The sequence below is a fragment of the Eurosta solidaginis genome, chromosome 4 (genome assembly GCF_040869045.1).
Source record: "Eurosta solidaginis isolate ZX-2024a chromosome 4, ASM4086904v1, whole genome shotgun sequence".
Classification (NCBI taxonomy): Eukaryota; Metazoa; Arthropoda; class Insecta; order Diptera; family Tephritidae; genus Eurosta; species Eurosta solidaginis.
This window is the reverse complement of record NC_090322.1, coordinates 273,044,494-273,298,701: the sequence shown is the minus strand read 5'-3', so window position 1 is coordinate 273,298,701 and position 254,208 is coordinate 273,044,494. Positions and strand designations below refer to the sequence as shown.

Genomic DNA, 254,208 nt, shown 5'->3' with positions numbered 1-254,208 from the left:
TGTTTTTGCCCGTTGTACCAGGGGTCACCTAAGGGCAGCCCCGTCTATACACATTCTGTTCCTTTTCAGCATTAACATAGATGCGCAGACTTTGGAGGTACACTTTTTCTCAACATGCCTTGAGAAATATCCACTGTAGGGGCATGATAATAAGGCCGAGCTAGAGCAACAGCGGGTTAGGGAGGGTCAGAATATACCCGCGGTAGGTATGCCTGTCGTAAGAGGCGACTAAAATACCAGATTCAAGGGGCTGTGTAGCGCTACCCTGCAGGTTGCCAGCGCAACATATAGCTTCTCCAAACCCAATTGTCAACCTCACCTATCCGCGGCGAATCCTGTTTCATTATCCACTATTTTTCAATAAAATTGCATGCTTTACTGTATTCCCAATCGATATATATGCACATAAATCGTGCTAAAGCATTATATTATTGTCTCAGATGACCATTGCATTTTCATCCTAAAGGAAATTTCCATCTCGAAAACCACAATTTCTGGCAAACCGAAGCGGTTTTGCGTCGTGCTCTTTTTTAATTTTTCCCACAAATTGGCGGGACGGGACCTACTGGCTTTATGCCGACTCCGAACGGCATCTGCAAGGCGCAAAAACTTCACAAAGAAGTCACGGCCGACCAAAAGATAGAACGGTGATACCTTGTAAGTGTACCATACAATATGCTCATGAGTTTTGAATTCGATATCATCATCAGCAAAGTGAATTTAACAAAGTGTGATTGAAAGTTGAATATGATTCTTTTACAAGGGACTATTATGTCAAACAAATGTAAACAAATGAATTAACCCTATGAGGTGCATGTAGCATATCGCCACCCCTTCTTTTTGTGTTTTTTTTACCTTGTATAATACTGCTGCAATTATGACTATAAAGAAGAGAATATGAGAACCTTAAAAGCTGACTGTAATTATTTCAATAAAACCAAACACAACATACATTTTTCCATCTGAAATTATATTAAAAAGGTATTTTTCTAAAAATAAAACATCTATTTACAAACCGTTTAAGCCATTTTTTTTTGTATATAATTGGCCAAGATTTATGCTTTTCCGTATTAATTAACCTCCCCACTTCCAGAACAACTTTTTGTTAGGATTTATAAGTTTACTATCACCATCCTCAAGCCTCACTTCCATGTTTCATATTTTCTCCTTTTGAAAACAGTTTTCGAAAGGGCTTTCTGTTTGAGTGGTATTTTGCTTAATTGTGCCCAACTTGAAGGAATCGGTTCAATTGGAATGAGAACAGCTCCTGGATAAAACCGAGCACGTTTGTAAATACTCAGATCTGACGGACAGCTGATAAAATCAGTTTCCTTAAAACTATTTTCGAAAAGGCGAGATCGATTTGTTAATACAACTCCATAGCTTTCTTCCCATAGCTTCCGTTTTTGTTCGCAAGCTGCCGTTTTGAAAAAATCGGACTAGTTTGCTGGCCTCGCTGTTGTAGCACGCCTTGCAATCTTTATACCTTATGCTCCTTTTCATACTACTACCTTCTATTTACTACCTTCTATTTCTACATAGCAGCATTGCTACAACAACAACAACAACCACAACAACATTGGAAAACCAATATCGAAAAAAGAGTAGAGAAGGCGTATATCGCATACTACTCGTGCAAGAGAATAGTCAGCAGAAGTTGGGGGCTAAAGCCAAAACTTATGATGTGGCTCCACACGGCGATCATAAGGCCCATCCTGGCGTACGGAGCCATAGCATGGTGGCCTGCCCTGAACAAGCAATACAACACTAAAAAAAGTAGACAAAATACAAAGGGCAGCATGCGCAGGGGTAACAGGTGCACTTAGATCGGTCCCGACGGATGCACTAAACGTTTTACTTAACCTGTTGCCACTGAACCTCCACATCAGATATACAGCGATCAGCACAGCCATCAGACTAAGGGGTCTAAATGCTGGAAAGAAAAATGTTATGGCCACAGTGACATCCTAACAAGGATCACCGATGTGGATTCGACAACAGATTACCTCTCAAAAACACTGATTTTCGACAGAAATTACAAGGTGCAGATACCCTCTAGAACGGGTTGGCGGACGACAGAGTTGGCAGGGAGGATGCCACCTCAATCTACACTGACGGGTCCAAAATGGACTGCGACGTCGGCGCAGGTGTCTAGAAAAATTTTCTTCTAATTGAAAAACCTTATTTCTAAAATTTTGATGTTGCTTTGCCCGGGGTGCGAACCCAGGGCATACGGTGTGATAGGCGGAGCACGCTACCATCACACCACGGTGGCCGCTTTCGACATTATATTCCTGTTCCTTAATGAGGGAAGTCAAAATCAATCACACTTTGTTCACACTTTGAGTAGTAACCTGGGTCGATTTGTATGGACGAAAGTTAACCGATATTGCGCCATCGATTTTTCGATAGAATTTGGGCTCGAGAAAAAAGTTCCACTACGCATACCCAAAACAATAATTTTCAAGCCTGCGAGAAAAAATGGCGAAAGGGTAAATTTTTCGAGGAAACACTCCCCAAAACCCAAAAAATATCTAATTGGAACGTCTACAGAGCAAGCTTCAAGGGATGCGCCTTTTTTAGCTAGTTCATCGGCTTATCCATTCCCATCTATTCCCATATGCCCTGGGACCCAATATAGATGTATGCTTTTCTCCGTCCCGATTTATCCAGGGATTGCTTACACTCTAACACACTTTTAGAAGCTGTGCTATGCGAGATTATTGCCTTAATTGCTCCTTCTATGTGGTATGCTTTAATCAAGTTTTTTTATTGAACTAAAAGGTTAAAAATAATTTTCAAAATGAGCTTAAAACAATAATGAATGAAAAATATTAATATTATTGTGATTAAATAGCTCTTTCGTGACACTTTTAAAATACCTGGGAATGATACCATTTTTCTAGTAGATCTTTGAGATCTAAGAATGACTGCATACAATATTTTCCCCGGGCTTCTACAAAGTCGTGAGTTACGAGTAAAAAACCGGGCTTTCGTACCTTTGGGCCCATACGAACATTTGTTTTTGTTGGTTATAAACCGAATCTCAGTTTATTTCCGGATTAAATTCCAGTTAAATTAAGGAGCAGTTTTTCAGTTTTGGTTTTTTATTGTCTAGAAAATTTTTTGATTTTTTACCCAACAAATGTGGAAAAATATTCCTCGAGCCTTCGAGCAATAGCTAGTTGTGAACTTGATATCCAATCACTATCCAACCTTTGAGAAATTTTGTAAAATTTATAGTTCTCGAGTTGATCTCCGACGTCATTCTCAAATTATTCTTCAACCTCTTAGAGATTTTGAGAAATGGACAGTTCTCAAATGAATATTCAGCTCATTTCATTGAAGAAAAAAAAAAACTCAAAGATGAGAAATATGTATTAAATTAAAAACAAGTTATTAATGTTTTATTTTATTTTCGTGAAAATACTGTAGTATTGGAATCTTACATTTGAATTCAATTAGATAACCACACTAGAGTACATGTTGGGAACTATTTTTTTTTTTTTGTTGTTCAACTTATGTAACAGAATTTTTTGCTTTATAAACAGTTTCCTTTATTGCGGAGAACGCTATAATTCTCAAGTTGCGCCACTGTTCCGAGATTTTAGAGAAGTATGCTGGTTATCAACATGAGTCAACTGAGTTGAACTTGTACTGAAACCCCGCGCCTTAGGATATCTTATGAAATTTGTGTGTATCTACCTAACAAATCACTAACCAAAAAATTTGGTTTGTTGCGTAAATACACACAAATCCACACATATGCTAAACAGTTTTTGTCATTTTAAAGAATAGACAAAGCATCCATAACTGGTAAACAGCTTAAAATCGGTTGAGAACTACATAAGTTACAGTTAACAGTTTTCATACAATTTTATATTTCTTTGAAATTTCGTTTTCATATAAATTTGAATAACTCAGTCAGTTTTCGACATATTTAAAAAAAATTAATACCCATTGTACTCATAGTTAATTTTCAATTCTGATCCAAGTCAGGGTTGGTGCATTCTGCCTATAAATTAGTGCAAGTTGGCAAAACTCGAAAAGACGTGAACAAAATTGGTTTATTGGAAAAATGTTCACAGTTGTGTTATGGTTTTCTAGTTAATATATATATTAGACTGGGTCGAAAAAAAAGTTACCAATGTCCGCCCCTAAATTTAAAGATTATGTTGAGAAGGTTTCGGAATTTTTTTTTATATCAATTTTTTTATCCTTCGAAATACAGCTGAAAAGGTTTTGTCGTTGTAACTTTGTTATTTGACGTCCGACTTTTAAAATTGATATGTCATTATTTTGGCCTTGAGAAGCTTCACATTTCCGTTTAATGTCCTTTTAAGCTATAAAGTCGTTTTTACATGATTAGGTCAGCTAACAACTCTTGCCAGTAGGCGATTGATATCTGGCTTAGTTTTTATTCGTGATGTTCTCAATGGGACTATTGATTGTCCGTTTTTATTGCGTTGTATTAAACTCAATGTTTCAGCCAGAAATCACGATTTATTTGCTATTGACCTCTGCAAAACCAGGCATGCTCAAAATGAACCAATTATCAGACTGCTATCGGAATTTAATTTGTTATGTAGAGATATAAATTTAGATATACATATTTGTAAATCGCAATGAATTTAAAGAAAAACTTTGTATGTACTATTTTCAATATAATTAATAACCTATGTACATACATCTTAGTCTGTAAGGTTACTAAACCATAGACTTAATAAATAAATCTAAATCTAAAGTGGTACCCCCCCCCCCCCCCCCCCCCTAAGTATCATTTTTTCCTTACCAAACGAAAATAATTAAAAATTCAAGAAACTGTTGCTTTTAAACCATATTACTAAAATAATAAACAAAGAAGTTATAACACTTTCAATATTTATTGCAACTGTTATTTTACCTGATTCTTATTATACTTAGACGTGAAACTCATGATATTTTTGGAGGAAAAATTATTATTAGGGTTTGCATCGAAAAGTTAATAAGGATATGCCAAATATCATGAATAAGGGAAGTCAAAGTAAATAAGTGAGTCAAACCTGTTATTTCGTATTTATAATAATAACGCTATGCGACAAAAACAACTTTTTTTTGGGTATTGGACAAAACCCACTTTTTTGTAGAGATTGAGGCTTAAGTAAACAAAGTACTATCTCCGTTTTTCGAAGTTAGCCTCCAAAAAATAGATATCGGCTTTCGAAGTTCGAAATTCTACATTTCGAAATTTTATTTTTTTTTTTTTTTGTTAACGCGTTCAGCAAATTGAAAAAGTAAAGGTGAAAAGTCAGAAGTCAGAGTCTGACTTTTCAACTCGTATAACAGCTGTTATACCAAATTTCAAAAAAAAAAAAAGAAAGAATGTTAGCTGGCCTAATCATGTGAAAACCACTTCATAGCTTAAAAGGACATTCAACGAAAGTGTGAAGCTTCTCAAGGCCAAAATAATGACATATCAATTTTAAAAATCGGACGTCAAATAACCAAGTTACAACGAAAAAACCTTTTCGGCTGTATTTCGAAAGATCAAAAAAATTTAAAAACATTTTTCCGAAACCCTCTCAGCATAATCTTTAAATTTAGGGGCGGACATTAGCAACTTTTTTTTTTTTTATGGGGACCAACACAGTCTAATACATATATATCGTTGGAAAGGTCTACATCTCTTTTTATAAGATTCGGAAAAAAACTGAGAATCGGTTTATAACCAAGATAGTTATAGGCTCGTTATGGTCCAAAAGTACGAAAACCCGGTTTTTACCCGTAACTGGCTATTTTAGTGGGGTACGGGGAAAATCCTGTATGCAGTCATACTTAGATTTTCAAGATCTACAAGAAAAATGGTATCCATTTCAAGGTATTTTCACTTTTGTCGTTTTTGCAACTGTGTTATAGTTAGAAAAAAACTGAAAAAAACCACCCTTTTATAGTTAACCGACCTAAAAATTGGAAAATAATGTTTAATCACAAATAGCTTATGTGTGGGCTTAACATTTTTTATACTCATCTATGTAGCACAACAGCCAACGTCGGTCTTCATACATTCCAATTGCTGCGGACAAACCTCTCTTTCACCGCTTAGGCGGTTAAGGGCCAATTGATGCTGAAAAAAATGATGAATACACGTCGGAAAAAAAAACTTCAAGTTTATTCGAAGTCAACTTTGAACAAACAGTCAAGTTCTTCGATTCGAAGACCTGCTAAAGGTCTAAATCCGCTTAAAGCCACGTAGGCTTGACCAGCAACAAATAATTTGCAGCCTAGATAAATAACAGCATGATCTACAGTAGTTCCCTGCATTTTGTGCACAGTTGAAGCCCACGACAAGATAATCGGGAGCATTCTTCTTTCAGCTGTGCCGTGATTAAATTTAGAAGGAAATTGAACTGATTTAGGGTGTATTATGTGAACGCCATCGTTACCAAAGTCTACGCGAACCGATGGTATATCATTATGGTATAGTTGAGCACGTTTGTAATAGGGCCATATAATTTCAGTGATGTGACCTAATGCTCCATTTACAAGTCCCTTAGCAACGTCAACGTTGGATCTCAACATAACTTTAGCACCAACAAATATTTCTAGTTCTCTCCTCCTATTTTGTTAATGTCTGAGTGTATTATATTATTAACATCAATCTGATCATTGTTTTTTGTTCCATCAATTAATTGATCTTGCTAATAATCAGTTATCAGCTGAGTGAAAGAAATTGTGCTTTTTTTTTATGCTCACTAATTTGTCGTAAAGTTGCAACTGTGCGTTCCAAGAAGTTAGCACTAATCAACTGCGTCAGCAGTAGTGCTTTTGGAATGCGCCCCATGCTTTGTTCAACTCATTCAAATGAATTTGTATATCTGACCCAGTCTATGAAAAGGTGGCTTATGACTAAAAAAAAATGTTTCCACTTTTTTTCTGATTTCGATAGTTTTTGAGACGCTCTTTCACGTGGTGAAAACTAGCAAGTGCTAACTTGCCTAGAAGTGTACTAAAAATGTAGAGAAAAAAGAGCACAAATGAAAGACGATGAAGCCATTGGTTCCTTCGATGCCACTTTGGTGCGTGGTGAAGCATCCTCAGATTTTTTATAGCATTTTTTTCGATGGCAATGGAGCCAAAATATCGGTCAAAAACTGGTATGTGCTTTGCCTTTTGGGCATGACTGTTCATAATGCAAAAGAAAAACTACTAAGAAACTGAAGAAATGCATTGTTTATCTTTAACAGCTGTTTCTCGCAATTTCTTTTTTGAGTCATAAGCCACCTTTTCATAGGCCATGTCACATATATGTGCATACACATGTTCACGTGTTCTTGCAACAACAAAACGTTAAATACATACATACATACATATGAATATAAACATTTTCGAGGAAACATATCGTATGTGTTTGCCAAAAGTGGCTTCACTTCGGATATCAGCATCTTCGGTTGTCAGATCTTTCGCGTTCAACGCTAGCGCGGTGTCAGGATGAAAAAGACTCAACCAAATTACTGATACGAATCGCTACGTTTAAATAACCCTGACTGAGTATGAGTATACGATTTTTTATATCATGATGCGAATATATTGGGGCATATTCATAATCGAAATAAAATGTGACTAAGTTAGTTGAAGCATTTTTGACAGAGAGCACATATAAAATTGTGTCAAACAGTGCTAACTAACTTAAAATCATATTTTATTGTGACTTTGCCTATGTCGCGTTCAGTTTACAACTACTCATTGTAGATCTCTGCTCTGTCACAACAACAGCCAAGTGAAAGTAAATAAAAGCTTATAATAACAACGATGATTTCTGTGGCAATATTTTTTGAAAAAATGCGCCCACATACAGCCGATATTTATTTAGTTTTTAAATTGTATCTAAAAATGTTTGTTCACATATTCACATGGGGATTGTGTGAGTTAAAACTTGATATCAGAAGCCACAGTACAGGTACATTAAATGTAAAAAGTTATTATAATTTATTGAAAATTTGTTCTATATATTTTTTCGAAAATTGTTACTTAAAGCCGTGTCACTTTTCAGTTTACCACAAGTTCCAGGAAATTTTTAAAAATGAATAAAAAATTAACAATTTTTCATCTGTGGAACGTAAGTGCTACTGGATGTGTCCAAATGTTAACATATTTACATAGCGAGCATCTCATTTGTCAGTTATGTTTTATGTTTAAATGGTCTTACATATTTCATATGATGCTTAAGTCTCTTTAAATCCATTGGAATCAAACACCGAAGAAAGCCGTTAGTGATGAAACCTGTAATTCCCCATATTCTATTTTGACCCAATAAAAAATTTGGCGAGCTCCAGCCACTTTTAAACTGTGTATGTCTCAATGTTATTGGATGTACAAGTTCTTTGATCTTTACGAGAAATGCCTCATCAACTTCGTCTGCATTCAGGCGTAACTCTTTTAAATTGAAACCATCGACTGAGGCAACAACAGGCATAATAGCGGCGGTATGTTGGGGAGTTATAAGGCTACCGCATCCCCACACATGTATACGCTTCCGTGGCAAACCGATCTCTTCCTCTGTTTCACGCAGTGCACAATCTATAAAGTCAACGTCATCAGGATCCTTAATTCCACCTTCATATTGTTAACAAAAATAAATGAAAATTGCAAAAATTCAAAAAGCGACCCGTTTACTCGTTAACAACGTAACTACACTTTCTGAGAAATTCTGATTGTGAAAACACAAAGGCATCGATAAAGGCGGAGGTGACAGTCCAATTTGTCAAAATAAATTACCATCATGATGTAAGCTCCTTCATTTACACGCACTTACATTTTTTGTATGCAATACTCAAGTTGTTCAGTTAGCTTCTCAATTGTAGATACGTGGTTGACGAATAAACGGGACGATAAGTAAACTTACCAGGAAAAGATATTTGTCGAACATGTCGTGTAAGTAGACCAGAACGCCGAGTGTACAAAATGGAAATCTCGTTCTATAAAAACAGTTGAAAAGGATTGCAAAATATAGTATAAATTAAAAATTAAATAGTAAAGCAGTAATCCTTTTGCAAACAGTGCAGATAAATAAGTTGAGCTTGATTTTGTAGTTAGGCGCACTTGCAGAACAGCAAATTATTTTTTAGCTCAGAGTTAATTTAAAACAAGTAAGGAAGGCTAAGTTCGGGTGTAACCGAACATTACATACTCAGTTGAGAGCTGTGGAGACAAAGTAAGGGAAAATCACCATGTTGTAAAGAGAACCTAGGGTAACCCTGGAATGTGTTTGTATGACATGTGTATCAAATGGAAGGTATTAAAGAGTATTTTAAGAGGAAGTGGGCCATAGTTCTATAGATGGACGCCATTTAGGGATATCGCCATAAAGTTGGACCAGGCCTGACTCTAGAATTTGTTTGTACGATATGAGTATCAAATGAAAGGTGTTAATGAGTATTTTAAGAGGGCGTGGGCCTTTGTTCTATATGTGGACGCCTTTTCGAGATATCGCCATAAAGGTGGACCAGGGGTGACTCTAGAATTTGTTTGTACGATATGGGTATCAAATGAAAGGTGTTAATGAGTATTTTAAAAGGGAGTGGGCCTTAGTTCTATAGGTGGATGCCTTTTCGAGATATCGCCATAAAGGTGGACCAGGGGTGACTCTAGAATTTGTTTGTACTATATGGGTATCAAATGAAAGGTGTTAATGAGTATTTTAAAAGGGAGTGGGCCTTAGTTCTATAGGTGGACGCCTTTTCGGAATATCGTTATAAAAGTGGACCAGGGTTGACTCTAGAATTTTTTTGTACAATATGTGTATCAAACGAAAGGTGTTAATAAGTGTTTTAAAAGGGAGTGGGCCTTAGTTCTATGGGTGGACGCCTTTTCGGGATATTGTCATAAACGTGGACCAGGGGTGACTCTAGAATGCGTTTGTACAATATGGGTATCAAATGAAAGGTGTTAATGAGTATTTTAAAAGGGCGTGGGCCTTAGTTCTATAGGTGGACGCCTTTTCGAGATATCGCCATAAAGGTGGACGAGGGGTGACTCTAGAATTTGTTTGTACCATATCGGTATCAAATGAAAGGTGTTAATGAGTATTTTAAGAGGGCGTGGGCCTTAGTTCTATATGTGGACGCCTTTTCGAGATATCGCCATAAAGGTGGACCAGGGGTGACTCTAGAATTTGTTTGTACGATATGGGTATCAAATGAAAGGTGTTAATGAGTATTTTAAAAGGGAGTGGACCTTAGTTCTATAGGTGGCTGCCTTTTCGAGATATCGCCAAAAAGGTGGGCCAGGGGTGACTCTAGAATTTTTTTGTACGATATGGGTATCAAATGAAAGGTGTTAATGAGTATTTTGAAAAGGAGTGGGCCTTAGTTCTATATGTGGACGCCTTTTCGAGATATCGCCATAAACGTGGACCAGGGGTGACTCTAGAATGTGTTTGTACGATATGGGTATCAAATGAAATGTGTTAATGATAATTTTAAAAGGGAGTGTGCCTAAGTTCTATAGGTGGACGCCTTTTCGAGATATCGCCATAAAGGTGGACCAGGGGTGACTCTAGAATTTATTTTGTACGATATGGGTATCAAATGAAAGGTATTAATGAGTATTTTAAAAGGGCGTAGGCCTAAGTTCTATAGATGGACACCTTTTCGAGATATCGCCATAAAGATGGACCAGGGGTGACTAGAATTTGTTTGTACGATATGAGTATCAAATGAAAGGTGTTAATGAGTATTTTAAGAGGGCGTGGACCTTAGTTCTATATGTGGACGCCTTTTCGAGATATCGTCATAAAGGTGGACCAGGGGTGACTCTAGAATTTGTTTGTACTATATGGGTATCAAATGAAAGGTGTTAATGAGTATTTTAAAAGGGAGTGGACCTTAGTTCTATATGTGGCTGCCTTTTCGAGATATCGTCATAAAGGTGGACCAGGGGTGACTCTAGAATTTGTTTGTACTATATGGGTATCAAATGAAAGGTGTTAATGAGTATTTTAAAAGGGAGTGGACCTTAGTTCTATATGTGGACGCCTTTTCGAGATATCGTCATAAAAGTGGACCAGGGTTGACTCTAGAATGCGTTTGTACAATATGGGTATCAAACGAAAGGTGTTAATAAGTGTTTTAAAAGGGAGTGGGCCTTAGTTCTATGGGTGGACGGACGCCTTTTCGGGATATCGCCATAAACGTGGACCAGGGGTGACTCTAGAATGCGTTTGTACAATATGGGTATCAAATGAAAGGTGTTAATGAGTATTTTAAAAGGGCGTGGGCCTTAGTTCTATAGGTGGATGCCTTTTCGAGATATCGCCATAAAGGTGGGCCAGGGGTGAGTCTAGAATGCGTTTGTACAATATGGGTATCAAACGAAAGGTGTTAATAAGTGTTTTAAAAGGGAGTGGGCCTTAGTTCTATGCGTGGACGCCTTTTCGGGATATCGCCATAAACGTGGACCAGGGGTGACTCTAAAATGCGTTTGTACAATATGGGTATCAAATGAAAGGTGTTAATGAGTATTTTAAAAGGGCGTGGGCCTTAGTTCTATAGGTGGACGCCTTTTCGAGATATCTCCATAAAGGTGGACCAGGGTTGACTCTAGAATGCGTTTGTACAATATGGGTATCAAATGAAAGGTGTTAATGAGTATTTTAAAAGGGCGTGGGCCTTAGTTCTATAGGTGGACGCCTTTTCGAGATATCTCCATAAAGGTGGACCAGGGTTGACTCTAGAATGCGTTTGTACAATATGGGTATGAAACGAAAGGTGTTAATAAGTGTTTTAAAAGGGCGTGGGCCTTAGTTCTATAGGTGGACGCCTTTCCAAGATATCGCCATAAAGGTGGACCAGGGGAGACTCTAGAATTTTTTTGTACGATATGGTATCAAATGAAAGGTGTTAATGAGTATTTTGAAAAGGAGTGGGCCTTAGTTCTCTATGTGGACGCATTTTCGAGATATCGCCATAAACGGGGACCAGGGGTGACTCTAGAATGTGTTTGTACGATATGGGTATCAAATTAAAGGTATTAATGAGGTTTTTAAAAGGGAGTGGCTGGTGTGAAGGCGTTTTCGAGATATCGACCAAAATGTGGACCAGGGTGATCCAGAACATCATCTGTCGGGTACCGCTAATTTATTTATATATGTAATACCACGAACAGTATTCCTTCCAAGATTCCAAGTGCTTTTGATTTCGCCCTGCAAAACTTTTTCGTTTTCTTTTACTTAATATGGTAGGTGTCACACCCATTTTACCAAGTTTTTTTCTAAAGTTATATTTTGCGTCAATAGACCAATACAATTACCATGTTTCATCCCTTTTTTCGTATTTGGTATATAATTATGGCATTTTTCGTAATTTTCGATATCGAAAAAATGGGCGTGGTCATAGTCGGATTTCGGCCATTTTTTACACCAATACAAAGTGAGTTCAGATAAGTACGTGAACTGAGTTTAGTAAAGATATATCGATTTTTGCACAAGTTATCGTGTTAACGGCCGAGCGGAAGGACAGACGGTCGACTGTGTATAAAAACTGGGCGTGGCTTCAACCGATTTCGCCCTTTTTCACAGAAAACAGTTATCGTCCTAGAATCTAAGCCTCTACCAAATTTCACAAGGTTTGGTCAATTTTTGTTCGACTTATGGCATTAAAAGTATCCTAGACAAATTAAATGAAAAAGGGCGGAGCTACGCCCATTTTGAAATTTTCTTTTATTTTTGTATTTTGTTGCAACATATCATTACTGGAGTTGAATGTTGACATAATTTACTTATATACTGTAAAGATATTAACTTTTCTTTTAAAATTTGAATTTAAAAAAAAAATTTTTTAAAAAGTGGGCGTGGTCGTTCTCCGATTTTGCTAATTTTTATTAAGCAGACATATAGTAATAAGAGTAATGTTCCTGCCAAACTTCATCATGATATCTTCAACGACTGCCAAATTACAGCTTGCAAAACTTCTAAATTACCTTCTTTTAAAAGTGGGCGGTGCCACGCCCATTGTCCAAAATTTTACTAGTTTTCTATTATGCGTCATAAGTTCAACTCACCTGCCAAGTTTCATCGCTTAATCTGTATTTGGTAATGAATTATCGCACTTTTTCGATTTTTCGAAATTTTCGATATCGAAAAAGTGGGCGTGGTTATTGTCCGATATCGTTGATTTTAAATAGCGATCTGAGATGAGTGCCCAGGAACCTACATACCAAATTTCATCAGATACCTCAAAATTTACTCAAGTTATCGTGTTAACGGACAGACGGACGGGCGGACGGACAGGGCTCAATCGAATTTTTTTTCGATACTGATGATTTTGATATATGGAAGTCTATATCTATCTCGATTCCTTTATACCTGTACAACCAACCGTTATCCAATCAAAGTTAATATACTCTGTGAGCTCTGCTCAACTGAGTATAAAAATGTATGGTTATCCCCTCATGTCAGGTTAACTCTGAGTTAAAAAGTTAACTTGTCATTCTGAAAGTGGGCCTTATAGTTTTATCATGTATTTTTCAAGCTTGAAATGTTTCTGGAACTCTGACAACTTTAATAATTTTCTATCACTAACCAATTACTTGGTTCATGATATTCCATAAGAAATAGTTTTCGTAGATTTCTTTCTTTATATTATAGCAACGCTTCTCGCTTCCACTCTGTCGTCAGCCTAAGGATCAATATTGTTGTTATGGTGAGCTTACCGATATAATTTTTTTGTGCAAATAAAAAACTGGGGGTTCATCCACGTCAAATGGTAAATTAAAAAATATTTTTTAAATAGAAAATATCTTCCAAACCACGAGACCAATTTCGAACAACTTAAAAGGTAATAAAAATAGCACTTGTTTGATATACAAGACATCTTTATTAAGAAAACTTCTATAAAAATAATATGTATTTATAAGAAAATGCGTCACATCCTTTCATGTGTGAATGGCGTAGCCGGCGTTGGACCGACTAAGGGTTATTTTGTTTAAAATATCCCCCCCCCCCCTCCAGCGGGTTAGGTGGTTTAGAATATATCCGCGTTAGGTATGCCTGCCGTAAGTGGCGACTGAAATACCAAATTGATCCAAGGGGCTGTGTAGCGCAACCCTCTCAAAGGGTGCCAGCGCAATATGTAGCTTCTGTTGTTGTAGCGATAAGGGCACGCCCCGATGGTATCGGTGTTGATCAGGGATGCACCTTAACGTTAAGCTAGTCGTTTATCAAAAAATTTCCACCGTTTCCGTTGAAACACTTCGAAATATTATCGATAAAGAAATTATCAAGATAAATTGTATCTCGTTTTTAACCGAAACGAAAAGCTTTCGTTAACGTTAAAAACGTTAACAAAAACGTGATACTTTACGTTTGAATTGTGCTGGCAATGCTATAGCCATGGTGAAGCCGTAAGGTGGTAACAACGAGCGCACATACACACACAAACTCCATATAATTTGTTTGTGTAATTCGTTGGTGGTAATGTCAAAAACACTGAGAAATGTTCGTACTGTCAAAATTCATGAGAAAAGTTGCAATCAGCTTGGCTATTGCTTTCACCTTTAATGACTCCGCCATCAATCAGCTTTGCCAGCATAGTTTGAAATTAATAATGAACATAAACGATTTGATTCCGTTTTGATATGGCAGAAAACGAAACGAAATCATTTCGTTAATTTGACGTTTTTAACGTTAATAAACGAAACGAAATGACTTTGTTTCGTTTATTAACGTTAATTATTGTAACGAAATGATATCGGTTCGTTGGTTAAGCATGCCTGGTGTTGATGGTCCATATGCGGAACGTTCCGGTAACAAGCACTATATTCCAGTAGCCTCTTACGACAGGCATACCTACCGCGGGTATATTCTAAGCCCCCTAACCCGCTGTTGATATATAGCTTCTAGGGATGGCCTAGAAGGTTTCATTTGGTCATACCAAAACGTTCACGAGATGGTGGGGCTAGTACCTTTATGGTTCTTGCTACCGGAACGTACCGGATCTGTATCCGGCAAAGGACCATCAACATCGATAGCACTCCCCAAGGCCTTTGGAGAGTGTCCTTATCGCTACAACAACAATAACAACGCAGAAATATAGTGAATGGCGTAACCAGCGTTGGATCGGATGTGTTGGAAAAAACTTTGAACCGGGGTCGACTGCTAATACGCCTCTAAAAATGTCTGGAGAGGCGTTAAACGACGCGTCTTGACATCAGCAATCCGAAGACCCCGGTTCTAAGTTTTTTTCCAAGGTGCTTAAGACAGAAAGGGGTTAGACTCAGAAATACTGCGAGCAGTGTATAGCTATTTAACTATAATAAATTATTTTCCGCCTTCGGATTACTGATGTCAAGACGCGTCTCTTCACACCAGTCCCGACATTTTTGGACGCGTATTAGCAGTCGACCCCGGTTCCCCCGGCAGGTAGGGGGATTATAATATACCCGCGGTATGTATGTCAGCCGTAAGGCGACTAAAATATCAAATTGATTCAAGGGGTTGTGTAGCGCAACCCTCCCAACTTCACTTACCCGTAGCGAATCCTGTTTCATTAACAGCCTGACGACCCCAAGTTCCTCATGGAAATAGGGTGTGAGGAGGGCTGGATGGCCTAGAAAGTTTAATATGGTCATATAAATCGTTCCCGAGATAGTCGGGCTAGCACCTTAATGGTGCTGTGGTACCGGAGCGTACCGGATCTTTATCCGGCAAAGGACCATCAACCTCGATAACATTTCTCAAAGCCTTCGCGGTGTATATATCGTTAAACAACACCAACCCCTGTTCTAGGTTTTTTCTAAGATGGTTAAGACAGAAAGGGGTTGGACTCAGAAATACCGTGAACGGTGTATAGCTATTTCAATGCTGGATTTGTTAGGTATTCCGAGATTGTCTTATCAGGTACCTAGACATGCATTGGCTGGTCAATAGCTGATTATGGGTCTCATGTTGGTTGAATTGGGGCGCTGATTATTATTATTATTTATTTATTACGGCCAGAAGCCTCAATAGTGTTGGCGATACAATCTAGGGCTATTTTATCAGTGCTGTAGCCTTTTCTATTTCATTTTTTTCTTGCTTTCTAACGTGCCAAATCCTTAATTGTTTTCTCAGACCGTTTTATGTAATATTTTTGGAATTCACATCCTGTAAAATCGGCCTTCAACAAACTATAAAATTGCAGTATCCTAACCTTTTCATCTGTGCAAAGACATATTAAAACGGCAGCAGCTTTTTGCGACGATTCCCGTGTTAACTTTGATCCAAAATTATTTTTTTTTTTTTTTTTGGGATTTGATTGCATGGAGGAGGACCTTCTTATATTTGAAAGTCCCAGTTCCAGGTTATTGTCCAATGCATAAAATGATTAATTTCTGGATTAACTTTCCATAGTATGTAAGTAATTTAGGCTCCACTAATACACAATGGTAATACCAACTGGCCAGAACCATGTGTAGTAGCTTGCTATTTGTATTTAATTATGTGCTTTGTTAACTGGTTTTTTCATGGCACCACGCCAGGTTATTTTCAAATTATAGTTATATGTATGTTTGATTATTTATAAAATTTGTGTTTATGTCCAATTTAATTTGGTAAAGGTCTTTAATTTGTTGATATTTTCCAAATCTTCATATCACAATAGTTTCAATTTTTGTTAATTTTCAGTTTGAGTTGGTATTTTTGTCCACTTTCTTTGTTTAAATATCACTTTTTGGTTGTATGATTCAAATCCAATTTGTCTAATCCGGTAAGTTTTATCTCGATTCCACCAGTCCATTCCATTGTTGTTTTTGTCCAATTTTGGTAATTATTTTTCGTTTATTTAATTGTGTATTTTGTAAGTTTTAATTTAATATATACAGATTCCCCAGTCCATTCCATTGTTGTTTTTGTCCAATTTTGGTAATTTTCGTCTTTTCCATTATTATATTTTATATTTATTCAGGTTATGTGTACATGACTGTACATTTTAGTTACTCCGTTAAATTGTCCCGTTTATTTCCGAGAATTTTATTTCCATTTGTATGTATGTAAAAACATTAATTTTCAGTGGCTTGTTGCCAAGTGTCTTCAATGATTTCCCGTTACGACAGTTTTACGTAAATCGAGTTGGTATTATGTGGCCCACGCCAGGTTATCAATTTCATTTGTTATTTATATGCACAATTTGCATATTTTTACAATAAATCGCACAATTTGTAAGTATTTTTAATTAATATTGTCTTTTCGACTCCCGCACTATCCGCCATTTTATTCTCAAACCGCGTGAGTAAAGCCCCTTGATAGCACGCGGTTGAGTTGTGGGGAAAACCGAACTTGACGCGACGACGTCAGAAAACGAAGTGGATCCAAAATTAGGTATTTTCTGCATACACTGCATTGCCCGTTGCTTGTTTCCCTCCGACAATAGAACTTCTGGCACCAAAACCTCATCAACTTTTAAATTATCTTCATTGTAGCTGCGCCGGTCCCTTGTGAATTTTGTGGTAAGCATTGTTAGATCACGCTTTATGTTTTGCAATAGATTGCATTGTAAAACTTGTTTAATTAACATAACAAAAAAATTTGCTGGCCATCACTTAAATACCATATGATTATATATAGGGATGCAAACGATAAATCGAATTAATATCGATAGTTTGATACAAAACATATGATTGTACTCAGGTTGGATAATAACTAAGATAACGAGTTCCGGGAATCCCGAATTGCGGGATTCCCTCTCCACTTTGCTGTTCCGAAGTCCGGGGATTATATTTATTAAAATTCTGGCATTTTGAGATCGCATATATATCTTAATGCGTTACAAATCTCAATGAACTGATTTCATTGGATGACACCCACCCTGCAAAAATTGTTGGACTACGTGTTCCATTTTCTTCATGTTGGAGTAATCTAACAATACTCCTTTGCAATGCGTTTGCGGACCACCAACAGCCGATCATAGCTCGTTTTTTTAACGACAGTGATCACGACACGGTGACGATCGAACAGAGTTGCCAAAAGGAAAATATTGCATACAAATAACTAATAATAAAATTTTACTTTGGCAACTCTGATAAAATGCAACAACGCACTTGTTTTATGTGTACATACTATAGTATGTATAGAGAAATATTAGTTTCTTTATTCACGCAAATGCTAAGTAACAGAAGAATATTCGTAGTATAAAATATAAAAGTTGTATTGCCCCTCTTCATTTACTTTCATATTAAATTAAATTCACTTCGATAATTCTTTCCGACACAATTCCTCTATAGTACTTTGGCATATGATCCTCTGTGGGTGCTCCATGGAGTACTACAGTGAAAGTACTTTGGAAAGTACTCTCACGTATGTACTCTATGGAATACTCACAAACAAAGCGAGAGTGGGATCACCTACTCCTCTCCTAGGACATCGCAATGTTAATTGGAGCACATTTTTTGTATGAATACAGATTAGATTTGGAGCAGTCCTATACTCCCAAAGGAGTATTCCTTACATTATTTATAGAGTACTCGCGTTTTTTGAAGGGAACCATCTCTTTAATTGTAATGTGGAACCAACGCCTCTAACACCCCTTTCTTTAAGCCGGCGTCATTGGTGCCGTATGTCGTATCGCTGTATCCGTATCCCTAACGTAATCAGCTGTTTATCGTTACGACGGTAAACCAAAACCCAATTGGTTGGCTACGATACGTTTACGACCTTAGCGGCACCAATAATCGATTGCATTGATTCTCATAAGGTTGGTCGAATCAGTTGTTAAAAGGTTACCGATACGGTTACCGATAAAGCACCAATGTCTCCAGCTTTATGGTCCACCCCTGTTGAAACGGCAAGTTTCCTTGGACTCCCGTTAGTGGATATTGATGACAATTTGTGATCGGTCGCGGCTATTAGGTGGGGCGAGCATTGCTACAACAACAACAACTGATTTCAAAAGACCTTGAGCGAACAGCTGATATGATCTATAGTTTTTCTTGCAAAATACAAATGCGTGGTTGTGTGTTTTCTTCTATTTTATTATAATAATTTATTTATTTATTTACGGTCTTTAAGGCCTAATTCAAGGTAAAAAAAATATATATATATATATAAATAAATTTTTTTGCATTACATGCGTAATGACTTACAGTATAAAAATAATTTTGCTTTAAACTTATTAATATTTTCACAGTCTTTTATCGCATTTGGTAATTCATTGTACATTTTATAACCTATATATTCTAAAATCTTCTTCGCGAACTCCGTTCTAACTGTAGGCAGTCTTATATTTCAGCTGACTCCTAGGTATTTGATCTTGTCTACTTGCTGAATTTCAACGTTTCTTATCTTCAGAGTAATATTGCTTGGGTTATTGGCCCTCATAATGCTTTGATTTTTGCAAAATATCATACATTTGGTTTTATCCACATTCACTTTCAACTTTCTATGGCATAGCCATTTGTAAAGGGAGTCTAAGTCTTCTTGCATTTTCGATACCGCAAAGGCCGCATTTCTTTCACTGATGGTTATCGATTCATCATCCGCAAATAGTCTAATATTGCAATTTTTCGAGCATTCTTTAATATCGTTAATATATATTGTAAACAATGGCGGTACTAATACTGAACCTTGCGGTAGCCCAATATTTACATCACCAACCGGTGAAACTGCACTTCCAATTATCGTCTTCTGCTTTCTATTACTCAAATAGATTCTGAACCATTCCAAGGCTTTTCCTCTTATCCCATTATTAAACATTACATTCAGCAGTTCCTCTCTATCCACAGTTTCAAAAGCACGTTTTAAGTCTAAAAAGACTGAGATCACAACTTTCTTGTCAGTTATATCCTCTTTCCATTCCGCAATAACCATATTCAGTGCTGTTTCACAAAAATGGCTCTTCCTAAACCCAGATTGTTCAGGTATAATAATTTGGTAATTATCTAGATATGCCACTAATTGATTTTATTGAATAATTTAATACTATATAAAAACACACACCAATTTTGCAATTTATACCATTTGGGCAATTTATTATGCAACTTATCATATAATGGGTTAGGTTAGGTTAGAGTGGCCACCGGTGCGAGCACCAAAAGGTCCCATTATGATACCACGTGGATATCTCATACTCAAACCAACAGGTCGATTCATCAAATATCAGGAATTTCTTAGGTTCCCACTTAGCCAGATCGTCAAAGAAGGGAGATCTCAGAGATTCCTTCCTTTTACCCAATAGCGCAGGACAGTCGCACAGAAAATGCTGACTGTTTCTATCTCTTCTTCGCCTTTGCAGCTACTGCAGTAATCATTATTAGGAGCACCCAGCCGTTGTGCATGCTTCCCGATTGCTATGTGGCCGGTTATAAGTCCAACCACCAGAGATATGTCTCCCTTCAAAGAAGAAGGAGACTTTTTGTATGTCTCCCATCACATTCAGGCCACACGAGCTTAGTGTTGTAGCAGGATACGGGATTGCTCCATCTCACACCCGCTTCCCTAAGGAAAATTCCTTTCCAAGTGAGCTTACAGGTAGCGAGCGGCATGCTCAATCCCTTGCAGTACGACGAAAGCGGAACGGATGTGCCCCCTCTTGCAAGTTCGTCAGCCATCTCATCGCCCGGTATTTCCGAGTGTCCAGGCACCCATACCAGACTGAGGGAAGTTTGCTCAGCGATCTCGTTAAGAGATTTGCGGCACTTCCCCACTATCTTGGACTTACATGTGTCCGATCCAAGCGCTTTTAGTGCAGCCTGGCTGTCAGAGTAAATACAAATTTTATTAAAGCCGTGAACAGCATTCCTCAGGTGATCAACGGCCACATTTATAGCAGCCACCTCCGCCTGGAAGACGCTGCAATGATCGGGTAAGCTAAAGGATATGTTCCACCCTAGTTGAGGTGCAAAGTCCCCACTGCCCACCTTTTTATCAAGTTTTGAGCCGTCAGTATAAATCTGCAGCCTATCGCTCAGGTCCGGCGGCTCCTTATCATACAATAAATTGTTATAATAAATTTCCAATTTAAAAAAAATTGCGTAGTAAATTGTATCAAACTGCAAATGCAACCTTGTAAAGTCTGTTTATTGAGAAGATTTAAACGTCAGTTATGCATGGCTCAACTATATGCTTGGCTCATCTCATCAGCTGATTTGATTTTTTCCTTTTCATTGGAGTAGGGATTGTCAAAAAAAGATGGCAAACTCAAAATGAAACCAAAACATTGAATACATTTTCTTACAACACACAAAAATTTCAAAGTTTTAGGTTTTCATCCATTCCATTCGCCTAATACCAACACGCACATTTTGATAGTTTGAACAAAGGTATGTTGTTGCTGTAGAGATGAGCCAACCAGCTATCAACTTACTATTGTGTAAAGGCGATGCCACAATTACATTTTTCATATAGATGCGTTTAACACAAGCTTATGCATTCCAATCCCACAATCAACCAAGATGATGCGTTTGTAAATATGAAGGAACTTCAGACGTGGCAATTGAAGTTTATTATGCCTTGCCCATTCACATACAAAATTTCGCGAAGCTCTGTTATAAACATTCTCCCTATATAACAAAAATATACTAGCTAACATATTTTGTGTCGTAATCGATTGTTATATTGCAGTTTTTAATTGCGAAAAATATTAGAAAATTTACCAGCCAGTGGGAAAAATAATTTCACTTGCAAAGTGTGCCAACACCCTTAGCCAAATCAACTGTCAAATTCTTCTTCTTATGCTTTGCTTGGAACAAAATTGGGAGATAGCTATTTTTTAATATCAGATGGCGCCAGTGTCGCTCATTTTACCGTTGTCCATAAAAATGCGTGCAATCTACTCATAATGCATAAGCTTGTGTTAAACTCATCTATATGAAAAACTGCTTATGTGTCGAATCAGGCATGCTTAACCAACGAACCGATATCATTTCGTTCAGATAATTAACGTTAATAAACGAAACGAAATGACTTTGTTTCGTTTATTAACGTTGATTATCGTAACGAAATGATATCGGTTCGTTGGTTAAGCATGCCTGTCAAAAATTATCAAAGGTGGTATCAAGAGACGCGTCTTGACCTCCATTTTAAGAATCCGAAAGCGGAAAACAAAAAAAAGAAAAAAGTTGTTTTGCTGATGAAGCTGGAGGAAAAAGGCATCTTTAACGAGAAATAAAGGCAGTTAGCTGATTTTTAAATGATATATATTTAATTTGTTGTTATTATTTATTTACATATAGCAGCTGAATCATTTCTTCAACGTTTCCAGCGCATCAACTCTTGGTAATTCTATGCGACAGTATGACACTTATAATACACATCCACAAATATCGAGAGAGGTGTTAAAAGACGCGAATTAACCTCGACTTCAATAATCCGAAGGCGGAGGTAAACGGTCAAGAGATATTTGCAAAAGAAATTGAAAATTTTCAATTTAAAATTTTCATGTGGGCGTTGTAATGTTGATGATATTTGGTACCCACAAAAAAAAATTGTGGACATAAGTGTTTTGTGCAGATATAGGTTTGGTCTCCAAACCGATGTTGGACCCTCCCAGATTAATTTTTCATAAGCGCGGCCGAAGGCCGCCAGCGCAAAAATACTATGGATCCCACCCCGGTTTCGAAGCACTCCGGGGTCATTTTTCGGTTTTTTGGGAATATCTTTTGAATGAGCTTTTATTTTCCGCCTTCGGATTATTGTTATTGGATTTGGTGCTGCATGTGATCTTGCACTCAAAGAAATGGAATATGATAAGAAATTTATAGGTTTTCTTTCGAAACGTTTATATGATCGCATCACTTCAAGATTATCACATGGTATATGTAATGGTGATCCAGAGCAAAGCTATAGTGGTTTATTAAATTTATCATTACTGATGGCCTTAAAAGATGTGGCGTTGTCTAGTGCCTCAGCATGTACTTCTGCATGACTGGAACCTTTGTACGTACCACGTGCGATTGGACCTGATGAGAATTTGGCACATAGTTCAATAAGGTATACGAGTTTACCGTACTGAATTGTGTAGTTAATTTGAAAGTAATTTATTGTTAAATTTTTATAGGTTTGATATTGGTTGTTTTACCACCATTGAACTGGTTGATTATATTGCAGATACATGCATCAAACATGTCGAACGTTTACGTGAAATGTCTCCATTATGGGAGATTATGCTAGAACCAATTGATTTGAAAAATATCCAATGGTCGCAACATTAATTTTGTTTATGATATATAAATAAGGGACCGTTTTGTATTGTATACATCTTTTAATGTATGTATTTATATTCCAAAGCAGTTTAATGTAAATTGAGATACAACTTTTTTGGAAGTATATAGTTCCCACTTTATCTGTCTAAGGTCGTTATTTTGTAGTATTAAAATTATATTGGGAAATGCTATTCCTATTGCTAAATGTTTTTTGTAGTGGACCTTATTTTCAATACATGTATGAATGAGTGCTAACGTTACTGTCTTCAAGAGATGTTGAAAATTTAGAATGAGATTGTATATAAAATGCTGAGTTAATACTATGTTCATGAATAAGTACTGATTTATTTTGAAATTTCATGTATTTTTTAAAGTAAAAATTATGTAATTTACTAACGCAATAAATATCGAAGATACATATATACATAATAATGTTTAACGTTGGAAACTCGTCGTGTCGGTATTTGAGGTGCAGATTTCTTTGAAGGATATGTACTTCATGTCTTGATCTGTAATCTTTTTTAATTGAAAAAAGAACGGGTGTGTTGAAAATTTCAAATTGAGTCGCTATGCCACAGAACTTTCGGGTTCAGCGCCATTGCATGGTTGTTTTGATTCAATTTTTCTTTTGGCTCCTCTGTTCGGAACCGATTTTGCTTCTGTTTAATTTTTGGATACTAGTTCGGTTGTAGTACTGACTTCAATTACGGTTCCGAGTTTTCCTTCTGACTCTATCCAGGAGCCTTTGTAAACTAATGGTGGCCCTGAAACTAGGGGGGCGGTGTCACTTAAAAAAAAGCGAACATGTAGAAGGGACTTTATTTATATCCTTCGTCCTTCCTTCACGTTGTAGCGGCGAAAGTATTATCCGATATTTTGGTAGATAACTGTAGGAATGACCGTTGGGGACGATGAGAGAACTTCCGTTTTTTACAAACTCTTGATTAGCACTGCTAAGTCATACATAAAATTATATTACATTTTTTATCTTACAACATTCGGGAAACTGAATATTTACATCAAAACGGTAAATATAGCGATGAACAAATTAAGCCATTTTAGGGAAGCTAACGCCACAAACTTTTTCCCAATATTTCCCTTCCTTGATCTTACGGGGTAATTCTTTACTTTCGCTCACAACTGCAAAAACTCGTGCAAGAATATCACGAGAGGTGTCAAAAAATGCGTTTTGGACTCAGGACGACGAATCCGAAAGCGATAATTAAAAATTTTATTTCGGTCAAAAAATATTCCCAAAAAACTGAAAAATGGCACCGGAGCGCTCCGAGACCGGGGGTGGAATCCATAGTATTTTTGCGCAGATCACCTTTATACATTGGCGGCCTTCGGCCGCGCTTATAAAAAATTACCACGAGAGACCAAATCTATATCCGCGTAAACCACTTTTACTCACAGTTTTTTTTGTGAGTAACAAACACCATCAAAATTACAACAGCCACATGAAAATTTTCAACTTTGTTTGTAAATATATCTGGAAAGAAATAAAATTTTCAATTTCCGTTTTCGGATTCATAGTCCTGGGTCCAAAGCGCATCACATCAAAAGTAAATAAAAAATGTAAATAATTTTAATGATCTTAAACGAGCTCTAGGTCACACATTAAATGAAATACACACACTTGTTGTATATATTTAGCGTTATATTTAGGTCGATATTTCGATACCGAGATTGTATGGCCTTCCGAAGGTTCATTGTTCGTCTACTAATTCACCTTCGTACAATTTATGCAAATTTGTTGTAAATATTTTAGAGAATATAACAAAAACCTCAAAATATAATGTTAAAGATGCGATTGACTTCAAAAATAAAATTCAGAACTCATATATATTTGACGACGAGAGCCTGGTATCGTTTGATGTGGTCTCATTATTCCCCAGCATCCTGGTAGATCATGCTTTAGAAATCATTGCGTCAAAATGGAATATTATCAAAATGCACACAAATTTAACCAAAGAACTTTTTCTAGAAGTGGTACGGTTTTGTATCAAAGAAAATAGATATTTTAAGTTTAATAACAAGATTTACGAACAACGTGCGGGAATGCCTATTGGGTCGCCCGCATCGCCGGTTATAGCAGACATCGTAATGGAAGAATTACTATGCAAATTTGAAGAAAAATCACCCCATAAAACGCGCCTTCTCAGTAAATATGTAGACGATATTTTTGCTATTGGGCGAACTGACGCAAAAGAGGCAATGCTGGCTGAACTAAATGCCTACAACAGGTCCATAAAATTTACAGTAGAAGTTGAGAGTGATGGACAGTTACCATTTTTGGACACACTCGTTGTAAGAAAAGATAACATCCTTACATTTGATTGGTATAAAAAACCCACAGCCTCCGGGAGATTATTGAATTTTTATTCCAAACATGACAAGGCAACAATAGTTAACACGGCAAGAAATTTTATAAGAAGAGTCCTCTCAATCAGTGATGAAATGTACCACGCGAAAAATAAAGAAATAATAAGAAATATCCTAGAAAATAATGAATTTCCCACTCATCTAATTAATCGGTACATACGTGATCATTCCGAACCGAGTAAAAACAGAACAATTACGCACGAAAGGATATATAAATCGGCAATTTTCGTACATGGCCTATCTAACAGAATCAAATATTCAAATCTATACGACAAGGAAAAATTTCAAATTGCCTTCAAATATCACAACACTTTGCAACAAATATATAGCAACACGAAGAGTAAGATCGGGAAATACGATAAATCCGACGTTATATACAAAATTAAATGCAACGGTGACGGATCTCAGGTACCTTGCCCTAAGGTATATATTGGGACCACTAAATCCCAACTGAAAACGAGGATTTCCGCGCACAAATCTAATATTAAAAATCGCGATCACTATAATGACAATCAAACAGCTCTTTCCCAGCATTGTAAAACTTTGGGACACTCTCCAGATTTTGATGATGTAAAAATTTTACAACAAGAATCACATTACAATAAACGCTACATTTTAGAGATGTTGTATATTATCGGCACTCACAACGAAAATCGCATGAATTTCAAGTCCGACACTGACGGTGGAGTTGCCCACGCATACAGACAGCTGATAACGCAGAACAGCAACCAGAAATGCTGAGAGTGCCATCAATTCGTTTTTTATCCTCATCTTCGTCTTGTATTATACTTATTTATATGGAAGTTTCTCTTATACATATATATGTACATATGCATTTTACCATTTCATGTATTGTTGTTTGTATCAAATTTTGTTTACCATAGCGGTGTTTCCTTTTGTTTGTTTACCTTTTTTGTGTTCATATTCCTCTGTTCTTAAGCTGGAGACATTGGTGCTTTATCGGTAACCGTATCGGTAAACTTTTAACAGCTGATTCGACCAACCTTATGAGAATCAATGCAATCGATTATTGGTGCCGCTAAAGTCGTAACCGTATCGTAGCCAACCAATTGGGTTTTGGTTTACCGTCGTAACGATAAACAGCTGATTACGTTAGGGATACGGATACAGCGATACGACATACGGCACCAATGACTCCGGCTTTAACTTTAAATATTAAGTTAGTCGACTAGGTCATTGTTTACTATATAGTTTGGCAGCTTAAGTAGAGGTTATGTTGCGAATAGAGTGGAAGGCAGTGGACTAGGCAGTCGAATGTCATATAATGAAGGAATGGTGTTCGGAGATTTTTCAAAGTTAAAAAAAAAATGATAAAAGCTTTAATATAAATAAAACTATTGTTTTAATAACAACAAAAACGCCATATCAGGCATGCTTAACCAACGAAACGATATCATTTCGTTACGATAATCAACGTTAATAAACGAAACGAAGTCATTTCGTTTCGTTTATTAACGTTAAGATCGTCAAATTAACGAAATGATTTCGTTTCGTTTTCTGCCATATCAAAACGAAATCAAATCGTTTATGTTGATTATTAATTTCAAACTATGCTGGCAAAGCTGATTGATGGCGGAGTCATTAAAGGTGAAAGCATTATCCAAGCTGATTGCAACTTTTCTCATGAATTTTGACAGTACGAACATTTCTCAGAGTATTTTTGACATTACCACCAACGAATTACACAAACAAATTACATAGAGTTTGTGTGTGTATGTGCGCTCGTTGTTGCCACCTTACGGCTTCACCATGGCTATAGCATTGCCAGCACAATTCAAACATAAAGTATCACGTTTTCGTTAACGTTTTTAACGTTAACGAAAGCTTTTCGTTTCGGTTAAAAACGAGATACAATTTATCTTGATAATTTCTTTATCGATAATATTTCGAAGTGTTTCAACGGAAACGGTGGAAATTTTTTGATAAACGATTAGCTTAACGTTAAGGTGCATCCCTGCGCCATATATATTCTGTATACATAAATTTGTAAGGATTATCTCACTTTAAAATTTGAATTAAAAAATCTAAAGTTTTTTTTGGAAACTGAGTCGAGAACTGTGCGTGTGAATGTGCGAATTTTCACCGATCAGCTGTTAGTTGCGCTACTTGGTAAAATTTACAATGGACTAGGTGAAGTCAAGAATGTAGGTATATAATGACATACTTTTGTGCAATTTGGTTTTATGTGTTTATTTATTAATATTATAACATTTTTCAGTCCTGAAGATGATTTCAAATTGAAATCGAAATATCGATCTAAATATAACGCTAAATATATACAACAAGTGTGTGTATTTCATTTAATGTGTGGCCTAGAGCTCGTTTAAGATCATTAAAATTATTTCAATTCAAAGGCCGAAAAAGCAACAAAAACAATAACAAATATAAACATAAACAAAGTTTGACATTTTATAACGAGCTTCGAATGGAAAAACATGTAAAATGCAACTCCGATGCTTTTACCCGGCTATTGTACCATGAATGTGACACTCATGGTTGTTTTTAAGAAGAAGTCGAGAAGGGGGACAAATGAAATCCCCTTTTTCAAAAAGGCACAAATTCGACAAAAATCTCCTTTGAGACATAACGATTGATAAAGCTTTAGCCAAGGGCTCTGTTAGAGAATGTGGCCATAACAAACAACCTGTTAGTCACATCTGACACTGGGGGAAAATGATGGTGTGCATAACGCGTCATAGATAAATCCGAAGATGGACTCTTCAACAATTTTAGCTGTCGCTGTCAGCCCTGCTAGTGTCTTCCAAGCAGAAGTCCTGGGCCTTATCCTGTAACTATATTCGAAGAAAAATGCGTTTCAAAAGCGTTCAAATCAAACAATTTTTTTTTAATCCGAAACAAATTTCTTTCGAATAGAGTTGCATAACAACACTTACTCAAGCAGCGCTCATGACTCTTAAATCCCCTATTACTTCACCTAAGATCGTCAGTAGCTGCATGAGGTCGCTTTATGCTGCAGCTAACTACGCAACAGGCATCGATGGATGCAGCATAGGCGGTCGATATCCATCATTTAAGAAAATAAATTTTTAGGATCATTGCCACAATCACTGACCACTGGCCTGCATGAAGAAAGAAAACCATGAAATGTATCGTTCTTTTCTGTCAACTTTACTAAACAGTGTCCCATCAATTATAATTTTCACATATGTATTAAACACTATTTGCCAAACGCTTTGTGTGTATTTTTTGTTTGATTTGTGCGAAATGAGGGTAAAATCAGGAAAGTATTGGAATCCAGCTCTAGTCGTAAAGCTATCGAAGAGGCTGCAAAACGACTAAAGCTTGAACATGAAGATCGAGATAAATTTCTGCCACAGCTACATAAGCGTCCATTCCCGTGGCAAGTATTTGAAGATACGTAAAGATAAAGTCGCTGAATTAGAGGCAGACATTTTAGATGATGAATATCTATTTGATGATAAAATGTAAGTTTTAATAGAATTGTACATTTACTCAATCCATTTACTATACAATGTTATAGACTGTCCGCACGAGAAATAGGAGAAGGGAATACAAAAAAGCTGCCTTTATCACCATACTACACATGTGTGCAAGCATTAAGGAGCTTAATACACGATTATTATCTACTATTAGCCCTGTTGGAATCAGAACTGAATGCTGGGAATTTGACGCTACATAAAATGTTATTCTACGTACGACCCACTCTAAATACAGTGGATGTTTTGGCTGATGCACTTTCGGATATTTTAGAGAATGAGCTACGTGACGGCCAAGCTCTGACGCAACTCTTCAATAAAACCAGTGGTTTGGAAGGTGATGAGGATTCACAAAAGTTTGTCTTACAATTGTGCAGTAAGTAGTTGTGCCTTATATGGAAATTTTACAGTTATGGGTACAAAAAGGCGTCATTTGCGATCCCCAACAAGAATTGTTGGTCGAAACAACAAAGTTGTACGACGGGAAGAGTTGCCTGAACATTATTCAGCCGACTATTGGGAGAAGCGTTATACAAAACGTCGTGATCGTATACCCTGCCTCCTGGAAAAGGTTTCAGATATTATTTTATTTAAATGTTATCCAGCAATGTGGCAAAAAAGTAGCTCCGCCATAACTAATGAATTTACATACCACATCAAAATTTTTTATGAGTCAGACGCATACTGTTTAGACCCTATAAGATATCTATAATAAAAATATTGACCTTTTTATTTAAATGAATGTAATTAAACGTATTTAGTTGTTTTTTTTTAAATAAAATAAAGACCCTAAGTACTTTTTTTTTGAATACGAGTGACTTTGACTGGAATGGGAAGCCATTTCTTAGCCACTACTGCATCCTTCGGAAAATGGAAAAATCTTCATTTGTTTTCACTGTATTTCTTGTTGTTGTTGTTACATCCAAACACTGCACAATGCATTGTTAATATGATTATTTAATTAAAACTTTTACAAATAACATCAAATATGCGTATATCAAAGCGCATATGAAAAGGGTCCAAGTATACGTCATCAAAACAGCTGATGTAATGTTTACAAGCGAATTGTCAAATCTTTTGTGATTTGTGCAAAACATATGATTGTACTCAGGTGGGATAAAAACAAAGATACCGAGCTCGGGAGTCCCGAATTCCGGTCCACTTTACCATCCCGAAGTCCGTGGACTACATTTATTAAAAACCCATAATTTCGGGATCTTATATATAAGACATACATAAGACCTATAAGAGACATTTTTATATCCTATAGTTCTCGGGTCTGCATTTAGAAATGGTATATATTATGCTAACAACAATTTCCCATATTAGAGTGGAGTCTTTCACATGATACTTAATATGCTCTAATATGATTAGGATACTTTTTAAAATATTCAAAACAGGCTAAACTTTCATATGTCACTCTTGTGTTAGGGTGAGCAGCACCAATTATTTACTTTTGTTTAAAACTAAACTAATAGTTTATATACTTATCAGATTTGAGTTATTTTTTGTTTAAATTGGACTGAAATACTTGCTTTTGTTGAACTACCCTGCAAAAATTGTTGGATTACGTGTTCCATTTTCTTCGTGTTGGAGTACTCTAACAATACTCCTTTGCAATGCGTTTGCGGACCACCATCAGCCGATCATTGCTCGTTTTTTAACGACAGTGATCACGACATGATGACGATCGAACAGAGTTGCCAAAAGTAAAATATTGCATGCAAATAACTAATAATAAAATTTTACTTTGGCAACATTATATTAGTTTCTTTATTCACGTATGCGTATGCGTATTATATTAGTTTCTTTATTAACGCAAATGCTAAATAACATAAGAATATTCGTAGCATAAAATATAAAAGTTGTATTGCCCCTCTTCATTTACTTTCATTTTAAATTAAATTCACTTCGATAATTCTTTCCGACACAATTCCTCTTTAGTACTTTGGCATATGATCCTCGGTGGGTGCTCCATGGAGTACTACATTGAAAGTACTTTGGAAAGTACTCTCACGTATGTACTCTATGGAATACTCACAAACAAAGCGAGAGTGGGATCACCTACTCCTCTCCTAGGACATCGCAATGTTAATTGGAGCACATTTTTTGTATGAATACAGATTAGGTTTGGAGCAGTCCTATACTCCCAAAGGAGTATTCCTTACATTATTTATAGAGTACTCGCGTTTTTTGAAGGGTACTCATACATGAACCAATAAACAGATCCCGCATTAAAAAATGAGAGAGCAAAAAAATCATAGTTGGCTGGGAAATAAATTTCTCGGCGTTACGTCACGCTTTTGACACAACATGTTTTATTGCTGAGGCAGTGTTCAGACTTTATTCAAATCGGAGTATTTTGCTCCGCTCTTACCTCCTACTACATTTTTTATCTTAAAGGTTTATTTGAGTCGAGTTGAAAACTAAATAGTATTACTACCTAATATCTTTTGGTTGAAGTTTTCAATACATATGTACGTATGAAAAGCTGATTGTTTACAATTGACGATTGGACGAAATGATTGTTCGTCTCTTAAGACATGTTTGTTCACATTTTTCGTATGGAATAAGAATAGAAGGAGTAAAATGCAAGCAAAAAATGTGTCCGGACGCGATCTGTTAATCCTGCCTAAACTCAACATACTGCTCTTCTTGAAGTTTTATATAAAAATGAAATACGTTGAGTCAGTGAGGTCAGCTAACCCTGTTTTGCGATAACAGTCGCCAATTGGGAGCACCAAGCGAAGCCAAAGCTTCCTCCAACTGTCTTTCCAAACTCAGTGAAGTTCTTCTCTTTCCTATGTTTACAAATTGCCGAAGCGTATTCGTCCATCCGCATAACATGACCTAGCTAGCGAAGCTTTCTGTTTTTATTGGCTGCACTATCGTCATATCTGCGAAAAGCTCATATAGCTCATCATGATACCTCCTTCGATACTCGCCGTCGACATCACGGATAGGACTATAAATCCTCCGGAGAACTTTTCTCTCGAATACTCCAAGAGCCATCTCATCTCTCGACACCTTCCATCATTCCGAGCTATACATCAGGACAGTTATGATGAGTGGCTTATAGAGCGGGAATTTTGTTCGTCGAGACAGGACTTTACTTTTCAATTGCTTAAAGTAGCACTTGTTGGCAAGATTTATCTTATTCTCCGTTTGATTTCTAGGCCGACATTGTTTTTGCTTTTGATGCTGCTTCCCAAATAGACGAAATCCTTCACTGTCTCCAATTTTGAATCCGTCAACAGTGACGTGGCTACAAAGGACACGATGACAGCAAGTACTTCGTCTTGTCCACATTTACTGCAAGACCCACTTGTTTGCTTCTTTATCTTATACCAGCTCTTCGCCTCCATGTTTGAACAGCCCGGCGGGTATCCCGTCATTACTTGGCACCTTGTGATTTTTTAGCCGTAATATTGCATTCTCACTTCGCCAAAGTTGGATGCCGGAGCGTGTTTTTCATCATCGGCAATGGGGGTATCGGGTTCGTCTTCCCCCACACTCTGTACGTCAGTTACCAGGTCGCCATTATCATTCCTACAGAAATCTGCCCCGGTCTTGAAACCTTCTGTCAGTAAAAGGGTATGAAAAATGTATGATAAACCAAAAATAATAATAATATTTTTCGCGATATGTATCCGTGGAGATAGAGCCCACTTTTCGTCCAGAATGTTGTGTGCTAATGGGAGCATTATTTGGTAATCCTACACGTTTTAGGCCGACTCCATGTGCATCTGATAAGGCAGATAACTTTTTTGCTGAGAAACTTTTCATGACGAAAATACAATCGAAGGGATTGCCAAGTCACCAAATCAATTTGATGTTAGTTGTTCGCCCGCGTTCAAAAAGGAAAAAAAAATATACTCCGAAAATTTTATTTTTACTCCGCCGTAGTCGTTTACCCAGGTAACAGTTTTAAATACTACGCTACGTCATCAAACTTTTTTTTTCAAATTCGATTACAAATACAACAATTCCGGAATGCGAGATCTTTGCTGATTTGTTTATGCTACTCATATATGTATGTAAAATTGTCTATTATCGATCGGAGTATCAAAATATGCGCTTTTCAAAATAAGGAAATAAAAAATAATAAATCAAGTAAGGTTTCAAAAAAAAAAAAAAAACTATAAAAATAAAATAAAGCAATTTAGTCCACTAAAATTATTTTCTAATCAAATTTTCAAGATCAATTTCGGGTCCGTATGGCTGTTCTGTTGTTTTTGTTTTTTTAGTAGATCTTTAATAGCTCATTCATTCCATTTCAAATATAACCCTATTTAGGCTGCCGTTTCAAAACGCTCTATCTTAGAATTTTGTTCATAAACGCCTCAGCCAATGTCAAAGAGTATTGAGTTTGAGCTCAGATGGGGCGTTGTTCAACTAAATTCTGAGATAGGTCACTTTTGAAACAAATTCTGATGTAGGGCGTTATTCATAAGTCTTTTGAGAAAAGAGTGTTTTCGAAAGTGCAGCGGAGATAGGATAGGGATATTCCAATTGGCTGTCGACATTTACTGGGGTGTCCGATATTTACCAACATATTTATTTATTTTTGGTTCCACCATGGTACTTCATGAGAGTTTCCAGTGTTACGGTCGCGACACTTAGTGTGTAAAACTTTTATAATTTTAAACAAAACTCTCAAAGTAATGATTAGATTTTTATACGCAAAAAATCTGCAAGAAGTAAGAAAAATAGTCGTGCAAATTACAAATTAATTGGTAGAGCCCAGGAAAGGCCAAAGAAAAGCGTTACGGTCGCGATATTGTGGGGAACTCATTTCCGTACTTTACACTATACAATTTTGCCACTAAACTCAGTAAAACTGTCTTACCTTATCTAAATTTGAAACTTTTCCTATTGACACTCTTAAACTTTTTTGATTATAACCATTTTAAGAAGATACGGTCGTGACTTCAGTGTTACGGTCGCGACATGATTTTTTTTTTTTAGTGTATTTAAGGCGGTATCCCCACAGCCGGTTGCTATATACAAATAAAATGCAGCATGTGTTCATAGTCCACATAGCTCCTTTCGTGTGATATCAATATTGGCGTAAAATATTTTGATGTAATCCAGGTCCAAACTTTGGTCAAAGTCTCCAAAACTTGGGCTAATATAGAAAAGTGGTAACGTTTTACAAGACGGTGCACCACCTAATTTTTAACAAAAATTATCAGCGGCCACCGTGGTGTGATGGTAGCGTGCTCCGCCTATCACACCGTATGCCCTGGGTTCGCACCCCGGGCAAAGCTACATCAAAATTTTAGAAATAAGGTTTTTCAATTAAAAGAAAATTTTTTTAAGCGGGGTCGCCCCTCGGCAGTGTTTGGCAAGCGATCCGGGTGTATTTCTGCCATGAAAAGCTCTCATTGAAAACTCATCTGCCTTGCAGATGCCGTTCGGAGTCGGCATAAAACATGTAGGTCCCGTCCGGCCAATTTGTAGGGAAAATCAAGAGGAGCATTGGAAGAGAAACTCGGCCTTAGATCTCTTCGGAGGTTATCGCGCCTTACATTTATTTATTTTTTTATTATCAAAGGTGGTATCAAAAGACGCGTCTCGACCTCCATTTAAAGAAAAGAGGAAATCAAAAATTTTATTTTTGTCGAAAGTTACAAAAAAAACCGTAAATTGACCCCGTGAGGATCCGAAATATGGGGCCCGATCCATTATTTTTTTTTGCATAGAACACCTTCCTGCGGTCTTCGGCCGCGCTTATAAAAAATTACCTGGGTGGGTCCGACACCGGTTTGGGGATCAAAACTAAATGCGCGCAGACCACCTTTCTGCATTAGTGTGTGCGTGTGTACAACAAATCTGGCAAAAAACAACAACCACATGAAAATTTGAACCGATTTTTTGTTTATATTTTTTTTTTTATAGAAATAAAAATTTAAATTTTCGCTTTCGGATTATAAAAACGGAGGTAGAGACGCGGCTTTTGATACCACCTTTTATATTTTCTGATAAAAATTAGGTGGTGCACCGTCTTGTAAAACGTTACCAGAAAAGTTATTAGTACCACTGAATTCGGCGGCTTGGAAAAATTATGCCTTCATTATGAAGGAAAATGTACGACATGGTCCCGACAAATATAAAAAGTTGGAAAAAAAGTAAACTATCTAAAATTTCTAATAAAAAATTTTGGTATTATTATATTTAAATGCTGTTTGACACGTATGTCAATAATTAAATGTGCCAAAGTTCGAGTTCTCATTTTTGGTAATTTTTTGGGTTTTCGTTAGTATCTTTTGAACGAGTTAAAATTTTTATTTTCACCCTTCCGATTATTGTTGTCGAGGGCAAGACGCGTCTCTTGACACCTCTCTCGATATTTTTGGGCGCGTATTAGCACTCGACCCCTGTTCTAGACTATTACTGTAAAATATCTTTGCAACTACGATTACGAGTTTAAAGAATTTTTAAGTTATCTTGTTATCAACTTTGAACCGAGCTAACGACTTTGTCACAATATCGAAATGCAAAAAACAGTTAGGTTATTACTTGAACCCATGTAAACGTTTTTGGATGCTGCAAAATGCAATTTATTTATTAGCTCAGTGGGGTCTGATTTGGTGGAGACTCTCACATACCACATTGGAAATAGTCCCGAAAACATATTGCATTTTTTCTAAATATGTACTAACTAATATTCTTATTGTTTCCGATTTAAGGTCTTCAAATGATTTCCATGCTCCGGACGAGACTATCATATCAGCTCAAAAGTGTTGTGCAGTAAAATAGTTTTCTATGTTCTTGCAATACGCTACATAGCTGATGTAGCGGAAATAACCTGCCATGGTGAGTCTGTAGCGTACTCCGCTTACCACACCCAAGGTCCTGAAGCTACCTCCCTGGCAAAGCAACATCGAAATTTTAGGAAAAAGTTTTTTCAATTAGAAAAAAGATGATAAAAACATTTTAAGGACTACTTTATATAAATGGACCAAAAAGTAGAAGGCAAATTTTCCTTTAATACAGACATAGTCTTGTTGAATTTTGACTAAACAAATTTAACAATAGCTCTCGTAAAAGAATTTTGGGATTTAAAACTATAAAGGTGCGCCTGAAAGTCTAAAAGAATCGTGGTGAAAGTCGCGTACGCCTAAAAGTATGCAAGGACGTGTATTGAGTTGGGCCTTCAACGAGGTGGAATTCTACAACGCCTGCAACACTCCGGAGGCTAGCCATGAAGGTACGGCCTAATCTTCTAAATAGTTCGACTTGTGCGTTATGTAGCTAAAATTTTTTGATCAATCATTGCACTGTCACCGAGTTTTAATCTATATTTCAGTTTTCAAGTCTCTAGATATCCAGGAAACTAGTTAAAAATCGATTGCAAGATCCCAATTTAAAACTAGTATTTTGATCCATGTGCCTAGCGGATTTTTTTTGATAAAATATTGCATTGTCACCGGGTTCTGACTTACGGCCCAAGTTTCATGTCTCTAGCTCATCGGGAAGTTACTCAAAAATCGATCGCAAGATTCCCCCCGTTTTTAAAGGATTTGCAGTTATCTTGACTAGCGCGCCACCTAGCGGAACTTTGTTTTCTATAAGTTTTATTGTCACCAGGCCTCTAACTAAGTGCCAAGTTTCAAGTCTCTAGGTAACCGGGAAGTTAGTTAAAAATGGATTGAAAAATTCCCAAATTAAAATTTGTTTTCTTACTATCTAGATCCGCGTGCCACCTAGCGAATTTTTTTTTTATCAAGTGTTGCATTGTCACCGGGTTCTGACCCACGGCCCAAGTTTCAAGTCTCTAGCTCACCGGCAAGTTACTCAAAAATCGATCGCAAGATTCCCCTCGTTTTTCAGGGATTTGTAGTTATCTCACTTAGCGCGCCACCTAGCGGAATTTTGTTTTCCGAAATTGTATTGTCACCAAGCCTCGAACTGTGTGCCATGTTTCAAGTCTCTAGTTCACCGGGAAGTTAGTTAAAAATGGACTGAAGGATTCCCAAATCAAAATTAATTTTCTTCTTCCATGCGCCACCTAGCGAATTTTTTTTTGGATCAAATATTGCATTGTCACCGGGTTCTGACTCACGGCCCAAGTTTCAAGTCTCTAGTTCACCGAGAAGTTACTTAAAAATCGATCGCAAAATTCCCTGCGTTTTTTCAGGGATTTTCGTTTATATCGATTCGTCTGCCACCTGGCGGCATTTTGTTTTTCACGAATTGTAGTGCCATCGACTCGCAAACTATGTGCTAAGTTTCAAGTCTCTGGATCACCGAAAAGTTAGTTAAAAGTCGATCGCAATATTTCCATTTTAAAATTAATTTTCTGTATATCTCGATCCGTGCGCCACCTAGCGGCTTTTTTCACTTGCATTGTAATGTCTCCCTGATCTGAACTATGTTCTAAGTATCAAGTGTCTAGCTCAACGGGAAGTTGCCGAAAAAGACTTTTCCGTGGGCCAAAAATTCGTATGGAAACGAGGGGACAAACATGAAAGGGAATGAAAAAGTTCTTCAAATGTGGTTTGGCAAACACTCGCGAGTGTGTTACTACTACGAAAAGTTTCTCAGTGAAAATTTATCGGCGTTGCAGATGTCGTTCGGAGTCGGTATAAAACATGTACATATGTAGGTCCCGTTCTTCCAATTCGTAGGAAATAAAAAGTGACACGACGCAAATTGAAGGAGAAGCTCGGCCGAAATCCCCCGAAGGTAAGTATTTATTTATAAAAAAGGATGGTTGTAGACCAAGATGACCAAAACTTGTTTTTTTGTCTGAGTTTACGCCATTTTTGCGCTGATAGTCTCATACATTAAATAAAGTAAATTGCTTTCGTTTCAATATCAAAATGTATTTAGCCGTCTACATAAGGATGTTTCATTTTCAAACCACAGACTTTTGCTGCTACTAGTAACTAATTACTGCAACACGTATTTATCATTTTATAATTAAAACATTTTATCTTTGTTATGATGATCACAGTTGTATGCATAGATGATTTACAATATATTGCACTTTGTTCCTTACAGTGCACAAACTGCTAACTAACTATATGTAAATTTTGGTCAAAATTGAATAGCTCCCCAGGAACGGTCAATAAATCATAAATTGACAATCCCAATCTGATGTCATGACAATATTAAGACAAGGAAACTATACCGCCCAGAATGCTGACTTTCACCGGATGGACGCCGCTTAACATGTACACCGGAAAGGCAAATCGGTTGAAAACGCCCTTCACGACGTGATTAGCGTCATCCGAAAATCTTTGATGTAAAAAGGCTACCAGGGGAGGCACGGAATCCTGGAAACCTTCGGAGGAAAAGAAACGATGGTTCGTGCTCACGCTGACGAAATATATTACTGATATCACAGGTAAACTCCTTGTGATTGTCCTGTTCACAGGAAAAAAAAAATCCTCCTCCAAGCTGCCGAAACTGATCAGCATAACAATAAATCTTACGGCTGTAGTTATCATGCCTGGTAATATTAGGAGGAGTAAGCAAAGCACCAAAAGAAGGTTTAAAAGTAATATGTCACTCGGTGGCTTTTTGTTAGCTGACATGGTAAAATGGCAAGGGAGGAATTGGAGAAGGTCAACAATGGTAGGACATAACGTCTCAAAAAAAAAAAAAAGGAACTGGGGCTTGGTTGCACTCTAGTCCGATTTGTTCCACCGGCTTCTTGACTTTTTTAGTGTCTTCCAGAAGGAGTATCAGACCATAGAAACAGAGCAGCTGGATTGCTCCAAGACAATACAATGTCAAGGATCAATGTAACGATGCTGAATTGGATTTACTGAGATGGCTAGGAAAAAGTTCCAAATCTTATATAAATTGAGCGGACAGTTCCGTTCGATCACCCCTGGGTTGTCGCTTGAGAAAAATAGTAAGGAATACGCTATTACGGCGACGAGTTTTGTGCGAGCACCAGGGGTGATTACAGGGTTTCAAGGCCCTTATGGCAAAATAAACAAACTTGTACTTGGAGAATTTGAGTATCTCAGCACAGCTCAATAGCACAATGATGATGCTTCGACGATGGTGCATACCAACAAGATCCCTCTAGTTCTAGCAGGAGCGAAATACCCAATTCGACCAGCACTTTCTCATGGCCCTATTACCTTGTCAACTATCAAACGCCCTCAAGGCATTTTATCTACAATATTAGGAAAACATTTGTGTATAACTTAGGTACTATAACGCCTGCAACAGACAGGGCTGGCGTTCTGCCAGCGATCAACATATTTATACCTTATATTAGGAAAACATTTGTGTATAACCTAGGTACTAACGTCTGCAACAGACAGGGCTGGCGTTCTGCCAGCGATCAACATATTTCTACCTTATGTGCAAAATACTAAAGCCTTAAGCCAACGAACTGATTGGATTCATCAGTGCGGCCTGAGACCTGGTAAATCTACCATCGATCAGACCTTCACGATGCGCCAGATCCTGGAAAAAAGTCACGACATGGAATCGATACTTAATATTATTTTTTTGTCGACTTGAAATCAGCCTTTGACAGCGCGAAAAGAAGTTGCTTGTACGCAGCTAAGTTCCTTGTGCAGTGTTTAAGTTCCTTGCAAAGTTAGTAAGTCTCTGCCAAGTTACATTGAGCAACACCATAAGGATTGGGAAGGACCTCTCCGAGCCATTCGAAACTAAACGGGGTTTCAGAAAGGCGACCTCATTTCGTACGGTTTCTTCAACCTAATGCTGCAGAGGATAATTTAAGCAGCAGAACTAAACCGTGATGGCACAATATGTATATTGTTGATGATATTGATATTATTTATTGGATTAATCAAGCGCGCCGTGAATTCTGGCTCCTCCTTTGGATGAGATAAAGATAAAATTGACGCATTCGCGCCTGTGCAGCCACATCACTGTTGTCGGATATAAATTCGAGACTGTGACGGGCTTTGTCTATCTGGAAACCTGCATTAGCAGCGAAAACAATGTCAGTCTAGAAATCAAACGGAGAATAACTCTTGCCAACAAGTGCTACTTTGGACTGAATGAGCATTGGAAAAGTATGGTCCTCTCTAGAATTACCAAAATTACGCCCTACAAGTCGCTCATCATACCTGTCCTGATGTATGCCTTGGAATCAAGGACGGTGTCGAGAGGAGATAAGACGAGTGTTCGAAAGAAGTGTTCCCCGGAAAATGCATGGTCGTGTCCATGATGCCGACGGCGACTATTTAAGGAGGTACAATGCTGAGCTGTATGAGCTTTACGCCGATATTAAGATAGTGCAGCGAATAAAAACCCAAAGGCTTCTTTGGCTGGGCATGTTATGCGAAAGGAAATTATTTCAGTCGACAACGCAGTTTGGAAGCAGAGAAGGGGAGACCTCCATTGAGTTAGGAGAGGCAGGTTAGTTATCGCGGAACAAGGATAGCTAGCGTGACTTTTTACGAAACTGCCAAAATCGCTTAGGTTGTTAATCGCCAACCAATGATGATGATGATGATAGTGCTCCTTAAAAATCATGATTCAAGTCATCAGAATAGGACTGCTAACTGCTAGGTTTTGTACAAATGTGTCTGGTTGTTGGTAATTTTTATCGTATTTATGTTTTTTGTAGTAACTATATACTTAACATTATCATAATCTAATTATTAATTAAATTTAATTAGGTACTTGCTATGAACTTCACACACCACTTTCTTCATTATTCGTTAGAGGAAGTATTAGACTAGAGCATTGACTAGGACTATTCAAAACAGAGATTGAATCTAATTGATAAGTTTTATTAGGTATATGTTGTAAAATAGTTGAGGAAACTGCAGAGTCGTTGGATGTGGTTGTAGTCGTTGTTGTTGTTCTTGGTAGATTAGTAAATGCAGGTGATGCTGGTGATGATGTTGATGGTCTCGTTGAACGAATATTATAATTACTCGTTGTAGGATAAACGCAGGACGACTTCCGTTTGGCCGATTTCTCGCCCAGTTGAGCAATAAGTTGAAAATCCTCAGTGCGGGTAAATATAAATTCTTCAGACGAAAGCCGTTTACGTATACGACCACCAAAGACATCGCGCTTTTCTTGACTTGAGGAACATGTCGTCGCAGTTTGATCAATAACATTTTCAATACTGGGTGATATTTTGTGGTTGTCGCTTTTTAGTTTTGGAGCGCTATTATTTTCGTATACAGGAAAATGTGATTCGAGAACACCGGGTCTTATAACGAATGTTTCCTTCTCAGGAACATTTTGACATTCACAAATACCATTAAACGCGGATTTATTACAACTCATCATTCGTCCAGGCGTAGAGAAGTGTTCGATGGATGAACTGGCACTATAAAATGTTGTATCACCTGAACCACTGTTACAATCCTTGCCCAGTCTCATGCTTAGACACAGGCCGTGATCCAAGCGTTGACAACAATCAATCTTAACTTCAGTTCCTTCATCCATATGACAAGGACAATTCGGCCATTGACTTATGCAATCATCATTTAAAATTTCACTGTCACTAAAAGTTAACTTCTTTTGTGGATACTTAGTTTCATTTTGGTTCATGTCAGCAACATCCAATGGATCAGCAGATTTTGAGCTATGCTTAGGCTGTAGTGAAGTGGTGTTGGTGGTGGCGGTGCCAGTGATAATAATGGAGTTACGTTCTGCGTTAGGTTTTGATTTGACCTGCAGCCGATTTAGACTTTGTGCCGACTCGTAACTATCATCGCTTGAGTCAAAACTTGAATGTTGTTTATTATTCAAATTTTTACTGTTATTATTTAAATTATCAAATACGGGCGGTAATGTAACAAACACTCTACCCATACGCTTATATTGATCCAAATTACGACTATCCTCTGCACATGTGGCTAGGTTCTCACTAAATTTGGGTGCACGTCTCATTATTTTAGGCGTATGCAATTGCGACTCATAGATATCCTCAAGCATGACACGTCCATTTAGATTGTCGCCACCCAAATTTAGATTGTGCAAATAACGTTCTATACTATTAGCCAAACTAATTGGTGCACTTGTGCGCGATGATATACTAGAAATTTCGGAAAGTGTTTCGGGACTTGCCAATGGTGCCATACCAAGCCAATCATCATGCAAAAGGTCGATAGGCCGTGCCACATCCGAAGCTCTACGCAATGCTGGTTGTGCTAAATTACGTTTACGTTTATCCAAACGCGCTGAATATTGCCGATGTAAAATAAATTTATTTGAACATTGTGGTGAAGTTGATTTAATTAGATCGGTTGGCATACCATCCATACCAAATGCTACCGCTTTTAAACGTTGTTGATAAGGAAATTGTTCAGTTTCCTTTGTAATAACTGTGGCAGTTTCGCTTCTCACTGATGGACTTCGTCTTGTCACTGTTGTTATACTCTCATCTATTGATATGTCACATTGGGCTGAACTTAATTGGCTACGTCCTAAAATGCTGCCAGCAATAGATGAGGTTAGACTAGAATTGTGTCCAATTATGCATTGTCCCACCAATGCTTGTTGCACATCCAATGGGCTTTGTAAGTTAGCAAAAGAAGTTTCACGGAATACCTTATGTTGTGTTGTTGGTGTTAAATTGTTGGAATTGCTTATATTAGGATATGAACTATGCGAAAGTTGTTTCAGATTGGAATCTAATCTTAAAACGCTTAGTGGTTCGCCGGAACCGAGATCGGGTATACGTTCGACGTGAAAGTCATAATGATTATAATCGTTGGACATGATGGAAAATGCATTTGAGGTTTGTCGTTGAGGCTTACGGGGCCCACTGGTGGTTACAACCTAGGACAAACAATGAAAGATTTACTTGATTTTATTGGTGACTAAATTTTACTTTACACACAGAAAAAGGAAATAAAAACAAAATGCGATTTCAAATCAGTTAAATTTAAATTTCTAATATGTGCACAGATATGTGGTATATGTGTATTAGGGAAGGCCAAAAAATGTTTTTCCTTTTTGGCGCACTCAGAGAAAATATACAGTAATATTAACTGTTCTCTGCTGTTGTTTTTAAAAACCGCTAAAACAACAATTTTTTTTGTTAATATAACGGATTTATGGTGTAAAGGAACTATAAGAAACTGTTTCTATAACAAATAACCCCGTTCAGCTTATTACAATAAATTATTGCCAGAAATTATGTTTCGCATAACAACTGACACTGTTGTATTAACTGTCTCCCTGTAGACTTGAACCGTAAAATTGTTCATTTAAAGCGGAGTCATTGGTGCCGTTTGTCGTATCGCTGTAGTCGTATCGCTAACGTAACCCTATACGATACATTGTTATCGATTAATGGTGCCTTAACCTAAAAATGGTGAAAATTTCATAAAAATGAAGAAAACGCAAAAACTTACAAACATATTCCACAAAAAATAAGTCTCCTAGTCATAACGTATCCAAAACAATGAATAAAATCTACAAAAAGTTATTAAATTCACCAACTCAAATATTTTTGGGTTATGGATATGGCGAAAAACCAAAAACTAATTGGTTGGCTACGATACGGTTACGACCTTATCATTACGATATGGCACCAATAATCGATTACATTGATTCCCGTAAGGTTGGACGAATCAGCTGTTATAAGATTGCCGATACGGTTACCGATAACACACCAACGTCTGCAGCTTTAAGCTGTTGGGTGTGACAGGTAATTCAACAAATAAATCTGTAGATTACTAACAGAAATCGCAGTTGATTTTCCAATTACCACTGTTAGATACACAAATCTCTCCACAAAATTACCAATTGCCACTGTTAAATAAATCGTATATCTGGTATTTCCTTTTAAGCTGCAGACATTGGTGCTTTATCGGTAAACGTATCGGTAACCTTATAACAGCTGATTCGACCAACCTTATGGGAATCAATGCAACCGATTATTGGTTGGCTACGATCACAAATCATACACACAAGATTGCGCATTGTGCATGCAAACAAAAGATCAGCTGTTTTTGTGCGCAATTTTTATGTAATTTTCCTTTAGCTCTTGTTTTTTTCTCTCTTTCTTTCATTCGCTCAAGCAGTCAAGTGTGACGTAGATGCGCAGAACGAAGTAATTTTGAACTCGTGAATGCGCAATCTTCTATGTGTGATGTGTGGGCTACGATGCGGTTACGACCTTAGCGGCACCAATAATCGATTGTATTGATTCCCATAAGGTTGGTCGAATCAGCTGTTATAAGGTTACCGATACGGTTACCGATAACGCACCAATGTCTGCAGCTTTAAAGCCAAATTAAACTTCCTTAACCCTAACACCATAGTCGTAACCATACCCATATCTATAACCATCTCAATGTGATCGATTAATGGTGCCTTAACCTAAAAATCGTGAAAATTTCATAAAAATGAAGAAAACGCAAAGAATTACAAACATATTCCACAAAAAATAAGTCTCTTAGTCATAAAGTATCCAAAACAATGAAGATAATCTAAAAAAAGTTATTAAATTCACCAACTCAAATATTTTTAGGTTATGGATATGGCGAGAAACCAAAAACCAATTGATTGGCTATGGCGTTAGCGTTATGGTATGGCACCATTAATCGATTACATTCCTTTCCATAAGGTAGGTTCGATCAGTTGATTTATCTGGTTATGGCTTTATGGTTATAAGTCACCATTAACAGCCTGATTCTAATGTGGTAACAACTTTCTCCACCACGGCAACTTTCTCCATGTGGTAACTTTTGTACCCTTTTGGTATTCTGCCCACGAAGGTAGCCGGATAATTGTTTACCCAATAGGTGGTAACATCGATGTAGCCACACAAAAGCTGTTGTTTAGAAAAAGGCAAGACTGAAAAATAAAGAATTGTGAGCGCAAATAAGTAAACATAATAGTAAAAAGTGTTGCCTCTTGCTATACATATTTGTTTCCATGTACTTTAACAGTATATATTACAATATAGCTATGTAAAAACGTATGCATGTATGAACATATGTATATACACATCGTCCCGTTTATTCGTTAACATCGTATCTACGAGTGACACATTTTCGGTAAAGCCATGGCGGAACCATACACGGTGGCAGCATGGTGATATGCCTACAAACATAAATAAAAATTCCATAAACTTCGTTTTTGTAAATTCGATGTACAAATGTCAAAATCGTACTGCGCCGGAAGTTGATGTATCAAATTAAATAAAAAAAAGTTTATATTCAGCTGTCCCATGCTGTCACCTTGTATCGTTCCGCCCATGGGTAAAGCGAAGAAAACCAACTTTTAAATTTCACCACATACACTGGTGAGTTTTTCGGTGATGACAGCGTTACCACTTTGGCCAGAATCGCAAATAAAACAACTGGTAACGATTTTCGGTTACAGAATGTTCTGGGTACTATTTTACCGGTAACGCTAAGAATCGGGCCGTAATTCGCCCTTTAATCTGGTAACAACTAACAGAATTTGCAGCTGATTTAAAAATGAATCATGTTAAACCAACCACATTTCTGTTAATTTGAACTTATGCTTAGCAAGCCATGATATTTTGTGAAAAAAAGCTGACCCCGTAAGCTTTTCCATACAAGTTTAAGACTGTTGAAATAAATACATATTTTTATTTGCAGAATAGTAAGTGAATTGTGAAAATTTATCAAGTGTTTTCGGATCGCGGATAATTTATGACCTTTTAATACTAATATGGAAGTATCCGATAGTGATTTTAATATATGTATATGTGAAAGCGAAGAAGTGCAGGCAGACGAAAGGCTGTTAAGTTTGCTAACAGAATGGGAATTGGACCACATTTATGATTTATATTGGAACGATTTTCCGTCATCCCTTGTCAAATTTGGTTCTGAGACAAATCGGTTTCGTCGTTGTGCCATCATCGTTCTCGAACAAAACAAGATAAGACCAAATTTATCTTATACTAAGAAGTAAGTTCCTAATTGCAAATTTAATATTGAAGTTTGTAATATCTACACATGAAAAATATGTAGTTTATTGAGTGTTCGTAATACTTGTGATTTATATAAAAAAAAGGGAGATATTTGCAAAAAAAAAATGTTGCAGTGACTGTGCCTGCGAGTACAACAAATTGATGAAATATAGATACAAAAACCACATGAAAACTTGCAACTTTTTTTTCAAATACCTTTCATACCTCTCGCTCAACTATATATTTTCATATGCAAACAAAAAGGAATCAAGTGAAAGTGCATATTTTATTTGCAATAAAATTATTTATTGAACCTTTTCTAATCATGTAAATACTTGTTTATAGACACGAGCATTGGAATTGAGAAATTGAGGTACTTAACTGAAATCGACTTGGACAAAATTTTTCCGTAAGTTGATGTAGTAGGCACTAAAGCGAAATTGCGTGAAAAAATCAAATTGTGGAAAAACGGGAAGTATGAATACTTTTTTAAATAACACATTTTTCTTTATATTTTTTCAACTTTATTTTAACAAATCATACATCATTTCTGTCATTATTTCAACTGTCGATGCAATCTGATATTCAGATTTTTTTCTATCTTGCAGTTTGGCGAAGATGGGGATATACCGTCTGCAATTCATAAATTAACCAATGGATTAAGGAGAACGAGGATGTTTCATTCAGCAGCTTTGAGTTCATAACAAACTTCGTATGGTTCACTTGAGGTAATAATATACATACATAAGTATGCATGGATCTGTGGCATTATTATTTTATGTTTTATAATGTAGGTAGACATTCAACATATTCTGGAACATTATCCTCGAGGAAAAGACAAGTTTTTTGTTCAAAAGGTACCCAGTGTGTAATTTGTTATTTTAAACACAGTTACGTATTATTTTTTATTTTTAAATATGCATATTTAATAACTAAAAATAAAAGTTAACAAATATATCCATCCCGTGTTTTTAATCATTTTGGGAACTAACTTGTTTATAAAAAGAACCTGTTTTGACTTTCCAAAAAAACCTTCTCTTAAATCAACTGGATTTTTTGTAGTTAAATGAACAGGTTACACGTTTTTGTTTCGGGGTTGACTCGTTCAGATGATGTTCGAGATTAAATTTCATCCTCAAATTGCATGGAGTCGACCTTCAGTTTGTCTTGTATAAGAATAATCTTAAAAAAATAATTTCGATGTAAACAAAAAACTACTGCCGGTAACATTTTTTCTTGAATTCGGCCTTTCCAATCCATTTTGAATCAAAATTATCTCGATAATTTTTTGAAGTATACTAAATTATTTTTAATTTGATGTAATATACTTTGTAATGCGCCTTACCATTTTATTTCGCCTGCCTTAATGTACATATGTATATGTTGTATGTTACGATGCCTCTTAAATCGTATTTTATTTTGGGAAAGAACGTTGATCGTAAAACTCATCAATTATACCAAGGTCTAAGCAATTGAGCTATACTCAGGTTTTGTTTAGGGCTAAATTTTGGATCAGTACGGAACTATCAGAGAATTGTTTCATTTCATTTATTTTTTTTTTCATTTTCCAAACATTTTTCAGGATCATTTCGGAATTGTTTTCGCAATATACTGCCTCAGGATGCCTCCATATTCGGTCAACATGCCTCTCAATTAGAGATAAACGCTGCCGCCGATTTTGGTCGTTTTTCGCACGCCGCCGCCGAATGTCGAAAATATTTGCGCGGCGGCGTCGTTTAAGACTGTTTAGTCCATTTATTGTTCATGTCGAAAATTGGTCGGATATGGTGGAAAGTGGTATCAACGGATGCGCATCTTATAAGAAACTAATTGCGAAATTTAACTCCTTCTAACTGTTCATAAGTTATTAAAAAAACAGGCGCTTTCGATGTCAGCTCAATACGGACTTTGCATCACCCAATTCACCAAGTTATTAAAACAAAACACTAAAAGAAAAGTTTTATAATAAAGTTGTTAAAAAAGCAAATTACCCAAAAAAGGTGCCTATTTAAAAAAAAAAATACATTGCGATTGGCTGAAGCGAAATCAGTGATGCAAAATCCCTAAGTAGGTTCTAGGGGCATAAACACTCCTTTGAAATGATTCTTACCTCATACTTAAGTTGAGGATATACATATGTACGTATGAGAAGGGTTTGAAAAATCACTCGGGCTTACATTTAAACACCTGTTGTTTATTTGCGAAACTATACAATAGCGTCTGAAATGTTAATGTTGATTTTCACACTTCATCCTTCAACGCCCAAGTCTCCCGGTTTGACACTTCCTAAGGCTGGCGGCCCTATCCAAATCTAATCCCTTGGAGTGAATCACATTGTTTATAGCCTGCCAACCAAGTCTAAATATAACCTACGCGTTACGGCTCCTTTTACAAATGTGAATACGTAGGCACATATATTTACCAGGTGAGGCTTTGTCCTTCGCAAGAACACTCAAAGTGGTGAAGCAAAAGCTTTCCCAAGACAGTCGAACTAATAACCGTGCTACTACCCTAACGTAGTGAGCAGTCGAACTAGTGTGGAAACTGAAGCTACACGGTCATCCTTTCTAAAATATCGTTTTGATTTAACGAAGACTATTGAAATCAATGTTGTGAACACAAACGTCTGCAAACTTTGGTCTACATTTTAAAAATTGTATCCTGGGTCCTTGTAAAATTTTAATTATGTAGATGCGCCGAGGATTATACCATTTTCACCCATGAGTTACGCAATGACATCCACTTAGACTGCTCATGATTTAGAGGGCGGTATCCTTGGTCGAATAGTCACTCCCTAACATTTCAAGGTGTTTCTCTGGTGTAGCTCGGCAGCATAGCGCTACAAAAACATCAGTTAGAAAGTCTTCGGGTCTACACCTAGAGCTTCTACGAAAGTGACATCGACGATGGTACATATGAGTTAGAAGTCGCAGTCCTATAGCTTCTGTGCTGGCATATGGTGTGAGGGTCAGGAGGCATGGTAGCGACTGGTGGTTAGGACTGCTACTGTTCGCACATCGGGAATTGTAGCTCTTAATCTTCGGGAATTGTAGCTCGAAAAAACTGAATGCACCCTGTGCCACGAGAGCCATGAGTATTAATAGACCATTAATAGCAACCGTAAGTCACCTTTGTGCGTGACCGCCAAGGAGCCAAAAATGATTTAAAGAAATTGTGTTCGCGACGATTATTAGGAGTTAACCCCAGGTGAAACTACGCTTTGCACGAGATATACAGACAAAAGTGTAACCATTTTATGTATCTCTATTTCTTTTCAGCAGACGCAAAAGTACCAATTCCAAAGACCGGGGTTAGGTTCAAAGCCTCCCTGGAGTAAGTGAAAGAGGGACAATCCCTCCGCAAAGAGATACTCCTGAAAATTTTGAACGATCTGCGATTTTTTGAGCCAAAAACCCCGGATCTTTCCGAAATGGCCAAAACGTTGATTTCCTTAAATACATACAAATGAAACCTTTCCTAAGTATTATTTTTATACTCAGCTGAGCAGAGCCTACAGAGTATATTAACTTTGTTCGCATAACGGTTATCCGTAACGGCATAAACTAATCGAGATAGATATAGATTTCTATATATCAAAATGATCTGGGCGAAAAAAGAAATTCATTTAGCCATGTCCGTCCGTCCGTCCGTCCGTAAACCCGATAACTTGAGTAAATTTTGAGGTATCTTGATGAAATTTGGTATGTAGGTTCCTGGGCGCTCGTCTCAGATCGCTATTTAAAGTGAACGAAATCGGACTACAACCACGCCCACTTTTTCGATATCGAAAATTTCGAAAAAGCGAAAAAGTGCGATAATTCATTACCGAAAACGGATATAGCGATGAAACTTGGTAGGCGCGTTGACCTTATGACGAAAAATAGAATATTAGTAAAATTTTGGACAATGGGGGTGGCACCGCCCACTTTTAAAAGAAGGCAATTTAAAAGTTTTGCAAGCTGTTATTTCGCAGTCGTTGAAGATATCATGATGAAATTTGGCAGGCACGTTCCTCCTGTTATTATATGTGCGCTAAATAAAAATTAGCAAAATCGGGTGACGAACACGCCCACTTAAAAAAAAATTTTTTTAAGTCAAATTTTAACAAAAAATTTAATATCTTTACAGTATATAAGTAAATTATGTCAACATTCAACTCCAGTAATGATATGGTGCAACAAAATACAAAAATAAAAGAAAATTTAAAAATGGGCGTGGCTCCGCCCTTTTTCATTTAATTCGTCTAGAATACTTTTAAGGCCATAAGTCGAACAAAAATTTACCAATCCTTGTCAAATTTGGCACGCGCATAGATTCTATAACGATAACTGTTTTCTGTGAAAATGGACAAAATCGGTTGAAGCCACGCCCAGTTTTTATACGCAGTCGACCGTCTGTGCTTCCGCTCGGCCGTTAACACGATAACTTGAGCAAAAATCGATATATCTTTACTAAACTTAGTTCACGTACTTATCTGAACTCACTTTATCTTGGTAAAAAAAATGGCCGAAATCCGACAATGACCACGCCCACTTTTCGATATCGAAAATTACGAAAAATGAAAAAAAAAATGCCATAATTCTGTACCAAAGATGAAAAGAGAGATTAAACATGGTAATTGGATTGGTTTATTGACGCAAAATATAACTTTAGAAAAAACTTTGTAAAATGGGTGTGACACCTACCATATTAAGTAGAAGAAAATGAAAAAGTTCTGGAGGTCGAAATCAAAAGCCCTTGGAATCTTGGCAGGAATACTTCTCGTGGTATGACATATATAAATAAATTAGCGGTACCCGACACATGATGTTCTGGGTCACCCTGGTCCACATTTTGGTCAATATCTCGAAAACGCCTTCACATATACAACTAAGGGCCAGTCCCTTTTAAAACCCTCATTAATATCTTTAATTTAATACACATATAGTAAAAACACATTCTAGTCACCCCTGGTCCACCCTTATTGCGACATCTCAAAAAGGCGTCCACCTATAGAACTAAGGCCCATCACGTTTTAAATAATCATTAGCACCTTTCATTTGATACCCATATCATACACGCGCATTGTAGAGTCACCCCTGGTCCACCTTTATGGAGATATCTCGAAAAGGCGCCCACCTATAGAACTAAGGCCCATTCTCTTTTAAAATACTCACTTGATACCCATATCGTACAAACACATTCTAGAGTCACCCCTGGTCAACCTTTATGGCGATATCTCGAAAAGGCATCCACCTATAGAACTAAGGCCCAATTTCTTTTAAATAATCATTAACACCTTTCACTTGATACGCATATCGTACAAACATATTCTAGGGTCACCCCTGGTCCACCCTTATGGCGATAATCAAGCTTTTTAAAGTAAAAACACCGGCGTACGCCTGCTCGCCGCCCACGCCGGTATATAATAGAGCCTACGCCGCCGCCGCCGATAAAGTGATCGGCGTAAGCCTCTACTCTCAATGCACGAGCAAAATCGATTCCGCATCTTGCCACCGGCCCTCCCAAGACCGAGAAAGACTTCTTCAAAGCCAATTAAATCCAAACAATGTTGCAGACAATGCTACTCTATTTATTTATTCTAATGCGGAAAATGATGAGTCGAGTATCAGGACTTGGCCACATTAGCTTTTGATAATCGACTAGTTTGTAGTATTACCAGAATACGCTTTACTCACAATTCATTCTTATGCACATACCAGAATACGTTTTTACACATAATGCAGTCTTATGCATGCGCGGTTCCAAGTGGAGGGGGGGCTGTATTTTGTATTGACTGTAATGAAATATATAATATTGTTACGAATATTAGCAACACTAAGGGGTACTGCCATCTCTAAGCCGATGCTAAGCAGTGACTTGATGCACATCAATAATTAAATCATTATGTCTACACATATGTACGTACACGCAGCGGAGAAGCAACTCACAAACACATGCAGATATCTTATCTGAGATATGCAATATGATTGTGGAAGTGTCGCTCACAAACACACGCGCATGAGCTGTGAGAGAAGCTATAAAAATTGTGCATCTGTAGTTATAACTGAGAAACTTATAGCAGATAACCAACTAGTAGATTCTAGAACAGAACCGCCTAGAAATGTCAACGAGTAAAACAAACAGTATAAAAGGCGACATCAGTAGAGGCGCAACAATCAGTTTTGATTAAGCACGCTATCTATCGAGCAATAGTGGAGTTATTTATTGTGAAGTACTTTAGTAAAGACCATTTTGCATTACTGAATAGTGGTGTTATTTATCCAACAGTTTAGTGATTCGAAATTAGCAGGAGGTTGCAAATAAGAGGATTTGCAGTAAATTCGTTACAATACTAATCTACATAGTAGTTTCTTATAACAAAACGGCTTTTTACTAATTTTTAATTTTTCTTGCTTTTTTACGTTCTAGGGGGGACATTTTTTTTAAATATATATATATAGTGATAACGTAAAGAAGCAAGAAAAATTAAAAATTAGTAAAAATCCGTTTTGTGATAAGAAACTACTATGTAGATTAGTATTAAATATTTCATTACAGTCAATACAAAATAGAGTTCCCCCCCTGCAACCACGCCATGCATATACAAATGCATATTCAAATCACGACCCTAATAAATTATATTGACCCCGGCATTAGTTTAGCATCATACAGACATGCCGACATACAATGCACATATCTGTTTACATTCGTCAACTCTATTTGACTGGCACATTGACCAACTCGCTAACAGCATGACCGAACGTCATTAACAGTTGTCAATGTGCCTGCCAAAATATTTATACATATGTACATAATAACAAATATCCAAAATTAGGTCAAAGTAATTTGCTGACACAAAATGTATGTATTAGGAATGTAGATACCTTTAGTTTGTAAGTACATATTAGTGTAATTACGCATGTGCAAAATAAGAAATTTTGCATAAATATAAATGCATTTCTTCAATAAACAGAATCATATTCTAACGCTACTCTTCGGAGTTCCTCGTTACTTATATTCAAGTTAACAAGTTGTTTGTATTCCATTAGTGAAAGAATCGAATGTTCGAATAAATTATTTTTTTTAATTTTAATGAGTTCTGCGACTCGTAAAGTTATTGTTAGCCATCTGTAGCTCACATATTTTGAAGTTTGCTGAACGGCTAAGTTTCCAGAAACTCTTTGCAGCAAGCAATTACATTTATCTATTTAACTAGGGGGACTCATGTAACCGTATAAATGCCTTATAAAGTGTGTAAACGTATAAATTTATCTAGTTTACGCACGAGCTGTCAAATTTTGTATGAAAAATCATTTACACAATTTGTATAAATTTACGCGCACATTTCATTGCGTAAACGCGGTAAACTCAAAGTAATGCAACCTTGCAGACATTACAGACGGCATTTTCATCAAAAATCTTCAACATCAGCAAGTAAAGGCGTTTTAGTTTTGATTTTTCACTTAATCTTGGTATTTTTTAATTTGTATAACAATCAAAAAAATTTTTTTGGAAATAATACAGCTGAAAAACAATCAAGTTTATCAAGAGTATTACTAGGTGCGTTCATATAACCGCGTGTGTAAATGGATATAATTTTACACCCTATTGTGTAAACGCGGTAAACTCAAAGGAATGCAACCTTGCAGACATTACAGCAGGCATTTTCATTATAAATCTACAACATCAGCAAGTATAGGCGTTTTAGTTTTGATTTTTCACTTAATCTTGGCATTTTTTAATTTGTATAACAATCAAAAAAATTGTGTTTGGCAATAATACAGCTGATAAACAATCAAGTTTATCAAGAGTATTACTAGGTGCGTTCATATAACCGCGTGTGTAAATGGATATAATTTTACACCTTATAAGTTTATATGCTTTCATGAGTCCCCCTACTATTTTGACAAAAAATTAAATGAGCATATGCAATTTGTAAATAAAATTTTTTAATAACATTAAATTAAATTTATGATCCCATCATTTTTCGAATAATGGCAGTGATGAAATGAAATAGCAGCCAACCGATTTCCAATAATTGCGAAAGTTGCTCGATCAGGCGAATAATAGATTGTAAACAAAAGCCTTATTAGACACACAGGTACAGTTTTTTTAAAAGAGCGCCCACTTTCTGGCAATGATGATATTGACGAAAATAGCGGGTGTGAGCTAGAAAATGCGGAATAATTCTTTGCTTTTATAAAAAAATGTTTTTTGAAATTTCTTCTTTTTGGTTAGGAATAATTGACACTGTAAAGCAACATAATTATTGGAGTGTTCGTGGTAAAAAAACAGGGGTCAACGGCATACTTTGTTAGGCAACGACCAGAGTCGGTTAGGGGTGAACCTTCATAGCACCATGCCATTGATGCCTCCACAGACAAAATCTATAAAGCTAAGCTGCAATCTTCCTTCTCAGTTTCCGGTATCTTCTGTGGGCATATAAACCTCTCGCGATCCCAAAATCCTCCTAAAGTTTTATGGCAAACGACTTATTATGTAATATCATTCTTGCTTCTTCTTCCCAGGCTCTCTCATTTCACATTCCCTACCGCTTTCGTTTTTGTGTATTCCTTTACTTTTTTGTCTACCCATCCTCCGTCCTCTCCACCCCATTTCCGTAGCCGCTGCGTTTATAATTATTTTTACTTAATTTTCAAATATTTTGCTCACTTTGTTATACTGCACTGAACGACTAACTTTCGTACTATACGGCGGTAGCGCGCTGCGCCTACCGCACCGAAGGTCCTGAGGTCAAGTCCCGGCCAAAGCAACACCAAAAGTAGCGAAACAAGGTTTTTAAACTAGAAAACAACCAGGATCGCCCCTCGGCAGTGGTTTAGCAAAAAGCTTCTTAGGAAAAATTTATCTGTCATTAGCTGCCGTTCGAAGTAGGTCCCGTCCCGCCAATTTGTAGGGAAAATTAAAAAAAAGGAACAAGACGCGAATTGAAAAGAAACTCGATCTAAACTCGACGCAGCCAAGTCGCTCCAAGTATGTATTTATTATTTATAATACATCAATAGTTATAGCACTCCATTAAAATTTTTTAAAGATCTATGTATCATAAGAGAAGTTCATGGAATAGAACTTGTTCGATAGTTTTAGAAGTTTAAAATATGGGAGAAGACGGCTATGGTCTTGTTTAATAAGAGGTACAAGGTCCAAATTGGACCAGGCCTAAGCTAAGAGGGGTGACTCTGCAGTATCCCTGGAAAGAATTAGGAGAGGTAGAAGCATACATCTATACTCGGTCCCAGGTCATATGGGAATAGATTGGAATGAAAAAAGGAATGAGCTAGCTAAAGAGGGCGCATCCCATCAAGTCCCAATTAGATTGTGCGTCCCAATTAGATTGGGCGAGAGTAAAGGAAGGCGAGAGTTGCACTTCATCGACTAAGCACGAAAAGCGTGGCCCCAAGCGCGGGCTGTAAAGTGTCGAAGATCATTTGTAGGTTTTAGAACCTTAGACTAACAAAGTTACTCCTTACATTAAAAAGAGAATCATGTCGGGAATTCTGACTGGACACCAGTGAGCTGCAATTATTCATCTTTTAAGGTTATTAGTGGACTAAGCAAAAAATTAGTATTAGTGCGTATGCAAACAAAGAACATCAAGCACTTATAACCACTAACACACATTTACATAGTCATGCTTCGTAAAATGAATAATCGCTCATAAGCCACGAAGCAGTTCAGTACTCAATTGACTTATTGAGTAAGAAAGTCAACTGTGTTATACGAAAACACTAATTGGGATAAGTAAGACTAATAGTGCAATAAAATGAATATAGTCATATCAGTCTTCTGACGCTAGCACGATGTGCACGAAACTAGCGGCGATGTGCACGAAACTAAACTGAATACAGCGGCAAAGTAAAACCGATGATAAACGAAGTATACAGTGTATTACACACGAAATCAAAGTGCTACTGAGTTAAAGCGACTATGACATCAGCTTATACTCAACAATGTTATATATGTATGAGACATATGTGTTACGGTGCACTCCTATGTATTTTCTATTTTATGTGCTAATCACTCATAGTATTTGTCTGTACTTGACTAAGTACACATTTAGACACAATTTTTTGGCTCATGACTAAGTGCACTAATTTTATTAGTACTCAAAGCAGATCTCTGCTGGACACTGCCTTCTGGCGTCACATGCTTTTAAATTAGGCTAGGCAAGTGATAGCTGATGAAGGAAACGATCGAGCACGTTTTGTGCTCGTGCCCTGCGCTTGCTAGGTTAATATTCCAGCTAATAGGAGTGATACAACTGTTAGATCTAGAAACTGGAAGTGGCATATATCCTAGTTTATGTGAAGTCCCGGACCGGCCGATATTGTTTGTCTGCAAGGAAGCTAATTTAAATAAACGAAGTAACGAAATAATAAAAAAGAAAGAAATAATTGTGTGTAAACTTTATTATCATTAGCAAATACAAACATATGAACATACTTATGTATATCTTCAGAAACTTTTAACAATAATAAATTAACAGAATGTCAAAAATATAAATGTATGTATGCAAATAAATAATTAAAATATACTTTTCTAGTGTCTATTTACGATGCATGTATGTATGTATGTACATCAAGGTGTTTGTTAAAAAAATGATTTTGCGAGCATTTGGTCTAAAACGAATCTACAAACAAGTAAGGACGGGACTGTATTTGGCTGTGCCGAAGACCACACACTTTTCATAAATGGAGCTAAATAATAATCTGATAAAATGTGATATATGTATATTATATATACGACCTATTTTAGAGATTTTTTTAACAGCAATGTATGAAGTTTTAATCTTTTAGCTTTTGAAATTATTAATTAATTATTAATTACGAAAAATCTCATCCGAAAAATTGCTTGTATTGGATATATATGCAGACCAATTCTAAATATTCTCGCGGAATTTTGTTCTCGCGGATTTTTTTATTCCCGCGGAAAAATTCCTCCAATTCTGTTCTCCTAGGGAGAACAATAATTGGGGAATAGGAATTTCGAATTTTCGAAGTCAGCTGTTTTGTCAATTGAAATTTCGTTGCACATTTCTTATTTTGTTTAAAAAATTAAAAAGTTTAATTATTGTTGCAAATTTGTTGGAAATTAAGAAATAAAATATAAACATTGCACAGTATTTATTGCATTTCATGTGGTATTCACTGAAATGAGTAATGAATTGGTGCCACAGCAACATCAACAGCGGAACATAAGAAGAAGACGGCCGCATAACACAAATCTGCCGGAGTTGCCTGCTTTCATTCAGCAAAGCAATTTTCTGGCGGCCAAGTTGAGTTGAATTCGTCCTTCATCATATGCCAAAATCTATTTAAGCCTTATTAAAAAAATCCTTGCGCAATTTCTGGATGGCTACATCAAATTTGTATACCAAGAGCTCTACCGTTGCTTATGATATACTTTTCGACTTAAAATAAAGAATATTGTGGTTGTAGTTGTTGTTGTATTAACAGTGAGAATATTGTGGTAGAATATAAATACATCTTTTAGCACAAATTTGTACAAATAAGTGTTCTTTCTTAAAATAACCAATTTCCTTTAACTATTTTGATGCATTCCCTTTAATTTAACAAGTGAAAAAACTCCTATGAAATGGCAGAGAAATCTCCCTCTCCCTCACATTCATAATACCTACTTTTCTCCCATAACCGGTTTCCGCTTTTTCGAACATTGTTCAGAATAGGAGGAAAGGGAGAAGTGAATAAACTCACAAGGAATTTTTATTTAGAATACGAGGAATGGGAGAAGGGAGAAAACTCGCACGGAATTTTCGTTTAGAATTGGGCTGATGATATAGTGGTCTGATCCGATCAGTTGCGGCAAATGATTAACCGGAAACACAAAAATACCTGTTCGGCGTATTTTTTTTAAGATATCTCAAAAGTTGAGAGACTAGTTTGCGTTCAAACAGACAGACAGACGGACATGGCTAAATCTGGCCATTGTACATACACGTATACATACATAGATACATATGCCAACACATATGTAATTCAAAGTTGGCTTAAGTCATCAAAAAATTTTGCCGAATGTGAATAGGCGAGTTATGGTTATAAACATGTAAATTGACATACATACTGACAAAAGTCAAAAAGACCTACCTAATAGAAAGGTAGTAACTTAAAAGTTTTGTTAACAAGGGTGTATCTCAAACATTCATAAAGGCGGATCTCAGAGAACTATTAATCGGCCATATGCATATAAGTTAACACACCACAATAACAAGCAAGTGAATAAAAATCACAAGTGTAACAACGAAATCGCTTGTCAGCAGCTTGCAAACAATTATAAAAACCAGGGATGCACCTTAACGTTAAGCTAATCGTTTATCAAAAAATTTCCACCGTTTCCGTTGAAACACTTCGAAATATTATCGATAAAGAAATTATCAAGATAAATTGTATCTCGTTTTTAACCGAAACGAAAAGCTTTCGTTAACGTTAAAAACGTTAACAAAAACGTGATACTTTATGTTTGAATTGTGCTGGCAATGCTATAGCCATGGTGAAGCCGTAAGGTGGTAACAGCGAGCGGGCATACACACACAAACTCCATGTAATTTGTTTGTGTAATTCGTTGGTGGTAATGTCAAAAATACTCTGAGAAATATTCGTACTGTCAAAATTCATGAGAAAAGTTGCAATCAGCTTGGCGAATGCTTTCACCTTTAATGACTCCGCCATCAATCAGCTTTGCCAGCATAGTTTTAAATTAATAATCAACATAAACGATTTGATTTCGTTTTGATATGGCAGAAAACGAAACGAAATCATTTCGCTAATTTGACGTTTTTAACGTTAATAAACGAAACGAAATGACTTTGTTTCGTTTATTAACGTTAATTATCGTAACGAAATGATATCGGTTCGTTGGTTAAGCATGCCTGATAAAAACAAAAAGTGCGGTTCAGGTGCATAGCACAAATTGTGGGAATTACAGACTCAGCTAAAAATACGGTCACATGGCAGTCCGCGTGAGGTGGTGGCAGTGAGCTACATACATATGTAGATAATGTAACGGATATTAGCAGCACTAAGGGATGCTATCATCTCTAAGCCGATGCTAAGCAGTGACTTGATGCGCATCAATAATTCAATCATTATGTCTACACATATGTACGTACACGCAGCGGAGAAGCAACGCACAAACACATGCAGATATCTTATCTGAGGTTTTCAGGTGGTGCGGATATATTTCCATGTAAATGCTTGGTGTTTAATCAAACAACCTGCTTATCAATACAAAATATTATAGCGAATGATATCAAGTATAGCACATCACCAGGCCCACCGGGAGGGGGGGAGGGGGATTTCTGAGGGGGCCCGCGATTTAGAGGTACTATGACAGGAGTCTTTAGTTGTTCCATGTGCAATTTTTAAGCCGAATTTCAATAGCAACGAAAATCTGCATTTCGTTTTAATATTATAGTGAAGTGTGAAAAATAAAAACCTATATATATAAAAAGAAAGGCTAAACTGTGTGTAAGTTGGTCGCCGGTGTTTGAAGAGATGCGTCAGTCGATTTTGTTCAAATCTTTAAATTGTCAAAATCACACAAGTTGCGTAAACCTCACGCTGTGGTTACTACAGGTCAGGCATGCTTAACGAACGAAACGATATCATTTCGTTACGATAATCAACGCTAATAAACGAAACGAAGTCAACAAACAACGTTGATTATCGTAACGAAATGATATCGTTTCGTTCGTTAAGCATGCCTGCTACAGGTACAGGGTCTCGAAATATTGGCCAAAACGTGGGCCAGTGAATGCCTAGACAGTGTTTATACAATATGGATATCAAATGAAAGCTGTGGATGAGTGCTTTGGTACAGAGACGGACTGGGACTGGGATTAGGACTAGGACTGGGACTGAGACTCGGAGTGGGACTGGGATAAAATACATACCACCTCTGGGACAGGCAATAAGGGATGCAGGAGAATGAGAAGGAATTGAGAGAAGAGAAAAGAGAGAAGGAGATTGAGAAAGAGATAGAATGAGACGAAGATGGAGATAGATGAAGCGAAAAAGACGGAGGGAGGAGTGAATAAAAGGATTAGGAAAAAGTTAAGAGGGGGGGAGCCAGAGTCAGACGGAAAAAGCTTATTAAAATGTATAGATAGGCCAAATTTAGGGCAGGACGTCTGCCGGGTCTTCTAGTAACAAATATTTTTATGAAACAGGCTAATAATTAATACGTCTACTGTGTTTAATGCGAATTCAATATTCTATGGATTCATTTTGCTAACGTTATTTTAAAACACAACACTTCCCCATGCAAAATGAATGTTTACCCTGCAAAAATTGTTGGATTACGTGTTCCATTTTCTTCATGTCGGAGTACTCTAACAATACTCCTTTGCAATGAGTTTGCGGACCACCATCAGCCGATCATAGCTCGTTTTTTAACGACAGTGATCACGACACGATGACGATCGAACAGAGTTGCCAAAAGTAAAATATTGCATGCAAATATCTAATAATAAAATTTTACTTTGGCAACTCTGATAAAATGCAACAGCGCACTGGTTTTATGTATACATACTGTAGTATGTATAGAGAAATATTAGTTTCTTTATTCACGCAAATGCTAAATAACATAAGAATATTCGTAGTATAAAATATAAAAGTTGTATTGCCCCTCTTCATTTACTTTCATTTTAAATTAAATTCACTTCGATAATTCTTTTCGACACAATTCCCCTTTAGTACTTTGGCATATGATCCTCTGTGGGTGCTCCATGGAGTACTACAGTGAAAGTACTTTGGAAAGTATACTCTCGTATGTACTCTATGGAATACTCACAAACAAAGCGAGAGTGGGATCACCTACTCCTCTCCTAGGACATCGCAATGTTAATTGGAGCACATTTTTTGTATGAATACAGATTAGATTTGGAGCAGTCCTATACTCCCAAAGGAGAGTATTCCTTACATTATTTATAGAGTACTCGCGTTTTTTGAAGGGTAGGTGTGCGATATGTCAAATATTGACAATATTCATAACCACAGTAGGGATGCATATTTCTTCTTTACAGAGTTACATATGCTAATTACCTGAATACAATCGAAGCCACAAATATGGCCATGTTTCGTAGCAGATTATAATTTTGATTTTGTGAAAATCCCGGGACATATCATTTCCCGGCGGACACTTTAAAATGTGTGAAAAATACGGGATGTTCCGGCCAATATGGGAAATTTGGCAACGCTAGTACGTACACGCAGCGGAGAAGCAACGCACAAACACATGCAGATTCTTATCTGAGATGCTCCCAAAAGTATGCAATTATAATTGTGGAAGTGTCGCTCACAAATACACGCGCATATGAGGAGCTATAAACGTAGTTATAGCTGAGTAATTTTATAACTGGTAACTAACTAGTAAATTCTAGAACAGAACCGCCTAGAAATGTCAACGAGGAAACCAAACACTATAAAAGCAGCAACAGTTGAGGCACGACAATCAGTTTCATTTAAGCAAGCTATTGGTTGTCAAGTATCAGTGTTATTGTGAAGTACTTTAACATGCCAACCTAATAAAAACGCACGCAAGTCATTTTCTGTCAAAAATGTCTCATGCACATACAACTTGTATGAGAGCAACCCAAATAGAATTTGCTGCGTGAAAACCTAACTCGATTTCCAATTTTTGTTCTGCGTGACATTTATGGTGTTTTCTTTTCTACCCGAAAATGTCGCCTTCACGCCAACCCTTCAAAAAGTTCTGTTCTGTTGTAAAATCAGCTTAGCCTCAATAGAGGGTATCATTATCTTTTCTGAACAACCTACCCCTAAAAATGGCCCAAAATGCAACATTACTTGCCCTCGCTGCCATTGATGGTGCAGAAAAGAGCCCTGTCAATTAGCTGCTGAATCACACGAAGCTGAAGCGAATGCTATGAATCACACGAATCTGAAGCGAATGTTATATATTGTAACGAATTTACTTGCAAATCCTCTTATTTGCAACCTTCTGCTAGTTCGAATCACTAAACTGTTGAATAAATATCTCCAATATTGAATAATGGAAAAATGACTTTTATTAAAGTACTTCACAATAACACGTATACTTTGCAACTAGCTTGCTTAACAACCAAACTGATTGATAACTGAAATGAAACTCCACTATTGCCCGTCAGATTTCGTGCTTAATCAATAACTGCTTGATAGCTCAACTCAAACTGAATTCCAGCGCCTCTACAATTGCCGCCTTTTATACTCTCGGATTTCAACGTTCGCATCTTCTAGGCGCTTCCAGAATCTACTAGTCCAGCAGCTCTCAAACTTCTCAGCTGTAACTACAATTGCATGATTTTATAGTTTTTCTCATTGCATACTTTCAGGAGTATCTCAGGTATATGCATGTGTTTGTGCTCTCCGCTGCTCGTATACGTACATGGTACATTTGTGTAGACGCAATTATTGTTTCGTTTATGTAGATACATAATGATTGATCTATGGATGTGAATTCACGTCACTGCTTAGCATCGGCTTAGAGACGATAGCATCGCTCAGTGCTGCTAACATTCATTACAATATGTACGTATGTGTCGCATCATGCATAGCGGAATGATACAAGGTGGCAGCATGGTGACATACCTACAAACATAAATACAAATTCCATGTACTCTGTTTTTGTAAATTCGATGTACAAATGTCAAAATCGTACTGCACCGGAAGTTGATGTATCAAATCAAATAAAAAAAAGTTTAGTTATCCATACATGACACAAAAGTCATGCGCAAATATAAAACGACGGAATTTGTGCAAATGATAATTTTGACATACACGGCTCAAAAACACTGCGCAATATTCATTTTTAAAGTAGCGCAACAAATGAAACATGTGTTTTAATTGTATAAAAAAGGCACTATTTGTATAAAAAATCACTATTTACTTTCCATAGTGCTGGTAATTCACGGTATAAGTCGAAAAACTCGCACCAGAAGCGTTTATTTTCCATTGTATTTATAAAATATATATTTTAATTGCAAGATCAACTCAACTCATTGCAGCACTGCGCAATATTAATTTTTCAACTAGCGCAGCAAATGAAACATGTGTTCTAATTGCATAAAAAATTATTATGTATTATTGAATTTGTGTGAATTCCTGTTGCAAGCTAGAGATGGTCCTTACGCCTTCGATATTAACATTTTTAAGCAATAATTTCTGATGTTATATTATCAGGAACCACAGGTAAACTGTGTAAGATTCACCACACACGTAGAAAAAAGCATGTGCAATATTTGCAGACATGCGTAAATATCAAAATCGTTTTGCTTTTAGCGCAGTTCTCTGCGCAAATAAGGCAACCAGTGCACACACCGAGCAAATACTTGTGCAAATTGGTAATTGGCACAAGGATACTTGAGCCGTGTAATTGGCGTATTACTAAAATTTACAATGGTAAAATTTACAATGGTTGCCACCGAACAACCATACAAACTGCATTTTTTTGTAAAAATGGTTACAATTTTTGTTCTTTTCAAGTCATGCATGATGGCAATGAACATTTTATGTGGCTATAATTTCACAAGGCGAAGTGAGAATCTTAAAAATGTTTGCCGCTGAAAGTGGCGACGTTTTCGTGTAGAAAAGAAATCACCATTAGATTTGACGTTTGCATACATGCTTTACATTGTCGCAACGCATGCTTATTTGGGTTCGGGCAAAAAACGGCGGTTGTTTGCGTGCGATAAAAAAAACTCAGTGAGGTTTTATTAGGTTGGCATGTAATAAAGGCCATTTTGCATTATTAAATATTGGAGTTATTTATTCAACAGCTTAGCGGTACGAACGTTAGTAGAAGGTTGCAAATAAGCAGAATTACACTAAATTCGTTACAATATGATACTGTAGGTATTTAGGCGCAGACGCCGCCTTAACTATTGACTCGCTGAACTGGATTGACTGCCCCTTGAAAAGGGCAAATAAAAAGTTAAATAAAAACAAGTAAATGTGTCTAAGTTCGGGTGTAACCGAACATTATATACTCAGCGTGAGCTTCAATTGTACATTTCATTTCAGATAAATTACTTTTCTACCCGTTTAAAAAAAATGTTTCCCCATTTCCTCTTACAATAAAACTTGATAAGTGAAATATCATTGATTCAAAACTATTTTTTGTTAAGTTATAGCTTATTATTCTAGTCTACGACCCTTTTAAACTTGTTTTATATCTAAGTTGCCGTGGTCTTTAACCGGTCCCGTCCATTTTTACTAGAAATATCTTCTGCTATAAGGAAAATATGTGTACACAATTTCATTACGATATGTAAATTTTTCTTCGAGTTATGGCTCCCGAAACATAGAAAATTGCTTAGTCATAAAAGGGGCGGTGCCACACCCATTTTTAAAAATTTTAGTGTTTTCCAATTTAATGTTATAATTCAATTTAGAAAGTAAAATTCTATTGACACAAAGCTCTTTTTCGCTAATATATAGCTTATTATTTTCGTCTACGACCCTTTCAAAAATCTTTTATATAAAAGTGGGCGTGGTCTTTAACTGATCTCGTCCATTTTTCCTAGAAATATTTCCTGGCATAGGAAAAATTTGTGTACCAAATTTTATTACGATCCGTTAATTTTTCTTCTAGTTATGACTTCCGAAACATAGAAAATTGCTTAGTCATAAAAGGGGCGGTGCCACGCCCATTTTTTTAAATTTGTAGTTTTTCCTATTTATTGTTTGATATAAAGCTCTTTTTTGCAAAGATATAGCTTATTTTATTCGTCCACGACCCTTTTTAAAATCTTTTATATAAAAGTGGGCGTAGTCCTTAACCGATTTCGTTAATTTTTCCTCAAATCATTCCTTATAGTAAAGGCAACCTCTCTGCCGAATTTTGTTACGATAGGTTTAACGATTTTTGATTTATGATTAATAATATTTGTAAAATTTATTTTATCATAAGTGGGCGGTGCTACGCCCATTTTGAAAAATTTTTCCAAATTTTTATCAATAGTCTCAATATCAGTCCACATGTCAAATGTCACCATTCTAGGTGTATTATTTACTAAATTATTATATTATATATATAAAAAGTGGGGGTGGTTATCATCCGATTTCGCTCATTTTCAATACCAATCTATTCTGGGCCCAGATAAGCTAGTGTACCAAATTTGGTGAAGACATCTCAATATTTACTCAAGTTATCGTGCTAACGGACGGACGGACGGACGGACGGACGGACGGACGGACATGACTCAATCAAATTTTTTTTCGATACTGGTAATTTTGATAAATCTATCTCGATTCCTTTATACCTGTACAACCAACCGTTATCCAATCAAAGTTAATATACTCTATGTGCAGAGCACGCTGAGTATAAAAAAGAAACCCTCTCCTTTTATTTACTTATACATAACTCACTTGAAATTTCAATATAATTTTTAGGGGATTACATCAAAAATAGACTTCACTGCTTCTATGCGTATGGTCCAATTTAAGTCATTTGCGAACATTGAAAAGTAAAATAATTAAGTATAATTCACACTTTTATTGGCAGAAAATATATTTTTTCAGTTACTGCCTGCTTCCTGAAATATGACTTTATTGAAGACTTCACTTAGGTACGACCTTATCAATAGAATGTTTGAGATATGTAAGTCTAGGTAAGTCTTAAGAAAACTTTTAAGCACCCACTTTTTCATTAGGACATATAGTCATGTCATACTTATGTTTACTAAGTACATGATAGTTATGCGTGCATGGATGTTTTTTATAAACATAGGCAAGCATAGTTTTAACTAACAGTCAAAAAACTTAAAAAATTATTACACTACAAATATAATGCTTTAAATAGTGATGGACTTATGTACGTATGTATTTTAGGAAGAATTACTACTCAACGACGAGTTACTGCCTTCTTCGATGCCAGAAATTACCTTTTTTAGTGCCGCCAATACTTTATCGGGCATATGATCCTGCAACATTACAGGCGATATGAGAACCTCATCAAAATCAAAAGTATCTGCCCATATAGCTTGATAGACTGGTTCGTGAGTTTTTAGAACACTTCTGTAATTGTAAAATACAATAAATAATTAATGCAAAATGATAACGCAGCAAATGATATAATAAGTATTTATATATAGAATTAGACTACCTCAAACTTCATTAAAAACCATTGAGGTAGGAACGTATATTTGGATATGTCTAGCAAATTCAGCCACCCACACAACCAATGACCGCAAAATAATCAAAAGTGGTTATTTTTGCAGTAATTGTCAACTAACTACTATAATCAACTAATAGCCGTGTTTTGTTATACACGCGTGTACGTTTACGTTTGCGCGTAAAAAGCGCCTATCCTCGCTTAGATAATGCTTAGGAGACCCATCCTGCAGCAGTGGTTAAATAGCTAGCTACAGCCACAGGGTGTACCGAAAAGCAGAGACACAACCCTCTGATGGCCATAGGGTATAACATATAGCTGAATCAGTTGCGATGAATTGTGGACACACATAGAATACATAGAATTAGTGTAGAGGGTGAAACATGGACACAAATTTCAGTTACATCTGAGCATAATGCGTATTGAAATTTAGTAGTACTAATTTTATACGTAGGTATTTCAGAGGTGTATTTAAAGTTTGTCGCTTAGCAGTCCTTATAAAGTTTAAGCGTAAACGTATTCGTCGCCTGGTTAAACGATTGTTGTATGTGAAAATTGGGCCAAACTGAGCTAATAATGCAGTTATACTAATCTCACCAATGCAGTTATACTAATATCTCCTTTGGTTTTCGAGATATTCGGTAAAATTTTGTCGTATATGCCAGGTCACAAGCGCTTTAGTAGCATTTTGTCGTATAATTTTAAAGTTTCCGCACATGCGACAATTTTTCATAGAAATTGAATGAATATAATTCTTAATAAAAAATTGTTGTATGTGCGAAATCAGCTAACACACAAAGTTTGCATCTTGCTTAGTAAAAATATGTCGTATGTATTATTGAAAATGCATTGAGCGTAATAGTGTTAGTGTTAATCGCGATGTCGAGGCGTGCGGATGAATCTCCTGCACCTTATGTGCAGCAAGAAATTTACGAGTAAGTATTTCGTTTGAAATTAATAGTACCTATTAATTAAAAAAAAAAATCGATCTAGCCTGGAAAACGAAATTCTCGGATATTGCGATGGGACTGACTTTTCTTCAGATGATTTAGAAAATGATCCGAGTTATGTTCCAGAAAATAAATCCTCGTTAAAAAATTACTACGAAACGGCATGTAGCGCAATTCTTTCTTCGCCCGAAAAAAATGGAAGTGTGTTACGTAAGTTGCCATCGGATTATAGCAGCGGTTGTAAGTAATTTTGCGTTTAATTTTAGTTCCCGTTCTAAAGTTCTTACTTTTAAATTTCCAATTAAATACTTTCAGCTAATTCCGCATCTCCTTTGCCTCGAAAAAGAAAACGAAACACTGAATTGTGGAAGCAAAATATACGAAAGAGCCTTCACGATCGTGGATTGCCTTTTGTTAACAGTAAAGGATTGGAAAGGCCAGGAAGAACCATTGGTTCCGGATGCGCTAAATCGTGCTTTTACATGTGTACAACTAAAATATCCTCAGATGAAAGGAAGAGTATTAATTCCCGATTCTGGAGCTTAAACTCATCAGAGAAGCAAATATTTTATGGTAATTTTGTAAAGAAGACATCAGTTAAGCGCAGAAGAGCAAACCCCAAGAATCAGGATGAACCAAGAAACAAAAGTAGATTTCATTTTTATTTTAAACCAAATAACAAAACCGTGCAAGTGTGCAAAAAGTATTTCTTAAATACTCTAGGAATTTCTGATCGAGTTATTTATTATTTTTTTGCGAAGCATTATGAAGTTAATACTGTAGAGTCGCAATCGAAACTTAAAAATTGTGGAAAAAAACCTACAGAGGAAAGTCGAATTATAGGGGTGAAAAATCACATTTCAAGCTTCCCGACGGTCGACTCCCAATACTGCAGATCAAATACTTCAAGGAAATATTTGGAAGCCCATTTGAGCTTACAAAAAATGTATGACTATAGGAAAGTATTTAATACCATCTTTAACTTATCTTTCTACGCACCAAGAAAGGATATTTGTGATAAGTGTCACATTTTTAAAGTAAATGCGGGTAAAGTATCTGAAGCCGAGATTCAACTACATCAAAATCATTTGGACGAAAAAATATTTACCAAAGCGGAACGCGATACCGATCTTCAAAATATTGATAATAATTCCCCAGTATTAATATATGATTTAGAAAATGTATTTACCCTTCCGAAAATGTTTTGCGTCTAGTTTTTATTATAAACGTAAACTGTCCGTATACCATCTTACTGGTACCCTTGTTATTCCCGGTCACGCAAAAGTTACATACTGTGCCTTATGGAACGAAACTTTGAGCGGACGCAGTGAAAAGATATTGCCAGTGCCTTAATTAAAATATTAAAAAAGGTTGTCGCTGACCATCCTAATTTGAACAGCATTACACTTTGGAGTGATTCATGCGTTCCACAAAATAGAAATCGTGTACTTCTACTGCATTACTTCAATTTATTCATGACAATCCAGAGATAGAAGAAGTTAAGCAAAAATTTAGTGAGCCAGGGCATTCAAGCTTACAGGAAGTTGACTGCGTTTATAGTGCCATTGAGAAGTATTTGCGGAACCTGGAAATTCCAAGCCAAATTTCTTTAATAAGGCTGCTTAAGAACATGACTTTCCCAAATATAAAATTAAGCATATTACAAATGTCTGAATTAGACTTCAAATGTTATTCCATTAAATCAGAAAATTTGAATTTCAAAGACGTTCAATTTTTCAAATGCAAATCTTTGAGCTACTCAAAGTCTGACTTGTTTAAAATTGGTGTTAAGACATTATTTAAACAAGTAAACTATAGTACCGTAGATCTAAGAAAAAATAAAACTAGATACTCAAATATATTGAGTATGTGGAGACAAGAACATAAGCTTGTTCCCAAAAAAGAACTTGATTTGAATAAAATTAAGGACTTAAAAAGTTGCATTCCATTTTTGGAAAGAGAAGAAGACAAATCTTTTTATAAAACCATATTAAAAATGTAATTAAAATGCGATCTCATCTATATGTACCTACTTTATATTATTTTTAACGTTGATTTGTTAAGTTTTTTGTACTGAAGCTAAATTGAATTCCTTTGTTTACTCAAATTGGATAAACTATTTTTTTTATGTTTACTTTAATGTTGTTATTATACGTATAAAATGTATTTTGATTTTAAATAAAGCTGAATAAAACGTTTTCATTCACGTAATTTTTACAAATGCTGGCAGTAATTTGTCGCATGTGCATGGAACGACCACAACCATGTTGTGAAATGTAACATACGATAAAATGTGTCTAAACAAAACCTGCAATAAATGTTTCATTGTTTGTGCAAAATTGGTTTCTGTCTTAAATTTTGGTATTTCCTTAAGCTAGAAATAACATATACAATTTTCAAGAAAATCTACCGTAAGGTTTTCGAGAAAACGCGTTTTAAACTTCAATCGCGTTTTCCCACGCCATTTTGTACAAAAAAGCAATAGAATATATTGCCGCAGTGTTATATCTTTTTGAGTGAAGTGCTTTCATAATTGTAAGTGTGTTTTTGTCGTTCTTTTGGCCAATTCCCTGCCGTGGCCACCGAGTTTTGTTAAAACGGTTTCCTGCACGAATATAGTTGACATTTTCTGAATTTTAAGGATGCTAATTTCATTGCACTGGCCTAAAATACTTTATAAAGGTTTATTTATTCTTTCCGCAAGGATTGTTTACGTTTTCGCTTCACCTTCCTCTACGCCGCCAGCTTGCTTTGGCATATAACTGGACCCAACGAATAGACACAAATTATAGCTGTCTATAATAATGGAATCAATAGCCGCGGCGGAAAAGCAACGCATACGAAAATTGCCAGGCGAGAATGGAAAGGCAAATATTGCGAGATTTGTGTAATCCATTTGAGATGAGTGACGAATTGTAAGAAATTTAACTTAAAAGTGGTAAAGCTTAATGACTTATTTTCTTATTTAGGTTCAAAAAAAACTTTCGACTTAACAAGGATGCTTTCAAGTATGTGTTAGATACTTTTGCGGGGCAAATACGTCCAAGGACTTCGACATCGACATGTTGTTTTTGACCTGGAAACATATAAAAAAACAATCGTCATCAAGCCTTTTACGTTTCTTAACAAGTTTTACTTACATTTTTGTAAAAATTCCTGTTATAAATTAATAAAAAAAAATAAAAGGAAAATTTTTCCGCCAACTAATTTGCAACTTAAAAAAACCGAACTACGATCGAAATGCAGAATACACAAAATCGAACGATTCGAAGTTGGATCGAACGAGATTGGAACACAGAATACCAAAATTGCCAAATCGAAAAAATTCCAATCCAAGTCGAAATGCAGAATAGGGCTGATTATTACGTTTCCACCGAATACAAACTGCAGAGTTGGCAAACACGGAGCTTGGGTTCACTGGAAACGTAGTAGAAGGGAACATTCTCAACAAAATTAAACTCGCACTGAAAAACCGGGCATTAGAAAAAACAACTAACATGCATGGTTAGTTATTATACTTCTAAAAATAGCAAAAAGAGAAACTACATCATTGCTGAAACTAACTTTTTTACTAGAAACAATCCCGTTGTTTTTAAAGTTAGTTACTCTCTCACTGATATCTAATTTTTTATGGTTTCAGAGGCTTAGTCCGAGAAATTCGATATAGGACCAACCATTAAATATTTGATCAGTGACGTAGTGAGGTTTTCTTGCGCCCGGGGAAAAATATTTATTTTATAATAAGTCAAAATCTGTTTTAATTTGCTGAATGAAAGTTCGCAGCTAGCAATTCATGCTGAGATAGCAAGAGTATTTGAAGTACCACTCGCAAGTTTGGAAATAAAAGTAAGTAGTTTCTTTTCTACTGGAAGTAATATTTTGCAGTCACATATTTCGATAAAAAGTTCTGTTCCATCGAAATCTGTATTATAAAATTCACCCAAGTTCTCACAATTTCTTTCTAAGTCGTTATTATCCTTGTCTAACAAATTTCCAACGTCTAAGAGAAATCTAAATTTAAAATTAAGGTCATTTAGTCGTGTAAATCTTGTACGTATTTCTTGTTGGAGACGATCGAGAATACTTTTCAAACCGCGAGAAATTTCACATTCTGCAGAAAGACCAACATCTATCCGATTCTCCGGGCATATTGCGGCGCATTCTTACACGGTTTACTGTATCATATTTTGCAACAGAATTGTAGCTTCGCTTCTGGTGTCACTTGTGGTGTTAGTGACCTCTGCTAATTTTTCTAAGTGTTCTACTACATTCACTAGCCCATCGACGATAACGCGAACCGCTTGCATTCTGGCACTCCATCGTGTTTCAGATTCACGTTTGACAGTTTTTGTTAAAGTATTTTTTAATAATTCCCATCGTAACGTTGAACGTGAGAAAAAAAGATATATGTTTTCAATTATTCCGCAATCTGTCGCAAGTGTTCCGGATATATGCATGCATTTTTTAGTATAGAAACATTTTTCCAGAAATCTGTTATAATAAAAGTACAAATTATCCAGGAAGTTCTGCTTTGCGGACCCTGTGAGTAGCGCCCGGTGCAAGATGCCCCCCTCACTACGCCTCTGTATTTGATGCCAACACAACAATTTTATAAATTTTTTGGATGTGTGGAAGGACTGCTTGAGATTTATTTTCATGCGGGTAAGTACATAAAGAAATGCTGAAAGTAGAAGTGTCAGCCTATCGATAGCCCTATAATTAAACGCTATAGTGCAGGTTTCAGATAAGACACAAGTTTAATCGTAGTTGAGAAGCCAAAAGTTTTGTGATAAAAGTAAGAGGTTCGTGTATTAAAATTAAAAAAGTTTATTTTACTCTATGGCGCTGTTTTGCTTTTCATCGACCCAATGATGATGTATGTATGCCGTCTCAAGCACTCATCAAAGTTTATGCTCCAAATATATGCATATCCTACGCGGTTATTATCCCGTCCGTATTTGTACATTAGGGTGGTCCTTATCCTTTTTTCTAATGTCATCATTTCAGATGGCAATTCCTAGGCCAAAAATATTACCTTAATTTTCGTCCGTACTTATTGGAGACGGTTAACGGGTGTAACACAAGGGTCAATTTTAAGACTGCTACATACAGACCCAAAAAATTTAATTTTAACTTTTTAATTTTAGATACTGAGACTCGACAATACTATAGTTGGCGATATCACATGTAACTTTTGGTCCCGCTTGGAAATTGTTAAGAGGTGTTGTAGAGGGGCTAAGCTCAGATTACCATGTAACCACTCAATATACTCAAATTTGAGCTTTAACCACAGTGCGACACCCCTAAATCGTTTCAAAGCAGAACCAAAACTAATATGTAATATCGGCAAATATAGTATCACCGATTTTGGGTATTAAAAAACTAAGATATATAAATTTCATTTTGGAAATCTCGCAGAACAAGCTTACCTTTAAGGGTGATACCCCTTAACCGTGTCCGATCGGGACCAAAATTTATATGTGATAATTTGGCTTAGGTCCTTATCATCATTTAAAGGGGTGGGACTAAAAAAACTGTAATCAACGTCACTAAGCGGTGGTGAGGTTATCGACAGTTTGACACCTCTTCTAAGTATTGCGGGAACCATTAATGGTCAGGGAGGAAAATTTTTGGCACGATGGTTTCCAGTGGAGTTCGCTATTCCATGCTTAACAATTTTTGTTGCTGTTGTATGCTTAGTTGTCATGCAAGTAGTAGATAAATGTTTTTCATGGATACACTATAACCTTACAAGGCATACATAAATTGAACTAACCATGGCTAAATATGTAAATAAAAAGTAATATTGCGTGCATAAAAAGAAAAAGGTTCATCCAGATGAATCTACACGGTAAACCCGCAACAATGAAAGCCAGATATCCTTTAAAGTGGTCCTTAATAAAAAACGGATTGCTATAAGTAGTATAATGAATTAAATAACGGCCAAAAACGTCAAGGCGTTTAAGCGCGAGCCGAGCAAAATGTACGAAAATTACATTACTTTGAAATCGATTTGAGAATGACTAGAGAAGCATTTCAATGTTATTTTCATTTTATCGAATCTGATAAAGAGTCACACTATCTTGTAATTTTCTCGTTTACGGTTTTTGTAATATGGCTTTATGCCTATTCGATATATACATAGCTTCAATGTTTGTTGGGATACCATATATAGCACATCAATATCATTTCGAAGTTATGAGTACAACCGGACTTCAAAATTAAATACCTACGGAACTATACACTCAATTAATAATTTTTCGCGTTTCCTGAACATTGCCATTTTTTGAGTTGATCGGAGTTTTGATCTACATACATATGTAGGTGTGCGATATGTTCTTCTATAAATATTATATATATATGTATAGGGAAATTTCTGCAAGTTGTTTGCGAAACAACGTAAAAATTTGCTTATTATAACTCGAGTCAAAATATGCATATGTCCAAATTGTTATGTTATTGCGTGTTTTTCAAATGAATACATATTTTGTGTGGTAATAATAATAATTTCGTCGATGCATTGCAAAACCATCAATCGCAAAACCACTCGAAAACAACCATGTGTCAAACTTGAGATCTCTTAGCTCTGAGCTCAGTGCATCCGAAAAAATTATAGTTTCATATTTGAAAATATATTTTGTAAAATAACGGTTAAGTTTGTTTGGAGTCCAAAATTGCATCTACGCTCTTCCACTTATATAATAAAGCACCTAACGGGGAAAATTGGCCCATGGATTTCGAGAACGTATTCGAAATACCAGGTATTCAGATTTTGTTTACTCGACTAGACCTAAAACTTGAGATATGTCTCGTAAAGAATATATCTTCAATGTCATATAGTGCTATTCATTGAGAAAAAATTGTCGCGTCGGTTATGTCGAATCCGAAACCGTCTTTAGCTTATATCCAGCGTTTTAAAAGATATTATAGATTTCGTAAATCTACGGGCATAAGGCCCTTCTTTCACCTTCAGTCTCTCATTTAAGGAACATACAAATTTTGTTGCGTCCGAACCACATTATCAGGCTTGGTCAGTGTAGCAGATGTAGGAGGTGCGGTTTGGAGGAGGAAACGATCGAGCAAGTGTTGTGCTCGTACCCTGCGCTTGCCTAGCTAAGGCTCCCGCTATTAGGAGTGATACAGCTGCCAGAACTCGAAGCAGCAAGTGGCATAGGTCCTAGAAAGCTTCTAGTATTTGCCAAGAGGACGGAGTTATTTTATAACGTAGGTCCTGGTTTTTCAGTTTGGTCGTTAAATAAACTTCTAGTAACACGACGGACTCATTCAGTCTATGTGAGATTCTCATGGACCGGCTAATTCAACCTAACCTAACCTAAAATGATAGGTTTTGGGAACTTTTCTTCGATATCAAAATAAGCAATTCAGCTATAAATTCCTCACTTTTCTTTACAGCTGGTATATCTCCTATTTTGAATAACTTTGCTTATTCTATTGGGCACGGAATTGATTTATTTTTTTATTCTCTCGGTTTTCTTCTCTCTAGTTCCTTTTATTCTTCTCCATCCCTAATCCCAGTCCCAGTTCCAGTGCCACAGTTGTGAAAAATAAATAAGATCCGATTCTCAAACCTACCCAATATGGTCACGAAATTTCATGACTTCGGTCAAGCCGTTTCGAAAGAAATTAACCACAAACAATTCGGTCTGTTTTTTCTTTTATCAATACAGAATTTTGGTGCAATTTCTTTGAAATTTGGCTTAGGGGTACTTCCTTGACACGCTAATTATTTGGAAATCTATTGCTATAAATCGCACTTAGGAGAAAGGGAAGGAGAAGATAAGTAAAGCCAGGATGCGGGAGAATAAGAAAAGCGGGAGTACAATTAGAGAAAGTGTTAGGAGAGGAAGCCAGAGAATAGACGGAGATGAAGAAAATAAAGAGTGGTCGGGGGAGAGGAAAGAAAGTGGGAGTAGAAAAATAAAACGGAGAAGCGAAAATGGTAAGGTACAGAATAGAGCGAGGGACCAAACATTGAAAGGACGAGGGAGAGGCAGGAAGATAAAACAATTTTTTTGCAGAAGCCTTAATATGACAAAACCCTCTGTTTACTGAGAGATTAGATGTATAGCAGGGAAGAGTATTGTCATGCAGGAGAATGTCTTAAGTATCTATCTATATCTTATTATAAAAAAGATTGCCAATCTAAAAATTGTAACTGCATTAGTTTCACATAGTTTTGTAGACGTTTATAAAAAACGAGGATATTGAAGTTGGTCGGTAAGGTGAAGTGGGTATTTTAACGGGAGGAGGAATAGGAGTGGCGGCCACCGTGGTGTCATGGTAGCGCGCTCCACCTACCACACCGTATGCCCTGGGTTCACACCCCGGGCAAAGCAACGCCAAAATTTTAGAAATAAGGTTTTTCAATTAGAACGAAATTTTTCTAAGCGGGGTCGCCCCTCGGCAGTGTTTGGCAAGCGCTCCGGGTGTATTTCTGCCATGAAAAGCTCTCAGTGAAAACTCATCTGCCTTGCAGATGCCGTTTGGAGTCGGCATAAAACAAGAGGAGCACGACGCTAATTGGAAGAGGAACTCAGCCTTAGATCTCTTCGGAGGTTATCGGGCCTTACATTTATTTTTTTTTTAGGAATAGGAGTGCGAGCGGAAGTGGGAATGGGTTTGGGAGGGCGAAAAACGGAATAAAGGATGGAGACAAAAAAAAAAGAAGAAAACTGGAAGATAAATTAGAAAAGAATGGAATAGAGAGTGAAGAGGAGAAGTGAGGTCATCTCTTTAAATGTAGGCAAACAAATTTTCGCGCATTTTAGTATAAGTAAACCAAATTGTTAATACAGTAGTCGCTCACAAATTAAAACCTTTAGTAATTAGAATATCCAGAAATTAGAATCAACTTTTTAAATACATTACACGATCTGAATTTTCCATTCTAATTTCTGAGCGAATTTTGTTTTTTGTTGCAAAATAGACATGAAAAGGGGAATCCCCAATTTATTCATGTTACGCTTAGTCGTTGGATTTTCGTCGCGGTTCTGTGCAGTTTTTGTTAGTTTTTGTGTGAAATTCGATACGCCTGCACGTGTTTTGGCATTGTTTGTTTAAAAGTAAAAGTAATTCGCTGAAATGCCAAATAAACGTAAGAAAAATACATTCTCGTTGGAAACCAAAGTTCAGATCTTGGAAAAGCTTGACAAAGGTGTTCAAGGAAAGCGGTTAGCCCTATAATTTGATGTGGCGCCATCTGCAATCAGCTATATCAAATCGAATAAATCATCAATTTTAAACGCTGTTTCTAATACCTATCATGAGGCTAACAAAAAATCATTGCACATCGCTGAATATTAGTTATGAAGTTTTTGATTCATTTTTGGCTTTTTTAATGTAATTCTATCGATCTTTTATGTATTTTTAAATGAAAAAATATATTTATTGTAATTGGAGTTTTTGTTTTTTGGATCTTTTTTTGATTTAGCGTATATATGTATATTTAATAAAAAAGCATGTGATATGTTTTTATGAACAAAATTGAATAAGACACAATTTCATTGTAGTTTTTTTAATGCAAATTTACTTAATTTTTAAGGTTTTATACAAATAAAAAAACGTCGAGGAATTAGAATTTTTCAGAAATTAGAATCACGCTAAAAACAAAGTGGTTTTAATTTGTGAGCGTCTACTGTATTACCACACAAAATTTGTATTCATTTGCAAAATCTGGCAGTGCTTCAGAACAAAATCTGTGTACGCCTATTATTTTGTCCATAAGTGTATGTATTTATATGTATATAACGGCATAACGAGTCGAAGTTTAAGGCGCGAGTTTGGATGTCTGTAGGTTGTAATTCCACGTGAGCAGAGACGAGGGTCTACGCTAGTACTGTGATAAGATTGAATAGAAATTTATGTAAATCATGCAAGAAATTAAAGTCATGCATTTAGGTATATATTGTAATTTTAAGTTATATGTTGATGGAGCACTTCCTACCTCCAACCGCTGTCGTATTTTTTCCTGAAATATTATAATATTTATTTAATTTATATTCTTTCCATAAGAACAGGAAATATTACATACTACAAATCGACAACTGAGTGGAATATTTTGCTCTATCTCTGCCGTAGCATAAATTTAATAGATCTTTGGCTGAGACAGGGCGTTTACGAAAAACATTGTAACATTTGGTATTTTGAAACAAATTCTGATTCACGTGGTTCTTCAATAAAATTCTGAAAAAGGGAATTTTTCAAAAAATCTGGTCTAGAATTCGTTTAAAAAATGTGAAAGAGGGAGTTTTCGAACTGAAAGTTGATATAGGGAGGATGATACTCCACTCAAATGTCGAAATATGAATTGTCTTTATAATTGAAAATACGTATTTTCAAACAGGTCAATTATGGATTTTTATGCCACCTACCCTGAATAGCAAAATGAAGTAAGTAAAATAGAATGCACTCATTGTATTTATATATATTATATAATACAACACACCTATATATATGTATATATATATATATATATGTTTTCTAAAATTCTTTACTTTGGTGATGTAAATTTCTAATCTGTTCATAAAATCTTTTTCACTTTGTTGCTATCGCAACACTTTTGATTAAACCACAAATATGGACATATGTATGTACTTTGGACTGGGTCGATTTATTAACCGATATCGCGCCATCGATTTTTCGAAAGGATTTGGGCTCAGGAAAAAAAGTTCCACTACATATACCTAAAAAAATAAATTTTCGGGCCTGCGAAAAAAATGGCTAAAGGGTCAATTTTTAGACCAAAACACTCCCCAAAACCCAAAAAATATTTTTTTATTTTCAAAAAACTGTTGTAAAAACGTTGCTTATAATATTTTTTTGAAAAAAAGAAAGATTTTTTGGGTTTTGGGGAGTGTTTTGGTCGAAAAATTGACCCTCTCGCAATTTTTTTTTCGCGGGCTCTTTGTGTATGCGTAGTGGAACTTTTTTTCATGAGCCCAAATCCTATCGAAAAATCGATAGCGCGATATCGGTTAACTTTCGTCCATACAAATCAACCCAGGTTAATGTCTGTCTGTCTATACATTTGTAACTAGTATGTACGCCTGAAAATTTCATTTAAAATGTGACTTACTCTTCTGGTTTTGGGTGATGACGCACTATATGAATTATTCGCCCAGGAGGGTACAGCGGCTATAAAGAAGGAAAAATGTTGATTACAAAATAGTTTTTTAAATGTACCCAGTGACTGAATATTAACGACCTAGCACGAAGCAGATCAAAAGAAATGCTATAATTTTTTAATGATACGGCTCTGCTCAATACTCTGCTCATGTTCAGAGCCGGAGCAGTATCATATTTTTTACTGCAACTTCTACTCTGAAGTAGCAAATGCAAACACTGCACGTATCTCCTTGAAGTATTAATATGTGCACGACTTAACTTTAATTTAAATTCGCTTATTAATTGATAAAAATGGGAAGACTGGTGGCATACAAACATAACTAAAAGTTTACCTAAATTTTTCATTGGAAATAATTATATTTGCAAAATTAGTTATTTATACTAAAGGTATTTACAATGCAAAATGTCTCATTCGCTTCTCAAAATGAAGTTCCATGCAGATTTTGTTTGTCTTGTACACATTCGGAAATGTAATTTGGTCCTCAATATGATGACATTTGGCCGTGGTAAACCCTTTATAGATTCTTTATGCATAGCAGGCATTCAGCAATTTGATCGTATTTTCGCATTAAGCTGGAGACATTGGTGCTTTATCGGTAACCTTATAACAGCAGATTCGACCAATCTTATGAGAATCAATGCAATCGATTATTGCTGCCGCTAAGGTCGTAACCGTATCGTAGCCAACCAATTGGGTTTTGGTTTACCGTCGTAACGATAAACAGCTGATTACGTTAGGGATACGGATACAGCGATACGACATACGGCACCAATGACTCCGGCTTTAGCTATACAAATTTTGACAGCAAAACGCAATTTAGCGCGGCCGAATTTAAGTCCGAGTTAAAGTAGACATAGTCCTAACGCCATAGTCATAACCATATTTTTACTTATTCATATCAAAATGGCATCAGTTATTGGTGCCTTAACCTAAAAATTGTGAAAATTTCATAAAAATGAAGAAAACACAAAAAATTACAAACATATACCACAAAAAATAAGTACCTTAGTCAAAGCGTATCCAAAACAATAAATAAAATCTACAAAAAGTTAATAAATTCTCCAACATAAATATTTTTAGGTTATGGATATGGCGAAAAACTAAAAACCAATTGGTTGGCTATGATATGGTTATGGCTTTAGGGTTATGGTATGGCACCATTAAGGGCCAGTTAAACTTCCTTAACCTAACGCCATAGTCATAACCATACCCATATCCATAACCATCTCCATTGTGATGGATTAATGGTGCCATAACCTTAAAGAGCTGACATTTTCATAAAAATTAAGAAAACGCGAAAAATTACAAACATATACCACAAATAAATATTTCACCTCATTTTCAACCTTTGAATTAATGGAGTTAATTAATCACTTTGTATACTGAACGGCTCATATGGATTTGTATCAAACAAGATGACTCATGCTTACCTGATGCAAAGTCAGCGCAATTGAACTATCTGTAGGGTGTGCACTAGTGGAACGGGCTGTGTCCTTTTGCTTTTAAATTGGAAAAATTTGTAAAATACAAAAAAGTATTTAAACATATGCATATTTTTATTAAAGTCAATAATTTCATACCTCTTGATACTGGTTAATATGCGTGTCTTTTCCGGACATTTCTACAACAGATGTAGGCTCTGGTCCACATCCACAACAAATAACTGAGCAGGAAATGGTTTTCCACTGGATGCATAAATTAATAAATAATAGAAAAGAATTTCATATAGGTATTAGGAAAGCACATTTTTTCATTATTCCGCATTTTTCATATATAGATTCTAATTATTAAAAAAGCAAACATAATATTCTGAGATCTGCATTTTATAACGGTAGTGCTCAATGGCATAAAGGAATCTATAGAGATATATATTTCCTAGCATCAAAATTAATAGCATCGAAAAGAATTTGATACAGCCATATCCCGTCCGTGTCCTCATTAACACGATAACTAAAGAAAAAATTGAGATATCCTTACAAAATTTGGTATACTGACTTATCTGGACCCAGAATAGATTGGTATTGAGAATGGGCCAAATCGTTTTTAACCATGCCCACTTTGTCGGTATATATAAAAAATTTCGAAAAATGGAAATGGGCGTGGCACCGCCTACATTAATGAGAAGAACACTTGAAATTCTTTTAAGCCGCTCTGGCCATTATATATTTACTCAATAAAAATTAAGGAATCGGTTCTCCATCACCCACTTAAAAAAAATCGATATAAATTTTTTTTGTTGGTTTTTTGGCCTTTAGTTTGTAAAAATGTTTGTAAATTGTCGAGTTCGAGGCCATACAATATTAAATAACAAACAAAGAAAACTGTTTATTTGTATATGTTATATATTGTCGTTTTTATTTATCGATATTTCGACTTCAATTAGAAGTCATCTTCAGGACTAGAAATACAAAAATACAAGTATTATAATTATGTTTTTTATTATAATACTTGTATTTTTGTATTTCTAGTCCTGAAGATGACTTCTAATTGAAGTCGAAATATCGATAAATAATAACGACAATATATAACATATACAAATAAACAGTTTTCTTTGTTTGTTATTTAATATTGTATGGCCTCGAGCTCGACAATTTACAAACATTTTTAAAAATCGATATTGTAATTTCGAAAAATACGGTTATTCATTACCAAAGATAGATAAGGTTCTGAAACTTGTCTGACTATATGACTTAAATAAACAAATGTTTAATTTTGGATAATGGGCGTGGCATTTATAAGAAAGTTTTTAAGTTGTAAATCAAAAGCCGTTGAAGATATCATATGTACCCTCGAAAGGGCACCCTTGACTTTTGCAGGAGAGCGCGTGACAATTTTTTTTATCAGTTTTGTATTGTTTTCAAATTTCAGACAATATCACATCTTGAAATTTTAAATATTTTTTATTTTGCTAGCAAAAATTCCAAGTACGTTTCCTACGTGCTCCTAATCAAAAATGTCAAAAGTACACCACAAAAACATTTTTTTCACACTAACTTTGTAATAAACTTAGGTCCTTATAAATCTCTGAAGTTGTTGGAGTTAATAGAAGTAAATTTAATTTACATCATTCGAATAATCACCAAATCGCTTTCACAAGTTTCGTACACATTTGGTCCCCAAAATTGCATAACAAAAGGTAAAGAGGAGAAACGCGTAAAAGTTCACCAAAGTCTTAGGGATAACTATTCAACTTTATAAGGTTAAGTGAAACTGAAAAATTATTCTCAATGAAAATATTTCCCCTTTTTTACGTTGTAGAAAAGAGCAAAGTCAATGCTGCCCCAAAGTCACAGCTACGCCACTTTACCGTACCGATATTTCACCTCGGTATTGATATGATGTAGCAAAGTAGGAAAATTTAAAAATAATTTAACATTTTAGAAAAACTTCACCTGCTCATTCGTACGTATATACATATGTATGTGCATTGTTTTTTCTAGATTCTTGCCCCAAAGAAATTTTTTTCTGGCAACACTGCAGAGGAATTTTAAACATACTAGTATCAGTGATGGTACATAATTTTTGGGAAAATCCCTACTTGACGACAAAAAAATCCCCATTTTTCCCTACGCTCTTTAAATTTTCCCCTACGAAATTCCCCACTATTTTTTCAGTTATTTCCGAAAACAAACCCAAACCTGTTTAATTAAAAATGCAATGGTCTAATGTTTGGAACATTTATTATAAAAATAAATAATATATATGGGGTATTCCATCCCATTTCGACCAATTTTGAACTCGACCCCTTTAGAATTGGCTGAAAGTTTTTTTTTCTTTTTCTAGCTTACGAAAGACTTTTTTCAGAAGTTTTTCAAATTTTTTCATCCAACTCAAAAAAAGTTATGAATTTAAAAAAAAACACCGTTTTTGTTTTCAAAATGCTATAACTTTTTAAAAAATTGACGTTTGGGATCTTTTTTTTTAATTTGTTTTTAAATGTACTTTTCGGAAAAAATTCAAAAAAATTTTTAGTTTTTTTTTTTTTTGTAATTTTTCAGTTTTTCGAGATTTTTCGCATTTCGCCCTTTTTTTCTCATAAAAAGCTTCAATCAATTCTGCAATCATCCCCACTAATCCCGGAGTGGAGCGAGAATTTTTTTTTTTTTATTTAATTGAAAAATGGGGATGATTGCAGAATTGATTGAAGTTTTTTATGAGAAAAAAGGGCGAAATTCGAAAAATCCTGAAAAACTGAAAAATTACAAAAAAAAAACTTTAAAAATTTTTTTGAATTTTTTCCGAAAAGTACATTTAAAAACAAATTTAAAAAAAAAAAAGATCCCAAACGGTAAATTTTTGAAAAAGTTATAGCATTTTGAAAACAAAAACGGTGTTTTTTTTTTAAATTCATAACTTTTTTTGAGTTGGATGAAAAAATTTTAAAAACTTCTGAAAAACGTCTTTCGTAAGCTAGAAAAAGAAGAAAAACTTTCAGCCAATTCTAAAGGGGTCGGGTTCAAAATTGGTCGAAATGGGATGGAATACCCCATATACAAACAAAATATTGCGTTTTATGTATGCACATGTACATACATAGAAATAATAAGTGAATTCATTTCTTTTAGACTAGCATAGATACAGGTGTCATTCAATTAAGTTGTTAACTTTGTTATTTGGTTGAAAAACCAAAAAATGGAAAACAGAAACATGTAATTTTTTTAATCATAACACAAACAAAAAACATTAATGATGGTCGTAGAGCTGTGGAGCTGTCATGGTTTTAAAATACGATTCCTTGCATTGAAAATTGCAACAATTTAGATTTTCATCTTGCAAAAAAGATCGGATTATGCAAATAGAAGTTAAATTTTCATGACTTAACTTATTTTTTTTCTTCGTACGAACATCTGTAACTATAGAAAAAATTCTTTCGGAGTCTGCATTGGCATGTGGCAGAGTTAAGACATACTTGGCTATTTTTGATATATTAGGAAAAAGAAAATTGTCATTAAAGTTTTTCATTTTGATGATATTGCTCCAAAATTCTTCAGTGTCTATTCTCATAAGATTCTCCTTTTCATCGCTCTTAAAATTAAACTCAAAAGTGCTCCACTCTTGTTGAAGTGCGATAACATCTAAGTGTATTTTTTCACAAATATTTTTAAATGTAAAATTATTTTTGGCCCCTTTTACCCCCATTGCAACTTCACGACATAAAAATTTCATTTCTGTAAATATACCTGTTCCAAGAGGCAATCTTCGTTGTATTCCTTCTCAAGCAATAAATGTAAAACTGCAGGCAATCCATTCTGATTTTGCTTGCAGCCTCTTTCGGAATAGCAGATAATAGATCGTTGCATTCATGTCCAAAAAAACTTCCTCTATTGCTAGAGAAACGTGCGGTGATTTAACAGTACAATAAATATTAAGTTCTGACCTTTTAATAAAATTTTGACCTAAACTCAAAAAGAGTTTCACCGATTCACGTTGAAGAATGTGTAAAAATGGCCTTTTTGACTGAAAAAGTGCATTTAGAGAATTAAAGTAGTCGGGAACATACTTCAGAAAAAGTAAATATGCTCTATTGCAAACGTTATTGAGTTCAAAGAAAATAATTTCTGTAGCTTTCAACTTATCTTGCACGACAGCTTGCTTAAAAAACTCTAAAAGCACTTCCCAGTTTTCTAAAATACTTTCGACGCTTCTATGATGTGAAAGCCACCTAGTTGCACAAGTCATCAAAATGTTCTTTTTCCTTCCACCTAACTTTTCCTGCAAAACTTCTAACTGCGCACATCTCTACGATCCGATTTGCCGCAAAAGATCTTCCGGTGCTCTTGGAAGAGCTAAGCAAGCTTTACTTGCAATGATTGCGGCCGAATGACAAATACATTTTACAACCACCGAGCTTGGTATATCAGTAATCAATCTGGAAGCGAACGAGTTACATTTTCCGACCATAACACTTGCGCCATCACTGCACATGCCTTAAATATATACGTAATAAAACTACTTTAAGATTTATGTTCATACGTATGGATATTAGATTTTATTTACCAATTATGTTATTAAATGGAATTCCAAGATTTAAAATTAATTCCTTAAAAGCTTTGTATAGAGCATCAGTAGTGCAATCAGTTCCTAATGGTTGAAGATCCAACAGCTTAACTACGACTCGCTCTTTTTCTTCGTCGTAAAACCTGACCAGGATGCACATATGCTTATTGAGGCCGATATCTGTGCTTTCGTCGATCATTACGGAAAACATTTTTGTTTTTAATTTATTTACCAAGTTGTTTTTTCTTCTTTTGCTATTACATTTTTTATTATGCTAGTACACTTTTTCCTCCCAAGATCAACATTTTTTATAATTTCAGAATCCGGCACTATTTATTTTAAAAGAGGAATAAGGTGATCCACCACTGTCAATGCTACGTTGTGTTCAGCAAAAAACATACTCAGTCGTATTTCAAAAGTCTTTTTATCTTTTTCCTTTTCTCTATTCGATTTTTTTTTTTTTTTAATTATTCAAATTGCTTTGTTTGGCTATAGCCCTTACATTATTCTGGAGCGATTTCATTTCGGCGTGTCTCAACAAATCCGACTTGCCGCAATTTAAAATTTTGTTGCAGGCAACACATTTGCTTTTGAACTCCTCCCCAGCCACAGCTTCTAACCAACCCTTAAACTTCTCGTCTTCGAGACACTTATTGGTATACCTTTGCTTGCGATAATTTTTGCTCTTTTCAAAACTTTTGTTTGATTCTTCTGAAGAACTTATTTCTGTTCAAAATTAATATGGTCAATAAATACCAATGCTTTTAATTTTTCTTTAAATGTACCCTTATAAAATCAGCAGCTGGTAATAGTCTAGTTGAGGGATCGACTGCTAATACGCTACCAGAAATATCGAGAGATGTGTCAAACGACGCGTCTTGACATCAGTATTAATAATCCGAAGGCGGAAAATAAAAATTTTAACGCGTTCAAAAGATATTAACGAAAAACCGAAAAAGACCCGCGGGTACCTCCGAAACCGGGGGTCGGATCCATAGTATTTTTGCGCAGAACACCTTTCTGCGTTGGCGGCCTTCGGCCGCGCTTATAAAAAATAACCCTGGGCTACGCCATGCCAAGTCCGGGTGTGTGGTATAACCGTGGCTACCGCCACGGTGATGCACAATTTTTTTTGGGGGTACAAACACAACAACAACCACATGGAAATCGTACTTCAACTGCAAATATCTCCGGATATAGATAAAATTTTTCTTTTCCGCCATCGGATTATTGGTCTCGAGATTAATACGCGTCTTTTGACACCTCTCTCGATATTTTTGGTAGCGTATTAGCAGTCGACCCCTCAACTAGACTATTACCCAGCAGCTAAAGGCGCTAAACGAATTATAGGAATTGGACGTTTGCTTGAAAGAATTGTCTTTTCATTGAATCAGCTGATTACAGTGTTGCCAATAATAACGTAAAGTAGGAGTTGTTATTATAATGTCACTTAACCATATTTTTTAATAGAAAGTTGCCAAATGAACGTATTTGTGTTTCGAGCAAAACAAATTTAATATGTAAACAAACAAATATATTTGCACATTTTGCTTCACTTTGTCGAAAAATCCCTACATTTAGCAAATATATAAAAATCTGTCTTTTATTCCCCACGGTATTTTTCTTCCAACTAAAACCCATACGAATAGGGAATTTTCCCTAAGTGTACCAACACTGACTAGTATACCGATCTGTTTGCCCTATTTCATAAGAAGAATATAAACACTGAATTGCATCAAAACTGTAAATGAATTATGAGTTCAATGAGTAATACAGATATGTATGTATGTTGAAAACTGACTGAGTTATTAACATTTTCATGAAAACAAACTTTGGAAAAAAATTTAAACTTTATTAAAATGATTCAGAAGTGTTTACTTAGTCCATTGTTGTCTAAGTTAAAGCCGGAGTCATTGTCGTATCGCTGTATCCGTATCCCTAACGTAATCAGCTGTTTATCGTTACGACGGTAAAGCCGGAGTCATTGGTGCCGTATGTCGTATCGCTGTATCCGTATCCCTAACGTAATCAGCTGTTTATCGTTACGACGGTAAACCAAAACCCAATTGGTTGGCTACGATACGGTTACGACCTTAGCGGCACCAATAATCGATTGCATTGATTCTCATAAGGTTGGTCGAATCAGCTGTTAAAAGGTTACCGATACGGTTACCGATAAAGCACCAATGTCTCCAGCTTAAACCAAAACCCAATTGGTTGGCTACGATACGGTTACGACCTTAGCGGCACCAATAATCGATTGCATTGATTCTCATAAGGTTGGTCGAATCAGCTGTTAAAAGTTTACCGATACGGTTACCGATAAAGCACCAATGTCTCCAGCTTAAGAATCATCCTTGTAGACTGATATTACAGATATCTTGTAATTGGTTACGAAAAATGTGTGTTTAAGCGACTTAAACTATGACTTTTTTTCTTTCGTTTGTTTCATTAGCCATTGAGTGTGCTTGTAATTCTCAACTTGTTAGTGAAATATTCTAAAGACATAGTTAACATTTTTTATCCCAAAGCGGGGTCTTTTCTCTATAAGCGTTAAGGAGATTTCTACACCTAAGACATTTTTCAGTGATGCACACAATGGGTCGCAAGATGCTGCTGAAGTTGGAACTGTTATGATCAAATTAACTTGTCTATATATTTTCCGTCATAGCAGAAGACTTTCAAAGATGTTTGCTAATTTAGTGCACCTTGAATATTTATATCCTGGCATGCTTTTCAAAATTTGCAGCTGAGGATGGGGGCTAGACTAATCAAAATTCCAAGGCTCTAATTACAGAAAGTACCCAGAATGCATTTCAAGTTACTTTTATTGTAAAGGGGTGACTAACAGTTTTTGAGTGTAAAAGTATGAAAGACAGGTTTGTAAACTCAAAGTTATAAAAGTAAGATACCCTTCGTGTACAGCAGTGTATATAGAATCAAAGCACAGATGTTCTTTAGAAGCATATTTTTTTGTAATGAGTTAAATCACGTGAACTGAACCCCCATTTACCACTTGATCACAGAAATAAAGTCCATGTATTTTTTTCATAAGTAGGTACCATGAAAAATTGAACCCCAAAATATTTTTAAAAAATTTTTATTTTAAGGGTACTTTTTTTTAAAAAGAAAATTTTTGGTACTTATTGTTCAAAAATTAATTATAAATCAACCGTGAAAGATAAATTGATGAGACTTTGAGGGTTTATTTTTAAACGTTCATATTTTATTAAAATATTTTTATCTTAAAAAAATTTTCTTATTATCACATTTTTAATTAACTTTGAAATTTTTAAAAGAAAATTTAACTGACTTCGCGGCCTCAGAATTGATATTCTTTTTATGAGTTACATGAGATATTTATTTAATATTAATATTCCAAAAGAAAATTTTGATGATCGCTATTAGTTTAAACAATATGAATTTTTTTATCACAGCGCCTCGCACGCTAGAACGGTGCGCGACCAGACGACAGTCGCGAGGATACAAACTAAACCAATTTTAGTATGTTTTTCTTTTATTTCAGCGTATTTAGTGAACGAGTTAAGAAGTAAATGAGATTAGGTTGTGTAAAAATATTATTGCTATAGTTTTGGTGTTTTAAAATGGATCAAAAAAAGAAGTGTTGCAATCCACTGAATAAAAAAAACCATAAGAACATTATAAAAGACTTAGTTTTTATTACAGCTAATAGAGCTAGTGATTTTAAGGGTTTTGTCGGATGTAACATGTGCAAATCTTGTGTCAGATCAATATATCTAGACCGCAAGTCTGCAATACCAGAAAATTCTGGCGAAAATCCGTTAAATAACAATTTAAATATTGATGTGTCCAAAACAGAAAATAATGAGATCCAATATGATAACAAGAAAGACCCAACCTTCAAATGTGATACTGTGGATAATCAATTAAAAATTGATAACGTTAATAAACTACTTTTGGAGATCGGGGAGCCACCAGTAAAATTGAGACGAATGCCGATTGTCTCTGAGTGTAAAAGAGCTGTTGTAACTTCTGTGAGGAAATTGAGTGGTAGTGATATTAATCATAATAATTCAAATGAAGCTCTTTTAACCAATTTTAAGTCTGCTTTTAACAAAGCAAATACTAGATCCGAAAAAATTCAAGTGTTGACTACTCTTCCGCTGGATTGGCCAATAAAAATGATAAAACGTGAATTCAAGGTTTCAAAAAGAATGATACAAGCTGCAAAAAATACTATAAAAAAATCAGAATTTGCGTCACAGCCTGAAACTAAAAAAAGCAGAAGTCTGGACAATTCAACAGTCGATCGCGTAAAAAAATTTTATTTGTCTGATGAGTTTAGCCGTTTGATGCCAGGCTTCAGAAACAAAAACGACTTTTACTATTTAATATTTGTGATTTATATAAAAAATTCAAAGAAGCTTTTCCAAATGAGAAAATTGGGCAGACCAGATTTCAAACTTTACGACCACGGGAATGTATTTCAGCTGGAAAAAGCGGGACACATAATGTGTGTGTATGCAAAATTCACCAACACATGAAGTTACTATTACAAGAACTGAAAAGTGAATTAAGAAAAAAAGGAATTGATTTGTCAGAAAGTTTAACTGATTTGATTCAAAGCTCTGTTTGTGCGCAACCTACATTATTATGTTTTTTTCTACGTGTAAGAAGTGTTCAGAAGCCTATGTTGTTATTGAAAAGCTAAAATTATTGATCGAAAGATATGAGATTATGGAAATATATTTTATTCAGTGGAAAAGTACCGACAGGTAAGAAAAAGGACGATTTAGTCATCCACATAGTTACTGACACTAGTTATAAAACAATAAGCTCTTAATTACATGACTAAAACATGTCTACTTCTTCTTAATAGCCTTTCTTTGAACTTTGCAGGTGTGAAATCGTTGAAACGACATATTCTAAAGAAGAGTTTTTAAAAGAGTTGAAGAATAAGTGGCCAGAGCTTTTAAAACATGATTTCGTGGCAAAATGTCAAGCGTCTTATTTCTCTAAGCAAAAAGAATCTGTTGACGCTGGAGAGTTTGTCGTATGTCTCGATTTTGCAGAAAATTATTCGTTTTTTGTGCAAGACGATCAGGCTACAATTCATCCATTCGTCGCGCATTTTAAAAAAAATGGAGAAATAAAGCATGTAAATTTTGTAATTATTTCTGAGAAAGTTGGTCACGATGCTAGTGCGGTACATATCTTTAATACAAGACTGAATAAATTTTTGAAAACTAAATTTGGTGCCGATAATGTCAAAAAAATTATGTACTTTTCCGATGGAGCGGCTTCCCAGTATAAAAATAAGTATCATTTTTTCAACTTGTTAAATCACGAAAAAGATTTTGGTGTTAAAGCCGAGTGGAATTTTTTCGCCACATCACATGGCAAAGGGGCGTGCGATAGCTTAGCAGGAAGTGTAAAGAGGCAGGCTTATCGTACCAGCCTACAACGTGACAAAAGTGAGCATATAACAACACCACGATCACTTTTTAATTGGGCGGAAAGTTCCTTTAAAAAAATTAATTTTGATTTTTGTTCCCAAAAAGATCATGACTTGCATGAACGCAAGTATCAACAAAGATTTGAACGAGCACTAACTATAAAAAATACTCGTCAATTCCATAATTATAAGCCGCTAAACGATGAATCACTGCAATGCAAGCTGGTATCAGAAGATGAGAAAGTTTATGTAAATAAAGTTTTAAAAAAACATTAAGAAAACGAATGTTTATAAATTTAAAAATTTAGTGTCTAGTTCATTCTTTCTCTTTTTAATGTATTATTCATTATTTTCATATCATAAATAAAGAATTGTGTTTAATAATCATGTAGGTATGCTCGTTTTTATTTGTTTGTTTGTGGTTGCAACGTAGCATGTCGTCTGGTCGCGCTAGAACGGTGCGCGAGGTGCTGTGATAAAAAAATTCATATTGTTTAAACTAATAGCGATCATCAAAATTTTCTTTTGGAATATTAATATTAAATAAATATCGCATGTAACATAAAAAGAATATCAATTCTGAGGCCGCGAAGTTAGTTAAATTTTCTTTTAAAAATTTCAAAGTTAATTAAAAATGTGATAATAAGAAAATTTTTTTAAGATAAAAATATTTTAATAAAATATGAACGTTTAAAAATAAACCCTCAAAGTTTCATCAATTTATCTTTCACGATTGATTTATAATTAATTTTTGAACAAAAAGTACCAAAAATTTTCTTTTTAAAAAAAAGTACCCTTAAAATTAAAATTTTTTAAAAATATTTTGGGGTTCAATTTTTCATGGTACCTACTTATGAAAAAAATACATGGACTTTATTTCTGTGATCAAGTGGTAAATGGGGGGTCCAGTTCACGTGATTTAACTCTAATAACAATAATTTACTTACTTTGGGGTCAACACTACGTTGAATAGCATTAATTAAATCAGCACGTAATGCTTCCATCTGATGTAAACCAATACGAGGTACCACATCCTTTCCCAATACAACCGATGTTATAAATGATTTTGTATACTCTACGGCGGGCATGCTTTTAAAATTTAATAAAAAAAAAAATTATTTAAATAAATTTGTTTGTTAAATATTAAAAATAAATAAATTACCTCAGCAAACCTCCTGGTGGTGAGTAACTGAAACATTGCAACGAAGGATAATCAGCTTTCATAAGAATGGCCAGAATTGCTGCAGTACCGGCTCCTAACGAATGTCCCACTAATACCAAACCAAAGTTATGAGTTTCTCTTTCACGACAATGGCTAAGTGCACGTTCGATCAGCCCTTCCTCCTCTAATTTGTTTTTTATATAAATAGCCGCTTGCACCATGCCTTTGTGGCCGAGCCAATCTTCGCGCGGTGGTGAAAGGGGCAAAACTTCACCATCGGCATTTAGATCCGTGAGTATATCCTTCATACTCAATGTTCCACGTATACTAACAACAATTTTCTTTTGTGTAAAATCGACAGCCACAAAGAATGGCGTCTCACCAACATCAACATGAAAGGTGGCATAGATGATTTCTATATCCCCAACTTGCAAAGTTTTTTTTAGGGCGGCATAATTACAAAAACAACAGTTATCTTTTATAATAGAAGGCGTTTCATTTTGGGGACGGCAACAGCAAGTAAAACATCTAAATTAAAAATGTGCAAATACATTAACTTTCACGACAAAGTCAATTTTTTCTGGGTATTGAACCAAACCAATATTTTTGTAGAGATTGAGGCATAAGCAAAAAAGTAGTTTCCCTCTTTTTCGAAGTTACCCTCCAAAACACATGTACGTAGATATTGGCCCATCCGAAATGTTAGTGTTTTTGTTTTACTTATCGTGTTTAAAAAACGTTGTTTGATCTGTTTTCTTATTTGGTTGAATACATTTATTCTTCAAGCTTATATAACCTATAAGAACCATACACGAAAAGAAGATGCCACATACATTCCCACGTTTTTTTGTTCGTATCTTGAGGCTAGAGTCCAACCACGACCCTTCGCGGATTATGATCCAGCGCATCACAAGTCATATGTGGCAATATTAGGTCCGCCACTTTTCTTGTATGTATGGCTGTGTAATTCATCGATTTTATACAAATATTAACATATGCAATTCAAATTAAAAAATTGCAGACCACGCCTATATTTGAATTTTTTAAGGTCGACTTGTACAATGGCAAGTTATCTTTTTAACCCAGAGCAAAGTTAGTGTTTTAAATTCGTCATAAATTCTTATATTAAAAAATAAATGTAAGGCGCGATAACCTCCGAAGAGATTTTAGGCCGAGCTTCTCTTCAAATTTGCGTCGTGCTCCTTTTAATTTTTCCTAAAAATTGGCGGGACGGAACCTACATATTTCACACCAACTCCGAACGGCATTTGCAAGCAGATGAGTTTTCACTGAGTGCTTTTGAGTGCCGTGGAGCGACCCCGCCTAGAAAAATTGTCTTCTAATTGAAAAAACTTGTTTCTAAAATTTTGACGTTGCTTTGCCCGAGGTGTGAACCCAGGGCATACGGTGTGGTATGCGGAGCACGCTACCATCACACCACGGCGGCCGCTATTTTATATTAATGTTTGTATTAAGACCTTCATGCGAAATTAACTCCGAGTTAACAAGTAAGGACCGGGATGGCTTCCGCTGTGCCGAAGACCTCAAATCTTTCATAAATGGAGCTGAACAATAATCTGATGGACTTTGAAAAATTAATAAAAATCTTACTTACTTACTTAACAATACTTACATGAAGTAATAATAATACTAAACGCTAGAAAATAATTAGGGAGGTTATAGGTACTAGTCATCACACTCCTCATCAATCTAGGGTGTTGATCAGACAATTAAATAAGAGCGTGGGACGCGTGATATTTCTAAAAATGTGAGGCGTAGCATAACCTGATTAAGGTTCAGTTGGTCTTATATATGACTATCAATAGAAATTTCACGCGTCCAATGCTTTTGTTTAATTGTCTCATCAACGCCCTAGATTGATGAGGAGTGTGATACTAGTACCTAGAACCTACCTAACTATTTTCTAGTTTTTAGCATTATTATTACTTCATGTAAGTATTATTTTCAATAAAACCGTTTAACTTAAACATTTTTTAAACATTTTTTTTTTCAAAGTTTTTAGTCTTTATTTAATTACCTATTATTTCTCATTCTATTTAGTTCATTTAGTGGCTCATTATTACAAGGACCTTTTCCTGACAATTTGTTACAACCTAAGTCCTCAATACATACTCCTTCCAAAGACTTTACTCGACTCTGCGCCACGTATTCTTATCCCCCCTCGAACTCAAAAATATTTTGATGTCACTTATACCGGACTGTTTGTAATATTTGTTCCAAAAAGAGCCAAATCGGACCACAAATACGATTTTTTTGAATATCTCGATCCTTGCGTCACCTAGCGGCGATTTTTTTTCATTGGTCTCTTTCTATTCTTATATGTATTATGTGTTTCAAATATGAGCCCAATCAGACCACAAATACGATTTTTTTGAATATCTCGATCCTTGCGCCACCTAGCGGCGATTTTCTTCATAGCTCGCTTTCTATTCATGTATGTATTATGTGCTCCACATATGAACCAAATCGGACCACAAATACGATTTTTTTAAATATATCGATCCATGCGCCACCTATCGGAGTTTTTTTCTTATTATTGCATTGTCATCGGGTTCTGAACTATATTCTAAGTTTCAAGCTTGTATCTTATCGGGAAGTTACTTAAATTTCAATTACAAAATTCGTGCGGCCGGCCTGTCAAGTCAAGCCAAATAAAACCGTTTAAAAATCAGCTGTGTGGGATATACTTATATTTAAGAATTCATGAGCTTAACACCGGCTTATAATAATGTGTGGGATATATATTATATATATTACCGATCTTGAAAATGTTTTCAGACAAAATGTATGCCTTATTCGTAAGCATTCTGTGAAATTTCAAGCTTTTAGCTGTAAAAATTGGGAAAAAATTAAGAAAACCCTCGTATCCGAAAAAACGGTTGTATCGGGGATATATGCTATAGTGTCCGATCCGGTCGAATCCGAAAAATGATTAATCAGGACAACCAAGTATATCCGCCCGCCAAACTTCATCAATATTCTCTATATAATTTTTATTAATATATAATAATTTCTCAAATATTTGGGGAGTAGTTTGTATTCAAACAGACGGACAGACAGACCGACGGAAAAACAGCCATGGCTAAATAAACTCAGCTAGTCATCCTGAGGATTTCGGTATATTTATTTGTGGGTCTATCTTATCTTTTCTAGGTACCTGGTACAATTTTCGATAATCGGACCAAATTTAATATACCATTTAATTTTCACGAAACGTATAAAATGGTAACTTGCCTTTTTGCAAGTGGACCTTTATGGGTACAATAAATAAGTAAAATATATTAGGAAGGGTCCTATTTCTAACTTCGGAATCCAAAATATATCTATGTTTTGAAGGCTTACTTCAGGAAATTACTTTTTTGGGTATGAGGCAACCTTTAAAAAAAACTTATTTTGGTCCAAGACCAAGAAAAAATACATTTTTACTTTATTTTATTTTTTAAGAATTTTGCGTATAGCTATAAAAGAACTTTGAAAACTTACTTTAACTCAGGTAATAAATTATAAATTTTTGAACGATTTATTATGAAGTACATTGGCCAGCCATAAGCACCCTGAGCGAAATACATATAATGTATGATTGTTTGCAAGAAATCGTAATTTTTGGCATCATTTAAAGCTAGGAACTGGGTTCGGTCAGTGATTGGTACGCCACTCAAAAACTCATATGTACCATTCTTTCGCTAAAAAAAACAAAAATAAAATTAAGTAAATAGAGACTATTTTTTCACTGTATGAATGTGTGTGAATATATTGTGGCGATTGTTAGCAGTTCGATACGTCACTATAGAGTTTTTATTCTATACATTTTTGAGGCATATTTGTGTATATTTTAATGATTGTATTAAATTAATTCATTAATTCTCTTTCCAAAAATTTATATTGCGCAAAGTGAATAAATGCACTAGCAAATAAATTCACAACAGGAAAGCAAGCAACCACGCATACGTGTGAAGCTAAGGACACACTGAGCTGCGTGACATGTAGCGGCAGAGGCGCTTCACTTTTTTGTATACTTTATCAACATTGCCGCTCATGGCCGCGTTGAGTAGTGTTGCTGCTGCTAGATGTGAATTTCTCCATAAGAATATTTTGCGGTGTAGCGTAGTGCAGCTTAGTGTGTCCTTAGCTGAAACACCAAAGCAAGCAGCCACACATCCATGCAAACGAAGAGAACATTTCACATACACGTAATCAGAAGCGGAAAGAGAATAGTCCCACATAAATGTAATCAGCTAAGAGTGAAGATGACAATACTCCAGTGCCGATCTTTTCCTAGCCCACGGGCGGAGATTTTTAATGCTCGTACACAGACCAGCACACACGTACAGGGCGAAAGCACTCTCTGCACTGTGAGGTACGAAAGTGTACTTGTCGATCAGGTAACTAACGACTGCTTACATTGAAGCACGTTTTCATGTATGCGCCCAAATTTTTTATATCGATGAAAAAAGATCTTTGCAAAAATGAGCAATGTTTAATTTTTAGGAAAGGTTGAGGAAATTGCAGAAAATTTTTTAAAGCTTGCGCTTAAAGTATACAGTTCAGCAACTTATTTACAACAAAAATGGTTAAAATATCTTAACCAGTTATGACCAATACTTAGAAGGAATGATAACTCCACTATTGGTGGACACACTTGCAAACAAGGTAACTAAGTATTTTAGTTATCCAAGTAAAAATTATTTTAGGTGGCCCCTTTTATAATACTATAATGCATTTTTATATTTCATTTGAAACTATGTAAATAGAATATTGCAGGTGCTTGGGAAAACTTCTTAGACTCTTTATCTTCACTTGCATCAATTAAGGTGAATAGGTGCTGTTTATCGGACGACATGGTGTCCCTTGAGTTACATGGATTCTGTGATGCATCGATTCGTGCATATGGTTACCAAAAGGTCAACTTGCTCACCGCAAGGTCCAGAGTTGCACCCATCAAAAAACAAACTTTACCTAAATTAGAACTTTGAGGCGCTCGTCTTCTTGCTCGTCTTATAGAAAAAATTTAACCAATCCCAAATCATATTACATTGGCTAAAAACGCATTCGGCAACACTTTAGACCTTTGTAGGAAACCGGGTTTCGGAAATTCAAGATTGAACTAAAGATGCTCATTGGAAACATGTCCCAACACATTGCAACCCAGCAGATTTGGTGTCTAGAGGGGCGACTGTGGAAGAACTTGCAAAGTCAATATGATACAATGGACCAACGTTTTTCTATGAAACCCCAGACAAGTGGCCAAAGGGCAGGTGCGGCGACATTGACATGGAAATTGTAGACAGCGAGAAACGAAAATCAGCCTTCAACGCAACTATTAGTACCAATTACATTAAAGAAATCATCAATCAGCGTAGTAGTTACACTTGCACACCTCGATTAGTAGCCTGGATGTTTCGCTTTATTAACAAATTACGACACCGCATCAAACCTGATGACATTCATACACTTTCACCGCAAGAATTGCATCACGCTTTGCTTTGTATAAGTTGGAACATACAACACAAATATTTTGCTAATGACATAAATCTTTTACAGAAAGATCTTACGACGAATGGCCCATTGCGCTACTTGAGCCTTTTTCTTGAAATATTGAAACCGGCGTCTCATCCGCCAGCTCACAGAAACGACAAATCTGAGTATCGGATAGATTTAAATTACTTAGGTGCTATCGTAGACCACAATTTCATTACCTTCATGTCCCTGATATCCGGGAATCCATCCTAACAAAACCTTGTTTATGGCTCCCAGGTCATTAAGAATTTCAATGCAGTCATCCACTGCTACTCCTATCTGACTTGGTCAACGCCATTACATGGAGCAAGATTGCGTACTGGTGAGTATAACCAAGTCTAAGGGCCAAGTGGTATGGGAAGGCTGGGAAGGTCACGGTTCTACTCAAGTTCGTTGTGGCAGAGATTGTTGATGAAGTCATATTGGGAGTGGACTTCTTACTTGACCATGGCATCAAGATCGGCATGCAAAGAAGGATTATGCGATAAAAGAACAAGGATGTGCCAGTTAACTTCAGCTGTAAGAAGGTGTTCAGCAACTGGTGAGTGTTGGTAGAGGATAGTCAACAAAGACCTCAAAAGTCGAAGGCAGGCAGAGGTTGGTGGAACGAATGGGACAAACAAATCAAAACCGATTGTACATACGGGAAAAACATAGGTGATGAATCATTGTACCCAACTAGGCGCTATGATTGATTATCTGCTGATAAGGCAGTACATTTGTGCCGGTAAAGTAGTGCCCATTAGTTGCTTTGACGTTTTGTTATATTTTTATTCTTTCGCTAGCAGGTGCAAAAATGAAACGTGCTATTTTTCACCACCCGCCTTTAAATTATTTGAAAGGTTGTAAAAAAACATCGAATTATATTTAAATTAAAGTTATTTGTGCTAATCCAGCAACATCATTTGTGTTGTATTATTTGGAGTGCTTTTGCACAAACCTACCGCAAGTAATCTCTGAAAAGTACGCATCAAAGTATTCACCGTAGTACATCACGCCAGCCTTTTATCGGTTGCAGCCGGATATTTTTGCGTAAGTAAAAACCCGCACAATACAGTCCACACCCGCAGATAATCTACCGCCCGCTACATGGCCTCCAAGCGATCTACCAAGGTAATCTGGCGCAAGGCTCCTTTGCCGCACCATTTTTTGATCCATCGAGCCGGATCGCCCGCAATTTTAATCTTTTTAATTTATATATACACTGCATATTTGATTCCGTTGGAAAAAATACAAATCAATTTAATTTTTATTCGCCCGCTACGCATACATATTTGCAAAAATACCAACAATTCAAGTCATTTCTATTTGACTGTAATTTGCCCTCTACGCGTACACGCATTCATTGCACTGCAGAATCCGTATACCCTTCTCTACAAAAACAACTCAGCAAGCAATATTTTCATAGAGCTGTACATTTGCGCATTTTAGTAAGCCATCGTGACAATTATTCGCCTTCTACGAATAGCGTTACATACGTACATTTGTAATAGAATTTGTTTTCTTTCCTCGCCCTGCAAGTACAGTACTACAAGCAACTAAAACAACAACAACAAAAATGTCAGCCTCTGTGAAAACACGGGACTCTGCGTTGAACGCAATAAAAAGATACATGACAAAAGGCACCACCGACCAAGTTGAGAGTTATTTGAAACTCTTGAACCAACAATGGGTTCGATTCAACGCTGCACAGGATGAGGTGGATGTCGCTTGTGGTGCCGATAACGTACCAGTGGAAGAGAGTACACGAACTCAAGCAGAAACTTGGTAGGCTATGGCCTTAGCAAATTTTAGCCGTGCCCAAAAGTGTCACACCCAAGCCTCATCCCCGAATGTAACCCGACCAACAAATGTTTCTACAACCGTGTCTGCCTCCATTCGTTTACCCAAAGTGGAGCTGCCCACATTTTCAGGCGACTCAACTGAATGGGTAGGCTTTTACGACTCGTTCTATTCACTGGTTGACAGTAATACCGCGCTGTCGGACGGACAAAAAATGCACTATTTACGGAGTTGCTTAAAGGTTGAAGCTTTGAAAGTCGTCAGCGGTTTCCAAATTTGTGATGCATGGAGGCATGGGACTTGCTTAAGTCGCGTTTCAAGATCATGCGCGTCATCGTCGAATCGCATTTCAAAGCTATGGCCGATATCCGCAAAGCAACAAGCGACACCGCCAGCTCCGTAAAAGGTGTCCTCAACCCATATCAGCAGCACATTCGTGAACTGAAGGCGTTGGGCCGACCCGTCGATTTCTGGGACTACTGGCTCGCTCAGGATTCGAGACTGTGCTTTCCTTCGTGACTGAGTCGTGTGTTCGTCGTCTGGGCTTACCGAAGAAATCGTCTGCTGCTATCATCACCGGTATTGGTTCGTCTCAAAGAGGGCGCGCTAGATGTCAGGTTTCGCTTTCGCTTTTGTCCAACTTTTCGAATGATGCATTAATTTTGCCGAAAATTACGGGGGATTTGCCAACCCAAGTCGCCACAATTGCATGGCTGCATATTAAAGGGTTGTCTCTAGCACACCCGAGTTTATGAGGCCTGGTCGTATTGATTTGCTCATAGGAATGGATGTTATGGATCAGCTTATGTGCCCGGAAATTCGGAAGGGTCCTTATGGAACGCCGGCGACTCAGCGTACAGTCTTCGGTTGGATGGTTTTCGGCAGTGTTGACAATCCATCTAACCCTTGTTTGCAAACGTATTTTTGTGATGTACAGCTTGAAAGAGCGTTGACTAGGCTGTAGGAATTGGAAGATGCACCGGAAAAAACGCATTTAACTAGGGATGAGCAATTTTGCGAACAGCATTTTCAGGAAACGCATAAAAGATCTCCAGATGGCAGTTTCGTCGTCGAATTGCCGTTAAAAACCAGGCCATTCTTAATCTTTTACGTATAGAGATGAAGCTTGCCGCCGATACCGATTTACGTTTGCAATACCACGACTTTATGCAGGAGCTCATCAGCATGAATCACATGGAAGCCGCATCCGCAACGACAAGTCCGACCTTCTACATGCCACACCATCCTGTTATAAAGGAGTGTTAAGACCAAATTGCGAGTCGTATTCAAGGCATCCGCTAAGACATCGACTGGATACTCGCTAACCATGCACTGTTTGTTGGTCCGCAGCTGCAAAAAAGCTTGGTATCCATACCTCTGCGCTTCCGTACCCACCCGTATGCCGTTACGACTGACTTTGCTAAGATGTACCGGCAGGTATGTGTTTCACCGAAGCACATCGACCTGCAACGGATTGTTTGGCGAAGTGATCCGTCACATGCAATCCAAGACTACATAATGCTACGGGTGACGTACAGCGTCGCTGCCGCATCTCATTTGGCCGTCAAGTCGCCGCAAGAAAGTATACGGTACTCATCAAGTAGTTGCGAAAAGGCTGCGGCTGTCATTCAACGAGATTTTTATATGGACGATTTGTTGACCGGTGCTTCAATTAAGCATGAACTGCAGTTGCTGCAACAAAATGTCTCCGAAAAACCTCTCGAAATAGGGTTTGAACTTCGCAAGTGGGCTTCAAATTGCGTTGAGCTAAGGAACGGGATATCCGGCGCTTCGGAAAATATTTCTCACTACCTTGCTGAAGGGAAAGATGTACACGCTTTAGGTCTCGTTTGGAATACGGATGAGGATTATTTTACTTTCGCAATCAACCTCAATAAACCGCCTAAAATTTTGTCGAAGAGAGCATATCTGTCGGACGCTAGCACGCTTTTCGACCCGTTGGGCTTGCTTGCCTCCACTACGATTAATTCTAAAATATGGTTTCAGGGCATCTGGCGCGCCGAGGTTGGTTGGGATGAGCTCGTACCGGAAACAGTCGCAACACGTTGGTCTGAACATCGTTCTGAGCTACAAAGTTTAACCGATCTGAAAGTGCCTCGTTGGGTTGGTTGTAACGCCTCTGAGTTATCAAGCGAACTGCACGTTTTTTCGGATGCGTCCGAACGAGCTTACGCCGCGGTTATCTACGCACGGACAGTCCATAGTAACGGTCAAATCACAGTAGCCTTGATTTCGGCCAAGACCAAGGTAGCGCAAATCAAGTCTACAACGCTACCTCGTTTGGAGCTATGCGCTGCGCACCTCGCTTTCAGCAACTAATGGATTTTGACGTTTTGTTATATTTTTATTCTTTCGCTAGCAAGTGCAAAAATTGAAACGTGCTATTTTTCACCGCCTGCCTTTAAATTATTTGAAAGGTTGTAAAAAACATCGAATTATATTTAAATTAAAGTTATTTGTGCTAATCGAGCAACATCATAAGCAACAACACAAATGTATTATTTGGAGTGCTTTCGCACAAACCTACCGCAAGTAATCTCTGAAAAGTACGCATCAAAGTATTCACCGTAGTACATCACGCCAGCCTTTATCGGTTGCAGCCGGATATTTTTGCGTAAATAAAAACGCGCACTATACAGTCCACACCCGCAGATAATCTACCGCTACATTGCCTCCAAGCGATCTACCACCCGCATCTGCCAAGGTAATCTGGCGCAAGGCTCCTTTGCCGCTCCAATAGGCATTGACAAACTCAAATGAACGCATCCAAACGAAGGAAAGAACATCATAAAAAGATTGTAAGGGTGGTTTCAAGCCAGAGCGCACCAATCTTGCAGCACGTTAAATCGATACTGATGATGAAGAGTCAATCCGTGAAGCTCCTCGAAGTAGTCTATTGCTCAAACAGAGTGTGAGGCAACGAACCAGGATTATGAGTAGTAAGATGAAAAACAGGTTCGATAAGGACAATAATTGGGAAGGTTTTTGGTACTGTTAGACGACCGGTGTAAAGGTGTTCCATAGAAGTTTCAGTGGATGTAGGAAGGCCCGTACAAAGTTATAAGGTGATCGGCGATGTCGTCTACCGCATACGAAAAATTGGGAAACCACGAAATGAAGAGTTGTGGTTGGAGACGCTAGCAGCGTTTGGATCGAGAGATTTACGACCAGGCTTAGGTGGAGGGCAGTGTGGCGAATGTTTGCAGTTCGATACGTCACTATGCTGCTAGTAAATAAATGCACACCAACAGCAAAGCAAGCAGCCACACATGTAAACAGCAAAGCTAAGAGAATATTTTACATGCATGTAATCAGCACCTAAGAGCGAAAAAGAAAGAGAAATAGTAACTTTCTTACTTACTTAATTGGAGGTTAACCGTTTAAATAGTTATGACTCTCCAATAAGGCGCGCCAGTCGCTTCTTCGCTCTGCTAACTTGCGCCAATTGGTCACACCAAAGGAATTAAAATCGTTTTCCACCTGGTCCTTCCAGCGGAGTGGGGCGCCCTCTTCCTCTCTTCCATCGGCGCGTACCGCTAAAAATACTTTCTTAGCCGGAAAGCCAACTTTCATTCTCATAACATGACCTAGCCAGCGTAGCCGCTGCGTCTTAATTCGCTGGACTATGTTGATGTCTGCGTAAAGCTCGTACAGTGCATCGTTAAATGTTCTTCGGTACTCGCCGTTGTCTATTCTTAGAGGTCCATAAATCTTTCGCAGAACTTTTCCTGCGAATATTCACAGAGCCGCGTCATCTCATTTTGCCATGGTCTATGATTCTGCACCATAAAGCAGGCCGGGTTCGATAAGTGACTAGTAGACCATGATTTTCGTTTGAAGAGAGAGGGCTTTACTTTTCAATTGTCTACCTAGTCCAAAGTAGCATTTATTCGCAAGAGTGATTCTTCGCTAGATTTCAGATCTGATGTTGTTGCTTGTGTTAATGCCGGTTCCCAAATAAATGAAGTCTTTCACTATTTCGAAATTATGGCTGCTAATAGTAGCGTGCTTGCCAAGGCGCGAATGCGCTGACTCTTTGCTCGATGACAGGAGGTACCTCGTGTTGTCCTTATTCACCATCAAACTCATCTTTTCCGCTTCTTTCTTGAACTATATATGTAGCTAGATAATCAACTATGTAATACAGAAACGAAAAATAAACAAGCAAGTACACGAGACGGCTGTTGGCGAAAGTTCTAGACCCTAGGATAAATAGGCAAACGAGGCAACTAAGCCCGGCACATACATAGTTCGATGGCAACATAGCCCAGATGGTTCAAACGCGCCTTGTTAAAACCAAACTGCGGTATAAATTGGAGTTTATTTCAATCAACAAAGCCAAATAAAAGGCTCTTAGCCCTTTTGCGTGATGAAAGACTTAAAAATGTAATACCTTGAACAATGAAAAACTGGTTTTATAATTATTTTTTTCGATATAGTTGATTGATTACATATTTTTTAAACAAAAAAAATAATAAAAATAAAAAACTGGTCTTTTTATTTGAGATTTGGTTCTTTTTTTTTTTCAAAAAATGTTGGTCCCAAATGAAAATATGGCGCGGCAACCGGGTGCAGAATAATCAAGAGTTTTCGAATATTCGCTATTATATGTATGTATGTACATTAACCTGGGTCGATTTGTATGGACGAAAGTTAACCTATATCGCGCCATCGATTTTTCGATAGGATTTGGGCTCAGGAAAAAAAGTTCCACTACGCATACACAAAAAAAATAATTTTCGAGCCTGCAAAAAAAAATGACGAAAAAAAAACGACCAAAACACTCCCCAAAACCCAAAAAATATTTGTTTTTCTTCAAAAAACTGTTGTAAAAACGTTGGCGATAACAGTTTTTTGAAAAAAATATTTTTTGGGTTTTGGGGTGTTTTGGTCGAAAAATTTACCCTTTCGTCATTTTTTTGCAGGCTCGAAAATTATTTTTTTGGGTATGCGTAGTGGAACTTTTTTTCCTAAACCCAAATCCTATCGAAAAATCGATGGCGCGATATAGGTTAATAAATCGACCCAGTCTAATGTACATATATACGCATGTATGCATTTACCTGACGAACAATGGCTTCGCGCTCTATTCGTTGAAATTTTCTTAATAAAACTAAACCAGCAACAACGTCCGATGGCACAACATCCAATTCACGAAAGAAATCACTTAGTAGACGGGCTATATCGGTAAAGGAGTTTCTATTACGATCTGAACCACCCATACAACAGAAAATTAAACGGCATCGATGGTCCCAACTGTCTTGATACGCACGCATCACTTTTCTGTAAAATAAATAGTTCATACAAATTGCAATATGGACTCTTAAATGTATATAAACATGAATGTAGTAGATATGTGTGTAGATCAGTACAACCAGGTGGGAATTATTTCTTGATTTGCTATTAGCAATCAACTCGTCATAGCACCAATAAACCAACTAAACAAATTAACTAAACAATAAAAAGTTAAGTTCAACTTTGATCTTGAATAACTTATGAAGGCGGGCACATTTTTTCAACAAATTTTGGTTAGGTACCAGGACTTATGTTATAGAATAACTCCGTCCTCTTGACAAATACTATGTATAAATTTTCTGTGACCTAGCTTAATAGCTGCATCGAGATCTGGCAACTCTGCCGCCTCTAGTAGCTGGAGCCTTGGCCTCGCGAACACAGAAGGTGCTCAACCATTTCTTCCAATAGCACGCACTTCCTACATCTGCTGTTTGTAACTGGACCTAACTTATAAGCATGTGCGCTAGAAGGCAGTGTCAAGTAAGTATTCCCATAGTGAGCCTTTAGTCTTCTCTACGTCGTAGGATTTGCACATGCTGATAGAAGCAGCCAAACCTTTCTCGACCTTTATATTTTTATTTCTCATAAATCTTTTTACAATTTCTATGTCAAAATTTTAAAATCAATGTTCAGCAAGAATTTGCCTTTATATAAGGATACATTTTTCGCTGATTTTGTCCATTTATATAAAGGAAATGCTTAAATTTTTTAATTTTCTACTTTTTAGTTCTAGGTGGAAAATAGTGCCTTATTTATTACAAGGTTAAAAACTTACTTTTATTAATTCAGAATGCATGCAATACTTGTATGTATACAATATAGTACATATCAGAAAAATACGTCAAGCTACATTTATTTTTAAGCTACTTGAAAATTGTTCATATATGCCAAGCTTGAATTGCTACAAATGCGATGTGGATGAAGTTCCAAGATTGTAGCTCAACGGGAAGTCTCTTGAAAAGTGATCGCAAGTTCCGTAAATTTTTCCTTAATATTCCAATTCGTGCGCACCCTATCGAAACTTTTTGTATTATGTTTTATACTCTCATCGGCCTCTGAATTAAGTTTGAAATTTTAAGTCTCTAGCTCAACGAGAAGTTACTTAAAAGCCGGTTTCAAATTCTCATCTAATTATTTCGATCCGTGCGTCACGGTGTCTTAACGTATATCTGTAGTTTCACCTTGGTAGCTCAATGGGAAGTTACTTAAAAATCTATATCAAAATTCAAAATTTCTAAAATTCTCATCTAAATATTTCGATCCGTGCGCCACCTAACGGAAGGACATTAGAAGAAATTACAGAATTAATACCGAAATTTAACATATCACACATTTCAAAAATAATCAACTTACAATAGTTAAATAAAACAAAAAACCGAAAATTATATACTCAGCGTAACTTCAATTGCACATTTCATTTCAGATAAATTACTTTTCTACATAACACGTGGCACCAACCGTTAAAAAAAATGTCTCCCCATTTCCTCTTACAATAAAGCTTGACAAATGAAATATCATTGATTCAAAACTATTTTTTGCTAAGTTATAGGTTATTATTCTAGTCTACGACCCTTTTAAACCTTTTAAATTTATTTTATATCTAAGTTGCCGTGGTTTTTAACCGATCCCGTCCATTTTTACCAGAAATATTTTCTGCTATAAGGAAAATATGTGTACCCAATTTTGTTACGATACGTAAATTTTCTTCGAGTTATGGCTCCCGAAACATTGAAAATTGCTTAGACAAAAAAGGGGCGGTGCCACGCCCATTTTTTCAAATTTAAGTGTTTTCCAATTTAATGTTATAATTCAATTTAGAAAGGAAAATTCTATTGATACAAAGCTCTTTTTCGCTAAGATAAAGCTTATTACCCTTTTAAAAATCTTTTATATATAGGGAAAATTTGTGTAACAAATTTTATCACAATCCGTTAATTTTTCTTCGAGTTATGGCTCCCGAAACATAGAAAATTGCTTAGTCATAAAAGCGACGGTGCCACGCCCATTTTTTAAAATTTGAAGTTTTTCCTATTTATTGTTATAAATCCACTTGGGAAACGAAATACCATTGATATAAAGTTATTTTTTTCAAAGATATACCTTATTTTATTCGTCCACGACCCTTTTAAAAATCTTTTATATAAAAGTGGGCGTGGTCCTTAACCGATTTCGTTAATTTTTCTTCAAAGCGTTCCCTATAGTAAAGGCAACCTCTCTGCCGAATTTTGTTACGATAGGTTTAACGATTTTTGATTTATGATTAATAATATTTGTAAAATTGATTTTATCACAAGTGGGCGGTGCCACGCCCATTTTAAAACTTTTTTTCAAATATTTATCAAGAGTCTCAATATCAGTCCACATGTCAAATTTCAGCATTGTAGGTGTATTATTTACTAAATAATCAAGTTTTTTGTGTTTTCCAAAATGTTATATATATAAAGTGCGCGTGGTTATCATCCGATTTCGCTCATTTTCAATACCAATCTATCTCAATATTTTCTCAAGTTATCGTGTTAACGGACAGACGGAGGGACGGACGGATGGACATGGCTCAATTAAATTTTTTTTCGATACTGATGATTTTGATATATGGACGTTTATATCTGTCTCGATTCCCTTATACCTGTACAACCAACCTATATCCAATTAAAGTTAATATACTCTGTGTGCAAAACACGCTGAGTATAAAAAGTTCCGCTGTATTGGCATAGATCAAAAAAATTACTCAAAACCCTCTCAACAAATGTCTTATGAGTACCTATACAGAAAACACTACGGACTCAATCAGTCTATGTGAGGTCCTCATGGACCGGCCAGTTCAACCTAACCTAACCTATACATAAATAATGGTTAAATATATATACTACCGTTGCCTCCAATTCCGATTCATACTATTGCTACGCTTATAATTAAAGCGAGATTCAGTCTCTCTCATTGATCTTTGATACTTTTTCATTTTGACCCAGGAACGGCCGGCAGCATCAAATGTGCACCAAATTGTAATAATAGTAATGAACACCAAGGCCCAGTTACAAATTACGATAGCTGTAAATATAAAGAGATTGTTAAGTTAAAACATCTAAGCTTATCTTAAAAAAAAAAAATAAAAAATTTAAATTACCTATGAATATTTTCTTGGCTTCATCAATGGGCGCGTCAAAGTAAAAATTTATTAACCATATTGTACTTGAAACTAACCATGTAATATCAAAAAATATCACCACTAAAAAGAAAAAAAAAGAAAAGTAATATAAACATTTATTTAAGCAAATAAAGGGAAAGGAAGATGAATATTTGCTCAGAGAGCTTTAGAACAGAAATATGTTCTCGGGACTTCCCGATTATTTCCATTTGAAAAAACTTCTTCTGGTGCATTTTCTTTTCATTTCTTTCATTAGATTTTACATTCTCACAAATAACTTACTGCTTTTTAAATATATCCAAAAATTAATCGTTGTCCGTGCGGCAGAGTCCAGGATACTGCCTCGCATGGATATAATGCAAATGCCTGCTTCTACGCAAATGGAACCTGAAATCAAAAATTTTGTGTTGTGAAATATACAAATTTTTTACATTTGAATGTGATGTGTGTAAAACAAATACTTACATAATAGTATTATTAAATAACAGATCTGAAGATGGAAAAGTAACTTTAAGCTTAGAATTGCAATATTGTATTCAAAGACCAATAATGCAACTAACACTATGGCAAAACTTTATGATAGGAAAATAATAATTTGTTAGAAAATAAACAAATGTTTGTTAAATTATTGAGTGATCTTACCATATAAGATGTGCTATTAATAAAAAAGCACCTGGTACCACGAGGTCATCTGAGCCGACCGACCAACGCCTCCTAAATACAACGAGTCCAGGCATCTGTAAAATATTATTATAAGCCATAAATTGATATTTTTCTATTTATATATTTTTTTTAATGCATCTATATATATATAAGAAAGTGGTGTTAGTTACACTATTTATAACTCAAGAACGGATGAAGCGATTTGGCTGAAAATTTGTGGAGAGGTAGCTTAGAACCAGGAGACGGGCTAGGGTCTTGAGATCAAAAACGTGGACCTGGGTAACTGTTTATAAGTACTTTTATACGGCGTATTTTTCGTACCCCTGGGTGACTAGGGTCTCGAGATATAGGCCAAAACGTGGACCCGGATACCCCTAGAATGTGTGTGTAATATGGATATTAAATGAAAACTGTTGCGAGAGCTTTAACCTTCACCGCAGCAGTATATACATATGTAAATATTTGAATTTTCAAAATGTTGTAAATTCTACATTTTCGGTCGGATTTTAAAGCCGTTTGGACTCAGTGGGCAACTTTTCGTCTTTTATCCAAAATTAACACAAAAAATATTTTGTTTGTTACTTTTTTTGCTTTTTGTGGGTATTTTTTCGCTTTGTGTACATATCGCAGCGGTATATACATATGTAAATATGGGGTATTTTATGTAGGTTTTGAAGTAAGGTTATCTTCTTTCGCACAGAACTGAGTCAAAAAATATTTTCTAAGTTAAAAAAATGCGTAGGTTTTTATTTGGAAATATTTTGTTGGCAACTGTTACATTTTATTAGTGGTTTACTGTTTAATTTGCACTGATGGCATTGTCTTCTTGTCGGTCTCTTTCTTTTAGATTCTTTGCGATAGCATGTGAAGCATATTCCCATAACTTTTGAATGCCCACGATAGTCCTTATCTTAAAAAGTTTCATCGAATTCAAGATGCTTTGCTGATAGAGTCTGAATACTTTTCCCAATCACGCAGTCTATAGCGCTACGCGTTGGAAAATAAGCTACAATTCTTGGCTTCATTGCCCGTTTCAGTATCAGAGGCATACATAACTTTTCTCCCAATTCTTGCAAAAACATGCGACGGTGACCTGTAAAATAAAGGGGATTAGAGGGATAGACGAGGGATTATTTTCCGTATATATGATATATGCAGCAAGAGCAGATATGTCTAAAAAATATAAAAAAGTGCAAGCGGCGGTTTGTTTTGCGTTTGCATAAATATTGTCCCAGCATTTTGTCCACTGTATCCACACCTCCTTTGGTCTTGTTATAAAACAATATTATGTTCGCTTTTTTTTAAATCTGATATTGTACTGTCGCTAAGCAATGTTGACAGTAAAACTACTGCTTTATTCTTCTTCGGAACATATGAGCAAATTGTTCTATTTTGTCCGAACCCAAACAATGTTGACAACTCTTCTCTTTGAGATGAGGCTTTGAACTTCAGAGGCAGAGAGGCTTTGTTTTTCTTCATTATGCCAACCAAAGATATTTGCCAATTTTCCAGTGTATCTGCTAGGGCAATGGATGTGAAAAAGTTGTCACATGTCACATTTCGACCAGAATTTTTATAGCATGAAACTAGATCTTTGACAACTCTCTCCCCTTGATTTACCTCCCGCACGTTGTTAGACTTTCCAGTAAAAATTTTCATAAATTTATTGTTCTAGAACTTGAAAAAAATGCATACTTTTTGTCTGTATTTACTAGTTGATGATCTTTCACTCTCCAGCTTCTGATAAACAGCCCTGCTTTTTCTGTTAGTATTACGACAGATAATAGATTGCATGGTCGGATGCATTAGCCGAAAGAAAGTATCCACTTCGCTTAAATTCTTCGTACCAGGGCTTGGACCAACGAAGCGAGCTTCACAAAAACATTTTGTTTTCTCATTCGCTGCAACCCGGGGGGCGATTTTCTCCATTTTATGCCATCTTTGCCAACGTAAAATGCTTCATTTTGTTCCTCGTTTTGCTGTTCATTGGCTTCATCATCTGCGTCATCAGCTTCTTCCTCCAAGCTCAGCTTGACATCGGAATCGCCGCCGTGCCCACCTTGAATTGGATATACCTCTAACTCAACGTCAGAATCCAATTGGTATTTCATACCGCCCTCTGTAAATGTGGTATTGTCTCCAGGTTCATCTAAGGCAAAGTCGGTTGCATCATTCTCGTTATCAGAGTCCAAGTTTTGAAGGAGCTCTTCAAAGTATTTTTCTTTCATATCAGGCCAGGTGACAGGCTAGAAGTAAGTTACGCAAATAAATAAAATATTTACGTAAAAAACCTAGGGGAAAGTACTTACCGAGCCACTGCAGCGGAGCTCAAAATTTTAAATATTTCACTTTATTTTCCATATTATTTGGCCACTAATCTTATTGTTGTTGTTTTAACATACGACGTGTTTTGCTTAAAAATCCAAAAAGACTGAAAATCCAAAACTGCATATTCCAATATTTATATGATTTAATTTTCACTGTAATAAAATCGCATCAGCGACTGACATAGAATTTGGTTCACAGATTCCACGATAAAATTCAACTTGATAATTTCTGAAAAAAAATATTTCAATGCCTACTTGATTAGTAAATTTGAAATTTTGAAACAAATTCCCAACTTTCCATATTTATTAGTCACATATGTATATACTGCTGCGTTATGTAGTTAAAGCTTGCTGCTGCGGTGAAGGTTAAAGTTTTTTTCATTGTGATATTCGATTTAGTCGCATCAACCTGGCAAAACTGATAAATACGCATGCGAAGCGGAAATAAAGACATGTATTAATAATACCCACATACCTATTTACATACGTTCTATTCGATTTGCCTGAAATTTGGTATATAAACCATAGACGGACTTGTACTGGGATTAGGACTAGGAAACTCGGAGTGGGACTGGGACTGGAACAAAATACATACCACCCTCTGGGACTGACAATAAGGGATGAAGAAGAATGAGAAGAACTTGAGAGAAGGGAAAAGAGGGTAGGAGAAGGAGACTGAGAAAGAGATAGAGTGAGACAAAGATAGAGATAGATGAAGCGAAAAATACGGAGGGAGGAGTGAATACAAAGATTAGGAAAATGTTTAGAGGGGCGAGGGCAGAGTTAGACGGAAAAAGCGTATTAAAATGTATGCAGATAGACCAAATTTAGGGTAGAACAATGTCTGCCGGGTCTATTTTTGTTTATAAAATACTACTGGAAATTTCAATCAGTCCGAATCGGAATACTTTCACATAATTTTTCCTTTACGGATTTAACCCAGATATGCCTAAAGCCTACATAATAGTTTGAAATCTCTACATTTAAACAAAATTGTAGCAGGTCGATATGTTTACATTGATGATATTTCAGAAAGGAGGGGTCCTTATTGGACCTAAACCCAAATCAGCAGTTTTTAAACTTTTTGTCTGTCTGCCTTACTGTCTGTTTGTACTAGCATCACTCAGAAACCACTGCATATAATTGAGTGCAACTTTCACTGTTGCATCAGCCGATGTCTAACTTAAATTTCAGAATACATTTTAAGCCCCTAAATCTCTAGAGTCTCGAAACCCAAATAATGGACCCGGGTATTTTTCAAATGTATTTTTACAGTATGCATATCAAATGAAAGCTGATGATGGCTTTAACACATTTTTAAATTTTTTAGATTTCTTAACCGGTTTTCCGATATAGAGGCCAAAATGTGGTTCAGGGGTATTATTATACACAAATAAAACTATAATTATAAATGAAACCATAAATGAGGTCTTTGCATTAGTACTTCGGAAGCGGTTTCGATATTATTTGGTTTTCTTGTCAAATGACAAAATATTTCGATAATGCATTTATGGGGTACGTTTGAAGTACGATTAGGAGTGTATTTCAATCATGAAACTTAAGAGAATGTTTAAAAGATCATAGTTATACCACATTTTGGATAATTTAAATCTAGGCAAGAAGGATCGCCGGATTTTTTATTCCAAATCTTCGTCTTTTATTTTTTTATTTTGAAAAACTAGTTAAAATGTTTACCGAAAAAAATGGTGATTGAGGCAAACATATTTAAACTTTTAACTAGTAGTTTTCTGATAACTCAAGCTAACGCTCTACTTTTTCAAAAACACATCGAAAAATTTTTTCAGAGAGCGGGTTTTCTTAGGGTTTTGGTTCACTAGAATAGAGGCGCTCAGTTTTAGTACATTATTTACGCATCAAGTGGGAAAACGGCTAATTTGCAGCTAACAAATCTACCGCTCGAAGAGCGATTTTGAAAGCCCCACCATTTAAGAAACTTAAAAAAAGACACAATTGAATTCTTAACCCAAGCAACGTCTCCTCTATTTTGCAAGGAACAACATGGCTGGGAGTTCCACGCTAATTGGAAAAAAGTAGCTTAGCGATGAAACGAAATTTAATTTGGAGAGTCCGGACGGAACGATTATTATTTTCATGTTCCAGGACGTTCCACAATGTCCAATCTTACTGTATTTTCTAATTATTGCATTTCATCATTCACGGATGGCTGTCAAGTTGATTGTATTTATACTGATTTAGCCAAAGCTTTTGACAGAGTATCGCACTGCGTACTATTGGGCAAGCTAGAAAGATGGGGATTTCATTCCTCATTTCTACAATGGATAAGTTCATACTTATCTAATAGAGTCGATTTCGTCGTTATTGACGGTGTGGAGTCAGCACCTTATGTGGCTACATCGGGCGTGCCTCAGGGAAGCATCCTTGGTCCACTCTTTTTCATTATGTTTTTCAATGACGTAAGTGCTTGTTTTAAGCAATGTCGTCATCTCATGTATGCTGATGATTTAAAAATCTTTTTGAAAATTAAAAAAGAGTCTGATGTTTCCATACTTCAAACTGAACTCAATGATTTTAATGCTTGGTGCTGTAGAAATAAGCTCGCGCTAAATGTCAATAAATGTTACAGCGTTACGTATTCTAAATTAAGAAATAGGTGTTGTGTTTGATTCATCATTCACATTTACTGAACATTGTTATGGATGCGCATTTACAGTGGAAGCAGTAAGGAAGGCGGTCGGCATGATGTAGTGGTGCACAGTGGCTAGTCATTGTCGGCTGGGGCGGGTCCTTGCCAACCTTACTGTTCCTGCGCCATAAGCAGAAAAATGTTCCTATCATGCCTATCAAAACGAGCAGCTGTCAAATTCAAAAAACCTGGCAGAAGCGCAGAGACCGACTCAAAACGCTTATCAATACAAAATAAAACAACATCCGGCTGAACCGGATGTCACGGACAGACCGTTAACATTCCAAAATTTAAATTCAAATTCAAAAAAAATAAAAAAAACTGACGCAAGAAAAAATTACCGAACCGGACATGACCGGTTACTACTCTGAAATCAAATATCAATAAGGCTGAAAAGTAAAATAACAAAACGGAAAGGAAAATAAAAGGCCGAATACACAGAAGGGCGCCGCGGGTGTTGTTGCGACGCCCGGTGCTTAGTCCCACCCTCAAATAACCATGGCCACCGACGCACCTAAATTTCGGTGGCCCCTTACCTGTATACCCTACGTGCCTTCTAAAAGAATGAAGATGCCGACATTCCCATTTTTAATTACAATTTTTATTTATAATCCATCATTTAAAAAAAATTAATATGTAGATGTATATACTAATCAATCCTGAGTTTTATCTAAATTTGCTTTCTTCAAAATAAGTTGTACGCATTAAGTTACAGAGGAAACGGTGAATAAAATGCTTGTTTAAGAAGTAAAAGAAATAATTTCGAACAAAGAAATTGTACATAAGTATCTAATTGACATAATTCATTACGATCCCGGTATTAAGAAACATGAATAGTAAATATTACTTTGTAAAGCCAAATTAATAATTCCTTTTAGGGGCTTTAAACGTTTTTAGATGGTTCTAAAATAAGTTTGGTTGCAAGTTTATTGCAGCTTATCAAATAAATGATCCTTCTTTTACTAATAAAAGGTGTTTAATATCTTCGACTGCTATTCTTTTGTTCGCAGCTGTATGTACATATAACATTTTTTTTTTTTTGTTGTAAAAAAAAATTATACAGGAAGTTGTATTCCTTCTTATTATAACTAAGTTTGATAACATTGTTGCGGTTGTTGCTCTGGTTTACAGGTCATTTGCTGAAAATAATGTGGAATTCATCTAAATGCTCTTTCGAATCTATTTCCATACTGCTGAATAGATTTTAATTTCATAGGTATGCTTGTACATAGCAAATAACGTGGAAACCAAGCGAAGCACACTGGAGTAAAAAAAAAATACCTTAAGAAAAATGTAGTTATTTGGCTCAAAATTCCTATAGTAAATCGTAGACCGCCTTACAGAGTTTGCAGACTTCTTAACATTTACATTTTCTTATTTCTAACTTAGAATGTTCCTTTTGTTAGGATTTAATTAGATTTTCTTATTTCACATCTATTTTAAATTATAGTTTTCCAAACTTCAAATTTACTTTTGGATTGTATTTAGTGAAAATTTTTATTTTTTTTTTTCTAAGTTCCAATTTATGATAATTGCATTCGATTGTATCCAATTACGTTAATTATACTTTTCTCATATCAGCAAGTTCAATTGTACTAAATTCATTTCATTTGTCTTATCTCGAGTCTATGGAAATTTGATTGCCACACCAATGGATATGGTCGGCAAAACTCTCGTAACAATTTAATAAGCTTTTATAGCTTTAGTCTTCGTTGACACATACTAACTTGTGCCGTGTGATCATATAGAGAAAAATTATTTATGAACTTTCAGGTGACGTTTCAGTCGCAACAGCATAGTGGAGCAGTAAAAAAAAATATTTCAAAAAAAAATTATAGAAAGAGTTTATTTGTTCCTGATCACCAAGACGTAGATCCTCTATTTCTTGTTGCGACTAGATTCTAATTTCTCGCGGAAAGGCATATGTCGCTAATGTGTAATGCATTACCCATCCGCATGGCTTTCGCATGTATGTATATAAAAAAAAATATGGTTCCGAGTGACACATTCAAAATGTAAGGTACTATATGTACTAGTGACACTATTCTGTAACTTGACTGGAATAAAATTATTTGCAGAACTCAAACTTTTATAATTTAGGTTTTCTATTTCTTGGCTGTGTTGACCTTTCACAAGCTTTACAGAACAATGTTTCTTACTCGCAAGATTACAGAACGGGTTTTACATTGCACTTATCCGACGGGTCAACAGAGTTAAGAGCACCAAAGTGTCCGAATTCATATACCGTATGTTCGAATCGAGTTACAGAAAGGGGTCTTTAGGTTCATTAAGCGTGCTTGGAATGAATTACAAAAATTTGAAACGATAATCTGTAAGTGACGAATTTTATCACTTCATATAAATACATAATATAATTTCACCGAGTTGGAACGGACTCACCCAGTTTCAAACGTTGTTGTTGTAGTTGGTGTTGGTACTGTTGGTGGTTGTTGCGCTCTGGCCCGAGGTGATCGAGTGAACCTGGTGGCAATAGACTTCGTGATGACCTTCACGAACTTGATGACTTGGTGCTAATTTTAACGTTCGTTGGGTTACGCTGCCGCGTGCTGCCGCCGTCTCTCAATTGTCCTTATGTTATTTGCTTCATATATGGGTGTTTTATGCTTGGTGGCGATAATATGATATTGTTACCGGAGACTGATCTTTTCCACTGCTTTCAACAATTCACCCGAGCGTGTGGGAATCGATGTATTACCCCAGTCCAAGAAAAGTGCTGTAACCTTTTTAAATTTTCTCCACACAATTGAGTGTTGTTAGATTCGGTCACACATAAATTAGCAGCATTTTTTTTGTTTGTGCTTTTCGTTAAAATTTCATTTTCGGCCATCAGCGTATGAACTTAATTGATAAGCGACTTTCTTGTCGCTGTTCTACAAAATTTTTTTATAATAATCGTAGTGTATTATGTGCAATACAAATAGCGGGAAAACAATCGCTTATTGTTGTCCAATTTTGGGAGATTTTTCCTTTTTCTTTTCGCTCCAATCTAGCTGAACTTTCATGGCCGGAACCTCGTGCTAAAAGGACAAATTTTTCTTCCTTTTTCTTTTTCCTCGTGCCTATCTGCTGGCAAAAAAAAAAAACTCCATCCATTTTCTTGTGCTCGTGATGGCAGGTCTGTGTGTTCCCTTCTTTTTTGATATCTTTTTATCGCAACATTCGCCACATCGCTAGGTGTGTTCGCGTGAACACGCTCCCAAGTGGGTCGTAGCCGTAGACCGTAGCAGCGGACCGTAACAAACCTGCTTCGCTTTGAAGACCTGACGATGAAGCGAACAGGAAACCGGATCATCTGTGTGAAGCTACTGCCAGGAATCTTCGACGACAAGCAACGTGGGGCACGACTCACCCCTGAGATAAGAGTCTCAAAGTCCTACTACGAAGCTAGCCGGGCAACATAGGTCTGTCAAAAAAAAATTAAGTCAAGTTGGGAATAATTTCTGTTTCCTAGTTATAAGGGCTTTGCGGCAATTAGACATTTGTTATGGAGAACTCGTCAAAACTCCGAAAGATGATTCCTAGAGGTTATCGCTCCCACCGGAATGCAAAACAAAAAAAAGGTGTAGACATTTTGATCTGGAGAACTCGTCCAAACTCCGAAAGGCTAGTCCGACCTAAGCGTGGACTGCCAGGGTGTTCACGGTCCTCGGTGAGTACGCGTGTGAACAACCTATGAGGTCATTGCTCGGGGAGAATACTGGGCGAGATGTCCCCGACCGCCAAAACGCCCAGACAAAAAAGGTCCAATTGGTGGGTATATAAAAAAAATCAAATTGTAAATTGGCAAAGGAAACGCCCTTGTTGGTTCATTGCGGACGAATATCCGAAGCATGGAAGCGACCTATCAATTTCCCGTTTAGGTCCTCGAGATCATACAATGCATTGCCTATCTTTCGAAGCACGCGACATTTCAGGTATTTGGGTAGGAATTTGGCGTTAATGCCCTGTTTGAAGTTACTTAAGGCAAAGTTTTTTCGGAAAACTTCCTGATCTTCCTTGTAGTTGACCTGTCTAGAGCGCTTGTTATAGGTGGTTACTCCCCTATCCTTGGCCTGATCTAAATTTCTACGGATCTGCTCGCGAATATTAGTCAACTTGTCAGCTCGGCTTACTACCGTAACTTGGTCTTCCCGAAGGCTGCCGAGTTTCCCTAAAATGTTGTACGTTGAGGCATGCTGGACCATGTTTTGGCCATATAATGCAAAGTATGGAGAACACTGAATCGCCGTATGAAAATCACTTCTCAAAACTGATAAAATCTCGGGTATATGCTTATCCCAATCAGTATGGTCAGGTTTATCTTTTAGGAAAATCCTAATCTTAGAAACAATTTCTCTGTTGACGCGTTCGGATGCGTTCGCTTGGGGAGAATATAGCCCCGTCCTCACGTGCGTCACCCCGTAGTTTGCAAAAAATTGGTTCATTTCCTTCGAGATAAACTGTTTACCATTGTCACTGTGAATAAACTCAGGGACCCCTACAGCCGGAAAAATTTCTGAAGCGAAGTAATTTATAACGTTAACAGTGGTAGCTCTCTGCATGGGCTTTAGCCAAACGTATTTTGAAAAATGGTCTAGTACTATGAAAAGAAATTGATTTCGCCGCTTAGATCTCGGATACGGCCCTAGAAAGTCGCAATACAACCGCTGAAATGGCCTTTCGGATTCAAAGGTACTCCCTATAGGTGGTCTCGACTGCTGATTGGTGGGTTTTACCGTTTTGCAGGTGTCACAACGCTGGACGTAGTCCCTGACGTCCTTAGCCTGCTGCGGCCAGAAGTACTTCTGCCTAACACGTTCTAAGGTTTTCAGCCATCCGCCATGGTAACTCCGGTTAGCGTCATGTGCTAATCTCACTGCTTCCTCAGTCAACCCTTTTGGCAACCATAAACGCCACAGCGAGTCTTCTTCCCCTTCCAATCCCTTACGAAACTTAACTCTTTTGAAGATTACACCGTCTACCACTCGTAAATCCGGAAGTGATTCCTCGTTTTCGGTGACGGTCCGAATTAAGTCTAAATATTCGTTGCTGCAAAATTCGGGAGAGACTAAATCTATTTCTCCGGGCGTGGTAGTGAAAGTTAACTCGTCAACATCAAAACGCGACAGCGCGTCCGGTACTACATTCAGGGTGCCCTTACGATGTTCCATTCTAAAATCGTATCTTTGCAGTAAGAGTGACCATCTCGCCAACCTCCCGCTCAAGTCTTTTTGTGTCATCAACCACTTGAGACTGGAGTGGTCCGTAACAATCCGAAAAGGTAATCCTTCGACATAGGGTCGGAAACGCTTCACGCTGATTATGGCTGCAAGACATTCCAGCTCGGTTACTGTATAATTGCGTTGAGCATTATTCAGCTTTTTCGACACGAATGCGATTGGATGCTCAGCGCCGTCATCATCGATCTGGAACAACACTCCGCCAACACCTATTTTGGAAGCGTCGCATTGTATTACGAATTCTTTGGAAAAGTCTGGTTGGGCCAAGACAGGCGCCGAACTCAAGGCTACTTTTAGTTTTTCGAACGCCTCTATAGCTTCAGGAGTGAGTTTAAACGGGCCTGCTGACTTGCGGAGACAGTCGGTCAAGGGACCTGCCAAGTCAGCAAAATTGGTAATAAATGCTCGGTACCAATTCGCCATGCCCACAAACCTACGCACTTGCCGAGGGGATTTAGGGATCGGGAAGTTTTGTATTGCTTCTACTTTTCCCGGATCCACTTTCAGACACCCGCTGCCTATCAAATACCCTAAGTAGCGTATTTCCTTCTGACAAAATTTACTTTTTTCCACATTTATTGTCAGACCTGCATCTCTCAAACAGTTCGCCACTTCCGCTAGCAATTTTAGATGATCCTCAAAATTAGTGCTACATACCATCAGATCGTCCAGGTAGACAAAGACGTTCTCTCGCAGACGCGAAGGGATCGCCTTGTCCATCAGCCTACTCATAGTCTGCGGTCCATTGCACAGACCAAATGGCATCACCTTGAAGTGGTACAGAGGCCTCCCCGGAACTGCGAATGCTGTTTTTTCCTTCGAGGACTCTGTCAATTTGATCTGGAAGAACGCGTCTTTCAGATCAATGCCACTAATAAAATGCGTATCTTTCAGTCTGCTCAATAAGCCGTTGATATGAGGCAGGGGGTACGAATCCTTCTTAGACCAGTACTACAGGACTACACCACGGGGAGTTGGATTCTTCTATAACTCCTAACTGTAGTAACCTGTCTAGTTCTCTAAAAGCTTCGGCTTGCCTCGGCGGCGAAAGAGGAAAATGCTTGCTTTTTATAGGCACAGCATCACCGGTGTCGATGTGATGCTCCACTAATTTAGTTTGCCCTAGGCCTAACTTCTCGTACGAAGGAAACGTCTCGATGACTTTTCGCAATTCTGATTTCTGTTCTGGTGACAATTCATGGAGGTTAAGTTCCTCTTCCTTTTCAAGCCTAGTCTCTAAACACTCTACGCTCGGGAATATTTCGGGAGCTAACGTAAATGCTCTCCAAAAATCTACCCCGAAGTATGCTTCTTGGAGCAATGAGGGAACAAGGTAAAAACGAATAATCTTTGTGGTATTTTTAAAAGTGACCGGTAGAGATACTGAGCCTAAAATTTTTTGCTTGTTGCCGCCTGCGATATATACGAACGCATGTAAGGGCTGATATTCGAAGCCGTTATCCTTTAGGAATTCTAATCCATTCTTCCCTAAGATGGAGACGTTGGCTCCCGAGTCCAACAACCCTACAAGAAAACTATTTTTAATTTTAGCCTTTACTAAAGGCCTTTCGTCCTCTGTAAGCGTTAACGTGGTGGCTTGCAGCAGTCTACGCTCCTGTACTCTCCTGTGGTATCTCTTCCTACATTTCAAAATATTTTCCGATACCGGGTAGTGTTCAAAGATGGTATGTCTTAGGTGTTCGTACCTATGTTCCCTTTCTTCTAGGTCTGGTGAAAGTTGCGTCTGGCAAGCGACATCCCTATGCTGGCGTCGCAGAATTCTAATCGGCTCGCTCATCGCGGATGAAGACGTTTGACTCTCGGCTTCAGAACTGTCTGTACTGTCAGGGTAAGTTATTATTACTTTTGAGGGCTCTTCTGCCAGGGTACTACTGCACCTCGGAAGCTCACCACCTCCATGCAGAGATTCGCCCTCTGGGTCAGCGCACGGGACGACGCCTCGAGCACTGGCTGATGTGGGAGCTATGAAGCCGAACGAGGTTCCCCCGCCTTCTCGCTCGGGTACTGGTTTCCCTGCCTGCGATGGTCCCTAGGGCATTTAGGAGTGAATACACCCTTATACCCACATTTAAAACAAAAAGGACTTTTTATGGGTTCCTCGCAATATATATAGGAGTGCCCCATTCCCTGGCAATTCCAACACTGGATTCCCGAGTAGTCCGGTCTTCTGCTGCGTCTATATTCCAGCGCCTCTATCTGGGGATCTATCTCGCCGTCCTCGCCGTCCATCTTCGCGTCCGGGGTTGTCACGCGTGCTTCGCTTACATGCCGTCCTGGGTAAATGGCTCCCAGCAGCTTGCTCTCTTTCAGCACTTGTTCACCTCGGCGTGCTACATCGCGCAGATCATGGAGGTTCCTTACGTCCGCATTAAAAAGCATTAACTTAAGGCTACTGTTGACGTTCCTTTTTATTATGTCAATCAGTAGAAGCTCTGACATCGGCTCCCTTAAGCGCGCGTTCAAGGAGATTATGTCCGCGTGAAACACGTCATAACACTCACTTGCCTTTTGCTTGCGCATGGAGATCTCCATCATGATCTCGTGGTCCGTTTTCAAGGTGCCAAACTCTCTTTTTAAGGAGTAGCACAAAAAGGCATATGTCGCATTTGGGTTTTGTTTTGTGAACAGCCAGTACCATTCTTCGGCTCGTCCCGAAAGGAATAAGTGGAAACTGGCCATTATTTGTTCGTCAGGGCATTGTGTGCGCTCACACAAGGTGTTTAATTTGAAGAGGAAATCGGCTACACTCCCAGTGCCGTCGAATGCGATTTTCCACTCCTGCGGTTTTACTGCTATGCTGCTTGGAGTCGGGTACATTGGCGGTACTACCGATGGCAATGGGTTACGGTCCATCCTGCTTGCGTTCCTGTGTTGCTGGTGTGCTTGCTGCGTGGATTCGAGAGCGGCGTTGAGCTGGGCCATGTTGGCTCTAATTGAGCCCATCTCTCTCCGCATTTCCTCCTGCGAAGCCTGGAACAGTTGGTGTAGCACGTCCACCCACGAGCCTCCACGAGTGGCTTCGTCCTGCATTCCTAGGGGGTTCGCCTGATCACTGGTAGCGTCCCCAAAATTTCCAACCTCTTGATTTGGTGGTAAGGCACCCGCTCCATCTGGTGCATAGTTCGACACATTGGTCATTATCCCCGAGATGTTGTTTGTGTTTAGCAGCGATGCATTCAAATTGCTGGTGCTTACAGGTATGTCCAATTTGTCGCGGTCGTCGTTCCGGTTTGGGCCTATATGAGTCCCCGCGGGATTTCCGTAGGACCCTCCTACTGGGGTATGCACCACCAAAGGACGCCTAGCTTTCGAAAAAGCCCCCCTATTAGCACCGCCCCGGTGCTGGTTCCCTCGTAAACTGCCCGCACTCTCGAACGGAGTGTTCCGGCCCGTTTGCCCGTAGGACTGGTCACGCGACATAATCCGTTAGAAAAAAAAATTCTTTGTCAAATTCTAGTATTCGAAAAAAAAAACTTCTGTTCCCAGAAGATGGTTTGTTGAAAGGGGGAAAAAAAAATTTATATATCTATATAAAAAAATTGTACGAGAATTAGTGCAATCATTTATCAATAATCGCACCAAAATGGAAAAAAAATTCAAAAGCTGAAAAGAAAACGGTTAGTTATATACAAATTTTATGTGAACAATGTAGGTGGTGATGGGAACGCTGACATCCCATCACTAGAAGGCAGTAGGCTAGGCAAAAAAAAAATTTGATACAAACACATTCATACTTGGCCCTAGTGCTCCCAACCGCAATCGAGGGGGGTCTTAAGGTCCCCCTCCGAGATTGGTTGGGGCCACCAGGGTCCGCTCCAGGCACACACGAGTAGGTCTCAACACGCCCAGCCGCAACGCAGGGGCAGTCTCCAGGGGCTTGCCCCTGGGACTGGTTGGGGGTGTTGAGGCCTCCCGTCCATTCTCGCTGGACACCCCTCCTGCCTCCGCCGCAATGGGTGGAGCGGTTTCGAAACCGCTCCCCCAGTCTGGTGGGACAGGAAGGGGTGCCACTATGAATCCCAGCTCAACCCGTCACAATCCAGGTGGCACTATGTGTTGCCACCTGAGACGTGGGATGAGCTGGGGTCCTACAACACATACACTCACACACTCATACCAAGACGATACAAAATTCGGCAAGGAAACAAAAAAAACTACTTTACAAAAAAAAATTTAAACCCAATTAGCGGACAAAATTATTCCATAGCCGACTAACGGACAACATTCCGGGAAAATAAAAACCCCAACTACAAAAAAAAATAAAGTGCGTGCAGCACTGCCTCATCGGGTGAATACAAAACCCCGATAACTGACGTTAAGTCACGTGGATCCCTCAGCTACCGGAGACGATGATCACTCCGGACACCCTGATCCGTCGAACCATCCCACCGCAACGCAGGTGGCTGCTCCTGCGGCTGCTCACCCCGGACTGGTGGGATGGTCAACTTCACAAGTTGACCAGGAGTGACCCTCGCACCCGGCGCCTCAGGAACCACGTTGGGCGCCATCTGTTATGGATGCGCATTTACAGTGGAAGCAGTAAGGAAGGCGGTCGGCATGATGTAGTGGTGCACAGTGGCTAGTCATTGTCGGCTGGGGCGGGTCCTTGCCAACCTTACTGTTCCTGCGCCATAAGCAGAAAAATGTTCCTATCATGCCTATCAAAACGAGCAGCTGTCAAATTCAAAAAACCTGGCAGAAGCGCAGAGACCGACTCAAAACGCTTATCAATACAAAATAAAACAACATCCGGCTGAACCGGATGTCACGGACAGACCGTTAACATTCCAAAATTTAAATTCAAATTCAAAAAAAATAAAAAAAACTGACGCAAGAAAAAATTACCGAACCGGACATGACCGGTTACTACTCTGAAATCAAATATCAATAAGGCTGAAAAGTAAAATAACAAAACGGAAAGGAAAATAAAAGGCCGAATACACAGAAGGGCGCCGCGGGTGTTGTTGCGACGCCCGGTGCTTAGTCCCACCCTCAAATAACCATGGCCACCGACGCACCTAAATTTCGGTGGCCCCTTACCTGTATACCCTACGTGCCTTCTAAAAGAATGAAGATGCCGACATTCCCATTTTTAATTACAATTTTTATTTATAATCCATCATTTAAAAAAAATTAATATGTAGATGTATATACTAATCAATCCTGAGTTTTATCTAAATTTGCTTTCTTCAAAATAAGTTGTACGCATTAAGTTACAGAGGAAACGGTGAATAAAATGCTTGTTTAAGAAGTAAAAGAAATAATTTCGAACAAAGAAATTGTACATAAGTATCTAATTGACATAATTCATTACGATCCCGGTATTAAGAAACATGAATAGTAAATATTACTTTGTAAAGCCAAATTAATAATTCCTTTTAGGGGCTTTAAACGTTTTTAGATGGTTCTAAAATAAGTTTGGTTGCAAGTTTATTGCAGCTTATCAAATAAATGATCCTTCTTTTACTAATAAAAGGTGTTTAATATCTTCGACTGCTATTCTTTTGTTCGCAGCTGTATGTACATATAACATTTTTTTTTTTTTGTTGTAAAAAAAAATTATACAGGAAGTTGTATTCCTTCTTATTATAACTAAGTTTGATAACATTGTTGCAGTTGTTGCTCTGGTTTACAGGTCATTTGCTGAAAATAATGTGGAATTCATCTAAATGCTCTTTCGAATCTATTTCCATACTGCTGAATAGATTTTAATTTCATAGGTATGCTTGTACATAGCAAATAACGTGGAAACCAAGCGAAGCACACTGGAGTAAAAAAAAAATACCTTAAGAAAAATGTAGTTATTTGGCTCAAAATTCCTATAGTAAATCGTAGACCGCCTTACAGAGTTTGCAGACTTCTTAACATTTACATTTTCTTATTTCTAACTTAGAATGTTCCTTTTGTTAGGATTTAATTAGATTTTCTTATTTCACATCTATTTTAAATTATAGTTTTCCAAACTTCAAATTTACTTTTGGATTGTATTTAGTGAAAATTTTTATTTTTTTTTTTCTAAGTTCCAATTTATGATAATTGCATTCGATTGTATCCAATTACGTTAATTATACTTTTCTCATATCAGCAAGTTCAATTGTACTAAATTCATTTCATTTGTCTTATCTCGAGTCTATGGAAATTTGATTGCCACACCAATGGATATGGTCGGCAAAACTCTCGTAACAATTTAATAAGCTTTTATAGCTTTAGTCGTCGTTGACACATACTAACTTGTGCCGTGTGATCATATAGAGAAAAATTATTTATGAACTTTCAGGTGACGTTTCAGTCGCAACAGCATAGTGGAGCAGTAAAAAAAAATATTTCAAAAAAAAATTATAGAAAGAGTTTATTTGTTCCTGATCACCAAGACGTAGATCCTCTATTTCTTGTTGCGACTAGATTCTAATTTCTCGCGGAAAGGCATATGTCGCTAATGTGTAATGCATTACCCATCCGCATGGCTTTCGCATGTATGTATATAAAAAAAAATATGGTTCCGAGTGACACATTCAAAATGTAAGGTACTATATGTACTAGTGACACTATTCTGTAACTTGACTGGAATAAAATTATTTGCAGAACTCAAACTTTTATAATTTAGGTTTTCTATTTCTTGGCTGTGTTGACCTTTCACAAGCTTTACAGAACAATGTTTCTTACTCGCAAGATTACAGAACGGGTTTTACATTGCACTTATCCGACGGGTCAACAGAGTTAAGAGCACCAAAGTGTCCGAATTCATATACCGTATGTTCGAATCGAGTTACAGAAAGGGGTCTTTAGGTTCATTAAGCGTGCTTGGAATGAATTACAAAAATTTGAAACGATAATCTGTAAGTGACGAATTTTATCACTTCATATAAATACATAATATAATTTCACCGAGTTGGAACGGACTCACCCAGTTTCAAACGTTGTTGTTGTAGTTGGTGTTGGTACTGTTGGTGGTTGTTGCGCCTGGCCCGAGGTGATCGAGTGAACCTGGTGGCAATAGACTTCGTGATGACCTTCACGAACTTGATGACTTGGTGCTAATTTTGACGTTCGTTGGGTTACGCTGCCGCGTGCTGCCGCCGTCTCTCAATTGTCCTTATGTTATTTGCTTCATATATGGGTGTTTTATGCTTGGTGGCGATAATATGATATTGTTACCGGAGACTGATCTTTTCCACTGCTTTCAACAATTCACCCGAGCGTGTGGGAATCGATGTATTACCCCAGTCCAAGAAAAGTGCTGTAACCTTTTTAAATTTTCTCCACAAAATTGAGTGTTGTTAGATTCGGTCACACATAAATTAGCAGCATTTTTTTGTTTGTGCTTTTCGTTAAAATTTCATTTTCGGCCATCAGCGTATGAACTTAATTGATAAGCGACTTTCTTGTCGCTGTTCTACAAAATTTTTTTATAATAATCGTAGTGTATTATGTGCAATACAAATAGCGGGAAAACAATCGCTTATTGTTCTCCAATTTTGGGAGATTTTTCCTTTTTCTTTTCGCTCCAATCTAGCTGAACTTTCATGGCCGGAACCTCGTGCTAAAAGGACAAATTTTTCTTCCTTTTTCTTTTTCCTCGTGCCTATCTGCTGGAAAAAAAAAAACTCCATCCATTTTCTTGTGCTCGTGATGGCAGGTCTGTGTGTTCCCTTCTTTTTTGATATCTTTTTATCGCAACATTCGCCACATCGCTAGGTGTGTTCGCGTGAACACGCTCCCAAGTGGGTCGTAGCCGTAGACCGTAGCAGCGGACCGTAACAACATCTAAATTTCATAATTCCCAAAGCTTACGCGTTATTGGCATTTATTAAAAGAAATGGCTCCGAATTTAAGGACCAATACATTAAGAAGCTGTTGTATAATGCGTTCGTTAGATCTAGGCTTGAATATGCTTCCATCATATGGAGTCCTCACTATGAGGTTCATAATATGAGGATTGACCGTGTTCAGAAACTTTTATGAAGTACGGTTTATCTGATTTAAAATTCGACCAGCCTCTTCCTCCTTATTCTTCAAGGTGTAAGTTAATTAACCTTCATTCCGTGGAAAGTAGAAGGGTAATATCCACAATTGTGTTCTTTTGTGATATTGTTAACCGCATAATCAATTGTCCAATAATTCTTGAATCTTTGAACTTCCATGTTCCACAACGTAAATTGCTTCAACATTATATGTTTGCTCTTGAGAATTTTAAGTCTAATTATGAGCTGAATTGACTAATCACACGCGCTCTAATTGTAATCAACTCAATTAATTATAAACATTGTATTGATTTTTCTTTATCGCGGCAATGCTTTAAAATATGCTCTTTTCTGCTTTAAGTTAAGTGGTTCTTTATTATATATAAGTATATGAATTCTTATGTAATATAGTCTGTATGATTCTCTGTATATCATAGACTAAATAAATAAATAAATAAATAAACAACGTACTATGGCGCGCTCGAATTGAAGACTGTAGACTCCATAATAGTATGGGCTCCTTGTTTGGTCGACGGCCATTGAAAAAAGAATGTACCTCAGGTATGTAGGCTATCAATGCTTAGCATTACGGCAGCCCTGAACACCGACTGCTGCACATTCCACCTGTAGACCTGGTGGCAAAGAGCATAGCGTTAACAAGGCTAAGTGCCTCGGGGCAGCTTGGGCGCAGATCATACGGCCATAGTAGAAATACTGGACGAACAGACTACAGAATTCCGTACCGGCGCTTCGAAGGGAATCTTAGAGCCAAAATAGTGGTGGATGGTTGACGCGACTATGCTGAACTGGAAAGAAACAGATCCTACAAGCTGCCAGATGTAGCTTGACTGTAGCGTTCTCCAAGCGGGAGCGGTGGCCATAACCAAAAGCAGTAGAGCCACTGGAAAAAAATAGCTAAGACTGCAGCCGCGTCAACTTTTATATTGACAGGCAATCAGCACAGCATCTAACGGAACGTACCCAAACTATGTGACCCATTTTCTACAACTTTGTATCCCCCCCCCCTCCGTGACCACCTGTAGTATATTTTAAGACCCCCCTTCCCCCTTTACTTTTCACGCAGTAGTTCATAAGTATGATTTTAAATTATTTTTTGCTAACTGAAACAAACATCGTAGGTTATGGGAGGAGTAGCATCAGGAGTTTCCTGAGACGTGATTATTTCTTCCTCGTCGACAGCCTCGATGTCTATCCACTCCGCCCTTTGCTCCACCATACATAAGATCCCTTTTGGTCTCCTGGAGACGACCTACGTCGTTCGCCGAATTTCGAGTAACATTTTAAATTTTTCCAAAGCTCTGTAGAAATACGGAAATGAAATAAGAAAATGAAAATGCATACATATGTGTTAGTGAGAGCGTGATGATGGCACACATCATTTGATGCATCATACATTCGCTTATTAGCAAGCAAAAAGACAAAATCGTTTATTATTATTTTTTTCAATTTTGCCAATTCTACTCAGTAAAATAATGGTTTATCCTAAGATCAATTTTTTCCGGAATATACAACCCCTAATACATATTTTTGTTTACAAAATATGTGTACTCCAATATACTGTAACGAATTTACTGAAATTCCGCTTATTCCAAATCTTCTGCTAACGTTCGAATCACTAAACTGTTGAATAAATAACTCCAATATTGAATAATGCAAAAATGGTCTTTATTAGGCTACTTGAAAATAACACTTATACTTCGCAACTGTTAGCTTGCTTAAATCCACTGTTGCTGCTTTTTATACTATTTGGTTTCCCCGTTGACATATTTCTAGGCGCTTCTATTTCTAGAATTTGACTAACTATCATCAGCTTTAAAATTACCAACTATACTACGTTTATAGCTTCTCATATGCGCGTGTATATGTGAGTGATACTTACACAAATGATTGATTTCGGGAGTATCTCAGATATATGCATGTTGTTTGTGCGTTACTCTCCGCTGCTCGTATGGACATATGGGTAGACATAATGATTGATTTGTTGATGTGCATACGAGTCACTGCTTAGTATAGGCTTAGAGATGATAGGTGTTGCTAATATTCGCCACACTGCCCTCCACCTAAGTCTAATCGTCTCTCGATCTAAACGCTGCCAGCCTTACCAAATGAACCACTTTAATTTTGGTTCGTCGTTTGCCAATGGTTTGTATGCGGTACACCACATCGTTGATCCGTTTTACAACTTTGTATGGGCCTTCCCAATTACACTGCAACTTCGGGGATAAACCTTTTTTTCGTTGTGGGTTGTATGACAGCACCAAATGTCCTTGCTGAAACCCTTCCGAATTAATTGCTTTATCGTATCTGGCTTTCATCTTGTCACTAATAATCTTTGCTCGTTGCCTTAAAAGATCGTGTATCTCTCTCAGCTCTTCTTCCAAGACACCAGTGGATTTCTTGACATTTCTCTCCGTATCGGCATCTATCCCAAACTTCAAATCAGCTGGCAGTCGAAGGTCATTGCCAAAAATTACCTTTGAGGGAGTTTGGCCCGTTGTCTCAAGCACTGCCGATCGGTAAGCCCTCAAGAAGCTAGTAGGAAATGGACCTGCGACATCCATGGCGATCCTTTCAAATGGTGCACCTGAAATATACTGCTTCATGTGGCCATGACTTCGTGTTTTTGGGCTCTTTCGCTCTGTTGCAAACCTCGCAGTTGGCAATCCACTCGGTGACCGACTGACGGCAACCAACCCAATTGAATCTTTGCTTAATTTTCTCGAGCGTCTTCCTGATTCCAAGATGACCTCCACTTGGACCATTATGCAGCTCGCTGAGCACGTCAGGAATCCTCTTTCTGGGAACAACTATCAGTTTCTTCTTGCATTGGCCTTCCTCACTCTCCCATACTTGATGAAGACAACCGGATATCAATTCTATACTGTTCCACTGGGCCCAATATGACTTCGCAATGGAACTCTCTGCTGACATCTCTTCTCTGTTTGGTCTTTCGTTTCGTTCGAGCCCTTGCATAACATGTGACAGATCTGTATCTACTAGCTAACACTTTCTTAGTTGTTCCTTGTCCTATTCATCCGTACACGTTATAGTCATTAGCCGGACATCAATAATGTCTTCTTTAGCCTCGGCCTTTGAACAGTGCTTGCATTCCAAACTACATGATCTTCGTGACATTACATCAGCATTTCCATGGGTACTACCTTTTCGATGCTCAATGGAAAAGTTATAGTATTGTAGTCGCTCGATCCACCGTGCCAATTGTCGTTCTGGATTACGGAACAGCAGAAGCCATTTCAACGCTGCGTGATTTGTCCTGACGCGGAATCGCTGGCCGTAGAGGTATTTGTGAAAATGTTTAATGCACTCTACCAATGCCAACAGCTCTCTCTCTGTAACGCAGTAGTTCCTCTCTGTTTTTCCAATTGAACGGTTGTAATATGGAACTACCTTCTCCTGTCCATCGACCAGTTGTGATAAAACGCCTCCTATAGCATATCCACTCGCATCTGTATCTAGAATAAATGTTGCTCCTGAAATCGGATATGCCAACAATGTAGCAGTGCACAAACGCTCTTTAAATGTTTGGAAAGCCAATTCTTGCTCCTTCTTCCATTAAAAAGCTTTAATTCTTCTTGTAAGCTCGTGGAGGCTATGGGCTACGCTGGAAAAATTTTGTACAAATCGGCGGTAATATGTGCACAGCCCAACGAAACTTCTCAATTCATGTAGGTTCTGTGGTCTTAGCCAATCCTTTACAGCCTCTTTCTTTTCGTGCGCAGTGCAGATGCCCTCCGTCGTTACCTTGTGACCCAAATAACTTACTTCCTTTTTAAACAGCGCACACTTTTTGGGACTTAGTTTCAGACCAGCACCAGCTGTTCTTTGGAAAACCTCCCCCAAGTTCTTCAGATGTTCTTCGAAGTTCTTTCCCAATACGATGATGTCGTCTAGGTACACTAAGCATGTTTTCCAATGTAGTCCTTTCAGTGACTGATCGATGAGTCTTTCAAAAGTAGCTGGTGCATTACATAGTCCAAAAGGCATCACTGTAAATTGCCAAAGACCATCACCGACACTGAAGGCTGTTTTCTCTTTGTCTTCCTCTTTCACTTCCACTTCCCAGTAGCCGCTTTTCAAGTCGAGTGTGGAAAACCATTTCGTACCAGAGAGCGAGTCCAGATTGTCGTGAATTCTTGGCAATGGGTAGATATCCTTTTTCGTAACGTCTTTCAACTTCCGGTAGTCCACGCAAAACCTCATGTTTCCATCCTTCTTCTTTACAAGTACTACCGGTGAGCTCCATGGACTAGCTGATGACGCCGCTGTCACTCATTTCTTGTATGATTTGACTCACAACTTCCCGCTTCGCCAGTGGAACACTACGTGCACCTTGACGGATCGGCCTCACATCTCCATTGTCAATTTTATGTTTCACAACTTTGGTGCGGTCTGGATTGGAGCCATCTGGGTCAAATATGTTCGCGTATTTTAGGAGCAGTTGTTTTGCCTTACTCTGATAGCCTTCCTCTAGTCCCTCCGTCCATGCCATGATGTCATCTGAAAGATCAATATTGCTAGTTGAAACCTCTTCCTGGAGCTGTTCACAATTGATTATTACTTCAACCTCTTGGCATCTTCTCAAAATAGCTCCTCTGGTCAGTTTGAGTGGTGACTTGAACTCATTGAGTATTCTTACCGGGATACGTTCATTTTGTTTTGTTATAGCCAGGGTTTTTCCTACAAGTATGTTCGGTGTTGATTTGTTTGCTGCTTCGACAACCCACAATTTGTTTGTCCCACAATCTCCATCAACCTTTGCCCAGATGACTGCTTCTGATTTTGGTGGTATTTGCTGACTAACTTCCACCAGCACTCGTTTACTGCTGTAGTCTCTCTCGTAGCCGAAATTGAGTGGCACATCCCCGTTCTTATATCGCATCGCCTTGCTTTGCATGTGCGATCTTGATGCCTTCGTCGATTAATAAGTCCACTCAATTATGATTTCATCAACAATCTCTGCCACTATAAAATTGTGTACTACCGTGACGTTTCCAATTGCGACTTCACATGATACTTCTCCTAGAACCGTGGTGTCTTCTCCAGTGGCTGTACGCAATCTTGCTCCATGCAATAGTCTTATCTTCTTGTTGACTAAATCCGCTCGAATGATGGAATGAGATGCACCCGTATCTACAGTCAGTAAACGTTCTTTTCCATCCACATGTCCTCCGACAGTAAGATTGTTTGACCTTCTTCCAATTTGTGAGATAGAGATTATGCGGCATTCAATTGCGGGAGCCAGCTGTTGCCCCTTGCGGCTGACTCGCTTTAGTTTAACGATTGAGTAGATTTGGAGATTTGCTCATCTCCTTCAGCTCTGCGTTTACGGCCACCCACATTGTTGGAACTATTAGAACCGGTGCTGCAATGACGTGCAGTGTGACCTGGGTTGCTGCACTCGAAACATTTCATAACTCCAGCATTTTTCTGTTGTGACCGCTCCAGTGCTTCCAAAATTGTGTCTACCCAGTCTGGCCTTTCCACTTCCACGCTATGAGCTTTGTACGATGGCATACTCAAAAGTGAGACTGTTTCCTGAGCAGGTGCACGCGATACCGTTTCAGCAAATGTTAGTTTTGGATTCGCATATGTAGCTCGTTTCGTTTCCACATCTCGTATGCCATTTATAAAGCTCTGGATTTTTACCCTCTCGGTCTATTTCACGGGTGCGTCCGCATTTGCTAGATGAGCCAGTCTTTCGACATCCGACGCAAACTCCTGCAAAGTCTCATTCACTTTTTGGTAGCGATTTTGCAACTCAATTTGATATATCTGTTTCATATGCTCGCTTCCGTAACGTCTCTCGATAGCGGCCATCAATGCTTCATAGTTGTTCCGCTCTCCTTTAGGATTTCGGCTGCTGGCCCCTTCAATGCTACGAATGGAGCTGCAACTTTATCTTCAGCATTTCAGTTGTTTACTGCTGCGGTCTTCTCAAAATGTAGCTTAAAGACCTGGAAAGGAACAGAACCGTCAAAGGATGTTGTTTTCACCTTCGGATTGCTTGCTGAAACAGCTGGGCGATTTAATTGCAACTCCTGTATAGGAACTCTCAAAGCATCCACCTCGGCTTCAATTTTTTCCTCAAACTGCGTTATTTTCTCGTCCATACGCGCTTCGAGTTTTGATGATATACGCGCCTCTTGCGCTTCGAGTTGTACTGTTATGCGTGCCTCTTGTTCTTTCAGCTGTGTTTCCATCTTTGATGTAATCTGTGTCGACATTTCAGAAATACGCGTTTCTTGTGCTTCAAAATTTGCTGTTATGCGTGTCTCCTGCGATTCCAGTTGAGATGACATTTGTCTTTCCTGGGCTTCAATCTTGGATGTTATACGTGTCTCCTGTGATTCCAGTTGAGATGCCATTGTCGATGTTTGAGCAGATATTGTAGCCAAAATCATGTTCAAGTGTGTGCTCTTAACTGTCTGCGATGTTTCGTTTTTCTCTTCAATTTTTGTAGTTTTATCTCGTCGACATAAAGATGAAAGACATACTCTTCCACGTTAATTCCTTTTGCTTCCGTTGCCTCTCGTAGTCGTGCCTGAAGTTCGAGTTTAATGCCGGTTGTATTCAATCCACGGCTCTCCAACTCCTTCTTCCGTTGCTAGATCTTCAATTCACTTAACTTTGCCATGTCCTTGTTGTCCTCTGGAATTTATTCAACAATTCCTCTTCTGACACCAATTGTAACGAATTTACTAAAATTCCGCTTATTCCAAAACTTCTGCTAACGTTCGAATCACTAAACTGTTGAATAAATAACTCCAATATTGAATAATGCAAAAATGGTCTTTATTAAACTACTTGAAAATAACACTTATACTTCGCAACTGTTAGCTTGCTTAAATCAAACTGATTGTCGTGCCTCCACTGTTGCTGCTTTTTATACTGTTTGGTTTCCTCGTTGACTTATTTCTAAGCGCTTCTATTTCTAGAATTTACTAGTTAGTTATCAAATATAAAATTACCAACTATACTACGTTTATAGCTTCTCATATGCGCGTGTATATGTGAGTGATACTTGCACAAATGATTGCATACTTTCTGGAGTATTTCAGATATATGCATGTTGTTTGTGCGTTACTCTCCGCTGCTCGTATGGACATATGGATATACATAATGATTGATTTGTTGATGTGCATACGAGTCACTGCTTAGTATCGGCTTAGAGATGATAGTATGTTAGTGTTGCTAATATTCGTCACAATATATATGGACAACATTCGTCAACATTGCGAGCGACGCACGCAATCGATGTTACTGCCAAACAGCGTTGACAGATTGATGACGCCATCGTCATTTTGACGATTTTCAACTAGAATGACGCCTGGACGATTTTGTAATGAAAAATGACGATTTAGGACTGCCTCTAACGTTTCCGAGCAAAAAAATGTTAAATTTAAACAAGATTTTATTATTTTGATAATGAACTGTGTGATCAAATTAAAAAGTGTTTTGATTTTAACAATGTTGGACTACAAAACTTAAGTTTCATGGATCCCAAAGAAGTTGTTCTTTGCATATGGTGTTACAACATTTTTCACACACAATCGATCAGAAAATTGTGCAGAATATTGTTAGCGAGTATTCAATGTTCGAAACGAGCTCAAGGCCACAACAATAATTTTTTGTAATGATTATTGTTTTTTTAATTTTTCTATAATTGAAAAATGGTATTTTGTTTTTGGAATAGTAAGTAGAAAATTTTTCAGACAACCTGCCATGCTGTATTTGTTTATTGTCAATTACTTTGTTTGACATTTCCAAGTGTTCCCTTGAGCTCGTTTCGAACCTTGAATCCTTTATCAATAGGCCGATAAAACAAAAACAATCGTTAGCGAGTATAGGTAATTGAAGTTTTTAGAATTTGAAGACATTTCTAAGCTTCCTCCAGAAGTTTTTTGGAAAACTATTTCTACTATCAAAAGAGCTGACTCTACATACGCTGCTTTCGATGTAATGTGCTTGTCATACTCATCAGCGAATGTAAAACGAATTTTTCTAAATTAAATTTAAACCAAATAAAAATCAGAAAGCGTCTGGAAACTGCTACATTAAAAGGAATATTGCTGGTTCAAGATTAGAATTTTTGTTGTTATATCGGCTTACTGACTTGTAAAATCGCTTGTTCGAATCGAGCTCAAGGCCTAAAAATAATTATCTTATCTTATTATTGTTATAATAAATTTTTTCTTAAATTAAACAATTTTCTTTTCTTCTATTCTAATTTAAAAAAAATGTTTCATTTAAGATAAAATGTATCACAACAATAATAAGATAAAACAATTATTGTTACGCCTGGAGGTCAAGATTATTTAAAATTAACTAACTTTTCCTGTCATAATATTTGAACCGCAAACAAAAATGCTAAAGAAAATGAACGCGAAAATGTTTAGCTAAGAAATGAAATTGACTGAAAACAGGTACCCTTTATATGTAATAACCCAATTTCGTCCTAACTCGACTTTGGTTGTTATTGGTTGTTGCCATAGATATGACGATTTTTTGGCCGGCGTTTGACGACTTCGAAAAAAAATGTATGTCAACGCTACTGCCAAAGATGGTTACTGCGCCAAATGCTCAGCGACTACTAAACTGAAGAGAATAAGAATACGTGTGAATTAAGTGCGAACAATTGTTACACTATTTGCCGAAGTCTGCTTTAATGTTTGTGTTGTTGCGATTATTTACCAAATACTTGTTTGAAGAATAAAGATGTTGCATGCGCGAACTTCAGTGGAAAGCAGCGGAGCTTCACAAAATTCTAGTAGGTCACTTCCACGACACCAAGAACTTTAACACAAATTTTTAACATAATTTAAGCACACAACATACACTGATTGCAGTTTTAGAGAGTAAAAATTAAAATTCTGAACAGATTAGCTGAATAATTATTTGTACATAATTATTAAATAACAAATACAGACAGTGGTAGTTTAACAAATTCTGCTATGGTAAGTGGTGAATGTGACGTACTAGAGGTTTTGTGAAGCTTGGCTTCACACTATTTTTCGTCCCTGTAACATCTTTATTCTTCAATCCGTCTTTGTATTTACCAGGCATGCTTAACGAACGAAACGATATCATTTCGTTACGATAATCAACGTTAATAAACGAAACGAAGTGACTTCGTTTCGTTTATTAACGTTGATTATCGTAAAGAAATGATATCGTTTCGTTCGTTAAGCATGCCTGGTATTTACTAACATAATGCATAGCATAGTGATGCTAATATTCGCCACAATATATATCCATTCTTTTACAGATACTATATATAATCTATGTATGTATTTTCTTTAATATGTTAATTTTAATTGTTGGTATATTGCACTTTCTTTCTCTCTACTTCTGCTACTACTTTCATTCTTTCATTGTACTTTTCTTCTGTTTAATTAGTTACACCTAAGGAGATAAATTGTATAACATTTGACTGGCACTTTAAGATGACTTTGTTTTAAATTGTTGTGTCAGGATAAACGTTTATATGTTAATAAATAAATAAATAAAATCGCTAATTTCTATGTGTGTTTTTTATTTGTATATACAAAGTGGGCCTGGTAATCAACCGATTTTGTGATTCCTGCACAGGACGATTCTTTTTTTAAAAGGAAAGATGCATAACAAATTTCATCACATATCCTCAGTGTCCTTGAAGTCGATGTGAAGCTTCTTCCTTCTCATACTGGCTAATGTACCGAAGGTTTCTCGCGGCGAAACCCTTTAATTGCTTTGGGCCTACTTTTACCGCCTCTCTCCCATACCAAGCATTCACTCTCCAGGTTTGCTGAGTCGCCACTGCTCCTAGGTGCTTGACAAATTTTAATGCTGCACGGTATTGCGGAAGGGCTCTCTTAATTCCACTGATCCGTACCTTTCTCCACTCTTCTTCTCCGATAGGATTCACCTGCCATTCCATAGCGGACCTCATTGATTTTCTGCAAAATTTGCTCCCAGAGTCCGACCCATTGCTTGTAATGCTTGTGTTTGCTCTCGCTTATGCCTCTATTCTCCCTCTCTACTCTTTGTTATCAATACAAGGCATCGGAAAGATTGCGTTGAAATGCAGCCGGATATTCCCTCTGACTGAAAATCATCCAATAGCCACAGTTATAGGTCACCGAAATCCCTCCATATAGGCATAACGGCATAGATGGGATGGCTGTAAGCTCTAGGACACATAGTCGGGCGCTATGGAGTTCGGCTAAGCCATCACACCATCGACAAGGTGCCTAGTTAACGCCTGGAGTAAGCTAGTAGTAACAGCAAATGAAAAAATCATGTTTTGAAAAATTTAAGGCAACATTATGATGAAATTTTTCATACATTTTATTTAATACCTACAATGGTAAACTACCGCCTAAAAGATGGTGTTCATAATAAATAATATTTCGAACATGTTTATGCCCTTGATCGACTTAAAAAAAAATAATTAGGAAGCTACAAAAACCTGGGACAGGTTTTTTCGAACTTTTTATTTTATTTGACTTTTTCCCAAATTTATTTTAAACAAGTGTTGGGTTATCATACAGAATTTTATTTTATTTTGAAATAATATTTGATATATAAAAAGTGAGAATGACTGCATACCTGTAATGCCCATTTTTAGCAGCAGTTTTCGTCGGGGTCCGAAGAAGTGGTATGTTGAATTTCATCCCAATGTATTTTTTTTAATATAAGTAATAGCAAAAAACATTTGAAGACGATTCTTCGGAAGGATAGGGATGGACCGATGAATGGATAATCAATACCAAAAAAAGAATATACTTTATGACCAGGATGATCATTATGTCAATATTGTATTTTAAATATTTTACAGGTGACGTTGTGACCATTTCATATGGGCATAACTACCACTGACTTTGTCACCACTCGGTGACCACATCGGTAATAACCGTTATAGCCGTTATGACTGCTGATCGTATGTCACAACCAACGGAATCAACCTGACCAATCTCTATTTGGGATTGACAAAAATATGGGCTTTATTAAGAACAAGTAATCTCTCATAGGAAACTCTTTTCAAACCGCAATTTTTCTCTTAAATTTGCAAAAAATTTATAAGGAAAAAAATTCTAACGGAATCACATTTTAATAAAATAATTAAAAAAAAGTTAAGTTAAACGGTTTTATTGAAAACAATACTTACATGAAGTAATAATAATACTAAAAGCTAGAAAATAATTAGGTAGTTCCTAGGTACTAGAGATATACGCCGCCGATAAACGCCGCCACCGAATGTCAAAAGTATCGGCGCGGCGGCGGCGGCGGCGGCGTCCGGCGCGTTACTATAGTTTCTACTCGTTTCAGACTGTTTAGTCCATTTATTGTTCACGTCGGATATGGTCGAAAGTGGTATCAACGGACGCGCATCACTGCCAGTTATAAGAAATTAATTGCGAAATTTAACTCTTTCTAACTGTTCAAAAGTAATTAAAAAAAAACAAGCGTTTTCGATGTCAGCTTAACACGGACTTTGCATCACCAATTTCACCAAGTTATTAAAACAAAACACTAAAAGAAAAGTTATATAATAAACTAGCAGAGTACCCGACGTCGTTCGGGTATAAATAAAAGCAGTACTATATAGACTAATATATTAGACTAATCCCAACCCCCATTTGTATGGGAGATGCCACGCCCCTTTTTCGCTATCCCCAATATTTCCCGAGGTGGTAGGGATTAGTCTTATATACCTCCTCACCTAATTTCAGTCGTCTAGCCTTAATACTTTCAGATATATTGACTACGAAAAATTCCAGTTGTATGGGAGTTGCCACGCCTCCTTGTCGAAAACTTTTTTTATATAGCCTACCATAGATTGACGCACTCAGGGTATGTCATGGCAAACTTGCGTTCGATTCCATTCTGCGGTTTAGGTTGCAAGTTCAAACATACATACAGACATACTTTCACAAATATATAGTAGAGATTTATATGCTCACTTTGCATATTTTTTTTTTTTTTCAAAAAATTAATAATGAACAATGAATTCAAATAATATGACCCAAGGCGTTTCAAATTGTTTTCAAATTGCCCTCAAGTTGCTAAAAAAGCAAAGAAGGTGCCGATTTAAAAAAAAAAATGTATATTGCGATTGGCTGAAAGAATAAGCCAAATCAGTGATGCAAAATCCTTTAGTAGGTTCTAGGGGCATAAACACTCCTTTGAACTGATTCTTACCTCATACTAAAGTTGAGGATATATGTACGAATGAGAAGGTTTTGAAAAATCGTTTGGGCTTACATTCAAAAATCTATTGTTTATTTGCGAAACTATAAAATAGCGTCTGAAATGTTAATTTTAATTTTCCCACTTCATGCTTCAACACCCAAGTCCCCCGGTTTGATATAAAGTTGGCGGCCCTATCCAAAACTAGTCCCTTGGAGTGAATTACATTGATTATAGCCTGCCAACCAAGTTTAAATATAACCTACGCGTTACGGCTCCTTTTACAAATGTGAATACGTAGGCACATATATTTACCAGGTCAGGCTTTGTCCTTCGCAAGAACACTCATAGTGGTGCAGCAAAAGCTTCCCAAGACAGTCGAACTAATGACTGTGTGTGCTATTACCCTAACGTAGTGGACCGTCGAACTAGTCTGGAAACTGAAGCTAAGCGGTCATCCATAATGAGCTCTTATATTATAAGGCCGGAAAACAGCAGTAAACATCTTTCAACTTAAAATCGGTCGACTTTCATTCTAAAATATCGTTTTGATTTAACGAAGACTATTGAAATAAATCATGTGAACACAAATGTCTGCAAACTTTGGTCTACATTTTAAAAATTGTATCCAGGGTCCTAGTAAAATTTTAATTATGTAGATGCGACTATTTTACGATTTTCACCGATTACGCAATGACTTCCACTTAGATTGCTTATGATTTCAAAGGCGGCGTACTTCGCCGAATCGTCACTCCCTAATGTTTCAAGGTGTTTCTCTGGTGTAGCTCGGCAGCATAGCGCGACAAAAGCATCCGTTGGAAAGTCTTCGGATCTACACCTAGAGCTTCTAGGAAAGTGACGTCGACGAAGGTATGAGTTCGAAGTCGCAGTCCTATAGCTGGCATATGATGTGAGGGTCAGGAGGTGTGATAGCGACTGGTGGTCGGGATTGCTATTGTTCGCACATCGGGAATTGTAGCTCTTAAAAACAGCCGAAAAACTGGAGGCGCCCTGTGTCACGAAAGTCATGAGTATTAATAGACCATTAATAGCAACCGTAAGTCGCCTTTGTGCGTGACCGCAAAGGAGCCACAAATGATTTTAAGAAATAGTGTTCGCGACGATTATTAGGAGTTAACCCTAGGCAAAACTACGCTTTGCAGAGATATGCAAACAAAACTGTGGCTATTTTATGTATCTCTATTTCTTTTCAGCAGACGCAGCACTACCAATTCGAAAGACCGGGGTTAGGTTCGAAGCCTCTCTGGAGTAAGTGAAGGAGGGGCAATCCCTCCGCAAGGAGCTACTCCTGAAAATTTTTGAACGGTCTGCGAGATCTTGAGGCAAAAACCCCGGATTTATCCGAAATGGCCAACACGTTGATTTCATTGAATACATACAAACAAACCCTTTCCTAAATACTATTTTTTTAAATAGAAAAATCAAGCTTTTTAAAGTAAAAATCCCGCGTACGCCGGCGCGCCGCCGCCGGTATATAATAGAGCCTACGCCGCCGCCGCCGATAAAGTGATCGGCGTAAACCTCTACTAGGTACTAGTCATCACACTCCCCATCAATCTAGGGCGTTGATCAGAAAAGTAATAAAAACGTTGGACGCGTCAAATTTCTATTGATAGTCATAAGTAAGACCAACTGAACCTTCATCAGCTTATGCTACGCCTCACATTTTTAGAAATTTCACGCGCCCAACGCTTTTATTTATTTTTCTGATCAACGCCCTAGATTGATGGGGAGTGTGATGACTAGTACCTAAGACCTACCTAACTATTTTATAGCTTTTAATATTATTATTACCTCATGGAAGTATTGTTTTCAATAAAACCGTCTAACCTAAATTAAAAAAAAATTTTTTTTCAAGGATTTAGTCTTTGTTTAATTGCCTATTATTTCTCATTCTATTTAGTTCATTTAATAACTCGTTACAATCTAAGTCCTCAATACATAATCCGTCCAAAAACTTTACTCGACTCTGCGCCACGTATTTTTATCCCTCCTCGAACTCCAAAATATTAGGATGTCACTTCTACCGGCCTGTATGTAATATTTGTTCCAAATATTAGCCAAATCGGACATCATAGGTTGCTTTCTATTCATGTATATATTACGTGTTCCAAATATGGACCAAATCGGACCACAAATGCGATTTTTTGAATATCTAGATCCTTGCGCCACCTAGCGGCGATTTTTTTCATAGGTCTCTTTCTATTCTTGTATGTGTTATGTGCTCAAAATATAAGCCAAATCGGAGTACAAATGCGATTTTTTAATATCTCGATCCTTGCGCCACCTAGCGGCGATTTTTTTCATAGGTCGCTTTCTATTCATGTATGTATTGTGTTCCAGATATGAACCAAATCGAACCACAAATACGATTTTTTGAAATATTTCGATCCATGCGCCACCTATCGGAGTTTCTTTTTCTTATTATTGCATTGTATTCGGGTTCTGAACTATATTCCAAGTTTGAAGCTTGTAGCTTATCGGGAAGTTACTTAAATTTCAATTACAAAATTCGTGCCGGCCAGGCTAGGTTGAACTGGCCGGTCCATGAGGACCACACATAGACTGAATAAGTCCGTAGTGTTACCAGAAGTTTGTTTTAACGACCAAACTGAAAAACCCTATCAAAAACCAAGATCTATGTTATAAAATAACTCCGGCCTCTTGGCAAATACTAGAGGCTTCTTAGGATTTAAGCCACTTGCTGCTTCTAGATCTGACAGCTGTATCACTCCTAATAGCTGCAGTCTTAGCCTGGCAAGCGCAGGGCAAGAGCACAGAACGTGCTCGATCGTTTCCTTCTCCAGCCCGCACTTCCTAAGGCAGTGTCCAGTCAGAATACCCATCATGAGTATACAGCCCTCTCTTTTTAATAATAGAAGCAACTTTGCTAGTCTAAGGTTGAAAGACCTGTACATAATCTTCGACACTTTACAGCCCCGCGCTTGAACCCACGCCTTTCCTGCTTGGTCGATCATGTGCACCTCTCGCCTTCGCTTATTTTCGCCCAGTCTAATTGGGACGTCTACGGAGCAAGCTTCAAGGGATGCGCCCTTTTAAGCTAGTTCATCCGCTTTTTTATTCCCATCTATTCCCATATGCCCTGGGACCCAATATAGATGTATGCTTCTCCCTGTCCCGATTCTCTACAGGGACTGCTTACACTCTAACACGCATTTAGATGCTGTGCTATGCGAGATTATTGCCTTAATTGCTGCTTGACTGTCAATATAAAAGTTAACACGGTTGTAGCTTAAGCTATTCTGTTCCAGGGTTTCTACTGCTTTGGTTACGGCTAATATTTCCGCTTAGAAAACACTACACTAATCCGGCAGCCTATAGGATCTGCTTATTTCCGGATCAGCACAGTATACCGCAGACCCTACTCCTTCCACTACTTTGGAGCCATCTGTGTACACATGTATCGCCTCGTCCACCATTTGCGCACCCTTGCGCCAACCGTCCACCTCTATTGTGGCCTTAAGATCTCCCTCGAAGCGCAGATAGGAAATCAGGTAGTCTGTTCGTCTTGTGATTGATAACGCTATACTACTATTGCAGTATGGACGGCGCTCAAGCTGCCCGAGGCACCGAGCCTGGTTGCAGTTGTTAATGCTATGTTCTTTGCTACCAGGTCTACAGGTGGAATGTGCAGAATGGCATACAGTGCAGGCGTCGGAGTTGTTTTCAGGGCTCACGTAATGCTAAGCATCGATAGTCTGCATACCCCTCTAATTTTTGAGGTATGTTGCTTTTTTTCGGGCTTTCCACCAAACAAGAACTCCATAGTATAGAGTAGGGCTTACAATCGCTGTAAAAACCCAATGAGAAAGAGAGGGCGATAAGCCCCACGTACACCCCAGCATCCTTTTACATGCATAAAGTGCCGTTGAAGCCGTCTTCACCCTCTCCTCCACGTTGAGCTTCCATGACAGCTTACTGTCTAGGATGATTCCTAGATATTTTGTGCAAGGTTTCTCCTGTAAGGTCACCCCTTCTAACTTAGGTCTGGTCCAATTTGGGATCTTGTACCTCTATGTAAACAAGACCATATCCGTCTTCTCCGCATTGACTTTCAACCCGACATTAGATGCCCAGGTATGAATATCCCGAAGCGCCCGATCCATCAAAGAACTAATCGTTGGAAGGCACTTTCCACTTATGACAATTACAACGTCATCTGGGTAAGCCGTAAGTTTTATGGGTCCCTCATCGAATCGCCTGAGCAGTTGGTTGATGACCAGCGTCCACAGCAGAGGTGATAGAACCCTCCCTCCGGCGTGCCCCTGTCCACTGATTTCGTGGCCTCGTACAATCCCCATTGTGATGTAATCTTCCTGCAATTTAACATGCAGCCGATCCATCTGGTTAAGGCTGGATGTATTTCAATGTAATTAAGACCATCCATAATCGCCCATTTAGAAACATTATTGAAAGTCCCGGCAATGTCCAAGAAGACTCCTAGAGCATATTCCTTATATTCCAGGGATTTCTCTATGCTTATTACCACCCTATGCAATGCGGTGTCCACCGACTTGCCTTTGGTGTACGCATGTTGTGTTGTGGAGAGCAGCTTTTCATTCACGCTGGAGTTTATGTACACATCCATCAGCCTCTCAAAGGTTTTGATCAGAAATGATGTTAAGCTAATGAGTCTATAATCTCTTGGATACACGTGACCGATCTTTCCCGCCTTTGGTAGGAAAGCTACACGAGCAGTTCTCCAAGAGTGCGGTACATGATTCAGTCTTATGCACCCATGGAATATTATTTTAAGCCATTCCACGACCGCCCTACTTGAAACTTGTAGCATGGCCGGGAATATACCATCTGGGCCCGGCGATTTAAACTTAGAAAACGTCTTCACTGCCCATTCGATCTTGGTATCGGTCAGCAAGCCCGGCACTACCAGCTCCGTGATCGAAATGTGGGTGCTGCCTGCTGGCTCTTCTAAACCATCTCCTGATGCGAAATGTGTATATAGAAGCACCTGAAGGGATTCCTCACTATTACGTGACCATCCCCCTTTCTCTTTCTTCATTAGTCCCCTTGCTAGGACTTTTCTCAACCGTATGCCCATACAGAAACTTTTCCATGAGATTCTCTTCGCCCTGGAAATTTCACGCTTGTAGATCCTCAGTAGATCCCTGTACTCGTCCCGACACGCTTCGCTTTCCGCGGTCTTTGCTAGCTTAAACATTTCTTCTGTCTTCTTAGAAGACTCAGCTCATTGCTCCACCATGGCTGCTTTGCTTTTCCTCTGAATCTTCTTAGAGGGCAAGCTTTGTTATACGCAGTCATAAGCGTCCTTGTTAGGAATTCATTAGGCTCCACCAGTTCTTCAACATTGGCAACCTCTTTAGGTTGTCCCAGTTTCGTTTCTACCTGTTTCTGGAATTTAGTCCAGTTTGTTGACCTAGGGTTTCTAAAGGTTCCTCCCTTCTCTACCCTCTTTAGGGAGATGCTGAAGCTGATATACGCATGGTCGGACAAGGATGGTCTATCAAGAACCATCCAATCATACCTATATATATCACGTTCGGAGCTCAGTGTAATATCTAAAACATTGCTGGATGTTGGACCAATGTATGTAGGGACTTTTCCCCTGTTGGCTATCTGCAAATTGGTTTGCAGGATGTAACAAAAGAGACATTCGCCTCTCTCGTTCGTATCTGCTCCTGCCCACGCATTTTGGTGCGCATTTGCATCCGCGCCTATGACCAACCGGTCTTTGCGCCCTTCGTCCTGTACTAGCCTCTTGCACTCCATCGGTGGAACCTCCGTAGCATGGGCCATGTAGCAGGATGCCAGGATAAGTGCCTGCTTATTCCTTTGCCCAACGGCCACCACTACGAGGTCCTCAGTAGTGTAATTAGGCAGCATATATGAATGTAGCTGTTTCCTTACCATTACTACAGCTCGCACCCGTCCTTCCGTTTGCGCATAGTAATCACCAAATCCGCGCGCGCTAAGTCCAGAAACCTTTCCTCCCGATGAGAGCCACGGCTCCTGGATCAGCGTCACGTCAAACGAACCCTCCTCAAGGGTTAGGAGGAGTTTGCTCAACCCCACTTTACTGTGTTGGAGGTTTATCTGTAGGACTCGCAGCACCATTGGGCTAATTGTCCCCCTCCAGCACCTTCATCGTGACGTCACGTCGTCCTCCTCTTTCCCTTTTGGTTTAGAGTGTTCGAAGCCCCTTTCAGCCTCTTGTAACTGTTGTGCCGGGTGTTCCTCTGAGCGACTCACAGCACCATCTGGCTGTAGGTCCTCTTCTAGCACCTTCGTGGTGACGTCGGGTACTTCCACCTATCTTTTTTCCCTTGGGCTTTTGAGGTCATTTTCGACTTCGCCCACTTCTAGCGTTGTTAGGATTTTTATCCTCGGGACTTCTTTTCCTGAGTAGCATATAAATTTTGCCTGTACCAAAGAACATTTTTCCAAGCTGCGTGTACAATATATCCTCGGCCTGCTTGTTTATTTGGAAGATGTAGAACCCACCTTCCTCCGTAGGCCGAGATACAGTAAGTACCTTCCAATCCTGTGTCGGTATGTTCGGATTCTGATTCTACAGAAGTCGCAGTGTATCCTCCGACTTCATCACGCATGGTATCCATACCTTAACTTTTGGTACCGTGGGTATTTGCGCTTTATCCACCATCTCAAACCGCGCGTTCGTTCCTTGCCATTGGAGGTTTGGAACCACTTCCTCCAGCCACCGCAAGCTCGCGATGTTGTCGCACGCTATCATCTTCACACCATTATACCATCCCCCCGAATCAAAGGTTGGAAGGGGCTTACTTGGTTGTTCCCGCATCATCTTAAGCATTAAGCTAATAAGCTCCCTTTCTACATATCTTCACCTTTCACTAGTCATCTGTCCGAAAGGACTGCAACGATCAACCCGTGGCACAGTCAGTGACTGCTTTGCCACATCACTCATCTTCTCGGGGAAAAGCCGGTGTCTTAGTGTTAACTCCCTTTGCCACCTCCAATAAAGCCGGAGTCTTAGCTTTAACTCCCTTTAACACCTCCGAGAAAGCCAGAGTCTTAGCGTTATCTCCCTTTGGCTTATCTCCTATTTCCGTAGTTGGAACTTCCCTCAGACTCGCAGCTTTCGAGGTAGTTGCTATCTCGCTATTGGGGCCCATCTGTCTTACAGCTTTGGGCCTAGTTGTCTTGTCTATGCGACTGCCCTGCCTCGCGGCTCTGGGACTGGGTCCTTTCTGCCTCTTGAACGCAGGCTTGTCGCCTTCCGCCGAACGTTGCCTCTTCATTCTGCCATTCGACGCTTCTCCCTCCTCGTACCGGTTGTAAAACCGAAGGTTTCTAGCAGCAAACCTTTTGAACTGCCTTCGACCTACTTCTACCGCCTCATGGGCCCATTCCAAACTCGATCTCCACTTCTGTTGGGTCGACCACTGCTCCCAGGCGTTGGACAATTCTTAGTGCTGCACGGTACTGCGAGAGAGCTCTTTTACTTCCTCTACTCCGTACCCTTCTCCACTGTTCTACTCCGTTTTCATTTGTCTGCTTTTCCAAGATGGAGTTCATTGAATCAGCACTACTCTCGCTCCTCGAGTCCGATGCATCGCTTAATGCGTATTTGTCGTCCTTGGCTTGCGACTCAGTCCTCCTCTTATCATCCTCCTTATTACAATTTGGTAATGGGTCTTTCATCTTGGTCGTACGACCACCGTCAGACACAGCAGCGCCGCTTACTGTGGTAAGACCATCAATACTTGCCGAGGTGGCCCGGTATCGGGAAGGCTTCGTTCGAATACAGCCGAATTTATCCCCTGGTTACAAATCGTCTAATAGGCACGGTCCGCATAACACCCTGGATTAGGGGGTTGGCAGTTATTAGTCACCGACATCCCGCCGCCCTCCTATGAGGCGCAACGGCGTAGATGCCAGTCCTAAACAGCTCCGCCTCATAGTCGGGCGCTATGGAGATCGGCTAAGCCCTCACACCAACGACAAGGTGCCTACCCCAGTGAGGCAAGCTAAATAAAACCATTTATCATTTAAAAACACCGCGTATAAATGCTCCAGCGAGTAAGGCCGACGACATTTAAAAAAGTATGAGCTACCCTTCAAATAACGCGAGTACTCCATAAATAATATAAGGAATACTCCTTTGGGAGTATAGGAGTATTCCAAAACTAATCTGTATTCATACAAAAAATGTGCTCCAATTAACATTGCGATGTCCTAGGAGAGGAGTAGGTGATCCCACTCTCGCTTTGTTTGTGAGTATTCCATAGAGTACATACGTGAGAGTACTTTCCAAAGTACTTTCACTGTAGTACTCCATGGAGCACCCACAGAGGATCATATGCCAAAGTACTAAAGAGGAATTGTGCCGGAAAGAATTATCGGAGTGAATTAAATTTAAAATGAAAGTAAATGAAGAGGGGCAATACAAGTTTTATATTTTTTACTACGAATATTCTTATGTTATTTAGCATTTGCGTGAATAAAGAAACTTATATTTCTCTATACTACAGTATGTATACATAAAACCAGTGCGCGGTTGCATTTTATCAGAGTTGCCATAGTAAAATTTTATTATCAGTTATTTGTATGCAATATTTTACTTTTGGCAACTCTGTTCGATCGTCATCGTGTCGTGATCACGGTCGTTAAAAAACGAGCAATGATCGGCTGATGGTGGTCCGCAAACGCTTTGCAAAGGAGTATTGTTAGAGTACTCCAACATGAAGAAAATGGAACACGCAATCCAACAATTTTTGCATTATAATGCTTTTCGACGATTTTTGCTTCGCTAAATCGCTGCTAACAAAAGCCATATTTATTGCATACTTTCAGGCAGACTATCTTATAATGGGTTTGGAGTTGTATAGCAGTTGGAATAGTCGATATAATTCTTCCATTCATCTAAAATTATTTGATTTATATGATTAATATATTTTTATTTCAAGCACGCATGGTTTGCAGAACCCGTCTACATGCAGTTATTAAGTGACTAACCAGCCTAAAGGTACACCTCAAATATGTAAAAAATTTTGCATGGAGAAAATATCGCAAACCTAATCTAGTTTAAAAAGAACCATATCTGAAATGGCAAAGGGAGCCCGTCTAAAAAATTAAACTACAATTTCAGGGAAAATAGTTCTACTTTCAACCTGTATATGGGGTATTCCATCCCATTTCGACCAATTTTGAACCCGACCCCTTTAGAATTGGCTGAAAGTTTTTCTTCTTTTTCTAGCTTACGAAAGACGTTTTTCAGAATTTTTTCAAATTTTTTCATCCAACTCAAAAAAAGTTATGAATTTTTAAAAACTTTAAATATTTAACGAGCTCGAGGCCATATACATATACATATATTCAGATTAAAACCCGGATAGATTTTATATATATGTATATATTTAAAATTTTATTTAGTCGATATTTCGACCTCAATCTGAGGTCATTCTCAAGAACTCTTGGGTGTAGCTTGTCGACTTGAGAATGACCTCAGATTGAGGTCGAAATATCGACTAAATAAAATTTAAAATATATACATATATATAAAATCTATCCAGGTTTTAATCTGAATATATATGTATATGGCCTCGAGCTCGTTAAATATTTAAAATTTATAAATCTAAGGCCGAAAATAATCAGAAGATAGTTATGAATTTTAAAAAAAAACATCGTTTTTGTTTTCAAAATGCTATAACTTTTTCAAAAATTTACCGTTTGGGATCTTTTTTTTTTTTAATTTGTTTGTAAATGTACTTTTCGGAAAAAATACAAAAAAATGTTTAAACTTTTTTTTTTTAATTTTTCAGTTTTTCGAGATTTTTCGAATTTCGCTATTTTTTTTCTCATAAAAAACCAATCAATTCTGCAATCATCCCCACTAATCCCGGAGTGGGCCGATTTTTTTATATTTTTTTATTTAATTGAAAAAAAATTTCAAAAATCAAAATTTTTTTTTATCAATTTTATTTATATAACAAAAAAATGCAAGAAAATGATTTTTAAGCATTCTTTTCTTTATATATTATGGTAATCTACGATTAAGATGACTAGCTTTCGCTGTCCAGCAACTGCATTCACTCGCACAACATATTTTAATTGTAGATTACCATAATATACAAAGAAAAGAATACTTAAATATCATTTTCTTACATTTTTTTTGTTATATAAATAAAATTGATAAAAAAATTTTTATTTTTGAAATTTTTTTTTCAATTAAATAAAAAAAATATAAAAAAATCGCCCATCCCGGGATTAGTGGGGATGATTGCAGAATTGATTGACGTTTTTTATGAGAAAAAAAATGGCGAAATTCGAAAAATCTCGAAAAACTGAAAAATTTAAAAAAAAACTTTAAACATTTTTTTGTATTTCTCCGAAAAATACATTTAAAAACAAATTTAAAAAAAAAAAGATCCAAACGATCAATTTTTGAAAAAGTTATAGCATTTTGAAAACAAAAATTTCAAAAATAAAAATTTTTTTTTTTTCAATTTTATTTATATAACAAAAAAAATGTAAGAAATTGATTTTTAAGCATTCTTTTCTTTATATATTATGGTAATCTACGATTAAAATGACTCGCTTTCGCTGTCCAGCAACTGCACACTCGCACAACATTTTTTAATTGTAGATTAACATAATATACAAAGAAAAGAATACTTAAAAATCATTTTCTTACATTTTTTTGTTATATAAATAAAATTGATAAAAAAAAAATTTTATTTTTGAAAATTTTTTTTTCAATTAAATAAAAAAAATCGCCCATCCCGGGATTAGTGGGGATGATTGCAGAATTGATTGACGTTTTTTATGAGAAGAAAAGATGGCGAAATTCGAAAAATCTCGAAAAAATGAAAAATTAAAAAAAAACTTTAAAAATTTTTTTGTATTTTTTCCGAAAAATACATTTAAAAAAAATTTAAAAAAAGAAAAAGATCCCAAACCGTCAATTTTTGAAAAAGTTATAGCATTTTAAAAACAAAAACGGTGTTTTTTTTAAATTCATAACTGTTTTTGAGTTGGATGAAAAAATGTTTAAACATTCTGAAAAACGTCTTTCGTAAGCTAGAAAAAGAAGAAAAACTTTCAGCCAATTCTAAAGGGGTCGGGTTCAAAATACCCGGAATACCCCATATGCAGTTTTGAAATAAAGAGACATTTTCGTGACGAAAAATAGCAGAAAGACGTGTGTTTAGCTCTTTCAGCTACAGAAAACCCAGAACCAATTAAAACAATTCTGACAACTCATTAAGATTTAACATAGCGAAGGCGTATAGACAGGTAAAAACTCATGTTTAGGTCTAAACTTTGTAAGCCTTTGTTATTGTAGTCCACATCCACAAACGAAACAATTATGTAGAAATTTTCCGCTTTGGGGAGGACCTTCACAATTCTTGAAATCAAAATTTATTAACAGGGTCAGTTTTTTTAAGAAACAAGTGTCTTTCTATTTATATAAACGTGGCCTTAAGAATTTCCTTTTTTTATTCTTATTTTATACAATAACACAAGCTTATCTATTATTTTTTAGCTTATTTTAGATTTGCTAAATTAACATGCAATTGTCATATTTGCATTCGCGGCTTGGTTGTAGCCGAAGACTGCTGATCACTTATTTGTGAGGGAGGTGTTTAAATTTTCTTTCAGCTTTTTCAAAAATTTACCAAAAACCTCCGGAAAAACGTCGAAGATATTTTGGGTACCAACACAGCTGAAGGATGTGGATTATTTGATACGTAATTAAATTTAACTCGAATCGCCGTCGTTTTTCCAAAAGCATGAATGTGGGTTTTTCTTTTAGATTTCGAGTTAATGCGTTAATGGGCTTAGCCATTGAATGTTCTATATTATATAAAAATCCTGAATACCATGCATAAAAGGAAGCCACAATCTTTTACAATAGAAATATCAAAAACGTGAGGAAATCAATTCATTTTTAAAAACAGCACTCTTTAAACTTTGATTTCTAACCATATTGATGTTTACACATCCATGTTCCTGGCTTAGTTTTGCTATTATGTTCCCATGACATGGAATATGGTTAAAGTCTTTGTCATTTCGAGTCCGAGGAAGAGTGCCCACAAAGTTAAATTGGCCATGGGGCCACTTGACTTTAGGGCCCTTGAAAATTTGGTTTAGTCATCATTTAGGAAATTTCCGTTTGACCATGAAACCATTTCGGAAAAAAGACCATAACCATATTTTTACTGAAGTGAAACGAACACGAAAGCAAACAAGGTCCGTAGGATCAGTTTTACGTTAGTTTGTAATAGCTTTCTACTCGATTTCCCATTGGATACGTATCAGAATAAAGGGAAATTGGCGCCAGTCAACCTCCTTCAAGTAAAAGCAAATAACAGACTTCTGAACGTACTCGAAAACATGGAAATCAGCAAACAAATTACATCAACCTAAAAAATTAAAGCTATTAACAGAATTGTCAAATTCAGAGTAGCAAAAAGGCAGTGAAGTGTAAAAAGTGAATCCAGAGATATATGAAATGCCAGTTTTTTTTTTATTAAATAAATGGTTTTATTTGGTACACAACAAAAATTACGGAATATGTCCTTTTAAATGACTATGGAGAGCCATTATCATACGCTTGTGGTACATACTTCTTTTCGGGATCCAAAATTAGACGCGAACTGCCTTCATTTCTTGTAAAACTGATAGCAGTAAAATGAAATTTTCAGAGAATAAAAGCAGTAATATTTAAATTATTCTGCTTTCTTGTTTTGGAAATTAGATTTTTTGGTTAAAAATTTTAAAATGTTCGATATATAAAATAAATTTTAAATCTCGTTTTATCTTTAAATTTGAACTTTTAATGATACATTTTTAAGTTAATGTGTAAATTGGTGTCGGAGAAATGTATTGGCATCAAAATGTTTAAAAGGCAGTAAGACAACTTTACTGCCTTTTTGCTATGGACGGCAGTATAGTAAAAAAATAAACCCAAAGCTCTTCACTCTGAATTCGATTATTCTGTTAATAACTTTAATTTTATTATGGTAATTTTATTTTAAGTAAATTATTTATGGTAAATTATTCCTACTTCATTAGTAGAATCTTTATGAATAAAAATTATTTTCTAACATTTTTTATATTTTAACAGTTTTTATATTTTAAACCTATTATTTTTTAATGCTACAAAAGTTACCGTTTTTATTGCTTGTTCTAAATGGCGGCCTTTGCAAGTGTTGATATTTTGTTGATTGTACGATACGCAATTGCTATAGAGATTATCATTGTGATGCAGCTGTTGAATCCTTTTTACTTTATGCCTTGTATTGGGCTCTTTACTTAGCCGGTTTTGTTTTTGATTTACATATGTATGTAACACATATTGCACATAAATGCATACTTAAAAACTTAAATACATATCTACCCATGTATGTATATGTCGTCGTAAACTTTATTTTAAAGCGATTTATTATAGACCAGGTCACATTCACCACAAATTCAACCATTGCAACTGAACTGTGATTGCAAAATTTCATAAATAAACAGGTTCAGATCTTCAGATATTATATGTATGCACATTAGGAAGAGTAAATTAATTATTTTTTACCCTTAACTTTTAATTTTAATTTTAAGAGCTCTAAGATCACCATCGAAGCGCAGGAGGTGGGTCAGGTATTCCTTGGGCCCAATTTTAGATGACGCTATACTTTAATAATCGAACAGCCTGCACTCAAGCTGTCCCGAGGGATCAAGCCTAGTTGCATTTGTTAACGCTGTTAACTGGCTGTTGTGTGTTGGTGTTGCTGTCGCGGTTGTTTACAAAGCTCTTATTATCATACTGGTCATTCGACGTCTGCATACTCGCTTTTGTGTGACTGTCCACAAAAGAAGGACGCCGTGGTAGGGTCATAACCCCACATATGCTCTACAATTTTTTTATGCTTTCTTCATTCTCTCTACAATATTGAGCCTCCACTACCACTCGCTAGAATGTTTTTACTATGTGTCTACACCCTTCTCAGGCTCGGTTCAGAAAGTTGAAATTGAAGTTCGGAAAACTGCAATTGAAATTCAATTTTCATTGAATACTGAACTACTTATAATTACAACTTTCTGAACTAAAACTAAAAAAATTTTATTGCTATTCTAGACCTTAAGTGAAGAAGTCAACTTCATTATGTATAGCTCAAAGCGCTCTATTCATTACAGACGAAACGTAATCTGCGTATGTCGCGGATTTCATGGGCCCCCCGTCGTACCACCTTATCTTAAACAGAGGTGAAATGTCCCAGATCATTTATTTCTAGGTGTTATTTAGAGCCATTGTAAAATAATCTACCTGGAACATACAGCCGACTCAACTCGTCAAACCAAGATATACTTCAATCGATTGAAAACCATCCACGATGGCGCATTTAGAGACATTCTTGAAGGCCTTTAGGAAGCACACCTTGTTTTCCAAAGCTCTCTTTATATACATAACTACCATATGTAGCGCATTGCCACCAATTGCCGGAGCGGGCACCTCCTGGGAACGATTTGTTGACTTCGCGAACCTTCGGAACTGTAGATTTAGATCTCCTTTTACGACAGGCATGGCTTATCGCGGCAAAATTCTAGGCCCCTTAACACCCCACCGATTATACCACTTTCAGCTTTCCTGGTTCGCGAGCTTATTCTCCTTCACCATCTCTCCATTATAAGTGATAATCTAACATTCAGTATGAAAAAGAAAACCGGGGGACACAGCAGTGCCACTTATTGTGGTAAGGCCACTCTTACTTCCTGAGACTGCTCGGTATCGGGAAAACTTCGCCGAAATGCACCGAATATACACCCTGAGTGCAAATCAATCAATAGGCATCATCTGTATAAAACCCAGGACTACTGAGGTTGCCAGTTCTTGTCATAGTCATTCCATCGACAAAGTACCTATCTTAGTGAGGGGTGGAATGTAAGTGTTCTAGGAACAATTTCCAGAAAATCTCGGTCCATGCAAATTGGACAGCCCTAATTTACATATTTCTGTACCGTAATATGGGACGTACCGGCGTCATATACATACATATGTATCTATGTAGATGACAGGTACAAGGTAGAATAATGCATATCTATGTATATAGTGAAAATAGGGAAGGGCATTGACAAATACGCGTCACTTCACTTCCTAAGGTCGACGCTAAACTTTATAGCATCAGTGGCCAACAACATTCGATCGATAATTGTAAAAATGCACTAATGACACAAATATAAATTTGATTGAGCAAAATGTTACGGTGTTTCGCACATTTTTTCGTTGGATTTCATTTTCACATTACATATTTCGATGGAAAATCTTGGTAGGTAAACTCCTGTATGTTAAATATTTAAACCACTTCACTTTGTTAAATGTTTAGTTTAGCGTTGACTTGAAATCATTTAATTTTTTTTTTTACTTAAAAATATGCTTTCTCTATTAGTTTGGTCCATTTTTTTTATATTGTGTTAACTTCAAAAATTTCATTCATAGGTATAAACATAGATTTTACTACTAGCAGATGCCCAGATATAAACATACATATGTACGTAATATATATACACATTTGCGTATGTGAAAAGGATCGAATTTTATCACTTAAATTTGCTTAGTGATTTTTTTTTTTTTTCGTACATTGCGGTGTTGTCAATAACTGAATGGTCGCTGGTGTAGTGTCTATGGCGATGGCAACCGCATCAGGGAAAGCGACCAAACAGCGTTTTTTGCATCAATGCCGATGGACAGCAGGTATGGATGTAGGTACATATGTATGTATGAATAAATGTTCGCCACCATCAGATACACATAACTACATACGAACGTTGCCCACAAGAAGAAAAACTCGAATTATAGATGCGTCCTCAGTATTAACATGGTTATGTTTATTTTTTCTTTAACAAAATTACTTTATAGTTGGAACATTTCAATTATTATTGAGATTAGTAATTTTTTCGTTTTAGTTAAATATTTATTTACACCAAGATTAATGGAGTATTTAACCCGCACTAAAAGCAAAACTAAAGACAAGCGCAAGCCATACAAAACTAATCCAACTACTCTCGCCGCCGCCACACTCGCAAGTGAAACGAAATAATTAGTGAAATTGCTATTTACTCTCTCTCTCTTCCCGGCGTGCCAGTGAGAGTATTGTGCATATGTACTTTGATTTGCAAGTCTCTGCTCATTTAAATATGTCGCTCGTTAACTGCAGAAATGGCCAAACTTAAAAATTTAATAAATATAAAATCTTAACCCTAGTTCGGCCGACGAATTTTACACCTGACTGCCAGAAAAAGAATAAAAGTGTTCAACCCGTAACAGTTGTCTATGACTAAAGTTATAAAACCTTATTTTGTATTTTTTCTACTTAAAATTCATTAAGTTAGGATGTTACGGAAAATGAGTTAAAAAAATTTATTAAAAATGTGGTATTTTGAGGGGAGAATATGAAAAAGTCACCCCGGTGACTCGTCGGCCGAACTAGGGTTAAGGAGAGGTGGATTTGTAGAAGATTTCCAATTAATCAAATTATTAATGATTATTTCAATTCAATTTAAAAAAAGCGACAAAATATAATTGATAATTCAATACGACTGAGAAGGGAGGTTGCTTATTATTTTTGGGCAAGTTATTTTCAGCACTGTGTACAACAAATAACAACAACCATATGAAAACTTTCAATTTATTTTGCTAAATGTTTAATTTCCGTTTTCGGATTCTTGATCAAAACGTGCCTTTTCACACCCCTACTTGCTTAATTGGCGCTTAACCAGAGAATTTATACACAATGAGAAGGAGTTTTTGCTAGATTCCAACTTTTTTGCATGTGAACACGTCTTGTGCACTTCACCACACACAATCCAATTTCAATGTTAACCTGCTAACAGCATCTCTGTAAACAGTTTCAGCTGGTGTTAATATTATTTGATTTTCTCTTAAGATAATTTCTTTGTGGGAATATAGGTATTTAGTAGGATTAATTATATTTAAATTTTATTATTTGTAGAAATATATTTGCATGTTTTATGTTGTAATATGAATTAAAAAAAAGCTTAATTTCAATAGGAAATGGAGGGTTGAAAATGGCCTTGCGGCGTTGCAAATACGTTTACGCGGTTTAAGTAGCAGATAAGACAACAAAATCAATATAGTACGTTTGCCGTACTTGTTTGGCAGTTGTTTAAAGCTATAACTGCTTCAGGTTCGAGCCTCAATAAAATAAAGCTTTTATTATTTTTTTTTTTTTTGATGGAAAATCCCATTAAAATATCGAATTATGAATTTTGGATAAGCAAAAGGCGGAAAGCCGATGTCATTTTGCCTATTATATTTATTAAGTGTGGATTTTTTTTCTGTAATTTGAAATAATATTACAAGTATACAGTTTTAAAGCCCTTTTAATTATACCCTAACAAAGTGCAAATGTCAAGTTCATAGAAAATTCCGCCCATTTTTGGCAATTTTTTCCCTTTTTGACTATTTTGCGTTTCAAATCTTTGATTACCTTATTCTGACCTTATCAACTGACCATGTACAAATATATTGCTAGAGGTGCGCTTTTTCGGTCATTTCAGAGATTCGGTTCTTTGGTTCTTTTTGTTCATCTGTTTCTTTTTTTCAAGCAAATTTGTTCACTGCCCCTCAGACCCACGAAAAAAGCCAACAAGTATAGAGGGGGGTGTGTATGCTGCAATGCTTTGTGTAGGTATATTTAAATGTGTTACGAATAAATAAGTTAATATATATGGGGTATTCCATCCCATTTCGACCAGTTTTGAACCCGACCCCTTTAGAATTGGCTGAAAGTTTTTCTTCTTTTTCTAGCTTACGAAAGACGTTTTTTAGAAGTTTTTCAAATTTTTTCATCCAACTCAAAAAAAGTTATGAATTTAAAAAAAAACACCGTTTTTGTTTTCAAATTTTTTTTTAAATTTGTTTTTAAATATACTTTTCGGAAAAAATTAAAAAAAATGTTTAAAGTTTTTTTTTGTAATTTTTCAGTTTTTCGAGATTTTTCGAAAATCGCCCTTTTTTTTCTCATAAAAAACTTCAATCAATTCTGCACTCATCCCCACTAATCCCGGAGTGTGCCGAGAATTTTTTTTTTATTTAATTGAAAAAAAAACTTTAAAATTTTTTCTGTATTGTTGCTGGCCGTGATTTGGAACCAGAACTGGTTTGTGTTAATTCCACAGGAAAGAGAGGCAAACTTGGCGTGCTTACTGATGGCTTTGTGTTAAACTGCCTTGAATCTGCCACGTTTGATTCTTCGCGAGGACTGTCCATTATTGCGCTCACTCACTAAAGAAATGCCCTTTGAAATCGCGGCTGGCTTAAATGGTCGTATTTGGCTCAAGGTGAAAAGCATTCGAGAGACTATTGCTTTAGGAAATGCAATATTGCCTGCAGAAAGTGCACCATATGAAGAAATGCCAAAAATTTGTGAAAATATTGGAAATATACTATTTACTTAAATATTTCAAGATTTAATTTTTGCATTTTTCCGTGACATAGTAGAGTTGCTGTTTTAACGATAAAAGCACTTACCGAAGGTTTTGAGAGTGCTATCGGTGTTGATGGTCGTTTGGGAGATATAGATCCAGTACATTCAGGTAATTAGTTTTATTGGAGACCATTAAAGTGTTACCTCGACTGGGAACGATTTGACACGACCAGGATGAACTCTCTTCAAGTCGCTAGCTTCCTTGGACTTACGTTATATGATTTCGATGACGTTTTCTGAATGATGCACCTATTTGAAGGTGCGAAGCATTGTTAATTGAAGTATCTTGGGTTCGCTGGTTGTTGTTGTTGTTGTAGCAGTGCTTCGCCCTACCTAACAGCTGCGATCGATCAAAAATTGTAATCAATATCCTCTAACGGGAGTCCAAGGAAACTTGGTGTTTCAACAGGGGTGGACCATAATGAAAGGGGTGTTAGAGGCGTTGGTTCCACATTACAATTAAAGAGATGGTTGGTGTCATGTGGGGACACATTGCAAGCGGGCATACATTTTGTATGTCGGGGTTGATTCTGGATAGGTAAGAGTTTATCCTGTTACAGTATCCAGAACGAAGTTGAGCTGGAGTGACTCGCGTTTCCCTGGGCAGTATGCGTTCCTCTTCCGCAAGTTTTGGGTACTGTTCTTTGAGTACTGGATTCACCGGACAATTCCCGGCATAAAGGTCCGACGCCTGTTTGTGGAGTTCACCGAGGACCTGCTTGTGTGCTTTTGCTTCATACGGCTGAGTTCTCAGGTGCCGTATTTCCTCATAATGCTTACGGAGACGACTCCTTAAGCCCCTGGGCGGTGTTGGCTCATCAATCAGATGTCTGTTGGAATGCCCAGGTTTCTGGGTATTGTTGTTGTTGTTGTTGTTGTAGCGATAAGGTTTCTCCCTGAAGGCTTTGGGGAGTGTTATCGATGTAATGGTCCTTTGCCGGTATGCAGATCCGCTACGGTCCGGTACCACAGCACCATTAAGGTGCTAGCCCGACCATCTCGGGAACGATTTATGTGGCCACATTAAACCTTCAGGCCAACCCCTCCCTCCCCACCCCCAAGTTCCATGAGGAGCTTGGGGTCGCCAGAGCCTCGTCTGTTAGTGAAGCAGGATTCGCCGCGGATAGGTGAGGTTGACAGTTGGAGAAGCTATATATTGCGCTAGCAACCTGAAGGGTTGCGCTACAGCCCCTTGAATTTGGTATTTTATTCGCCTCTTACGACAGGCATACCTACCGCGGGAATATTCCTCTAACCCGCTGGGTATTCAACAGGAACTGTTTGGTTAGCATCTCATTTCTCTCCCTGATGGGGACTATTCTTGTCTCATTATGTAGATGGTGTTCTGGGGACATAAGAAGACAGCCTGTGGCGGTTATGAGAGCAGGATTTTGGCCGGCCTGTTGGTTCTTCCAGTGAGTAGTTTTTAGGCTTGGCGCCCATATAGGGGACGCGTAGCATGTAATCGGCTGGCCAATTGCTTTATAAGTGGTAATGAGCGTTTATTTATCTTTACCCCAAGTACTGCCAGCAAGAGATTTGTGGATTTTATTACGGCTCTGGATTTTCGGTACAATTGGGGCTGCATGCTCACCAAAATGTAGATCCTGATCAAACGTCACACCCAAGATTTTAGGGTGTAGGACAGTCGGTAGCGTAGTGCCATCGACGTGGATGTTCAAAATGGTCGACATTTGGGACGTCCATGTTGTAAATAAGGTCGCGGAGGATTTAGTCGGCGATAATGCCAGGTCTCACGAGGCGAAAAAACTGGAGAGATCAGGGAGGTAGCCGTTTCTTCTGTTGCAAAGTTCACCGATCTGGGGGCCTGGGCCTGTGTTCGCTGGAGCCTCGCTTGTTAAATAAACAGATTCCGCATAGTTAATGTTGGCAAATGGGTTGGAGAGGCTGCGCTGGCAACGTAGTAGACCTTTTGTTTTGTATAGTAAACTTGTTATTGGGGCATTTCAGCGTACATAGTAAATTGTATCGCTTGAGTGAAAATAGTTTTCGATCCGTGATCGTATGTTACGATTCCATAGCAGATTTTCTTTATTTGTATGCACGTACATATGTACACAAATGTATACAACAGATTTTACTTCATTTCTTTTACAGCATTTTAAGTAAATACTTTGGAACTCATACATTACATTGATTTCCGTAAGGTAGGTGTGATCAGCTGTTTTATCTGGTTATGGCTTTATGGTTATAAGTCACCATTAATTCGCCCTTTAGGCTTGTGATCAGATTTATTAACCAGGCACACATACATGAATACATATTTAATACATTTTATACTCACCGGAATTTGGAATATTTAAGAGAAATTTAAATGCATAATATGGCTTTTATATTTCTGAATGCGAAAGCTTTATTTCATGGATTCCTATGTATTTGCTTTTCAAGTACATGTATGTTTGTTTACAACAAAGTTAATATAAATAATTTGTTATGCTTAGTCATTAAAGCGAAAATATATTGCTATATTTAATTATTTTCTATGTTTAGATAATTTTTGTTTGTTTTAGAATAAAAAAAGTATGAAAGTTAAACACACATTGCACACCAAAATACCATTTTCTACTTATGTAATTGTACATATATATCTACAACTATATTCAATTGTTTTTTTTTTATGTAACCATACCATAAAACACTCCAACTCGAAATTTCTTCAAATAAATAGAAGAGTTGAAACTTGGAATGTTGACACATAAATTAACGATTTTTCCAGATTATTTTTTTGTTTTTAATTACGTAATTTAAATAGAATTTTGAATGAATGCACAACGAAAACTATGTAAAATAAACGTATTTGAAAAAAAAGTTGGAGAATTTAACAAGTTTTCAAAAATCTTCATGAAAATTTTCAAATTTTTATTTAGAATTTAAGAAAACTGTCTCACGTAAATATATCTTAATCTTAATACATTTTTTAAAATCTAATTTTATAATATTGTTTGATTAATGCAACCTTTTTTGGCGGCACATGTCGGAACAATTACCAGTGGCCGAATCGTAACATACGATCGGTGATCGAATGTTGTTTTTTAAAACACAATACCTCCGAAATGGTTTATCCGATTAATGAAATATGTGAACTGTGGGCAACGCGTACTCGCTAGATCTATAATATATTATTATTATTTTTAAAGAGTTGAATAGCATAATTTGTATCGCTTGAGTGAAAATAGTTTTCGATCCGTGATCGTATGTTACGATTCCATAGCGGATTTTCTTTATTTGTATGCACGTACATATGTACACAAATTTATACAACAGATTTTACTTCATTTCTTTTACAGCATTTTAAGTAAATACTTTGGAACTCATATATATTTTAATAATACGAATATTTATGTTTGTATATACAATATATATGTATATAATAAGGTAATTGAAAGCAGCTTCATAAACGGTTCTAATAAGCCATAAAGTTAGGTGCATGATTTCCATTTTTATTTTATGACGCCATTTCAAATTACCCAAATAATTTGATAAATTTATTTTAATGTATATATATATATATATATATATATATATATATAGTATTTAGAATTTGAACTTAGCTTTAGGCGCGTACATATATAATTCATACATACCTAGTTATATTCCTATTCATTTGATTACATGTAGACCTAAACATACAACTACATACGTGTACCACCCCTGTACTTTATCAAATAATTTCTATAATATATATATATTTCTATAATATAATATATATATATTTCTTTGTGAATAAGTTTGTGTGTTTGTGAACTACAAAAAGGGTATTCTTCTACAAGTTTGACACTGACAACATCGGATTTAGTTCGAACCAGTTCTCAACTTAACATAATTTGAAACGTATCCAGTGATTATTTTTTAACCTTCCTTCGCAGGTATGATCTGCCAATTTTGTTTATTTCCTTTGTGGCCTAGGTGAATCATGTAACTATTCAAGTAAGTATATGCTGGCTTAAGATGATGATGTTGTTGTAGCAGTGTTTCTCCCCATCAATTAGGTGCGATCACTCACAAAGTGTCGTCAATATCCTCCTACTGGAGTCCGAGGTATGGGTGTTAGAGGCGTTGGTTGGTATCATATGGTTACACGTTACAAGCGGACATACATTGAGCATATGGAGGTTGATTCTAAATAAGTAAGAGTTTAACTTATTACAGTATCCAGATCGAAGATGGGGCTAGACTGACGCGCGTCTCCCTGGGGGGGGGTTGCTTTCCTCATCTGCGAATTTATGGTATTTGTCTTTGAGAACGGGACACACCGGCTATTTGTTGACATAGTAATTTTTAGAAATCGTTGTATGTCTCGGGATCTTTTTGTGATTCTTTTCTTTAAATTGAATTGAAAATAGTTTTGAGGTAAAGTGGTTCTTAGCATATTTGTGATTTGCATACTTTTCACTTTGTTTTAGTATTATGAACTATTGTCGAGCTAACTATGTCCAATGTCTCCGATAGTGGTTTTTGATGGGTATGAATCTTCAGTCTGCTTATTACACTATCGGAACAAAAATGATTTATCTGCATGAATTATCCAATTTTGCGAGTCTGTTATCTTATTGATATTATAAATGCGAAAGTTTGGATGTTAGGATGTGGGGATACTCTCGAAAAAGAAGGGCTCCCTAAGAACAGTTCCTTTTCAATTACATTTCAACCGTCTTCATAGCTCAATAACTCAAAGGGCCCTTTATGCTTAATTGGCCCTTCATCCAATTTTGGCCGTTGCTTACAAAGTCACGTCAGCTATCCCTGTTTTACGATAGCTTGCTATTGTCTTTGCGACTAATTCGGATTGGTTTGTTTTGGGAATAATTTCGGGACGTTATGAGGATTGTGTTGAGGTACATTTTGGGACTGTTTCAGGATTGCCAACGGAATAATTTCGCGTGGCTGTTCCGGCACCATTCTATTAGTCTTTTGGGACTGTTTTCGGGATTAGTCTTAAAGCATTAAGTGACCAATTCGGGAACAAAACTGCGATTATTTGCGGGGTTTATTCGAGATAATTTCAATGTTGTTTTTGGCACTAGGAATTCGGGATATCGTACCATACGGGATAGATGATTCCTCCACCCCTACCAGTTTTACACTTATTATTTTCTTTATTTTACAACTCCTTGAAAATGCATTCGAAAAATGAAGCTGTTTCCAACATAAAAATAATAAGTTTTAATTTCAAACTATATTATGTTGAGATCTGTACAGTCAGTAAAAGCAGAGATAAAATAATTGAGTTAACTGCATAATTCGTTTAATTAATAAGATCATATCTCCGAAAAAAATATTTTAAAAGATATGATGTGATAATTTTACTAAATCCCATGCTTTCAAAAAAGAATACCCCCTGTGTGTTATGTATTAAGTATTTCTTTAAGACATACAAAATTATACTGAGTTTCTGAAATTGTGCTTTGATAACACGATGTCTTCAATTAATTATTTGCTGCTGTCACTAGGTAATTTAAAAATATAACTTCACATATCTAAATTTGTGTGTCGCTCCATTACAGTTAGTTATTGTGCATGTAATTCTGTATAAGGACGTTCCAATGAGCTATCCAGTTCTAAGAGACTTGGCAGCATTCAACTCATGTGCACACATAAACGAGTGCCTGATATTTATTAATTTGTATCCCGAATCGCTTCCTAAGCCTTAAATTTTAAATTCAAAACAAATTATCGAATAAATAACTAGTATTTTTAGCTCCTTAGCCACAAATGTCTTATTAAATTGTATGGAGTTTTTCCATATATGTAATACTCCTATATTGCTAATAGAAAATGCTCGCAATATGTTTTGAATTCGAAATCAATTTTTGTGACTGTAGCAGCATAAGTGTGACAAGAAAAAAATTTAATTTAGGTACATTCGATTATTAAACAGCAATATATCGGCACTCTGATGTTCGGGAATGTACCTAGCTTTTCGTAGCAATATAGGAGTATTACATATATCGTTAGCTTAATGTGAAAATGTGCTAAGTAATTTTTTTTGAAAAATTGTATTTTAATGCAGTTTTAAAATTGAATTCAAAATACATCGATCACAAAAAAAAATATTTAAATTTTTCATTTTTACGTGCTGTGGGCAATGATGTGTAAATGTGCTAAGTCGTCAGCTGTTAAAAAAAAATGTGCTAAGTCAACCTGTCAATAATATCAATCTGAATTTCCAATCATTTCTATGTACGCACATTTTATTTATTTATTTAATTCATTCAGTCTTATTGTTGTTGTTGTATTAATGATAAAGACACTTCCCGAAGGCTTTGGGGAGTGTTACCGATGTGATGGCCCTTTGCCGGATATAGATCCGGTACGTTCCGGTAACAAAGCACTATTAAGGTACTACTAGCTCGACCATCTCGGGAACGATTTATATGATCACATTAAACCTTCTAGGCCATCCCGCCCTCCGCATCCCCTAGTTCCATGAGGAACTTGGGGTCACCAGAGCCTAGGCTGACAATTGGGTTGGAGAAGATATAAATGGTGCTGGAAACCTCTTGAGAGAGTTGCGAACACAACCCCTTGAAATTGGATTTACCCAATTGAAACATGCCTTTGGTGTATGATAAATGCTTTGCGCTGACTATAATCTACTTTAATTCTTACATGTCGATAACTACATGCTTTCTTACAGACTAGTTAAAAATAGAAAACAATTCAAGCTTAAACTTATATAAGCTGTTATTAAAATTAATAACACTACTGAATCGATTTGTTAGATGTATAGTCCTAGTTATAGGTTCATTCATAGCATAATTCGTTTTACGAGTTATTTCGATAAATAATCTATTATGCCGAAGATCACGCAGTGGAATATATGGAATGAACAAAGTAGATAAATCAGAGCAATTTGTGCTAAAGTTTATTACATTATAGGCAAGCATGAGTAAGATAAAAGTTCTTCTGTCATGCAAAGCCTGAAGACCAAGCAATTTGTGACTGCTGGTATATGATGGGAGGCCGTCTGGTCAGTGAAGCATACGTAAAGCAATTTTGTAAAAATTTTTCGAACTTTCTCAATTTTATAGGAGTTAGATTCATAGAAAGGATTCCATATTATTGAGCAATATTCAACACCACTTCTGACCAAGGATATATAAAGTGCCTTCAACGTCATAGGGTCCTTAAAATCACTGGTGTTACGTCTACTGAACCAAACCATTGCAACAAATTTTGAAACAACGAAATCAATGTGACTAGAAAAGGAGAGTTTGGAGTTAAAAATTACACCCAAGTCTTTACTCTCTTGACAACGATTAAGAGATTTAGCATTTAGCTTGTAGATAAAGTATGTGGCAGTTGTCTTTATGGTATAAGACACAACATAGCATTTGTTTGAATAAGTTATTGTCTGCGCACCATTCGGCAAAAGAGTCCAGATCAGAACCGTTAGAAATAAAATAACTAAATAAATGTAAGGCGCGATAACCTCCGAAGACATTTTAGGCCGAGCTTCTCTTCCAATTTACGTCGTGCTCCTTTTTTTAATTTTTATACAAATTGGCGGGACGGGAACTACTTCTTTTATGCCGACTCCGAACGGCATCTGCGACGCAGATGAGTTTTCACTGAGAGCTTTTCATGGCTGAAATACACTCGGAGTGCATGCCAAACACTGCCGAGGGGCGACCCCGCTTAGAAAAATTTTCTTCTAATTGAAAAACCTTATTTCTAAAATTTTGATGTTCCTTTGCCCGGGGTGTGAACCCAGGGCATTCGGTGTGGTAGGCGGAGCACGCTACCATCACACCACGGTGGCCGCCAGTAGTTAGAAATAGTTTGACAAATAAATAGTATTTTTTGTGAAATATATAGTTTTAGTGTTATATTTCAATTATTAAAGGGGAAGAGTGATGGGGAAACATATTGGGTAAAAAGCGCTAAGTCAGGAGAAAAAATTTCTTGTGAGTGAGGAAATTGTGCTAAGTCATAAAATAGCTGCGCGGTTAACATACATGATTTTTATTTATATTTTTCAACGCTTCTACACTCAAAAGTATTGAAACTAAGGTATCCTCATGCACAGTTTAAAAAAAAAGGTTATTTCAAAAATTATTCAGTTTTTTTCGTCTCCTGTAAAATTCGTAAAAAGTGACTTAGCACATTTTCACATTAAGCTAACGATATGAGTTTTTCATTAAAAAAAAAAAAAAACTACAATAGCCATTTGTTGTTTTTGCTCATTTTGCTGTGGCTGAAGTTTTATAAAATTGTGGAGAACTCAAATTTGAGTCGTATTTGTAGGAGCCCCTCATTTCAAGTCTCTTTGTTTTTTCAACTGAAAGTGAATATTTATCGAAAATATTAGAGAATAATCAAATATTTTTAAGTGTTACAAATTATCTGGTTTTGCCTAGTGATAGAACAATGCGAGTCCTGAGTAAGTAGTGTCGATACTTCTCCATGCAAAGTTTTGATTAATTAATAGTATTTATTTAATTCGTAACGGTAAAAGTCAGCAGTGCATAGCATAATGTTATTTGAAGCGCTGTTGGGAAAATTCAAATTTGATTGGATTAGTTTTTCCAAATTCAAAAGTTTTATAATTTTTATTCGAGTGACTGTTTTCAATTTATTTTCTTCACTACTAACAATCGGTATTAGCATTGGTTTTTTTATTGAATATTTTAAATGATTTCTGATATCGATTCTTTTCTGAAAGTTCTATCACTAGTTATGCCTATCGCTTACACTTTTATTCGTTTATTCGCTTACATTTATATGAATTCCTTTCCTTATTATTCGAATAGCGATAAAATAAAAAAATCCTGTTTATCTTACGCTCATCACTTGTACATATGAGCATGCACATGTACATATGAGCATGCACATGTACATATGAGCATGCACATGTACATATGAGCATGTACATATCGTCCCCTTAGTATAACAATAGCCTATGTGCATATATTTTTTTTTGTTTGGGGTTGCTTTGTTAATATTCCTTTTTTGGTTATATTTACATAACCAAATACGGCCCATACATGACACAAAAACCATGCGCAAATGAAAATTTTGACATACACGGCTCAAAAACACTGCGCAATATTCATTTTTAAAATAGCGCATCAAATGAAACATGTGTTCTAATTGTATAAAAAATTTATTAATGAATTTATTTGAATTCCTGTTACAAGCTAGAGATGGTCCTTGCGCCTTCGATATTAACATTTTTAAGCAATAATTACTGATGTTATATTATCAGGAACCACAGGTAAACTGTGTAAGATTCACCACACACGAAGAAAAAAGCATGTGCAATATTTGCAGACATGCGTATAAATCAAAATCGTTTTGATTTTAGCGCAGTTCTCTGCGCAAATAGCGCAACGAGTGAACACACCGGGCCAATCCTTGTGCAAATTGGTAATTGGCACAAGGATACTTGAGCCGTGTAATTGGCGTAAAAGTTATAATTGAGTCTAATACTATTTTCACACAGACGGCTTATTGAATAATAAAGGCAGTTTTCTACATTAAGACGCTTATTGAGCTCAATCTTCCCTACAAAATTCGAATCTATTATTATTTCATTAGTAGCTAATCGAATACCTAATGAAGTCAAAAGCACAATGCAACTCTGTTGGCAGCGTTCCGCTTCCGTTTCCGCTTCTTAGTTTTTGGTGTGTTCAGTGCTTAAAAATGTCATTTGTCAAAGCAAATGTCATTGGCTGCGTGGCGGAACGATACAAGGTGGCCGCATCGAACAGCTGATTATAACCTTTTTTATTTGATTTGATACATCAACTAACGGCGCAGTACGATTTTGACATTTGCCCATCGAATTTACAAGTACATGGAATTTTTTTTGTTTGTAGGTATATCATGCTCCCACCTTGTATCGTTCCGCCATGATTGTCTGTCTCATCCTTCATACTAATCGAGCAGTTACTTCTGTGTGAAAGCAAAAAATTTACGATTTCATTAGCAGGTGATATGAGATCATTAAGTTTCTGTGTGAAAACAGTATAAAGCTGCAGACATTGGTGCTTTATCTGTAACCGTATCGATAACTTTGTAACAGCTGATTCGACCAACCTTATGGGAATCAATGCAATCGATTATTGGTGCCGCTAATACGCCAATTACACGGCTCAAGTATCCTTGTGCCAATTACCAATTTGCACAAGGATTTGCCCGGTGTGTGCACCGGTTGCGCTATTTGCTCAGAAAACTGCGCTAAAATCAAAACGATTTTGATATTTACGCATGTCTGCAAATATTGCACATGCTTTTTTCTTCGTGTGTGGTGAATCTTACACAGTTTACCTGTGGTTCCTGATAATATTACATCAGTAATTATTGCTTTAAAATGTTAATATCGAAGGCGCAAGGACCATCTCTAGCTTGTAACAGGAATTCACACAAATTCAATAATAAATAATAATTTTTTATACAATTAGAACACATGTTTCATTTGTTGCGGTAGTTGAAAAATGAATATTGCGCAGTGCTGCAACGAGTTGAGCTGGTCTTGCAATTAAAATATATATTTTATAAATACAATGGAAAATAAATGCTTCTGTGCGAGTTTTTCGACTAATACCGTGAATTACCAGCACTGTGGAAAATAAATAGTGAATTTTTATAAAATTAATGCCTTTTTTATACAATTAAAATACATGATTCATTTGTTGCGCTACTTTAAAAATGAATATTGCGCAGTGTTTTTGAGCCGTGTATGTAAAAATTTTCATTTGCACAAATTTCGTCGTTTTATATTTGCGCAAGCTTTTTGTGTCATGTATGGGCCGTATAAGATCGCAACCGTATCATAGCCAACCAATTGGTTTTAGCGGGAGTCATTGGTGCCGTATGTCGTATCGCTGTAGTCGTATCCCTAACGTAATCAGTTGTTTATCGTTACGATGGTAAACCAAAAACCAATTGGTTGGCTACGATATGGTTACGACCTTAGCGGCACCAATAATCGATTGCATTGATTCCCATAATGTTGGTCGAATCAGCTGTTATAAGGTTACCGATACGGTTTTTTTGGCGAAATGTGCATAAAATGTCTTCTATACATTTTCGTGGGGTATTTGCGTTTATTTTTCCGACTGTATATAATTAATTAATTATTGTCTTTCCAAAAATCAAAGTTGCAAAAGGTGCCTACACCGCATGGATAAATTCAATACAATTCAACAATGTCCCTCTTAAAGCCAAATTAAACTTCCTTAACCCTAACGCCATAGTCGTAACCATACCCATATCCATAACCATCTCAATGTGATCGATTAATGGTGCCTTGACCTAAAAATCGTGAAAATTTCATAAAAATGATGAAAACGCAAAAAATTACAAACATATTCCACAAAAAATAAGTATCTTAGTCATAACGTATCCAAAAGAATGAAGAAAATCTAAAAAAAGTTATTAAATTCACCAACTCAAATATTTTTAGGTTATGGATATGTCGAGAAACCAAAAACCAATTAATTGGCTATGGCGTTAGCGTTATGGTATGGCACCATTAATCGATTACATTCCTTTCCATAAGGTAGGTTCGATCAGCTGATTTATCTGGTTATGGCTTTATGGTTATAAGTCACCATTAATTCGCCCTTTAGAAAATATTCGGCATCAATTTTTTTATTTCCAGCGAGTTACTCGCCACTCGTAGCAGACTGGTGGCTCTTATACTATGTCTCCACGGCATCGAAATTAAGTTGATTTCGGAAGATTCTTAATTACAACCAAAATTAGCTAATTTCGTTAAGTGAAAACTGTTAAACGAAATTAGGAACAAATGTCATTTGAAATTATGCAAAAGAAGAAGCATAATCGTGTGAACTTTAATGTAATTTGCGAAATCATATTGCCGAAATCGTGTACCGTGGAGACATAGTATTATTATATTTATCCTCTTTTACAGAACTTTGTTTATTAGCAAACAAGTGTGTAAATGTTCATACATAAATGTACATGTATTTTAATAAGATTAGTATGGTAGGAATTTTTGTTTCCCATATACATACATAGAAACTGTGCAAAGGGTGATATGAAACAAAATATCCCACGTACTTTTACTGTTAGTGTGGGTATTATGTTTATTTTTTAAACGATTTTTTATTTCATTTGGTTGACGCTTGGACTAGCTGACCATTCTTGCTGGCAGCGTGAAATTACTTTCTTTTAATTCATTTGCTTTTTGCAATAATTTTATGTGTGCATACATATATAAAAAACATATGAATTTACATACATACGTATGTATATATAGAAATACCCACATGCACTTGAATATGGATCTGATTTGAAAGCAATCTGCAATACATATACATACATATGTTACAATATGCCTACAGCGTTTAACCGGTTCAAGGACATTCAAAATTTTAAGGAGCGGGAAAAGCAGACAGGCAGTCGTTTTTAAAATTAGCCACTAGTTCCACTAGAATTTTGCAATTTTTTTAAACGTCTTTTGTACAAAATGGGTTGCTTCAAACTTTATTTCAGAACTTTTTTTTCCAAAGCTTTCAATTAAGTTAACATTGACCTTAATTAACTTTTGATGTATCAGACGTCGCAAAAAATGTTGACAATTACAAGTAAGCATATTTTTTTAATGGTAACCAATTAGATGTTCATACAAACCAAAAGATATCAAAACAAATTTTTCCATACAACTTACATACATATTTATGTATATGGGAAACAAAAATACTTACCATATTAACCTTATTAAAATACATGTATATTTATGTATGAACATTTACACGCTTGTTTGCTAATAAACAAAGTTCTATGATCAGTAGAGTGGTTATCGTCCCAGATATTTCTAGCTTAAAGCCGTGGTTACTCACGAACGTACGTAGAAAAAACGTGTCAGCTGACACGACCTATCTTATGAGTGTGCAATGTAAACGAAAACTCACCGACGTGCAACGCCCGTACGTACGTAGCCCGGAACGTAGAAATCAAAACAATTTTGATTTTTTCCGTAAGAACGTGTCAGCTGATCGCTCTCTCACTAGACAGAGTTGCCTAGTAAACTTTTGTGCGCTAATTTTTGACCGTTTGCAATTTTATGCAAAAACGCCTAATTAAAGTTTGAAAAATTGTGAAAATAATTCGAAATAATTATGTAAAAGTGCTGATTATAAATATTTAATCTATTTATACTTATTTAATAGTATTCCGGCCTTCTACAATATCAAAAATTAAATTGGAAAAAGTTGATGTTTCCATAAGCATACATGCAAAATGGTCAATGGCAACAGTGCTTATCTGTAAACAATACACACACAAATATCTTATGTACATGTACACAGACGCACACATTGATTCCTACGGGCTTGAGGGTTCGGTCAAACGTGCTTCGTACGACAAACGTCCTTACGTACGGCACACGTCGGTGGGTAACTGCCGCATAAGACTCAAGCACCAAAGTTGTTACGTAAATATAACTAAATAAATGAATATTAACAAAGCAACCCCGAACAAACAAAAATATATGCACATATGCATCTATACCCATATAAATATATGTACGTATACATACATGTGCATGCTCATATGTACAAGCGATGAGCGTAAGATAAACATGATTTTACTATTCGAATAATAAGGAAAGGAATTCGAATAAATGTAAGCGAATAAACAAGTAAAAAGTTCGAATAAATATTATTCGAATTCCGATGCCTGGTGAATAAAAGAGTTTATTATTCGAATAATTTTTATTATAATTTTTATTCGAATAGTCCCAACTCTATTGGCTAGTTGATTACTAGGGAAGTTTTTTAGAGTCGATAATTCGTTAGGTATGTCAGGTATTGGTTAGAAAATGTGTTTGCTGGGAATGGCTCGAATCCTTTGCCTTTGACAGATATGGAACCCACATAGAGCTTGTGCAGTGTAAAATGCAGCATAGATACACTGAACTTGTCTGTCAGAAACAATTTCAAAGACTTATGAAACATCAGTCAGATGTCAAATCAATACTCAAGAAACTTTTAAGTCAATTCAAGAGCCAAGGCAAATTTATACAAAGATAAAGGCCCTGGCAGACTTTCCATATTCATATGAAACTGCTGATCCAACCAGCCTTATGAAAACCAATGCAGTTGAGTATTGGTGATATACCACAGCGCCCTAGCCATAACCATGCCATAACTAACTAATTGGCTTTGGTTTTTCGCCTATTCATAAGTTATAAATATTTGAGTTGGTCAATTTGTTCACGTTTTCGATATTTTATTTTTCGTTTTGGATACGTTTTGACTACGTGACTTATTATTTGTGCAAATTGCTAGCTATTTTATAGCGTTTTCTTCTTTTTGAAGAAATTATCATATTTTTTAGCTTAAGGCACAAATAATCGATGTTAAAAGATATGATTTAGTAAAAATTGGTTATGACTACGACTATGGCAAGTATGCCAGGCCTTTAAAGACTAAAATAACGTTTCAATTATGCTATGTGTTTAGGCCACCAGCCTAAATATTCGCTACCACCCTAATGCACATTTTTGGCAATATTATTATTTACCGGTAACGGCCCACCCCTGCCGAGCGCTAACTTCAAAGGGGAAAAACTCGACGAAAGTTAGCTATCGGCAGGTGGTGCGGACCTTTTTCGTTTTAAATCTTTCTTTTCTATTTTGGAACGTTCACGAGCCAGCATCTAGCCCCAGGTGAGTAAGACAAAACAACCATTTTATACAGTGTCACATATAAATAATTTGCGAGTGTCAGTTAGTTAATATTTGCAAACAATTAACGCCATAAATTGCGAACTGCAAAGCGAATTTATTGGTATCATTTAACTCCTCGCCATTGCCACTTAATTTTTAATTCTTAATTTTCTTTTTGCAATTAATTACTGGTATAACGCTGAATGTGTTAAGTGCATTTTGTATTTTAATTAGCTTTCCTGACGAACAGGAAGTTTGTGAGTGTTTCACTTTGATAAGCAAATATTGTAAAATATTTATAAATAAATAATTGTAACTACTCGGTACTAATTCTTCCTTTTTTATTTTCTTTTATTTGCGTGCGATCGCGCCCCACGACCCGGGTGCCACATTCCCCCCGCAACATTTGGTCCTTCGAGCCGGATATGAACCAGCGACCTAAAAATTTTTTTGGTTGAGTGATAGAAAATTTGTTTTCTGAACGGCGAATTGAACCAACTGCCAATTTAAATAACTATCCTGAAACGGGAAAAGGACTTCTTAAATTATTTCTCACACTTCACAAATTGTATTCATAACCGACACTTTAAAATGTCAAATACTGTCAGATAGTCGAATGAACACGTTGAGAGAGTGTATGATCAGTAATTTGGTGTAAGATCTCAACCATTGAGTGGATCAGAAATAATCAACAGTGCGTTCAAAAAGTTATCACTCAACAATTGATCATCACTTCTATTCGCTGAAGGCGCTCAATGCTCTTCTTTTAAGACCCGGGTTTTCTGTGAGAGTCAAAGTTTAACCCTGCCACTTTGTTCGATAACATAAAATGTTGTTTTTCACCTCAGCTTAAGCGACCGAAGTGGCAGGGTTAAACTCGAATAAACGCTAACTGGCGTTTAAAGTCGCACTGAAAAACCGGGCCTAAATAAAACTCCTTCGGGCGAGGAGGTTTAATTCTTTTCTATGACGTTATACTATGTATCAGTGCATGTATGTACTTAAGTATTTTTATTATTGGTCAAGTTATTATGTTGAGATTTTATTTTGAGTTGTGTTGCCATCTGCCGCTATCACAATGAAAGTGCAATTTTACAGTGCTTTTGGTTTTCGTGTTGGCTTAATTGGAATTCAGTTGTGATTGTGAGTTTAGGTGGTTATTTGGAATAAGATAAAGTTCTGGTCATGGTGGAACCATACACATTGGCACAGGGCGACACACATACAAACACAAATAGTAATTCCATTTACCTTGTTCTTGTAATTCGATGGATTAATGTCAAAATCTACTGCGCCGGAAATGTCAATTCATGTTAAAAAAAGTACCAATCACCTGATTTCCGGCTATCACTTGTATGGTTCCACCCATATATGTAATACTTCTATATCACTACTACTGAACTGTGCAGCCTGTCAAACATTACAGTATAGATATACAACGAGAGGAGACAAAATCTCAAGGCTGTCGTTAAATTTTTGTAAAAAAGGGGCTTAAATATATGTATATTTCAATAAGCCAGCCTTCTATCAATATTGTACATTAGGCTATTTCGTTCTCCAAATGAAAATGTAAGCTTTTGTTTTCCATTAGTATTATAAAATTTTCAAATCATATTGCAATTTAAAGACGCACGCGCAGGGATTCGAGGAATATATCTCTTCATTGCGAGATGCTAATGGCACCCTTCTGGTTCAGTCTGGCCGGAAAACAGGATTTGTTGGTATGATCGTTGCTTTAAGAAATATTTTTCCACTATTTGAGAAGTTAAAAATTTTGGCATGACATACCTTTTAACTTATAAGCTTTCACAAGACTACCTGGAAACCTTTTTTGGTGCAGTTAGGGCAAGAGGGGGTTTCAACAACAATCCCAACGCAGTTCAATTTAAAAGTGCATATAGACGACTCTTAGTAAGGCACGAGTTAAGTACGACTGAAAGTGGGAATTGTACCTTGAACGGCGAATCCATTTTAGAGGCATCAACAGCGTCTACTAGTGTCCATAAAAAAATAGCCAGGTAATAGATTTCGAGTTCGCAAATATTTATGTTAATACGATGTGGGGATTGTATATGTGGACAATATTATTCGTTATATTGCTGGCTATGTTGCTTGGAAGGTACAAAAGAAAATAAAATGTTCCACATGTCAAGGGCAATTGATAGGAAGGTATTGATATAGAAGTATTATATATATGGTTCCACCATGGTTTTGATGCTAGCTATATATTAGGGACAGGTTATTATGTATGTATGTATGTAGGCTTTGTTGGTATTTATGTATGTATGTATGTAGGTAGTACCAAAGAAATTGAAATTAATAAGATTAAAAAATATAATAATTGTTTAATTTGTACATACAAAGTTTTTGTAGCAAGCGCATAAAGCCAAATATTTTATTATAAAAATAAAGCGTTTATATATACATATGTATGCATGTACATAGGTATGTGATTTTTTGTTTGATCAATAATGTATTAATTATCGCCCATATCCAATTTTTTCAGTCTCACGTAATGTAAAGCCAATAAATACGGATTCTATATAGTTTACCCCTATTCATATACCTACATATTAGAACAGATTAAGAATCGCCATGTTTTAAACATTGATATAATCACATATGTATGTAGGTATAATTTTGATTTTTTCTTATAGATAATTTTTTCAAAGCAGTAGGTATGTATGTACATCGCACGTTTTATTGTAAACAGATGTTTTTCAAAATTTAAAAATTTTTGGGTAAATGCAAATTTTTATTTTTTCTTATGCTTTTTTGTTAAAATGAAATTCAAAGACAACTGCGACGCTCGTTCTGTTTTCTTGGAAAATTTCGAGAAACCAAAAAAAAAAAAATTTTTTTATAGGCGATGGATTTCAAGTTGTTTCCAAGAAGCAAAATTCCAAAAAAAAAAAAATGGAACAATTTTATCTCTTATCTAGTAACATAATGTAAAATTTTTTCCTTGGAATTATGTCACTCACTTCTTCATCAGCTAGCTTCTTGGGAGCTGAGTATTGAACTCGAATCTGCAACATTCATACTTCATACCGGTGTAAAGGCAGATACCTTTAAACACTCAACCACATGAATTCTTCGCTGCTCGCTTTGCAATCGGCCTTTAGCTCCCGAGAGGCTAGCTGGTGAAGAAGTGAAATTCAGAAACATGTCCTAGTAACCATCGCCGTTTGTAAACTTTGCAATTTTTCTCTAATATCAATAACAAAAACTATTGTATAAAGTAATATGAGCAAGTCTCGCTAATTAAATACATAAGGTAAATGATTATATATATTTAATATTTTGTACATACATATGCATGTATGTGTGTACATATGTGGTCCATAAAAATTAAACTAATGATTTTATTTTTATTTATTTTTTTCGCAAACAGTAGTACCACGGTCAAATATGTAACATATAAACCTTAGTAGTAGTCTGAAATATACCCTCTGTACGATGCATTTAATTCTTTTGAGGACCACCCTAATGTATAACGAAGGAAAAGGAATTTATATTTGACTTAACTAAATCCCGGTTTATTGCTTAAGTCTTTTTATTTTGCTCAGTTTTGTAAATCATATACCCAAATGGAGTTATGATCCAAAGTTTTAAATTCATTGTTAGCATTTTACCATTTATAAGTTTTCTTCAGAATTACAAACGACTGCGGAAATATAAAAGTTTCCCACATATCAGATATGATCGACTCTTAATAAATAGAATATAGAGTAAAATCACAGGGCCACCAAACGTTATTTATTTTCTGTTGGAAAAAATATGTTGCAAAGTGTATTGTTGGTGTGTATTATAAGAGCATGCATATCAGCTAGTTTAGCCGGTGAGCCTGTTTTCAGATATTTTAGATCAAAAGTCCCAAAGCTCCATTTAACAAAAATTACACGTTTCCAATGCTTTTTCGTGCTTTTTACACAAAGTTGTAGACCATGCATTCTCTGTGCATCTTGTCTGCAATGTTTTTTCATGGAGGCAACCCTTTTTGCGTTATATCTTGTAAGCCGCGACCTCTAAATTAGATCTCACATTATCCTAGAGCCGAGTTTTATGAAGCAAGTCGCTCAAACTTTGTATTTGAACTAACGTTCTGTACAAATTTCGAAAAATTTGAGTGTCTCTTTATAAACTTCACGGTTTCAGCGATGTATTGCAGAAACGGTTGACCCTGTGCAAAAATTTTGCAGACAAGACTTCTAAAAGCCTCTATCTTTGTAACATATAAAAGCGCTGTCAAGACTTCGGAACCGAGGTATTTGACATTTGGTCAAACTAGGGACTATGCATAGCTTCGTGACGTATTTTGTTAATCAAAAAATAAGTAATGTCTAGCGGTCCTGGGATCTTGGACTAATGTGGCTTATACATATCTAACCATGTTTGTATGTACGTGGGTAAATATGAGTGTAAATATTTACTTATTTGCGATTGTTGTAGGATTATAATATGCAGCCTCATGGACATATGAGCCTTTATCTTTTTAAATACGTTTTTTATATTTCTTTGTTTAAATTTACTTAGTTTAAGATCAGATTTGGAAAAAATTAATTAAGTGTATTTATTAGGGCTCTGCAGTCAATTGACTGCTTAAAATTTTTAATAATCACATTTCCAATTATTGAGTTAATCAATTCATTTTTTGTTTGATCAGTCAAAAGAGAATCTTCCTTCAACACATTTTGCTTTTCTTGATTAATCAAAAAGCAAACGAAATGAGTAATCGACTTTTTAATAAATCACAATTTAAATAAATTTAGTAATCAGATTTCTTGTACATTACCTAAGTTATACGTCGTTGGTATGTTAGATATATGTAAAAGTTTTGAAAATTTTTTGAAGCTTGCTTTACATGCGTATGTATATTTGACCAAAATAAGCTAGTTTTGAGTAACCAGTTTTGAATCGCCCAAGTAATTTTTGATTTTGATAAATAAACTAGCTTTACCCGGCGTACGTTGTAACGCCCGAGATCGAGTGAGTGCTGCGTTATTTTTTCTGTTTTGTTTGTTGATAATTTAATTTATTGTTCTATAAATTTAATTGAATTTTGTACCAAAATTTGGTGAAATTTTCTGTTAAAACATTTTATTCTTGTATCTTATTGCTTATTGTAATGCATGTGGGTACACAATAGTTTTGGTTTATTCGTTCGGTGCAAAGATAAACAAATTTTTTGGTGTTCCAACTCTAGAGCAAGCAACACATAGCTGGCTATGGGAAAAGCACGGACTCCCTAAATTTAAGTCTGCAACAGTAAGCGATTGTCCTTGTGCTTTGTTGATTGTAATTGCAAAAGCAAGGCGTACAGGAAACTGTAAGCGCTTAAAATTGAATGGCAAATATGTGGGAATCATTGGGATCCGTCGTATGAGCACATCTTCACCTTTGCTTTTACCGATGATGATTGTTGCTTCGATTACATTCGGAATTAATTTCTAAACGCAAAATCTAGTTCCATTGCACAATTTTGGTGGGTTTAAATTCCGAAGAAGCATGATTGGTGAGCCAATTTTCAAAGTTGATGTGCCACGCCCCCTTTTTCCCAATTCCACATTTTCTTGGTGGTGTTAGGGATTGACCTAATATAACTCCTTACTGAATTTCAATGTTCTGACATGTATACCTTCAAAGTTATGCAGTACCAAAGATTCTATTTGTATGGGAGGTGCCACGCCCCTTTTATATATCGAAATTATTTTTAGCCTAAAACCTTCCCGTTGATCGAAGGAACCTATAACCAAAATTTGGTGACGATTGAAGTGTGGGAAATTCGTTTCCATAGCGAATTTGATTTTTATATATATAGATAATTGAGCTTACGCGACTAGTCGAATAAAGACACAGCCCTAATATTTATAATAAGTTCCAACCATATGTTAACTTATTTTTTCCAAAAGTGAACTAGCTTAATAATTTTTCAAATAAGATAAGGCCCATATACATATCTGTGAATGTATAAACATGTGTATTAATAATGCATATACGTAAATATATGTATGAATATTGTTGTGAATGCTTAATGTATAAATGTATGTATGTATATATGGACAGCATGTGTACCGCTCAGTCGTCATAGATGGTTCCGATGGATATCAATTCCTTTGTCATACCTCAATACTCCGGCGGGCGGCCTCATTAATAAGGTCGCTCCTAGTATGATTTCACATCATTTTTTACAAATCAAAATAAAACTCAACAAGCATAGCCTAAAATTGATTCACTTTCAGTTCATTGCCTTGTAACTGTACTAAACGAAAAGCTTCGCGTATGGTTGGTGTCATCAACAATTTAAGATTATCTTCAGCTTCGCCAGGTAACGAGCGTAACAGTTCCATTGAAGCAACAACAAGTTGCGCTAAAGCCGCCTTCTTATAATTCGAATCTTTGAGTATACTTGACGCACGTTGTTGTTCGATTTCCGGTGAGACTGCCTCAGACTCGCATTTTTGTGGACGATTTGTGTCGAAAGGATTATTACGACTTTTTGGTTGGAATTCACTGATCAGTGTTGTCATTGCGAGATTCTCTTCTTCGAGCTGCTGTTGCATGCACTTGCTGGGCGATGCCGATTCTGTTGTTGCTGTCCCTGAATGTTGACTTGAATTGTCGCTATTGCTATTTATTGCTATATGCATCAGTTTAGCATTTAATGTTATATATTGTCCTTCACCACGTTTGTCACCACCACCACCACCACTCATCCCCTCCACACCATGCAATTTACCATTTTCAAGATCATGCATTGCCGAGTTGTTTAAATATAACTCACACACCAAATTCCAAGCATCTTGTAAACAGAAGAGATAACGGACAAAATTTTCCTTTTTTTTAACGGTGGTGGTGTTTAAACGCGAACATGATTCTAATACATAATTTAAGTCTTCTGGACCCAAATTATATATAACAATATCACTCAAATAGGAATCCACTAACGCAATAAAATAAATCATCCATGATGACGTCATTTGTTTGTATAAATTTGCTGCATATTCAATATTGGATACTTTTTGCATGAGAAATTTTAGTCCTGGACGTGAGTCGAATTCCAGCGAACTGGTCAAATATTGTTTCACACAACGCAATAATATTTCTTTTGAACGAAAATCTAAATCATAATCATGACTCGAAGCCGTGGTTGCATAATTATCAAAAATGCATGTTGATACCGCTTGGGGTACACATTTTAGGCGCGATAATAAAAGTTTCGCCACTAATTGTAATAACATTTGATTTGCTAATAAACCCACAACCAAATTCTTAAATGGTATACGAATTACAAAATTATCCAAATTCGAATTAAATCCATTATTAAGTGGATATAGTAGAAACGAATAGCTACGCTCATCGGTCAAATGTTTATCCAAATGATTTGATATTTTCGTTGCTGGCTCACGTTGATTGTCGGATAGAAATACTTGCTGAGCCAATGAGTAAACACGCGTTAGCTCATCTAAGGTGCTATCGCGTCGTGCGGCTACTTTAACATTAGCACAATCGCCATAAAAACTATTCGATTTCTCATGAAAAGCAAATGATAATTGCCTCAGTGGTGCTATAGTTACGGTGCAGGCGCGATGTATGGCCGAGCAAGCGATCATCCATTGTGACTCATTAAAGAGCATGCCCGTCGATAAAATAACGTGCTTGAGACACGATACACCAACGCGTGCTACAGATTCGTGCGCTTGTGCAGCACATTCGATCAATACCAACAACAATTGTTTCATTGCCAATGTAGCGGATTGTGATATTTTTGTTGGCGAATCAGTTATATTAGCGCCACTTTCCTCGCTCGATGACGAACTGTCGTATTGGTTATTATGATTCATATTCTCATTATCGTCGTCAATACGTTCTGTGACGAATTTCAATTTTGAAAACAATGAATTATGGTGTTTAGTAATGTTAGATGCACCGTTGGAGTTTGTATTACTTGTCGTTGCCGTTGGATGTACTATTTGTGTAAAACGCGTCTTCATAACGCCTTGCCTCTGACGAGTATCATTTACAGATTTTTCTATAAATTCTACAACTAGATCGGTGGTCATGCAACAACAATGTTTAAAGTTTTTCTCTATCAATGACCATGGTGCACCCGTTTTATTAATATATCTTAGCCAATCTTGTATCATTGGTATTAACAAATGATTAATGCAATAAAAACCAAAATCAATGCCAGGGCTACATAAGAGATTTTTAAATAATTTAAAAATTGTTTGTAGTATTGGTGCTTGATGTGAATATGGGCATACGATCAATGAATTTGTTAAACCATCCAATAGTAGGAACCAAACTTTTAAAACACCTGATGGTTTGTCCATTTCATCGATTTTTACAATTGTATCTTTATCGATATGTAGCGAGCGATATGATATCATATGTTGTTCATTTTTTGTTTGTAAATAATCATTGCCAAAATATGTAAAATTTTCCATAGAATTTGGTATATTTGCATCGATAATATGCGTGTAAGTGATACCTTTGATTTTGTAAGTCGAATGAAAATTTGGACACTTTGGCATATTGTACATGAAACCTAAAATAGATGAGCAACGCTCAAGGAAACGTAGTGTTTCATGTAAGAATTCAGTTGGTCGAAAATTGTTCTCTTCTTCGCCGCCGCCATTGGTATTGGTATTCGCGCATCCGCCGCTGCCTCCTGATATTTCCAAATAAGATAACAAGCAAAGTATACAATCTAAGCCGGCATTTGCAAATACTAATGTATTATCAGAATCAAGGAAGACTCTGAATATGTCTATAATGTTACTCATGTTAAGCATGCGACTGCGGGCATTACGTAACGTTCCGAAAAGTGGACGCCATCCAGAACGTATTTCTGTTCTATGTGCTTCAACTATTTCATACAAGCAGGAAACAATTTGATCCTAAAATTGAAGGAAAATACTCGAATTAAATAATTATTATGGCAATTAACAAAGTTGATAATATACTAAACCATAGGTACATATGTAAATACAATGGAAAACGTTTGCTTGTTTCGCGCCGATTTGACCCTTCGATCCGTTGAGTGTCCTGCTCCAGCTCCCTTAATTTCTTATCTTCCACTTCCCTCTCTTTATCTTAGAATCATCCTTTTCAATTCCTCTTCCTTCTTTTCTTCATCCTTTACCCTTTATCTTATATTTTTATCCCTGTTCCTAAATCTCTCCTCTCCCTTTTCCTTCCCATTTGCCTATCCTTTCCTCATTTTTTCCCACCTCTTCTTCATCTGGTTCAACGTGATGTGTGAATTCAATTTCCCAAGCATTGGATGCACACTTGAAATATTTCGGAAGATATAACGAATAACAAAGGGCGCATCATCCATTGCATACAGCCATTTAACAACGCAATATGTTCATATTTCGGTAAGCGCTTTTTACAGGTAATATACTCTACAATCACAATATTTTCACAAGCTTTGGTGGATTTTGGATAGAAAATTTTCGAAAAAATCAATGTTTTCGCCAGGATGTCAAAAAAAGGTTAAATATCAAAATTTTACCGGGTTTTGGTAGTCTTTTTGTGGTCATCGCGAATATCCCTAGTTACAGAAATGAAGGGGAAGTCCATGTTTTTGAAACGCACCATATCTGCTCTCACTACCATGACAAATACGCTCGCAATCTACTGATATTTTTCAGAAAAAAGCTACATAGATTGACAAAAGTAAAAAGCTAAAAAAGGCTAAATAAAAATGTTTAAGGCTAAGAAAAAAAGCTAAAATTTAAGGCAACTTTCTATGCGTTTTATTAATTTTTTTCTTAATAGACATAACAGAATAAAAAAATTTAATTAATTTTTACTCCAACCTCATAAAATACAAAAAAATAGTTAGCAGATGCTATCTCTAATACATGATAAATAAAACTCAACTATAGTCTATAAGTTTTCGTAATATTTTTGAGGTAAATAGTTTTTTATATGCAAAATAAGAACGCCGATAAAACTGTTTTTAATAAGGAAATATACTTTTTGTCCTTTTAAAGAACCCATGAAAGATGTAAACTCTACATTCCACACTGTCTGAGAACATCTTTTACCAACTTTTCCTATGTGTTTTATGCCGACTCCAAACAATATCTGGCAAATGAATTTTTGGAGGAAATATTTTCATGACACTTTCTGGGCTGGCCGAACCACTGCCGATGAGTGATCCAGGGTTAAATATAGTTTTGAAATAGGTTATTATGAATATGAGAAAAGGAATTTGAAGTCAGATAGTGTCTTATTATAAGGCCAAGCAATTTTATATGTGCAATAAAACTTATAATAAGGTTAGACTATGGTACACCAATCCTTATTTAACCTCGTTATTATAACAGCTTATGTAAGCCATATTTTGGGTAGGCTATATATAAGCCTTATATAAAAGGTCCTAATACAGCAATTAGTTTCTTTTAATAAGACCTTATATAAGTAAGCCTTATTTTTCTTGATCCATAAGCCTTATAATAAAGTTATTATATTCTACCTTATGGTGATGGTTTAGAATAGCCAGCAGACAGCACTCACACTTCGATCACGGAGCGGGTAGTGCCGGGCTTGGTGACCGACACCAAGATCGAGTGGGCAGTGAAGACGTTTTCTAAGTTTAAATCGCCGGGCCCAGATGGTATATTCCCGGCCATGCTACAAGTTTCAAGTAGGGCGGTCGTGGAATGGCTTAAAAAAATATTCGATGGGTGCATACGGCTGAAACATGTACCGCACTCTTGGAGAACTGCTCGTGTAGCTTTCCTACCCAAGGGGGGGGGGGGGGGGGGGGGGGTAGATCGGTCACGTGTATCCCAAAGATTATAGACCCATTAGATTAACATCATTTCTGCTCAAAACTTTTGAGAGGCTGATAGATGCGTACATAAAGTCCAACGTGGATGAAAAGCTGCTCTCCACAACACAACATGCGTATATCAAGGGCAAGTCGATACCTGGGCGTCAAATGTCGGGTTGAAAGTCAACGCGGATAAGACGGATATGGTCTTGTTTACAAAGAGGTACAAAGTCCCATATTGGATCAGGCCTAAGTTAGGAGGGGTGACCTTACAGGGGAAACCTTGGCCAAAGTATATAAGAATCATCCTAGACAGTAAGCTGTCTGGAAGCTCAACGTGGAGGAGAGGATGAAGAAGGCTTCAACGCCACTTTATGCATGTAAAAGAATGCTGGGATGTACGTGGAGCTTATCGCCCTCTCTTTCTCACTGGGTTTTTACAGCGATTTTAAGCCCTATTCTATACTATGGAGTTCTTGTTTGGTGGAAAGCCACACAAAAAGAAACCTACCTCAAAAAATTAGAGGGGGTATGCAGACTATCAATGCTTAGCTTTACGGAAGCCCTGAAAACAACCCGACAGCTGCACTGTATGCCGGTGCCTCGGGGCAGCTTGAGCGCCGACCATACGGCCATAGTAATATAGCGTCATCAATCACAAGACGAACTGACTACCTGATTCCCTATATGCCCTCCGGGGGCGATCTTAAGGCCACAATAGAGGTGGACGGTTGGCGCAAGGGTGCTCAAATGGCGGACGAGGCGATACATGTGTACACAGATGGTTCCAAAGTAGTGGAAGGAGTAGGGTCTGCGGTATACTGTGCTGATCCGGAAATAAACAGATCCTACAGGTAGCTGGATTACTGTAGCGTTTTCCAAGCGGAAATAGTAGCCGTAACCAAAGCAGTAGAAACCCTGGAAGAAAATAGCCCAAGCTGCAATCGTGTTAACTTTTATATTGACAGTCAAGCAGCAATTAAGGCAATAATCTCGCATACCATAGCATCTAAATGCGTGTTAGGGTGTAACCAGTCCCTGGAGAGAATCGGGACAGCGAGAAGCATACATCTATATTGGGTCCCAGGGCATATGGGAATAGATGGGAATGAAAAAGCGGATGAACTATCTAAAAAGGGAGCATCCCTTGAAGCTTGCTCCGTAAAAGTTCCAATTAGACTGGTCGAAATTAAGCGAAGGCGAGAGGTGCACATGATCGACCAAGCAGGAAAGGTGTGGGTTCAAGCGCGGGGCTGTAAAGTGTCGAAGATCATGTGCAGGTCTTACAACTGAAAGGTGTCCATTTTATGGACACTGTGAAAAATGTTCTGCACGCTCACACGCACACTGCTACACGCACGTACTTACGTTTGTTTTAGTTTATTGTCTTTTGTTCTCTTTTAATAAATAAATTTTAAGGTTAATTTTAAATATATTTGTTTTTATTTTAATAACTGTTAGTTCTTTAGTGTCACTTAGCTTTTAATTTAATTTTAACTTTAACACTAAGTTATTTTAATTCTTTTTATTTCTTCAACTTACGCGGCGGCCGATTCTCTTAAAGCTGGAGACATTGGTGCTTTATCGGTAACCGTATCGGTAACCTTATAACAGCTGATTCGACCAACCTTATGAGAATCAATGCAATCGATTATTGGTGCCGCTAAGGTCGTAACCGTATCGTAGCCAACCAATTGGGTTTTGGTTTACCGTCGTAACGATAAACAGCTGATTACGTTAGGGATACGGATACAGCGATACGACATACGGCACCAATGACTCCGGCTTTAAACTGAAAACTGCCGCTAACGCAACTCTGTGGCTAGGCAGCTTTTCTTTAGGTTGCTTAGCAACGAAATTAATGATGGCGTCGAGCAACGGCAGTCTCAACCAATCAGAAACTCTCCGCGTTGCTCGACTCTAACATTTTTAGTGAGGCCAAGTGCATTTGATGCATGGTTGCATCTTGCACTTTTCCAAAGAGGGAGTTGCCAGCTACAATTTAATTTAATGCAATTTAAGCCGGAGTCATTGGTGCCGTATGTCGTATCGCTGTATCCGTATCCCTAACGTAATCAGCTGTTTATCGTTACGACGGTAAACCAAAACCCAATTGGTTGGCTACGATACGGTTACGACCTTAGCGGCACCAATAATCGATTGCATTGATTCTCATAAGGTTGGTCGAATCAGCTGTTAAAAGGTTACCGATACGGTTACCGATAAAGCACCAATGTCTCCAGCTTTACTATGGCACTACATCATCCCCGTTTAGAAAAGAAGAATTTTGTAAGATTAGTAATTAATCTTGCCACATTCTTCTTTGGGCTTTAGTAATTTGTTGTAATGTTTTGAATGAACGGTGTTAGCCCGGGATTCGTTCATTCAGAACAGTGCAACTTTGGAAATATAATGAAAAACTTAAACTACCAAGAAAATTGAATATGCAAAAAAGTTAATTTTCAGAGATTTATAATTAATAGTTAATAGAAATTTTGTTTTAAATGAACCGGTTTTCCTATTCTTATTGTAGGATCTGCGTTAGTAAATTTATATTTATATTTTCATAAAATTTCTTTTCTTTAGCCTTCATTGGTGGATTCTTAAAATATTTATATCTAAAGATTATTTAGTAACTTTGATAGGAATAAGTACAGACTAAATTTAATTAATTTTTTGTACTCTATTTTTATGTACATTTTTTTCATTCTGATTACTTCTATCGCTAATCGTTATATTTGGTCCATCAATATTTTTACAATGTAGGGCCTTGATATATATTTTTATGTTTATATCTAGGTTCTGTTTGTACTAACACTCTATCATTAATTTTAATTTCTAAAGGCTTAGCTGTTTTATCGTATAAATCTTTATTTCTAATCTCATGCTTATTAATCAAATTTTTTGCCATTTTATGCGATTTTTGCATTCTAAACTTAAGCTCTTTTATGTAGTTTTCTACATTGTAGATCGGGTCAATTTGCTCTTTTTGCAATTCATGTGGCATTGTGGTTTTTCTGCCAAATATTAATTCAAAGGGAGTAAATTTATTATCAAAAACCGAACTACTTGTAGTATTGTGTAAAAATGTAAAGTGTTTTAAATATGTGTCCCAATCTGAATACGTTTCATTTAGATATGCACGCAAGTATTCGTTAAAGACTCTATAATTTCTTTCAACAGTACCAACAGTTTCGTGGTGGTAAGCTGTTGAGAAATCATGATCAATCTTTAAAAGTTTTGTCAATTCAGAGAATAATTCGTTTTTATATTCCGTTCCTAAATCGGATCTAATAGCTTTCGTTGTACCATATGTTAATATAAAGGTTTCAAAAATAGCACAAGCAATAGTTTTTGCTGATTTATCTGGTACAGCTACTGTTACCAGGTATTTAGAAAAGTTACAAATCATAGTAACAGCGAACTTGTTACCATATTTGGATTCCGGAAGTGGACCTATTGTATCGACAATTACTATGCAAAGGGTTTGCAGCGTGTTGGAGTGAACACAAGATTTTCCTTTGTTTTTGGTTTTACTTTATTCAAAAGGCATTTATTCCAATTTTTGACAAACTTAGCTATGTTACGAGTCATATTTTTCCAATAGTAGTTTGTTCTTAATTTGGAATATAATCGTTTTGTACCGCAATGACCGCCTAACAAAGGGTCTTCATGATAAATTGTCATCAGTTTTTGTTTTTGCTCTGTTTCTGTTACAGTTTCTACAGGGTCTGTTAGTATTATTTGTAATGATTTTAAAATTTTATTACCGCTGATTTTAAAATTTGTAATTGAAAATTCTTTGAAAAATATATCATTTTTTGGCCATTCTAACTGCTTAATATTGTCACTGCCGGCTGCTTTTTCAAGCCTCGAAAATAACTCATCTAAATTTGTTTTTCCGTTAGCATTCACAAAATTAAGTAAATTTAGTTTTTTATGTTTTAAATTCGCATAAATTTGTATATTGGAGATCTCATTATTTTTATTAAATTGTATAGTCGACTTTATTTGCGGTATCTTTTTTGAAAAATCGTATGAAAATTTGTCATAAACTTGTACTTTAGGCGTTTCGCAAGAAGTATCAGTAAAATTATCGTCTTTATTTTGTAATTCCTTTTGTTTGGTTTGTGATCGCGTTTGGACTGCTAAAACATGCTTTGTAGATTCTTTTATTTCGTCTATACTAACGCGTGAAAGAGCATCAGCCACAACGTTAGATTTTCGTTTTATATATTCAATCGTAAATTTATATTCTGACAGTTCTAATCGAATTCTAGAAAGTTTAGACGAATGGTCTTTCATATTAAAAAGATAAACTAGTGGTCTATGATCGGATTTTACTGTGAAATTTGTACCGTAAACATATGGACGAAAATGCTTTATAGCGAAATGTATTGCTAGGAGTTCTAATTCGATAATTGCTTTTTTCTGTTCTGCTTTATCAAAAGATTTTGACGCGAAACAAATTGGTAAATCATTATCACCATGCTTTTGGCTCAGTATAGCACCACACCCGTTCTTAGAAGCATCTACTGTAATTATAAATGCTTTTGTAAAGTCAGGGTATTGTAGTAGTTGAGGAGACATTAATGCAAGTTTTAGCTTTTCGAAAGCGTTTTCGCACGCTTCGTCCCAAGCAAATTCAACTTTTTCCTATTTAAACGATTTAAAGGCGTTGCCAGTGACGCAAAATTCGCTATAAATCGCTTGTAGTAATTTGCAAACGCGACATATCGCCTAACCGCATCTTTGTCTTTTGGCTTAGTATACCTTTTAATAGCGTCTATTTTCGAATCATCTGGCAGCAAACCTTTTGACGTGCATTAATGGCCTAGAAAAGTTACTTCGGAACGAAGGAAATTGCACTTGTTTGGATTCAGCTTTAAATTAAACTTTCTACAGGTTTCGAAAACTTTTTCTAAATTTTTAAGGTGGTGTGTCTCACTACAACCAATGACAATAACGTCGTCAATATACATAAAAGCCTGATTTGGCGAAATGCCTGAAAATGCTATTGACATCATACGAGAAAAAGGGTTTGGTGCTATATTCAACCCGAAAGGTAAAACTTTCCAACGAAAAGCTCCTCGATCTGTACTGAAAGAAGTTACGTCTCTAGATTTAGGGTGAAGAGGTATTTGGTGGAAACCAGAAAAAAGATCTAAAGTTGAAAAGTATTTGGCTCTGCCAAGATTTTCGAGTATGTCATCAACGCGTGCTAGTGGAAATTTGTCGGCTATAAACTTTTTATTGACTGCTCTGAAATCTACGCACATGTGATACGATTTTTTGCCTGTTGGATCTTTTTTCGGTACCAAAATTAAAGGACTGTTATAATTTGAAAAACTAGGTTCGATTAAATCATTCTGTAATAGGTTTTCGACTTGTTTATTTATTTCTTCGCGTTGTGTGTATGGCAAACGGTAATTTTTAATATAGACAGGAGTTTTGTCAGTTAATCTAGGTTTTTGTTCGTAGAAATTATTAAGCGTCATTAAGTCGGTTTTTAATGCAAAAATATCAGAATATTTCAAACATAAATCAAGTAATTTCTTTTTAGCATAAGAAGGCATTTGTTTTGCTAAAATTGATGCAAGATCTTCTATGCGTTTTGAATCGATAGATGTTTCATTTATACGATAGACATTGAAGTGTTTTATGTCTTCAGTTTGAATATTGAAATCTTTTACGTACTTGACCTCGTCGGTGGTGTTGATAACTTTTATTATTTGTATCAACGATACATTTTGCTGTGAAAACACCGTTAGAAAGTTCTTGAGAATCAACAAAAACTGGACTTGTCGAATTTTTCAAACTAAAAACACGAAAAACTTCGCATCTTGGTGGAATTGCAAGAGTATTTGTTGAGGTGCTATGCCAAATTGAAATATTTACCTTTTCTGTCCCTTGTCCGAATGTAAGTTTGTCATTAGCATAATTGATTATGCTTTTGTTCGTTTTTAGAAAGTCTTTCCCTATTATACCGTCCGAAGGAATATTAAAGTTGTCATTGACAACGTGAAGAGTCAGAGGAAAAAATGTATTTAATGCCATTATACTTGTATTAACTGTTCCTAGTGTTGTTACCGTGTCTGTTGTTACGCCTGTTATATTTATTACGTTATGATCGTCTACTTCTACCTCGTTTGCCAAACTGAAAATTTTTATTAGTGAAATGTCTGCATGAGAATCTACTAGAAAAGAACATATTTTATGAGAATCGCTACAAGCGACTTCGACGAAATCGGAAAAATTCAAATTTAAACAATATATTGACTGAGAAATATTTAATCGAATTGCTCCTGCTCCCTCAGTGTTCGCGCCTGAGGGGCTTTGGCATTTAAAGAATGAACATTGGCTGAGTTTCTAGAATTTGAACCCTGATTATTGGAATTCCTGTTATTTCCGGACCGATTATTATTGTTATTGTTGGAATTGTTGTTGCCTCTATTGTAATTGCGATTATTGCCTCTATTATAATTGTTATTTCGGAAATTTGTATTATTATGTTGCCTATTTGCGTTGTTAAATCGAAAATTAATATTGTTGTTGTATCTAAAATTACTGTTAGCTCTGAAATTTCCACGGAAATTATGATATCTTATCGGACGTGACCGAAACGCTAACACTTGCCGCTCTTTAACTTCCTGTTCTCGCTCTAAAATCATTTTCGCTACAACGTCCTTTGAATCTTTGAAGGTTGTTGACGCATTATTTGACCTATTATTTAATTTACAAACGCTAATGGTTTGTTCAACCGCCATCTCATGGGCTTTTGCCTGTGTCATACCTTCAATGATTAGACATCGCTCTAAGGAGTCAGAAAGTTCGTCTACCTGCTTTGAAAATTCTGAAAAATTGTTATTGGTTACTCTTAAGGCTGCAATTTTTCCCGCGACAACTTTCGAGTTGTATGGCCTAATTTTACTACATAGCGCTTCTTTAATTTGGCTGACTGATTCTATATGCGCTGGTAGGGCTTTGCGTGCTTTGCCTTCGAGCTTGGATTTTAAAAATGCAATAAAAGTAGGAGTTAAATTTTCGTTAGAGAATACTTCCAATAATTCAACTCTATTTATAAATAAGCCAAGTGCTAACAGGTCTCTACTGTACTTTTCTCGCATAATCGAGGCACAAGTATTAATAAACGATTTTTTCTCCTCGATTTCGGCCATAGTTGTAACGTTAAGAATCGGAGTTAGAATAGAAGTACTAGAATTTGGAATTACAGGTTGATCAGCAAAACCTAAAAACCTGCACTCAGGGATAATTTGTTATTATGTTTACTTGTTAAGGTATCAGTTGACGATGCACTTGAAGATGAATCAGAATCTGAATTATTGGAATCTATATCTTGCTCTGAGTTTTTGGAATCTAAATCTTGCTCTGAATTTTGGAACTTGAACCTGGATGTGAATTTTTAGAAACTACCTTCCCGTTTCTTATACTAATTTCACACAGACGGCTTATTGAATAATAAAGGCAATTTTCTACATTAAGACGCTTATTGAGCTCAATCTTCCCTACAAAATTCGAATCTATTATTATTTCATTAGTAGCTAATCGAATGCCTAATGAAGTCAAAAGCACAATGCAACTCTGTTGGCACGTTCCGCTTCCGTTTCCGCTTCTTAGTTTTCAAAGCAAATGTCATTGTCTGCATGGCGGAACGATACAAGGTGGCCGCATCGAACAGCTGATTATAACCTTTTTTATTTGATTTGATACATCAACTGCCGGCGCAGTACGATTTTGACATTTGTCCATCGAATTTACAAGTACATGGAATTTTTTTTGTTTGTAGGTATGTCACCATGCTCCCACCTTGTATCGTTCCGCCATGATTGTCTGTCTCATCCTTCATACTAATCGAGCAGTTACTTCTGTGTGAAAGCAAAAAATTTACGATTTCATTAGCAGGTGAAATGAGATCATTAAGTTTATGTGTGAAAACAGTATTAGGTCCATACGTATTTAAACGAACAGACGAAATATTAAGATTTTATTGTAGCAAGATATATGGAATTTGTTTATGAAGATTGAATAGAAATTGAATTTAAAGGAAATTAAATTTGAACGAGAAAATTATTCGAAAATGGATTGTGCTTGATTAGAAAAGTTATGCAGAATTGAAAGACAAGTGGGATTTGAGAGAGTAAAACTGAAAGAATTTAAAAGATGTTGAATATTGTTTACGAATATATTTATTGAAATGTACAAATTTTTAATTGTACAGAATGTGAAAAAAAATGTTTGAATTTGCAATGTATGGCAAAAACGGGCGCACCGCATCTTTCCAAAATTGTAATATAGATGTCCTCGGACGCACCGGGATTTAAAAAAAAAAATTTATGTCATATTTTTTCACGGACGCACTTAAGAAAAGCAAAAAATTTTTTTCTTTTTTTGATGGAGCCCACTGTAGGGCAGAGTGGGACTAAAACCAACAATTTTTATGGTTAATTATTAATTATGGCAAATTTTGAAAAGACCAAATGAAGCTTTAAAATTTTCCGTTTTTGTCCGACCTTGTCCCACAGTGCCTACCTGTAAGTTTACGCATATACCTATATGTATGTGAAAAATTATTGTTGTTTTTTTTTTTTTTGTAATAATTTAGTTTAATTTACTTTGAATGTAATGAAACAAATTATGTAATTAGTATGGTAAGTATTTTTTGAAAAAATTTTTAGAAAGTTGGAAAAATTGATATAATATAAAAATGCGTTTTTTTTTTCTTTTTTTTTAGATATATGTATATATAATATAGTACCTTAGTTTATGTTTATTTCTTCAATCAAAATTTGTAATTTAGTTTATATAATGATGAAAATTGAAAAGTGTAACCTATAAAATGTACATAAAAAATAAAATAAATGTAAGGCGCGATAACCTCCGAAGAGATCTAAGGCCGAGCTTCTCTTCCAATTTGCGTCGTGCTCCTCTTGATTTTTCCCTACAAATTGGCCGGACGGGACCTACATGTTTTATGCCGACTCCGAACGGCATCTGCAAGGCAGATGAGTTTTCACTGAGAGCTTTTCATGGCAGAAATACAATCGGAGCGCTTGCCAGACACTGCCGAGGGGCGACCCCGCTTAGAAAAATTTTCTTCTAATTGAAAAATCTTATTTCTAAAATTTTGATGTTGCTTTGCCCGGGAGTTGAACCCAGGGCATACGGTGTGATAGGCGGAGCACGCTACCATCACACCACGGTGGCCGCCATAAAATGTACATATGTAATGAAAAAAATGTTTCGTATACCTCCTACCGCTTGCTGTTTTGCTGCTGCTGGTCTGCCGCTGCGCTTGCTGCTCTGCTGCTGCTGGATGGCGTCACTTTTGTTGCTGTGCATTCCGCTATTTCATGATGTTACGGTGGTGTGCCGTTATTAATGTGGTGTGGCTAGTGCCGTTATTAAAGTGGCGTGGCTAGTGCCGATTTTCACTATTGATTTTTGTACAGTTTATGCCAAAACGTATATTTCAGTTTTTCTCTTTTTTGAATTATATTATTTATGCATCTAATTATTTCGTTGTATTATTAATTCCGAATTTTCTTTTTATCTCTGTTATTTTTATAAAGTTTTCTTTTAAACGTATATATTTTCTTAAAATGTCTTTCCACAAAAATTTTCTCACTAGCCACTGCCAAAACCAATGCTACAGCCATGTACCATTATCCACTAATTTATGTATATGTCTATTTATACATTTTTTTTTAAATTTGTAATTTTAATATTTTTGAATATATCCAAATTTCCAAATTTTTGTAGATTTTTGTCAATTTTTATATATTTTTGTTGGTTTTTAATGATTTTAAATTGTTTTTGTAGATTTTTCCCAGCTTTATATTTTTTTGTAATGGTTTTAAATTTTATATTTTTTTTGTAAATGGTTTTTTAAGTTTTTGTATTTTTTGTAGATTTTTAAATGGTTTTTAAATTTTTTTTGTAGGGTTTTTATAAATTTTGTATTTTTTTTGTAGATTTTTGATTTTTGAACTTTTGTAACTTTTTTTGTAGAAATGTTCAAATGTTTTATGTATTTTTTTGTAGATATTTTTAAACTTATATTTTTTGCATTTTTCTTGTGTATATGTATTTTTTTTTTAATTTTTGTTAATATTTCATTTTTTTGGGTTTTATCCACTTTAATTAGTGCACCAATGCCTGTTGGGAGGCTTGAATAATGGCCACTTGCCGCATTTGCAGGCCTTCGGCCCACGGTCGCCATGAAAGGTGTAGACTCATGACGGGTATTCTGATTGGACAGTGCCTTCTGGCATCACATGCTTTTAATTTATATGAGCTATAAGCCTTACACACAACGGTATCTTTCAAATAAATATTATGCCTGTTGACATGAGTACAGAAAAACAAGAAGTTATCCCATTCGTGTGCGATTTGCAACGGGTAGAGTCCATCGTTTTACACAGCATATACTCGTATGTATCATTACATAGCTCTTTTGTCTACATGTGGACTTAGAAACCCAGTTAAATGTTTCTAAAATGAAAAATAAAATTTTGCTCGGAAGCGGTTTCGATGCAGATGAAGCAGTTATAAAATCGAACGGAACGAAAATGATATTAAGTCGATATTTGCATAATGCCAACATTATCTCTTCCTTAGCCCCTCAAATTTTTTAAATCTAGCCTAAATTCATTCAATGTTCTTAAAATTGAATCTACATAAAACTGTTTATCTAGATTTTCTAAAATTTTGAAAAAAGCTAAAAATGGCTAAAAAATTTCTAAAAAAAAGCTTAAAACTAAATCGCAACTTTTCAAGCTAAACGGAGAAAAAAATGCTTAATCTAGCTGGAAAAAAGCTAAAATGGCAACACTGGTCCCCTCACTCATCTATGTACATTATTTCAAAAAAGGCCTATCTCAGAAAACGTTTGAAGAACGCCCAGACTTTGTTTCAAAAACGCTGAGCACAAAATCAATTCATTTTAACATTAGCTGTGATCTTTATGAAAAAATTGGGAGAAAGGGCATTTTTGAAACAAATTCAGAAATAGGGCCTTATTCAAACGCTTTCTGAGATACGGCATTTTCGAAACTGCAGCCGAGATAGGGTGAGTGTATAAGTACTTACATATATGGATTTACAAAGGTTTTCATATACATACATACATATATAGAATTTAGGGAATTAAAACTCACCTGCACATCAATATCACAAGTATCCATACTCAGAAGATTTTCGAAAGGTTTCAGCAGAGCTTCATTGAAGTGAAAATGTGGCAACTCAGACTGTTCCACCAGCAGTGCTGTAATTATATCATGTATATACTCGATGGAACGCTTGGATATAGCACGATCCCGATGGCAAGATGCCTGAAATATTTCAAAAATAAAAAACAGGAAATTAAGGTATTTATTTCTCTACAATTACTGGTACTTACATCCATTAGATGAGGTCCAGTTATAGCCCATACCTTCAGTATGTGCAATAATGGTCTGGAACTTTTGAAAACCTTTAACGTAACATCGCCAATGCGATGTAGCAACAAAGACATTGGAAGTGTGTCAATTTTCTTCCAACCTTTGCTCGGCCACCATATACGGCTGCCTTTACGTGCAACATTATTTTTATAGAGCTGTTCACGAGATGCCTTACACAAATTTTTCAAAAACTGACACAATGATGGCAAACTTAAACGGTCAGCGGCATTTGAAAAAAGATTTTCCGCTTGATGTGATAAAGCGCATAGGACTTTTGAAGTGTCGCTTTGACTTAGTAGCACGGTTTCGTTAGTGCCGGAGTAAACTTTAAGTATTGATGTGATATTTGTATTGGGACTCTGTAATGGTGCTTGTAAGAAACTGTAGACATCCACGCTGCAAAAAAAAAAGTCAGACATATATATATACATAAAAAAAGAAATAAATGTAAGGCGCGATAACCTCCTTTTTTAATTATTCCTACAAATTGGCTTGATTTATGCCGACTCCAAACGGCATCTGCAAAGGCGATGAGTTGTGACTGACAGATTTTCATGGCAGAAATACACTCGGAGTGCTTGCCAAACACTGCCGAGGGGCGACCCCGCTTAGAAAAGTTTTCTTCTAATTGAAAAAATTGTTTCTAAAATTTTGATGTTGCTTTGGCCCGGGGCGTGAACCCAGGATATTCGGTGTGGTAGGCGGAGTACGCTGCCATCACACCACTACGACCGCCACATACCATGGACATATACATACATATGTACATATTATTCAAGATTTAGTTGAATTTACTTACCAAGTTTCATCGTCATCTATGGGAAGTGATGCTAAATTAAGTTTGTCATTTTGTGTTATATTGTTGAGTTTTTCGCCGGTTTCCATATCACGTCGTCCCGTATTTGGTGATGTGCCCACTGTTGTATTTTGTAAACTAAAAATTTCATGCTCCAGTTGACTGACATGACGACACACCGCGAATACAGATTGCCAACAATCTGAACTAGAGGAACCCAAATTCAAGCCGCCATTTAATACCACATCCATAGACATTGCTTGACTGGCAGAGACTCTCGGCCCATTCGTTTGGCATACATTTGATGCTAAAAGACTTAATATTTTTCCTGCTAAATGTTGCAAATTTAAACTGTTGCTTAAAGTGGCCGCCTGAAGAAAAAAAACGAGAAAGCAAAATTTCGTATTATAACTCAAAGTGAAGTAAATTGGGGTTATCACAGTGCGTGTTATCAAGGGCGCTAATTTTTCCTTCTGTTAACTTTTAAACACTTAACAATCTGTTAACTTTCTGTGTTGTTACCTTACGAATAATCGAATGATAACAGAAGTTACAAACATAACTCGCACAGCTGTGATGACCCAAAATAATTTTTGATCATTTAAAGCTTTACCGAATGTAAACCATCCAGGCACATTGCATACAATGCCTCTCCATTTGTCTTATTGGTTTTCGCTTTGACGCGTAGAGTCCGCTTAGACAAGGCCATCAATTTATTTGAGCTACTGCAGGGTAAATCCCCTAGTCCTGAGCTCAACACAATTACCATTGAATCCCAACAGCAAGTTAATAGGCGACGACAAAGTTTTTTGGCGGCTTCGCGACGTTTATTATCCTGCTCGTCGGTATGCTTTGTATTAGCCATTTGTAAGCGCTGCCATTCGGAAAGCATTTGTGTTGTACCCAAACCGCCAGCATCACAAAGCATATCAACTAGAGCGCTGCGTGCGTTGGTACCTTCAAATTCCTCTTTGCTCATTTCTTCTAATGCATTTGAAACCAATACAGACTGATATAATTCACAAAGCCATGGCGATGAAAGATACACTAAGACGCCAGTGTTCTGTACGGATGTTACAAACTGTTGCTCCGACATCGGTATTAAAATCTCTTTCTGTGGCACGTCATAATAGCCAGCCTTTGTTAATTGTAGACTTAAGAGTAATGACGAATAAATTGCTAGGTAAATACCATCGGCATTAATGGCTGTCAAATGATAATCGAAATCGGAAAAATTCATTGTATTTTCTTGGCATATGACAGAGGCAAACTCTTGCATTGCCTCGTCCACTTCAATGCAGGAACGTAAGCGCAATAATTTAGGTACTAAATCTTTTCGTAATGACTTAGCGAAATCTCGTGCATGTTGTCGATCGTTATCTATATCGGCGCGTACTGGTATAATCGGTGCTTCGAGGTGAGTGTAGGGCCAACGATTTTCTGCGCGTGATGTTTCGTCACTTGAAGTTGATTGCTCCTCCTCTTCAGGCCCCTCAGTGTCACCTGAACCATTCGAAGCTGCATCATGTTCTGGATGATCACCCTCACTATCGGAACCTGAGGAGGTCTCAAATACACTCTGTCGAAATTCTACAATTGCATCTCGATAAGGTGCGGGCAGACGTGCCATGGATTGATAGGTCAAGGCACCTGTATAATCGGCATCTTTTAATGTTTCATGACGACTATTAACGACGCTCACAATCTGCAATTAAACAAATACATATATAAACTAAAGCTTTTTGCCAAACAGAAGAAAATACAAATAAAAGATGTTTCCCGTTATAACTATTTCTTCTAGTTATTGTAATAGTCTAGTTGAGGGGTCGACTGCTAATACGCTACCAAACAAATTTTTATACCTTTCATGAAAATGAAATGGTATATTAATTTCGTCACGAAACCGAAAATTGTAAGTCCTTAAAGGAAAATAGATAGACCCACCATTAAGTATACCGAAATAATCAGGTTGAAGAGCTGAGTTGATTTAGCTATGTCCGTCTGTCCGTCTGTCTGTTTGTATGCAAACTAGTCCCTCAATTTTTGAGATACCTTGATAAAATTTGGTGACCGATTTTTCAGAAAAAGAGGATTTTTGTAACATCTTACCCAATTTAACAGATTGAAGCTTCAAACTTCACCATATACTTTCGTATATTGCACATATTGTTGCCTGAAAAAATTGATGAGATCGGTCGTATATATAGTATATATCCCCCACAACCGATTGTTCAGATAAGGAACTTTTCGTAATTACTGCCCTATTTTAAGAGCTAGAGGCTTCAAATTTCAACGAATGCTTACGTATATAGCATATATTGTTGTCTGAAAAAATCATAAAGATCGGTGGTATATATAGTATATATATGGTGGTATATATAGTATATATATATAGTATATATAGTATATATATATAGTATATATATATATTTTTTCGCAAATTTTAGCCCCATTTTAACAGCTAGAAGCTTCAAATTTCACCGAATACTTACGTATATAGCATATATTGTTGTCTGAAAAAATCATAGAGATCGGTTGTATATATAGTATATATCTCATACAAACGATTGTTCAGATAAGAAACTTTTCGCAATTTCTACCCCATTTTAACAGCTATAAGCTTCAAATTTCACCGATTGCTTACGTATATAGCATATATTGTTGTCTGAAAAAATCATAGAGATCGGTTGTATATATAGTATATATCTCATACAACCGATTGTTCAGATATGAAACTTTTCGCAATTTCTACCCCATTTTAACAGCTATAAGCTTCAAATTTCACCGATTGCTTACGTATATAGCATATATTGTTGTCTGAAAAAATCATAGAGATCGGTTGTATATATTGTTCAGATAAGAAACTTTGCACAATTTCTGCCCCATTTTAACAGCTAGAAGCTTCAAATTTTACCAAATGCTTACGTATATAGCATATATTGTTGTCTGAAAAAATCATAGAGATCGGTGGTACATATATTATATACCCCATATAAACTCTATTTTTTTGCCCCTTTTTTACGGCTAGAAGCTTCAAAATTCATAAAATTTCATCAAATAGTTACGTTTACGTCATATATTGTTGAAATACGTGATTCGTAGTCATAGTTTTTACACGCAGACCACAAAAAACCTGAAACTTTGCATCCTCACACAAAGTACCTACCTATTTTTTATTTTATATTTATCTTAAAAATCGTTTTGGTATGTAGATCTGTTCACTATATATTTCTTATCTTATACATCCGATTATTCGGAGATTACGGATGGGATAAGATTATTGTTAAGCCCCATTCATGAAAGGTATGAAGTCTTCGGCACAGCCGAGGACATTCCCGTCCTTACTTGTTTTTTTTTGTTTCCAGTTTTGGGAATTGAATCTTCCAATTCCAATAAATGGCAAGAGGACTCGTAGATTGCCTCTTAAAACGCCAGGTTAACAAACGCATAAGGGTAAACTACTTGCAACATTTAAATGTGCCTGAGCAGCTAACACATCTTACAATGTAAATACCCGTCGCACAAGTTTCCTTTAATATTTTCCTTTATATAAATCCGTATTAGGAAAAAGTTGACAATTTATATAATGCGTCTTGAACTTCTTCTCTCGTGATTGAATCGTAAAGTACAACAATTACAAAAATTTCCAACTTTATACACGTGAACACCAACAATTAAAACAGCTGACTAATCCTTCACCAAACTCGAGGCCATTTGAAAGTCAGATTATATGTATATACGCAAACAATATGCAAACATGACATGAGCACAAAATATTCAAAATGTAGATAATTGATGTTATTTTAAAATTTGCATGGCGTGCATATTAAATCCTCCATTGGAAAGTTGTTTGATGGTCTCAAAAGTGAGCGGCATACAAATCAAATGAATATCCCTCTATAAAAGAACACAAAAAATTCAAAGATACATACTTTACATCAAAAATCCTTATATGACGTAAAACAACCTTAACCATCAAACGTATAATGAATATATATTAATTATATATAAGTAAATATATCATTTTTATTTTTTTTTTATTTCACTCTTTTTTTTCCTCCATTGCATTTGAAAATTTTATACCTTAGTATACATTTTTACTTTAATATATAATAGTTATATATATTTTTTTAAATGTAAATTTTTCTTCTTTTTCAATTTTTTTTTTAACTATTTATTGACTTTTTGATTATACATTTGTTTTTTTTTTAGTTCATAGTTTAAAGTTTAATACATATTTAACATATGCAGCAAAATAAAAGTAACACATATAAAAAATTAAAACAATTTCAAACAAAGTAAAATGCTTACAAGCAAAGCAAGACTCCAATTATTTATATATCTTCCTACTTATGTTTCTTTTAGTAATTCTTTTGTATATATTTCATCATAACATAACAACTATAACATAACATAACAACTATAGAACCTTGTCTACCAAAAATATCGAGTGAGGTGTCAAAAGATCTACTATGAATCCGACCCCCGGTTTCAGAGGTACCCGCGGGTTTTTTTTGGTTTTTCGTTAATATCTCTTGAACGCGTTAAAATTTTTATTTTCCGCCTTCGGATTATTAATACTGATGTCAAGACGCATCGTTTGACACCTCTCTCGATTTTTTTGGTACCGTATTAGCAGTCGACCCCTCAACTAGACTAATTTTATTATCAATTATTTGCATGCAATATTTTACTTTTGGCAACTCTGTTCGATCATCATCATGTCGTGATCACTGTCGTCAAAAAACGAGCAATGATCGGCTAATGGTGGTCCGCAAACGCATTGCAAATGAGTATTGTTAGAATACTCCAACATGAAGAAAATGGAACACGCAATCCAACAATTTTTGCGGGGACTCCCCAATTTCGTTCCAAGCAAATCATTAGAAGAAGAATTTGACATTTGCTTTGGCTAAGGGTGTTGGCACACTTTACAAGTGAAATTATATTTCCCACTGGTTGGTAAATTTTCTACCATTTTTCACAATTAAAAACTGCAATATAACAATCGAAACGACACAAAATAGCCGTGTTTTTTATACACGCGTATACGTTTACGTTTGCGCGTGAAAAAAAACGCCTACCCTCGCTTAGATAATGCTTAGGAGACCCATCTAGCGGCAGTTGTTAAACAACTTGCTACAGCAACAGGGTGTACCGAAAAGCGGAGACACAACCCTCTGTTGTATGCCTGTGTATAACATATAGCTAAATCAGTTGCGATGAATTGTGGACACACATAGAATACATAGAATTAGTGTAGAGGGTGAAACAAAAACACATATTTCAGTTACATCTGAGTATAATGCAAGGTAGTAGGAAGTAAGACAAATTTTATGTGCAGCAATTTCAGAGGTGTATTTAAAGTTTGACGCTTAGCAGTCCATATAAAGTATAAGCGTATAGACGTTTACGTGTAAAAAAAACACGGCTAATATGTTAGCAAGTATTTTTGTTGTATAGGGAGAATGTTTATAACAGTGCTTCGCGAAATTTTGTATGTGAATGGGCAAGGCGTAATAAACTTGAATTGCCAAACGCAACATCTTGGTTGATTGTGGCGATGTTATTGTGATGCATAAGCTTGTGTTAAACGCTTCTATATGAGACATGCCATTATGTCACGGCCTTTAAGATCCTCATAAAACCAGGTTATATTCCGACAGTATTTTCAATTCAATAGGTTTTTCATGGCCCCACGCCAGTCACAAAATCAGTAAAGTTTTTAATATTTATTTTTCCACAGCTAGTACACAATGGTAATACCATAGAGGGCAGAACCACGTGTAGCAGCTTGCGAATTGATATCAATTTTAGTAATTGTTCCTAATTTAAATTGATATTGGTGTTTCAATTGCACCACGCCAGGTCAATTTTATTAATAAAGTTCATAAAAAGTGAATTCAAAATTTTTGCAATCAAAATTGCAATTTAATGTAGATATGCACTGAGTATTGCATAGATTTTAACACGAGCTGCTTATTCAGCAATCGGAACAAGTGCAGAATACAACATTTGTCAAAAAAATAAAAATAAAAATAAAAAATCGGACTTTATAGAGATTTTTATGCTGATTCAACGGTATATTTCTTTTTTGGTGCAAATGAAAGGTTTGGGGTAATTCCATGTCAAAAGGCGAAATTAAGAATTTTTCAAATCAAAATATCTGCGAAACTATTGGATGGATTTCAAAAATTAAAAAATTGAAAAATTACTTATAAAAATACCTTTCATCTGATGTATACATATCTTTAACTTTTCTAGTCTGGCGCAGCCGGTGTTGGATCGGCTAACATAACAATAAACATTAGAGTTATAAGGTAATATCAGCTCGTTCACGAATGCAAAATTTTACGTAGTTTACCTTTGACGTACATTTTAGCAATAAAAAATTAGCAATGGTATACATTATGTATTTTTGCAATTAATTAATGCATAAACCCATACATACATAAATAACATTATAGATATATATACCTACATCGATAAAAATAATTGAACTCATATGACACCTTCTTTGTTTTTCGCCCCTAAATAATCAAGTTATAAAATATATATACCAAATTAAAGGTAATGAAATTATCTTCAACACGATAGTATCAAAGTATTTTGTCAATAACATATTTTTTCGACTTATTATTCGATTTATGATAAGTTAGCAATCATTTTTCCATAAAAACATAATTTTATTATAGAAATTTCTTCTAAATATATATGTTTTATGTATCAAACAAAACCTTGTTTTATTACCTATCTAAAGACATTACAATTTTCAAGATTGACTCAATAGATTCAAAGATATTTTGTTTAAAAAAAATGTAAAATTTACCTTTTGACGTGGAATTACCCCTATAGTTATTATTTGCACCAAAAAAAAAATTATACGGTTGAACTCACCGTAAACACCACTACCGATACTCATATACATTTTTTTAATTTGACCAATATATGTATTCTGCACTTAAGCCCAGCAATCAATTGTCCAATTATAAGCCGTAATTTGTTCCGTGGTAATGGAACCATGCAAATATATTTAAAACCTACATAGCATAATAGGGCCCTTAGGATATAAATAGTAATAGAACTAGTTTTAATGACATTCGCCGCAGCGCAACCGCAACCAAGTTAACGTGCTTTAAAAAGCTCTACGATAGGTAGAGACAAAAATGAAAAATGAAATCAAGTTAAGTCAATTGGAGTGGTTCACGCGCGTCGGATGTTTTGTGAAATTAATATATATTTATAAATAAAAGAAAGGAGATTAATGATCAAACCTCCTTAAAGGAAATAAATTTAAAGTTTTTAATTAGTGTGTTTATGAGTATAAATGGCGCGTGGCCATTGCCCACAATCACACCGAGCTAAAGTGCAAGGTTCCAAGATGGAGCCACTTCACCGTTATAATTGCAAGAATTTTCTAAATTCCAGTATATGGCCTGTTGCCATGCTAAACACTGTCCCGTTACGATCCGTTATATGTAAAGCGAGTTGGCCTTATGTGGCCCATGCCAAGGTTATAAATTCCAATATTTCAATATGCGTTCACTTATAATTTCACTGATTCCTGTTAGGAGTGCACAGCCACTATCTGAATCCAGGTCAGTGAAGCACTGCATCTCCCAACTCCGCCGAAAAGCCAGAAGGAAGCACAAAGCCAACCTTGAGGCCTATTTAAATTTTCGGCTCAACTAAAAAAGCCCGACAAATTGCAGTTGAGCCGAAGATGACCAACACAACCACTCCGACGAAACGACTAGAACGGAATGGTTGACTGCTTCTTCTTGATAATTTTCCATACAAAGCCTTGTACACCAAAATGTCAGTTAATCGAAATCTATGAAAATTTCCTTTTGACTTGACATTCATCTGCACGGCGAATTGATTGAATTCGCTTTGCCACCACCTGGTATAGATTCGCCTTGGGCTGCTGACAAATGTTCGCTTTATGAAGCAAGGGCCAGTGTGAAAAGGAAAACTTAAATATTTCATTTAATGAAATTGTGACTCGACTAAGTTTCTGGGTGAAATTGCTATAACTTTGTATTTCCATGGTAATAAAAACAAAAGTACATATATACAAAGCAACTATTAGCACTTTATGAGCATTTTTTAATTTGCAGAACTTTTTGTACAAGTCCTTACGTGGTGCTCTTTTGCTTAATGTATGAAAACATTTTTAAAGCACTTTTTAATTTATTAAATATTTCGGGAAAAATTTATACAACGCGACGGACAAGGTGCCAGCTATTTCGATTATACCTTGTAAATCTCTTCAAAGACGTTTTGTAGCATTCACTCATTAAGTTATTCATTCATTTATACAAACATATATTTCAATCCGTTTTGGAATATCTTAAAATATATTGACTCTTACATACATATTCATACAATTGTAGTACATACGTATTAGAGATATACGCCGCCGATAAACGCCGCCGCCGCCGCCGATTTTGGTCGTTTTTCTCACGCCGCCGCCGAATGTCAAAAATGTCGGCGCGACGGCGCGTTACTATATTTTCTACTCGTTTAAGACTGTTTAGGCCATTTATTGTTTATGTCGAAAATTGGTCGGATATGGTCGAAAGTGGTATCAACGGATGCGCATCACTGGGGGTTATAAGAAATTAATTGCGAAATTTAACTCTTTATAACTATTCAAAAGTTATTTAAAATAACAGGCGCTTTGGATTTCAGCTTAACACGGACTTTGCATCACCCAATTCAGCAAGTTATTAAAACAAAACACTAAAAGAAAAGTTATATAATAAATTTATATGCTCACTTTGCATTTTTGAAAAAATTAATAATGAACAATTAATTCAAATAAAATGGCCCAAGGCGAACATGTTTTTAAATTATCCTCTAGAATAAGCGAAATCAGTGATGCAAAATCCTTTAGTAGGTTCTAGGGGCATAAACACTCCTTTGAAATTATTCTTACCTCATACTTAAGTTGGGGATATATGTACTTATGAGAACGGTTTGAAAAATCACTAAGTCTTGCATTCAAACATCTGTTGTTTATTTGCGAAACTATACAATAACGTCTGAAATGTTAATTTTGATTTTCACACTTCATACTTCAACACCCAAGTCTCCCGGTTTGATATTTCCTAAAGTTGGCGGCCCTATCAAAAACTAGTCCCGTGGAGTGAATCACATTGATTATAGCCTATCAACCAAGTTTAAATATCACCTACACGTTACGGCTCCTTTTACAAATGTGAATACGTAGGCACATATGTCTACCAGGTGAGGCTTTGTCCTTCGCAAGAACACTCAAAGTGGTGAACCAAAAGCTTTCCCAAGACAGTGGAACTAATGACCGTGTGTGATACTACCCTAACGTAGTGGACATTCGAACTTGTCTGAAAACTGAAGCTACGCGGTCATCCATAATGAGCTCCTATATCGTAAGGCCGGAAAACAGTAGTTAACAACTTTCAACTTAAAATCCGTCGACTTTCATTCTAAATTTGATTTAACGAAGACTATTGAAATCAATGTTGTGAACACAAACGTTCGCAATCTTTGGTCTACATTTTCAAAATTTTATCGAGGGTCCTTGTAAAATTTTAATTATGTAGATGAGCCGAGGATTATACGATTTTCACCCATGACGCAATGACATCCACTTAGACTGCTTATGATTTCGAGGGCGGCATCCTTGGCCGAATAGTCACTCCCTAGCGTTTCAAGGTGTAGCTCGGCAGCATAGCGCGACAAAAGCATCCGTTGGAAAGTCTTCGGAGCTACACCTAGAGCTTCTAGGAAAGTGACGTCGACGAAGGTATGAGTTCGAAGTCGCAGTCCTATAGCTTCTGTACTGGCATATGGTGTGAGGCTCAGGAGGCGTGGTAGCGACTGGTGGTAGGGATTTCTACTGTTCGCACATCGGGAATTGTAGCTCTTAAAAACAGCCGAAAAAGCTGGAGGCGCCCTGTGCCACGAGAGTCATGAGTATTAATAGACCATTAATAGCAACCCTAAGTTGCCTTTAAAGAAATTGTGTTCGCGACGATTATTAGGAGTTAACCCTAGGTGAAACTACGCTTTGCACGAGATATACATGCAAAAGTGTGACTAATTTATGTATCTCTATTTCTTTTCAGCAGACGTGGCATTACCAATTCCAAAGACCGGGGTTAGGTTCGAAGCCTCTCTGGAGCAAGCGAACGAGGGACAATCCCTTCGCAAGGAGCTACTCCTGAAAATTTTTGAACGGTCTACGGGATTTTGATGCAAAAACCCCGGATCTTTCCGAAATGTCCAACACGTTGATTTCCTTAAATACATATAAACAAAACCTTTCCTAAATATTATTTTTTTAAATAGAAAAATCAAGCTTTTAAAGTAAGAACACCGGCGTACGCCGGCGCGCCGCCTGCGCCGCCGCCGCCGGTATATAATAGAGCCTACGCCGCCGCCGCCGATTAAGTGGTCGGCGTAAACCTCTAATACGTATATTTTGACTCGCTTTGGTACGGCATGAGATTCCATTGACACATTCATTCATTTGTACAAACATATATTTTGTACACCGTGCATCATATGGTAACCTGAGCCTTGGTATGCCACTGTCTAGAGCTTGCTCACGACAAGCCTTTACCTGTAGACAAATTATTAACATGATTCATTTATGCTTGCGTTGTACATTCCACAGCCAATTTAATTATGCTTAGAATGCAGTTCCCAGGGAACTGAACTGCATGTATATGTGTGTTATACTTAGTTTGTAAGTATTAGTGTAAGTAAGTATTTAACTCATAGAAATTTTGTATAAAAGAAAACAGCTTTTGAATAAAGAACAGAATTCAACCTACTGCCGTTTCAATTGGCAGTAAATTCTATCTGGTGCCGCTATCTGGGCACTGCAACCTAGATTTCGATTTTCTCTTATCCGCAAACATTACATGGCGATCCTGCCATTTCCTTATTATCCTTTAGAACTGCTGAATTAAATAGGCAGCTTCCTCGTCTGCTGCTTGAAATATAGGCAGACTTCCTCTAAAAGATCCTGCAAAATTTGAAACACGACAAAATATCAAAATTACGGCGATATAAAAAAAAAAAAATAATTTCGAGGAATTACCGATAAAGAGACACACATCAAGAATATAGCATATTATTATGAACACATGGAATTGAAGCGTAAGCGTAGAGAAGTGGACCTTGGCCTGCAGACACACATCAAGAAGATAGAAGATTATTATGAACACATGGAATTGAAGCGTAAGCGTAGAGAAGTGGAATAGACCTTGGCCTGCAGACACACATCAAGAAGATAGCAGATTATTATGAACACATGGAATTGAAAAGCGTAGAGAAGTGGAATAGAACTTGGGATGTAGACAGACATCAAGAAGACATGGAATAGACCTTAGGCAGCAGACACACATCAAGAAGACAAACGGAGATAGCAGATTATGTATGTAATTATTTAGGTAGTTTATTTTAAGAGCATTTGGCAACATAACGGCTGCCAGTTTACGGGCAAAAAGTAGATTTATGCTAATAAAATTAAGATTTTTTTTTTCTTCTCTCACTAACTTTTTCAATGAACGAAATCAATAATCAAAAATAATTTGATACATTATTCATGCATAGTTGTAAATCAATTGAGGATGAAGTAAATAAATTAGAAAAAGAAAAAGAAGCAAAAATAATTAAACAAGGCCCTAAGGCAATTAGCATAGAAGAATATAGGCGTAGAATAAAACTACAAAAAATTGAGGAACCAAAGATTCCGAAACCCATTAAAAATAAAAGAAAAAGAGGAGGAAAAAGATTTAGCATAAGAAAGGCTGTAGCCATATTGTATAAAGAAATTAATTTGACAACAAACACAGAGGAAAGGATACGTCTAAAAAAATAAAATTAGGGAATTAAAAGAAGTATAAAAAAATTTTTTTTAAAGGAAAAATTTTTTAAATTATAATGCCGAACAACAACCCAATCACTACGCTTGAGAATAAAATAGAAAAAAAAAGATTTAGAAAGGAGTTACAATGGCTAAAAGGATTTTGGAAAGATATTGGTATGACTAGGGAACCAAATATGGAGGATGTCATTAATCCTACTACTAGATTCGAGGAAACCAGACGCATGCTGATAATGTATAACCTTACAGAACATAAATAAATAAATATAAAACAAGTAAGGAAGGCTAAGTTCGGGTGTAACCGAACATTACATACTCAGTTGAGAGCTGTGGAGACAAAGTAAGGGAAAATCACCATGTTGTAAAAAGAACCTAGGGTAACCCTGGAATGTGTTTGTATGACATGTGTATCAAATGGAAGGTATTAAAAAGTATTTTAAGAGGAAGTGGGCCATAGTTCTATAGATGGACGCCATTTAGGGATATCGCCATAAAGGTGGACCAGGCCTGACTCTAGAATTTGTTTGTACGATATGGGTATAAAATGAAATGTGTTAATGTTAATTTTAAAAGGGAGTGGGCCTAAGTTATATAGGTGGACGCCTTTTCGAGATATCGCCATAAAGGTGGACCAGGGGTGACTCTAGAATTTATTTTGTACGATATGAGTATCAAATGAAAGGTGTTAATGAGTATTTTAAGAGGGCTTAGTTCTATATGTGGACGCCGTTTCGAGATATCGCCATAAAGGTGGACCAGGGGTGACTCTAGAATTTGTTTGTACTATATGGGTATCAAATGAAAGGTGTTAATGAGTATTTTGAAAGGGAGTGGGCCTTAGTTCTATAGGTGGACGCCTTTTCGGAATATCGTTATAAAAGTGGACCAGGGTTGACTCTAGAATGCGTTTGTACAATATGGGTATCAAACGAAAGGTGTTAATAAGTGTTTTAAAAGGGAGTGTGCCTTAGTTCTATAGGTGGACGCCGTTTCGAGATATCGCCATAAAGATGGACCTGGGGTAACTCTAGAATTTGTTTGTACTATATGTGTATCAAATGAAAGGTGTTAATGAGTATTTTAAAAGGAGGTGGGCCTTAATTCTATAGGTGGACGCCTTTTCGGAATATCGTTATAAAAGTGGACCAGGGTTGACTCTAGAATGCGTTTGTACAATATGGGTATCAAACGAAAGGTGTTAATAAGTGTTTTAAAAGGGAGTGTGCCTTAGTTCTATAGGTGGACGCCGTTTCGAGATATCGCCATAAAGATGGACCAGGGGTGACTCTAGAATTTGTTTGTACTATATGTGTATCAAATGAAAGGTGTTAATGAGTATTTTAAAAGGGTGTGGGCCTAAGTTCTATAGGTGGACGCCTTTTCGAGATATCGCCATAAAGGTGGACCAGGAGTGACTCTAGAATTTGTTTGTAAGATATGGGTATCAAATGAAAGGTGTTAATGAGTATTTTAAAAGGGCGTGGGCCTACGTTCTATAGATGGACGCCGTTTCGAGATATCGCCATAAAGATGGACCTAGGGTGACTCTAGAATTTGTTTGTACGATATGAGTATCAAATGAAAGGTGTTAATGAGTATTTTAAGAGGGCGTGGGGCTTAGTTCTATATGTGGACGCCTTTTCGAGATATCGCCATAAAGGTGGACCAGGGGTGACTCTAGAATTTGTTTGTACTATATGAGTATCAAATGAAAGGTGTTAATGAGTATTTTGAAAGGGAGTGGGCCTTAGTTCTATAGGTGGACGCCTTTTCGGAATATCGTTATAAAAGTGGACCAGGGTTGACTCTATAATGCGTTTGTACAATATGGGTATCAAACGAAAGGTGTTAATAAGTGTTTTAAAAAGGAGTGTGCCTTAGTTCTATAGGTAGACGCCGTTTCGAGATATCGCCATAAAGATGGACCAGGGGTGACTCTAGAATTTGTTTGTACTATATGTGTATCAAATGAAAGGTGTTAATGATTATTTTAAAAGGACGTGGGCCTACGTTCTATAGATGGACGCCGTTTCGAGATATCGCCATAAAGATGGACCTGGGGTGACTCTAGAATTTGTTTGTACTATATGTCTATCAAATGAAAGGTGTTAATGAGTATTTTAAAAGAGCGTGGGCCTTAGTTCTATAGGTGGACGCCTTTTCGGAATATCGTTATAAAAGTGGACCAGGGTTGACTCTAGAATGCGTTTGTACAATATGGGTATCAAACGAAAGGTGTTAATAAGTGTTTTAAAAGGGAGTGGGCCTTAGTTCTATAGGTGGACGCCTTTTCGGAATATCGTTATAAAAGTGGACCAGGGGTGACTCTAGAATGCGTTTGTACAATATGGGTATCAAATGAAAGGTGTTAATGAGTATTTTAAAAGGGCGTGGGCCTTAGTTCTATAGGTGGACGCCTTTTCGAGATATCGCCATAAAGGTGGACTAGGGGTGACTCTAGAATTTGTTTGTACGATATGGGTATCAAATGAAAGGTGTTAATGAGTATTTTAAAAGGGGGTGGGCCTTAGTTCTATAGGTGGACGCCTTTTCGGAATATCGTTATAAAAGTGGACCAGGGGTGATTCTAGAATGCGTTTGTACAATATGGGTATCAAATGAAAGGTGTTAATGAGTATTTTAAAAGGGCGTGGGCCTTAGTTCTATAGGTGGACGCCTTTTCGAGATATCGCCATAAAGGTGGACTAGGGGTGACTCTAGAATTTGTTTGTACGATATGGGTATCAAATGAAAGGTGTTAATGATTATTTTAAAAGGGAGTGGGCCTTAGTTCTATAGGTGGACGCCTTTTCGAGATATCGCCATAAAGGTGGACCAGGGGTGACTCTAGAATTTGTTTGTACTATATGGGTATCAAATGAAAGGTGTTAATGATTATTTTAAAAGGGCGTGGGCCTACGTTCTATAGATGGACGCGGTTTCGAGATATCGCCATAAAGATGGACCTGGGGTGACTCTAGAATTTGTTTGTACGATATGAGTATCAAATGAAAGGTGTTAATGAGTATTTTAAGAGGACGTGGGGCTTAGTTCTATATGTGGAAGCCTTTTCGAGATATCGCCATAAAGGTGGACCAGGGGTGACTCTAAAATTTGTTTGTACTATATGGGTATCAAATGAAAGGTGTTAATGAGTATTTTGAAAGGGAGTGGGCCTTAGTTCTATAGGTGGACGCCTTTTCAGAATATCGTTATAAAAGTGGACCAGGGTTGACTCTAGAATGCGTTTGTACAATATGGGTATCAAACGAAAGGTGTTAATAAGTGTTTTAAAAGGGAGTGTGCCTTAGTTCTATAGGTGGACGCCGTTTCGAGATATCGCCATAAAGATGGACCAGGGGTGACTCTAGAATTTGTTTGTACTATATGTGTATCAAATGAAAGGTGTTGATGAGTATTTTAAAAGGGCGTGGGCCTTAGTTCTATAGGTGGACGCCTTTTCGAGATATTGCCATAAAGGTGGACCGGGGGTGACTCTAGAATTTGTTTGTACTATATGGGTATCAAATGAAAGGTGTTAATGATTATTTTAAAAGGGCGTGGGCCTACGTTCTATAGATGGACGCCGTTTCGAGATATCGCCATAAAGATGGACCTGGGGTGACTCTAGAATTTGTTTATACGATATGAGTATCAAATGAAAGGTGTTAATGAGCATTTTGAAAGGGAGTGGGTCTTAGTTCTATAGGTGGACGCCTTTTCGGAATATCGTTATAAAAGTGGACCAGGGTTGACTCTAGAATGCGTTTGTACAATATGGGTATCAAACGAAAGGTGTTAATAAGTGTTTTAAAAGGGAGTGGGCCTTAGTTCTATAGGTGGACACCTTTTCGGAATATCGTTATAAAAGTGGACCAGGGGTGACTCTAGAATGCGTTTGTACGTTATGGGTATCAAATGAAAGGTGTTAATGAGTACTTTAAAAGGGAGTGGGCCTTAGTTCTATAGGTGGACGCCTTTTCGAAATATCGCCATAAAGGTGGACCAGGGGTGACTCTAGAATTTGTTTGTACGATATGGGTATCAAATGAAAGGTGTTAATGAGTATTTTAAAAAGGAGTGGGCCTTAGTTCTATATGTGGACGCCTTTTCGAGATATCGCCATAAACGTGGACCAGGGGTGACTCTAGAATGTGTTTGTACAATATGGGTATCAAATTAAAGGTATTAATGGGGGTTTTAAAAGGGAGTGGCCCTTACATGTATATGTGAAGGCGTTTTCGAGATATCAACCAAAATGTGGACCAGGGTGATCCAGAACATCATCTGTCGGGTACCGCTAATTTATTTATATATGTAATACCACGAACAGTATTCCTTCCAAGATTCCAAGGGCTTTTGATTTCGCCCTGCAAAACTTTTTCATTTTCTTCTACTTAATATGGTAGGTGTCACACCCATTTTACCAAATTTTTTTCTAAAGTTATATTTTGCGTCAATAGACCAATAAAACTACCATGTTTCATCCCTTTTTTCGTATTTGGTATATAGTTATGGCATTTTTTCATTTTTTGTAATTTTCGATATCGAAAAAGTGGGCGTGGTCATAGTCGGATTTCGGCCATTTTTTACACCAATATAAAGTGAGTTCAAATAAGTACGTGAACTGAGTTTAGTAAAGATATATCGATTTTTGCTCAAGTTATCGTGTTAACTGCCGAGCGGAAGGACAGACGGTCGACTGTGTATAAAAACTGGGCGTGGCTTCTACCGATTTCGCCCTTTTTCACAGAAAACAGTTATCGTCCCAGAATCTAAGCCTCTACCAAATTTCACAAGGATTGGTAAATTTTTGTTCGACTTATGGCATTAAAAGTATCCTAGACAAATTAAATGAAAAAGGGCGGGGCCACGCCCATTTTGAAATTTTCTTTTATTTTTGTATTTTGCTGCGCCATATCATTACTGGAGTTGAATGTTGACATAATTTACTTATATACTGTAAAGATATTAACTTTTCTTTTAAAATTTGAATTAAAAAATAATAATTTTAAAAAGTGGGCGTGGTCGTTCTCCGATTTTGCTAATTTTTATTAAGCAGACATATAGTAATAAGAGTAACGTTCCTGCCAAATTTCATCATGATATCTTCAACGACTGCCAAATTACAGCTTGCAAAACTTCTAAATTACCTTCTTTTAAAAGTGGGCCAAAATTTTACTATTTTTCTATTTTTATATTCATAATTTCAACTCACCTACCAAGTTTCATCGCTTAATCCATATTTGGTAATGAATTATCGCACTTTTTCGATTTTTCGAAATTTTCGATATCGAAAAAGTGGGCGTGGTTATTGTCCGATATCGTTCATTTTAAATAGCGATCTGAGATGAGTGCCCAGGAACCTACATACCAAATTTCATCAAGATACCTCAAAATTTACTCAAGTTATCGTGTTAACGGACAGACGGACGGACGGACGGACGGACGGACATGGCTCAATCGAATTTTTTTTTCGATACTGATGATTTTGATATATAGAAGTCTATATCTATCTCGATTCCTTTATACCTGTACAACCAACCGTTATCCAATCAAAGTAATATACTCTGTGAGCTCTGCTCAACTGAATATAAAAAGGTATGTTCTTAACAAGTTCCAATAACAAAAACGACCTTACGGGCGTACTGGATTATATATACCTGCTCAGGCGCGTATTTATGCCCACGGTTGTTTAACTTTATTTGATGTAAAAAGTGAAGTTGCAGCTGGACGCAACTGGACTTTATGAATTTAGGTAACTGAATATTTCACAAATAACTACTGTTAATTTGACGGAGCACATATTTTAACATTTTTTTATTTTTTCCATCAAAGTTTTAAAAAGGGCCTAAAAATAGGGATTTCGAAAAAGAGGTATATCCGCCAACTTTTTCCAAAAAAAAAAAACATTTTTTTTTTTTGTTTCAATCTTAAATTAAATTATCTTTAATAGCTACAGAAGAAAACGACAACCGGCCGCCCTCTTTACTCACAAAACCATTTTAAATACAACGAAAAAGAAGAAAAATTTCAAATTTTTCCCAATGTTGAAAATTGGTCAACTTTGAACGGCTCTACCTGGTAAACTATAATTTTCTGTGAACAAATTTGTATATTCTTGATCCCAGGAAAATTTTCTATTAGAAACATGTATTAGATTTAGCGACCGCTTTCATGATTTTTTTGATTTTTGCCATCCTTTAACGGCAGAGGCGCCACTGTGCGACGCATTATCACGCATAGATATTAAAGAAGTAAAACAAATATCGGTAGAAGCTTGTAGAATATTAAAAGTTACGACTAGGTCGGAAACTAACAAAAATCATAACAATAAACAGTCCAGTAGTAAAAAAGAAGAAAAAAAGTCACAAAGAGAACCCAATAATATTTGAAGCGCTAAATAAATGTGAAGTAAAGAGACTAGTCCAGCTCGTTTTCGATCCTCCGAAATTACGTTTCAAAAAAGGAAAAAAAAAATTTTTGCGAAATTAATATAAACAAGTAAGGAAGGCTAAGTTCAGGTGTAACCGAACATTACATACTCAGTTGAGAGCTATGGAGACAAAATAAGGAAAATCACCATGTAGGAAAATGAATCTAGGGTAACCCTGGAATGTGGTTGTATGACATGTGTATCAAATGGAAGGTATTAAAGAGTATTTTAAGAGAGAGTAGGCCATAGTTCTATGGATGGACGCCATTTAGGGATATCGCCATAAAGGTGGACCAGGGCTGACTCTAGAATTTGTTTGTACGATATTGGTATCAAATGAAAGGTGTTACTGAGCATTTTAAGAGGGAGTGGGCCTTAGGTCTATCGGTGGACGCCTTTTCGAAATGTCGCCATTAGGGTGGGCCAGGGGTGACTCTAGAATGTGTTTGTATGATATGGATATCAAATGAAAGATGGTAATGAGTATTTTAAAAGGGAGTAATCCTTAGTTCTATAGGTGGACGCCTTTTCGAGATATCGCCATAAAGGTGGACTGGTAGAGTCACCAGAATGTTTGTACGATATGGGTGTCAAACGAAAGGTGTTACTGAGCATTTTAAGAGGGAGTGGGCATGAGGTCTTTTCGAGATATCGTCATTAGGGTGGGCCAGGGGTGACTCTAGAATATGTTTGTACGATATGGGTATCAAATGAAAGCTGTTAATGAGTATTTTGAAAAGGAGTGATCCTTAGTTCCATAGGTGGACGCCGTTTCGAGATATCGCCATAAAGGTGGACCAGGGGTGTCTCTAGAATGTGTTTGTACGATATGGGAATCAAATGAAAGGTGTTACTGAGCATTTTAAGAGGGAGTGGGCATTAGGTCTATAGGTGGACGCCTTTTCGAGATATCGCCATTAGGGTGGGCCAGGGGTGACTCTAGAATGTTTGTACGATATGGGTATCAAACGAAAAGTGTTACTGAGCATTTTAAGAGGGAGTGGGCATTAGGTCTATAGGTGGACGCCTTTTCGAAATGTCGCCATTAGGGTGGGCCAGGGGTGACTCTAGAATGTGTTTGTATGATATGGGTATCAAATGAAAGATGGTAATGAGTATTTTAAAAGGGAGTAATCCTTAGTTCTATAGGTAGACGCCTTTTCGAGATATCGCCATAAAGGTGGACCAAGGGTGACTCTAGAATGTTTGTACGATATGGGTATCAAACGAAAGGTGTTACTGAGCATTTTAAGAGGGAGTGGGCATGAGGTCTTTTCGAGATATCGTCATTAGGGTGGACCAGGGGTGACTCTAGAATGTGTTTGTACGATATGGGTATCAAACGAAAGGTGTTACTGAGCATTTTAAGAGGGAGTGGGCTTTAGGTCTATAGGTGGACGCCTTTTCGAGATATCGCCATTAGGGTGGGCCAGGGGTGACTCTAGAATGTTTGTACGATATGGGTATCAAACGAAAGGTGTTACTGAGCATTTTAAGAGGGAGTGGGCATTAGGTCTATAGGTGGACGCCTTTTCGAGATATCGCCATTAGGGTGGGCCAGGGGTGACTCTAGAATGTGTTTGTACGATATGGGTATCAAATGAAAGGTAGTAATGAGTATTTTAAAAGGGAGTAATCCTTAGTTCTATAGGTGGACGCCTTTTCGAGATATCGCCATAAAGGTGGACCAAGGGTGACTCTAGAATGTTTGTACGATATGGGTATAAAAGGAAAGGTGTTACTGAGCATTTTAAGAGGGAGTGGGCATTAGGTCTATAGGTGGACGCCTTTTCGAGATATCGCCATTAGGGTGGGCCAGGGGTGACTCTAGAATGTTTGTACGATATGGGTATCAAACGAAATGTGTTACTGAGCATTTTAAGAGGAAGTGGGCATTAGGTCTATAGGTGGACGCCTTTTCGAGATATCGCCATTAGGGTGGGCCAGGGGTGACTCTAGAATGTTTGTACGATATGGGTATCAAACGAAAGGTGTTACTGAGCATTTTAAGAGGGAGTGGACATTAGGTCTATAGGTGGACGCCTTTTCGAGATATCGCCATTAGGGTGGGCCAGGGGTGACTCTAGAATGTTTGTACGATATGGGTATCAAACGAAAGGTGTTGCTGAGCATTTTAAGAGGGAGTGGGCATTAGGTCTATATGTGGACGCCTTTTCGAGATATCGCCATTAGGGTGGGCCAGGGGTGACTCTAGAATATGTTTGTACGATATGGATATCAAATTAAAGGTATTAATGAGGGTTTTAAAAGCGAGTGGCCCTTAGATGTATATGTGAAGGCGTTCTCGCGATATCGACCAAAATGTGGACCAGGTGATCCAGAAAATCATCTGTCGGGTACTGCTAATTTATTTATATATGCAATACCACTAACAGTATTCCTGCCAAGATTCCAAGGGCTGTTGATTTCGCCTTGTAGAACTTTTTCATTTTCTTCTACTTAATATGGTAGGTGTCACACCCATTTTACAAAGTTTTTTCCAAAGTTATATTTTGCGTCAATAAACCAATCCAGTTACCATGTTTCATCCCTTTTTTCGTATTTGGTATAGAATTATGGCATTTTTTTCATTTTTCGTAATTTTCGATATCGATAAAATGGGCGTGGTTATGGTCGGATTTCGGCCATTTTTTATACCAAGATAAAGTGAGTTCAGATAAGTACGTGGGCTAAGTTTAGTAAAGATATATCGGTTTTTGCTCAAGTTATTGTGTTAACGGCCGAGCGGAAGGACAGACGGTGGACTGTGTATAAAAACTGGTCGTGGCTTCCACCGATTTCGCCCATTTTCACAGAGAACAGTTACCGCCATAGAATCTATGCCTCTACCAAATTTGAGAAGGATTGGTAAATTTTTGTTCGACTTATGGCATTAAAAGTGTTCTAGACAAACTAAATTAAAATGGGCGGAGCCACACCCATTTTGAAATTTTCTTTTATTTTTGTATTTTGTTGCATCATATCATTACTGGAGTTTAATTTTGACTTAATTTACTTATATACAGTAAAGATATTAAATTTTTTGTTAAAATTAGAATTAAAAAAAAAATTTTTTTAAAAAGTGGGCGTGTTCTTCATCCAATATTGCTAATTTTTATTTAGCACATATACAGTAATAGTAGTAACGTTCCTGCCAAATTTCATCATGATATCTTCAACGACTCCCAAATTACAGTTTGCTAACTTTTAAATTACCTTCTTGTAAAAGTGGGCGGTGCCACGCCCATTGTCCAAAATCTTACTAATTTTCTATTCTGCGTCATAACATCAACCCATCTACCAAGTTTCATCGCTTTAACCGCCTTTGGCAATGAATTATCGCATTTTTTCGGTTTTTCGAAATTTTCGATATCGAAAAAGTGGGCGTGGTTATAGTCCGATATAGTTCATTTTAAATAGCGATCTGAGATGAGTGCCCAGGAATCTACATACCAAATTTCATCAAGATACCTCAAAATTTACTCAAGTTATCGTGTTAACGGACAGACGGACGGACGGACATGACTCAATCAAATTTTTTTTCGATACTGATGATTTTGATATATGGAAGTCTATATCTATCTCGATTCCTTTATACCTGTACATCCAACCGTTATCTGTGAGCTCTGCTCAACTGAGTATAAAAATCTAATTGTTGAGGCGAAGATTGACTTAGGTCAATTCTTTGCCAGGCTTATGAAAGAAGCCGGCAATTTAGGAATTAGAAAAATACAGTTGTCCTTAGGAGACAAATTGTTTAAAGATAATTATACCCAGGTAGACACATTTAAAGAAATTGGTACCAAAGTTCTCAAAAATCTAATTATAGCATTAACTCCAGAAGTTATGGATCTGACAAGTAATGGAAAAATTAAAGAAATTCTTCATAAATTTCATGACGTTCCTGTTTTTGGTGGCCACCCAGGAATAAATCGCATGATAAATTGATAAATAAAATAAAACAAAAATACTATTGGAAAGGAATGAAAAATGATATCAGAAAATATATCAAAAAATGCCCTCATTGTAATAAAAATAAAATAATTAAAAATTTGAAAGAGCCTATGATTATAACCGAAACGCCCACAAAAGCGTTCGACACAGTACAAATAGATACGACAAGCCCTCTTCCCATAACGGAAAATGGAAATGAATATGCAGTTACTATAGTATGTGACTTGACTAAGTATTTGGTTGCAATACCAATACCCAGCAAACACGCAAAAACAATAGCCAAAGCGATATTCGAAAATTTTATCCTGGTTTATGGTTGCATGAAGGCAATTATAACGGATATGAGAAGCGAATATAAAAATAGCTTATTCGAAGAATTATTCAAGCTTCTAAAAATAAACCATAAGACGTTAATACCCTACCACCATCAAACTTTTGGCACAGTTGAACGTAGTCATAGAACATTCAATGAATACGTACGTTCCTACATATCCATTGACAAAAATGATTGGGATGAATATCTTAAATATTTTGCGTATTGTTACAATACTACCCCATCTACCGTTCATAATTACTGTCCATACGAACAAGTATTTGCCAAAAAACCCCAGACTTACGAATTTTTAAGAGAAAACACAGTAAGCCCATTATACAATTCTGAGGCTTACGACAAAGAAATTAAGTATAGGTTACAAATAGCGGAAGACAGAGCATATAAATTAGCAAAACAGGCTAAGGAAAAACAAAAAATGAGTTATGATAGGAAAACACAATATAAAGAAATAAATTTGGGAAATTTAGTGTTAGTAAAAAATGAATCAGGGCATAAGTTAGATAGTAGGTATAAAGGATCCTTTAGAGTAGTAAATATCGATGAAAACAATAATTTTACATTAATTCCCTATAAGGTAGAAAAGATCGATAAAAACAATGTAGAAAATAGAAACATAGAAAACATAAATCAAACTAATAAAAATAAGAAAGTTGTAATACATAAAAATAGACTTAAACTCATAGAATAAGAGCACTTTAACTTTATAAACAAAAAGAAAATTTATATTGTATGCAAAAGAAAAACACAATAATAAAACAAAACAAAAGAGACAAAAAAAAAACAGATGTAAACTATTCTTTGGAAATAAAGCTAAATATCACACCAAAAAAAAAAAACCCCAACAAGCAAAGTAAGCACAAACGGAGTCAAAACCATTAACCTAACTTGAGTAGCCATAGCTAATTCGTGCACAAAATTATATATGTCTACACTTTCAAAGGCGGATGGTGTAGCATTCACTCATTAAGTTATTCATTCATTTGTACAAATATATATTTCAACCCGTTTTGGAATGTCTTAAAATATATTGACTCTTACATACATATACATACAATTGTGCGTATATTTTGGCTCGCTTTGGTACGGCATGAGATTCCATTGACACATTCATTAATTTGTACAAAGATACATTTTGTACACCGTGCATCATATGGTAACCTGAGCCTTGGTATGCCACTGTTTAGAGCTTGCTCACGACAAGCCTTTACCTGTAGACAAATTATTAACATGATTCATTTGTGCTTGTGTTGCACATTCCACAGCCAATTTTAATTATGCTTAAAATGCAGTTCCCAGGGAACTGAATTGAACGTATATGTGTGTAATACTTAGTTTGTAGGTATTAGTGTAAGTAAGTATTTTAGCTCATAAAAATTTTGTATAAAAGAAAACAACTTTTGAATAAAGAACATAATTCAACCTGCTGCCGTTTCAAGTGGCTAAATTCTATCTGGTGCCGCTAACTGGGCACTGCAACCTAGATTTCGATTTTCTCTTATCCGCAAACATTACAGTTCTCCCGGAAGTGTAATTTAAACGCGCACTCGTTAATCGGTTTGTTTAAAACACCCGCGAACAAAGTCACGTCATGCGGAAATGCATTTCGCCATCGAAAAATTCGGAAGCATTCCAATAAATTAAACCCTCCATCTAATGTCCATTTGAGCTTTCCGGCAGCTTTCAAAAATGTTTTTTAGCTTTGTCTCGGCATAAGCTCCAAACTAAAGGGTGGTCGTTTGCCACTTTTTTTGGACTCAGCTAGTGTAACTATATTTATTTATGTATTTAAATTCTTATCACCTGATCGCTTATCATTGATTCCGTTAGTTCACCACTGCAAAGGATTTGTAAACTATCCAATAGTGCCACCATACATTCTACACTCGCTTGAAGAGCAGCCTCTGCACCAGAACCAGAATTTACGCTGTAAGCGCACTCTTCCATTGCATCGATCATCCTAAGGTTTTTTTTTATAAATGTATTATTATACTAAGACAAATCATTATATGTATGCTTAATTTTTGGACACAAAAATAGTAACAAAAATTATTAATCAGTTAATTAATACTTGGCGCGACGACTTACGAGTATCCAGGGTCCGTATTACTTTTTACGATCATCCATGACTGAAACCCATTTTCATTTAAACAATAACTATGCAACTGTCAAACTATTTCTAAAAATTCTAATAAATTATGAATCTAAGGAGTACTAATTGTCGGTAGTTCACATATGTCATTAATTCCCCATGCTATTGTGATTTCAAAAATGAGTTTCGATCATTGATCGTAAACGTAATACGAGACCAGTTTTGAATCTCTTACAATTTTTTTTTCATTAGTTTTAAATTTTCTACGAAAAAAATTGCCAAAAATCATTGCAAATTTTGAGACTCGAATTGGAATTTTTTCGAAAAGGTTTTTGGAATTGATTTGCACATCAATGTCATTAATTGGCGCTTAACCGCCTAAGCGTTTTTCCCCGCTTTGTAAAAAGTCACGCCAGTCCCTGATTCGCGACAGCTGTGACCAAATGGGAGTATCAACTCACCAACTTAGTGGATGTATACCCCTTCCTCTATTCCAAACTTCGGTGCCAACTGAAATACTTTCTTGGAGCGTCTTCGTCCATTCGAATAAAATGAGCTAGCGAGCGAAGCCTTAGGGTTTTTATTCGCACTTTGGTTATATCTGCGTAAAGCTCATACAACTCATCATTATACCTCCTTCGATACTCGCCGTTGCCATTACGGACTGGACCATAAATCTTCCGGAGAACTTTGCTCCCGAATACTCAAAGAGCCATTACATCTTCTTTCGACACCGTCCATGATTCCGAGTCATACATCAGGACAAGTATGATCAGCGACTTTTAGGGCGTGATTTTTGTTCGTTGAGAGAGAACTTTACTTTTCAATTGCCTACTCAATCCAAAGTAGCACTTATTAGCAATAGTTATTCTCCGTTTGATTTCTAAGCTGACAATGTTTTTGTTGTTAATGCTGGTCCCAAATAGGCGAAATCCTTTAAGGTCTCGAATTTATATCCGTCAACAGTGGCGTGGCTGCCAAGGCGCGAATGCGCCGATTTTTTCTTAGATGACGGCAAGTACTTCGTCTTGTTTTCATGTACCACAAGACCTTGTTTTTATGCTTTCTTTTATAATCTGGAGGAGGCAGAGCTCACAGAATTATGTTAAAAAAATCGCACGAAAAGGACTCGCCTTATCTGAAGCCTTTTTGCTTTGCACAGTTTTCGTTATACTACAATTCACTAAATTTTTTGTTAAATTAAGGAAAAATAAACAAAAGAAGTAATAGGGGGACTCATGTAACCGTATAAATGCCTTATAAAGTGTGTAAACGTATAAATTTATCTAGTTTACGCACGAGCTGTCAAATTTTGTATGAAAAATCATTTACACAATTTGTATAAATTTACGCGCACATTTCATTGTGTAAACGCGGTAAACTCAAAGGAATGCAACCTTGCAGACATTACAGACGGCATTTTCATCAAAAATCTCCAACATCAGCAAGTAAAGGCCTTTAGATTTGATTTTTCACTTAATCTTGGTATTTTTTAATTTGTATAACAATCAAAAAATTTTTTTTGGAAATAATACAGCTGAAAAACAATCAAGTTTATCAAGAGTATTACTAGGTGCGTTCATATAACCGCGTGTGTAAATGGATATAATTTTACACCTTATAAGTTTATATGCTATCATGAGTCCCCCTAATAAATTTGTTAAATATTTTTGCTGCTATTTTTGTGTTTCAAACAATATGTCCAGATAAGCTTACAATCGAAATAATGCCATCTCATCGCTGCATCCCTGACCGGTATTTTTATCACCATAAAGTATAACCGATAAATCAATTAGTCGTTCGGGGCTTTTCAGTATTTCACGAACACACTTAAGTGGTTCAGTGCGATTTTGTGGTGCTGGCAACAAAAGCATACGATGAAACAATGCCTCCAACATTGGTCTTAATGAACCATACGCTCCTGCGATTCTCAACAATTGAATACCAGTCAAGTACACACATCGGGCTTGAGGACCATCCAAGCCAGCACCAGTAAAAAACCCGCGTGCTTCATTTTCAATCATATTCAGTGCATCTCTAATAAAGCGAATATAAATTATTAATATCGATGTGCAAGACGGTCGAAAAAAAGTTGCAAAAGTCCGCCCCTAAAAAAGTGTATGTAAATTTAAAAACAAAAAAAAATTTAATTTAAAAATTTTGTTTTGCAACTTTTTTTCAATCCAGCCTAATGTATGCGGCATGTATGATGCACACTTACTTGTATGTAAATTTTTTATCCAAATTAATACGCCCTGGCGATCCTAATGCTGCTGCTAACGTTGGACAAAACTTTTGCCATAAAAATGATGTAAAATGTGGATTTGCATGAACATTTCGAGGTAGAGCAGACGTTAAGGTCAATATACATTCCGTCAAAAAAAGCGAGCAATTATTTCCAGCATTTTTATTTGGTGAACTATTAACAGTCGGTTCAACCAAACGACTACATAACCACTGCATTACCGGTATAACTTCATTGTATACTGCTGATGCTTGTGCCTGAGTCATAAGACCAGGCGGTGCCGTCTTTTTTACTTCTTCAGCTTCTTCAATGAGGAATGCACAAAATGTACGCAAGCATTGTGATGCTGCTGCCAAGGAAGCGGCTTTGGTAGCCCGTGATCCCAATTCCCAACATTCACCACATCGTGAGAGTGTTTCAATTAGAAGGCGCCCGTTTAGTGTACATGCCGGCGAACAAGCCATAGCCAAAAAGAGGCGTAGCACGTTGATAACAGTGTCTTCACTACTATTTGTGGGCAAAATTCCACTAGTAGCACGCAACAGCTGAGAAGGCAGCCAAACTGAGTCGTCCTCCGGTTCTAAACCAATGTAAAATCGTTCGTCTTTGATAATACGCTATAAAATATACAAAAGTAATTATTACCACCGGAAAAGAACATCAATATCGTATATTTATACCTTTCATGAAAATGAAATGGTATGTTAATTTCGTCACGAAACCCAAAATTGTAAGTCCTTAAAGGAAAATAGATAGACCCACCATTAAGTATACCGAAATAATCACGATGAAGAGCTGAGTTGATTTAGCCATGTCCGTCTGTCCGTCTGTCTGTTTGATGCAAACTAGTCCCTCAATTTTTGAGATATCTTGATAAAATTTGGTGAGAGGGTGTATTTGGATGTCCGATTAGACATTCGTCGGAACCGGCCGGATCGGACGACTATAGCATATATCCTCCATACAACCGATTTTTCAGAAAAAGAGGATTTTTGTCATATCTTCCTCAATTTAACAGATTGAAGCTTTAAACTTCACCATATACTTTCGTATATTGCACATATGGTTGTCTGAAAAAATTGATGAGATCGGTCGTATATATAGTATATATCCCCAACAACCGATTGTTCAGATAAGAAACTTTTCGTAATTACTGCCCTATTTTAAGAGCTAGAGGCTTACGTATATAGCACATATTTTTGTCTGAAAAAATTGATGAGATCGGTCGTATATATAGTATATATCCCCCACAACCGATTGTTCAGATAAGAAACTTTTCGTAATTACTGTCCTATTTTAAGAGCTATAAGCTTCAAATTTCACCGATTGCTTACGTATATAGTATATATTGTTGTGTAAAAAATGATAGAGATCGGTGATATACATAATATATATATGATGGTATATATAGTATATATATATATTTTTTTGCAATTTCAGGCCCATTTTAACAGGTAGAAGCTTCAAATTTCACCAAATGTCTGAAAAAATCATTGAGATCGGTGGTATACATAGTATATATCTCATACAACCGATTGTTCAGATAAGAAACTTTGCGCAACTTCTGCCCCGTTTTTACAGCTAGAAGCTTCAAATTTCACCAAATGCTTACGTATATAGCATATATTGTTGTCTGAAAAAAAATCATAGAGATCGGTGGTATATATATTATATACCCCATATAAACTGTCATTTTTGCCCCTTTTTACGGCTAGAAGCTTCAAAATTCATCAAATTTCATCAAATAGTTACGTTTACGTCATATATTTTTGAAATACGTGATTCGTAGTCATAGTTTTTACATGCATGCCACAAAAAACGTGAAGCTTTGTATCCTCACACAAAGTACCTACGTATTTTTATACCTTTCATGAACATGAAATGGTATATTAACTTTGGTCCGATGTTTGTAACGTTGAGAAATATAGAAGATAGACTCACTATTAAGTATACCGAATTAATCAGGGCGACGAACTGAGTTGATATAGCCATGTCCGTCTGTCCGTCCGTCTGTCTGTTTGAACGCAAACTATTCCCACAAATTTTGAAATATCTCAATGAAATTTGGCACAAGGATGCATTTTTGTATTATATTAGACATTTGTCGGATCCGGTAGGATCGGACCACTACAACATATATCTCCCATACAACCGATCGTTGAGATAAGACGATTTTGGTCATTTCTGCCGCAATTAGAAAGTATAAACGTGAAACTCGGTGATATATATTCTAATATATCATAGAAGATATCCTGAAAATTTCACTTTGATCGGAGCTATATATAGTATATATCCCATACAACCGATCGTTCAGAGAGAAAGATTTTTGGCAATTTCTCCCTTAATTTCCAATATAAAAATGTTAAACTTGGTGATATTTATTCTAATATATCATAGACGATTTCATGAAAAAATCATTTCGATCGGAGCTATATATAATATATAGCCCATACAACCGATCGTTCAGATAGAAAAATTTTTAGCCATTTATCCCTTAATTTCCAATATAAAAACGTTAAACTTGGTGATATTTATTCTAATATATAATAGAAGATTTCATGAAAAAATCATTTCGATCGGAGCTATATATAATATATATCCCATACAACCGATCGATCAAATAGAAATATTTTTGTCATTTCTCCCTTAATTCCCAATATAAAAACGTTAAACTTGGTGATTTTTATTCTAATATATCATAGATTTTCAGATAAGAAACTTTGCGCAATTTCTGCCCCATTTTAACAGCTAGAAACTTCAAATTTTACCAAATGCTTACGTCTCTAGCATATATTGTTGTCTCAAAAAATCATTGAGATAGTATATATCTCATATAACCGATTGTTCAGATAAGAAACTTTACGCAATTTCTGCCCCATTTTAACAGCTAAAAACTTCAAATTTCACCAAATGCTTACGTATATAGCATATATTGTTGTCTCAAAAAATCATTGAGATCGGTAGTATATATAGTATATATCTCATATAACCGATTGTTCAGATAAGAAATTTTGCGCAATTTCTGCCCCATTTTAACAGCTAGAAACTTCAAATTTCACCAAATGCTTACGTATATAGCATATATTGTTGTCTCAAAAAATCATAGAGATCGGTGGTATATATATTGTAACAAATATTAGCAGCACTAAGGGGATTCTATCATCTCTAAGCCGATGCTAATCACATTCAAGTCACATCAATAATTCAATCATTATGACTACACATATGTACGTACACGCAGCAGAGAAGCAACGTACAAACACATGCAGATATGTATCTTATCTGAGATATGCAATTATAATTGTGGAAGTGTCGCTCACAAACAAACGCGCATATAAGAGCTAGACACGTACATCTGTAGTTATAATTATAGCAGATAACCAACTAGTAGATTCCAGAACAGAAGCGACTAGAATATGCAAAAAGGAAATTAAAGAGTATAAAAGGCATGAACAGTAGAGGCGCTGAAATCAGTTTTCGATTAAGCACGCAATCTTTCGGGCAATAGTACAGTTATTTATTGCGAAGTACTTGAATAAAGGTCGTTTTGCATTATTAAATATTGGAGTTATTTATTCAACAGTTTAGTGATTCGAACTTAACAGAAGGTTGCAAATAAGAGGATTTGCAGTAAAATCGTTACAATTGGTGTCAGAAGAGGAATTGTTGAATAAATTCCGAAGATTGGGAATACAACAAGTACATGGCAAAGTTCAGAGAATTGAAGATCCAGCAACTGAAGAAGGATTTGGAGAGCCGTGGATTGAATACAACCGGCATTTAACTCGAACTTCAGGCACGACTACGAGAGGCAATGGAAGCAGAAGGAATTAACGTGGAAGAGTATATCTTTCATCTTCATGTCGACGAGACAACAACGAAAATTTAAGAGAAAAACGAAACACCGCAGACAGTTACGAGCACAGACTTGAACATGATATTGGCTGCAATAAGTGCTCAAACATCGACAGTGGCATCTCAGCTGGAATTGCAGGAGACACGTTTAACATCCAAATTGGAATCACAGGAGACGCGCATAACATCCAAGATGGAAACTCAACTAGAAGAACAGAAAACATATATGGCATCTCAACTGGAATCGCAGGAGACACGCATAATATCGAAGATTGAAGCACAAGAAACGCGCATTTCAGAAATATCGACACAGATTACATCGAAGATGGAAGCACAACTGAAAGAACAAGAGACACGCATAACAGTACAACTCGAAGCGCAAGAGGCGCGTATTTCATCAAAACTCGAAGTGCGCATGGACCAGAAAACAACGCAGTTTGAGGAAAAAATCGAGGTCGAGGTGGATGCTTTGAGTGGTCGTATACAGGAGTTGCAACTAAATCGCCCAGCTGTTTCAGCAAGCGAAGGTAAAAACTCCATCTTTTGACGGCTCTATTCCTTTCCAGGTGTTTAAGATTCAGTTTGAGAAGACCGCAGCAGTGAACAACTGGAGTGCTGAAGATAAAGTTGCTGCACTATTCGTGGCATTGAAAGGATCTGCTGCTGAAATCCTACATACTATTCCCGAGGGAGAGCGGAACAACTACGAAACATTGATGAGTGCTCTAGAGAGGCGATACGGAAGCGAACATAGGAAGCAGATACACCAAATAGAGTTGCAAAACCGCTACCAAAAAGCTAATGAGACTTTGCAGCAGTTTGAGTCAGGTGTCGAAAGACTTGCACATCGGCGAATGCCGACGCACCCGTGGAATACACCGAAAGAGTAAAATTCAGAGCTTTATAAATGGCATACGGGACGTCGAAACGAAGCGAGCCACATACGCAAACCCAAAGCCAATATTTGCAGAAATGGTATCACATGCATTGACTCAGGAAACTGCCTCACTATTGAGTAAACCAGCATACAAAGCTCAGCGTGTGGAAGTGGAAAGACCAAATTGGGTAGACACAATTTTGGAAGCACTGAAGGGATCACAACAGAAAAATTCCGAGGTCATATTGCACGACATTGCAGCACCGGTCCCAATAGCAACAATATGGGTGGCCGTAAACGAAGAGCTGAAGGAGATGAGCAAATATCCAAGTCCACTCAATCGTTAAACTAAAGCGAGTCAGCCGCAAGGGGCGACAGCTGGCTCCCTCAATTCATAATCTCTATCTCACAAATTGGAAGAAGGTCAAACAATCTTACTGTCGGAGGACTTGTGGATGGAAAGGAACGTTTACTGACTGTAGATACGTGTGCATCTCATTCCACCATTCGAGCGGATTTAGTCAACAAGATAATAAGACCATTGCATGGAGCAAGATTGCGTACAGCCACTGGAGAAGACACCACGGTTCTAGGAGAAGTATCATGTGAAGTGGCAATTGGGAACGTCACGGTAGTACACAATTTTATAGTGGCAGAGATTGTTGATGAAATCATAATTGGAGTGGACTCCTTAATCGACCAAGGCATCAAGATCGACATGCAAAGCAAGACGATGAGATATAAGAACATGGACGTGCCACTTAATTTCGGCTACGAGAGAGGCTACAGCAGTAAACGAGTGCTGGTGGAAGAGAGTCAGCAAATACCACCAAAATCAGAAGCAGCCATCTGGGCAAAGGTTAATGGAGATTGTGGGACAAACAAATTGTGGGTTTTCGAAGCAGCAAATAAATCAACACCGAACATACTTGTAGGAAAAACCCTGGCTATGACAAAACAAGATGGACGTATTCCGGTAAGAGTACTCAATGAGTTCAAGTCACCACTCAAACTGACAAAAGGAGCTATATTGGGAAGATGTCAAGAGGCTGAAGTAGTTATTAACTGTGAACAGCTCTAGGAACACGTTTCAACTAGCAAGACTGATCTTTCAAATGACATTACGACATGGACGGAGGGGCTAGATCAAGATTATCAGAGAAAGGCGAAGCAACTGTTACTAAAGTACGCAAACATATTTGACCAGGATGGTTCCAAACCAGGCCGCACCAATGTTGTGAAATATCAAATTGACACTGGAGACGCGATGCCGATACGTCAAGCTCCACGTAGTGTTCCACTGGCGAAGCGGGAAGTTGTGAGTCAAATCATACAAGAAATGAGCGGCAGCGGCGTCATCGAACCATCAGCTAGTCCATGGAGCTCACCTGTGGTACTTGTGAAGAAGAAGGATCAGAAAATGAGATTTTGCGTGGACTACCGCAAGTTGAACGACGTCACGAAAAAGGATAGCTACCCATTGCCAAGAATTGACGACACTCTGGAATCGCTCCTGGTACGAAATGGTTTTCCACACTGGACTTGAAAAGTGGCTACTGGCAAGTGGAGGTGAAGGAGGAAGACAAAGAAAAACAGTCTTTAGCGTCGGAGATGGTCTTTGGCAATTTACAGTAATGCCTTTTGGACTTTGTAATGCACCAGCTACTTTTGAGAGACTCATGGATCAGGTATTGAAAGGACTGCATTGGAAAAAATGCTTCATATACCTGGACGACATCATCGTATTGGGCAAGAACTTCGATGAACGTCTTAAAAACTTGGAGGAAGTTTTCCAGAGAATAGCTGGCGCTTGTCTGAAACTAAGTCCCAAAAAGTGTGCGCTGTTTAAAAAGGAAGTAAATTATTTGGGTCACAAGGTAACGACAGAAGGTATCCGTACAGCGAATGAAAAGATAGAGGCAGTAAAGGATTGGCCAAGACCACAGAATCTGCATGAATTGAGAAGTTTCCTTGGGCCGTGCACATATTACCGCTGATTTGTACCAAATTTTTCCAGCGTAGCCCATAGTCTCCACGAGCTAACAAGAAAAAATAAAGCTTTTGAATGGAAGAAGGAGCAAGAAGTAGCTTTCCAAACAATGAAAGAGCGTTTGTGCACTGCTCCATTGTTGGCATATCCGATTTCAGGAGCAACATTTATTCTAGATACAGATGCGAGTGGATATGCTATAGGAGGCGTTTTATCACAACTGGTCGATGGACAGGAGAAGGTAGTTGCATATTACAGCCGTTCAATTGGAAAACCAGAGATGAACTATTGCGTTACACGGAGAGAGCTGTTGGCATTGGTAGAGTGCATTAAACATTTCCACAAATACCTCTACGGCCAGCGATTCCCCGTCAGGACAATCACGCAGCGTTGAAATGGCTTCTTCAATTCCGTAATCCGGAAGGACAATTGGCACGGTGGATCGAGCGACTACAAAGCGATGACTTTTCCATTGAGCATCGAAAAGGTAGTACCCATGGAAATGCTGACGCAATGTCACGAAGACCATGTAGTTTGGAATGCAAGCACTGTTCAAAGGCCGAGGCTAAAGAAGACATTATAGATGTCCGGCTAATGACTATAACATGTACAGATGAATGGGACAAGGAACAGCTAAGAAAGTGTCAGCTAGAAGATACACGTGTTATGCAAGGGCTCGAACGAAACGAAAGACCAAACAGAGAAGAGATGTCAGCAGAGAGTTCCATTGCGAAGTCATATTGGGCACAGTGGAACAGTTTAGAATTGACATCCGGTTGCCTTCATCGAGTACGGGAGAGTGAGGATGGTAAATGCAAGAAGAAACTGATAGTTGTTCCCAGAAAGAGGATTCCTGACGTGCTCAACGAGCTGCATAATGGTCCAAGTGGAGGTCATCATGGAATCACGAAACGCTCGAGAAAATTAAGCAGAGATTCGATTGGGTTGGTTGCCGTCAGTCGGTCACCGAGTGGATTGCCAACTGCGAGGTTTGCAACAGAGCGAATGGGCCCAAAACACGAAATCATGGCCAGATGAAGCATTATATTTCAGGTGCACCATTTGAAAGGATCGCCATGGATGTCGCAGGACCATTTCCTACTAGCAACCGCGGAAACAAATACGTACTGGTGGTTATGGATTATTTCAGTAAATGGCCAGAGGTATACCCAATACCAAACCAAGAAGCAGAAACAGTAGCAGAAGTGGTTACAAACGTTTGGGTTGCAAGGTATGGGGTACCAATGGAGGTACATTCTGACCAAGGCAGGAATTTTGAATCAGCTGTGTTCCAAGAAATGTGCAAGAAGTTGGGCATTCGGAAAACGCGGACAACCGCATTTCATCCTCAGTCCGATGGTATGGTGGAACGTTTCAATAGAACATTGGAGGAGCATTTAAGGAAAGTAGTAGACAAGTACCATAAGGACTGGGATATCACATATCATTATTCTTGATGGCCTACCGATCGGCAGTACATAAGACAACGGGCCAAACTCCCGCAAAGGTAATTTTTGGCAATGACCTTCGACTGCCAGCTGATTTGAAGTATGGGATAGATGCCCATGCGGATAGAAATGTCAAGAAATCCACTGGTGTCTTGGAAAAAGAGCTGAGAGAGATACACGATCTGGTAAGGCAAAGAGCAAATATTATGAGTGACAAGATGAAAGCGAGGTACGATAAAGCAATTAATTCGGAAGGGTTTCAGGAAGGAGATTTGGTGCTGTTATACAACCCACAACGAAAAAAAGGTTTGTCCCCGATATTGCAGTGTAATTGGGAAGGCCCATACAAAGTTGTAAAAGGGATCAACGATGTAGTGTACCGCATACAAACCATTGCCAAAACACGAACCAAAATGAAAGTGGTTCATTTGGAAAGGCTGGCAGCGTTTAGATCGAGAGATTTGTCTGATCGGGACGATCAGACTTGGGTGGAGGGCAGTGTAACAAATATTAGCAGCACTAAGGGGATTCTATCATCTCTAAGCCGATGCTAAGCAGTGATTCAAGTCACATCAATAATTCAATCATTATGACTACACATATGTACGTACACGCAGCAGAGGAGCAACGAACAAACCATATATATAATAATTCTATATCACTACTACTCAATCTCAAGGCTGTCGTTAAATTTTTGCAAAAAAGGAGCCCAAATATATGTATATTTCAATAAGCCGTCTTGCTTCTATCAATATTATACATTAGGCTATTTCGTTCCCCAAATGAAAAAGTAAGCTTTTGTTTTCCATTAGTATTATAAAATTTTCAAATCATATTGCAATTTAAAGACGCACGCGCAGGAATATATCTCTTCTTTGCGATATGCTAATGGCACCCTTCTGGCTCAATCTGGCCGGAAAACAGGATTTGTTGGTCTGATCGTTGCTTTAAGAAATATTTTTCCACTATTTGAGAAGCTTAAAAATTTTGGCATGACATACCTTTTAACTTACAAGACTTCCTGGAAACCTTTTTTGATGCAGTTAGGGCAAGAGGGGGTTTCAACAACAATCCCAACGCAATTCAATTTAAAAGTGCATATAGACTACTCTTAGTAAGGCACGAGTTAAGTGCGACTGAAAGTGGGAATTGTACCTTCGACGGCGAATCCATTCTAGAGGCATCATCAGCGTCTACTAGTATCCTTAAAAAATAGCGAGGTAATAGATTTCGAGTTAGCAAATATTTACGTTAATACGATGTGGGGTTTGTGTATGTGGACAAAATTGTTCGTTATATTGCCGGCTATGTTGCTTGGAAGGTACAAAAGAAAATGAAATGTTCCACATGTCAAGGGCAATTGATAGGTGAAGAAATGCCTTTACTTTGAGCGTACAAAAATAAAGGTCCGTTTGTCGCACCATTTGTGGACGTATGTAATATTTGTATAGTGTCAGAGAAAGCTTTAAGACAAGTTCTCAAGGCATGCCCAATTGCAAATGCAAAATTAAGTTTAATAAATAAAATTTTTCAAAATACAAGTGATGCATTCTCCAATAGTATCATGGACGACTACATAGCCATCAAAAATTTATTTAGCAATGACATCTTTAATAATCACCGGACACAGCTGTGTAGGGAAGTAAAAAGTTTTTATGTGGATATTCGTTTGTTTTTTGAAACGAAAAAAAGCACGGGCGAAAAAGAGCATGTTGGAAAAAAACTTACAAAATTGATATTATTTCAACACCAATAGCAGCCAGCCCAGTTCTCATATTTTATTTACTTCATCAAAAATTTACTTCATTAAAAAACTCAAAATAAGTAAAATTTTGAAAACGTTTATATATCGTTTGTTCAAGCTAATTCACTTTAAATTATTTAAAAACATTTAAAGAAATGCTTGTTGGGATGTATGTATAAGTATATTTTTATACATGTATATTTCAATTTTTTTCATTTCAAAAATATCAATTCTTCGGATTGTTTTTTTTTTACTATTTATGTAAATAATGTACTTTGTATGACTGCAGCTCATGTTTAAATAATAAATACCTCAAGCCTTGTATTGTATTTGTTGACCTTTTTGTTGTTTAATCGACTAAACTGAGATTTTATAACAATTATTATGTAGAAGTTGGGTAAAGGGGTCTAGTGACCCGTTGTTACGCCTTTAATACTTTTTTTACACACGCTTCTACAATTCACTAACACTAACAAAGCCCGCGCATGCGCAGAACATACACTTGCACAGTTTCAGCAAATAATGATTGACAGAAAATTTGCACATTAGGAAGATAGGAAGGTATTGATATAGGAGTATTATATGTATGGTACAAACACATGCAGATATCTTATCTGAGATATGCAATTATAATTGGGGAAGTGTCGCTCACAAACACACGCGCATATAAGAGCTATACACGTACATCTGTAGTTATAATTATAGCAGATAACCAACTAGTAGATTCCAGAACAGAAGCGCCTAGAAGATGCAACGAGGAAATCAAAGAGTATAAAAGGCATGAACAATAGAGGCGCTGAAATCATTTTTGATTAAGCACGCTATATGTCGGGCAATAGTAGAGTTATTTATTGTGAAGTACTCGAATAAAGGTCCTTTTGTATTATTAAATATTGGAGTTATTTATTCAACAGTTTAGTGATTCGAACTTAGCAGAAGGTTGCAAATAAGAAGATTTGCAGTAAAATCGTTACCATATTATATACCCCATATAAGCTGTCATTTTTGCCCCTTTTTTACGGCTTGAAGCTTCAAAATTCATCAAATATCATCAAATAGTTACGTTTACGTCATATATTGTTGAAATACGTGATTTGAAGTCATAGTTTTTACACGCAGACCACAAAAAACTTGAAATTTGCATCCTCACACAAAGAACCTATTTTTTAATTTATATTTATCTTAAAAATCGTTTAGGTATGTATATCTGTTCACTATATATTTCTTATCTTATACATCCGATTATTTGGAGATTACGAACGGGATAAGATTATTGTTCAGCCCCATTCATGAAACGTATGAAGTCTTCGGCACAGCCGAAGACAGTCCCGCCCTTACTTGTTTTTCAATCAAAACAAATTCTAGCGGGCTCGCCCTTTGGCAGTGGTTAACTAAACACTCCGAGTGTATTCACTCCATGAAAAGCTTCTCAGCGAAAATTCATTTCTTTGCAGATGTTGTACGGAGTCGGAATCCAACCAATTTGTGGGAAAAGAGTACGTAGTCGCAACAATTTTTCTTTTTTAACTATTACTTTTGAGACATATGAGGGGTAAAATTTCCCCGAATTTTCCTCTCCATAAAAGTATATACATACATATATCATTGGAAAATTAAAAGAATGGGTTTCTTATTATGCTAATAAATAAAATAATGCAAATTTCCCACAGAGGCTTAATGAAATAAGTAGTCAAGCTTTCTACATTAAAGCCCTAATTGAACTCTATCTTCCATACAAAATACAAATTCTTAATTATCACATTATTGCTTTATTGAATGCATAATGGAGTGAATAATCCAGTCGGTTTTGCTTGGTACTTCGAATTTTATTGTCAATGTAACAAATGACCATCAAAAATTAATTATTTACAATAATTTACGAAAAATAGAAAAACACGAGAAAATTCAAAATTCAATTTTCGCTGCATTTGCTGCAAAAGATAAGTAATATGGCTTTATCGAAAATAGGCAAATATTTGGTTAGGTCCAACATCTACGGGTAGTTGCGCATGCATTTTATTCTATTTTGATTGTATTTATAGTTAAGAAGGAAACGGCTGCTTTCCATTTAACAATTTTTTGTAAAAACGAAATATTTTTTGTGGCTGCTGACAGATGTTTGCTTAATGAAGCAAAATGTCCTGTATGAAAAGGGAAACTTAATTATGTCATTAAATAGAATTGTGATTCAATTAAGTTTCTGTGTGAAAACGGTATAAGATTGCAAAACATATTCTACTCGGCTGTTTGGATAACAACAACTGGTACTAAATTCGCCTTGATATGTACGTTTGAGAGAAATAGATAACATTCAACCTCCTGTATATTGGCACGTTGTTGTTGTTGTTGTAGCGATAAGGTTGCTCCCCGAAGGCTTTGGGGAGTGTTATCGATGTTATGGTCCTTTTCCGGATACATATCCGGTACGCTCCGGTACCACAGCACCATTAAGTTGCTAACCCGACCATCTCGGGAACGATTTATGTGGCCACATTAAACCTTCAGGCCATTGCCTCCCTCCCCAACCCCAAGCTCCTTATGGAGAGCCACGTCTGTTAGTGAAACAGGATTCTTCGCGGATAGGTGAGGTTGACAATTAGGTTTGGAGAAGCTATATATTGCGCTGGCAACCTGAAGGGTTGCGCTACACAGCCCCTTGAATGTGGTATTTTAGTCGCCTCTTACGACAGGCATACCTGCCGCGGGTTTATTCTGATCCTCTAACCCGCTGGGGGCATATTGGCACGTTCTTATTAACTCTTGTTTTTTTGGCTCATAACCTGACGTCCAATAGTACAACACTTATACAAAGTTTCATCGAAATTGGATACATTAAATGTTTTGGTTAATACACCTGGGACATCTTATCTGTATATGTATGTATAAAAATACATATATGTATATATGTATTAGAGCGGGTATTTGTGCACACGGTTGTTTCTTTTGTCCATTTGGACCAAAAATGGTCCTTTTCAACCCCATTTGGTCCGCTGGTCCCTTTTTTCAATTTTGGTCCTTTTTAGGCAGTAATAAAGGTTTTGGTACTTTCTTGTTTTTTTTTTTGCTCTTATCTAATTTTCAATTTACCTCAATAGATTTCTTACGGAAAAAATTCTGTCAATAAAATGTAGAAGAATTATAACACTCCACCTGGCAGATAGTTTAGAAAAGTATTGGATCTTGAAACAAGCGGCCAATTTATTTTACTCGTTGGCTCACTCTGGAAGAGTTCAATCAGAAAAAGTGTGTTTGCGTAGATCATACCATTAATATGAAACACATTTTGAGTAATTCTAAGTACAATGATTATATCAAAATTTTCGTACCTAGTTAAATGTGAACAAAATTCCATTACTACACAGTTTAAACTTTTAAAACTTTTCAATGGTTAATCTGAAGACTTTAACTGGATTACTGTGAGTTTTGAATTATGCATTTTTCCCTCAAAAAATTATATGGAAAAAAGTGGACATTTCAAAACTGGCCTTTACTAAATGTAGGCCATAGATGGGAAAATTGAAGCGTGAGGTATTGAAAAATGGAAGAGTAAAGAATTAAATTTGCTTATCATTAAAAAAAAAATAGCAACACCCAGCTATTGGAAAAATATTTTTTTTTTTTTAAATTTTAGAACAGATCGTAACACGTAATTCCGGTCCTGAACTAGTTTGGCTTGCGTCACGGGGTTTTCTTTAAGTTTTTTCGTTAAAACATACATTTATATAAGGCTTTTTGTTAAAATGAAAGTGGGTGTGACATGGTACTTTACCACAACCTGACTTAAATATGTTACAATGAATTCGACACATTTGTGAATTTTTTGCAAACCAATTAAAGAATAAAAAAATTTGGTCCATTTCTTTGAGATTTGGTCCTTTTTCCATGAATTTTGGTCCCAAATGAAAACATGGTGTGGCAACCGTGTTCGTGCATCAACCACTTATGCAAAAAATGTTGTACGGATAATGCTGGGTCTGAACTGATTTCGACCCAACGATTTTTAAGAGGAAGTTTACTCGTTAATTTAAAACATAAACTTTTAGCGACTTAGGAATTACAGTTTATTGTGCTAAAATTTTATGTCTAGAAATCTGCGGAAAAAGAACTAAGCTTCTTCTTTAACATAAAAAAATTATTTTTCAAATGGCGAACTACGTGATACATTCCTAACAAAAGCAGACATAAAATTGAATATAGAGATTTGTACACTCGACTTTTGACCCACAACTTCAGCAGGCTTGTCTTACGAAAAGTGTAATAATCTTTTATCATACAGTATGATATCTGATACTATTATAACTTACATGCAATCCATTCAGGCCCATTGTAATGAATTTTGGTCGTTTTGTGTCTAAAGCCATTTGCAATGCAGTGAAACACACAGAGCGCAGCTCATGAGCCGGGTCCCGGTGGATACCGTGTTGGCGGTACAACTTATCTGTAAATATTTTTAAGTTTAAAGTTAGCACATAATAAACAGAAGAGCACAAGGTAAAATTTGTCCTTTGTACAATAGAAAGGCCAACAACTATTTATATATATATTGTCGACGCCGCGAACAAATTTACTAACTCCATCAAACAAAACTTTACAGCAGAACGAAAAAACACAATTGAATGAAAACGCTGACACTTCAAAATGTATTTAAAATATATCGAGTTACAAGTTTTATAATTTTGTTGGATTCAGCCGGCCTTATTTTTAGTAATTTGCAGCAATCGTTCCCCATTCCTTCAGTATCAAAAAGCAGTTTTGAATGAAAAGTGGAGTTAACAGCTTTTACCGCGGCGTCGAGAATATCTTAAGATAATTTTCGTTGAAGTTTAAAAACTCCCTATTAGTTTGTCATGTTTTCTGCTCAAAACCCTAGAGAGATTAAAGTGTATATAAAATCAAATACGAACGAGGAATTATTCGCTTGAGCACAACGTTCTTATACGGCTCGGCTGACCTCGATACTGCATTGCATAGGGTGGTCATGAATATAGAAAAAGCCCCAGGTGGTTTCAACAATGTCTTAAAAAAGCATGGATTGACAGTCTCAACTCGATTGAAGTTCATCCAGCTTTAACAAATTTGATCGGTTCCATGCTAAGCTGCAGAATGATAACATCGTAATGGCGTCTATGCGAGGCAATAAATCTGTAAACAGAGGAACGCCGCATTGGGGGTTCTTTTACCAATGCTGTGGACGCTGGTTATAAACCAATTGATTAGGCGATTTGATGGTACTAGATGGTAAGTTGCCGGGGAAACTTCATGTGGAAAAGCGAAGACAGCCTGGGATTTCGGTATTATCGGGATCGCATATTGCAAATTAAAAAAACCGTATTAAATAATTTGGGAAAAAATTTAAACAATTCCAAAATGTTTAAATAAATAAAAAATTGCTTTTAAAATGTTTTCAAACTTTAAAAGCGGCTTAATAGTGCAACAACTTTTTATGGATTAATTGTGTCCATGTTTTTTATTATTGCAAAGTCCTAATTTGATTAAACAAAAGAAATCCCCTTTTCATGATAAAGTGCACTCTTCTTTAGATCTTACAAATCTAAATGACCTGTTTTCAAAAGGAAAACTCATTTTTATATCCGCTAGATCTCGTGGTCTTCATTTAGAAATGGTTATTATACATACAACAATTTTCCCTACCAGTGTGGAATCTTTCACATGATACTTAATATGATGTTCTAATATTGTTAGGATATTTTTTTAAAATAATGTAACCAGTTTTGGGAAATTCTGATTATTTTGCAGCTTCTGCTAACGTTCGAATCTCTGAACTGTCGAATAAATAACTTAAATATTTATTTAGACTACTTCACAACTATTGCGTACTTCACTTACTTAATTGGCGCTTAACCGTCTAAACGGTTATGGCCGTCCAACAAGGCGCGCCAGTCGCTCCTTCGTTCCGCCAACTGTGCCAATTGGTAACACCAAGGGAGTTTAAATCATTTTCCACCGGGTCCTTCCAACGGAAGGGGGTCGCCCTCTACCTCTGCTTCCATAGGCGCGTTCCGATAGAAACACTTTCTTGGCCGGAGCATCATCTTTCATTCGCAAAACATGGCCTAGCCAGCGCAGCCGCTGCGTTTTAATTCGCTGGACTATGTGGATGTCTGCGTATAGCTCGTACAGCTCATGTTGTTGTTGTTGTAGCGATAAGGTTGCTCCACGAAGGCTTTTGGGAGTGTTATCGATGTGATGGTCCTTTTCCGGATACAGATTCGGTACGATCCGGTACCACAGCACCGTTAAGGTGCTAGCCCGACCATCTCGGGAAAGATTTATGTGGCCACATTAAACCTTCAGACCATGCCTCCGTCCCCACCCCCAAGTTCCGTGAGGAGCTTGGGGTCGCCAGGGCCTCGTCTGTTAGTGAAACAGGATTCGCCGCGGATAGGTGATGTTGACAATTTTTTGGAGAAGCTATATATTGCGCTGGCAACCTGAAGGGTTGCGCTACACAGCCCCTAGAATCTGGTATTTTAGTTGCCTCTTACGACAGGCATACCTACCGCGGGTATATTCTGACCCCCTGACCCGCTGGGGGTCATCATCATTAAATCTTCTTCGGTATTCGCCAACGCCAACGCGTAGAGGTCCATAAATCTTACGAAGAACTTTTCTCTCGAACACTCCCAAAGCCGGTTGAGTTGCTGTTGTCATGGTCCATGCTTCTGCCCCATATAGCAGGACGGGTAGGATAAGTGACTTGTAGAGTATGATTTTCGTTCGCCGAGAGAGGACTTTCCTTTTCAATAGCCTACCTAGTCCAAAGTAGCATTTATTGGCAAGATTGATTCTTCGCTGGATTTCAGTGCTGATATTGTTGCTAGTGTTGATGCTGGTTCCCAAATAAACGAAGTCTTTTACTATTTCGAAATTATGGCTGCCAACAGTAGCGTGGTTGCCAACTTCACTACAGCGTGTTAAAATCAAACTCACTGACTATCACTTGCAACGCGCTGCTTCTATACTCTCAGTTAGCCTCGTTCTCCCATTTCTCCTAAGGTCTAGACTTTTCACGAACATGCCTTCTGGAACAGTTGCCAGAATTTTTTCAGAAAAAAGGCTAGATGGACAAAAAAAATAAGCTAAAACAGGATAAATTAAAATTTTTAAGGCTAAAAAAAGCTAAAACTTTAAGGCAACTTTTAAGCGTTTTGTTATTCATAAAAAACGTATCACTATAAATATTAAATATAAATAAATGTAAGGCGCGATAACCTCCGAAGAGATTTTAGGCCGAGCTTCTCTTCCAATTTGCGTCGTGCTCCTTTTAATTTTTCTTACAAATTGGCGGGACGGGAGCACTTGTTTTATGCCGACAACGACATCTGCAAGGCAGACGAATTTCCACTCAGAAGCTTTCCATGGCAGAAATACATTCGGATTGCTTGCCAAACACTGCGGAGGGACGAGCCCGTTAGGAAAATGTTCGTCTAATTGAAAAAACTGTTTTCTAAAGTTTTGATGTTGCTTTGCTCGGGGCATGCATTCACGCTACCATCACACCACGGTGGCCCCCGTAAAAACTAAAATTAATTTGTAGTCCAATTTCATAGAAAATAATTAAAATAATTTACAGATGTAATATGTGTTTTGTAAAAATATTGTAAGGCGACGCATTTGGCACTCTTCTCCTATTTCTACTACAGCATATCTGTGGAGTTGAATACACAATCTCGCAAAACTAAAAAACAAAAACTGGTCTAAGTAGGTTTCAAACGGCTCGTAGAGTTCCTGAAAAGGAGAAAAAAAGGTCTACATTTTTACGACAATATTACTATTTTTCCAAAAGTCGAAAATTTTTAAAAAACTTGAAAGTTAAAAAAAGTTGTTCTGAGTAGCTTTTCAAAGGTTCTGGAGTGTCTGAAAAGGAGACAAAAGGTCTGTAAAATTACGCCCAATGACACATTTCTTCAAAAGTCGAAAAATTAAAAAAACAAAAAAATTGGCGTTCTGAGTAGCTTTTCAATAGCTCTGGAGGAGGAAAAAGTTCTGTAAAATTTCGGCCAACACTCACATTTTTCCGAAACTCGAAATTTTTAAAAAAGTTTAAATTTAAAAAAATGCTATTCAATAGTTCTGGTGGTCCTGAAAAGGATAAAATTGATCTGAAAATTTTGATAATTGGGCGTAATTTTGGAGAAATATTTTCCTTATTTTCAGGAACTCCAGAACTTTTGAAAATTTTTCTAAATTTTGGACTTTTAGAAACATGTTATCTCATTCGTGTAGATGCATTTCGCAATGGTTCAAGTCTACTTGCGGACTTAGAAAACCAGTTAAATGTTTCAAATATTTAAATTTTGCTCGGAATTCGTTTTGAAGCAGGTGAAACCGCATTGAGAATCGAATGGCAAACACGCGGAACTAAATCGCTATTAGGTTTATGTTGCTATAATAAAATTACTATTCCCCGATTTCTGACTACCATAACGCTAGCATTATCTGTAATTAAGCATCTCAAAGCTTTAACATCCAACCCAAATTCATTCAATGTTCATAAAATTTAATCTAAACCAAATTGTTCATCTAGATATTCTAAAATTTTGAAAAAAAAAAACCAAAGAGCTAAAAAAATTATAAAAAAAGCTGAGAAAAAGCTCAAAGCTAATCATAATTTTTCAAGCTAAAAGGAGAATAAAAATGCTTAATCCAGCTTTAACAAGTAAGGACGGGACTGTCTTCGGCTGTGCCGAAGACTTCATACCTTTCATGAATGGGGCTGAACAATAATCTTATCCCGTTCGTAATCTCCAAATAATCGGATGTATAAGATAAGAAATATATAGTGAACAGATGTACATACCTAAACGATTTTTAAGATAAATATAAAATAAACAAGTAAGAACGGGACTGTCTTCGGCTGTGCCGAAGACTTCATACCTTTCATGAATGGGGCTGAACAATAATCTTATCCCGTTCGTAATCTCCAAATAATCGGATGTATAAGATAAGAAATATATAGTGAACAGATCTACATACCTAAACGATTTTTAAGATAAATATAAAATAAAAAATAAAATTAAAGAAAAAAAAAACTTTTTTAAAAATAAGCTTTTATTATTGGTTAATAAAATTAACTAAAAAGTAAACAATAAATTGACTCTGAAGAAATATAACACTTTATAAGTTCATTGTAAGCTTTAACGATAATTAGGCTTTTTCGTCTGCGACAAAAGAATTCTATATTGTACATAATTATATATTTTTAACATTAAAACTTTACACCTAAATTATTAAACCGTACAGTTTATATCACAGTTCCAATTGTGCTAATTAATTAGTTTTTTATTTTTTTTTTTATTAAGTTAGTTGAAGCATTTTTGACAGAGAGCACATATAAAATTGTGTCAAACAGTGTTAAATAACTTAACTTTGCCTATGCCGCGTTCTGTTTACAACTACTTATTGCAGATCTCTCATCTGTGGATTAAATCTGTTTTAAAATAAAATTCCTACCGAAAGTAGCTAAAATTCCATCGCCAAAAATCTGTAAAACAAAATCAAGTGCGCAGAAAAGTATGCAACACTTACCGATAACAGCCTAACGGCGTTAGCGTTCGTTGTATCACAGAAAATGACGGCTGTTGTTTGCAAGGTTGCATTCCTTTGAGTCTTCGTTTTCACCATCTGGATTAACAAAGTCATGAGCCTGGACATTCGTGCAATTTTAGTGATGGATGTAAATTGCATGGCGCCAGCGCCAATGCGGTGCCAGCTCAATGGTAGCTCATTGACGAAATGACTCCAATCGAATTTTTGACGCTACTTAGTAGTGAGTGCGTAGTACATTTCACTTGCAATATTGAGTGAAACGAATTTTGTTTGTCAGGCACGAGTTTGGTGTTATTGGCGCTACTGACAATGATGACACTGAGCTGATGGCGGTAGCACTGATAGTTCAGCTTTTTAATCAGAGAAAGAATTGATGACCCGTGCAAATTATTATGGCTTTGGCCGTGTAAATTATTATGTTGTATTTGCACCAAATAAATGCTGCGGACATAACAACCGGAGTCATTTTTGAGTTGTATATTTTAAATTTAATGTAAATTAATATGGGTGTGTTTGAGCGGCCAAATAATAACAGTAGTATTGCTAAAGTGCTGCTAAGTTAATGGAATGTCGCTAATTTCCTAGCGATGATCAATAGATTTTCAATATTTCGTTCAACGGACACGCGAAATTGCCACATCTGCTCAAATTTTCCAAGTTTTTCCATTCTTGATTTAACTTAAGCTGTTATGCCAATATTTTTCAGCCAGCTTTTTTCAAATAGGTAATTTTTCCAAAAGCAAAATAAATTACAGAAAAGATTACAGAGTTAAACAGCCTTAAAATTTCAGCTATGTTGGTTATACACAGAAATACAACAGAGGGTTGTGTCTCCGCTTTTCACAAGCGTTGAGATTCACCACGCGTGATTCACCACGTCCAAATATCACAATCCACGGATAGGTACCGGCGGGTTTGTATGGGACTTAGGCTGTTATGCCAAAGTAAATACAAATCTTTACCGATAACTGTGTTATCGAATAATTTATGGAATTCTAACAAAGTAATATTGCATTGTCATCGGAGTTATACATGTGTGCAAAATTTCAGCTCAATCGGACACCGGGAAGTGTATCAAATTTAACTTGCAAGATTCCATTACAGACAACAAAAGTGAAACTAAATAAAAGCTTATAAAAATGATAGTTTATATGAGGTATATAACATATTGTTACGAATATTAGCAACACCAAGGTGTACTGCCATCTCTAAGCCGATGCTGGGAGTGACTTGTATGCACATCCATAAATCAATCATTATGTATCTACATAAATAATTCAATCATTGTGTCTACACATATCAGAAACGATATAATATAGAGACATTGCATAGACGAAAAATCGTGTGAGGCAAGCTTCACAAAATTCTAGTAGGTCACATTCACCACTTACCACAGCAGAATTTATTAAACTACTAAGTGTATTTCTGTGCTTAAATTATGTTAAAAATTGTGTTAAAGTTTTTGGTGTGGTGAAAGTGACCTACTAGAATTTTGTTACGCTCCGCTGCTTTCCACCGAAGTTCGCGCATGCAATATCTTTATATTAAAAATTTTTTGCACATATGTACGAACACGCAGCGGAGGAGCAGCGCACAGACACATGCAGATATCTTATCTGAGATATGCAATATAATTGTGGAAGTGTCGCTCACAAACACACGCGCATAAGCTGTGCATCTGTAGTTATAGCTGACAAACTTATAGCAGATAAACAACTAGTAGATTCTAGAACAGAACCGCCTGGAAATATCAACGAGTAAACCGAACAGTATAAAAGGCGACACCGGTAGAGGCGCTACAATCAGTTTTTGATTAAGCACGCAATCTGTCGGGCAATAGTAGAGTTTCATTTAAGCTATCAGTCCGTTTGGTTATTAAGCAAGCTAGTTGCAAAGTATAAGTGTTATTGTGAAGTACTTTAATAAAGGCCATTTTTCCATTATTCAATATTGGAGTTATTTATTCAACAGTTTAGCGATACGAACTTTAGCAGAAGATTGCAAATAAGAGGATTTGCAAGTAAATTCGTTACAATTGGTGTCAGAAGAGGAATTGTTAAATAAATTCCGAAGACTTCGAATACAACTTGGACATGCCAAAGTTAAGTGAATTGAAGATCCAGCAACTGAAGAAGGAGTTAGAGAGCCGTAGATGGCGGCCACCGTGGTGTGATGGTAGCGTGCTCCGCCTATCACACCATATGCCCTGGGTTCAACTCCCGGGCAAAGCAACATCAACACTTTAGAAATAAGATTTTTCAATTAGAAGAAATTTTTTCTAAGCGGGGTCGCCCCTCGGCAGTGTCTGGCAAGCGCTCCGATTGTATTTCTGCCATGAAAAGCTCTCAGTGAAAACTCATCTGCCTTGCAGATGCCGTTCGGAGTCGGCATAAAACATGTAGGTCCCGTCCGGCCAATTTGTAGGGAAAAATCAAGAGGAGCACGACGCAAATTGGAAGAGAAGCTCGGCCTTAGATCTCTTCGGAGGTTATCGCGCCTTACATTTATTTTTATTTATCTGCTCAAACATCGACAGTGGCTTCCCAACTGGAATCGCAAGAGACACGTTTAACATCCAAGATGGAAGCACAGGAGACACGTATAACATCAAAGATTGAAGCACAAGAAACGCGTATTTCAGAAATGTCGGCACACATTTCAGCGCAGATATCATCTCAGATCTCCACACAACTAGAAGAGCAGGAAGTCCGTATATCATCTAAACTGGAAGCGCATATGGAAGAAAAACTAACCCAGTTTCATGAAGGCTTCAGTGGTCGACAGGATAAAATCGAGGCCGAGGTGGGTGCTTTAAGAGGACGTATCGAGCAGTTACAACTAAATCGCCCAGTAGTTTCAACGAGTAATCCAAAGGTAAAAACACCATCCTTTGACGGTTCTGTCCCTTTCCAGGTCTTTAAGCTACAGTTTGAGAAGACCGCGGCAGTGAACAATGGAATGCGGAAGATAAAGTTGCTGCACTGTTCGTGGCATTGAAAGGGCCTGCAGCGGAAATCTTACAGACTATTCCAGAGTACGAACGGAGCAGTTATGAAGCATTGATGGCTGCTGTAGAACAACGCTATGGAAGCGAGCATAGAAAACAGATATTCCAAATTGAGTTGCAAAACCGCTACCAAAAAGCAAATGAGACATTGCAGGAGTTTGCTTCAGATATTGAAAGATTGGCTCATCTTGCAAATGCGGACGCCCCCGGGGAATACACTGAAAGGGTAAAAATCCAGAGTTTCATAAATGGCATACGAGATGTGGAAGCGAAGCGGGCTAAATATGCGAATCCAAAACTAACATTCGCAGAAACGGTATCACATGCTCTGATTCAGGAAACAGCGTCGCTTCTGTGTAATCCAGTTTTCAAAGCACGCCGTGTGGAAGTAGAAAGGCCAGAGTGGGTAGACTCAATATTGGAGGCGTTGAAAGGATCGCAAAAGCGGAGTGAAAGAGTTATCAAATGCTTCAAATGCGGGAAGTCCGGTCACATTGCACGTCATTAAGATCTTGGTCCTGGTAGTTCCAACTTGGGTGGCCGTAAACGCAAAGCTGGAGGAGATGAGCAAGAGCGTGCCAGATGTAAAAATCGAGAGCTAGCTCCAGCTATTGAATGTCCTGTGATATCTGTGTCGCAAATTGGAAGGAAATCAAGCAGTCTTACCGTCAGAGGGAATGTGGATGGCAAGGAGCGTGTACTGACTGTGGCGGAGATTGTTGATGAAGTCATATTGGGAGTGGACCTCTTAGTTGACCATGACATCAGGATCGATATGCCAAGAAGGATTATGCGCTATGAGAACCAGGATGTGCCACTTAACTTCAGTTTGGAAGAAGGGTTCAGCAGTATTCGAGTGCTGGTGAAAGAGATCCGACAAAAACCGCAAAAGACAAAGGCAGCAGATCGGGCAAGGGTTGATGGAACGAATGGGCCAAATAAATCAAAACCAAAGGTACCTGTGAGAGAAACACTTGCATTGAAAAGCCCTAACGGACGTACTAAAACGAAGGAAAGAATTTCGCAGAAAGAATGCAAGGGTGGTTTCAAGCCAGGGCACACTACTGTTGTGAAGCGTCGGAACGATACTGATTATGCTAAGCAAATCCGTCCAGCGCAAGCTCTACGAAGTAGTTCATTGGCCAAACAACAGAGTATGAAGGAACGAACCAGGGTATTGAGTAGTACGATGAAACACAAGTACGATGAGAACAATAATTCGAAAGGTTTCTTGGCGGGAGATTTGGTACTGTTATACAACCCTCACCGGCGGAAAGGTGTTCCATCCAAATTTCGGTGCAGTTGGGAAGGCCCGTACAAAGTTGTGAAGAAGATCAGTGACACCATCTACCGCATACAAACAATTGGGAAAGCACGAAGTAGAAGGGTGGTTCATTTGGAGATGCCAGCAGCGTTAAGATCGAGAGATTTGTCTGATCGGGACGATCAGACTTAGGTGGAGGGCAGTGTTACGAATATTAGCAACAATAAGGAGTACTGCCATCTCTAAGCCGATGCTGGGAGTGACTTGTATGCATATCCATAAATCAATCATTATGTATCTACATAAATAATTCAATCATTGTGTCTACACATAGGTACGAACACGCAGCGGAGGAGCAGCGCACAGACACATGCAGATATCTTATCTGAGATATGCAATATAATTGTGGAAGTGTCGCTCACAAACATGAGCTGTGCATCTGTAGTTATAGCTGACAAACTTATAGCAGATAACCAACTAGTAGATTCTAGAACAGAACCGCCTGGAAATATCAACGAGTAAACCGAACAGTATAAAAGGCTACACCGGTAGAGGTGCTACAATCAGTTTTTGATTAAGCACGCAATCTGTCGGGCAATAGTAGAGTTTCATTTAAACCATCAGTCAGTTTGGTTATTAAGCAAGCTAGTTGCAAAGTATAAGTGTTATTGTGAAGTACTTTAATAAAGGCCATTTTTCCATTATTCAATATTGGAGTTATTTATTCAACAGTTTAGCGATACGAACGTTAGTAGAAGATTGCAAATAAGAGGATTGGCAAGTAAATTCGTTACAATATATACCACCGATCTCTATGATTTTTTCAGACAACAATATATGCTATACACGTAAGCATTTGATGAAATTTGAACAAATCTAAACGATTTTTAAGATAAATATAAAATAAAAAATAGGTAGGTACTTTGTGTGAGGATGCAAAGCTTCACGTTTTTTGTGGTCTGCATGTAAAAACTATGACTACGAATCACGTATTTCAAAAATATATGACCTAAACGTAACTATTTGATGAAATTTGATGAATTTTGAAGCTTCCAGCCTTAAAAAAGGGGCAAAAATTACAGTTTATATGGGGTATATAATATATATACCACCGATCTCTATGATTTTTTCAGACAACAAGATATGCTATATACGTAAACATTTGGTGAAATTTGAAGTTTCTAGCTGTTAAAATGGGGCAGAAATTGCGCAAAGTTTCTTATCTGAACAATCGGTTGTATGAGATATATAATATGTATACCACCGATCTCAATTATTTTTTCAGACATCAATATATCCTATAGACGTAAGCATTTGGTGAAATTTGAAATTTCTAGCTGTTAAAATGGGGCTGAAATTGCAAAAAAATATATATATACTATATATATACTATATATACCATAATATATATATTATATATATCACCGATCTCTATGATTTTTTTACACAACAATATATACTATATACGTAAGCAATCGGTGAAATTTGAAGCTTCTAGCTGTTAAAATGGGGCTGAAATTGCGAAATGTATATATAAAGTATATATATACTATATATATATATTTTATATAACAACATATATATACTATATATACCACCGATCTTTATGATTTTTTCAGACAACCATATATGCTATATACGTAAGCACTCTTTGAAATTTGAAGCCTCTAGCTCTTAAAACAGGGCAGTCATTACGAAAAGTTTCTTATCTGAACAATCGGTTGTGGGGGATATATACTATATATACGTCCGATCTCATCAATTTTTTCAGACAACAATATGTGCAATATACGAAAGTATATGGTGAAGTTTGAAGCTGTAATCTGTTAAATTGGGAAGATATGACAAAAATCCTCTTTTTCTGAAAAATCGGTTGTATGGAGGATATATGCTATAGTGGTCCGATCCGGCCGGTTCCAACAAATGTCTAATCGGACACCAAAATACACCCGCTCACCAAATTTTATCAAGATATCTCAAAAATTGAGGGACCAGTTTGCATACAAACAGACTTACGGACAGACGGACATGGCTAAATCAACTCAGCTCTTCATCCTGATTATTTCGGTATACTTAATGGTGGGTCTATCTATTTTCCTTTAAGGACTTACAGTTTTGGGTTTCGTGACGAAATTAATTTCATGAAAGGTATAAAAAGCTAAAACGACAACACTAGATGTATCTCATACTTGGTTATTTACCTATGTACATATATACATAATGAAAAACAGCGGCGACATCTGCCTATCCCATTTCACGTATGCAAAAATATCACGACCTCTGCTTCTCAAGTCTTTCAATGATCCAGAGCATTCCCGTGAGAATTGAGCGGGATACGGAGCTAGAAAACTCACTGGATGATGGTTATTGGTTACACACAAAGTAAATCATATTTATGATGAGTTTACTTTGATGCTTTCAATGAAAAATTCATATAATTTTTTTGCCTGAGGACCGATAGCTAACCCCCCGAAATAACTCACGGTCAAGAAAGTTCCATCTTGGCTAAAGAAAGTCATGGGCGGCCCCAACTCCGCTGGAGGGAACAGGTGGAAAATGTTTTAAATTCCTTTGATCGACCAATTGGCGTCAGTTAGTTTTGCGAAGAAGCGAATGCGCGACTTTTTGGTAATAGATCGTCGAGAGCCATATACCATCAGCTTCGGACTCTCCTCTACGCTACAGAAATTTGGTCGGTTGAAAATCTACACAAAGTTTAAGGAATGCAAAGCGAAGCAAAACGTTGGGATATTCTAAACGGATGGCGCTTCTAATTATATGTAAATCTGGTCTTACTAATAAACAATATTCACTTAAGTCAAAATGAAAAATTACATTTATACAAAATATTAATACACCTGTCGCGTGTTAAGGCCAAGCAATTACTCACCGTACGCAATTTGTGCTGTTTGCTTCAATGCATTGTGCTTCGTTCCAGTCGATTCCTTGACAATTAAAAGGAATAGGTCCTCCATTTGTAGCTACGTTCTTTCGTTTGTTGTCTGGATTCGAGTTAATACTCCTGTTGCTATCGCAACTGGATAGTGTATGTGTATGCTATTCTTGCTGCTTTTCCACTTGTTGTTATGGTACTACACAGCAAAAAAATAAGGCATTTTTTATATGGCCAAAAGGATTATAATATCAGGTCTTAATTGTATAATAAATATTAGTTGTGTGGCGTATTCTTATAATACTCTCCTTATTTGATGACGTTATGTATGGGTCTCATAGCCTACATTAAATAAGGTTTTCATAAGGAATTAATGTAAGTCTTTAGGAAGAATATAAACACCTTATTATAAGGTTTATGGACCAAATAAATTAAGGCTTACATAAGGTTTCATTATAATATACTGCTTGTTGTATTAAGACCTTTTATAAAATGCTTATAACCCACTAAAATTCAGGCTTACATAAGGCGTTAGAATAAGAAAATATATCGAGTACAATACCCTGATTACAAGGTTCGTGAACCAGGTAGAATAAGAATTGCATGTCATATTTTAACCTAATTATTAGCCTTATTGCACATTTAAACACATAAACTAGAACACTATCTGCCTTTAAATTCCTTTATTTATCTTTACAATCACCTATTTTAAAACTGTTTTTAAGTACAGAAAATTTCCTTCGTTTCAGTTACAAGTAATAATAAAAATATTTGAAAGTTTGTTTAAACTGGGTTACTCCTCCGCAGTGACTCGGCCAGCCCGGAAAGTATTCTCTTCAAAAATTCATTTGCCAGATTTGGAGGGGGCGTGAAACACGTAACTCCTGCTCAGACAGACAGTGAGAAATATAGGATTAAAATCTTTTATGGAATAAGGAGTACTTGTTTCACTCCTGATATATAAACCTTAGAATAAGGTTAATATATACATCATGCGCCTTAAATAATCGATAATTTATATTAACATTTTTTTATTTAAACGCCGATAAAACTACGTGCTTTGTGCAGACTCCAAACGACATCTGGAAAATTAATTTTTGAAGAGAACATTTTCTAGGCTGACCGTCTGGACTGGCCGAACCACCGCTTAGAAAAACTTTAAAATAGTATTTTTCATGTTAATTGTCCCGTAACTTGAACGTACGAACCGAAAATGAATTTAAAATCAGATGGTGTCTTATTATAAGTCCTATGGAACCCTGATTTTATATGTGCAATAAGACTTTTAATTGGGTTGAAATATGAAATACTATTTCCTATTTTACCTGGCTCATGGCAGAAATACAATCGGGGTGTTTGCCAAATCACTGCCTAATTGAATACACTTTCTAAATGTTCGATGTTGTTTTGTCCGGGCCTTGAGCCCAGGATCTTCGTTGTGGCAAGTGGAGCACGCTACTACCACGGCGGTCGCCAAGTAGTATCTTAAAATAAGGCCATATGTAAGCTTTACTTTATATAAGCTAATAGCCCTATTTTTACATAACGTTATCTTTCAGAAAACCCGTATGCCTGATGACATAAAGACAGAAAAATAAGGAGTATTATAAGGAATACGCCATACAACTAATTTACCTTATAGAATTAAGGGCTAATGCCATAAACTATTTTACAATAAAATATAAGCCTTATATATGGTTCAAATATTTTTCTGGGACGACCTACGCATGTAAGTACATATGTACATCAATATGTATGTCCGTTTAAATTGTAAAATCAATAAGATAACAGATGCTTTCGACGCGACTTCAAGGATACCATTTCATATCAATTGTGTCTACTCTTCGTCGCTTTACAAACTTCTCTATGCGATATCCTTCGACTTAGTTTTTCACTGCATGGAAATAACGCATAGGAATACACACAAACACACACACATGAATATACACTCAAAAAAATCTTCCTCACAACAAGAAAAAATGTCATTATACAAATTTTTTATTTTAACAAGCAACAGACTGGGGCGAAAAAAAGTTACAAAAGACCACTTCTAAATTCGAATCTTACCTTTGAAAGTTTATTTTCTTGTAAAATTATTTTACATCCAATTTTTGAAATATTTATGTACTTATGTGTATATCATTACTTTGATCCTTGGGACAGCTATATCTGCTCTTTGAGCTCTAAAGTCGTTTTCATATGCTCTACTATGAAAACACGACGATTCGAAAACGACTACAGAGTCCAGAGATAAAAGGGATTATGGAGCTTGTCGAGGCCAAAATAATGGCATACAAGTTGTGAAAATCGTGTGTCAAATCATCTATCGGCTGTATTCGCAGAAATGGAGAAAAAACATTTCTCTGAGACACTCTTGACATAAACTTGAATTTATGGACGGCTTTTTGCACCTTTTTTTATTTCGCACACAGTTCATTAGGAACAATACATACATGTTTTTTACTAAGGAAATTTCTCTTTGCAAAAAAAAGTGCAAGAGAACCTCCTGTATTATGGCCCAACGTTTCGCTAAGTTCTTAAGCTTTAACAGGGGTAATTTCATCCACAGAGGCTTAATGTAATAATTAGTCAAGTTTTCTACATTAAAGCCCTAATTGAACTTAATCTTCTATACAAAATACAAATTATTAATTATCTCTTTATCGAATGCCTTGCCTAATCGAGTGAAAAATCCAATCGGTTTTGCTTGTTGCTTCGAATTTTATTGTCAATGTAACAAATGACAATGAAAAATAAATTATTTTCAATATTTACGAAAAATAGAAAAACACGAAAAAATTCAAAGTTTAATTTTCGCTGCATTTGCTGCAAAAGATAATATGGCTTTTTCGAAAATAGGCACATAATTGGTTAGATGAAACATCTACATATGTATGGGTAGTTGCGCATGCATTTTATTTTGATCGTATTTTTATGTAATTGTTTTTCGCGACCTGTATTACTTTAAATCACGTAAGATAGCTGGCTCTAGATCTTAAAAATTAAAAAAAAAAAAACACAAATTGTTTATAATTTTTTCCGGTAGTCGTATTCAGGGAACTACAATCATAAAACACATTTTTATTAATATTGAAATGTTTGTAACATTAATTATGACATATGTACATACATTATATTTTTACACGTCCGTACACCGTCACGTGGAGTTTTGTACTGTCCTTTCGTTTGTAAGTATTGATTGTATTTTTTGTTAAGAAGGAAACGGCTGCTTTCCATTTTAACTATTTTTTGTAAAAACGAAATATTGTTTTGGGGCTGCTGACAGATGTTCGCTTAATGAAGCAAAAGGGGCTGTATGAAAAGGGAAAATTAAGTATTGCATTAAATAGAATTGTGATTCGATTAAGTTTCTGTGTGAAAACTGCATTTTATTTTATAATTTTATTACAGCATTATGTTGAAATGTTTTAAATTGCCATGATAATATTAATAAGAACAAAAGACATAATAAGACAAAAAAATGTGTTTTTCCTGTTTAGTTTAAATGCAAGGTGCGATAACCTCCGAAGACATTCTAGGCCGAGCTTCTGTTGCGATATGCGTTGTGCTCCTTTAGTTTTTTCTATAAATTGGAAGAACGGGACCAACATGTTTTACAACGTCTCCTAACTGCATCTGCAAGGCAGATGAGTTTTCACTGAGAAGCTTTTAATGGAAGAAATACACCCAGAGTGCTTGCCAAATCACTGCTGATGAATCTAAAGAGCTTAGGGAAACGTTGAATCATAATAATGAAGATTATATTGCACTAAGCACGTCATTGGTCAAAAACTAGTCTAATTTCTTTAAAAAAAAGTTAAACATACATTTGATCTGCTATTAAAATGTTGAAATGTTTTTGTTTTCAAAAATTAATTTTTTTTTAACAAATATTTAACGCAAAATTATTTTCATCATGGAAAAACAGTTTTTTCAGTGTAGATATGTATGAATACAGAAATGTATGCATGTACATATGGAAGTAGATATTCAATGAAGCCAAATCTATAAATTAATTTTATTGATTTTCCTGTAAAACAATAAGTTATGGGATTCTTTTAAATAAAAAATTAGTAAATTGTCAATACTCGAATGCATATATGTATACTTTTTTGCGAACATAAGTACATACATATGTATGTACAATGTACATCGTACATACAAGCATATGTATCTTATAGTACACTATCGTTTTAGGTTTTTATTTATTTCGTCACTTCTTTTCTTTGTCAAATTGTTTGCTATTTTACCAAATTTCGTTGTTAATTTTTTAATGCAAGTTTTATCAACTTAATTGCGATTTTTTTGCCAGATACTGCCGCCATTTTGGCAAAATTGTTTAGCTGCCCTGAACTCTGCGGTGCACAAAATATATTCAACAAATTTATTTAATGTTGTTTCTAAATGCTTTCTTAAACAAAACTGACGGTCACTACTAAGCGAATGACGTTAAACACTCGTTTTATTCTGTATCAAGTCGTTTCAAATGAAAATATTGGAAAATGCGCATGCCCAATGCATCCATTGCTTTACTATGCACAATGGGACCAAATAAAAATTTTTAGACTGCCTTTCCTTTTTACTCATCGTTAAAAATGTTCATAGTTTGCATTCCTTCTAAGAATTGACCTTTTAAATACGGTTACACTGGTTCTCTATGGATCCAGAATGAAGTAGAATGGTCACGTAATAGTGAGGAATCCCTTGAGGTGCTTCTCGATACACATTTCCCATCGGGAGATGGTTTAGAAGAGCCAGCAGACAGCACTCACACTTCGATCGCGGAGCGGGTAATGCCGAGCTTGGTGACCGATACCAAGATCGAGTGGGCAGTGAAGACGTTTTCTAAGTTTAAATCGCCGGGGCCCGATGGTATATTCCCGGCCATGCTACAAGTTTCAAGTAGGGCGGTCGTGGAATGGCTTAAAATAATATTCGATGGGTGCATAAGACTGAATCATGTACCGCACTCTTGGAGAACTGCTTGTGTAGCTTTCCTACCAAAGGCGGGGAAGATTGGTCACGTGTATCCCAAAGATTATAGACCCATTAGCTTAACATGATTTCTGCTCAAAACATATGAGAGGCTGATAGAAAGTCCAACGTGGATGAAAAGCTGATCTACACAACACAACATGCGCACACCAAAGGCAAGTCGGTAGACACCGCATTGCATAGGGTGGTAATAAGCGTAGAGAAAGCCCTGGAATATAAGGAATATGCTCTAGGAGTCTTCTTAGACATTGCCGGGGCTTTCAATAATCTTTCTAAACGGGCGATTATGGATGGTCTTAATTACATTAAAGTACATCCAGCCTTAACGAGATGGATCGGCTACATGTTAAATTGCAGGAAGATTACATCACAATGGGGATTGTACGAGGCCACGAAATCAGTGGACAGGGGAACGCCGCAGGGAGGGGTGCTATCACCTCTGCTGTGGACGCTGATCATCAACCAACTGCTCAGGCAATTTGATGAGGGACCCATAAAACTTACGGCTTACCCAGATGACGTTGTAATTGTCATAAGTGGAAAGTGCCTTCCAACAATTAGCTCTTTTATGGACCGGGCGCTTAGGGATATTCATACCTGGACATCAAATGTCGAGTTGAAAGTCAACGCGGATAAGACGGATATGGTCTTGTTTACAAAGAGGTACAAGTTCCCAAATTGGATCAGGCCTAAGTTAGGAGGGGTGACCCTATAGGAGAAACCTTGCACAATCATCCTAGACAGTAAGCTATCATGGAAGCTCAACGTGGAAGAGAGGATGAAGAAGGCTTCAACGGCACTTTATGCATGTAAAGGAAAGCTGGGTGTACGTGGGGCTTATCGCCCTCTCGTTCTCATTGGGTTTTTACAGCGATTGTAAGCCCTATCCTATACTATGGAGTTCTTGTTTGGTGGAAAGCCACACAAAAAGCATCCTACTCAAAAAATTAGAGGGGGTATGCAGACTATCAATGCTTAGCATTACGGGAGCCCTGAAAACAACCCCGACAGCTGCACTGTATGCCATTCTGCACATTCCACCTGTAGACCTGGTAGCAAAGAACATAGCGTTAACAATTGCAACCAGGCTCGGTGCCTCGGGGCAGCTTGAGCGCCGTCCATACTGCCATAGTAGTATAGCGTCATCAATCACAAGACGAACAGACTACCTGATTTCCTATCTGCGCTTCGAGGGCGATCTTAAGGCCACAATAGAGGTGGACGGTTGGCGCAAGGGTGCTCAAATGGCGGACGAGGCGATACATGTGTACACAGATGGTTCCAAAGTAGTGGAAGGAGTAGGGTCTGCGGTATACTGTGCTGATCCGGAAATAAACAGATCCTACGGTAGCCGGATTACTGTAGCGTTTTCCAAGCGGAAATAGTAGCCGTAACCAAAGCAGTAGAAACTCTGGAAGAAAATAGCCCAAGCTGCAATCGTGTTAACTTTTATATTGACAGTCAAGCAGCAATTAAGGCAATAATCCCGCATACCACAGCATCTAAATGCATATTAGAGTCTAAGCAGTCCCTGGAGAGAATCGGGACAGGGAGAAGCATACATCTATATTGGGTCCCAGGGCATATGGGAATAGATGGGAATGAAAAAGCGGATGAACTATCTAAAAAGGGCGCATCCCTTGAAGCTTGCCCCGTATACGTCCCAATTAGACTGTGCGAAATTAAGCGAAGGCGAGAGGTGCACATGATCGACCAAGCAGGAAAGGCGTGGGTTCAAGCGCGGGGCTGTAAAGTGTCGAAGATTATGTGCAGGTCTTACAACCTAAGACTAACAAAGTTGCTTCTATCATTAAAAAGAGAGGACTGTAGACTCATGACGGGTATTCTGACTGGACACTGCCT

The 254,208-nt window shown here is 36.7% G+C and overlaps 4 protein-coding genes across 22 annotated transcripts; 1 reads left to right on the top strand and 3 right to left on the bottom strand.

The window, feature by feature from the left end:
- Positions 1 to 7,774: 7,774 nt before the first annotated feature.
- On the bottom strand, positions 7,775 to 17,560 carry LOC137251509 (mitochondrial coenzyme A diphosphatase NUDT8). Of its 3 annotated transcripts, none has more exons than XM_067786226.1 (4): positions 17,329 to 17,560; positions 16,164 to 16,242; positions 8,882 to 8,954; positions 7,775 to 8,592 (listed from the first exon to the last, which is right to left on the bottom strand). In XM_067786226.1, the coding sequence occupies exons 1-4, from the start codon at positions 17,523 to 17,525 to the stop codon at positions 8,159 to 8,161; spliced, it is 783 nt and encodes a 260-aa protein (XP_067642327.1). In that variant the 5' UTR covers positions 17,526 to 17,560; the 3' UTR covers positions 7,775 to 8,158. The 3 variants fall into 3 exon arrangements, with proteins under 3 accessions (XP_067642327.1, XP_067642328.1, XP_067642329.1); XM_067786227.1 differs by having other exon boundaries at positions 7,775 to 8,556; XM_067786228.1 differs by lacking the exons at positions 16,164 to 16,242; positions 17,329 to 17,560 and adding an exon at positions 15,502 to 16,157.
- Positions 17,561 to 27,773: 10,213 nt separating this feature from the next.
- LOC137249558 (gamma-tubulin complex component 2 homolog) lies at positions 27,774 to 29,808 on the top strand. Its single transcript, XM_067781187.1, has 2 exons — positions 27,774 to 28,997; positions 29,054 to 29,808. The coding sequence occupies exons 1-2, from the start codon at positions 28,861 to 28,863 to the stop codon at positions 29,391 to 29,393; spliced, it is 477 nt and encodes a 158-aa protein (XP_067637288.1). The 5' UTR covers positions 27,774 to 28,860; the 3' UTR covers positions 29,394 to 29,808.
- An 8,011-nt stretch (positions 29,809 to 37,819) lies between these two features.
- On the bottom strand, positions 37,820 to 153,623 carry inaE (inactivation no afterpotential E). Of its 16 annotated transcripts, XR_010953263.1 has the most exons (20): positions 153,369 to 153,612; positions 150,732 to 151,051; positions 109,443 to 109,689; positions 108,981 to 109,379; positions 107,113 to 107,207; positions 106,936 to 107,042; positions 106,753 to 106,857; positions 106,450 to 106,551; positions 106,196 to 106,373; positions 103,094 to 103,313; positions 94,194 to 94,393; positions 90,690 to 91,217; positions 90,475 to 90,616; positions 79,674 to 79,778; positions 79,524 to 79,592; positions 78,043 to 78,101; positions 76,912 to 76,935; positions 65,768 to 65,900; positions 39,334 to 42,755; positions 37,820 to 39,242 (listed from the first exon to the last, which is right to left on the bottom strand). XR_010953263.1 is itself a non-coding variant. In XM_067786215.1 (19 exons), the coding sequence occupies exons 4-19, from the start codon at positions 109,359 to 109,361 to the stop codon at positions 40,650 to 40,652; spliced, it is 4,554 nt and encodes a 1,517-aa protein (XP_067642316.1). In that variant the 5' UTR covers positions 109,362 to 109,379; positions 109,443 to 109,689; positions 150,732 to 151,051; positions 153,528 to 153,623; the 3' UTR covers positions 37,820 to 40,649. The 16 variants fall into 16 exon arrangements, 15 of the variants coding, with proteins under 15 accessions (XP_067642316.1, XP_067642313.1, XP_067642310.1 ...); XM_067786215.1 differs by having other exon boundaries at positions 37,820 to 42,755; positions 153,528 to 153,623; XM_067786212.1 differs by having other exon boundaries at positions 37,820 to 42,755; positions 153,357 to 153,612.
- Positions 153,624 to 170,386: 16,763 nt separating this feature from the next.
- Positions 170,387 to 251,749, bottom strand: LOC137251505 (brefeldin A-inhibited guanine nucleotide-exchange protein 3). 2 transcript variants are annotated; one of them, XM_067786208.1, is made up of 12 exons: positions 251,601 to 251,749; positions 249,418 to 249,585; positions 247,348 to 247,549; positions 234,921 to 235,054; positions 220,679 to 221,319; positions 220,174 to 220,494; positions 218,169 to 218,325; positions 194,377 to 195,468; positions 193,767 to 194,134; positions 192,928 to 193,363; positions 192,686 to 192,859; positions 170,387 to 179,619 (listed from the first exon to the last, which is right to left on the bottom strand). In XM_067786208.1, exons 3-12 carry the CDS (start codon positions 247,430 to 247,432, stop codon positions 176,938 to 176,940), a joined length of 6,090 nt encoding a protein of 2,029 aa, XP_067642309.1. In that variant the 5' UTR covers positions 247,433 to 247,549; positions 249,418 to 249,585; positions 251,601 to 251,749; the 3' UTR covers positions 170,387 to 176,937. The 2 variants fall into 2 exon arrangements, with proteins under 2 accessions (XP_067642309.1, XP_067642308.1); XM_067786207.1 differs by lacking the exon at positions 249,418 to 249,585.
- Positions 251,750 to 254,208: the final 2,459 nt, after the last annotated feature.

Excerpts from the sequence above, each read along its gene's own strand:
- LOC137251509 (XM_067786226.1), bottom strand. The coding sequence starts at position 17,525 with ATGTTAATTAAACAAGTTTTACAATGCAATCTATTGCAAAACATAAAG. Across the intron at positions 8,955-16,163 it reads GTCTTTGCACAGATGAAAAG|AACGAGATTTCCATTTTGTA; the intron begins GTTAGGATACTG and ends CTGTTTTTATAG. Across the intron at positions 8,593-8,881 it reads TCGACAAATATCTTTTCCTG|GTGGAATTAAGGATCCTGAT; the intron begins GTAAGTTTACTT and ends AACAATATGAAG.
- LOC137249558 (XM_067781187.1), top strand. The coding sequence starts at position 28,861 with ATGAAGATCGAGATAAATTTCTGCCACAGCTACATAAGCGTCCATTCC. Across the intron at positions 28,998-29,053 it reads TATCTATTTGATGATAAAAT|ACTGTCCGCACGAGAAATAG; the intron begins GTAAGTTTTAAT and ends ACAATGTTATAG.
- inaE (XM_067786215.1), bottom strand. The coding sequence starts at position 109,361 with ATGAAAGAAAAATACTTTGAAGAGCTCCTTCAAAACTTGGACTCTGAT. Across the intron at positions 107,208-108,980 it reads CTTCGTTGGTCCAAGCCCTG|ATGCCTGGACTCGTTGTATT; the intron begins GTACGAAGAATT and ends AATATTTTACAG. Across the intron at positions 91,218-94,193 it reads AATTTATTACCTGAGTTAAA|ATGTTTTACTTGCTGTTGCC; the intron begins GTAAGTTTTCAA and ends TTTTTAATTTAG.
- LOC137251505 (XM_067786208.1), bottom strand. The coding sequence starts at position 247,432 with ATGGAGGACCTATTCCTTTTAATTGTCAAGGAATCGACTGGAACGAAG. Across the intron at positions 220,495-220,678 it reads GATAAAAAATTTACATACAA|AGATGCACTGAATATGATTG; the intron begins GTAAGTGTGCAT and ends TCGCTTTATTAG. Across the intron at positions 179,620-192,685 it reads CTTGTGATATTGATGTGCAG|GATCAAATTGTTTCCTGCTT; the intron begins GTGAGTTTTAAT and ends CTTCAATTTTAG.